This window comes from Syngnathus acus, chromosome 20 (assembly GCF_901709675.1).
Source record: "Syngnathus acus chromosome 20, fSynAcu1.2, whole genome shotgun sequence".
Classification (NCBI taxonomy): domain Eukaryota; kingdom Metazoa; phylum Chordata; class Actinopteri; order Syngnathiformes; family Syngnathidae; genus Syngnathus; species Syngnathus acus.
The window spans coordinates 7,597,524-7,846,155 of NC_051104.1; the positions used below are offsets into that span (position 1 = coordinate 7,597,524).

Here is a 248,632-nt window from a genome sequence, read left to right on the forward strand (position 1 = left end):
TCGGTTTGCTTTATTTTTTTAACAGGATTTTTCATTTGTTTGTTTTGAGAAAAAAGAAAACGTGTTAAAACGTATCTATCTATATATGGCATAGTCTTAAATGGCATAGTCACTTTGCAAAATCAATACTGCATGACGCCTATGTTTACATGTTGAAACACAGTGGCACTCACCACCGTTCGAAATGAAATGAAAATAAAACGGGTCGGCAAAAAAAACCTACATTTTTATTTCATCTTCACAGAGAGAGAGAGAGAGCCAGGACTGCTTCAAAAATAAACGAATGCCTAACAATATGTTTGATGTCCTATATTTGAATTTGTACGGTTACTTACATTACTCCTACTTCCCCGGTCTTGGAACTAATCCGATTGATATGGAAATGTGCGCTCTGTTTCATGACAGAGTTGCGGAGAGAGTGAACGAGAAAGAATTCCCAGGTTCGCTCCTACTCAAAATTTGCTAAAAAAAAAAAAGACCTTCCTAATCCTTAAGCTTCATATTATTGAGGAGAAAGGATTACACAAAACACTTAAAAGCTCCACAATGCAGCTGCTTTCTTTTTGTGATGGACACGTTCCCTTTTGCATGCACAAGAGGTTAACCAGGAATGCATAAAGTAAATATTGCAGGCCACCATCAACTTACCTTTTTAATAAAACTTAATCTCAGCGTATTATACATGGATTGCAATTTCTATTAAATGGTACGCAAAAGAAACAAGCATGTGGTGATGTGAAGCGTTCATTGTTCAAAGTCTGCGTGAAGTTCAAATTATTTTTGATAAAATAGGAACACCTATTATATAAAAAGTATGTTGAACGTTTTCTGGTGTAAACATGAGAAAAAGTGAAAAGATATGTCATTGCAATCAAGCTCAGTAATTCAAAGCACACATGTGGTTTTGCAGCCACTGTAATGTCAGTGCACATTTCCAGCCAGTATCTCCAAACTTCCTGCACTGGACCCCAGCAGGGTTTCTTATCTGCTCCAAACTCTCTGTTTTATCTTAAAGAGCATTTAAAATCATCACTTACCAATTCCCTTCTTAGGCTAAACAGCCATTCCAGCGTGTGTTGTCTGTCATTGGGGTTGAAAATTGGCCAATGGACTGGAAATTGGAACCATTGAGCTTGCCGTCCTGAAGGGGGGAAACAAAAAAGAAAAAAAAGAGGAAATCAAAGTTAAATGAGATCATGCATGCCAAGAAAATGTTTAACCAAAGGGCAAAAAGGAAGCTGGAGATAACGGAGAAGAGAAAACAGATTCATGTTGTGTTGTTGCCGTCTGTTTTGGAAGCATAAGCTACATACTGTCTTAGTGTTGATTTGCCAAAAAAAAAAAAGAGCAGTGCGCTTTCAAAATGTACATGAGCGCAATTTGGTTTTTCCGCATTTAAGATTGAGTGTGTGTGTGTGTGTGTGTGTGTGTGTGTGTGTGTGTGTGTGTGTGTGTGTGTGTGTGTGTGTTTGTGCATGCAAGTACTTTTATAGCCAAAGAGGAATGTGAACATTTACAGTGCATTTGTTGTGCAGGTGATTCACAAGCCCTCCACGGTCAAGCCATGTGAAGTGAAGACCATGGACCATTGCATTAAAGAGAAAAAGAGCCCCATCTGCTGGTTTTAGCGGGACACTGCCACACCCTGCCCTTAATACAGCGCCATGACCGCTTTTATCAGAAATAAAAACAGTTACGCCATGTCAAGAAGTATTGAAAGCATGCCATTATTAGAATTACTTGAAAGCAGGAGAGATGCCACTTAACAAATATAATTAAACTGTTTCATCTTTTTTTCTCTATCCTGATGTAATTCATGTTTAAATCCTTGATGACAGGCTGGAAGGGAACACGTCTGGTTTATGATTGTTTAATATAGCGTCTGTAATTATTCTCCCAGGTCGAGTTGCCAATATGCGCACGTGTGTGTGCATGTGTGTGTATCTGTCCACAGACTGACAGGAGCAAAGTTTCCAGAAAAAAACAAAACACAATCAGCCCACACTTGTTAGTGTCCGAAAACATGTTCTTCCAATTAATGAAGGGACAACATGATGAAAACAGACCCATCTGTTTGAAGGTCATTTTAAAAAAAGTACACAAATCAAAGATAGCCACAGGTGCTTCTCTTTTTATCTCCATTTGCAAACACAATTTGAACTAAGCAATGACCAATGTTAGCAAAGCTTCAATCAACATGCCGCTGTCAATTTTACACAGGGTGATGTCACAGGAACAGAATACCTGTGAATGTGTGCCATCTTTTCACTGAATCATTTGGCGCTGTGCTTTTTCTTAAATTCCCACTTCAGACGAAACATCAAGCCAGGAGCCATATTCCCAGCAAGCATCAACTAGTTCAAAGACACATTGGGCTCACTCTCCCCAATCCTGTCCTGGCATCTTGTCAAACTCCAATTTGCAGTGACTTTTAGAAAAACATTTTTTTTACTTTGTTGCTTCAACGAAGCCCCCCCAGCCATTAAAACGTGCAGCGATTAGGTGTAAAAAAAATAAAATTACAGACATGGTTTATTAGGGAAAATTAGCTCTAAGAGAGGTGCACGGTTGAAATGTGGGCAAGAAATCACAGGCTGAGATACTTGTGTAATAAAAGAGTTTTGAGACCTGATAGTTACGCTATATTCCCAACATATACAGTACAGTGATGGAAAATGTCTTAAGACATTTTGAGACGGATCTTTAATGACAAGATTTAAAGAGGGTCAGGTGTGGAGGAAATTGACAGTCGTAAAACACACAACATGGAGGAGTGAAATACGGGGAGGGGGGTGTCAACACCTTACTTTTTCTAAGTAAGGAGCATGGGCTGCATCACCATTTTTTTTCCAGGTGCATTCTCTTTTCCTTGAGGCTGGCTAATTTCAAACGAATGTTTCCCATAGGAAATCATGTAAAGTGACTAAGGTGCTAAAAGTGCCCCCATAAAACCTTGATTCATTGGACAGCAAAAGTTTCAAGTGATATCTTAGCTATCTTTCCTCCCATAAAAAAATGTAAAGAGAAGTTAACCAGTGTGAAATATAACAAAATAAAGTAAAACTACTCATTCCTTGAAGATTTTAGAAACGCTGGCACTTTTTGTAATCTACAGTAATGCGTGTGAACTGATGGTAGTGTTAGACAAGGTTGACTGTAGGCAAAGTCCATCTCTTTGCACTCCAAAGACACACAAAGCTCCATTACATCACCTCCAATTTAAGCCAGACAGAGTTCAATATTTCAAAGCAACACATAAGTGATGGTTTGTAAATCAGCGCCACTCCAAAAGCCAAGACAGAAAACAGAAACTAATGTCCTTGGAATAACCAAAACAACAGTGAACCCAATTTCCTCTTTTGTCACTTGGTGGCGTTTTGCCTCTCAAACAGAGAAGGAGCTGAGAAAAGAAAGCATCGGCAGCCTGACCCAATGGATGCCCGTGCACAAAGCTGACATGCAGTTTCCTGCGTGAAGTCATTTCCTCACTAGACAGTTTGGAAAAACACAAGGGGGGGGGGGGGGCCTCCTTTGAATCGGATTGTATCCTTTCATCGTCAAGCACAGATGGGAAAATGAAAATATAATCATAAAAAAAATAAATTGACTTCATTTCATCCTTTAGTATTAAAATGGTGCATATTCTCGGACTGCAGCTGGATGTAGAAAACGTATTCAAGAGCACAAAACTGTGTGATGGATGCGTTGGCGAGATTCAAACTTAATCTAAAATGCATGTCGTGTGTTTTGAATTTACCGCCCTGCTAGAGCCTTCTTTAATGTACTATCTGGAAATGCAAGTGAATTCCACGTGACAGGGAGTGCGGGAAAGGGAGGCCTTAAAATACTGTCTGTAAGAGATGTAAAATGTATGAATACCCGCCTCACATCTCAGTGTGATTTATGTGAAATAATAATACACTATTTAATGCTTAAACATAGCTAGGAGCGATCCCTGGCTATCAAGATGTACAATGGAGTAATGCGGCTGCAAGACAAATCACCTTGTGGACTGGTGATGCTTATTTAAAGGTGCGCAGGCAGATATATTAAACTATGTGTAATTGTACACTAACTCTGCTGTAGGCAAACACAGGAGGAGGCCAGTCGTGATGCAGATGGAGTGGTGTAATCAATTTGGACCAAGCGTTGCTGTCCACAAGACAGAAGGGAAGGGAAGGGAAGGGAAGGGAAGGGAAGGGAAGGGAAGGGAAGGGAAGGGAAGGGAAGGGAAGGGAAGGGAAGGGAAGGGAAGGGAAGGGAAGGGAAGGGAAGGGAAGTGGAGGAAAAAGCAAATCTGTTGTCATCTTATTCGGTGACATAGCACCAAACTTGTGCAATCGCTAATCGGATACTAATCTATAGAATTTCCGGATGTTATGTGGTATATCAATTTCAAACAAGGACTCAAGAGTTCGAACAAAAGTGAAGACAATTTTGAATTTTAGTATTGACGCATGAAGTGCATTCACAATTTGTCTTCATGGGCCACATCAATGATGTGGCGGGCCATATCTGGCCCCCGGGCCTTGAGTTTGACACCTGCGCTGTACTTTGACCTGTCCTACCTGATGCAAAAGCAACCGTGACATTAATATTGCCTCTCTTGCCTCATGTATTTGTTGTAAGCCTTGTTGTGAGTGACTTGTGTGGGCCTACAGAAGTGAATAAGAGGCGTTCCCGAAACTTTATCACCTTTCCTGTCTCTCAAGTCTTGCTGAGTTGGCCTACCTGGATACACGCATGACTCATGGATTTCAGCGCCACGCATAAAAGGTGCCTGCCGCCCCCATCCTGCTGCGTTGCGTTCATGTGCAATTATAGCGACGGTGATCCACAGGTGTTGAATTCTTCTGGCAAGCCATAAAACCTGATATGCATGATTTGTGCACTCAGCCAGGTCTGTAATTTCATTCCCCTTTTCTTTCATTCCCCCCCTTTCCTGGACCCCACGATCCATTTTCCACCTTTATGAGACACCCAGAGAGACTTTCAGGATTATGACATGGTCTGTGCCATGGGGGGGTCTGGGAAGCCATAGAACCTGAGTGAAATGCTCCATTTGAATACGATTTTCAATGCCTGCGGTGCGTTTCATTTCTCCTCTTTGACTTTCGGACATGCTCGACAACAGAAGCATTGACTTCCAGGCAAACGACATCATCTAGCATTTATTTGCGCCGGTACGCGGCATGATTGAAATGATTTAAGTTCGGAAACCGAGGCTATGCGTAGACTTAGTACGTAAATCAAGCTTGCTCCTCGATTGGCTCGTATATTTAAGGGAGATTCATAGACGCGGTCGTGCCACGTGGCGGGGAAGTGCAATGTTCTCCAGGGGGAAACTACACAAACTCTGTGTGACATTTTAACAACGTTGCCTGAACGTGATGAGAGAGAGGTGGTCGCTGCTGCCGAGTACACACCCTTCCTATTCCCACAAATGCATTGCAACTTGTGAACTTTAAACTCACTGTATTATTACAGCTGCTAATCCAATTCAAGACTTCCATCAGCTCATTTCAGATATTAAAGCTATACAATTGCTGTATGTCATGAAGGTAATGTTAATATCTATGCAAATAAGCAAGAGTGGATTTTGCATAATGTACAATTTGGTCGGGGTTGGCAAACTTGTCACCTGAAACAATTCCTCCAGCATCATTGTGCGCCGAGTAAATAATATTCATGTGCAAAATTAGTCTCGGTGCCTGATTGACATTTTATATCTGTGACTACTTTAAATAATTAAAAAGTGAAATCTTGAAAAGTAATAGCCTCTCAAACAAATCCATTAAGTAGTTAAAGGTTAGGAGGAAAAACAAGATTATTGCTTACAGCAAACTAATTAATTGACACTACGCAGTTCATTTCTCAATTGCGTCATTCTTTACAAGCAAAGCAGAGGTTAAATGAATGAGTACTGAAACATATGTGTCATTAACCGTCTCTCTGATGAAGAAACGACCGACGTTTTCCTGTCCTCGACATTTTCACGAGTTTGAGAAAAGACTGCACACACCAAATGATATTTCCTGGTAAATTATTTCATGACTTTTTGTTTCCATTTTGGCTTTTGAAGAGAGATGCTTCCCCCTCCTGGCTGCTCCCAAGAAAGCGAAAAATTCTTGCTTATCATCTCACCTTTGCACTACATTTGCATTGCATGTGACCTGTGTGTGCAGAAAATGATTCTTGGACAGTGTGTGTGTACAGGGGATTGAATCAAATGTATTTATGAATACTTTCAGGCGGGAGGCTGCTAGTTTTTGTTGTCATTCAGGTTGGCTATGACAGATCCCTGTTAACATTCAAAGATTTTCCCCAATTTGATTTTGATGATTATTTGTAATGATATAGAAAGGGAAACGGTAGTTAGAATCCGTCTCGCCCAGATTGTATTAACAGCACAACTTGGGAGCATTCTCATATTTGAGGTTATTTTATCTAAAGTGTTCAAAGGTGCACTCCCTATGAGCCCCCTGTTTTAATAATGTCCGTCTTGATCCGGGCAGGAAGCAGCCATATTGGATCCAGACTTCACTAGTGCAAAAGTCATTTTCTTTTTCTTTCTTTCTCCATCTGCCTCTACTTTATTCCCACCCGTTGCCCTCTGCTTGACTTATTTATTGTGGTACAAAACCATTACCCATAGTTTTTGAATAATCAATAAATAATAATTGTATTATTTAATGGCATCGCACAAGGATAGAGGAAATGGGTTTTATTATTTAAATCTGTCACACATGACAAATGGCTACATTTGTAAAGTTGGACGGCAAAGATGGGGAGGCAATCGAACTGAGCTGAAGACTTCCTCTACATGAAGTTGTAAATATGATTTTTTTTTTTTTTCATTTTGTCAAGACCTTGAGTGGGAAAGCAGCAGGTGCTCAGGCTGTAAATTCTGAGAGATTAATTAACCTTTTCCATCACCAATTCAACCCTGCATCTTTTTTTTTTTTGTACAGTGCGGCCCCCTTCAAGCTCAGGGGTGAGACCTGGCTGGAGTAGAGACGGCTCATTCCAAATGAGTTATTAACAGAATTTTTTGAATAGAAGGAAAAAATTGTAGCCTAGCCATTTAGTGTCATAAAGGCCTGGTTGGTGAGGCGACGGGGGCCTCCCAGGGACAGGAGGCAATACCATTACAATCAAATCTGAGATGGAAGAGGGATTGAGCTGTCCATTCTGAATTTTTATATTGTCGGAGGGCAGGGAAGGAAATAATGCCTTCCTAGAGTGTATTAACCTCTGGCTGGCGAGGTAACAAAAAAAAAGGGCATACCGGCTAAGAGAGGTAGTATGGGAAAGAAAAAGAGCAAAACAAAAAAATGTGCATGGAAATATATTAATGGAATAAGTCTGAGATCAGAAGATAAACAGGAATAATACAATATACTAACTAAAAAGGGAGGACAAATAAGACATTTCGAAAGAGTATATAGAGCTCTTTTATTGGACCTTGAGTACAGGAATTGCTTTTATATTTGAAATGAGATTTTACCTTTTTCTCTTTCTTTCTTTTTTGTTTCTCTGGGATGTTGGAAATGAACTAGTATTATCATTTGTGAGCAATTTGTTCAAAACATATTTTATGATGTTATTTCTGACACTGTTTTTTTGCCCCATTATTTGTTTTGATTGCATTTAAGTGTTTAAGACCTTTTATCGTTATTACTTCCAATCTTCATTATGCTGATGTATAATTCATATATTTTTATGTTGACTTTTCTAGCTCTTGGTTTAATATTTGCAGAACATTTTATTTTTATTTGCATTTCAGTCTTTGTTTTAGTTTGTCATTTGTCTTTTTATTGAGTTCCCTGTTTTCCTATTTCTTCTTTGAAATTGAAGAGGACCTGACCGGATGGACGCACTGGTGGACCAATGGAATGAGTGTTTACCGGTGAGTGCCTGCGCCGACCGGAAGTTGTTGGCTGCGGCTGCCGCAGCTGCTGCAACGCCACTCTAGCAACGACGTTGCTAGCCACAGGGCTTCTTCCAGCTCCTTTGCCAAATTGCCAGCTTGTCACCGGCGAAGACAATTACGGACGAGTTTCATCGTCAGTCAATATGACTTGGAGATGTTTACAGTCATGCATTTCGCCGGAAAATGACTGTAATTCAACGTAGAGATACCCGGAAGTGTTGTCGAAGGTAACGGGCCGGTCACATTTTTGCATTCTGGCTCACATCCATGCAAAATGCCTCATTTCCAACGTTCTGGCCTTCAAGTTGACTCAAATGCATCCGATGGTGAAATGAAAGCATGTGATTTGGTGTTCGGTAGCAAGTGTGCTGTTGCAGAGATTTTGTCTATTGACAAAAAAGCTTTTTTTCCTTATTTGTTTTTGAAATCTCTCCCCTAACATTTGATAACATGACAGTCGAGCCTTTTTTTTGTGTGTGTGTTTGAGCAGTCGTAATAAATATTCTTAATTAGTTTCAAGATTAGCACATTAAACACCTTACTAGATAGAAACTTGAAACTGATCAAATAGTGTTTTTGTTCCCACAGCCACGAGTAGAACCTTGCCACAATGAGTGCAAAATATGGCCTGGCGGGGTACAACAGTTCGCGGAAGCACATTTCAATATCAGTTCCGGCATCTGCAGAGGTGATGTCCCCTCATATAAAGTCTATGGAGGAACTGAAGGTTCTTGGAATCAGACTTGGCAACTTTAGTGCCCCCACACAGTTTTGCATCTGTGTGGCTGGGGTCTTCTTCTTTTACCTAATCTATGGATATGTACAGGTAATAAAGCAAATACTACCTTGAAAGTAACACCTGACTTTGTGACACCCAAATGAGAAATCAATACTTCCATCTTTGTTTTGTCGTGCTGCTCAGGAATTAATCTTTTCAGTGGAGGGGTTCAAGCCCTTTGGTTGGTACCTCACTCTGGTCCAATTTGGGTTCTACTCTCTGTTTGGACTCATGGAGCTTCAATTCACAAAAGACAAACGCCGAAGGTACAGCGATTTTGCTGCATGGAGATGATGAACTGAACGCCTGAACTTGTTTTTCTTTTTCCCCTCCAGGATACCTGGGAAGACGTATATGATCCTTGCATTTCTAACCGTGGCAACCATCGGCCTTTCAAACACCTCTCTGGGTTACTTGAACTACCCGACACAGGTCATCTTTAAGTGCTGTAAACTCATTCCTGTCATGATTGGAGGAGTATTTTTACAAGGTCTGTTATGCCTATTTTGAAATCATTTAAAAACGGATCGTTCTGCTGACGTTTGGAATCACGACTCGGTTTTGTGTTTCAGATAAACGCTATAATGTGATTGATGTGACGGCTGCTGTCTGCATGAGTTTTGGACTCATCTGGTTCACGCTTGCTGACAGTAAAGTGACACCCAACTTTAATGTCACAGGTCAGTACTGTGCCACACAAAGGCAAAAATGGTCCTTTATCTTGGACATGACTAAGATGTTTGTTTGTCTTCAGGTGTTGTCATCATTTCCCTAGCACTGTGCGCAGATGCCGTTATTGGAAATGTGCAGGAGAAAGCCATGAAACTTCATAATGCCTCCAATTCTGAAATGGTATTTGACCTCTATCCATACAGTTTTGTTTTTTTACATAGACAGCCTGATGGAAAATGTCGGCAAAGTTGAAATCATTTCTCCATTTGTTTGGTGTCTAACATGTTAAGCGGTCTGTGCTATGTTTACAGGTGTTGTACTCGTACTCCATCGGCTTTGTGTACATCCTGACAGGGCTGCTCAGTGTGGGTGGGCTTGGACCAGCAGTCTCTTTCTGCTCAGAGGTGAGCTGGTGCAAAATTGCACCTTAACAGGGTCTAACATGAAAACTTTTTGAATTTGTTCTGGCATCCTAAGGTAAGGTTGTGGCCTTACTGACCCAAATGAATTTGCTGTATTTGTAATTATAATCGGGTTAATTTTTAGGACCCTCTGACGACGTACGGATACGCATTCCTTTTCTCCCTTTCGGGTTATTTGGGCGTCTCCTTTGTGTTGGCCTTGATCAAGCTGTTTGATGCTCTTGTTGCAGTTACTGGTGAGTTTTCCAACTTTTTGTCAAATATGTGAACTTCCAAAGTCTAACTAAGAGCAAAAGAAATAACTGGTGTCCAAATCGTGACCGTTTGACTTCTTTGCAGTGACCACGGGTCGGAAAGCAATATCAATTGTTTTTTCCTTCATGTTCTTCACCAAGCCCTTCACTTTTCAGTAAGTACTGCCATCTTTGGACTTTTTTCTGTTGAATCATGTGATCACTGCTAAGAAAACTTGGATTTGCCTTTCCTGACCCTGCAGTCCATTGGCGTAAACCTCTGACCTTCTCCCAACCCAGGTACATCTGGGGTGGCCTTCTGGTGCTCTTTGGCATCTTCTTGAATGTTTACAGTAAAAACCGTGACAAAATGAAGCTTCCCTCAGTCAAGGACCTGAAGAGCTGGCTTTTGACGGGAAAGAAAGTCAGACTCCTCTCCCAAAATGTCTAAGAGGCATCCACGGGTGATCAACATTGAGCCAAGTGTTCTTTTTCCAACGATCGGCCAGCCTCACATGCGGCGACATGACTCAACTATGATACCCAATGGAATTTTGGGCTTCTCTTCACCATAAGACAACTGGTACAGACTGAAACTACCCCAAAGTGAAGAAATGAGTGGCCGTTTTTGAATGCACACCAACAGCGATCCAATGTGAACAACACTGAGAAGGGAATCAAGAGACCAAATCACACACTTTGCACTGGAAAACATTTGTGGAAATGAATTGCTATCAATTGACAGGTTTCTTCCCATGTAACAAATCAACATTGTAAGAATGAATTTACTGCAATCGTAAAATAGCCGCGACATGTGCCACAAAGACTGGGCTTTTTTTTGTTGTTAAAAAAAAAAAAGAATTGTAATATAAACAGTCTGCTCTCTGAACAGTTGTATTTGGGTGTGTTGCTGCTAACCACGTGTGTTTGGGTGAAGGCATCATGATCTTTTTACAATAAAACAAAATCAAAAGTTTGTGTTAATAGTCATATGTTTTAAGGGTCTATCAAATGAGGGTTTTTTTTTTTTTTTTTTAAACATCTTGTGGTCGATTTTCATTTATCTACCAACTCCCGCTTGGCACTGCTTGACACAATCACCAAAAAGGGAAAGCCATGTTGACAGATGAACAGTGAAAGATTACATTAGAGGTCAAGGGTTCGTGTTCCCGTATTAAACATTTGTGCGGCAATAAACACACCCCTGCAGAGTACAGCTTCATCACTGTGCGAACGGCTACTCTCCTCCCTGAAAGGTCATTATTGGATGGGGGAAAGCCCAGTTGACCCAAGGCAAAGCACATCATTTGTCTTTTAACACCAGGAGAACACACCTAGACCAATGCAGGCTGACCCCTGCTTTCAACATGGAGAACTTTTCCATTTTTCAAGGCCACATAGAAATTGACTCTCCATTCATGTCCAAAATGTGCACGCATGCACACACAATTCAATTCCTTCCAGAGTTAAATGTTGCATCGTTGTTGTCACACGCTTATCTTAAAACACAGTGTACAGCTGTTGATCTTACCTTGTTGGAGATGAAGGAAGCATGTCCAACATGGAGGCAAGCATGGCTGAGGTAGAGAGGCCATAGCAGGCAGGTAGGAAGGAGAGAGGGGTGCTGGCAGGTAGCACACAGGTGTTTGCATCCAATCCAAATTGTAAGATCCAAGCGGTAAAAAAAGATATATCCCTCCAATCTTCTTGGCTGACTGAGGTTGCCTGCCATGTGGGAGCAGCCATCTTTACCTGATCAGGTGCCTAATCAGGTGGTTGAGCAGGTGACCAGAGGCTGTTTCAAAATAAATGTCCATGGCCCAAGGCCAGCAAATTTGAACTAGAGTTCAAAAAATGAAGGTCAATGGCCCAAGGCCAGCCAATCCTAACCAAAATTAAAGTTTAAGCAAAGGAAACCAAATTGGCTCCAACATGAACAGTTTCATATGATTTCTGGAGGTCAAGGAAGACAGCCCCTCCCCTTCTGGTCCAAGGAAGACTTTCTTTTTTTTTTTTTTTCCAACACAGTAGCATGTTGCAGTTACTCATCAATGATTGCATTGGGTGAAGTGTAAAAGGGCTAGTTCATTTTTGCAAATTGGAATTTGGAATACCAATCATGTGATAGCAAATACATATCAAAAATATGAATTTGGTAAGGCCAACAAAATGAAGAACCATTGCTTCTACATACATGGTTGGCAAATAATGGAAACCAATGAGCCATGTTTTAGCTTGTACAAACATTCATTATGTTGGAAGTAATAAATGTTAAAGCAGAGTCATAGTAGCCCAGCCACTGTTTGAAACTTTTCCCTGTGTCATATGATGGCCATCTGCTCGGCTGAGCCACGCTTACCCAAAAGCCCCTGGGCTAGATGTTTCTCTGCCCAACGCCAAATCTCTCTTAAAACTGCGTTAAGGATGCGATGGTGGACCGCTACAATTAGCGCAGGTGCCAAGCTGTAGGACAAATGGGAGGAAACGGAATTGAAGCAGATTACAGTCTGGGTGGGAGGGAGGGAGGATGGTTCGTGGAGGGAAGGGCAACTCTGGTGCTTGGAGATGATAAATGAAATGAAAATTGTACAGGCTTGGACAGCGGCCCTTACTGCTGTTTGAAATTCACTGCGCTGTGATTAAAATTGGAACAGAACGGTGGTTAGAAGTCCTGGCAAGTTCTCTTCCTTTATTAGCAGCTGTTTAGCTGTTGTTGAGAATGCTGCGCTCCTATCAACTTGACAAATGGACTCGATCGACTGTGTGATGCTGCGCCATATGACCAAGAGCGCCATGTATTTTTCACTCACACCCGGAGCATTGTACTTGGGAGTCCAACAAACACACGTGTGGAATGTTCACACGCCCGCCCAACTTGGATGTCCTATATAGCTGGAGCAGGGGGTAAAATATTCCACTGCAGTCATTCATGAAGAGAAATTCTTAATAATAAATATCCCACCAATAATGAATGTGCTGCTGGCTGCAGTTGTCTTGGGGGCATAATATCTAATTTCCTCCCAATGTTTCATATCTCTTCTCCGGTGTGTCGACACAGTCCATCACTGCACTCCAGTGTAGGTTCCTATCGCTTGTTATTTTTCAAATCAATCTATTAATCAAAAGCATGGACAGATGAGCTCCAATAAATTACAGATTGCTGGACAAATGGCCAATGTTAACCGCGTGGCAGAAGAAGCGACTCCCGTGGGTGCTTCTAGGTGGCCACCGTGTGAGGGAGATCTGCCAAAATGTCATTTGAAATGACACTGGATATTACCAAACCATTTTTTTAATACGAGTGGAGACACCGAAGCCATTGCTCTTTTTAATGAAATTCCCCGCACCTGCATGAGCGTTACCATCGGTTGGTTCGAGATCATACATCTTTCTTGACACCCAACCTCTGCATGTCTCTTTTTTAGATTCATTATATAATGTCAGTTAAATAAACATCAATAAATAACTTACTGAGATCAAATGGAGCATGGTTGGACTTGACCAAGCCAGATTTTGTGAGTCAACCCTCCCCTATAACAAGTCCAGCCACATGGAAAAAGACAGTTAGTTTAGGGAATCAGGCCAAGCTACAGGGGCAAAAAGGTGTAGAGCCAGATGAAACAGAGCAGACAAAACACCCTCATAAATCTCTAACTGCCATGTTGAATCCTTACCACAGACCAGCTTAGGTGCAAGGGGCCAAGCAGTCAGCTCGGGCACAGGCCGTAAAGTGAAGGGCGGGCTCGGAGGGCACGCACACGCACATGCACACACAGTTACAGTATATTGTACCTGAACATGGCAATAGTAGCTATCAGCAGGGAATATGCTACCATCAAGCCCAATAACATCAGCGGGCAGGAACCTTAGCCCTGACACCACATGACATGCATATGTGCAGAGGCAGCGTGAGGCGATGGCGTCCCAGGTAGCGGCAGGGCTTTGAAGGAGATGCCCACTGACAGTGGTCCAATGTGGGGGAGAAGAGACCTCCGCCAAACCTGCTTTGCAAAGAGAAAAAACAGGCCCTCTTGAAGAAACACAAAGAACATAGAGGAGGGGGCGTGTGTCTTGAAACGGACAGCCAAAATGAAAGTACATTCAATGATTGATTTTTTTTCAATAAAAAACAATGACTTACCAGAATTTTCTTTCATTGTATTTTGAACGGGTATATCCAATTTGCCGTATTTTTTTATTTTTAAAATGATTTATTTTATTTTTTTTTGTTATGTTTGCAGTGTGTACAGCTACCGATCGATGTACACAACTCTATAACCGTTCTGATGACTACGGAAATAAACATGCACACTTTGGTTCACAATATTGTCTACAAATGTCTGTTTTTTGCATAGGACCTCGAATATGCTCCAAACATTAACACGGCTGCTTTTTATGCTGCACTGGGAAACAACATGTCATTTCCAAACAATAGCATAACAGAAGGCCGCCGCTGTAATATGGAGCATATAAAAGAATAAATAATCCGGATGTCTGCGGTGTCCAATGCAAAGTAATTTAACGCATCAATGCTGCCACCTATTAATTTCTGGGAGGGAGAAGCGGAGCAGGGCAGAGCAGAGCAGATTGCACTGATTGGACAGACAACGCAGCTGCATCTTGTCTCACTTCCCCACCAAACACAAGGCATAAATAGAGCTCCAAATGTACGCACAGTCACATGGGAGAGAGTGACACTGTATTCCTAATGAATGAATGAATTACCCAAGTACGTACGTATGTCTACAGATAGAGGGGCCCAGCCCATTTGGGGCTCTTGTCCTCAGGGCGCTGGCTGCATCACGCGGAGCCCTGCAGGCTTCAATGGAAATCCCAGGCTGCTTTAATTAGATCCACAGCTTCTGACCCCCGTCTTTTTCCCCAAATAGCTTTGGTGGGGGTACCGCTATCGCCACAAAAACAACACATTGTGGAGGCCACAAAGCCTAAATTCAAAGTAGTTGGACACAAATTTGGGGCTTGACTTCCTCTTTAAGTTACGATTGTAAGATCAGTATCTGCTTGACATGCTTGACCATTCTTTTCCTAACACAGGTGGACGATTATACAGTACAACTTTTTTTTTTTTAATGGCCTTACTGTATTATACTCCACTACTCTGTTAGCAATTAATATGAGCTGAATGACAGTATTTTATCTGATGTATGTTTTGTCATTATCACTGTGGTCCATCATTACTTTCCTATTATTGTCTGGGGGGACATTTGAGAGCGTTCGGAAGAGCTGTGGATGAGGGACGAGAGACTTTTTTTTTCTTTTCGGAGGTTAATGTGGGGGAGGGGGATATTTGCCCCAAAGATATAATGTCCGTGTTTTCCTGCAATTAATTAATGGGTCCCCAGTTAGTTAGTAGAAGGCAGCTCTTGCTTCACCGTGGCGACTGCGAGAGGGCAAAAGAGGTCGGAGCCGAGCTCGCTCGCCTCTGTAGCTCCAGGCTCTTAGTTGTGAGCCGCTGGATTTGGACTATTTTTAACGAAATCCCTTTATGGATAGATAAATCTGATTTTATGCAAGAAGAGTCTCCTGGGTTTCAATTAACTGGGGATCACACTGCAGAGCAACGTATCACCAAACCAAAGAGGAAAGAATGCAGATAGAAAGGGAGAAGGAACCTTTAATTAATGCCGTCTAATGAAACAAACGTGAAATGCATTATGGATTCTATTTTGGAGGCCGTAGGTGAGGGTCACTGTTTGCTTGGGCTTCCCTTCCCAGTGATATTCATCTATCAAAGTTCATTTTGTGTTTATGTACGTATATTAACAGCGGATGGATGGTAAAAGGCTTGGGAAACCTGAGCTGGGTGGATGGAATTGATCCAATAAAAAATAAAGTAGTCAAAGAGTCATGTCGAATGGCTGCGACCAGTTCAGGGTATACCCCGTGGCACCAAAGAGTGACTGATTCATGGCAAAGCAGTCATACCACCCAGAAGAAGCAGAGAAAAGGGTGAGAACGTCCATAAAGAGTGTTTGGTCAAAATGCACAGTCTGTCACCTTAGCACTCATTGTCTCACCGTGACGCGTCTCTTTTTGGGCCGTCAGCTCATTGTCTCTCGTTAAAGTACCCACGGGGGTGCTCCTTGGTGTGAAGTTGATCTCAGGTTATAGTCACTTACTCGCCATGCCCCCATTACTGCCATGACATTCCTCTCTCCATTCGATTCCCAGCATGAGCGCCAATCGCAAAGTGTATTCCGCTTCTGTGCTGCGTGGTTGGTGGGGAATGATATGCTTCATCGGAGCGCGAAAATGTGCTCTGATACCTTTGGCTGAAATGCAAACGCAGGCTGGATGAGTACAGGTTTGTATACACACACACACACAAAATGTTGCTTAGGCGTGCAGCTGCTGAGCAATGAGCATGCAGACGTCATGTGGAGACAGTGAACATCACATGCTAATAAACATCCAAGCTGTCAATTGTGAAAAGAAAAAACATCGAGACATATTTCAAGCCCCAAATGTGACATGATCCATTTTACACATGTGAATAATAATACATTTCGCTACTATGTGGTTTCTTCAGTTTTCTGCTGTATTAATTTTTTCAATATTATCATTTGATTTATTTATTACGGTTTGATCATTATTTTTGATAACATTTCAAGTTTTTATTCAACCCTAACAAATGGTTGTTTGATACGATATATTAACATACAAGAACAGCAGGAGGAGAGTACTCATCTGTGAGAAATGATTCCATTGAATTTCTCATTTCAAATCCACCGCCTTTTATTCCAAAGAAACTTGGACAGAGAGGACCAAAAGTAAAAAGGACTTGAGTCCAATGTCGGTGTTATTTTGCCGAGACGGGTAATTGTAACTCCATGACAACGGAAAGGATAGAATTGAATATGGCCGGCTGACATTTAGTTGAATGCATCAAAGTCAAGTCGTCGTCTTTGCTCCAATTAGTCGTCGCACTCAGCCAGATTGGGAGGAGAAATCCATTGGCCGTAGGGATTGGTCAATCTTTGAGGGATTCTTTTCAAGATGTGCACGCACAATAGCCCGCAGGTACTCATGGGAAATGTAGGCCCTCAAAGCCTTTCTGGACAGTCCTGGAGGTGTCCTTTTGCTTCCAATGACCAATTAAACCATTTTATGTAGGTCAGATATAATGTTGTCATTAGACAGCCTCTTCTCCTTATAATGAATGCCTATTATTGAGGATGAGCTTCAAAAAATGACTACAATTTATCCTTCAGATCACATGGCATGGATTATATATAATGTGTTGATTTCAAGCTGCTGGCTATTGGCCACATTATTAGGAACACGGTAAATGATCTAATATACACTTCTTTGCAAACATGGTGAATATGTGCATTGTCTTGACTTGGCTTATTTTTTCTCCTCTCCAACTCTTGCTGCCGTTGGCTTGAGGAAAGTCACACTGCTTAATTAAGGACAGAGAAGAGTATGGGCGGGCCCGTTCTATGCAGTGTCCTCATTAGTGGATTTTCCACCCGGAGGTGCTTTTGAGAAACACTATGTCTAATGAGGGACTAACAGTCACACAAGTAATAGCACGGCTTTCTCAAATTGGGCTTGAAGAAAACTTTGTTCATACTCACGGGCCACTTTTTAGGTACACCTCCACAATCACTAAACAGGGTACCAATTTAAGGTTTTTGATGTTCCGAGAGATTGTTAAGTCAAAATGCTTGTTTTTTTGAAGATGTATTTTGTCCTTGATTGCTCAGAGACGCCCATAAATAATCGATAGTGATGATGATTAGTATGATAATGATGACAATGATAACGATGAGACGTTTTTTTTTAAACCTATGAAGTCCTGCAAAATGATATTCAACATTACTTTCCATAAGCAGGCTGCGGAAGGGGTGAACCTGCCCTCTGGCTAACAATAACTGTCGCTTCTCGTACACACACAACACACACACACTCATCCAGCCAAACGCTCACAGCACGCCTCTGTACAGGTAATCTCACTTAATCATCTCAGAGGTCACAGCAAAGTGAGGTGGCTGATAATTGCTGTAGTGAGCAGCACCAAGTGAAGGATTGCAGGAGAAGGAGTTAGTTGAACGCTGGGGGTTGGGGGCAATGACACAATGGAGATAAGTGTACCTTCCACTGGCTCGTTTATTGTATGAATCACATAAAATGGCATGTTCTAAAAACCATCAAAAACACTAATAAAAAGAGAGATAATCACAAATAGAGTGGAAATAAAATGAATGTCCTGCACAATTCCTTACAATTGCTTTTATATAGCTGACAGTACAAACATTTTGTCTTTTGTGAAGGGGGGGTGAGGAACGTCACTTAAAATACTACATATATATATATATATTAATGTTAAACTAACATATATAGCTGGAATTGCATTAAATGTAACAATAGCATCAAATATACAACAAAGAGAAATAAAAGAAATAGGAAATAAAAATTCACTTAACATTGATGGTTACCGTAATGTTCATAAAACCCAGTGTGGCTTCAAAGTCAAATTAAGTTCAGTGGGCAAAATGATGCCGGTCTCCGTGTATCCATTTATATGACTCTTTTTATGGCTGAATCAAAGCTGCCTAGCTAATCAACGCTCTATTACAAAGCTTCTTCATGGCGCCACTTTGATTGGCTTCAATTTACATAATGGTGGAACGCTGAGAAAGTCAGCTCTCAACTGCGTTCCATTTCTACCAGCAAACAGATTAGGTGGCTTTATGGATTTGCAACACGTGCAAAAGCATTTGTGCTTGGCTTTTTTTCTTCTTTTATTTCATTACTGGCCTTTTCCACCTGGACTAGGGAGGTGTTGACAATCCCCGGGGAGACATTTCGACTATTCTGTGATTGTCTGTACATACAACATGAAGAGAATTATGGGCTTGACTTCCTCTTTAATGATAAATACAATGGTTTCCTTCCTCTCTGGTGTCTTTTTGGTTAGCAAGACCGTAAAAGCAAAACAGAGATGGCTGAACTTACTATTGTGCACATGCACAGTTGTGTCACTGCATATTTTTTTCCTCTGCTGAAACACACCAGTTGCCCGTCGATATAACAGACCAACACCGATGAACCAATCACGGCAAAGAAATTAACAGAGCAGCAAAGCTTCAGGGCGTCAAGCTGCCCTTCTCATGGGGCGCCGCATAAAGGCGAGCTCAGGTAGCTGCTACTTTTTAATGACGCCATTTGCCTAATGCCTTCTCCATCTTGTCAATCTATTATCCCTCATCTCTGCCTTGTGTGGCTGCATCACCCTCGCCCCTTGACTCCGACTCGCCAAAAGAGCCGAGCCTTGCGATATCGCTGCGGTGGCCCGTGAGGAGCCTCCTCCAGACTAATTGGTGTGAGATGCTACATTAAAGACAATGACAACAACAAAAAGGGAAGAACAGGACAGTAATGGGCATGTTTTTTCTGCAGCTTTTCTTAGCAGCTATCATTGAACAGTCTAGCAATTAAAGTGACACTGATGGTAACCAAACAGCACTTTTGAACAAGGTGCTTTGAAATCCCCAGAAAAAAATATACATATATAGTAATAAAGTCAACTTTACTTTGAGGATTTTACTTATTGCATTTTTTTTTTTTATTTAACCCCTACAATATTTGAGTGAAAACCGCATTTCAGCACTGCTGGGTGGACAGTTCCGACGTCCCAAATTGGTCAGTCTCCTTGTGGGTATGTTCTTTTTTCAATTGATTCACCACCGTTGTACTGTTAAAGGCACATTGGGTATTATTTACTAATGCCATGACCTAAATTCATATTGGAGCATGTACACAATTTGTGCCACCAAGAGAGAGAACACACGTCGCAAGCCTACCATAATGTCATCAGCAGAGGTGCAACCAAAATGTCATCACAAATGACTTCTACGTAAATAAGACCTCCAGCACACACACACACACATACATGCACACGTGCACACACACTTATCCCAATTCAGCCTTTTTATGAAAGGATTGAGTGACATGAAGTTCACTAGATGAATAGTTTGGTAGCCCTAGGCGGGTAAGGGGACGAATTGGCCGTAAATAGGATTGAAGTTGAAATGGAAAGAGCTGCTTCGCTGATTAGGGGGATGGGCAGAAAGGGTTGGGTAGTAGGGCTGGCCGAGGCCAGAGGTAATGTAGAGGTGAGTAGTTCACCTGCAGAGTAGACTTGTTCTTTCTGATGATTCCTAGAATATGAGCAACTGGCTGTTTAGTAGAAAGGTCCAAGCCGCAATCCGTTTCACATCCGAGGTGTTTGAATTCCAAAACATTTTTCTACTTAATATAAAGAATTCAATTGATCTGAGGGTTAGGTTGGGGTTCTTTAGTATGGAATGTACCTTGGGGGATTGAAATGCACTCTTATTTCTGATCAAATAGAGAAAGAAGATTATAAAGTAATGATGTTTTGAAAGGAGGGAGGAAAGGTTGTCCTTTGGAACTGATGAGTGGACAACCTGGTGTGAAAGGATGCTTCCCAGTAGGCCGACATTAAGAAATGAACGGTGCCTTGGTTCCGAGTCATTAGACAGCCTTAAAGCTGATGACACGGGCGGAGAGAAGATTGATATCTTCTCAATTGGTATCCAACAGGAAGGCCGTTGACGCCACATGTGACCATCACCTATGAATTCATTGAGTCAAGTCATTTTTGGTGCAATGTTGTTTTTCCTTTGCGACTTCATAAAGTCATGGAATTATCACAGCAAGTGCTTGTGGCGGTAAGTGGAGGTAAGCCAATTTAAGTCGAATAGCATTGAAGAAGCAGATGTCGACATTTGCATTGCAAGCTATCACACAAAGTAAGTTGTACATTATATATATATTTTTTTAAATGCATTGCTCAAATGGCACTTCCACTGCAAACACCCAAGCGCTCACGCACACCCAGACATGCGGCGGCGACACACAGTCGACAGACAGCAGGGCCCCGTCTGGGATCAGCAAAGAGCATGGATCTGCGGCGTGGTGAGAGCAAATGATTTGAGGCATATGTCAAGTCCTTGCCAATTCAAAACAAAGCACTGTCAAGAACACTCTGCCTTGGCCGGGCGGCCCGCTTCCTGCTCGGCTGCGCTCGGCACGCGCCGGGCAATTTTATCCTCCCAGTCCAAGACCCAGCCCGTCATCGTCCTTTCACTTGCCCCCACAGACTGCCGCCGACTCGGCGCGTGCTGCTCCCATCCGAGCGGCCGCCACACATTTGCCTGCGAGGCTTGAGAGGGGGGCCTCCACACCCGGGAGACTAAGTCCCTTCACATTACCCATTGTGGGAGAAGCACTGCCAGACATGGGAGAGAAAGGGAGAGAGAGAGGGGGGAAAAAGAAAAGAAAAAAAGCGTATTTGTGAAACAATAACAGAGGTAAGAAACTGAAGTGAAATTCAGAGATTTGTAAAGGTTGTACACCATGAAAGTTGCAAAGTAGAACGCAATCTGATACCATAAGCTTGATTTTCCTCACTGCAAAATCAGATTTCGGAACTGGAGTAGCATGGTGCGTACATCTGTCTCCCAGTTGAAAGTTCCATTGTTTTCATCTCATTTCAGGCCTTCCTGTTCAGAGTTTGCATCTTTTTCCCCATTTTTTTTTTTTTTAATTGTGGCCTTGCGACATGTTTTATGCTACTATGTCAAAAGTCTATTTTTATATCTATTGAATAGGAGAAGCTATTATGTATAATTATACTGGCATTGACCCTGACAAAGAATGGTAAAATGATATGACTTTTTTATCATATTTATATAGTTTTCAAAGCTTATGATTTGGAAAGGAAATTAAATTATAGTATAATTAATGATCATGATGAGTCATCGGGTGGGCCAAATATTATAGGTTAAGAAATGCGGTCCACATTCCTTCTCATGGATCTTAATGGCAGCTGGCCCTTTGATGAAGGGAATGAAATCATGTCATTGCAGTGATATAAAAGTGGGATGTGTCTGATTTAATTATGAACAGATGTAGTGTGAAAAGTAGCATAGGGGGTGGGGCTTCCTACTGAACGTGCACTGCCATGTCAGATGAGTCTCCCCATTACATGGAGCCACAAAGTATTTCCACTCTGCTCCAGTGAGAAGCCAAAATTGTTGACTTTCATCGTGTTTGCTTCCGGCCAAATGTTAGACCGCAGACTTGGTATGGATTGAGCTTGTTAACCTCCATCATCCTAAATCAAAATAACCAAATGTGTTGTTTTGCTCCCCCCCCACTTATGAAAACAAATCAAGTTTTGTGAAATTGTTGATAACGCCGTCTGTCGTGCTCTAAATACATTTGGAGCATCAATGTTGCGTAATAGCTTACATTTCATTATTTTATGCCCCTAAATCCCATGGGCCAAATTATTGTTCGTTTATCCAGGATAAAAAAACAATTTAAACAATTTTAAAAGAACTCTATAAATCTATCAATCAGACCTGGCTAAATTGCAGCCCACCATTCCCAATGTTTGCCTGGCCATCGCAGTGAAGAAAAAATGGTTGGATGGATGTCATTTTTCATCTTTTTACACCACAAAAGATGATGGATGATTATCCATGGCCTCCCTCTCTCCCCCTATAATGTTCACTGTTGATGTCTACTGAAAAGCTTGGAAAATGACTGTCATCACACTTCACAGCAGGCTGGATAGATCCACTCAGTGTGGACTTTCTGAAGCAACATGACAAAGCCGGCTTTCTTTCTTTATGTAAACATCTCTGATAGGCATATACAAGTGTTTATCTGATTCCAATTGCCATGGAGTCACGTTATCACATGCACGCGCAAACTTATCCGCTTGTCCACGCAGAAGCCGAGCACAAACGTACTGGTTTTCTACCACGTAAAAGCCGTGTGATGGATAACGAATGCACAAAGTCTGTTTGGCAAGCAAGTCGACCAACAAGCAGAGGGGAGGTGGGGGCTTCTCCTAATGACTCTTTGCCAAATAAATGATGACAAACTTGAGCTCTCTCTCTCTTTGCCACTGAGCATTACGTTCGCTATCTAATGACGTTGAATGGTGATGCGACAACAAATATATTATGCCAATGCATCTTAAATGGCCATCCCTAAGGAAACGCATCTGAATTGTAAATTTATCTATCAAGATATCATTTTTTTTCCCCCAATTTCAAATAGCTGCATACCTAATGTGCATTTTTTTCTATGTACATTTTTATAACCACTTGTATGTGTGAAAGTAATGTGAAATTGTCAAGGAACGGACAACAACAACAACCTTGGATTTATGCATTTGCATCAGGGGGTGGGAGGTAGAAAATATAAAAGTTGATTCCAAATGATGCTACTAAATTCTTTCCAGACAACACTTAATCCCTGGAATGCAATAAGAGTCGTTTATAAGTGTTTTCCATTAGCGTGCTTTATGTTATGGAAAAAAAAACTGATTTGACCTGATTTTAAGGTCAACCGCTATACTTCAACCGAACCGTGAAAATCCTCTTAAAAATCAGACCCATTTTGCTTGTCATTAGAACCAAATTTGAATGTCAGTTTTAATGACATGTGCTTACCTTGCGTACCACAGTTCACTCTAACCAAGAGGTTTGCTTCGCTTTAGTGGGCATACCTGCACCTTAAATGAATAGTGTCTCAGCCATGGTGTTACCTAATCAGCACTGGTTTCCCATATGGGGACCTGAGTTTTGCTTCGAAAATTGTAAAAGGTCCCCATGATGTGACTATGAAAACAGATCTATCTCCAAAAAAAAGCATGCACGCACACACACGCAGGCTAATGTTCAGGCTAATGTCCTTTCTGCTTTTATCTGGAGGCGATGTGACAGACAAAGGGCTCCAGACAGAGTGAAGAACAGTTTTAAATCTTTCTGTCATGGCCATCTTCCTATGGCTTGCAGGGATTCTGCTAAAGTAAGTCCACCACTTTGCAGCAATGTGACACATGTTGAAGTATAAATCCGGACTGAGACTTTCTTTTATGCACATAGACACAAACAGATAAGTCACCTTTATGAGGTGCAAAAAAAAAAAAACATTTCACCACTGGGGAAATACCTTGCCAGAACTTAACCTCTAAAACTCTTGTCGTGTGAAAAGTGCTCAATAAATAAACTTTAGATACAGTACATGGATGGATGGATGGATGGATGGATGGATGGATGGATGGATGGATGGATGGATGGATGGATGGATGGATGGATGGATGGATGGATGGATGGATGGATGGATGGATGGATGGATGGATGGATGGATGGATGGATGGATGGACGGACGGACAGTTTGTTGGCATATACAGGCAATTACAGTAGCGTTTAGTAGTTATTTCTTCGATTTGAAGAAGAAAGTTCAAAATGCCTTGGGTAAGAGTTCTAATTGCTGGAGGTACAAGAGGTCAATGAGAAAATGCCTTCCTCGTCTTTGAAATTCCCTTTTAATGTGAACATGTGACGTCCCAAGTGGATGTCATGTGACTGTAGCCATATGTCCATCATTTTTACGATGCATTTTCCTTGTTCTTGCGGCCCCAGCAGCCCCGTGTGGCCCTTTCCCACTCGTCTCTATCCCCTTCTCATTTTTCTACTCAGTAGGCATGGGTCAATCTTGTATCACTGATGAGCTTCTTATCAGACCCATGCGGAGGTCCTAATTAGCCAGCAAGCACCGGGTGGCTTCTGGATGAGCCTGGCACGTGCTTGCACCGAGGTTACGAAATGGTCTGCTTGGAGACTCCTCGAGCAAATCAGAGTAAGTCTTGAGAAGACTGACATGGCAACACATGGTTCCAAATGTTTTTCTAATGATATCAGTATTGTCAAAAGAGTTGCTATTGTCATTCCACTTTTTTATTTGCTCCACTGCTGTTACTTTTGGGTTTTGCACACTGAGCGGTGTAATTGCAATGGGCCACAAAAGGTTCATGTTTCTCACTGCCCGAGAGCAAAAGCAAAATTTCATGTTGTTGACAAATCCCGTGACAGCACAAATAAACATAAATTATACATATATGTTATTGAAGGACTGATCTCATGGAAATTGGCCACACTCAAGAATTAGGCCACTTTTGTCAAGTGTTGTGTGAAAAGGGGTTTTGGGGTCACACTGTGTGTGTGTGTGTGTGTGTGTGTGTCTGTGTGTGAATGGACATTAAAAGAAGTGGGGTAGGGTTATTGAGAGGATTTCAATTCTATCCGTCAAGCCATATTAGATGGCCGCCTATACATGTAAATAACCAAGCCACGATGCCTACAAGAAGTTAGGGTTCGTTTTTTCATTCCTATTTGAATGAAGCTTTTGTACAATATTCCATTTCTTGTGATGTTTCTGTATATCATCACTGTACAATATCTCAGCTAAAGTGTGCCTTTGTTTCCTTCGGCAAAGTCTGCCTCCCTGGATAGGAATGTCTAAGTGGCGCTGTGTGTGTGTGTGTACAGTAGAAGGCCTCTTAGTCTTAACAAGGTGTTGGCTCAGGTAAACACACTTGCAAGTGTGTCAGAGCCCAGGGTGAAATACAACACGGATGAGCTCAAATGAAAGCGATGAAGGCTTTTGCCATTTCCGTACGTGGCTTAAGGTGTGTTTGTTCACGCAACAAGGTCATCCAATTAGCCAGCCATCCTCCGCCGTGCTCTTCTTCACACCCTCCTCGTTATCCTGTGGGAGGTGTTTGATATGGAAGATGACTGTCGCCAACAGGTTACCACTTATTCCTTCATTGTTCTTTTTCAGATGGTGCGTTTGTTTTTGACAGAACGATGTCACGCTACAGGGTAAAGGTGTCCATTATTATTTGTATCAGTTGTCTTTTTTTGCTCCAACAATTATTGCAATTCTTATTTATTGTGTTCATCCTCCAAAATGCGCTCTGGGCAGTTTCTCTCTTTTTTGCAGCTGTGCTGAAGTTTGATTCTTCAGATCCCCAAAAGATAAAAGGATTGGACGGCGAGCTTTAAAGTGATTTTACCTGAGGATTGAAGAGAAGTCTCAGAAGCTAGAAGGACATGCAGGCACCATGCTGCTGAGGTGAGGATTGATTTGAAGTGGAGGCCTTTCGAGCCTTCTCTCCAAACAACATAAATGCAAACTCACATGCACGCAGAAAAAATGTGTGCGTGTGCAGGTGGCTTCAAGAAAGTCAAAGCCGTGAGTGACATAAATGAGTGAGAAGGACCGCTGGCGCCGCTGCCGCTATACAGTATGGTGCTTTGGAGCCACTCTGACTAATTGGGCTAATTTAGCGGCTGGAGAAGCAAAGGAGTCCCAGAGGAGCGAGTGGCTCCTTATTCTTTTCATCATCACTCCCTCTCAGTCTTTCTCGCCTGATCTGAACCCATCTCTCTCGCCAAGCAAGGCTGCTGCACCTTGCTTGCACTTTGATAGCCAGCCCTCTCATGTTGCAATCAAGAGAGAGGTGAGAACGTCTGAAGTCACTTAGCACTCGCCGCGCTTCTTATCACACTAGACAATCTATTTCGAGGTAGGTAGGCAGGCAGGTAGGTAGGTTAAAGATGACAATTAAGAATGAAATAGATCAAATGAATATAATAAATAATCATTTCGCTAAATAAGCACAACGGTCGTAATATTACAAAGAACATTAATGCGATGCAGTGGAATTTGGCTTCTTGAGTTTTAATCGATCTCATCACATCGTGGCGGGAATAATGGTTAGTAAGCGAGCCCTAAATGACATATCAAAGGGGAGGGTAACGTAGAAGAATCCAAATACAAACTAAATAAGCAAACTGTCAAACTCTGGATGAAGTCAAATACAATGACAGCAAAGCATGAGTAGCCAGATAATTAAATGCCCAATAGCGACACTGACCACAGAAACTTTATAAAAAGATCAGATTTGTCTGCAAGGCTATTGCATACAAAATGAAAATTAAATTTTGTGAACACATAGTCAGAGCTACAATCAAAATCAACCTGAAAAACAACTAATAACTCGTATCCTTTTGATGTATTTAAACCGTATAGCTTCATATACAAATGAAGATGTCATGATGGTCGTTCACATTGTATTTTCCTTTGTTCTTCTCTCACATTAACTTACCAGCATGGCCTACTGGCTTGGTAGTAAATGAAGCCTTAGCACGCACGGCCAGCTCGTGAAACATGATAAAGTGACGAGAAAAAAAGGCTCGCAATCTCCTGTAAAGCCTCAGAGTCGGAACACGTGCCAAGGAAACGATCATCTCCTTTCCGAAGGTACCTCAAGGCACCGTAAAGACCATTCGCCACCAATATCAATAAAACACACGGGCAATACATTCCAGCGCTACTCCCAATCTAATGCATTATGGCTCTTCTTTTGTCTTTTGATGGGGAGGGAGGATTCATATTATGTCATGGCTTACGCTGGAGATGACTGATAATCGACATTATATGACATGTTTCCTTGCGTCTTCATCCGTCCGCAGCCTTTGGCACTGGCAAACTCTCTGGTCATCTGCACCAGTGGGATAAGAAAATGGCTGAGTTTGAGACACAACATATGTTATTCGCTTTTCCAATAGTGCCATGCCTCGCAGGGAAATTTGTGCCGTCGCATTATGACACAGAAAATGAAAGGAGCTCAGTTGCGCCCCAAGATGGAGTACGGACAGCCAGAAACAATATCAAGAATGGAGACATTGGGAGCTGGTGACAGTCGGACCGCATGGAGACATCACAAATAATATATCCGAGTTCAACATCACAAACAATCAGGCTAAAGATAGACAAAGAAAAAAAATGCTTGGAGAATATGGAAGGGGGGGGGGGGGGGGGGGGGGGAAATGAAAACGGAGCACTTTAGTTCTCCGTTGCTCCTTCTGCATCTGTCTGTCCTTTTGAATTTGGGCACGGATAAAGAGAAATAATACATATCAATATAAGCTGGAGAATAATAGATGATGTAAGGTTTGGAGATGGGGCTGCAAAGTGCCTGGAGCGCATTTGCAGAGCCACACTTTCTGGCAGACTGTCACTGTTTGCTATTCTTAGTGGTCGTTTCTTTCAAAGGCAAAGGCACATCAGCCCACTTAACAAAAAAGACACACATCTGCAAATGTGAATGACAAATTAGCACATGTACAGCATTGCATTTACAAATGGGAAAAAAAGCATGATGTGACATATTCCATTATCGTCCCCTGTCTTGCTTAATAGAGATAAGGTTCCGTTAAACCTTCAAATAGCGATAATACGAAATGGCAGCTGGCCTCTAAATACGCCAATCACTGCATTTCAGCTTTGGAAGTCATATACAATGACTGTTTTCTTTATTTGGATACATAACTAAAAATGACAAATGTGACGGTGAGAATAAGTAGAAAGGGACCAAATAAAAAGTAGGTGAAACTCATTCAACTGAACAGACGTAACACAAATGTATGGGTTGTTCATAATTCATACATTTTGGAATGTCCATGAGACTCAGAATCTCTTTGGGCCCTGCCACCAATCAAATCCAGCAAAATGGCCTGGCTTCTCATGGCACGGAATGTTCTGCCAGTAAGACACAGCTCTTTATATTTTCATGAGCGTTTTCGTAACAAAGACAATTGTAGTACAAGATCACAGCGGTTACGTGAAAACAATCGTATGGGTTTCCAATTGCCCAAGGTCCATTTGGCTCTTCGCGAACAATATCACTCTCTGGCAAAGATAAAGATGAGATCACCAGATAGATTTTGGCTTCAGTTGTAACAAAGTAGAGGAAAGAAAAAGATCATACCGCTTCCTCAATACTTGTACATTCATGTGTATTGTCGTCTAAAAGCTTTAGGTCCAGACCAAAACATACACTTGATTCCCCGCCTCCGAGTAGCGACCCATCCAATCAGTCATCACACCGTTTGTGGCGCTCACTGCCTGGGTTGGTTCCATGCAGGCAGGTCTGGGTCACCCCATGGCCTGTCTCAGGAACAGATGTGATTGGCTGTGACAGCTCCTTGATGAGTAATTGCTCTAATCACTTGACGCTTCACGACTGACCAAACACCCTTGCACCACACAATGGGCCGGCCGTTCCACCCTCTCCTCTCAGTGGGGTACAGCAGAGCCCAAGCAAACCAAACTCACATTTGACCATAATGGATGTGTCGTCCATCCATTCACCGAAGGACCATTTGCAGTGATCAGTTTACCTACCAAGCATGTTTTGGAACCAGATCAGATCAACCTGAGAAAATGGACAGATCGATTCAAGGCTTTTCAGCCGTTTGGGGGGGAGCTGGGTGGCTTGATGTTATGACAACTGCACCCATTTGTCAGGAGGAGCCTCTCCACGCTCAACCCTTGCTTTGAATATCAGACAACCAATTAGAGTTAGTCATCTCTCCAAGTGACCCTGGGATTTTCCTAGCGCAGAGCTCCTCGACCGAGCGAGCGAGCGAGCGACCGGTGCAGAGGAGACAGAAGGAAGGAGAGGAGCTATAGGTACGGCCCCTCGCTGTCATCTCCACTCATAGGTACTGTTGCATTCATGGCTCTTAATTATATGTGGGTTGTCAGCGCTGGTAGAAAAGCCTGGCCGAGAAAGACCGGAAAGCCCGGCCGGGCCCGCAGTGGGAGAGAATAGTTAGTGAGATTGGCAAGCGCTGACAAGACAGGCATGACAGGCAGGCAGGCAGGCAGGCAGGCAGGCAGGCAGGCTGGCAACCCGTTCTTCTTCTTCTTCGACTGTGACCGGCCCCCTTAACCCCCTCTGCCCATTGGTCCTGCTTTGACTGGACCAATTGACTGGGAAGGTGAGGCGCTCTGTCTCGCTTGGTAATGATGGAGCTGTCTGTCTGTCTGTCTCAGTCAGTTACCTAAAAAGGAAATTCGTATAATCCACCGCCCTATTTGATTTCTTTTATTCTCCGATGATTTGTGTGCACTTAGTCACGGCGGTTGAACACATAGTCTGCTTGTCTGCCGACAGGTCGCATCAATGACTTTGTGCTTGTGATTGTCTCTAAAATACATAGCTACCACCAGGAAGATGATGTTCTCTTCTCTTCACTCTTTTTGCTTACATAATATGTGAAAGGTTTGCCCTAGGATGAATCCATGACGTTTGAGTCCAGAATTAGAGTTAAAAAGTGGTCTTGGTCTTGAGACCAGGGCACCGCAGACCAGGGCATGGGTCTGTGCTAAGGTGGCTGGAATTCAAACATCACAAAGGCCCGAGGCGGGTGTTGACACAATGTAATATCGAGACAAGGACCAGAAAAATCCGCAATCGCAAGATTCGAAATAACACAACACTTGGAAAAGACTAGCCACAAACAACAAAACTAACATCTAGCAGGAACAAGGACAGTCAAGCGACATGGACTGAAAGGAAACTGGGAGGTAAATGAACCAATGAAGATCATGAAAGAATTCTGGAATTACAACAGGAACATTTTTACATAAACAGAGAATATACCATTTGATTGTCCGTACAGTTCACCTGTCTGGTCAATAGCGCAGGATAAAGCCGCTGACATTGACCCTGATTGAGTCAAATGAAAGGCGTTAGTGCCGGGTCATTACACAGCTAAACTGGGGTGTCACACAGACCATGGGACGGAACATGACATGGGTGGACATCTCCACTTGCGTGCATACATCTTAGTCCAATTGCAGGCAGGTGCTGAGAAGGAGATAACTACCAGCATGGCGCTCATGGCCGACAAGAGCACCTATTTGGCAGTTGCCTGAATTTTCTACAATATAATTAGAATGTGACTTGGCGGATAAGCTCACTAAAACAGGGGTGGGGGGGAGCTCATAGGGACTATTGCTTTTAATGGTGACCAGTCTCAGCCGCGCTTCGACTCCCCATAATAAGGTTTGGGCTCAAGCTCCCAGCGGAGACTTTGCTTGACAATCTGACAACGTTATCTCAAGATAAATGGGTTATGGGTCGGGAGGTGGCGGCAGCGCAGACAGAAAGCGACTTGACTTCTCAGTCTGCTGATGTTTTGATGGAGGATGCGTTTAGCCGGTCGCACCGGCAGGTTGCCCCCCAGGTAGATAGCCCAGATGATCTGACAACGGATCATTTTCCAAACGTACCTTTACCTCACTCTCTCTCTCGCTCTCTCTCTCTGTACATTGTTAAAATCCGATTCTTTTATTAAGAGGGAGATTCATAAAGACAGAACAAGACGCCATCAGCAAGCCTGGAGACACCTGAGGGAAAGGTCACCAATTCAGGATCAGGAAAATGGACATTGGGGATTGGGCCAAACAATTCAGTCTGTATAATTGACCATTTAAGTAATAACCACTCCTGTCTCTCACTTACTCTTAGTCCTTAACTTAACCTGTGTACATACACACACACATATCCAAAGCCAGACCTCTTTTAGCCTTTCTTTTCATCTTGACACTTCTCGTTATTGGAAACACCAGTCAGCCACCAAATTGGGCCTCGGAATGTCAAAATTGTAACACTTTATTGAGTAAATTAGAGATTGAGGCCATTTTGAAAGCGGGTGACAAACACCTCTGGCTTCTCCTGTACCTAATATTTTGGCCTGTGAGCAAATAAATGCAGATAAGATGCTTTCCTTTCACCTGTCTCACTGAATTATAATACTCTTCAGTTGAACTGTCTGAAATCTACGGAATGAGTTCCAAACGTTGCGCAGTGCCCCTGCGTGGAGGAGATCAATGCATCTGCAGACTGTTATGAATTGATTTGGGACGTATCTAATGAGTGGTCCTGAATGAAGGAGCCTTTTTATAGGACAGCAATTGCAGGCTTGTATCTTTTATTCAGCTGCACGTTGCATGGAGCAATGGCCTGGGGATACTATATTGCCTGCTCACAGCTTCAGAGTTGACATGCTAGTTGCCAATGATTTGCCCCGTGCCGTTCAATGGAATGGAAAATGTCTTCCGCGCTCTTGGGAGACACAGCTGAACGTGCATTACAAAACGTGGGAAAGAATTGGAGTTGTGTCTCGATCAAGTGGAATGTTAAAGTCATGTTTTGCACTTTTGTTGCATGCGAGTTTAAGAATGTGGAAGAAGTTTTCCATGGCTCCCATGTTGCGCAATAGCGTAGATCAGTGCTTCAGAGCAGGGCTACCCATTTGACATAATTAAATCTCAAGGCACAGCACAAAATAAAAAAAAAGGCCTTGAAAAGGCTCGTCTACTTGCAGGAAGCCCTGATTTATTCTGTCGTATGAATGGTAACAGGTGGATGGGCATACATCTAAAGAGCTTTTGGTTGTCATGCATTTCAATTTTACGCCTGCTCGAACAGATAGATGAACAAAGATAGAGATGTAATCAATAAGTAAGTGTCAGACAAATGGGGTGAAACTGAATCATAATCATGCCTGCAGCACACTGCTTGGGAATCACTACTGTAGATACTTTGTCAAGCAAGCTCCTCCAAGGAAGCCAAATCTTTGTCCAATTCTGTGTTGAATTATTTAGATCATATTTCCAAAATATGTAGAGTATCTGAACGGCAATCAGCTCGGTGATTCCCTCCATACAGCGGCCATACATTTATGGCACATAGCGGCACCTTTACTGCATTATTTCGCTAGCCTTCAATGTGAGCGTCACAGGTGAGTCCTGGGAGCTTTTATCACACCGCGACCATTCGGCCGTCTGGCCGGCTGGCCGGCTGGCTGGCTGGCCGGCTGCAGTCTCATCTGTCCCAGGGTTGAAATTGCCAATAAAGAGGGTCTCATATAGATCAGCCCCGACGGGCGCCGGAGACCTGTCATGCGGACCATGATTCCTTGCTCTCAGAGAGGGGAAGAGGGATAAATAACCCCGTGAATCTCACCGTATCTATCTCGCCCGCCCCCACTCCACCACTACCATCTCGACCATCCACACACACATCCCGTTTTACTCTCTCCAGGTCATAAAGCGCCAAGTTAAAGAGATAAACTGTATAGTAGTCATAGGAGAGACAAGTGCAAGTCTGAGCTTTCACTCTTCATCTTTAGAGGTAGTAAATCAAACTAATGGCTTAAAGACATGAACACAGGATTGGGAGAGATTTAAGAGGCCCCAAATTGCTCAGATAAAAAAATGATTGATAAATCCACAGGATCCTCAACAGTCCTCAACTTTGCGCGCATGCATGTTTTTCCTTGTACAGTCATTTTGGGACTTTTGCGCATAAAATCACATTCATAATTCTTTGATATGTTATCATTTATAAAGTCAAAAAATCTGTCTATTTTAGTCTGTATTTTATCTGTAACGCTGTATTCTTATTTTAAATATAGTACAGCAGTGGTTAGTACATCTTCAGGCTAGAGATCTTGACTCAGGCCTTCCTGTGTGGGGTCACATGTTCTCTCCATGCTCATTTATAAATAATCATTTTTGTAGTTTTGTCAAAAAGGAATAGTCCTGCTACACAATATAGTATTCTGCAAATTTTCCAAAGGCATAATATTGGTTGAAAAAATTGAAATGAAAGAGGTAAAACCATGTAAGAGCTTATTGCAAGATAAGGCAAGTTTGTGATTTTTTTGGAAAGACCCACAGTGCTCCCTGCTGGCAAAAAAGCAAGCAGCAATGAGAGTCACAAGTTGCGATGTCCCTGCCTGCCTTTGCCCCTGCAGCTGCACAGAGAAGAGCTTAAAACTTGATGTTTCCGTCTCACGTGGGTCCAAATCTCATGAGCGGGTTCGAGAGCATCCGACTTTGGCCGGCATCACTGTTTCATCTGAATCAAGGACAAGAGACGCCGAGTGAGCGTGAGAGCTGGAGAGAAACCTGCATGGCCAGTGGGCAAGTCCAATAAAAGACAATCTGACTTTTCAGAAGCTATCATAATCAAGATCCTCCCACTGAGGTTGTTTGTCTGTGGGGGACACGGATGACGAAGGGTAAAGGCAGAGGATATTCCGAGCGGTAATTAATAGTCTTAAGTGACTGCTGCCGCTTGGCTCGGAGGCAGTCACCGGATTTGTCGTTATGGTTAGCTAGCTGGTACTGCGGCCTTGAGCGTCTCCTACGGCCTTCTGGCTTGGCATGGAAGCGCAAGAGGAGGAAATAGAGAAAGTGCCTTTTATGGCTGGTTTGTTTGTCTCTGGGGCCTCTTCCTGATCAGTCACACACACACACAGACAGCATCTCTTCCAATGTGTCACAAACGTTAAGGGAAAGACATGAAATGCCACCAAAATGTCAGCATTCCACCCCCTTGTAAACACTCATTTGCATGTGAGGATATCGGATGATGGGAGGAGGCTGAGCTTGGACCAGCTTGTTGTTTTTAGCCTTTGGGGGCCTAGTTGTACATCAAGGAAAGACGGGAACTGGTTATTTCTCGCCACTGTTTCCATTAGGAAGGCCTGAGTGGTTGCATTACATTCTCTGGCTTTTCAAAGATGCAATAAAATATCCTGAACAAATGCACTTTATCGTATATTTTTAAGGACATTATACGATCCATGATTTGCTTGTTCATCAGATGTCGACCGTGAAGCAAATGTAATGAATTCAAACTGGATAAAATGTCTATCCCTTGGTACTGTGGTTCTGAACTAGCGGCAGCAGTGTCCAAACTTTGACAACAATGTTCTTGTCAAACTGCCCCTATTGCATCTATCCTACAGTATTCAGTCAAAGATGTTTCCCCAGGTCATAAAAGGTAACAGAGGCAGAAAGGCAGGCAGGCAGGCGGGCAGGGCAGTGGCCGTGTGTCAACAGCAATGACAAATGAGCATTAACCGCATATTATAGGCTCCAGAACAGGAAAAAGGAGGACATACATACGTATGTATCTAGCAGGACTGAGGGCTGTGTTTATGGCTATGCCTGCCCTGGAAAGCCCCACGGCGCTCCGGGTGACCCTTGCTGTAGATTTTCCTACTAATGTGACCCTCGTATTGTGTATTGCCGCCGTCCAAACTCCCACAGGCTATAGTTAGTCGTAGGAACTGGGGATCGTTGTCCTCAGTCCGCCTGAGTACAGACAGGATGTGGCAGCTCCGAGGCATTTAGTTCAAGGAGATGTACTTGAATGCTGCCGGCGTGCACTTATGGAACAGAGTAAAAGTGTGTGACGTGGCCGATAAATAAAACAAAAAAGGGAATGTTGGGAACGGGAAAAAAAAACTGCCAATTAGCCTTGCCTCAATTGTTGTATGGCATCCAATCATTTATGATAGTCTCTGCACTCATTTCTATAATTAATCTGTTGACTGGGATAGTACTTTGCAACAAACTGGGTTTATATTCTTTTTTCTGATCTTAATATAGAGAGGAGGGATTTGTGTGTCCCAATGACCCTAGCTGAATTCTGCCCCTGGTAGGGTTGCCCATGGCAACAGGTCCTAGGAGGAAACATACAAAGCATAGCTCCAAAGCGAACTTTGGATAGTGAGTTACTCATCACCACCTCAAGTGTAGAATTGCTAAAGTGATTGTCCCGTCATCATTTGTCCTAATGCGGAACAAGAAATGACAATACACTGTTATTGTGTCTCTGCAGTCTGATCTCAAGCATTAGTATTCTGTTCAGGTGAGACAACTTGACTCAAGTCAAGATGAAAACAATGCTTGTCACCTCTGTTTTGCATTCACTCATGCACGCACACACTGACACACACACACACACACACACACATACCTGGACAAAAGATGGTTAATAAGGCCACTCTTGAATGACAGGTGACATTTCATTATGGGGACATCATAGCACCACAGTGCAAATGTATCCAGACATGACACGCGCCAGGTCACACAGCAGACACAGACAAGACAGAGCAAGTCAACTTTGCTGGAGGACTCAAAAATGAAACTGCGGACCCTCGTCCCTGTCATCTTTGATTCCTCTAGACCACAAATCTTTGCAGAGAACTTCAATGAAAACAGACACACTAGTCTAGTCTGAACTCAGTTTTTGATCAGTATGCCATCCTTGGAGAAAGAAAGACTGTCATATTCGCTATTGAATTATACCACCAAACTAAAGCTTGAGTTTGTGGTCACTGGTCGGAAAAAGCAAAAATATAAAATAGAGGGCAATAATAATAATAATAATCATTATTATCATCATCATCAATCATTATTATTATTATTATTATTATTATTATTATTATTATTATTATTATTATTATTATTATGAGAGAGAGAGAGCGACCACTGTCTCCACTGTCTCTCTCTTTCTCTGATGCAATATACAAGAGATTCCATCCTATTGGTCGAAAGAGCTGCCATTCAAAGACAGAAAGGCGGGCTTAGAGAGCAAACAGCCAATCGAGTGATATGTTGATGACCTCCATCGTCAAGAACCATGGCGTTACGGGAGCTAGCATCGCTCGAGAAATATTTAGGACTGAAAAAAGCGAACAAATATAGTACCCGAGGGGACAAAAAGGTGACAAAAGCGTGCATGGGTATGGCGGTTAAAAGCGTCATTTTGGTTGAAAGTTGACAAATGAAACATTGTGGATAGGAAGGTAATGCTAATAAGCTAGCCATGTGTTTCGCTATGCTGTGCTTTGTGTGAAAGGTGCAGCTTTCACGTCATTTGACAGTTGGCGTATGACATTTTTAGCTAACTTGACATGTGCATATACCAGCAGATCTACTTTTGCAGGTGTTTATTTACACTGCACAATGGAACGCGTGCATGCTTGTCCATAAAGTGGGCTGTCACCGTGAACCAGTACATGATTGGTTATTTTGATGAGATTGTTGTATAGTGGATGTGATCACCGGAATTTCTACTCTTATGGTGGAGGATATAGAAATTGTTTGTATAAAATTGTAGACCTCCCTACCTTCTTCCAGGTGCCTGTGCTGCAAAATAACAATGGTCCTCCCCTGGTGGGCCTGATAACCATCGCCTGCCACCTGGTGAAAGAAGCCAAACGTCCTGAGCTGCTGGGGGATGCCGCAGAAGACAGAGCCGTGGTGCATCAGTGGCTGGAGTACAGAGTGAGCAAGTTGGACGGCTGTAACAAGGATGAAAGTAGAATGATACTCAAGGTAGGTGCTTGGAAAGTGCAAAAATGCAATTGTCTATTTGCAGGGGCTCCTGAAGTCTGTGTATTAGCCAGAGTGGACAAGCAGAGAACACAACCACATAATACATTTCTATTTAAATGTTCATATTTCAACTGCTCTATCCTTCCAATGGATTTCAATGATATTATCAATGATAGTCTCAGGAAAGCTCCATCGTTAGCCTCAACCTTTTTGGTACTTTATGTTTGCGCAGTAATTCTCCAGTTTGGTGTTGACTCAATTCTCACATAAGAAGTTTTACTCGGTGCAAAAGGCTTTTGTAGTATTTCTGGAGCTCAAAAAAGAAATTCCTCTGAGAGGCGCCTCAGCATTCCTCTCTCATTCGGAAGTACAGACAGTGTGCGCGTGCGTGTGCGCGTCTCGCACACACGACAGCAATACAGACTGATGTATGGCCTTTCAGTGACATGGCCCCTCATGACAGGGAAAAATGCCTTAATGTGCCCGGCGCCAGTCAGCGTGAAATGGATCGCCAGCCACGAGTCTGCTGGACACTGGGCGCCTCTTGGCACTGTCCTGTCAGCATGAAGCGCGTATGTATGTGCGCACTTCTCACAGTGACACACACGGTCGTCGTGTGTCGAAGGAGTCACGCTGGGCGGCAGCATGTTATCTGGACAGGCCTCTTAAATATTTTAATGGTGCCACTTACAAAAGGAAGTCGCCTTGAGCATCTCAAGCTCTGGTGCCCAGCGCTCCCTCACTACCGTGACTGTCCTGCTGCGGCCAGCGCACCACTGGGGTTTTTTTTTTTTTGGAAACCTTTTCACCCCAGGGTGCAAACTGAAAACTCACACACTTTTCACACAGACGGCGGCTATTCCTGCAATGTGACAAGAGGAAAGTCAAACCGTTTGACCTTGGAATCCAAAGACCTTTCCACCTTCATTTGCGATCGCATTTTTTTTCCCTTTGTGATTCGAAAATTGCTGTCTACCTCATTGCAACATGAATTTGCTTTCCATCAATTGATCAGCCCAAAGTCTTGACTTCATTTGTGTTATCTGCAAAGAATGAACAGCTGTATTTTTTCCAAGCAACACGCTTGTCGGAGGCAGCCGGAGAGCACCGCCTCCCTTCCAATGCTCGACTGGTCTTCAGCTCCATGGCTGTAGGCTACAAAGAGCAAGGATCTGATGGTGGAAGTCTGCAGTCTTCATGCCTTGTTTGGCATCAGCCACTTTTGCCGCACAATAACTCCATTTGCCCCCAAGATGCTCAGTGTGCATGGCGAGAGTTGCGCGCGGTGTACAAGTGCTAAAGATGGTCCCCCTCCCCTGGGACCAGCACTTCCGTGTCCCCAACTTTCGACAGCTTCATTAGATATGCAAAAAAGAGAGTTGGAGTCAACAAACAGCCTGTTTCGTGGCATCTGTGCTAAGTCGCCAGTCATGGACAAGGCACAAAGCCCCTCAGGATATACATGATTGCCTTCCTTATAGCGCACACACACGCAAGCGAGGATTCATTTAATGCACACAGCCAGATACATATATAGGTTCATGAACCTGCTGTCATGCTTTCCTTTTTACAGTCAAAGTAGAGGATGACCGCAATAGAAATTCGATAAAGTCTTCTTTTTCTTGCCTAGAGAGTTGTCAACACGGGCTCAGTCAAAGGTTTTGCACAAAAAGTGATTTGCATTCAAACCAGGCTACAATCCACTTTTTTTTCTTTTTTTTTTTTTTATAAAGCTATTAAAAGAAGTTTTGAAATCTTTCATTTTCCCCTCCACACACACCTGATGTGTTTTGGTTTTATTTTTGCTCTTCCAGGACCTCAACCTCTACTTGCAAGACAAAGTTTGCATGGCCGGCAACAACTTCACTTTAGCAGATGTGCTCATGTACAATGGACTTCACCCGCTAATAGTGAGTTACCAATTTCTTGTATATCAATATATATAAGCACAGCACACCCAATTAGTCATTCATTTCGTTGTTTACTCAGTGCAGTTTGCAATCATTTATTCACATTGTCACGCACGGCACTGCAAAATGAACCCGAGGACATCAAAGTTTGGCAGTTTTTAGAATTTGAAAAAGTAAAGTGAGATCCCGTAAGGAGGTGTCAGTGGCTTTAAGCGTAGACCGAAGGTCAGCCTCCCCACCAGGCACAGCGTCACTTTGCTTTGGACTCAATGTTCCTTTTCACCTCAGGGACATTGAGTCCTGCCTGCCACTAGATCTTTAAATGGTCATTTCACGCGCAACAACATTTCACAGTCATTAAAAGCGACTGATGTTTCCAGGCGATGATCTTGTCAGCTTCCAAATTCCATTTAATTGGATACCAAAAAGTATTTTCCAAGGACACGCTGACTTCTTGGTCTATGATTCATCTGCTGTTTAGTACAGTGTGACCTTCTTTTTTGTGACCGCTGTTACCTTCAGCCCTGCATTGTGCTGATAATGACTCAATGTTCCTCTCGCTGCCAGATGGACTTGACTTTTCAGGAAAAGGAGCGGTACGTGAACGTGACCCGATGGTTCGACCACATCCAACATGGCAGCGGCGTCCGACATCACCTCCCCCCGGTAGTTGTGCTCAGGAACGGAATTTACACCACAAAACACCATTGAAGCCTGGCCAGTCGACGGATCAAAAGTCTTATTTCCACCTTGAAAATTGTTCTCATTGAGCACGTGTCACATCAGTATCAGGATTCCAGAATCTTCATCTTTTGTTTTAACTGGACCGAGACGACGGTTTTTAAAAAGGCGCTCGAGCTGTCGTCGGATGGCTTCTCCCCCCCCCCACCACTTGTCTTGTTGCATCATTGACTTTTGACATCCTTTCACAGCCTGCAAGATGGCTTAACCTTGGCTACATAAACAGTCAAGCAGTTGTTTCATGTTATTTGTTGCAGGTTTGGTGTTGTGTGGTGTTTTTTTTTTTAAAGGGAAACTATTATAATTGCTTCTTACTTAATACAAAGGTGTTCTCAGTGACAATGTTGTGTGGTGTGTGTTTTTTGACGGGAAACTATTAGAATTGCTTCTCATTTAATACAAAGGTGTTCTCAGTGACAAGTGAACAAAGGACAGCCAGCGTTTGTCATGTATCAGTATTCACTCAAAATGTCTCGCCACCCTAAAAAATGTTTTCCGATGGTCATGTAAAGCTCCGATGTTTCACAGGCCTGCATTTTGTGTACCATCACATGGCTGCGCTTTGCCCCACTTCCTCAGTGGACAGCGGCGGCGGCAAGCAGTCGAGCATCAGACCTAGAGTCAAGAGATCAGACCAAGGCTCTGCTCAAGTCCCAATAAGCACCACTGTTGATGCTGCAGGCCAGGCAGAGGGCAGCGGGCTCACCAGCTGCCACACACACACAGCCAGCCAAGGCCCGAGCCCCGACTCCCCTTGGGCGACAGTCAGCCACTGTGTGTCACTTCAACCCTCACACTACCAAGGGGGCATCGAGAGAGAAGGACGAAGCCAGGCAGGCAGCCATGGAGAGAAGAGAGAGAGAGGAGAAAAGAGCACCCGGAAGCCGAGGGATCTATTTATGATGTGAGCAATGATCCCCACGTCTTCTGGGTGTTCGCATTTGGAGCAATTAATAGTCATCAAGGTGAGCGCTAACGTCGACGGAAGGGATGCAAGTACCAATTTGTCTTCTAAAATGGTTTTCGTCTTGTTTTGCAAAAACACTGAAATATGACTTGAGCAATTATACTCTGGTCAATCAAACGATTTGCAACTACAATATGATCAAAATGATGGACTATTTTGTCATCAGGCGAGCCAACAGCAATAGCAACGCATCAAAGGAGACCCCTGTCATAAAATCCGGTGCCTGCTTGTGTTTTCTCACCATTTGTTTTACGTCAATCCCAGTGTTGGGAAAAAAAAGTGTTACAAAGATGTAAGTAGAGGGAAAATGGCTGGCGGTCATCCATTCGGCCCTTGTGACTAGATGGGGCACTTTGCGGTGTTGGGAGCCATTAAAGCCGCCTTTGTCTTCTTGCTTGTGTTAACATTTAGTCGGAATGTTGTGCTGTCAAGACTTCCCACCGCAAAACTTGCCTCTGGATGTATTTCTAAATTCATTTGTGTTTCTGATGATGCCATGATTCCTTGTTTTCTCTGTATGATTAATAACGTGCTTCATGGAAAATGAAAAAGTGAATCGAAAAGCTTTTTCTTAACTCATTATGAAGTTCGCAGAAAGCCGGCCCTTTATATGTAAATACAAATAAATATTTCAAATTATTTAAGAATATGACCTGGTTTTTTTTTTTCTTTTTTAGTCAACAAGCGAACACACATTGACCTTGAGCGCGCAAAGGAATTCAAGTAAGAGTTGGCTAAAACACGACAACACCTGCAGACATCTGCGAATAACAAGCCCTGCCTAGAAATATTGGCAATGTCCTCATTTTAGGAGAAAATTCTCATATCGGGCCAATAATGTGCGAATAACAAGCCTTGCCCAGAAATACTGGCAATGTCATCATTTTGAGGAGAAAATTCTCATATTGTGCCAAAAGTTTCTATCCATACAGATCATGATTTATGGAAGGATGCTTCTTTGAGTTGAGTCAGGAATTCTGTGTCCTCTTTTTAAAAAAAAACATCAATTGTACTTTGAAGCGGTTCCCGAATGGGCTTTGAGCAGCTTGTGTCAACCCTGGTGGGAAGGTGACGGGTGAAAAGAGTCAAGTGTTCCCCACATGCTCCGTCAACACCTTTTGCCAATCCCATGAGCTGCATTTGAAAGTTGCACAGACGCCACGCCACCAGCCCTTTCATTGCCTCGTCATCGTGAGGCCACGCATCGGCCGCGACGTGTGCTAAGATGAGGGCGGCGTCTCTGGCTGACTGAATCCCCTCAACGCCAAATGGTGCGGAGGGAGGCCAGTGTTAGCGTGTCATAAGCTCTTTTGACAGCTCTTATTGTTGTGCGCTTACACAGTGTGACAGTTGTACCATGCGCCTGTAAAGATGCCATCTGATTGTCTATTGCAATTACACCCCATTGAAGAAGGGTGCGGGGACGTTGGTTTGGCTTGGGATATTCTTCCACTCTACTTCAAGACTATCAATAGAACATGGCCAATTGTTTTTTCATCTACCCTTTCCATCCCAACGACCTACTTGACCTCTGAACAGAACTTCTAATACTGGCTGTGCCTCATTCACGGCTTATGTAAGTTTCCCAGGTGTGGGACCAAGCCAGTGTATGATGCACATCAATCAGGGAGACGGCTGGCTGATTCGGCACGTAAGGTGCTGAGGTACATATGTGTGACCCGCGGCAAGGAGATTGCGCAACCTGGAGTGTGTGGATGTTGCTGAATTAGCCGCCTGGATCGCTCGTCACCACGCTGTGATGTTCCTTTGCGTATGCACGTGGAAGTGGCTGCGTGTTGGGGAAACGTGACTTAGAGCGAAGGAAGTAAGACATCAATTAGTTTTTTGTTTCAAGCCAAAGCAAAAGTGTCACATCAGTCCATCATTACGCTACATCGCGCTTCTAAGTTTCCCGTCATTCACCAACAACAAGCGGTCAGTGATCGATTGCCGGACCTTCCATAAAGTACTGGCGGACTGGCCACTTTTGAATCTATATTTGCACTTCTATCCATATCTCACTTTGCTCATTTTCAAATGGTCCATCCAATTAGAAGCCCCCTGTGTCGTCATCATGGGCAGCCAAGCCAAGCCAAGCCAAGCCAAGCCAAGCCAAGCCAAGCCAAGCCAAGCCAAGCCTCCCGCCCCTGTGCGTCTGCTCCATCCTAGCAAGCAACCCCAGAGGTCATGTCACTTAACTTCAGCCTGCCCCCCTGCACTAATAGGTTGTGAGAGGACGCCTGCAGGGAAGTTGACTTCTCCCTGAGAAGTGATACTAAAGGTAATTGCGACTGAAACCTGGTTAGGGTTTGGGCTGGGGTGCATTTCAAATAGGCATAGTGCTACTATTATGGGGGGCATGGGTGGGCAGAGAGCACTGCCCTTAGCTATTTCCTGTAATGTGACTACCATGGGAGGGGGGGAAAAAAAGTAACAGTCGTCTTATTTACATAATTCGCATCTGCATACGTCACGGGGCTGGTGAATGTTTAGCCGCTGTCTTTTCTTATTAGAATGGATGGGTTTTTAATTTCAGCCGACTCATCTCATTTATCTCAACCTGCAGTTAAATGGGCTCTTTCGCAATGTGCCTTATTTGCCTAATGAATGAATCAAATCAAGGGAGTAGGAGCTGGTGACGGGTTCATAGAACAACTTTTCATTTGATTCATTTTGAATAAGAGTAGTTATGTGGAATGACCCATCTAAGTTATTTGGAATGACTTCATCTGGAAAGAATTTAATACTGTTGTTAACATTTCACAAATAAACACATTCCCTTTGGCAAGAATGAATCCAGATAGAAAAGAAAGGTCTGCATTCTAAAGATAACTCTTTTTCCGTTTCTTATTAGAAGCGCTGCAGCCAGTACACAGAAAAGCTTTTCTTGTAAAGGCTGTGGATTTCAATGAAATGTGATGTAGTGTTCAGCTATTATGTAAACTGGTATTTTTATTTCGTTTTCCATTTTTGCTGTTGAGCCTTTTCTGGCTTCAGATTGCGGTGGGATCATAACTTCAATCTAAACCCCCACCCACATCAAAATCAAGACTAACAATTACTCAGCAGTAACATTTTAAAAAATCTCATTATTTATTTGGGTGGAAGAAATAATAGACCACATGCTTTGCTTATTGGTTTTTTGAAATGAATGGCTGCAACTATTGCAAGTCAGATGCCGTTGCCTTCGAATTGCTACTGTATCAAATAAATATTTGGAGTTATTAATATTGGGATTGATTATTCTGGTGAATGAATTGATTTGAGCTCAAACAAGAGCTATTTTGTATTTCAGTAACCATGCCTGAGGGAAGATCTCAAGTTTAAGCCGCACGCCATTTGCACTCAAGCTTCTGACAAGATGGTTTAAGCGCACGCGTTTCATCTGTAAACCTCATAGGGTGAGTTTTAAGTCGAGTTGGTGCTATGGCGTTGACCACAATTAACAGAACGCCATTAAAATTATTCATAAGAGCATCAATTGAACCATTGTGTAAGGGGAAAGAAGGGAAGCAGTTGCCAGAGGCAGCAGCAGCAGCAACAGCAGGCATGGAGAAGCAAAAACGTAAGTTACTAGATGCATGCAAATTCTCCATTTTGCTAGGTGTGAAATGAATTAGGATAGCAAAATAGTTGGCCACGCTGTCAGTGTGGATGCACGGGCCTTGACTTACACTTTGGAAATAAGTTGGCCAATTTGGGAAGCAATCAAGGATTCTTATGAGTGAGCTCCCATGCTAAAACAGTAAAGACAACATACAGTTGACTCAAAAGTCAATGCCTTTTTGGTGACCCCGGGGGGGCTTACACTTACTGCAGTGTGTCTTAGTAACAGCATTTGATCCTCCAGAAGAAAAAAAAGAAAAGAAAAGGGAAAAACACTTCATTCAGGCCAGATTTCACAGCACATGACACACAGCTGATCAGTGGCACCCGAAGAAAAGGGGGCGTGAAATTGACATTTGGAAAGGAAAACACAAAGTCATCTCTGTGTCTCCTGATCTCCTCCTATCGCACACACATGCACGCATTCAACGATGAAGAAAAATTTGGAGCCATGGGAAAAAAAACGCCTGTCTTTGAAGTGCACTACTTGGGGGTGTAGGTGGGAGCGTTCATAGAAAGATGGATGATGAGATGGATGGAGAGAGGACAGCAGACAGATTGAGGGGGTGCTGATAGCTTCCACAATAGGCTCCAGTGTGTGGCACTTGGCTTCACAACAAACACCTCTTCAACTTTTTTTTAACCACTCATAACACATGTTAGATTTCAGTGACAGACATCCAAACGTACACACACAGGTCAGACCCTGAGGGGGCGGGCGTCTTTTATGACTCTGGCGGACTACCTTGTGACTTTCACAGTTGTCATGTTCTTTTTTTCACATCTAATTGATCATATGACCTCAGGGATTGTGCAAGTATAAATATTCACTGTATTAATTAGTTGTTAGTTAAACTACAGTGTGGAATGGATTCCCATTTTTGGGTTTTCGCACTGAATAATGCATACATAATGAAATGTGTGGTTCTGATTGAATTCTTTCATTTTTGGATTAAAAAAATGGATTTAATCCACATATTAAAAAAAACTTCATTAAGATCCAAAACAGCTTTTCCCCAGTTCTTTGTCTTCCTTTTTTCTTTTCCTACTCCTCGCCGACAAAAGTCCTTCAGGTGAGTGTGACATGAGAAAAAGAAGTGGCCTCACCTTGCGGCTGCATCTGAAGTGTAAGTCATCTGCACCCTGCCGCCACGTTTGGCTTTGGGTGACACACACACACACACACACTGTGCCCTGGCTGCCTCCATTACACTCATGTTGGTGTCCTCTCAACTGTGCTCCTATGGGCCAGCGTCACTGTCAGGACTGACTCAAGTTTAGTCAAGGACATTAAGAGAGCACCTCTGGGGAGGGAGAAAACATCACAAGTGAAGAAAGGGAATCTCTCACGACTACTTTATTGCTTTATGTTTTGCCCAAATAGGTATGTAACTTTTCATCTATCTGTCCGGCGGTCCGTCCAGCCGTCTGTCTGCCTATCCAGCCGTCCGTCCGACACGTCAAGTCAACTTATAAATGGCTTTAAAAAAATCAAATTTGTGCGCAAGTGCTTGACTTGCCCACCATGACTGCACCTGGCATACAATATGCTCGAGTTAAAAATCATCTCATTCTAATTTTTCCAAATGTTTTGCCAAATGAACATAACCAATCGTTTCTTTTCAAGTCATATTAAAAAAAGCAAATTGATTTTCGTTTCGAACATCCATCCATACTAAATCTAATTTGTGGTCACATGATGCACAACGACAAGTTTTCTATCAAAGTTCATCTGCTCTGGTGTACACAGTCAGTCTGTGTTTGTTTGAGCTTCTTTAGTGTGTGTCCAAGAGTGAGAAGTTTCAACAAACCCAAAAAGTCTTGGTGGGACTCCTGGGCGACTTGCCCTTGGCACTTTGTTTGCGTTCATATGTGCATCTTGATCAACACGCGCCAAACAAATACTAAGCTCACCTCTCCCAAGTGGAGTTGTTTTTTTTGACTCCAAAAGCAAGCTCATTTAATAAGAAGCCACCCCACCCCCATTCTCGCTCTTCCCCGACCGACGAGAGGCCAAATCTCTTCAGCATTTCCAGCCCTGTGAGCTAATTTGACAGCTCACGGGGGTGACGCTGATTCCAGTTCGCCGAGACAGGTACCCTAGGGCTAGCCAGCTGGATCGCAGTGGATGCTTACAGATTTGGCTTTAGATTCATGCTGGGTGTCATCTGTCTCTTTGGGCTGGCGAAGAATTTTTGTGTGAGCGCGTGCGTGCATGCATGTGTGTGTCCGCCCTGACATCATGTGCCTGAGCAGTTTGTGCCTGGCAGGCTTTGTCTGTCCAGGTTGGCCATCAAACACAGCCAGCGTGGCCCTAATCTGACGAGGCACCGCTCCAAACATGCCACAGCAGCAAGAAGTGTGCGCATGTGTATGTTTGTGCATCATGTGTGACCTCAGGGTGCATCGCCTTTGATACACACACACACCAAAAAATCTATTTGATTATTATTCCTGCTCCTTGCCTTCTTGCTCCGGCCCACGTCCACTTTCACCTGCCGCGCAAACTTCACAAGGCGTCAAGAAATCGAGTTTTTGCACGTTCTACTGCACAGGCAGCAATTAGCTCCACTCCAAACAAAAGTACACGCCGCCGCCACTTGGATTGTGGGCACTTCAACAGGTCCAGAGTGTCCTCTCAAGCCTGTTGCCCTCAGTCAGAGCAAAGGCCATCCATCCGTCCCAACGCTGGGACGGGCGGGAGAGGACAGACAGGGGGGTGGGGGACGAGCCCCCATGGGGAAAAATGACATTCCAGTTCCTGTTAATCTCCAGGATGAGCCCCCAAATGGCGCTTGACGCTGATGCTTACCGACACGCTGAGCTCGTCCAACTCTCTGACACTCGGTCGTACATAAAGAAAGGGTTCTCCCTGAGCTCAAGCTGAGATTCCTTTGACAAGGTTTCATTCCCGTCTTGCAGCTAAAGAGATAAAAATGTTCCCTGAAAAGTGCATATGTTGATTTTCAAGCCACCGCTTTGACTTCCCATCATGCCTTGGGATAGAGCAGTGACAGCAAGGAGTCACGCGACATGCACTTCCTTTTGCAAAGTACCACCGTCTGTAGGACTGATCCTGATAAAGAGGATCTGGAGGTAAAGGGGGGTGTTGAGGATCCTGGAACCAACAGTGAGTGAGCACCCAAGCCCTGCTTCAACCCCCCACCTGTTGTGAAGCATGATGCATTGAGTGGCAGTGAGCGTATTGTGAGCTGTAAGAGGCGGGCCACTGCCCCCACCCCATCCCACCACACCCCCCTGGACCTTTAGTGTCAGGACCTGAAAGAGACACACACACACACACACACACAAAGACAAACACATGCATGCGTGTGAGAGCGAGCCAGAGAGCATCCAGGGCAGATGCACAAGAGCAGTGTGCATAAGTGTTAAACCACACTTAAAGCAACCACCCACCAAGTAGAATTCTTCATTTAAGTCAAAGTAAAAAGGCATCACTTCTAATAAATATTGAAAAATAAATGAACTCATAAATTCAAGTTAAGTGAGTGGGAAATAAATGGTCATCACTTTTATGATTGCTGGCTGAGATATACACACATTGCGTTTTGTTGTTCTGTCTTGTGACGTTTTTGGATAGAATGTGTGCAGAGGTGTCAAATAAAAAAAACACATTTTCTTAATAAAGCTGAAGGATGAGAAATAAAAACAAAAAAACAGCTCTTGCACTCGCTCGCTCGCAGGATGTAGCAGCGCATTTGTAGAACATTCCTTGCAAATTATGATGCAGAGGGACATATAGTATTTGCTTGTTATGTTGATGCTAACTGTTGCAATTTGACTGAATGGGGGGGGGGGGGGGGGGGGCAGAATTGTTCCAGCTCGCTTTGAAAATACACAATTCAAAGTGATAGTGTTAAAAATAAAACTTGCAAATTCCTTTTAAATGTTTATTTATTCACTTTTATTTATGCTGAATAATGTGAACCACCTTTTTGTACGTATTTAAAAATGCAACAACACAGACATTTGTGTCAAATTATTTGAATCCAAACTGCAAATGAGCTTTGGAAATGAATACCGCATTTAAAAAGCCTATCTTTTCAATTCCCCCTTTTAATATTTTTAATTGCCCCCTCCAGATTTATGAATAAACAAGGCAACAAGATGCACATTGGTTTCACATTGAATGTGAGCTGGTCCTGACATAGTCTATTTATTTTTGGTGCTTCTTCAACTCCCAACAGTGGGCTGCACTGAAAGCCTTGTTTGCTTTTATCCTTTGGCAATGGTCAATCATTTAATCTCTTTAATAGACCCAAATCAAAACTAATGGTCCATGTAAACAACTCTCCGAGTAAACAATGTGGACAGTAGGGCACTTGTGGTGCCTTAGTGATTTTTTCCTTGACTGAATGTGACAGTTTAATACATTTTGAGATGAGCAAGGTATAAACTCTTTGGCCCAAACAATGCCTCTTGTCACTCTGTATGTTGCTGATTTTGTTTTGCCACTACTACTCTCTTTATAAATTCATTTATGCACATATATTTACAATTTTACATACATTTCTAATGCAATAGCCAAGGGAGAATTTAGGACCAAATTATGGTCAAGAAGTTAAGAGAAAAAACATTGCTTTTTCTATCGTTCACCACTGTCATTCTTCTTGTAAAAAGATTGGATGGGTTTTAATGAGACGAGTTATATTACTAGGCCTATCATAAAGTAAATGTCTAAAGACAACATGAAAAGTATACATATATTGACAAATTCACCGTCAAGTATGTGAATGCATGTGAATATTTAAAAAAGAAATATACAATGTAAATATAAATGGAAAAATGCGTTTGTGTTTTCTCCACAGAGCAAGACTGACATCTGCTGGACAGATAGCCCACCTTCATTTTTTTTTCCCACCTCATTACTACATTGACATGCACAACTGAATAAATAAGCAAATACATCTTTCCAAAAGTATTATAGCTTGACTCTAATGATCTGTAAGCGACACTAAAACGTATGTATCATGAGTTCGTAAAACAGGAATGCACCAAGTCTAACGGAATAGCGCACCCCTGTCTCCGTGACTTGGTTCGATCCACATTGTTGAACTCGGAAGTAGTAGTATGTTTTGTTTACCACAGTCAGCTGACTTCTATTCCCATGACTGCAATCAACCAGAAACCTTCAGAGATTTGTTAGACGATGCAAAATTGAATATACATGACACATTCAGGCATACGCATACATTACGTTTGTTACAATTACGCTCCAGTTTGCTCGTAGCTTCCAGCTAATCATCTTGCTTGTGTTGGAAGCACTTTGAAGGTAGCACGTCGAGCTAGCTAGAGGAAATCAAAATGAGACTTCACCCCAGGAGAGCATCTGTTTATCTGTAAAAATGGACAAAATTATTAAAGGTGAGTGCTTAAGTCGTGCTTAATGCGTATGTATTATTTTTAAAAAATGGTATTATAATTTTTATAGTATATGAATTTGGAATGGGGTAGAATTAATTTAGTTGTTGGACCCCAGCTCCATTTTGTAAGATCTGTTTTGGCTCTTTTTATGTACATTTTAATGTGTATGATGGCTTCATTAAAAAAACTTTATGCAATGTATTCTTCGTGCTGTTTTTAATTGTGGCTTGATTGTACATATTATATGTAAATGTTTTCTTTGTTGCATCTGCAGATGTTGGTGATATCCAGTCTCGGCTGCTTGACCACAGGCCTGTTATTAATGCAGAGATCCGTTACTTTGTCAGAGAATTTGAGGTAGATGACACAAACACATTATGCTTGATTTGGTTTGATTCATGATAATTGCCATAACACTTACACACAGTATGTGGCCGACGCCAAATGGAATGAACCTTTTATGAAGCACCCTATACATTGTTGCTCAATCGTCCTTTTGTGCCAAAGCTTTTCATATTATTCCCACTTTCCCAGGAAAAAAGGGCTCACAGGGAGAGCCGACTACTGGAGCGCATGAGTAAAGTGGTGCAAGAAGCAAATGAGGAAGTGCTACCCTCAGATTTGGAAGGTGTGAAGCAGCGGCTCTCCAATATCATTGCTCGACGTAAGTATTGGCCCCCACAGTTCTGCTGGCGCAAAGATCAAAACTAGCTTGAAGAAGGAATTTCCACATGGATTCAGTTTGAATTGCAAATATAATGTCACATTTTGATGACCACTTTTGCTTGCTTGTCACAGTGAATGCTGCTAATCACATGGCCGAAAGAGTCCAGCAGAGGGAGCTAGAAACGCACCAGGTATAGAAATATGGCAACACGAGCACACTGCTTACTTTGCAAGGAACATCCTAAAACATCATTTTGATATCCTTTGATCATTTTGTTGATGCACATTTCCTTCCAGAGCGGTCAGCTGCAGGAAAACATAGGGCGTCTGAAAGATGAGTGGGCAGACTTTGTAAAAGAGCAGCAGCGACTGAAGGAAGAGGTGAGCCAAGAGCATGCCGAGGCTGTCAGACAGGTCAGCACTCGGTACAGTGAGAAGAAGGAGCTGGATCAGTTGCTGGCAGATGTTTAGTCATTGTGTGCCAGTATGGATACAAGTGTGTGGTTAGAAAAGCTACAAGAATTAGCTCATGTGCTGCTTTTCCCCCAAAATTCATCTTCAAAGTGTGATTCATATTGTACGTAAACATAGCAACAGAAAAAGCACAATGAGGAAAATGTCGGCAATATGTCACTTTGAAACATTTTGCCAGGTTCTAAGATTCCCTGCCTGGAAAACAGTGATGTATCGTTTTTATAAAGGAAAGCATCATCAATATCATCAATATGCCTAGCAGGTGTGTGTAAAGCACAGGTCAAGTGTTCAAGAAGTAAGTGCAAACAGAACTTTGGTTTCCAGAATAAATCACCAGCGCGCCCGTGTTTGGAACGTTTGACCTTTGTCTTCAAGTAAAGCCACTGTCTGCTTGAATGATCAGTAACAGCTGCTTGGCCACATCAAAAACAATGGCACATATCCACACTATTTGTACTGCTGCTTTCACCCAAGAACATCATCATGTGACACATGTTGTTCATCTGCTTCCAATTTCCTTCTAGGTCTAATGTTTCCATGTGCACATGAGAAGGATTACATGTGTACTTTTCAGTCATTGTCAATGTCAAATGAAACAACATTCAAGAAATAAAACAAAATGCCTAAAAGCTGACATTTTACATTCTTATTGAATCATTTTGTTCATTTACAATTTTATAAATCGAAGTGCATGAGTTTGTCAATAATTAGCACTCTCGCCACTAGAGGGCGGAATTACACTATTAATGTGTTTATTGAAAGGGCGGTGCGTTTGACCAGGGGTGCTTACACTTTTCATACCTGTTGTACTACTTGATTCTGGAAGTGGTCTTTAGAAGGTTTTTGTCACAGGAGATTTTGAGAGGAAAAAAATGTCTCAGGTACCTTTTTTTCTTTCCATTTGGTTCCCAGCGACTTCATCTCCTTAAGCTCTCATGCAAGGGCACACTTCATTTCCTCTGCTCGCATTCACCGGTGTCAAAGTAAGAGTCGAGATGGCGAGTGCCAAAGCAGAACGTGGTGGTCGCCATGTCATCAATCAGAGCCAGCAGATGTTTGCAGGAAAGGAAAAGGGCCGGCCGGGCCAGCACCAATTTGCCTTGACCATATTTAACGTGCATGAGTTCACGTGTGCACCTTCTCGTGTTAGTGACACGGCGCAGCTGTCCAACATGGAGACAGCTCATCATCGGCTAATAAGGAGCGACAAGACGGAAACATGGTCAGCCTCTGCCAGCGAGGCGCCTTTTCATCTGCCCTTGTTTATTTTTTGGTTTGGCTGCAAAGAAAGAAAAACAGAGCCTGTGAAAAGTCGGAGACCAGGGCAGGGCAGGGCCTCTTTTCAAGCCTGACGTGAGAATGCTCAACACTCATCAGGACTCAGCAGGATGTTGTCAGATTGAGAAATGTATTCCAGTACTTTATTCATGACAACCAAATATTAACACGCATCGAGTAGCTGTTGAACTTTCAGAAACATCAGCAAACCTCATCATTCTGTCCAATTAGAACCCACCAAATAAAAATGTTCCCAAGATCCCGACCATGCCATCTACGTTGAGGTGAAAGTAACCATTCCTTCGTCTTTACGGCTGCAATTATAGAACGCTAATAAAATGCCAGCACGGTGAAATTTGAATTCGAAGAAAGAAATAAAATCGGCACAAGCCCCCTACTCCCGTCGTCTGATTTCTCTGCGGCCGGAACACCTTTCACTCGGGTCCAGGGATGAGAAAAAGCAGGTCTTCGTCAAACAATTTAAGCGTGTTTTGCTGGAACAATGGGACTTGGGCTATTCATTCACTCTGGCTTTCCTGGTGACTTTTGAGAATTCCCAGCCTTTTTTTTCTTCTTCTTTCTATTGTGCTACAAGATGGGCCCCTGTGTTCCTCAATTACAGCGTGTCCAAACTGAAAATGCCAGCGAACAAAAGCACCGTGCTTCCAAGTTAATAACTCTGCACAACACCACCCCAGGGGGCCTTGATGCTTCCTAGGTGGATGCTAATGCAGGTGCTGAAATGAATTCTTGGGCTAAAGCGAATGTTCACCCCTAAATGGGAAAAGTGGTGCTCTCCAAGCTGCAGTAAAACTAATTAAGGGATTGATATTTTTCCAGGGGAACTCGCCAGGCGTACTGGACAGTCTCATCTTAGCCTGGGTGGCATATAAAAGCAATAATTGCCAAGAAATGGACCTCAAATGAAATGTGCCTCCCACTTTTTATTTTTGCCCAAGCTCACTTTCAAGAAACGGTGTCAAACTCAAGGCCCGGGGGCCAGATACAGCCCACCACATCATTTGATGTGGCCCGCCAAGACAAATTCTGCACCGACTTTATGCCATGACTAAAGTCACAAATTGTCGTCACTTTTTAAAAATAGAGGTATTGCTAACCATTTATCTTTTGAAACTATTTGAACAGTTGTCATTATGGCCCTCCGAGGGAAACTGCGACAAAAATGAATTTGACACCCCTGCTGAGTCGAAATTGACATTGCTGTTGCTGTATACTTGATATGTAAAAAAAAGGTAGCAGCTTCCCAGCACCTGCCGCCAAGTCAAAGTCATTACACGGCTTAATGGCTTGTGTGGACACACCTTGGCTCGCTCTCTGACTGCTTCTGCACATGCTCCGTCCGAGGTGCACACTGCACTCAGTCACCCGCACACTCGCTGTAAGACTTCCTACCAATCAGATCTGACATCGGCTTTTTTGCATGTGATCCTTCCGGTGGTTTTATTGGTCACTTGCTTTAGAATGGAGACACCTGTTGGAGATATAAACTCACGTTCATGAAACATGCACACACACAAAATTAGACATTAAACAGAAGCATTGCGTTGTTCACTTGTGTGTCTTCAAGCCAATGTCATTTGGGGGGGTTAAGAAATGCGTCTCAGAAAAAGAGCAAACATCTGTTTTGTAATTCCGCCACCTCTCGACTGCAACGCGGGCCAGACCTGAAGCAAATCTGGGCACCTTTAAGCATTTTCCATGAGAGTGAGCAGAAGCACCAATCAGCTGGTGACGGTCACGATCGGAATGGAGCAGGCTTGAGGGAAAAGGTAGTTGGATGGGAGGATGAGACCAGGAACAAGACCAACACAACCGGCAAACTAACATCACTTAGCAGACCGACCGACCGACAGACAGACAGACAGACAGACTGACCGACAGACAGACAGACAGACAGACTGACCGACAGGGATGGCAAACAGAAAATGACCGAAATAACCGGCAAAGGGCGTGACCCGCAGACAGGACTTAAATACACGCCAGGTAACGAGAGGCAGGTGACTGTGATTGAGAGTAGACACAGGAAGGGAGGGGCGAGCACACCGACAGAAACTATGACAATATGGACACGATCGGGGACGAGTCGTGACAGTGACAGCATCGTATGAACAAACATTGACGCAAGCAGGAATACTTTCTTTGCAAGTCTTACAAGCATATCAAAACGTGGAGTTATGCATCAGTACTTTTTGGATGAGCTACCTTACCCAATTTGGGTTACTTTTGCCTCATAGTTTGAAGCGTGTAGGCCTTGTACTATATCAAGACAAAAAAATAAAACGGTATGACATTTTTTCTTGAGATCATGACAACCAAATGCGAGCTGACTATAAATCCAATTCAATGATTCAGTGTGACTTTGTTTGATAAGCCAGCAAGTGAACATGTGTCTGTCTCTGTTTGCCCGACTTCATTCCTGTCCTAGTTTGGCAGGTATATCCTGATGACTTCCCCAGCAGGAAGTCAGTGGGCCTTTTCAAATGAACCTTATAATGAATGGCTCACATTCAGGTGACATGTTTTTATGTCTTCTTACATTCTGGGCTTTTTTTGTTCTTTTGGGGTACGTAGACCACCCAAGTCAGCAGATTTAGAATTGCAGACAACTTGATTCCAATCACGAATAACAGCAATGACTGTATTTCTTGTTTCAGTGCATTTTCAGTTGAAAGAACCTTGATAAGTGGCAGAATTCAGCTTTTGGTGTCAAAGGCAATCTCCAATGCTGTCCCTGTCACTCTGTCAAACCACGTCGCTTTATTTGTCTTTGCGGATGTGGAGCATTGGCACCAATTGCCGTCAACCCATTTGAGCCCACATCCACTCTGACCAACTTTGAACACATCCTTCCCTTCTGCTTTTCTTTCCTCCCTCTCCAAAATCCCATTGACACCCACGCTGGCACTTTGTGTCATTCTATCTCACACCTTACACCACCTCCACATTTTTTCTTTTCTTTCTTCATTCCAGTTTCCATCCTTTCATGTTTTGAGTGCAATGATGTGGGAGAAGCCTTTCCCATTGCTAGCGCAGGTGTCTACTGCTCTAGTGACTCATCTGAAAAGGACATTGGTTCCCCTCTGTTGGTCATATCATCATATCCTGTGTCCCGGATATGATATTGTCATGTGGACCGAATGGAAAATCATCTGGCTTTGGAGCGCAGTCATGGGAGGAGGATGCTGAGAGCTTTATTGGAAAGAATTGAAAGTACAGAGTGATTCCCCGCTGTTTTGACACACAAACCCAATGGACACTGTGCCTTTCTCACGCTTTGGGTTCATTCATCGATCATGGTGATCTCTTTATTCCTTCCTCTTATCAAGAAGACAATATACTGCACAAGAAAGTGTTGCTGCCGCAGCCATTCGAGAGGTTGATACGATAATGCAATAAAATATCGCAAGTCATGTACTTCCCTTGTTAGTTTTCACAGTTTGCCACCTGCCAGTTCATACAAAATGTCCACTGACTGCACACAATCTGGAAAATCATCAGACTGTCATCCAGCCCCCATGCTCCATTCATCTTCCCTCCTCTTATTAAAGTATGGCGGCGGCGGCAGCAGCAGGCCTGGCAAGGTGGCGTCCCATCAACAATGTGTAACCAAGAGACAGCCACAAGTATGTGGCCTCCACTTCACACAAATGTGAAAAGTGTCAGTAGCAATTTAGACACTTAATGACACGTTGAGATGTGTGCTCATGGGATCGCCATGGAAACAATAGAGTCCAGCTGCAAGAAGCAGACCACTTTTGGAGATAGCTCTCATTTTTCACCATCAATTAACAGGAATGTGTTTGACTTGAGAAACTATTGCAAAAGGAGAAAGTGGCAGGACGTGGGAGACATCAATCAGCCCGTGTCAAATCCAGTCCAAGATGCAGGAACTCAAACAAACGTCAGCTTATGCTTCACATCTGCACAGTTGACTCCATCGGGGCAGAAATATGATCAAATGGGAATCAGTCATAACACTCCAGATAAATGGAGTCCTTCTGTGTACTTTAATCAGAAGCCCTCCAAATGAATGTTTACCAAAACGTTCCTATTTTTGCGAAGGCTTTGGATGGTTGGTCACATTCATCTTGGCGTAACGTGATCCATCCACCCAGTTACTTGTAACCAGACGAGCAGGAAAAGCAGAGCAAACGCCTCCAGGCTTGCACAAATTGCGTGGATGGAGAACCTTCATAGGCGCGCGTGCACATCTGCATACTTTGAATCCGATTTGGAAAGCGCAGCGTGAACGCGCTTGCTCCATTGCAACCGGCGAAGCCGCAGCGACCGAGCGAGCGACCGAGCGGGCGGGCGCACACTCATCATGGCATCCGCAATGAATTGCACTCCATTTCTCCTAGTTTGTATTTATTCCTTCTTGTTTTCTTCTGTATTTTGCGATGAAAACGATACAAGCGATCCAGCAGTGGAGCACGCCAAGCACACGTACACGGTGGAAATGTTCAACGAGGCAGTTCCAACCGCACCGCACTTTGTCATGTTTTACGCCCCATGGTAAGTTGACCGTCTGTCTCGCTTCTTCTCATACGCGATGCCTTGCGAAAGCTACGCACTGACATTTAACAGTTAGCATGCTCGTTAGCATAGGCGCTTGGCTTTTGTTGCTCAGTTTGAGCTTCAAGCTAGTAGCACATTTAGCACAATTTGACGCTTTGAAGCTCGTTTAGTTTGCCAGAAACCATTGCATTCCTCGTTTGAGTCAATAGCTGAAGAGTTGGGGGGGGTTTTAGGGTACGTAAATGACGTAGCTTAATGTTGTGAGTCTTGCTCACTGAGCTGACGTGGCACAAGCAGACTACGTCTTGGTTGCCATCACCCATTCATCTGCAATTATTAGGCTCAGAGTATTGGGGGGAAAGTCATATTCCAATAATTAAGCAATATAAAACCAAATATAAGGAAAAAATGAGAACTTTGAATGAAATAAAGTTTTTGTCAGCAAAATGAAAACGGAATTCAAATATATCCCCAGAGCACACCAGTAATAACTGTGTACATTTTGTTATGTGCAGGTGTGGCCATTGTAAGAACCTGCAGCCAACGTGGAATGAATTGGCAGATAAGTACAACAACATGGATGACACTCCGGCCTACGTGGTAAAAGTCAACTGTGTCCAGGACACCAAGTTTTGCTCCAAAGACCACAACATAAGAGGCTATCCCTCGTACGTATTGCTCTCCATATCTCCTGTTGAATTCACATGGAGTTCTTGAAGTAAAATTCCTGGGATCAACTTCATCCTTGGATGTTGTATTCTTTATTTGGATTTGATATTCAGCATTGAATAGAACCTCCAAATTGAATAACCTTCAATTTGACGTACCTTTAGTCTTATTGAATGATTGATTTCACTGCATTTTAAAATGTTGACATCTAGCATGTTTGGGTTCTTCCTAGACTGGTCTTGTACAAGCCCGAACAGAAACCTATCAAGTACCAAGGACCGAGAACTCTAGAGCTTCTCGAGGAGTGGATGTTGAGTACGCTCGAGATGGACCCTGCTGTAAGTGATGCCACATCATGTCAAGTGGTTGTGTTCAAATGGGGCTCTTCATGGATGCCTCTCTCTTCTCCTGCTTCCTCCAGGAAGTAGAAACTGCACAGGGGCAACCTGGAGTTCCCCCAGAGCCCAAAGATGGCATGTACGAACTTGCCACCTCCAACTTTAAGGATCATGTTTCGAAAGGTGAGGACAACTTTTCTGTCAGCAGGTGAAATGAATTGTAAAACTTGCTGTTCAAGTTCCAACCAGCCAAAGCGGTCAATCTGGATCCTTGCCTTAATTGCCTTAACTGACGTTTTAGTGCACAAGTCAATACGCCTCCATGAAGTCTCTACTGTTTGGGTTCTCGAGCGAAAATAAATGAGCCCAGAGAGCAGGATATGACATAGGCATTTTTAAGCCTGTGTTTATTGCTCCTCCCTTCACATGTTGGCAGCGCAGTAAATATTGTGTCATGATTACATGAAGGCGTGTGTCAATCAAGCAGCTCGAACCTCAATATAGAAAAGAATTGATGATATTCACGCGACAGTTATTTCGGGTTGCCTGATGATCGGTTCTTTTTTCTTTTCTTTTAGGTTTTCATTTTGTCGAGTTCTACGCTCCATGGTGTGGCCACTGCAAAGCCTTGGCTCCTACCTGGGAACAGATGGCCTCCACCTTTGAGCATTCTGAGGAGGTCAAAATCGGAAAGGTGGGCCATTATAGAAAAGCGTCGTGATTTTCTTCACAATTGTTTTGAGTTATTTTGTTAGCGGGAATTGTAATGCAAATGTTCTCGGCTTGTTCTTCAGCTGGACTGCACACAACACCATGATATGTGTATAGCGTTCAAAGTGCGGGGATATCCCACACTGCTCTTCTTCAAGGGAGGTAAGAAGGTAGGTTTCCAACTCACCACAGAAGGTTTTTTCAATTTGAAGCTTATGGCTGACGTGTGCTTCCCACTGCAGATTGAGATCACACCTTTCAAGGGGAAGAGAGACTATGACACCCTCAAAAGCTTTGTGGACGAGATGGTGATCGCTGCAAAGGCCAAACTCGAAGAAGCTGATGAAGACAAGGAGGAGCCTGAGAATGATGAAGAAAAAAGAGACGTAGAGGAGACAAAAGAGGTCAAAGAAGAAGTCAAGGAGGAGGTAGAAGTCAAGGAAGAAGTGGCCGAGGAGGAGGTGAGTCTGAGGAGCATCTTGATGGGAAGAAAATGTTTCGACTGGAAATTGAGTGCAAAATTAGCTTTTGCTCTAATATCCCATACATGAGGCACAGGCCAATATCTCATTTCTATTTGCTTTGTTTGCAGTCCAACGTCCTCAAGCTGACAGAAGACAACTTTGACGAGACCATCGCCAAAGGATTGACTTTTGTCAAATTCTTTGCTCCATGGTAGGATATTTGATGCTCAAAGGGGCAGGCAGGCAGATAAAGAACGCCACGTGTTCAGTTTGCGCACGCCCCGCCCGTGGTTTCATCCGACGTTGGTCTTGTGCAGGTGCGGCCACTGTAAACATCTGGCTCCAGTGTGGGAGGATCTTTCCACTCAGGACTTTCCTGCTCAGACCAACGTCAAGATTGCCAAGGTGGATTGCACGGTGGAGCGCACGCTCTGCAATAAGTACTCTGTAAGTACGGATGAAGCAATTCAAGTGTCACATTTTTAAGACGTGATAAGGTGTATCTTGAATGCGGCTCTAAACTGCTGCAATGGCTATCAGGGTTTGTTTGCCTTTCTTAACGGAGCGGTTCATCTTTACCGAGGAAGCGCACAAATTCCCACCGCAAGGTTTTGATTTCCCGTTTGTTGCCACGGCCCCTCCTCAGGTGCAAGGTTACCCCACCTTGATAATGTTCAGCGCCGGGATGCAGGGCGCCGAGTACAACGGCCCGCGGGACCTGGAAAAGCTGCACGACTTTGTGAAGAAGCAGGTGAGGGATGAGCTGTAAGTGTCGGCGCCCGTCCCTCGGAGCAGCATTTGCGGCGGCGGCGGCAGCAGCAGCAAGCTGTGTCCTGCACCGGCCAAACCTTCCTCTCCTTTTCCTGTGTTGACACAACAATTCTGGGTGGTTAGGTACGTGAATGTAGTTCTCATTCTTGGGTCTTTGAAGCCACTTTTGGAAGTTTCTTATTTCCTGACATTGCCACGTTTCCTTCGTTTTTTTTTTTTTTTTTTTTAGTACTTGGGATCAGTTATTCAAGTGCAAGCCATTATTTGATGTTGAGTGTTACCTCTGAGCCACACCAGTGCTTTTGTGACTTAACTCTCAGGGACAAAGCTCAGTGAGCTCGGGAGCTCCTCACAGGAGTCTGACATAAAGACGTAACTACAAGTCAGCTCCTCCATGGTGCCCCATAAGATCCATTTTTTTAAACCAGAATCTAGTTTCTGCTCCTCCTGTTGAACCCGAATGGTACTAGAAGGCTTTATGGACCTGCATAGAATGACGAGCCACTAACGGTGTGGTTTTAAAATAGCCTTATTGTTTTTGTACTTGTCAAAGGAAGTGTTTTCTGTGGCCCAGTGGGGTCAAAGCACTGAATTAGTTCCTAAAAACATTGAATACTCCATCGATAAATAAAAGCACTCTTTTAGCTCCACATGCTGAAACCGTTTGAGAAACTGTGTGTGTGTGTGTGAGAATGAGATGTGGCGCACATGTTGCTCCTTGACACCACTTCATGTGACAATGTAAAAGCAGGTAACACACATAAAGCAGATTTTGCCAGTAAATCTTTATGGAAAGCACATGGTCTGAAGGAACTCCTTTTTTGTGTGTTATGCAGTCATGGCTTGTGCACTGCCCATGGATTTGTACAAAACTAGCCATGGCAAGTTGTAACATAAAATTTCATAATAAAAGAAATGTCAAAGTAAATTCTTGTTTCTCCGTGTGTCTCTCGTAAGGTGTCCTTTATTTTATTTTTTTTACTTTAAAAAAAAAAAAAAAAAGTGCAATAAATAAACGGAATGTACAACTATTTACACAACAGTCTAAACATGATCACAAATGTAAACAGCAGCTTACCAGAGGTATATTTTGTGTTTGATGATTGGCTAGGCACATAAGGTATTGAGATTCTTAGTATTGCTATGAGAAGATTTCCATTCAAATATATTGTCCAAAAGACTCCACAGTAACATGCTCAATTAAGACCAATAGAAAAACAAACTTTTTGCACACTTTCTTGCTGGCGTGTTGAGCGGATAAGGCCTTATTCTTCACTTGTTTGGACCAGAACATCCCTTTAGCCGCAACATGCATCATGTTGAACACAAATATTGACACTGAGGGGCTTTATTTGGAGGACGGTGCTGCTGAAATAGCCTGTGGTTCAGTCCATTTTATATTTTGGGAGTGTAAATATCATTTGAAAGCAAATAAAAAAGGAACCCAAAAAAATGGATTTCACTGCAAATCATGGTTGATTTTTCCTTGGAAACATTTGACACTGTGACCTCGCATTAAAGACCCTGCAAAGTGGATTTATAAGTTTTCGGAGAAAAGTACAGCATTAAATGATATTTAATTGTATTCTAGATTTTTTGTTAATAGGCTGAAATGGCGTCAAAGTCCAAACTTGCACATCCTGCATAAGGCTAGGGTTTCAAGCTAGGGTTAGGGTTTAAAGCTAGGGTTAGGGGTTCAAAGTAGTAGCTTGAAACCCTACTTTGAAAGCCTAACCCTAGCTTTAAACCCATGTTTGAAACCCTAAGCCTAGCTTTAAACCTTCATTTGAAACCCTAACCCTAGATTTAAACCAGGGGTGTCAAACACATTTTTTTCACGGGCCGCATTGTAGCTTCTTTCGGAGGGCCATTATGACTGTCAACCCAAATAAATGTATGAGCACCTCATATTATATATACAGTCAAAGCTACAAAACAAACTCGTAAAAACTGGTCAAATATTTCAAAAAAAAATATTATTACAAGTGAAGACAATTTGCAGATCTAATAATGACACGAATTTGATGCACAATTTGTCTTTGCGGGCCACATCAAATGATGTGCCGGGCCGTATCTGGCCCTCGGGCCTTGAGTTTGACACCTGTGCTATATATAAATTACTCTTTATGGCTTGTCAAATTTATAAGACATTTATTTTCACTTTACAGGGACTTTAATGGCTTACTGATGTGTTGATGGGATACATGAGTCGGTTGACCAATACTTACCCGGAACCTTTCCCTTTGCCGAGAATGGGATTATCTCCTGCAGGGACTTTGGCTGCCACTTGAACTCGTACGCAAGTGTTGATAAGAATTTTACAGCCACTGGGAGAATGCTGGCCATTAATCCAGAATGAGGATAATAAATTCCACTCTAATGCGTAAGAAGACAAAATGAGCATGTCCTAATGTCTTATGAAGGGTGACTGAAAATGAAAGGGAGGGGCAGGCATGAAAGCAGCACTGGTCCAATCACAGTTTAGTTTTGCCCACTCGCACCACAATCAGGATCACTTGGAGCATCTTTCCTGGAGGTTGCCATGAAATGACACGGAGTCCCTTTAAATCCTTTTCCAAGCAACGTTTGTGTAAGCACTCAACCATCTTTCAGTGTTGAACACCTTGTGCGGGCCTGAGGAATACATGGATGGTCAGCCCAAAGGAAAGGCCAGCGGGTGGGTCAGTGGCAACCGCACGCTCGCACCACCATGTTCTTGTATTTCTTCAAAATGACGTTTGAGTTGTCGTCAAAGTAGAGCACAGAGATAGCGTGGAGCTTGGTGGGGGCACAGCAGGGCTTCGGGACATTCTCGGGATTCATCAGGTGCACCTAAAACAAACCAACCAAAAAAAAGACAGCGGTTTACCATAGTTTAGATCTGATCAGAACTTTTGACATGAACGGGTCGGGTCATACCAGAGTCTGTACAATGGCATGGTTGGTGGCGTTCATGTGGGCATTGAGAGGGAAGGAGCACTCGCCGTCGCAATAGTTGGCGGCGTAGCCTTCGGGAGCGATGATCCAGTCCTGACACATATCAAAGCATTCTCGTTAAAAAAAATAATAATAATAATCAGCTGATGAACTATTGTTAAATAAAATAAAAATAAATCAATAAATAGGTTGGTTTTGCTGTTTGCTGCCGGGCATCTACTGCAATCCCATCCCGTTTGCAAATGCCATCCATTTGTCTCAAAACAATCCCGTTTTGGCTGGCGGGGTGGGAAGGTAGTGAAAATGGGACCTCAAATCAATGTTTTTACCAAGCTTCCATGGAGCAATTTCGGCATGAATCTCTCAAGTTTGTCCCTCAGGAAAAGTCCTGTTCAAGCATTTTGGTCTGTAGACTCACTCAGGGAAGTAATACTTCTTGTCTCCTTCCTACTCTTTTCTGGCACATTCTCTGCACCTGAGAGTGAGTGCATGCATGCGTGTGTGTGTGTGTGTGTGTGTGTGTGTGTGTGTGTGTGTGTGTGTGTGTGTGTGTGTCACTTGATGTCAGTTCTGTGTTTCCAGGCAGCTTGTTTGAAAGATATGTTATTTTTATTCTTCTCTGTCTGTCTCCATGTAAAACAAACACACGCCAGCTGTGTTCAATCTTTCACATCCGAGCTCTTCAAGCTACTTAAGAGCACTTTTATCGTACGGACCAATGTATGTCGTTCTGCTGGCCTTCGCTGAATGTGATTTTTTTTTGGTCTTGTTCAGGGTCACGAGTGAGCTGAAGCTTGTCACATTTGAAGTCTGGCTCCTTGGACAAAGTGAGTGGGAAATGAACGTGTGCTGCCTGCACAGATGCTTCTTGATTTTAGTTTGAAATGGATCATACCATGCATGACTGTGTTTGATTCCAGCAAATTTGGACATTTCACAAGGTTTTCAACTTTATAAGGTCTTGTTGCATAATGGACTAGAAGTGCAGTGTAAAGGTCTACGTGTGGGATACCTGCCAGCCCAGCTCTCGAAAGCTGACGTAGAGCTCGTGTTTTCTGCAGGCCGCCTTCTGATCGCTGCCGTTGTAGTCTGAAAGAGAGATTATGATGATGATGATGATTTAAAATGCTCTGTATTGTCACCATTTTAAACCTTTCCAATATCGTGCAATACACTTGGGTGTGGAAGCATGTGAGGGTGGAGGCCAACGCTCAGGCCCAAAAAGCTCATTTGTGTGCCGCACATTCACATGCACCCGATTGAATTCATCAACATTCAAATACTGTGCTGGCCCAAGTACAAGAGGTGACACACGCTGTGCAACTAAAATGGCCGAGTCGAGTCGCGTCGCCGTGCGGTTTGCATTTGCTCTTAATGATCCCGCGGCCCAACAGCAGGGGAGGGGAGGGGGCGGAGACGGCACAGGTATTGCTTTCAGAGTCGAGGAGGTCATTGCTGGCGTGCGTCACCACGCTTAAGTCAGGACGGCGACGCTGACTTTCCACTGACGCCTTCTCTCACTGAGACGCTTTATGTCCCGCAGCGCTGCGATGGAGACAATGGCAGGAAGAAAATGGCACCGCGCTGGGTCCTGCCAAAACATCCACATCCATGTCCAACCAAAAAGACGTGGGCGTGAAACCACAACCGCAATAAGCTCTCCTTTGCACTCTTAATGTGAGCCCATTTCAACGGTTGACATTTTGGAGCAAAGCAAAAAGTTGGAACCGCTTCCAGACAATTATGAGTGCTTCTGTCATAGAAATTCAGACACTGGCGGGCGTTTGTCACTGGTCAACAGCAGCTGCAATCTCAACACATGCAAACATGTTTTCATTGCATGTGATGCAACTGCTACACTGTTTGCGCAACAAACAATCCTAAAACCTTCCCTGGACTCAATCACACTGCACCTTCTACAAAAGTCAATCCGTTGACACCTCAACTATGACATCATCATTGAACAAAATGAGACATTCAAGGGCATCGATAACAGTCACACGTGTTAAGTACACCGGGAAACACGTTTGCCCAAACTACAAATAACGTAGCTCACTAAAATGGTGGCATACATATGTCCAGTTGTCTTTTGTGACAGAGGAAGGCTAAAACATACAAAGTGGAAAAATGGTGAGGTGCTAGCTTAAGCACGTCAAACGTGGCCTGACAGATGACTTGGTCTGTTCAGGCGTTTCCCGTCTGTTCCTAAGTTCCTTCCTCTTTGATAGGAAGCCTTGCTTGCTGGATGTTTATTTGAATGTGCGAGTGCGCACTGAATTAACACGTGCTGTAAAGTGCATTTGCCATTTAGGAACATGATTGAACATAAGATTGGTTGAGACCTGTGAATGTGTGCTATCTCGGGTATGGACAGGAAGCATTCGATGAAAGAGGAAGCTTGACCTGATGTGAACTTTAGTTTGTGGGAGTGGTTGTTAAATCACATTATGTTGTAATAAGAAGATGCTTTTTTTTAAATGGACTTAATGTATACAGGTAGGAGTTTGAAGCCCAGCAGTTAGCAACAAGCCATGAAATCATTGCACGAGTTCTGATCCAAGCTATTGCAGCAGATGGGAGGAAGACTAGAAGAACATATCACTGGGGACATCAAATCTACTGATGTCATTCTGCTCATAAAAATGAGACATGAACAAAATGTAAAAATAACCTTCTTGGGCCTGTTTGCATTTCAGTCAAAGGTCATTGGCTTAGCAAATAGTAGAAGCTAAAGGCAAACAGCATGCAGTGTCTCCGGGCGGAATAAAGGTGATATTTACAGTGGGCTCTCATTGAGTGTAAAGGCCCAGATTTGTGGTACCTATAAACCGCATCGCCCCTTCCTGCCAGTAAAAATTTAACGCCATGCAGCTACCGCTGAGCTCCGGCTCCCATGAGCCCTCCATTCATTTCTTTTTCCTTTACCTAACTGGTAGCAGAGGTGGGAAGAAAGAAAAAAAAAAAAAAAGGGAATATAATATTCGTAATTGTAGCATCTAGAAGGCTACTTGTGACACTTCCACCGTCCGCCTTTGGGAGTGGTTCAGTTTCAGTGTGTTTTACTTGCGGTCTCACACGAATGTCAGTCAAAAACATAAAAAGAACTATGAATGAATCAAAATGACGTGATGGGCCAACTTAGATTCACATTCAAGACCGGAAACCTTTTTTGTTTTTTGGGCGAATGGAATCTTGACTACCTGCATACATGTCAATGACTATGAGAATTTTTGCTATTTGCAAGCCATACTGGTGCCTTTTCCCCCATCAAACTAAGTAAAACCATTATTCATTTGTTCTCAAATGACAAAACTTCACCCCGGAGATAACAGGAGGGTGAACTCTGAGTAGCAACAGAATACATAAACATGAAGGGAGTGTGACCCCCCCCCCCCAAAATAAACATTTAAATATGTGCCACTAATACACACTGACTTGACTGAGGTCATGAATGCTCTCACAACAAGGTCCACTCAATAGTTGAGGAAATGCAGCGCAACACTTTTAATATGCACCACCAGTCGTGAGCACATATCACTAGCCGCTATTCACCCAGTCTGAAAAATAAAAACTCTAGCACCTTCTGTCAGGAGGGGAAAAGTCCATAAAGAACTTTTTATCGTGTGTCGTTCCAAAAACACACAGCTCAAATGGTGTCGATTTGAACATTTGGTGCTAGGCTGTTATGTCGTCAATTTGGAAGTGAGAATAAAGATGACAATTCCACGTAGACCCGCTGAAGCGGAAGCGCGTCGCTTGGGCGTGGAGGAGGACTTGAAAGGAAGGAGAAGGCAGGCAAGCAGGCAGGCAGGCAGTCGTTGGTTGGCCCTGACGTCCTGATGTTGTCTCACTCCTCCCTGCAAGTTTATCTTTCTTCCTGTCTTTCATCACTGAGGTTATTAAACCCTGCAAGGGAGCTCTGCCTCGTCTAATTACTCCAACGGTAAACAAAAGGAGATGGGGCGGGAACCGAGTGAGGAGGAGGAGGAGAACGACCAGGAGGAGGCCGAGGCGACATGAAAAAACACAGCTGGCTCAGCGCTGTGTTATTATAATTCTCCAAGTGATACTGTTAGCGTCTTTTAGCTACGCAGCTAATGACTGGCTAGGCCTAATTACAGGCCACCCATGCTCTGCTGGGATGGGATATTCCTTCCCCAGATGGCGACAGCCAGAAGCCGGCCGGCCGGCCTGACTCTTGTTCCCTGCCCCACAGAAGTCGAAATTGTGCTTCAAGGTGTTTCATTGTTCCAAGGCCCACGGGCAAGTATCAAATGAAATGATTTTCCAACTGAAAATCTAAAAAAAAAAATGAAATTCAAATAATTCACGATTCTTTTCTATAATTTGAAAGTAATGGAACATGCGCTAAGAAAAATCATAGGACTTTGACACAGTACTAAAATGTCAATGTGAAGGCAAGCAAACAAGCGAGTGGACTGCAGATGGTCTGCTTTGGCAAGTCCAGCCTGATATAATTTATCACACACATAATGATGTCTCCAACTAATGCTGCAGAAACTTGCTTGGCAGACATTTTAAGTGCTTGTATCATCTGGAAGACATTTTCCCATCATGATATCAATGTCATTTTCAAATTATAAAAATGAGAAAACTCTCAATGGGAACACAGATGGGGGGGGGGGGTCGATACATTGAGAATGAGAACATTTTGGATTTGAAGAAGCATCAAAGTGATAAGTGTCGATTAAAACAGTACAATGGGTCCAGTCGTTTTAGAATCCCTTTTTAAAAAGCGGAAGGTGTCGAGCAATTAATACATGCGTACAATGCTGCCCTTCATTTGTAATAGCAAAAATAGTGAATGTGTGATTCCACATTTGATACCCTCTGGAGTTCCTCTCCCATTCTCAAATCCCGACCAATGGCGCAGAGGCTCGGCCGCTTGGGCTCCTCGCTTCCTGTGTCGGATCTAAATATTTACCCTCGCCGCTATCCCGAGTGGCCAGCCTGAGGCTTTTTGATGTCCCGGGTTACGTAAAGTCCAATTGGCCGGGGCACACGGACGGACTGTCCCGGCCGGTTAGGGTGGAAAATGGCATTGCATGGCTTCTTTTTCATTCAATGTAGTCATGTACTTGTGCAAGATGTGCTCCATTCTACAAGTGTTTGTTCTCTGTTTTGAAAGCTTTCAACTGACGATGCGATTACTGACAAAAAAAAAGACCGGCGGAATTTCACTCATGGCCTCTTGTGTCAACAGCCGTGCACACGGAACCACACTGAATGGGAACGCTGCAGGTAAACACAAGCGAAAGCTGGAACATCTCAGACAGCTGTGGTGTGCGTGCGGGGAAATAAAATAAGCCAGAGGAGGAGGTGGAAAAGATGCTGCTCAGGTAGTAAGCTGAAACCCACTCGTGATACTTTTGGAGTTGTCTTGGATCACTACGTTGATTCTGGTGGATCATTTAGTTCTTCCTGAGTCCCACAGGTGTGTGTCGGGCCAACGCTGCATTTCTTCAATTGACTGTGCTTTTAGGCTCCATCCATCCATTTCCTATGGAGCTAACCCTCTTCAGCTGCCTATTCAAAATGATGTGCGCTATACACACACACGTCTACGAGGCTAATCCAAGTTTGGCATTGATCCTCCATGATTGCCCCCCCCCCATGTATTTCTTATTAAATACATTCATAGCGATGAGGTCACTGGACTGACCTGCTTGGCTGGGCCCTCTGGACGCCTCCTGCGTTTGCGTGGATCGATTGCGGTTCTGCTGGCGACGTTTGCCGCCGGTGGAGCGGGCGCTGCGGAAGTGCAATTCGCTGACCTTGAAGAAGGCCACCATGAAAGGCTGCTTTTCCAGAGCGCCGTCGCGCCCCACCAGCCCAGCATCTTTGGGACTAATGCTCTTTCCTGTTTTGGAAAACATCATTCAATTATTCGTTTGGGAAAGAAATGATTAAGGGCAAATATTTTGTGACACCGCTTTTGCAATCAATGCTTGGAGTTCATTAGTGTGGAAGAATTGACACATTTTTGATAAATATCGCAACTAAATAAATGTTGGTGTTTTGTCTACCTGGTTGTATTGCTTACCGCTGCTGGTCTCCACGCTAATCTGGAGGCCCAGGTTATGCAGTGGACTCATCACCCACAGGTTGCTCGTGGCCGTGATGTCAAACTCCAACCAGCCCTCTTCCAGCGCCCACAGCCTGCGAGACTCCAGCAGGAAAAGATCGGCCTCTCTAGGAGAGGAGAGGAGAGAAAAATGACAGACGTTTTGTTGAAAAAAAGAGTCAAGTGACTGAAAAGTACTTAATGAAAAGAGAGCAGAGGCAAACTGAGTTTGAATGATAAGAGGGCCTGTCCTGCCATTACACCGGTAATGACACGGCGGGTTCCGACGGGCGGGCCTGGCCTCTCGGAGCCACATGAAAAGCCCCGCAATCATCCAGGTGTTTGGAGAATGCCCCTGCAGTCATGCGCACGCACATCAGCGCCACATCTTCATTGCTCATTACCAGTGGATGGGCTTTGGGACCCCACCCCACCCCACCCGTGAGGCTCGGTTCACGCGTTTGGCACCGAGGCGGCCGGAGTCCACCTGGCACAGAGCCGCCTGCAGGCTGGAGAGCCCCGCGTGAAAGCGCTTTGTGACTGACTGACTGACTGACTGCTTAAATGGACTGGAATAATAAGGTCAATGGTCAACTGGCTGCTGCTTTTGGCGACAGTAAATCCCATTCACAAGTCTTAGCGGCAGCACACAATGTGACCAAATATCAGTGGATTTTCATTCTTGTTTGGATGCATTAGACTCCATATTATGAGTCAGTCATAATATTAAAAGGAAAAAAAAATTAATATAGAGAAAATAAGAAAAATAGGGAAAAGATCCCAAATCTGTTAAATAAAATCTTGATATTAATACGCTATACTGTACTTTTAAAAAAAAATGTAAAGTGGAATCGCCTCTTTTGTTGGCTTTGTTTAATCCTCTAACTAGCAGTGTTAATCACAATTCAATAATTAGTCCAAAGTCTCAAGAAAGTGAGAGGGATTTAGATGTGTGTGTAATTGTAGTTTCTACTGTATTTCTTTTCAGTGTAGTCATAATAGTCTTCTTTTTTTTTTACCATACCGAAGCAGGCTTAAATGAAGTGAAAGGAAAAGATTCCCAAAATAATAGTGCTATTTGGGCCCTTTAATCTGCAAATATCTGTGAAAATCAAAGGCTTTACCTCTTGGCTGGCGAGTACAAACCGCCCATTGTAGGGGTAAAGGAATGCAGAAAAGAAGTAGCTCCTGATACCCATAGAAAGCAGCACAGCACAGCACAGACAAACACACCATTGGCGACCTCTTTCGATGAACTTCTTCCATCCAGATGGATCACTTTGAGCTTGAGAACCATCTTGGACCACACCCAAACATTTTGCTTTCTTCTCAAAGGGATGTAAGCTCAATATACATGGACAAAAACGTGGGCGGGCCTTGTCAAAGAATAGAGACAATTTTGCAAAGGCAGAAAGTGTCCTTGCGTTGCCCCGCTGTGCTTAATACGGCCGCCGAGTGTATACCATAACCACTCCCAGCATGTCGGCATTAGCTTTCACTAGGCAGGGCTGATCAAACACAAATATGACTTGAAAATCTCCCTGGATGTTTAGGTAGTGCTGCAGATGCAATGTAAATGTTTGCCATGGATTAGGGGTCTGCGTGTTTTGGGCTAGGAGGATTTTCAAGCGGGGCTATTTCAGTGAGACATGGCTTTGCTTGAGTTCACATGGTAAACATGGCCTGAGAAAAAATGAGAACGAGAAAACATTTCACATTTCTTTCTTCCTAAATACGCCTGTTTTGAGTCAAAACCTCGCGCATGTTGACTCGAGAAATCTCCCCTTACGTACCTGTCTGGGTGCTCCTTGACCACTTGGTAGACTTTGAGCAGGAAGGTGTCGTTGCAGAAGGCTCGGCTCACGCACTCCTTGTAGAGGCGGAACTCGGCGGCGGTGACGGCCTCGCCCTCGGGGATCTGCGACAGGTTGAACTTATACTCTTTGTGCTGACGCCGCTGCAGGGAAAGCTCACGGTCGTGCTCCACTGTGGGATGGAAAACACGCAAAGCGGATCCTCCTTAAGATGGAATTTACACAAAGACAAATAACATTTGGACACAGGGTGCACACTCGGTTTGATTGACACCATGCGTGTCAAACTCAAGGCCAGTCATGTCATTTTATATGGCCCGGGAAAGCAAGTGACGTCAACTCGCGTGATCTTTGCATGTTTACATGTTATTTTCAACCAAAACATGAAAAGGTATTTTCCCAACGTTATATAAATAGTATATGTGGGAGTCATTGTGGGACCACTTCTATCAACATGAAATAATGAAACCCAGGAAGATAACGTGCTTTGTGGCTGATCAATTCCTGTCTGAAATGAAGCTTTCCCTCCCTCCCTCTCACAGCAAAGGGCCCTGCAGCCACTGTGATGGACGGACAGACGCAATAAGGGATACTTAAATAGCAAACCTCAAGAATGTGCTCAATCCTGCAAAACACACATGCAAAAAATGTGCAAGTTAATTGATTGTACAGATCATTCACGACAAGACAAACAACCAACACACACGCACACACACACACAAGTTGGTTGTTTTCACTGAGTGCACTGAGGTTGAGAAGACTACACTTTCCTCACCGCAGACTGGAAGTGCAGACGGACTGGGAACCAAAGATGGATTTATGCAACCCAATGAGTTTTTTTACATGCAGCATGAGTCGGGCATTCGTTCATAATTGTTACGTACGCGGCAAACGGTGCGTGGAAGACGCCACTAGCCACACAATTGTTTGGATTTGTAAATGCAATTTTACTCCAGAAAGGAAGATCTGGCACGCACGGGTGTATCATTAAGTACGTTTTTAGGTCATGTGTGAGCAAATAAAGAACACGCAAAATTTGCTCGCGTTGCAACCGTCGCCACACACACTTTGGCATTTAAATGCCACTTACAGCTTTGGTGGACCACATTCCCCTCTGCTTGCTATCACAAAACACAAACACCTCCAAAATGATTCAATACCACAGCTGACTGTGACACATACTCGTAGGATCCGTTCAAACTTTGTCATTTTAGAATTGGCACACAAAGTCGACGGACACGTTGTCTTGGCGAGCCACATAAGATGTGGCGGGCCGTATCTGGCCCCTGGGCCTCAGGTTTGATACATTTAGGATTACATTGTCAGTATTTCACATGTCGCCAAGGACATTTTATTTCATATTTTCTTTCACATGCCAAATATGAGGTAACAAGTCCTAATCTAGTCCTGCGATTGAGCCAGGCTCGTTAAGTCCTTTAACGACGTGGGGAACCGCCCAAAATGAACCAGTGTCACATTTTGTTCCACCAGTCTCGGCTTGAACTTCCATTGAAAATGTTGGAATGCCAGGCCAGGAATGCCCACCGCAATCACCTCATGCCAACATTTTGCCAAGTGACATAAACTTGGGTGACAAACCAATAATCATCAAGAAATACTGCTGTGGCTTCATTCATTTTCATTAGTACAAGTTTAGAAAAACAGAAAAAACATCACCAAATGTGGCACATCAACAACACAAAGTTCCAGCAACATCATATGGTCACAGATCGGAATGGAGCTGGGCGACTAAACGCAGCTTGGACCAGCTCGGTTTATCCAAGGGAAAAGGTACTTGGAAGGGAGGAGAAGGGGAACAATCCAACAGAACCGGCAAACTAACATAACTCGACCGACACAGGACCGACCGACACAGAACCGACCGACACAGAACCGACCGACACAGAACCGACCGACACAGAACTGACCGACACAGAAGACATCAACACTCCCTGTCGGATCAGAGTGACAGGCAGACAGGACTTAAATACATGACAGGTAACGAGAGGTAGGTGACTGTGATTACATTGATTGTGAGGTAACACAGGTGGGGAGGGGAGGGGAGGGGCGACGCCAACACAAACCATGGGAACATAGACATAATAAAGCAACCGGGGACGAGTTGTGACACATATGTGGACGTGTGTGAGGTCACAGTACTATTTCAAATGATTTTATAGCACTGCTAGCAACACCTTGGGCCCGGCCGGCTTGGAATGACTGACAGAGAGAGAGAGAGTGCAATATTCCTTTGTAATCAAAGTAATGACTTGATTGCAGGGAACGTTGTTGATAAACTCAGTGTAGGTGTGAAAACGGTGTCAGCATTATCACGGAAGAATTGGAAACATTCCTAGAACTTGATAACTGCGAGTAGGCGGTACTATGTGGAGTCAGAAGTGGAGACATCTCTATCTTATATCTTATTAAAAATGGTAAAAAAATGTTTTTCAAAGATGAGCTATCATGTATTGCCAATTACATTGACATATTCTGTACAGAAATAATCCAAATAAGAATCAAAACCCCAAGAAAGCTGTTGCTAAATAAAATGGGTTTATTCGAGCAATCGACCCATTATGAATATTGCCCAGTGTTTGGTCAGCAACTTCATTTCAGTCTGTAGTAGAAAAATAAGCGGCTGCATGCCAAACTCCATGAGAGAGCGCTTGCTCTTGCTCCGCTTGGCCGCAATTGGGAGTGTTTCTGCTCTTTGTAGTCAGGAAATTGGTGCTATAAGCTCAGAGGCCAGGGTGCAAAAATGAACGTCCGCTGGGACGCGTCATTATCTTCATGTGTGTCTTTAAGGACTCCCATTTTCCCCCGACCTGGCATCAAAGGATGAAGCGCCAACTGTTTCTATGCACACAGCGTTGATACAACACAAACATACGCAGTGAGGTCACATGAGGGAAAACACACACACACAGGTCAGTGATGCGAGAAGCGGGGTCCAGGCAGGCGCATTGGTCCGGAGCGAGGATATGAGGCGGTGAGGTCAGCCCATTTGGAGACTGGCGAGCCCCAAAAGCAAACAGCTTAAACCTGCATGTCCAACATTAAGGTGACAGACAGCTGGCCACTTGAAATCGCTAATCATTGCATGAATATCAATGTCAATGTTGCAACGGGTCCGTAACAGCCGGCCGGCGCGTGAAAAACGTTGACGTTAAGCCAGCAGGTGCGGGCCGTCTCTTCTGTCCGAGCATTCCGCCGCTTGACAGGAGCTGATGTGTTTTATGTCTTAAAGCGCTTTGTTTGGAAGAAGAACTTCATGTTGAACACGTGTGGGGGCTGACATGAGATGAAAGTAAACCTGGTCATGTCTGCAAAAGATGGCCTCTTTTCTCACTCAAATTCAACCTATACAGGTACATTATCATCAAATACCCAAAAAGATTTGTGCATTTATTATTGCAGTTGTACTTTATAGCAGTTTGCGTGAGTGTAGCATTCCGCTCCAGAGATCTGCTTCTAATCTTTTGCCACTCCATCAACAAAACCCCCTAAAAAAGGGCAGAATTCATGATTCAGCTCTTCTAATGGATGTCATTAGATTTGGCAGGAGTCCCTAATGAAGTGTCTGTCGACACTCTCCTGCATTCCAGCACGCGTGTTGATAAACAGACGTCGATAGAGATCGGGGCACACTTCTACTGTCACATGTGTGGTGGCTTCATGTCTGCAGCTCTTGACACTAGCTAGATAATGTCTTGGAATTGCTCGTCTGCTAGGCCTTTGCGAGCAGATGCAGATCTAAGCTTTGGCTTCTTGCGCTCTTTTGCTATCAACAGCTCCCTTTTGCCCGTCTCCACATCGTCTCCTGTTTGGTGGTACATGTGTGTGTGGGGGGGACACTTGCAGCAGTGATGGTGGTTGTTTGGTCACAAGCTGCATATTATGTTGACGGGAATTGGGAAAAATCAAATCAATGTAAGGCAACTGTTTCAAAAAGTGTTTTCTTCAAATGTGAGGTCCACCAGCATCCCATTGCAACTTTGGTCTTACTATTTTATCAGCGTGTACTGCAGCGGTAGAGGCAGTAAAGAGGCCTGCTCAGGTAATGTATTACTCAAGTCTGCGCTTGGGCAGCAGGTGTGTAGGCGTGGGAGTATGTGTGTGTGTGTGTGTGTGTGTGTGTGTGTGTGTGTGTGTGTGTGTGTGTGTGCGTGTGTGTGTGAGTATATACATATGTTTGGACTCCGCCGGAGTGCTCCCAGATTTGAAGGAGGAAGCCGGCGTCAGGGGCGGGAGATGGATCTCTCCCGTGGGATCTGATAAATAAGGAAAAGTATCTTTGAAAAAGGGGAAAGCAGCTGTTTCCAAAGGAGAAGTCCAAATATTGGTGGCTGTGCATTCCACAGCCACGAGGTAGAGGGATTATTTTCTGTCTCTCTGAACACCTCATTTTCTCTGCCATTCCCAGCACTTTTGCTCTCCCCTCACTCACTCATGTAAAATCACCCCTTTTTCTTTTTTATTGATGCACTGATGAATCCGTTGATTGTAAATACATTGTTTCCCTACAATAGAAACTGTGACTGTAGGCTTTTTTTTTTTTTTACAAATTCAAATCAAGTTATGTAATGCCCATAAGAATCTTGACAGTAATCCATATATTGCTGGTATATAAATACTGTACATGATGTATTTTGGTCAGTTCGTGCCTAAGGACGCAAGCACATAAAGCTGACTCTGACTCTGACATTTCTAAATTTGGGTTTTTGAGCTGAACAAGTTGAGGAAACCCTGCATTAAGGCAACCATCTGTCAAACTGTCAAAAAAAAAAGCAGACTGACTAAGTGGCATTTATCTACTTTAGAATCGAAAGGAATTACGATCATGTGAAAGTGTTTTTTCAACGGTGACAGGAGTTGAAATTGGGTCTTGAGCTGAAAAGTAAGGAACACTCTACAATCACATTCATAGGCTTGACACTGTAAATATTGTTATTGTTAATGGAATTTTTGCCTACCTTTTTTCATCTCATCCCTTCCTCCCTTATCTTCCTTCCGTCCGTCCGATGAGCCCATGACTGTTTTCCTGCCCGTATGGTGTTTGGAAAGCCAAGCGCTCTAGAGGGTCATCCGAGGGCTCGTAAATTTGTCGGCAGCGGCCGGCGAGGTAAAAAGAAGGGAGGGTCAAGAACTCCAGAGTTCCCACTGAAGCCTTTTTCTCTCTCTCCCTGCGTAGCGACGCTTGTTGTTTCAGGCATGTCCTTTTTAGACAGACCACCAGCTTGTGGCAGTCAGTCTGAGGGATGGGACTTTGATGATGTTCCAAAAGGTATTGGAGTATCACAAAACAACACAGCTTTTGTGGAATAATGTGAAATATAGTGTGTCTCCCAAGCACATATTGATGTGTGGCGTGCCCCAGGGCTCTGTACTGGGACTACTCCCGTTACTATTGCATATTTTCCCTCTCTGCCGGATAATACGGCAGTGGAGTTACGTTTCCCATCATCTACCATCTCCAATTGTATTCTTCTTTGAAGTCGTCACTTGCAATTGTCCCAGATAGCGCTATTTACACGATTAAACAGCTCTTGGTGAACCGAGCCTATCGGCCAAAAGCAAGCTAAGGAATTCTGGAGTAATGAGGTCATGTCACTAGAACATCACTCACTGGCACTTGGTTAGGAATTGATGTTTTTTTTTTTCAACTGCTTCATATTGCTAAGCTCCAGTCAGTCCATGGAAAAGCTCATCCAAAAGATGAAAAAAAGGAATGCATATATACTGGAAAAGGCAGTCTTAAAAATGATGGCCTTTAAAGGACCACTAATAATATCAACACCTCGTTCAAAGTGATTCATAAAAAGCAGGATTTACTGCAAAGTCGTGAAAGGAATTCTCTCGTCAGTGTGCGTCCGAGATTTACGCTCACATAAATATGCATAAATCCACCAGAACAAACACACATCAGTAAGCATCCTCTTGGAAAATGTCTTTTCTACCTTTTCTTCTCTGTTGGCTTTTTACACCAATAAATAGAAATGTTATAGCCATCCATCCCACTGGGCTTCTCCGAGTCTTCACGTAAGAATGTGACAGACGGAATGTTTGCCGTGATTGCTTAATTCCTGAATAGCGTGCTCAGCTCCGTTACCACAATGGGGCCTCCCTCCCTCCCTCCGGGTTGTTGCTGGCAGTGGGGGTCATGACAAGAATGGATGAAGTTGACTCGGTCGGCACACAAGGCCACTCCGTCCAGGACTAGTAGGTTCAATGGTTCACAGGCCAGAAATTCCAGATCCACCTAGACAGGCCTTTCCTAATTGCTCCGTCCGAATGGACAGATCGACAGACTTGCTCATCAAACGTGAACAATCTTGAGTTCATTTAGCAAAGCAAATCTGGAATAAAATGCGGGGACCAGAAAATGTGAAAGTTCCCAGAACCACTTCCATGAGAGACCCAAATTTGTCAAACGGGAACAAAAAGCCATATGGCCTGCATGAATAAGACTCACAGCTGCACTGGACATGTTATCAAATGGGTCATTGAGAAGTATTACAAAAACAAAGGTAAACATGCCTCATTGCCAAAAGTAAATACTTTGCACTTGTGTAAAAAAATGAAAAATGCATGTTCCTGCCAGAGCAAAGAAGAGGGGAGAAAACGCCTTTCAGACACTATTTGTAACATCCACCATGAACGCTGAAGCCAAAAGGGAAGAGATCATCATGCACCCAGAGGAGGCGGGCTGTCATTTCGATACGCTGTCGATTTAACGTTGCGAGAGGCGGGTGTCGCTCATCAAAGCGGAACACAGGTAAATGGAGAGAAAAGGTAGAAGGGGGAAGGTGAAGCCTCGCAAATTCCTCCATGCCGGCACATACGCGGCCGAGTGATATCATCATCAGCAGCAGCAGCAGCAGCAGCAGCAGCGGCAGCAGCGGCAGCAGCGGGCCTTAATCAGATGTTCCGCTGGGGTTATCAGCTCTGTTCAATCCATCGTTAGCGGCCGGGAGGGTGTCACGTCTCACTCCGAGCTGGAATGTCCCGAAAAGAAGATGTGACGCTCACAAGACAAGAGGGATGGATAATCGCAAGTGGCATCTTGTTAAGTAGGAGAGTTATGGCGTGAGAGGGAGGGCGAGAGAGATAGGATCAGGGTGGCTGAAATATGCCCGCCGTTGGCTGTGATGACTTTCTTTTGGCATCATTCATCCTTTCATTTATTTCAAGCACGTTCATTTATTTTGACAAGCCTGCTCAAATGTGTCCAAAAGAGTCCAACTTTCTAGTTCTTCATGAAAGCTTAAGTTGCCTCTTCTTAGGGCTGTTTGTTTCTCAGAGTTTTGGAAGCAATCCAAAGAACTAAAACAACTGAACGCAGGATGAATTCAATGATTTGTATATGCCGAGCCACTATTCAAACAGTGAGTCCATTTGTAACGACCAAATCATACGTGATGATCCAGAGAGTCAAAACAAACAGCGGCTTGTTGTTCATTAAGGCTTTTTTTTTTTCTTCCCCCTGGCTGATCTAAAAGGGGCTTTGCTGGCCAAAAGCTTTTATTTCCTCTAAGTATTGCATTCCTCTTTTAACCTCTGGCTAAAGCGTAGTTGACCGGTGTGGTCTTCTGTTCCGGTCTTAAGGCTTTTCTGCAGGAAGCGTTTCAAGACAATTTAAAGCTGCTTTTCTGCATCAAACAATCCACTCTTTGACTTTATTTGATTGGGGAAGGTTTCTCCGCGGAGGAGGTGCTTTACGTGACTCGAGATTAGCAGCTTATACGTAGCCAGGCTTCGTAAGACGTGCATAACTTCACCGCGCTCAGCGAGGCTTGATCTCCTTCAAAGCTTTCTGGCTTGTTTACCATGAAATGTTCAGAAGATAAGGCAGTGGAGGTCTTGCTTATTGACTTAGGTAAGAGAGCTTGTTACAAGTCAAGTGCTGCTATGCAATCCTGTGCAGGGGCCAGTGAAAAGAAAAAGACTCATGAGTGTCAAGGTTTCCTGACACAAAGAGAGTCAAGTCAAATGGATGCATGGGAGTTGGAACGTTGATTTGAAATGATGTTTAAGAACTGGGACTCGTTCGCAGAATATTCTGGTGTCTCTTTGGCACTCTCCTGTGGACAATGGTGCATTTTTTTCCTCCCCGGCCTCCACCATTCAATGCCATTTACCGGGACGCGCAAGCCATCAATTGTGGGCTGTGGTCATCACGAAGCTACTAAAAGAAGAGTACGACTCAGTGAACTTGCATTGAATAGAAATAGTATTGTTTCATACGATTCAGATTGTATCTTCCTTGATCTGGCTGTAATGCAGTTGGAAATGGAGCATTTAACACATATTGGGTCTCAAGAACCACATCAAATCCAGCTTTATCTGTCGTTTAGAAGTTCATTTTCCAGACAACGCACTTGTCGGAAATTAGAGGCCCTAACTCATATTCATTGACGATCCCCATTTCAAAGTTTTCTTTCCTTCCTTGGCTAATTTCTGTTTGCGCTCTCCAGGTTGTTCCACTGCCAAGCAACCTTTATCAGGGTTAAATGTGAATGACAACATTTGGAGTTCTTTTTGGCTGAGCCATGAAACCAAAGCAGGTTCTATGCATCCCTAGCTTGCGGTGACCACAAAAACCACACCCGATAGGAATAGCACATTTCCTATCTGCGGCTTCACATATTTCTTCGGCGGTATGTCACTCCGTATTAATTGAGTGAGCAATGATGGATTGGCTTTGCTTTTCGTGGTCTTTGCGGTCCGGCACAAGTGGGCCTGAGCGCAGATTCAAATCCGGGACTGCGAGGTAAAGCGTGCCGCCGGCTTGATTTATTTCGAGTCGCATTTTGGGAGTTCAAATAACTACAATTAACAAAACAATATTTACGTACTTGCCGGGTTTGCCGATGTTTGACTACGTTTGAGAGGCGGACATCAAAACAGAAGGATACGATTGACGTAGGTTTCCGTATCATGAATTTGAACATATTTGTCCCCTTCACTTTCATCTGGACACAAATACACCCCCCCACCCGCAGCTTGGAAAACAGTGGTCAGAATTTATGACAGCGCCTCCTTGAAATTCTTCTCTTTTGCTGTCAAACTCGGAAACACATTCACACACAAGCCACGGGTCACAAATTCTGATGGGCCACTGATATTTCCATAAAAACACAACTCGGGAAGAAAGAAAGAAAGAAAGAAAGAAAGAAAGAAAGAAAGAAAGAAAGAAAGAAAGAAAGAAAGAAAGAAAGAAAACAACAGTTCTATCCTTTTTAATTCTTCCAACACAGCACAAAACACAACCTTGACCACCTAAAAGCTCTCTGGGAAGTTTTTCTCACATCCAAACTAAATTTAACAGAAGGATCAACAACACAGACAGTTGCAGCCATGAAAAGATGCTCATATTTTCCACTAGAGAGGAAGCAATAAAACGGTGACTTCATGTTCCAAGTCTGTGTTTGTCTGCGTAAGCCACACGAAAACAGAATGGACATCACAGCAAACAAGTCCGGGCAAGTCTTATTTTGTGCGCTCACCACATTGAGACACGTCAGAAGCCGCACAAGGTGAGTCACGCAGCTTGGCCGGAAAGCGGGACGGCCCGGGACGTCCACTAGCTAAACAACCATGAATGTGCTATTCTAGGAATGAAGATGAAAGTGGAAAATGTGCTTCTGGTCCCCAATTAGGTGTTTTTCCACTCCTTGGACACGGTGACTGCGTGATGAAAGCTGAGGTGAACAAGTGACCAGGGCCTTACATGACTCATGCGCACAGTAAGTCTATTGGACGTCATGCAGCAGCTACTACATTGGTCCATGCCTCGTGAGAATAGATCCGAAAATAAGCTCTCGCTCTCTTTTGCACTACTGTTGCAGTGAGCTGCTAAAGTCATCATTACAAGGCAAAGAAGCAGGTTGAAATGAAAAGTCTTGACTTCACACACACGGATTGTTCAGTACCAAACTTATCCAAGCACAGTTATGCCAGAAGAGGAAAGCCATCAAGAAAGTGGACAGTAGGAGCACAGAAGAATATAAAATGATAAGAAAACAGAAATCTGCAGCTTGTTTTGAGACGTCACTAAGGGGTCAGCAAATAATCTTTATGAGTCCACCTTTTAATCAGATCAATGTTGTCTTTTGAATTGACTTTGATTTGGTTTGACGAGCACAAACTAGGTTCTTGATGGGTCCTGTTTGATGAGCACCATTTGGGAAACAAGCTGTGTTTATTCATCCAGTTGTATAAATCCTCCAATTATTTCAGACATTTGTCTTCCTTGACTTTCTTCCTTTCATTTGTCTTGAGTGCTACAAATGACATCCAGACGTTTGGGGCCTACCAAAAGTCGACATACTCTACATGATACAGTGTCTTAATTGAGAAAGACACACAATCGTCATTTTCCTACGCGGTTATAATTACAGTCCATTTTGGTAGCTGTGCCTTCGAAAGCGCCGAGGATGGCTCAAAATCAGAGGCCGTTGTCAAAAGAGGCTCGGATTGAGATGAATCAAAACTGGAAGGCCAGATGTGAAACAGCACGGAAGCCCACACTGACACACTACTGGAATAATAAACCACAGACAACCACGCCATCGCCACTGCTGAACCTATTGGAAATGAAAGCAGCAGAAGGAAGATCTGGTTTGGATCATGACTCGACATCGTGCTGCAACATCCTTACACTCATAATAAAGCCGAAAAATGGCTGCTCTTGAAGAAGATTGGAAAGAGAAGGACAATCAGTCCTCCCTCCTTGAGTCTGTTTATCCTCTGACGCTCTGTTTGGAGTCCCCAAGTAAACACTGCCGCTGCTAATGGAAGAGCTTGAAACATGTGTTGTGATGAAGCAAATGAAAGGCTGATCTCACTCGTTGGCTTGGCATCACAAAAACACAATGTAAAAAAATGGAAATGGCTTCAATGTGATGTTTGCCCTCACATCTAAAAGCACCTGTTCCCATTTGGACTCGCGCTGAAGCACCATGACGCACGCACGCACGCACGCACGCACAAGTGGAAATGACTCACCCAAATTAACGAAGCTCATCACCATGTCAGCGTCGTTGAGGAAAGCCGCTTCTTGAAAGGTGGCCAGCGGCGGCGGCGGCGGCGGCGGGCTCCGCGTGGTCCTCATGGGCTCGTAGAGCTCCGACGCGCCGTCCGCTCGGCTCGTGTCCCCCCCGCTGGAGATGGTGTTGTACAGGTCCAACATGAAGAGCGGTGCCGAGTTGTACTTGGCGTGGGAAAGATGCGGCCTGGGTCTGTGCGGTAGACCCAGGATGGAGAGGATCTCCTTCTGCATCTCCCTCCTCTCGTGCGTCCTGAGGCGCCGCTGGATGAAGCCTTGGTGCACTTGGCCGCTCCCGTCCAGTGAGTAGTGGTTCCCCGCTGCCGCCGCCGCCGCCGCCGGGGAGGTGCAGTAATAGGCTCCCAAGCACAATCCGACCAAGGCAAGCCAACCGAGGGTCATGGTGTTGTCCCACTGCGCTCTCGGGGCTGAGTGAGCGAGCAGGCGAGCGAGCGCGTCAGTCGCCTTGTCCAAAGGCTGCAAGTCAACAAAAGAAAGAAAGAAAGAAAAAAAGGATAAAAGACGACTGAAAGTTGATATGAAGGCGCCGGTTCAACGCTCAGTAACAGCGGAGCACTCTTGCGTCAAGCCATTTGAAATGTCCCCATGAACAAAAAAAAACGCCTTTGTCATTGCGTCCTGTACAGCCTCGGGACAAAGTGCAGCATGTGAATCCAATTGTGGCCAGGCGTCGTCTCTGCTCACAACAAACACAACCACGCTCGCATTTGAAAGAACTCCTCTGGATCAAGCCATGTCGGCTGGACTCCTTCAAAGTGGGCAAAAGTTGCGCATGGACAAAAGAGCCAAATGGGTCACCTCCACCTCCACCTCCTCCTCACCGCTCACACAGTCTGACAGGTTGCACTCAAGAATATCCTCCTTCTCATTTGTGTGTCCTGAATCCGCCCACTCGCTCGGATCCATGCGCACTTGTGTAGAGGTGGAGCTCTTTCAGCCCAAAGTAGAACATTGTCAGATTTGTGCCTCGAACGCCCTGTAAACACTCTTGACAGCATCTTCATAAGCTTGATATGATGATGATGATGAGAAATGTGACGCAACTCCAGCTGCTCAAGCTACAGGTGTTTTCCAAAATAAAACAATTGCGTCAAAACGTGGCCGTTTGAAGAGACTATTTAAGAGAACGTTTCCAAATAGCCAGTATTGCACAGCTGCAAATGAAGGCTTTCGCGCACGGAGCGAAAAGCAGAAGAAATGTTCCCTAGTTGAGGCGCGACCCCTAACGACCAAGATCAAAACAGCTTGTCACACCACTTGAACATACATTCCTGCACGTCGAATGTAAATGGGATTCAATGCAAGAGAAGAATTTTTTTGCCCACATCACAAATGTCAAAAAGGAAGTAGACTGAAATATGTATGAAAAGAAGTCCCAGCCAAACCTGCATGGTGAGAAAAAGATGTTCTTTCAAAGCTTTGCCTAATTCTTTCCACCCTATAACCCTCATTCCAAAGCTGTGTTATGTCTTCATGCTGCCACATCAGATTTTGATGGTCCTACTGATAAGCTCCAAAAGGTGTCCGGATCTCTGCGCCTCCGCTACTGCTGCTCGGAGTCTATCTTATCTCTACGTGAGGAGTGACAACTAACATGAAAGCTACCGCAGATCCCCTCTCTCTCTCTCACACACACACACTCGCATATATTGGGGTCTTTTGGACTCAACATTCTCAAAGCACAATTAATGTCAGACATGCGATCATGTCACTAAATGTGGTTGGAGAATTTGAATTGAGTTTGAGAAATGACATTTGAATGAGCATTATTCATTTGGATTCAATCAAATATGGGCAGATTGCGCAAGAAGTGGTTTTAAAAGATATATTTGAATAAGATGCACATTATGATCTTCAACATTCAGGACACATTTATTTGTATAAAAAATACTTTTATCGGTCCTTAACCTTTTTACTTGACATCTTTGTTTTTTCTATGAAGCAGAATCTCTCATCTAGCTTATTTGGACGTCACTCTCAAGTCATGAAACTCTGTGAGAAAAGAAATATCGTAGGCACCTCAAGAAAAGTTTCCTCCTCTCCCAGTTCCAGTCGTAAATTGAATTGCCCCAGCAACAGCTTCTGACAAGATGACTGGTGCTCCGTGATCAATCTCATACTGCATCGCCTGGAAGGGGCAATAAAAAGTCACTCTTAAAGTCGAATTCTGTGAGATGAAATGGTGTGAAGTGTCATTTTCTTCACTGATTGATTGTATGAAATGACATGGCAATTGAAATATATACGTAAATGAATGGCGGACGGACCTGTGTGACGGAGGCCGCGTCGTAGCAGCTGTAGATGGCCGAGGAGCGATCGGCCCTCATGCACTCTTGCGGGAAGGAGCTGATCTGCTTGGCTAACTGCAGGGCCGCCTGCAATCCTGTGCTTGCCACACACACACACACACACACACCGTGCATGTGAAGGACATGCGGGCGGGCGGGCAGGCAGGCGATAGACGCTGACCACCTCGACTCATTTCCTTTCTCCGAAAAAAATGTCTTCAATGTGCATCTCGGTTGCTGTGCTGAGCTTGGAGCCAAATCCACACCGCAAGAGAGAACATCCATCCAGCCACATGTGAGGAAACCACGCCTCGCAATTGATGTTTCATGTCCGACATGTGCGTGTATACAGGAAGGCTTGGGAAAGGTCGCATGGTGTTGCAGTATTTTGCTACAAGCGCTCAGCCGTCCGTGCCTTGTCTGTGTTCTTCTCTGTATTTCGAATAAGTGAGCCGAGCCGGACCGTAGCGAATGCCTGCCTGCCTGCCTGCCTACCTTGCCCGTCTGGGACAACCCTGTTGGCCAGTCCATAGGCGAGAGCTTCCTGTGCTCCGACGGGCCGCCCGGTCAAAATCAGGTCCAGAGCTCTGGACAGACCGATGAGCCGCGGGAGTCTCACGGTGCCGCCATCAATCAGTGGAACTCCTGCAAGAACAAAAGACCGGGCTAAGCTGTACAATACAATACAATGTGTGCGTGCCTTCAAAGCTCCATTTTGAATTGTATGCGATTGACAAATAAACATCTGTACAAAAAAAAAAAAAAAGCTGAATTAAATCTCTTGCGTCAACTTGAATGGTGGAGAGAAGGGGCCAGAAATGGTTTCCAAAGGTGCATCCATAATGGCAGTAATTGCGCTTACTGCTGTCAAGGTAATAGAATTGGAAACTTACTGCGCACTTTAACAGCGTCTCTGCTTTCTTGCTTTTTTTTGTTGCTGTTTTGAGTCCCCCTGGACACATTTGTAATGTTCCTGTCTCCAGTAGAGACCAAGAGGAAGAGAGTGGAGGTGGGGAATATGACAGCGCAAGGTGTGCTACACTTTAGGCATGTTTCCCAAGATTTAAAGAGTACCAGCTGGAAGTGGAACGAACACACACACATCAGAAAAGTTGCCCGCTTCCATAGCCCAATACCTCAGTGAGTCAAAGGCGTTCCTTATTGAGAGCACATGTGCCAAGCGTGTTTTCATAACCCCGAATCATCACAACCAGTGTGATCCTATCCATATATACGCCACAAGCGTTGGTAAATGGCGGGAAGCACAATACACACTTGCAGCGGCTGTGGAGAAAAAACAGTCAGTCAGGCAGGTCTGGGGCAGCTGTTGGCAGGCTCCATGGCTATCAGCAAGCGGAAGGATCCCTCTTAACCTTATCCACGGCACCAGCAGCCCTCAACAAGCCTTCAACCTCCCAACTTACTGATAAGCTCATCTTTGCAGGAATGTTATCAGATGGACGCTTTTGTCCACAAACGTCAGGGTGGCCTTGATGTTGTTTGAAATTCATCAGCCTTGCCAATGGTGCTAATCTGGCACCGCTCAGACCTTTGGATTCTCTTCACCACATTTCAAAATACTTCTCTGGATTTTTTTTTGCTTGAATGGCACTCATTGGAGATCCCATTTATGTATTGACAGCTTTCAAATACTTATTATTTTAGTGTTGTTGTTGTTGGAGGTTTTATTTCAAAGTTTTTTTGTTCAAAGTTTCTCTTTTTGCCATATTTCAGATTTGTATTCCACTTCTGTATGTATTGTCTTCATCTTTAATTGTTTAGTGTAAGAAACAGTCCAGTCAATTCCCACCAACTGGACCTGGGCAATAAAAAAAACAGCAACATCTTTTTTCATTTTGGGGGGCCCACCAGTGGAGAGCACACTCAGCGGAAGCAGCAGCAGCAGACTGTCAAAAACACAATAAGAAACGGGATGCACGCTTTGCTGCTGGTCCTGCTGGCGTCCTCAACCACATCAAAGTTTGAAAAAAAACATCTCACAATGTTAAGGGACCACAATGAATGATCGCTTCCAGCCAATCTTCATTTGAAAACACCACCTCAACAACAACGACTGGTTTTGAAGTGACATGATGCAATGACCGTGTTTTGGATGGGTCAAAATGACATCAGCTTTGCACGCCGTGCGTGTTCTTCCATCCTAGTAACATATCTCCAGTAAGCGGTAGTTCTGAGGTAAGACAGAAGGAGGGAGCAGAGGCAGAGGCAGAGGCAGAGGCAGCAGGAGGCTGCGGGTCAGCTGGGCTCAGGTGCGCTGTAAAGAGCTCCAACAACACCCTCATTTAGCGCTTGCCATTTTAGCAAGTCCTTGAACATCAAGTATTTCAGAAATAACTTCAGGAATCGCGCACAGCGGTTTCAATTTCAGCTCTCGAGAAATTCAGCAAGTAGCAGACACCACAAGTGTGACTGACACAAGCATCTCCTACTCATTTCCCCCCCAGTAGAAAGGAAGCCAGCTAGCCAGCCAGCCAGCCGCAAGACGGATCAGGCAATCGAGTGCCAGAAAGCTTGCTATTGGCTCACATCAGAGTCAAGGTTTTGTTTTGTTTTTGATCAGGGATTCCCTGCAGCTAGTGCCATCTGTATCCGGTCCAAAAACAGTAACCACCATTAAAAGAAAATTATCACGAGGAAACTTTGTCTTGAAATAACATTGGCTTTGCTGAAAATGGGCAGGGAAATTTGCTTTCGTTTTATGGTTGATATATTTTGTCGCAAATTAAAATGTGTCTTAATAATAGGTCTTTGACATTCTTTGGTGAAAACTTACAAATGATAAAAAACAGAACACTTGATAGCCACTTGCCAGACTCTGGTTGAAATCACGCTGCTGTGTCTCATTTAAATGCTGATTTTGGCATTTGTTACCAAGATCGGTGATAGAGCTAAGGCATGCTTAACATTCAGATTTCAGGTTTTGAACATCCGCTTAAGTTAGCCAATATGGCCGCGCGTCCGCTAATTAAAGACTTTGCTGTGGATTCGACGACTGTGTAGTGGGCAAAAACGACATGATAGTTTTGATTGATAAGTAGGCTGAGAGGATGCACAGAAGGGCAGACAAGGGCACGACGGCCACAACACTCTCCGCTAAAATTACAGGCCTCAAAATCAAAAGCTGCCAGTAAATTATTGAACAGCAGTTTTATTTAGCCACACCCTACTTTTATTTTAGGCACATCAATGAGAGATGCAAACAGGAGCCACTCGGAATGAGAGGCCTTGTTTATGAGGAAGTGGCGCAACATCAATAAAAGCCCTTGTTTGGCCTCGCATTCAGCGGCTTCCTCCTCTACTTATCGACGAGGTCAGGCGGTCGCTCACCGTGTTTCCAGCGCATATGACACACGACCGGAGCTGGGGAGATAACGCAGCGACCCAGACGAAAAATAGAAACAATGAGCCGTTCCTGGAATGAGACCGCCGATGACGTCGAGGCCTGCCTCCTTCGTGCCTTTTGAGACTCCTCACAAGACAAAGTGACGACTCAAACGACTGCCACCTACCAAACCTGCGGCAAAAGACGCCCATGACGGCACTTTCCTCCACCACTCGTAGGTCAGCTAGCAGAGCCAGTTCCAGTCCTCCAGCCACGGCAAATCCACTGACCGCTGCTATGAGGGGCTTGGACAACTGTAAACGGGAGGGACCCTGCAAGGAAAACCACATGTTATGTTAGTTCATCAAACATCTTGAAAGGATGATTAGTTTTATTCGCTTGGATATACAATAGTACGCACAGAGCCTTAGTTACTCACCATTGGCCCGGGACCTTTGGTGACATCTTGCTCCAATTTGAGTGAGGCTGTGCGATTGGCCAGTTCTTTCAGATCATACCCAGCGCAGAAATGTCCTCCTGCAAAGAGAGACCGCAAAATTAGAACGTGTGGCAGCTGCTAAGTCAAAGGGGAATCTGTGATCTGCAATTTGGATCGAATTTTGCTTTGGGTTGAGCTGTTACATTGTCTTCTGGTTGATTTTGTTTGGTGCTGCCCGACTGCATACAAGAAATGTAAAACATTCCGAGTAGATCGTCGTCAGTTGGGCTTAACTGCAGTGGCTGCTTGACATTTGGATTGGACCTGACCGCAAACGCACAGAAATCGGAGCTCCTAACACTTTGAATAGAATACTGAGAACCTGCAGGGAGCAATCATTCAGATTTTTTCTTTTCTTTTTTTAATACAGGCAATGAAAACTATTGGTGCTAATTTGAACAAAATGGATTCCTTATGTTTTGAAAGCACAACATCCAGAGTGGAGTCTCCTTGCTTGTCATCCCAGAACACAGACAGGCTGCTAATCACCCCCCGAAGGTCAGTCCTTCTGATACAACCCGCTGAAATACTAACCGTCCGTCATGGCTATTAAAATCCCATTACAGACCAGCTATATTCTGTGGACTGAGTGTTGAACCATCTAAAAGTAGCTTATATTTCTCTTAGTTGCCAAAATGCTGTCTCTCTTGAGGTGCAGACAGTTGCTCCAGGTTGAAAGCAGAGTGGATGTGATGAATTTTTTGAGGCTTTCCAGGCGTGCTGATGCCTTTAGTGCAGCGACATCTAAAGGCGCAGCAACACATGTGCACAAAAAGGTTTCCGTGTGCCCCGGCTTAGCAGTAAGTTATCTTGATTATAATTTGATATACCTACCTACCTACGACCGGAAATGGATGCCTTGAAAATATGAAGTCAATGAGTATTGCATATACAAACGTCCTTATGAATCTTACCTATGCCATGCAAAACAGCCACACTTACGGCCGGCTCCCGCTCAAAGGCCTCCAGCTCCCTCAGCAGATGCCTCGCTGTCTCCTGGTTCACCGCATTCCGCACCTCAGGACGGTTGATGGCCACACTAAGCACAGGCCCCCTGCGCTCCGACACCACACTTTGTCCTGCGGCTGATGATCGAGAAGGATATCTTACATTTTCTTCACATGGATCACAAATTTACCTCCTGAAAAACTGAAAGCATAACTTATTTGTTGTATGGTTGCGTAGGGATCAATTGGGGCATTCGTAGTTATTGGTGACTTTTCTAAAACCAGAAAAGAAATGTGAATCCATCCATCCATCCATTATCGGAACCGCTTTTCCTCACAAAGGTCGAGTAGGCGGGGAACACGGACAGACGGATGGAAATGAATGGATGGATGGAAATTTGACATGCATAATTGTACATTTCAAAACTCTCTTTTATGACTAGAACTGCTTAATTGATCACAAACTGGGTGAGCTTTATCTTCATTCAGAGGATTAGTTGTCACAGAAATGAAAAAAACAATCCACATTTTTTTCCTCTCCTTTGTATTTGGAAATGGCATGACAGCCTGATCATTTCAACATGCCTGTTTCAGGGACGTGCGGAGGGAGGGAGGGCTGGAGCACAGATTGGACCCCCCAAACCTGATACAGATGGAATCGCAACGGTTATCATAACATCCATGTTTTTTGTACCTTGCGTTGTGCTGCAGAAGAACTTTACTGCCGCCAGGTGTTTGATTGGCAGACTATTTCGATACACACTCGTTCGAACAAATGTTAGATACATTGTTAAATGCCTTACAGAAGAATGAGTACAACTTTGAATGAAAACAATCCCGATCAAATTAAAAGGCACTACTTTAAATTATTATGACGTGAGTGTGTAACACATTCACAGGTCCCTATGGAAATGATGGTAATGAGACGAACGTTCCTTTTCTCTCGCGTCGACCATTTTCCATTGGACAATTTAGAACTTTGAAAAGGATTAAAACCCCTTTTAACATTTTGTCTCTTGGTTGGACATTTATGCTCATTTTGTTTTTTTAACCCTGTTTTTATCACGTCACGTTTCATTTTGTTTTGTTGAATTATGCTGGACTACCGTGGTGCATTGCAGTGGTAAGAATTACAAATAACCAGCAGTGGGCGCCATTGCGCCGAGTTGCATTGGTTATGTGTGGTTGCGCAGCATCTCCAAGAAAATACGCACGAAACATTTGTCCATTTGTTTTAATAAAAGAATTCACTTATTTGCATTTTTTTTTTATTCTTTAAGGCATCATGCACACAAAAATAAGCAATACCAATGGCGTTAAGATCACCCTCTTCCAATAATAACATTTTGATGTTAAAAAAATACGTTTGTAAAAATATGGCATGTAAGCTGGCATGTCAATTTTCAAGCAGAACTGCTTTCACAGTATTTGTAAACAAGGCTTTAAACGGAAGGAAAGAGATGAGAAAAAAAGAGTAAGAGCATGCGACAACTTGAGGGTTAACCCTGAATAGCATGCGATGGACTATATTAACAATGCTTTTTCATTAAATTTGAGATTAAAATGACAATAACAGACAGGCTGACAAAAAAGACACTGTCAATAGTGATACTGTGGTCCCTTGAGATACAAGTTTAATAAGGCTAACTCAAAACACTCGTGAAAAATAACACAAATGGTTTTTGTTTGGTTTTTAATACAGTAATGATTGATTTTTTTTGGTCCCAACACAACAAAAAAAGCTGCTCCATCTGTTGCGTGTGCTTTTACCACTTGGGTCAGTATAAGAATGAGGATCATTGAGGTGTGTTTTTATGAATCCCGCAGTAGGCAATTCTATGACACAGACATGTTTTTGCCTAGCACGTCGGTGGGATTCATAACATCTCAACTCCTCTCTGATCTCATCAATATGGCACTGATAACTGTTCAAAGCATACGAGAGAGTATATGACTGAGTAGCTATACATTTTCTGTCAACAGAAGCTAACTAGCAAAAGCAATGAACTGGCGGAGGCTTTATTTCGGCAATTATTTGGCTGTTTTCCATACACGTCACTTTAGTTCAAAAGAAAATGTCAACTGCTTAACTCGTATCTCAAGGCACCATTGTAATCCCTAATTTGGAGTGCTCGATACATACATAAATGAAGATTGGTCCGCAAGTAACACTACAAGATTTTTTGAAAGTTTGCACTTGCCATGTGACAACTTCAAAAATAAGACACAAAAGCACCCTAATGCAAAATGTGTCAGTAAAGTTCCAGGACTGGTGTCACAAAAGATATATTTCAAACTTCCACTGTACTCTACGGGGGGGGGGCTCATGTTGTCCAGACTGATTTTCAAACAATACATCTACCACGAGATCCTGTTGCATTGGCGAGGGGAGGTGAAAGTTGTGGCAGGACAACGTGCGACTGCTTCACCATGAAAACATGCCTGCCTGCTCACAATACCCTGAGCATCTGAAAGTTCCAGGCTGAAAAGAATATCGGAATCGCTGTGCTTGAGTAGGCTCCCTACTCACCCCAACCTATTTTCTTGTCAACATTTTGAAAATTTGGCCGGAAGAATCCTTCCAGAAGTGCTGGAGACTGGGAATGTGTATTCTAGACATCAGGGAGAACCTGTGTGTTTGAAATATATGCCAGTCTTTTCTGACACACCTTGGATAGTCACTCGTTTAGATCAATGCTATACATTTGTGTGAGCCAGCCCAACGTAGCGCCAGGAAAAAAATCTTGTAGTGTCCACCGTGGCGGACATCCAGGAAGTGCCAGTAGCTTTTTTTCTTTTTGGCACAGTTCTGTCCAGTTCGTTGTGCTGCCCTTTGCTGCCATTATACTATATTAAAGACCATGGATAGATATTGTTCATATGACACCTGGATCCAGCCATCTTGGTCCGTGTCGTACCTCCTGAAAACATCGGTCAACCTCTGCAGAAGAGAGTAGGAGGTTATTTATTGAATGGATTCAATGCTTTGTCATGATGCTACCTGAAGTACGATACAGCATTGGATGAAGTCATCGAAGGCCACCTGTCCCTTCCTTTGTCGATCAAACTTCTCAATCAGCGTACCGTAAAACTGATCTGATAGACGATACCCTGCAAACAGCAAAAAGTTGCGAGTGCTCTTTTGGGGTTTTTACAAAGCTTTCGGTGTTGGGTATACCTTTTAGGGGGGAAAATAATCTGTGCAAATTGTTACCATGTGAGGAAATACAAGCGCCCAACCAGATGTAACCTTTTCTGGGAAAGGTTGTTGACAGAAGCAGCACCACCCTCCACCACACAAAGCAAAAGAAAATACGCATACTTTGCTGCTCACCAAATCCGGTCAGTGCCTGTCTGAGCTCGTTCTTGTCGATGAAGCCCGAGTTATCCCTGTCGTAGGTTCGAAAGATGTTCTGCCAATCTGTGATGTATTTCCACACGCCCGCGAACTCGTTGAAGTTCACGCCGCCCTTATTTTCCCTGTCAAACATGGCTGTGGAAGAGCGAGAGGCGGCGTTTAGGACAACACAATTGTCTCATGAATGCATTTATTCATTAGCATGAGAGGGTTACCAGCCCAATACTTATTACAAACACACATTTAAGGTCTGCTGAAATTGGTTTAGTTTGTTACCATGGCGAACGAACAAACACCCAAACACAGACAAGAGTACAACAGCCTGTTTTGTAGAGGTAAGACGCCACATCAGCAGTGACTTACAGATTATGGAGCGCACAGTCACGGGGTTGAACGGTGTCCATGTGCCTGAAGAGTCAAAGGTAGATCAAGAAATTAAATGACTTGTTCCAAAATGTCAACATTTGGCCAGTCATTCAGAAAATGATGAAACAAGGATGCTTGTGGAAATGATGCAGAATTCAACATTTTACTTGTATTTGATTTAGAGGCAAAAAAAAAAAGCCACGCTGTGAGCAATTCAATCACATCGATGCTTCACACTTTTCCAGCTTGGGGAAAGGTGAGTAGGACAATACACTCTCTATGCTGGACACAAGACTCGCTCACACGGTGAGGTGTATGTGCGGGGGGGCTACAGGAAAGAAAAAAAAAAAGGTGATGTGACCGCAGTGCGTGTGCATGTACACCCACGCTCACACACATTTGGTACATACGGCTGCTATAACGCTCAGATTGTTTGTATCAATTATTTGGATTCATGGAAGTCATAATAATGTGCACATTTGTTGAACTTTTGATTTGCAAACATGGCTATTAATTATTATCATTAATAATAATAATAAATTAAAGGTGATGAAAGTCAAAGTGGCAGGTTTGGAGAAAAAAAAATAGAAAGAAAGATGGGAGGAAAGACATGAATGTGTACCATTTGATAAGGCCTGCTGGAGCTCCGAGTCTGATATCACCCCACTGCGGTCCTTGTCCACCCTGCGGAGAGAGGACACGAAAGCACGGATTAGATATCACCTGCATGAACAACTTCACACGCCGGCACAAATTGCTGAAGGCAACCCACTTGAAACATTATGATCCTGCGCGCACACGCGTCTTTGCAACAAATCCAAATTCAGTCAACAATTCTCACGAGGCATCGTGTACATTCCACACACGTACGTGTGATAGAAACCAAGTATTGGCTACATGACATTGAGTTGAAGCACTGAGTTGGACATTTGACGTTACACGAAAGAAGAAGAAGAAGAAGGCTACATGACAAATAGGCGCACGTTGAAAGAACTACACAAGCTCCAAATTCAAATGCCCACACCATAGTCAGATGCACTTCAAGATTTCACACCAAGGAATGAATATGCACATGACATCATCCAAAGTGTTGAAACTGTGCCAGTCTCATGACCAATCATCAGCTGACTGATTACATGATTAACACAGCTTATGGGCCTCATAGTTCAGTGAGGCTGCCTGACCAAAATGTGACTCACATGTTCCTTAGCAACAGTGTTTTCCTAACAAACATTCTGGATTCCAGTCGAGGCGGTTGGGGAGGAGCTGGGGAAATAAAAAAATAAAAAAAACTCAAGCCAGCCCAGCTCATACTCAGCGGGCAGACTTTCCACTCGTAGGTGTGACACTTCATGTCTGGTTGTACGGCCATCCGTGGCACAAATAAAGCAAGCATTGGTGTCTTTGGGAAGGAAAAGCAGCCCTCAAAACATTTCCATGAAGGAGTGCTTTGTGGAGCTGAGGCCAAGTCTTGATTGGTGCTCATGACCCAACCTTGGCCAAACAGTGACAAGCAAAGTCAAAGCTGTGACTGTGCTGCAACTTTTTAACCCAGCGCAAGCAACCTTCTTCCCACAAAATGGACGACATCAGCTGCTTCATGCCTAAAGCATTGACGGACAACCATCTGGTAGTTTGACAGGAAAATAATTGGATGATTCTAGATGGAACACACTGCGCTTTACCACTCATCGACACTAATGCGGTCCTAAAATCCCAATGACAGGAAACATTTGAATGACAATACTTCAAGGCCTTGAAGATCAATGTAAAGAGGGAATTTAGCATGTTTCACCGCAGGTCTTTGATAGTGTTTGGGGATGCAAATAAGGCTTTGAATCCCCCGACAGAAGCCTATTCTTGTCATCCGAGGACCACTTGGAAGTTGCCTCTTTTCACATTCTGACAAGTAAAATGTTATTTTGGTCTTCTATTTCCATAGCCACATTCCCCACTAGGCCAGATGTTTTCAAAAGGGTGATCTGCTTCTTCCATTGGTCACCAAATTCATGGAAAAGCATGTGTGACTGACTGGTGGCTGCAATCCCCCCCGCCAAATAACAAAAAAGCAATGTGTAGGAGATCATGAATGGCTTTTCCATCAAGTCCAACACCCCCTATTTGTGTGTATGAAAGAGGCCAGCCAGCCAGCCAGCCAGCCACCCCAACTAAGCTCTATTGACTCTGATCACGTGACTGAGGAAATCCCAGAAATGCTCAGCCGTGAGAGGGGCAGCAGATGAAGCGGCACACTCATGCGAGGAATGACTGTGTGCACCAATACTGTGACTTTCAATGACTCCATATGCATGCGCAAAAACTGATTCTGAAGGAAGGAGAGTTGCACCACACATCAATAATTTGTGTGTCTTGCAAAGCCTGCAGCATTCCAACGAAACAAAGCAGTGCATCTGCAGTATTACATAAGACGATGGAGTAAAGGAATGTCTACCTGCAACATGAATGAATGATGATGCATCTATCTTATTAGACATCAACATGTTGCCGTCTTTTAAGTGACAATACTGTCTGCATGAATCGTGTCAACTCAATAGTCCTTACACTGCGAATTACTGACAGCTCGGTTCGGTGAATTCATGTCACGGCACTAATGCAATGCAGCTGCATGACGTCACTAAGCTTCTTTTTTTTTTTGGTCACATACATTCACACCGTCATATGCGGGAATCGAACTCACGGTGTCACCAGCAGTGACTCCCATGACGTCACTAAGCTGCTGGGGAAGTGACCTTTGGAGTGACGTGGATGTATTCCACGCACCGTGCCGTAGTAGCGTACTTGAACGAAGCCTCACTAAGAGGCGACGAAATGACTTTGAGCTCCAAATAAAAAGGGACAACGCGAGCTTTCAAGTGAAAACAGCCTAGTCAGTAACACTCGGTCAGGCCTCTCTTGTACTCACCTCTGGAAGATATTCCACAAAAAGCTCTGATCCGGAGGGTTGTTTATATGCGGAGGAGCTCTGTAGGGACTGTGATAAGCCATTTTGAAGACGGGAAGCAACGTGGCCGACAAGCAGCTCTTGCAGGAGTCTAGCTTGCTACTGAGTCCGCCGTCTTGACTCCTCTGGTCTCTTTGGACTTGAATAGGCGCTTAGTTCCTTCCCTTCCCTTCCCTAACCCTTCCCTTCCCTAACCCTTCCTGCCTCACGCATGCACGCACGCAAGAGGGGCGCGGCCAATCATTCATCGCTTAGAAAAGGGGGCCGTGACGTCACACACGCTCCTCTCTCTCTCCCTCACTTTGAACGCGTTAAAAATAGTAACAGTGGCAGTCAACACAGAAAGCAGTCACTTGTAGGCCCATTTGTCTTTGCGTATTTTTCGAAATAAATATTTAAATACATAACGGACATTAGGGCCATGCCTCGCACCCAAGAGTTGGGGGCGTGTTTATACGTATGTTCTTTGGTGCGCAATATTAGATTGTATTATGTTCTTTTATTCACTTCTGTCTTTATTCACAGGTTGGCAGGCTGTGATAAGACTTTTTTCTGTCCACTAGGCCCTTCCTAAACTTTAACATTTTAATAGTGTTTTATTATAAAAAATAAACATTAAAAAAATGACCCGTCAATCAAAACATTGAGAAAAAGTGGCTTTATTTGTTACTGTAAAGTTACAAAATACAAGGTATTTTGGTATGATGTAAATCTTCCTCAAACAAGTTGCTCATCTCTGCTCGCAAGTAAGTCACCGTCCGTGTGGCAAAAGCAACTTGAGATGTGAAATGGTGCAACGTGATGGACATCATTATGGCAGCCAACTACCTTTAATATGATGAATAGTTTAGAAAAGGTAAATAAATCATCTTGATCTATTATGCTGGACTATTTCTGCAAGAATCTTGCCAGCCATTTCAAATTCATGTATTTTCCTAATCAAATATATTGTGACCGTTGTTACCGAGAAGTGCTCCATAAATAGCACCGAGAGAGCTGGAGCATTAGTGTAGCTTAATCATCTCAGTTATTGGAGCTCTGAAAGCTCACTTCATATTCCAAAGAAAGTTGCTGACCAAATAAATGTTATGATCAGAAATTACAAATAAATGATGAGTCAATTCTGACAAGAAGACCAAATGTTAGCAGTGGGACAATGAGTTGGGGTTTTTTTGTAACTATAAAAAGTAACCGCTCTGCCTGCCTGACTGTCCACCATGCAACTTGCCATCACGCCGTGCTGATGACAACGCTGATCTTAGCCTGCTCCTCTCCGGGAAGCGAGTTCACGGCCGCTTGGAAGTCTGCCAAGTGCTGCTTAGTGAATTGTTTTAACAACGTGGCCAGAATCTTCTGTGTTTCTGCGCAATGGCAAAGGATAGAAGTGTCAAAAAGTCTGTTTTGATGTTGACATCCAGTAGCGGCTTCAATACTTACCTTTATCCACTTCCTTGTTGCTGAGTACGTGACAAGATGAATCAACTATGGGCTTCATTAGCTTCACAATCTGGAAGGCAAAAAAAATAAATAGCTTCATTTGATAGATACATAGTATGATATCTTTGGGCATATTATTGATGAAGGTTTTTTTTTCAATGTACGCTACCAGAGCAGGACTGTGCGAGTAGAGCATGGCCAGACAGCTGAACACAGTCTTGTTCTCCTCCAAGTCCTCTTTGAGAGGAAGACGGGCAACCAGAACTGGGACAACCTGCCAGAGAAGACGGTGAATACGTATTGTGAGCATGCGCCTTGCGCCAATGGATGCACGAGAGGTGGCTCACCTGCTCCAATGGGACGACATCCACGTTACTTAAAATCATCCTGCAGAGTGCCGCGCACAAGTTGTCAATCACTCTGGGGTCGGCCTCTTTAGACAGCAAGTTGGAAAAGACGCCCAGCATGGTGGGATAATTTCTGAGACGGACTTTGCTAAAGAAACATTTTTACATTTAACTCACTGTCCAACATACGAGTGAAAAAAGATACGAGGCTACGAGGGGCCCAGCAGCCTGGGCGAGACATCCCAGTCCAAAGACACTGTTGCTGCGGACCTCCGCGTCACTCTCTTTCACTCCGGCCACCAAGACTGGAAAGAGCCGACTGGACAGTTGGCCCGCCAGTTCCCGACCTCCAGACGAGTGGATCAGAGCCTGCAGAATTTCTCCAAGGGTACCCAGAGAAAAGGACTTCTCTGCCTCGGTGCATGATGATTTCTTTTGAGGAGAAGAAGAAGATAGATATATTGGACCGAAAATGTGCAACTTCATTCAAAAGGTTTGCTTGTTTGCAATGGGCGAGTCGCTGTCAACTCACAGTTTTGCTCAAGATGAGAGGCAGCAGGTCAAGGATGACAGGAGCACAGCTGTCGGCAGGCACCGAAGCGGCCAGGAGGGGGATCCCTTCACCTGCAAACTCTTGGAGCATGGCGTCGTACTCTGCCTGAAACAAGCGCAAGGGTCACACACGCTGCAGGAAGTACAGTCGAAGAAAAAGATGCTGAGAGCCAACCTCTTGGTCGTCGTCATCAGCTTCATCGCTGTCCTGACATGCGGTCTGGAAACAGGAAAGAAAAATGCTCTGTCAACTCAAACCATCATTTCCATGGTCAGGTTATGGTCTCCTTCTCACCTTCTTCTTCAAAACGTCACGGATGACGGTGCTGATCTCCTTGAGGCGAGTGGGGTTCTTGAAAACCTCCTCCTTGCAGGACTTTATGACACTGTTCATAGTTTCTAGGATACCCATCACAACTTGGCGCTCGGGCTCGGTGCGCACGGCCTCCAGAAAGCTGGGAATCACCACATCCAATATCTTCAACAAGGCTGCCGAGGGGAGGAACACGATGAGACTTTTTATTCTTGGTAATTCTCTGTACCCACTCAAAGTTTTTTTTTTATATATGCAGAATAGTATAGTACCTTGGTGATTGACGTCGGTGGGATTCTCGATCCAAACCTTGTGCTGTGCCCGACAGAATTGGCCCATTGCTCCAAATGCTGCCCTGCGGACATCCTCGTGTGGGTACTGGACAAGGAGGAGAAAAAAGAAATTCAAATAACCATCAAAAAGTGGAAGGCAGGGGCGGCGTATCGAGGACCTTACATCTCTCATTTCCAAAACCTGCTGGAAGCTGGACTCTAAGAAGGGCTGGAAAACAGCACTGTTTAAAAAAACGGACAGGATAAATAGATAGATATGGAGACAGACAGCGACAGTTTTTTCACACACATTCCAAGTTTTAGACATTGTGTATGTGCACGTTTAGCCGTAATATCTTTACTGTACTGTAATCATTGAGGCGGCAGGTAGAATTGAAAATGTTAATGTGTTTGAAATTCTATTGAAGTGCTTGGAGATTGTCGTTTCTGGTATACCCAAAGGATAAATAGTCATTGGGTAATGATTGCTTTTAAGGATTGACAATGATGTAATAATACCCAGTGTTGTAGGCAATCTCCCCCAGTGCGTCGCAGGCATCCTCCTTTTCGTCAATGTAGGCGTTCTCCACGCTGAATCTAACACCAGAGATAAAGAATAAGGGCAAGATTCTTTGATTACGTACCATGTTTAAAAAAAAAAAAAAGATGTTTCTACGCTGCGGCATCGTGGACATCCATATCGGGCTCGTCGTCCGCAATCTCTTCCGAATCCTTTGCTCCCTTGTCGTCCTCATCGTCATCCAGCAGGGCAACCTCGTCCAGGTGCGCCTGAGAAGGGTCGACAATTTACAAGTACACTTTCCGTACCATCTCAAATGGATCACACATACCGTGATGCCTTCATTGGACTTGAGGGCAAGTAGCATGATTGTTGTGATCGGAGTGAGATGAGGAGTCAGGCAGTCTGGGCTGACTGTGGACACTGATGAATAAAGACTGTACCTGATGGAGGGATGGAGAAAAAAAAGGATGTGTGGCCGTCAACGTTACTTTATTCAGGGCCAATAAAAAGCAACAAGGATGAACATACGTGCAGCGTCTTAGGTCAGGGTCATCGATGGAGTCGGTGAGTTTGAGACCCAGTTGAACACATTCCGCAGCGAGAGGACTGAAGACCTCTTTGCCGATGGTTCGAGCCAGCACAGACAGCGTGTCTAAAAAAAAAAAAAAGTTAGCCAGTTCTAAAAACATTTACAGACAGGGGCCCTTGTTTTGTGAGTCCACTTACCTAAAGACTGAGTTTGCAGCGACCTCATTTCCTCTGTGGTGGCTGTGAGAAAAGCCTTCAGGCTTTCAATGACCGGGGGGAAGTAAGGAACCAGCAGCTCCTTGGCAGCATTGGCTGATGTGAGATATCAAATGAGCACTTGCACACTACACATAGGCTACAAAATAAGATTAGCATGATGACAGAATAGCAATGCCTAAAAGCTGTTTCGACAGATGTGTGCCATGATAAAAATTTTTTAAAAAAAGCGCAGCTCACCAATGGCGCCGATGGCAGATACAGTGAGCTCTTTGATTTTCAGGCTGTCGGTGCTGTTGAGGGCCGACAACATGGTGTCCATCAGGGTGGGAAGGTAGGGCTCAATATCTGCTCCTGTATGACAAGAAACAACCACTGAGGCTATTCCGATTGCTTTAGAAACCCAAATTCGGACTTGATCACACCGCTGTTCATAGCTTACCTAAGTTCTCCATGAAATTCTCCAGCGCATAAAAGGCCTTAGTGACGTGGCCAACCTTGGTCTGGTTTAAAGACGAAAGATAGCCGAGGAGCAAAGGCATCAATTCCTCACAATGTTTACTAACTTCAGGCTGTGAAATAGAGGTTCAAATGTTTCAACACACACAGTGCACAGCGGTTATGGTCATGTAACAAAACAAAACAAAAACAGCATGATATAACGTAACGGGTCACCTGTAAATGTTCCGAGAACTGTCCCAGCGCGAAGAGACCGGCGCTGCGCACCACCTGATTGGAATCCGAAAGACTCTGGCAGACCGTCTGCAGCACCGATGACAGCATCCTGCATTCAAGTCACGCTTCAGCCATGGGTCCTCACAAAAATCCATTTTAAATTGTACATACTTGTTGCGGATATGATCTGCACATCCTTCAGCGAGCACAGCCAGACACATGAGGCCCCCTTTCCTCTGGTAGGGCTTATCACTGGTCAGGCAGGTCTGAGTCAGTGGCATCTGTGGGATCAAATCAAACATTCAAAAAAAAATAAAAGGAAGGAGGGCCAAATGAAGTGGCTCGGAAGGAAGGAAGGAAGGAAGGAAGGAAGGAAGGAAGGAAGGAAGGAAGGAAGGAAGGAAGGAAGGAAGGAAGGAAGGAAGGAAGGAAGGAAGGAAGGAAGGAAGGAAGGAAGGAAGGAAGGAAGGAAGGAAGGAAGGGAGGGAGGGAGGGAGGGAGGAAGGACTTGTGTTTTTGTTGATGTTTACGAAAGAACCTACCTTTTTTTCTACCAAGACATTTTGAAGACAATGCGTGTCAATTAAAAAAAAGGTTCATAACGCTCAGTAACGACTTACCAGTTCATGGAAGAGTTTCTCCGGGGGCATATGGAGTGCCATGGTGTCAATGACCTGTATATTAGTTAGCAAGTGAGGCTTTTACTTGACGACTCAACATTGTAGATTGGAGCGCAGACAAACCTGAGCAGCACAATGTTTGGGATTGTCATTGTCTGTGCCATCTCCATCGTCATTTTCGTCATCCTCCGGGTCGTGCTCACCGGGGAGAGGCTCTGCTGTCAAAATGGGGAAGATGGCTTGCAGTACGGGAAGCAGCAGCTTCTGCTTCAGCACCGTCTACAGCGTTCAAGAGGGCAAAATAAAGTCAGCAAGCTACTTGTCTTCTCTTGTATCTTTCATTGTACGCTGCCTACTTTGCTCTTTAACTTGATGAGAAAGGCAACGCAAGAGAGGGCTTTGACACGAAGCGAGTCAGTCAGCGCGGTGTCGCCACCCACCTAGTGGCAACGACAAGAACGCATCAACAAATGGCCACAATTTGATGACGGCACGGAGCTCCCCACCTCCAACAAGAAGCCAACCATGTCTGCAACGTGAGGTACAATGATGGACACCTCGCTCTCCATCAGCTCATTGAATACCTCCATTGCCTCACCAGCTTGGCTCTGCGTCAACAAAAAGTCATATGAAATATCGTTGAGTCACTTCAAACTAAATACAAAAAGATCAGGTCACATGAATATGTTTACCTCGTCTGCTTTAATAAGGTGTTTCAGAGCAACAATCAGACTTGGGATGATGGAGCGCATCTGGTTCTAAAAATGTGTGAGAACATCAAAAGAGATTTTCCACCTTTTTTACTTATTCATTAACATATAGAACTGTATTAAAAATGCTACAATTCACCCCTGGAAAAAAAAACCTCGGAAAAGATTGAACTGGATTTTGGACGCCCACTTTTTAAAAATGTGAAACCGGCAGTTAAAGAAAGCAAAAAAAAAAAAAGAACGGTAACATTGGTCGTACCATATGTTGGGTGCCAGTGTAAACTGTCATGGCTGTAAGGCTGAGGATACAGTAATACAAGGCTGTCGGGTTGGTGTGGTCCTGTAACACGGTGCTAAAGAGCTGCAGAAGCTGGCTATAGTGAGGATGGAAAGGCTCCGGGTTGGACTCCATCACCTTGTTCAGAAGCAGCAGTCCAACCTGCATGCATGTGCGGAAGCAGCGTGTCTTGAGAGAAGGCTTCCATTTTCGACATTGATTGTGACTTTTGTTGCTCAACCTGTCTGTCATGTGGGTTGGCACTCTTGGTTGCTTGATTGAGGAGCTGCAGCAGGGCAGGCCAGCTGTCGGGAGTCTCATGTTTGACCATCATGGCGCACAACTGGGAGAGCGAGTGCTGCACTTGGTGTCTGGAACAACAAGTCAAGTAAGCTTAGTTTAGAGACTTTAGAGACTTGTTGTGTGTAACAGGTAGCTTACTCGGTTTCCTGCATGAATGCCTGCAGCACCACCGCCTTGAGGCTGTGTGAAAAGAGGTCAGAGGTGACATCACTTCTTTTTCTCCCCTAATTCTCTGCTATTGTAAAAGTCAGTGAGTGTAACCTTTCTCTGTCAGGTGGGCTTATCTTTCTCCATTGTTTCTTCACCCTTAGCCGGAGCATCACTGCAGCGGACTGACGGACCTGGTGGACACAAGAAGAAGAAGAAGAAACGCATACATGTGGAAAAATGGAACTTTGAGAACAGTATTATTGTTGTGGGGTGACCATAAAGCTGCCTCATAGGAGACACTTTGGAGATGTCACAGAAATACTTAGCAAGTGTGCAGTCAGTCACATACATACATACCTGAGGGTTTTGGGAGCCCCTCATGACAGCACAAAGGGCAGGAATGATGGCTGGGTCTTTGAAAACCTGCTTCAGCTGGATTGTGGCCTTAAGGGGAGCACACAGCACAACATTTGCCATTGTCTGCAAGTCCTAACAAAAACGTATCCATAGCAACCAAGCTGCCATTGTGTAGGACATTCCAGTTGACATCAAACTGTTAAGTCACTTGGCTGTGTGAAAATGCCACTGATCATTTGGATGATTTACCTGCTGGATGACGGCATTGTCCGGCTGTGTCATTCGCAGGAGGATTTGCTCAAGTTCTTCTGTCATTGTCACCATTTGGTAGAGGTGTCAGCAAAATTGACAAGGGAATAATTACCAGTGTATCCTCTCTCTCTCTCTCTCTCTCTCTCTCTCTCTCTCTCTCTCTCTCTCTCTCTCTCTCTCTCTCTCTCCCTCCCTCGCGTTGTCCTCTCGTCGTGGCTGCCTCAGCCTTCGAACAAGTGACGCTTCTCAAAGGAAACTTGGCGTTTATGTCGCTCGCTAAGACGTTGGCTATGACTAATGCTTGTTATCATGCTAACATAAATGAAACCGGGATGATGTTGAAGACGGCAAAGAAAGGAGCGATTTGTTAGCCTCTGCTTCCAGCACGCGAGACAGTCCGAGCCAACAGTCCCACGTGAGAGGCTTAAAGGGACCGGCGTTTTCTTGTTGTTTTTACAGTGAGGAAAAGCAAACAGCGCCACTATCTGACAAGGAGGACTACACGCAACAACAATATTTGGCGCTTTTCTCATGGATGGACAGAAATCACGGCGCTATATATTTTGTGAATTGGAATACACACAATATGTACATGTATTGAGAAACACAACACTCTCAAAGTCGTGTTTGGTGTTAGGGTGAACATCTCACTGCATGACCTTTGTGTGGCCTTTTCGAAAATGGAGAGGAAAGTTGACAAGTGGAAATTCGCGCATATTTTCACTGAAATACCATATATATTAAGATACAGCACCCGACAAAACATGCAAACTACAACAAGGTCACAGTCGCGGTTTTTCACTCACAGTAACGCCGCTCATTGGTCACTCACGGTTGGTTCATGGAACGTTTAAGCCTTTATGATGTAAGCAATACGAAATTATTTTGCAAAAGTTGTTGCCATGGTTACTTGTATCTAGCCACAGTTGTTGGCAGACATTCAGGGAATAAAGACTTCCACTTTCTATTTGATTGTGTCATGTTTTGATCCAATCATTCAAGCTTTTTCAATTCAAGTCAGCTGTTTCACTTCAACGACAAGTGGTCACCTCACGATCTAAATGAGGAACTGAAGCAAAGCTGCATCAAAGATTCCAACTTACTTCTATTGAGGGAGCCATTTAATTATGTTTCTCATCATGGCTACTTTATTCAGCAGGCAGGCAGCGCAGTGAGTTAGCACACCTGCCTCACAGGTGAGGGGTTCAAGGCCTTCTTGCATATGGGGGTTTTCTCCAGATGCTTCCAGTCTGAAAGCATGCATATTGGGTTCATTGAAGACTCTAAATTGGCCATGAATGTCAATGATTGTTTTCTTTGTGTGTCCTCCGATGCACTAGTGAATGACCCTTCATTTGCATAGCACTTTTCCTCCGATGAGGCACTCGAACGTGCCCAAAATCATCTGGGATGAGCGCCAGCGGGAAAATGTAAGATTAATGTATTGTTGAATCCCATTAACTTTCAGTAAATAAATTGTCATGGGAATGTTATCATATTTATATGAAGCATGTCTGATGAATGTCCTATACTCCAATGATGGCTCGTCACTTGGTGTGGGCCGGAGTTGATTTTTAAAAACAGGCAGAAGGCCCAGGTCAATTGCAGATGAGGTATGAAAGAAATGTTTTTAAGATTATTTTATTGCAGTACATGCAAATATGAATGACTATGTCATCATGAAGATCATTACTGTGTGGGCTCAATTCATTTCTCACGCAATGACGTGATTGAATGGCGAGCAATTTAGGTTCTAGTCCACCTTTCAAACGTGGAAACGTTTGAATGAATGCACCAAATACGACAGGACTTATGATAACGCAAATGCTTGTTAGGCCAAATTAAAGACGGGAAAAGGACTTGTGTGACCCTGGGTTTCAAGGAAAATGCAAATGGATTCAAAATCGCAATATCCTTCAGGAATATTGCAATACAATTTCTTCATCAAAACATTCAGCCCTGGTGTAGAGTATTACCAATCATTTACGTCATGTAGGAATGCATTTAGTCATATTTATGAATAAAGGTTAGGATCAGCAACAGGTGGATTTTTTATTCTGAAATGTCATCATGCTCAATTACAACATGATCACATTTGTATTGTGCAAGCTTTTATGGGTCAAATTTATAAACCAAAAAATGTAAATATCTCAAAAACCTTTGACATCAGTAGCTACGTGCTTTACAAAAAAAAAAAAAAAAAGAGTCTTAGGGCATACGTTTTCATTTTAAAATGTGCCATTTAAAACAATTCCTAACCCCCCAAATTACGGTTTTAAAGTTCAACTGCGGTCATCAGAGCACATTCCAATGCTAATGTAAAGACATCAGCTCACTCACATATCACAGAAAGTCGAGTTCAAGATCACAAATGCTAATGTAGGCCCATCAGCGTCACTCTTATCACATCCCATCACATCAGCGCTAAGTGAATCATTACCACGTCAATAGAACCAAGGAGGGAGGAACAGGCAACTTTGATGGAAACGACCCGCCTCATCGGAATCGTCTTTTTTTTCGCAAATGTGGGCTGCAGGTGAGCTCAGCCGATTGGTCCAAATCCAAACAGCCACCATCCACCTGAAGACGCCTCCTTAAAAACAGCCCCCATGGAGGTGGCGCCGTTTTCAAATAGAATTTAACCAGTGGGCCTGACGGAGGTCGTCCCGATTCTTTTTGGAAACAACTTCAGACATGGCGGACTGGAAGACGCAGATCAACTACAACTACAACGCGTCCTACCATGCCTACGCTTACGGCCTCATGTATCAATCCGGACACGACCAGAACCACCTCCACGTCACCGGCTGGAGCGAAGGGGGGCCATCCGATTTTAATAACTACACACCCGGGATGACGCAGGTCTACTACGCCGCCGCAGCCGCCGCCGCAGCCGCCAGGACCCGTGAAGAGTCTCCGCCTCATAGTCCGGAGCAGCGCGTTGCCAACGGTCATTGCCATTACCAGACCTCCGCTCTTGTCTACCTCGACGAGTGTCAAGCTGGTCGCCTGCAGGCGGCGGCTGGAACGCCCCGAGCCGACTACGAGACGCCCCGAGCCGACTACGGGACGCCCGCCGAAGAAAGCAGAAAGGGCGTCAGCGAGTCCACAAGCGACTCGGAGGCTCACGCCTCTCCTGGTACGTCCATTTTCAAAGAATGTGAATTTTCTCACGACTCAAGCAGCCCTGCGGGCTACTTATGTGGGCACCATGTTTGTGACCCCCTGACCTTTAGGATCCTATGAAATTGTCTTACAGGCTTGTTAGTCATTTTAAGATTGTCGCTGCATTGCATACGAAAAAGCCACGAAAAGACCCAACATTTGTACAGAACCTCTTCCATACTATATTCAAGGATGGCCATTTGTCAACATTAGCCGTACGGATGGCCCAATCATCAGAATATTCTTCTTCTTATCTTCTTTCTCAGATTCATGGAGTTTTAGCAGTGGCCGAGAAAGTGGTCTTCCGCAGGCGGACCCCGGCGCGTGGGTGGAGAAAGATCCCGGCATTGATCCAAACAGCAGGAGCCCTGACGCAGGAGACCATGTTTCAAGCTCCCTTATGGAGGAGCTGCCCTCCTGCAATGACATGGGCAACCACAACGCTCTGACTTTCCCTTCCCTCCAAGCGCCCTTACTGGCCCCAAACAAACTAAGCACTAACGCTGGGACCCCTAAAGGAAAGGTGCGCGTTTCCTTCTCCGAAAGCCAGATGAACGCTCTCGTCCAGCGTTTCAGTGTGCAGAGATACCTCACCCCGGCCGAGATGAAGAACTTAGCTGAACTCACGGGGCTTACCTACAAACAGGTGAACACTTGATTGGACGATTTGAAATCATCCTCTTGAATGTTTCTTCTTTTTGCTTGTAGGTGAAGACCTGGTTTCAAAATCGAAGGATGAAGCTTAGGAGACACCAGAAAGACAACAATTGGGTGTCAGAACGCTACGCCACAACCACCACTAAGAGTCGCAGCCAAGCCGTTCGCGGAGCTGTCATTAACCACGCTCCCCTTGTAAGCACATATGTACTGTTGACTGCTTGGTGTCCCAAATATCTTGTCTGGAGTTTTCTTGTTTCCCCATAAGAAAAAGACAGCATCTTGGACATCGAGTGACGCGTCCATTATGAAGTTCTCACCATAGTTTGGTCAAGGCCTTAACACAACGAGAAAATGGAACTTGCATCTGATGACCGAGCACCTGTCTTGTCTTTTCAGTATCAAGCAGAAAGCCAAAGACCACCACTTAAGGAGCACTACAACCACGCCATGATGGAGCCAGCCTTCAAGAGAACATCTCCACCCAACCTGGCCTTCTATCTTGCTAGGATGGGGAATAGCGCCGCAGCTGCTCCTTATTCCACATGGTCGGCCGGCACACCTCAAGCTGCCATGGCCACTAGGTCACAGGCGCTTGGCTGGTCTGTGCCTCCAGGCGTCAACCAGTATGAATACTACCCGGGTGCATTCCACTCGACCGAGCCAGACACCAGCTCGGATGGCAAAGATGCAGAGTCCGTCTCCGACCATAACGCACAAAATATAGTCGTTGGACATGACATGGGCCAGTAGGGTGCTTCTGTTGTGTGTGTGTGTGCGCATTCTTCTTTGCAGAGGTCCTGAAGTCTTTTTTTTTTTTTTTTCTTCATCATGTGGGTGTATATCGTTGATATATTTGAGCAAAACTATTTTTGCCTTTTTTAACACCAAGTTTTATTTTTATATACAACTATTTAAAGTTTGATGGTGTGCTCGATGTACACAACACCTGCACACGCTCAGGTTGTTTTGGAAATGTTTGAAGATAAAAGACTGATTTAAATCTGCCCAGAATTTCCCCTATAAATAAATACATTTGTATGGAGACCAACCAATGTCTTTGTGTCGAAATTTAGTTATATAACACCTTGATTTGCAAAATACAATTCCCAGTAAGCTATTGGTCTATTAGTGTTTTATTAAAAAGAGAGGAAAAAACGGAACAAATCACAGTTGATATAACACCTTGATTTGCAAAATACAATTCCCAGTAAGCTATTGGTCTATTAGTGTTTGATTGAAAAGAGAGAGGAAAAAATGGAACAAATCACTTGATGGTGGCCACAATGTCAATGCTCTTCTCACTGATATTATGCAAGGCATTTTCCCTAAATGGCATCAAAATGTCATTGGCTGCAGGGTTAATGAAAAACACCACCTTCAAATAGTTCAGGCAAAGAAGACCGTTTCAAAATACCGTAAAATGACTTCCGAGTTTTTTTTGTCGGGGGGGAATTGTAGTACTGACATCATTTTTGAATACAGTTGGGCTCGATTTACCGTCCTTTTAAGCTAGTTTGCCAACATTTGTGGATGGTGACAAGTGTTAAAAGAAAACAGCAGAAACATCTGAGTCCTGATCATACTCAATTTTGTTTATCCACTCATCCCACATGCACCCTTCATCTGACAATCCATGATAATGATCACGATATATTGTCCCCCCCATGTCGGGTGTGTGCATGAGCATGAATAGGAGACCAAAGCCAGCTGTTGTGTGTGATCACCTTTCCAAAGCCTAGTCCATCTTAAGACTGCGGTAGATGTAGCGAATAAAAGTCAGCGAGGCCCAGAAGGACACGCTGCCCAGCATCAGTGAGAAGACCAGCGCTGTGAGCAGAGAGTAGCCAAAAAACTCCATGCTCTGCACAAGGCCACTCATGGAGGACCTGTTCTTGTAGTAGAACACGGAGTAAACAAAAATGAAGAGGCCGGTGGAGCCCGTGCTTAGCACGCTCCGCCACCACCAGCGGTAGTCTTCGCCCGACAGCAGGAAGTAGGTGAGGGCCACCGAGATGCAGGCGCCGACAGAGAGGAGGATGGCAAAGACGCACAGCAGAACGCCGTAGAGCGTGTAGGGTTCCCTGCCCCACACTGTGGCGAAGATGTAGTAAAGCTCCACTGAGATGGCACTAGGAGGGATGGAAAGCACAAACTCAACTGCTATTTGGGACAGAAAAAGAAATCACAAGGAAGGGAGGGAGGGAGGGAGTATTTGGGCTATGCCGAGTCCAACCCAGCGGCGCCTGGAAAGCGGACTTTAAACCGATGATGATGCTGCACGACTCGTTTGAGGAGAACCAGCAACACCGTCTCACCTGAATGGCAAAAAGCCGCCAATGGCCATGTGCACGGCAGCGTGCTTGTACCAGGGCTGCTGCGGGATCTGCCGGGCGATGTTGCGAGTGCGGCAGGGGGCTTGGAAGCTCCCCGCTCGGTTCTTGCCCACGATGCCGCCGATCACGGTGAGCGGGAAGCCCACCAACACCCAGGCGCCCAGCAGGAGCAGCACGGTGCTGGCCGGCAAGGCTTGCGTCGAGCCGCTCCACCAGTGGACCGAGTTGACCACGCTCCACGTTAGGAACAGAGGAGCTGTGGGAATCAATTGCTTCATTATTGTCAATTCTCATTCTCAACTCAGCGGTGAGATGCAACCCACTCGAAAACCAAAACGAGACTCACCGGAGAAGAGGCTGGAGGTCAAGATGATGTTCCACACCCAACGCTTGCCGTTGATTTGCGTGTAAAAGCTGCAGGAGATGTAGCCCGACACACAGCTGGTCAGAGCATACAAAACGATGGCCGCAGAGTTAATGGCTCCGTGGTGATGCACGTTGAACATTCCCAAGAGCGCCATGACGATGATTCCTACAAAACAGTGGAACCGGATCAGAAGGGATATTGCGATGTTCAGACTTCGAGAAGGAAGGAAGGAAGGAAAAAGCACCTGTGGCCAGGGTAAGGAACTGGGCCCCCACGCCTAGCACGGCACACAGCAGGCTTTTGTAAGGTGGGAAGCGAAAGACGTCAGTGTGGATGATCTTCCAACCGTTGTCTCCTTGGTCCAGGTCATCGCAAGCCGCGTCCTCCTCCACATTGTACCTGCAGATGAGGTCAAGCGCGTAAGAAGGCAGGACGCTACTTCTCCCTCCGACATGACGAGAACAACAAATCGGCGGGTTCTTTTAACCGACCTGGCAAAGTCATTCTTAAGGACCCGCATGAGAATAATGATGACAAAGCCCAGCAGTAGCACCACCAGCACCAGCGAGTTGATGATGGACAGCCAGTGGATCTCCAATGTTTTGGGGAAGAAAGAATAGTCCCGAAGGCGCTCCGCTCGACGAGCGTGAGGCAGGGGCGACTCGAACCAGCGCACGCTGTATGTGTGCGAGATGGTCAGACTTCCTCCGCCGACCCCGACGCCACCCACGGCTGCTCCGGCACCGTCCTCCAAGGGGACGGGTTTGACATCCTTCACAGAGACATTGGCAAAGATCACCGAGTTGCCGTTGTACTCAATGTTGAAGTCCAGGTGAGTCCACAGGCCCACCTGTTGGTGGCAAGAGGAGCAGAAAGTCAAAGAAAGAAGACGGCAACAGGAACTAAAGTATGAATATAAACGACATGGTTTGACTCTGTTTCTCCACATTGAGACGTGAAAGAAATTACTTTGTGGCTGTGAGGCAGGAAGCCACTCTCCTCTATGTAGCCCACAAAACCCCAAAGTGGAACGTCATCCAGGACAAATTCAAAGTAGTATAGCTCCTCGATGGCCTCGCGGAGCTGGTCCACCTGAAACATCGTTCAAAAACACATCTTGTGAGTCCTAAATGTCAAAATATCATTTGTGATTGATCTTAATTCAATGAAGAAGAAAAAAAAAAGGTATCTCTGACTTAAAATCGAGACTTTGATCAGAGACACAGAATTAAGATTTTAAAGCTAAATCAAGAAATCTTCCGTTTGTGTATTACATTCAAAACTCTAGAGCCATTTTTTTTTTTACCTGTTTCTCTGAAAGTGTGAGCTGGCAAAGAGTTTTCTTCTCAACATTTTCTCGAAAGCGAATTTGATACATTGATTCTGCCATTCTGTCACCATCCAGCACTTCTCCCAAACTAAGAGACTTGTGATGCACCTGCAGAACAAGGATGAATGGAGACGGAACAAAACTTTATTGTAAAAATGTCCCCCCGATTCCATCCATCTATTTTCACGCACAATATAAACCTGGTGAGTGACATCCGACTGACCTTCTCCGGCCGGCAAACAGGCAAGGTGTAGAAGTGATACGTCTCCTGAGGGTTATGGTAAGGACCCACTTTGTTGACATACAAGGTGACAATGTCCCCCTGCTTGTAGCCGAGTGCCCCGGCTGACAGGAAGCACAGGAGCAAGACGTAAGGCTGGATCATTGTATTCCGCTGGCCGCCTGACAGGTGTCCTCTTCCACAGCGCATAACTCCTGGTGCAGAAAAAGAAGAAAAGGTCTCCATCAATTTTCGACACCTCGTTTAACATCATTTCCGTGGTTCCGTTGGGATTTGTGTGTTCTGGCATCTGCTCCAAGTGTAAAGTGCCCTGAGAGAACATTTGGCGCTCGAGAAACACAACTGAATTGAATGGAAATTGCTTCCATTGAATGCTTCGCATACAGTAGCTTCCATTTGGAACGAAATAAGGCTCTCTCACACCAAAAAGGTCACAAATCAGATGAGCACTTCCGGATTGCTTTGTCAACATTCGACCAAGCCAATGTGAGCAATTAGCAATGGTGCTCCAACCAACCTGTTTTCCCGTCGGAATCTTCGAACCCCCACGTCTACGCCGGAGCTCGTGTATACACTTCCAAAAGAAACATTCGGAAGAATTGTCGGCGAACGAGGCTCAAGCTTTAAACAGGCGGACGAGCCATTGACGCCAAAATGCTTCAACGACGCAAGAAAACGCAAGCACGAAAGCTGAGGCGTCCGTCTGGTCTGACTCCACGTCACCTCAGCAAAAAACAAAAATAATGAAAGCTCACTTCAGTTTTCCGGAGTGGGCGGGGAGGAAAAAAAACGTCTACCATGTACTTGTCTCGCTTGTGACCAAATTCAAATCTTCCCCGTGGACATTTGGAAAGGACTTTCATCAACTATCTCTTAGGGTTCTACGCTACCAAATGTGGACATTTCAAATGAATGTGAAACGTCAACCGCATATTGTTTGCCGGATTTCCTTGGCGCCTAACTGGCCAATCAAATACATTCTTGCTATAGCAAGTCATAGTAGATGCGTATGAACGCATCGATGGAAAACTCTTTGCTGTGTTTACGAGTGTTCCGCTCGATAGATAGATTAGTTGTGCCTGCTAGTTTATTTCCCGCGAAATTGACGTACTTCCTAACGTCTACTATATCGCGACACTTGCAGGAGAACTTGTAAGTATTTGATGAAGCAATTTGGAGCTAATTTAATGTCCATTCAGTCGGTTGGAGTTTTGTTTACTTGTCAGTTTTGCTGAATAAAACGCGTTTCGAGCTAATGGGGGGGCGGCTTCCCTAACCGTCCCGTTGAAGGCATCAGTTAATGGCGGTGCTCTGTGTTTGACTATTCTCCTCCATCAGCATGCATTTAACACGGTAGCCTGCATTCCGTGCGTTTTGCTCACATTCCACTACATGAGCAATCAGCATCATAGTTTCTTTTCAGAGCTTCTGCATCTTGATTGGAGCTCCGCACGACCACAATGGGTATCCATGGACTTGCCAAGCTCATTGCTGACCTGGCTCCGAGTGCCATAAGAGAGCAAGACATCAAGAACTACTTTGGTAAGGGATGATTATGACAAGACCTCCTTGAGAACCATTGTGCTTATGATGGATAAACAAGACTGTGACCCCCTCCGTCCAGGCCGAAAAATTGCTATAGATGCCTCCATGTGCATCTACCAGTTCCTGATTGCTGTGCGACAGGATGGCAACGTACTGCAGAATGAGGATGGGGAGACAACTAGGTACAGCTCCTCCTAACATAACACCAAAAAGAAGCATATTGATTAGTCAATGTCATCGTAAGACTTAGTTGTTTTGTCTCCGCTGCTTTTAATGACTCCTCTCATTTCCACTCCAGCCACCTGATGGGAATGTTCTACAGGACCATCCGCATGTTGGAACATGGCATTAAGCCCGTTTATGTGTTTGATGGCAAGCCCCCGCAGCTCAAGTCCGGAGAGGTTGGTTTGAACCGATGCTGTCGTTGTTCAATATATGACTGCTTTGAGTAGCCCTTTGTTTATAACATGTGGATCTCGGTCTAACCATGCTCCTCTGTTTCACCGTAGCTGGAAAAGAGAGTGGAGAGAAGAGCAGAAGCTGAGAAAATGCTTGCACAAGCCCAGGAACTTGGTACAGTATTCCATAGACTTTTTCAAAAATGTTTCTTATCATTTATCTTACAATTGTACAAATTGTTGTTAACCGAAATTTCTTTCCTCCCCAACTTAGGGGAACAAGAAAACATCGACAAACTCACAAAGCGCCTGGTCAAAGTCACCAAGCAACACAATGATGAGTGTAAGAAGCTGCTGTCTCTGATGGGAGTTCCTTACATTGAGGTTAATATGACATTGGCTCTGTTTTACAATTGTTCCTTTTCCACAGTTGTGACATGAAGGTCTGAAGATGAAAAAGGGAGGGAGCTTGTTTGCCGCCGTCTGCTCACACACAGCTTGAATGGTGTTTGCAGGCGCCATGTGAGGCTGAGGCCAGCTGTGCCGCTCTGGTCAAAGCAGGGCAGGTCTTTGCCACAGCAACGGAAGATATGGACGGCTTGACATTCGGAACCAACGTCCTGCTAAGGCACCTCACAGCCAGCGAAGCAAAGTAAAATCCAATTGAGGATTTGGACAATTGTGACTCCCCTTGGACATACTGAATATATATCCCATCTATTTTCATCTTTTCTTTTCTAGGAAGCTTCCAGTCCAAGAGTTCTACTTCAGTCGCATTCTTCAGGACATCAACTTGACCAGTGAACAGGTCAAAATAAGGCCTGAGCAAAATGCGACGTTTTTACAAATATTGGCTGAAAATGATCCTGAATAGAAATCAATTAAAAGATTTGATCAATTGCGTTTCCCACCAGTTCATAGACTTGTGCATTCTGCTGGGATGCGACTACTGCGGCACCATCAAGGGGATCGGTCCCAAGCGAGCCATCGACCTGATCAAGCAGCACGGCAGCATCGAGGAGATCCTCAAGAACATTGACTCAAATGTAAGGTTGATGACCTTACAAGAGGGTCTGGCTTGTTGAATTCATTGGTTTTGCTTACGTGTAGAAGCACCCGGCTCCAGAGGACTGGTTATACAAGGAGGCCAGAGAGCTGTTTCTGAAACCCCAAGTGGTGGATTGTTCCCAAGTGGAGCTGAAGTGGAGCGAGCCGGACGAGGACGGGCTCCTGCATTTCATGTGTGAAGAAAAACAGTTCAGGTAAAATACAAGCATGTGTGGCGTGGCGTGGCGGCCAAAGTGCCTTTTGTCCATTGCTCACCTTTCCAATTGAATTGTGTGTCAATGTAGCGAGGACAGGATCCGCAACGGCTGTAAGAAGATTGTAAAGAGTCGCCAGGGGAGCACACAGGGACGACTGGACTCCTTCTTCTCCGTCACTGGCTCGCTGTCGTCCAAACGGAAGGTACTGTACTCGAGTCAAGGAGGAGAAAGGAACCTTCGAACAATGTTAGCGTTTTGTGAAATATAATAAACGGAAGAAATGCGTCGCTCTGTTTTGCTATGTGTAGTCTTTCTGACTGACTGACTGAACTTTTATTTCCCTCATAGGAGCCCGAAGTCAAAGGCTCTGCTAAGAAGAAGATGAAGACTGGAGCCACACCGGGAAAATTCAAAAAAGGAAAATGAAAGCCTCCCAAAAACTCCATTTGGAAAAGTACAATGAAATATTTGACCTCACCTCTTTCAAATGTGTTTAAAGGCTGTTGTGCATGATTTGATGGAATAAAGTGGAACATTTGTTGGAGAGCATAACAATAGAAAGTCATTTAAACACTTTATTGTTTGAAATCTTTTGTGGCAACAATGACACAGGCACTTTGAGATATATATCATTGCACAGTACAAGAAAAAAAACATTGCATATTGCTATTTAAAATTCCTAGAAAAGAAGATCACAGTTGCAGTTATTGGTCCGTATTACAATTCACGTCACCTGGAATTATCCAAATAAAACCATTTACACAATTGAATGTGTAGCGATTCCGATTTTATGACTTAGAAGAGTTTGTTTTTTTTCCTTTTTTTTTCTTTCTAAGAGCTGGTGTAAAAATGCTTCAAAACATCTTTACGGGTTAGGCCCAAAGTCACTCTGCTCAAAATAAGCAGGATAGGAAATGTGTTAAGGTCTTTGGGGTTTCAGCTCGTAAACATTAGCATGTCCTACTGAAGCAATATAGCCTTCATCTCAGCACCAACAGTAGAATCAATATCAAGTACACAAGAGAGGTATTTGCAACTATTTGCATTGTTTAATTATTAGCTTTTCCTGTCCTATGCCCCTTAAGTTAGTTCCCTCCCTCGGAAGAGGAGGTGGTCTGGTGTGAGCAATCGCTTGGCTCTTCACACACACACACACAAAGAAATGCGGCCTCTATTCAGCTAGCATCCTCTTCCAGACACATCTATTTTGTTTTAACAAGGCCAACATGTCTGATAGTCACACTCACAAACATCATTAGGTACACCTGCACAAATCAAATGGTGTCTAGCAGAGAGCAGAACAAAAAACATCCCAGCTTCATGTCTACTTGCTGTCTAGTTGTATACGCACAAAGAATCATCTAGCAACGATATATTGGGATGATATAATAAGTAAGCATGATCATTTACGATGGCAGGTGTACCTAAAATGCTGTGTCAGTGTTAGAAGGAAAGGAAAAAAAAAAAAAGAGAAAGTGTGCCAATTTAGCCAGTGGCTGTGATTGCACCCTTACTGCAGGCATTATTGGGCATGAACCCTGTCCTCCAGAGCCTTCAACTCAGCCTCCACCTGAGCAGGCAGGTCAGCACCCACCTGCTGGCTGAAGTACGCTCTCAGCTCCTTGGTCTCGTTCTGCCAGAAGTGCTTGGGCACGTCGAAAAGGGCTCCCATATCGACGTCGGCGCCCAAGCCCTCGGTGTCGACGGCGCCGTCCTCCGGCAACCAACCTATGGCGCTCTTCTTGGCGCCCTCGTCGTGGCGCTCGCGACCGCAGCGCTTGAAGATCCACTCCAGCACGCGGGAATTTTCACCGAAGCCCGGCCAGAGGAACGCGCCGCTGGCGGGGTCCTTGCGGAACCAGTTGACGTGGAAGATCTTGGGCAGGTGAGTCGGGGCCTTTCGTGTCTCCATGCTCAGCCAGTGAGCCAGGTAGTCCCCGAAGTTGTAGCCGAAGAATGGCCGCATGGCAAAGGGGTCGTGCATGATCACCTTTCCTGGAGGGAACAGTGGACAGCTGTACAATAAACCATTTACTTTTTAGGATTCATTTGATCAAATATTATGATGATTAACATGAACGACACAGTATTGTGTGGTGACAATTTGGTGCGTTTAACATTTGCAAAAGATATACTCTGATTACATTGTGTACCTTGATGCTCAGCAGCTGCTGTGGCCTCAGACCTCATTGCAGCCCCAACAAACACGCCGTGTTGCCAGTTGAAAGTCTCATAAACCAGAGGAACTCCTGATGAGATTTTAAGGAGGAAAATCACTTGATTTGGAACAAACACAAAACAACAGCGGCATCCAAAAAGGACCTGACTTCCACTCAAAGTAATATTGTCCCGACAATGCCGATACGTTGAAGCGGATACCGGCAAAGAGCAGCACCCACCTTGCGGCCTCCGACCGCCGAAGATGATGGCATCGATAGGAACGCCCTCTTCGCTCTCCCATTGAGGGTCAATGATGGGGCACTGAGCTGCCGGCGCACAGAAGCGGGAGTTGGGATGGGCGCAAGGTGTGCCACTTCCTGTTTACCACAAAAACATGATCATCATCGTGACCGAAAGTCAACATTTTCTTTTGATTTAGAAAACAGGTAAGGTCACAAATCAAGTGCTCATGTGGAACTAGGTCAAAGGCAACTTTGCTTTTGAGTAGGTAAGAAAAACACTCAAAGCCTGGTAGAACAGCATTCCATCACCTAAGTGGAATCTGAAGCCATGTTTCATGCATGCTCTTGTGCACTTTCAACATGCACATTGACCTCAGTTAAGAGCAAATATCCCATCAGCGTCATTCTGTCCAGTACGCAACGCTGAGTTGCTAGTTTGTGTGTGCTTCATTATCTTCTTTACAAACATTTGACTTGTGCGAGCAGCACACAGAGGTCAGATATTCTTCAGTAGTTAAACATAAAAAGTTGTCATGCAAACAATAATCACAATTCCAAAATGGGATCAACCTTTCGAGCAAACTTTGGAGTACATCTCTCAGTGACCAGTGAGTGTCATTTGAAGATACCTTGCTTCCAGGTTTTCCCGTGCCAATCGGTCAGCGCGACACCAGCCGCGGGGGGGTCCAGACCTTCCCACCATACGCCTCCGTCGCTGGTCTCGCCCACGTTGGTAAACATGGTGTTTTTGGCGACGGTGCTCATTGCGTAAGGGTTGGTCTTATCGGAGGTTCCCGGAGCCACGCCGAAAAAGCCGTTCTCGGGGTTGATGGCTCTCAGCTTTCCTGCGCAATGGAAAGCAGGTGAGACGATCAAGTGACATGGAGCGGAGTCTCCGCTCACCTCGGGCATCGAACTTCATCCAGGCGATGTCGTCGCCCACGCATTCCACCTTCCAGCCTGCCAATGACGGTTTCATCATGGCCAAGTTGGTTTTACCGCAGGCGCTTGGGAACGCCGCTGCCACATAACGCTTCACTCCTTGAGGATTGGTGATGCCCAGGATCTCAAAATGTACAAAACATACGACGAGTCATCCGTGTATTCACAAAATGGAGTATTTGTGTTATCAACATTTCATATTTTTATGAAAATGACGTCACAATGATTATTTATTGCCAATCTGCCCTTGTTGTTTTTTTCTCTCTCCCTCCCAATCAGGCTTTCCATAATATTAAGATAAAAAGAATGTAATATGTAAAACACTTTGTAATATTGATGAAAACACGGCTGGGTTTCGAACTGGTGGAATTTGGCTAGATCAAGAGACAGTGAACATCCAGCCTGTTTCCCATGGATGCATTCTCACCAGCATGTGCTCTGCCAACCATCCTTCATCCTTGGCGATTCGTGAGGCGATACGGAGGGCAAAGCACTTCTTCCCCAGGAGGGAGTTTCCTCCGTAGCCGCTGCCATAAGACAAAATCTGTCTGCTGTCTGGCAGATGAGAGATCAGCACCTTGTCCGGGTTGCAGGGCCACGCGTTGACCAGTGGAGCTGAAGATGGAAAGAAAATCCAGTTGAGCGAAATTCAATGGAAAATATCATGGCTCTCACAATTGTTTGTACTTCATCAGCAGGACGCAATTGCATGGCAGAGTCTAACAAGACAACAAACATTCAAATCGCTGACGAAGCTCCGACGTCAATGAAAGAATGCCTTACGCCACATTGAAAAAAAAATCCATACAAAAAGCCAGGTAAGAAAACAACCATTGTGTCATGGAACGCCTGCCTGCCTGCCTACCTGTTAGCGGAAGAGGCCGCCCTAAAGAGTGCTGACAACGGACAAAGTCCACTCCCTCGGCCAGCTTATTCAGAACAGGCGTGCCCATGCGGGTCATGATGCCCATACTGGCCACCACGTACGGCGAGTCTGTCACCTTAATCAAGAAAAAAAAACTCTCTTTTTACTTGACAGTACATCCAAGTATATACAATATGTATTGTTGATCATGTAATACCTGGACACCATATTTTGCAAGACTGGAACCCACTGGACCCATACTGAAAGGAATAACATACATGGTGCGACCTGGAGAGCACAAAAACAAAACAGGCCAGCTTTGTTTATTTTAATTACCAAAAAAAAAATAATCTCATGCATTTTCACCACAAACCGTGCTGCCTCCTTGCATAAATGAATCAATAAAATGATGAGTCTGTGAGTCACATTATTTAGACATGATATACTGCCATGCTTACATAATGGACGAGCTGTACTATTAGCTACAAATTGACCAGAAACCATTCAAAAAAATTCAAAAATAATCCGTGGCATGCGGGAACACACGCACAGTGTACATTGATAAATGAGCAATGGTGAGTGCAACAACCAAAAATTCGACTCAAGTATTGTTACGTTCAAATAGTATGACTCAAGCAAATTACCTGAGTAAGAGTCAATAAATGACTGTTGAGCAAAAAAAAGAAAAAAAACCAGGTAGTCAGTAAGTTTATTTGGAATTTGCATAAAGCTGTCTACGGCGAGGAACAAAGAACTTCAAACAGGTTTGAGTGGGTGGGACTGAACTAACATTCACATCTTGCTGTTAGATAGTATTGGAGGCTTATCTGTCATTTTTGGAATCATTTGTCGGTCTTACAAAAAACAACAACAATCCTGTGTACAGTATTTTAATACACCGATTTTCATTATTCACAGGGTTCCGCTATCTCATTTTTAGTTCAATATATTTTGTAATGTTCACTCGTAGATGGCAGAACACCTTAGTCTTCACTGGCCTACATTCCCAGACAAATCTTTTTTTTGCAGCTTTCGAAGTTCATGAAGGGCAAACTTGTGTCTAAGATTTGGAGTTTTCCAACATACCTGCCATGCATCCTGGGAAACGCTCCTGTCTCGCTCTCTGCCAGTCCGATCGGCTCATCCAGCTGCCCAGTTGGCTCTTGGCTCCTCCAGCAGGGATGGGGATGGTGTCTCTTTGGCTCTTGGTCACAATCACCGTCTTGCTCTCCACCCGAGCCACGTCTTTTGGGTCCGTGCGTGCCAGCCAGCTGTCACAAACAGCGCACGTGTCAGTCAACCTTTAAAGCCTCCCTCCCTCCCTCAAACACGCGGAATGGAATCAATTTACCAGTTGTCATATTTGGGGAGTCTCTTGACCATGCCTTCTTTTTCCAGGCCTGCCAGGATGTGAGCCGTCTCCTCCGGCGTGCCCGTCACCACATGCACCCCGCTGGGCTTGCACTCGTCCGCCGCGCTCTTCACAAACTCCGCCACCTCAGGAGGCAGCGAAGGGATGGAGGCCAGGGAGCGAAGTCCCAGACTGCCACCGACAGCAGCCCCTTTTCTGCAGCAGACAATTTTAGGAGAGGGGAAAGTGACAGTGGAAATGACCTGATATCTCCTTTAAGTATACACTCAAGTAAACATCAACAATCAGGAAATGGATGAGCTGTTGTTAAAATGAATGCTAATTTTATTTCCGAAGAGGACAAAGCCATTTTCCTAAGTCACGGGTCACCACAGAAAATCACTCACATGATTCAATTGACTTCAAGATGAAGATGACGAAACGCTTTTTGCACTAGCCATTTAAATATATTCTGCACATTAGTGGGTTAAATATGCTTAATTGGTTTTTAGAATGACACAGCTGGGCTGGATCAAATACTCTCAAGGGCTCTTCACGAGCCATATGTTTGACTTTAAAAAAAAAAAAAAAAAAAATCTTGATTCGACTTTTTAAAGCAAATGAAGCCTTCAGGTCTCTTTTACGAGAGTGAAATCGCAAGAAGTGTCAAGCAAGCAAAATCAGGTCAAATACAAGCCGTGTTTAATTGAGTAAAAATGAAATCAAATCCCAATGAAGTGCGCTTACCTTCGTATAACTCCCAGGAATAGGCAAGACATCTTCGGTGCAGAAAAAAAGGTTCAACTTCGTAAGTTAGCGTCAAAAAAGGCACATGAAAAGCGAGCTCGACGGGCAGCGAGCTCGACGGGCAGCGGCTGGTCAGACTCAGAGCTCGGCGCGGCTCATATCTAGCTGGACTCGGACTCTGACTCGGAGGGGACCTTGCACTTTGCTCAGCGTGCACATTCACACGGACACATTGATGTCAGCAGCAGCAGCAGCAGCAGCAGCAGCAGCAGCAGCACCCAAACCTCGTGGTCCTTCCTCCCCTCTTGTCAAAGTTGGCTGGAGCGTTCGAAAAAGCCGAGAAGCACCGCTGGTCGCCGGCTCTTTTCGAAAATGAATGAATGACAGACAGGGTGTCCCACAAGAAGTCGACTCCCAGGCAGGTCGTGTCCTCTCATTGGCCTGTTCTCTTTTCTTTTCTTTTCTTTTCTCTCCCCCAACCCCCTTCACTGTCTGTCCATCCGCTCAAGTCAAATGCACGGCTGGCTGACGCAAGTTTCCAGAGTTCCTACGCCAGAACGACCACGGACGTGAGGCGGACATCGTGCAAAAAAAAAAAAAAAAAAGAGAGACTGCTGCGAGGCAGGATCTTCAACCCGGAAGTAGATCTTCAACAGAAACAAAACATCTCTGGAAGCAGCCACACAATGATTGCCAAACTGGTTTTCAAACCTGTTGCACTTCTGCTTATGTGCAACAAGTTGATTGCTGTCATGCATTGCATGGCATGTTGTTTTTGCACATGCTCCATCCAAGAAGCTTAACAACGCTTGGTGTCTGAAAAGTAACAATCATTGCTCCTTCAACCTCTGAGGCTGAAACAATCGCCACAAGCATTTTGTAAGTCACAGTCCAATCAAAGAATCAACAACCAATGTCAGTGTAAACAAGTACAGCCTTTGCCCTTTGGCTCCGACCAAAAAGCACACTTTTAATGAGTGACTTATTATGTGGCACTTCTGCCCCCCAGACATATCAATTTAAATTTAGTTGATGTTGTCCTTCACAAAAAAAAAAAAAAAGCAATGTTGTGGTTTACCTTGCCTACATTGTAGAGTAGGTTGGCAGCACTATCTAGTGGTTACATAGTATTGGGGGGGTCATCAAGAGAAACATACATAAGAAAAACGCCTTATGAACTCTTTGGCCCGTACGGTATAATTATATACAAGACCCGGGCGGGCAGATGGACAGATGAATGAATCTGAAAATATATAACATGCAACTGGAAAAGATAAGACAAAATAAATGGAAATGAAACCTGAAAATAAATAGTTTATTCAAAAAACTTACCAAAGCGAAGCAAAACTATTTTACACGGGAAAAAACTTTTCATACAAGTATTTCTGTTTTGAACACATTGTTTTGTTTTTCAAGCTTCAAGCTTAACACAAGGTTTTTCAAGTAGGAGTTTTGTTTTTTCAAGTGCAAGACCTTTGACCCCAATCTTTCTCTCCATAGCAACCCGGCGGACATTAGGACCCGCGGCGACGATCGCCGAGTAGGCATGCACTCGGGGGCGTGTTTAGATGTCGTTTTTTGATTCTTATATTGTCTTTTAGTTTCGTTATTCACTTGTTAGCAGTCTTTGATTAAAGGCTGCTTTGTGCCAGCGGCGTCTGCTTCCTACTGCCACAACACTCCATTTTGAGTGAATTTCAGTTTTCGAAAGGACATGGCCGCTATGGATATTTCGATTGAGTCGAAGCAGCAGGTAAGTAAATACGGGTGTTTCAATGTCTTGTATCATGTCGAAGCAGTTCATTGGCGAGCTAAGGTAGTGCTCAAAAGAAAAGTGGCAATGGCTCATGTCATGTGAGCACTTTGCAGTCAACTGTTGCGTAACGAGAGCATGGAGCTGACACAATGAAGATCGTTTTACATGTCTCTCTTCTTTTCAGGTGGATGACTTCTCCAAGAAACTCACCAAGGAGGTAATGGACCATACTGTCAACTCATCCACCAAATATACTATGCGTGTCAGGTCAAAGCTTAGTTCGGTTTCGTTTTCAAATTGAAGGAAGCCGAATGACGACAAATTGGTTGTGCGTGTCATTTCAAAGCAAAATACCTTGCTCAAAGTACTCGCCAATTTGTTTTGGTACGCTCGTTTGCACAACTAAACCTGTGCATGAGTTTGGTCTTTTTCTTTTTTAAGATGCTGGGAAGGAAAGCTGAGTTGGTCTTGGTCGTTTTCTTCAACAGTTGTATTTGACATCTTTCTTTCTTTACATTGAAAAAAGGCAGAAGAGGTCGTCTCAACATTTTTCCCTCAGATGATCGAAGCGCTGCAGATGCTCCTGAAGGTTAGGGTTCAAATTAGATCGTACAAGAAATAGAATAAAGACAACATTAAAAAATACAATAATATCAAGTACATTAATATAAACTTGTGCTGTCAGGCCATCGAAAATATTTTTAAAAACATATTATGGTTGTTGCTGCCAGACCTTTTTCAGTTGTGATGCCCGGGCATCCCTAAAGGCACCGCTGGATATCCCCATCCCGGATCCTGTGAAGGAGGAGGCCAAACGCAAGAAGAAGGAGGAGGAGGAAGAAAAAGATGTAGGAAGCTCCTGTGTCATATGGGCACATCCCAAATACACTCAGCAATCAATCACTGCACTAGCGGAATACAATTGATGAGAGATAAAAAAATCAAATCAAATTGCAACCTCTACTCTCGTTGCAGAAAACAGCGAAGAAAGACAAGAAGAAGGAGGAGGAGGAGGAGGATTCAGGTCAGTACCTTCAAGTCAGGAACCACACCTGGGAATGATATGCTTCAATAGTTTCCATTTAGTAGCTGTAACTTCACACTTATTTTAATCGCATTTCTCCTCACCAACAAGTCATTTTGCATATTGCTGAGTAAAACGGGGAAGGAATGTTGTGCGTAACAGGGCCTAATTGTGGTCCGATCTGCTGCAATGAACGAGTGGAGACGCTCCTGAAAGACGTCAAGCCTCAGATCCAGACGCTAAAGGAGAAGATCAACACGGTCAGTCTCTTATGTGGATACTACAAAATGTAACATTTATAACTAGCTACACATTGGTTGTTTGTATGGATAGTAATTATTTCAGATTTTTTTTTTTATCGTTCAGGTGACCATGTGGATACAACTTCAGATCCCCAAAATTGAAGACGGTGACAACTTTGGAGTTGCAGTGCAGGTCAGCAACAGAATAAATGGACTTCATCACTTTTGTGGGTGTGTTTGTTCAAGTATTTTGCTCTCTTGTTTTCTATCAGGAAAAGGTGTTTGAGATGTTGATAAGCTCACGCACCAAGGTGGAGGGATTTCAGACTCAGATTTCAAAGTCAGTGTACTAGTGTGTGTGCGTGCGTGTGTGTGTGTGCATGCGTGCGTGTGATGTAATCCTATCTGCTTTCAGGTATTACAGCGAGAGAGGGGATGCAGTCGCCAAAGCGTCTAAAACGCCCCATGTGGTCAGTAGTTCATATTGTACTGAACTACTATTTATTGCACTACAGTGTCATATTTCTTCGTACTATTGTTTTTGAACGCCGTGTTGTTGGGTGTGGTCTGCAGGGTGACTACCGGGAGTTGGTTCACGAGTTGGACGATACTCAGTACTTGGAGCTCCGTCTAATGGTCTTGGACATGTGTGCCACATATGTAAGAAGCTGCCATTTATCAACTAGCGCTTTGATGCCAGTTATCGCTGGCAAGTGAACTGAAAACTAAAAAGCTTTATCATGCTGTCAAGTGAGTTCACATATCTTATTTAACTACACGAGAGGGAACAAATATTCAGTGCTACCGCATTTTGCTGGTCCATCCTCGTCCGTTTGTCGTTCTCCAGAATATAGACGTCCCTCTGTCCATGTCACCAGATCCCAACTGCCATTTCAGTGTGTAATCTTCTCCCCCTTTTCTCCGGCCAGGCCGCACTGTACGACATTATCAACAAGAACTACGCCAAGATTAAGAGGCCCCGAGGAGACTGCAAAGCTCTTATCTACTGAAGTGTTGGACCCCCAACAAGAGATGCAATTGACAAAAACTGGAGATGCCATACAGTGCCATTTTTGAACACATTTTGGAATGTATTACCAAATAAAACAGCAAGAGTCTTGCAGTCGTCCTCTAATTTGTGAAAAATAGCTCATCAGTGATGGGACATTATTTAGAAGACATCAGTAGAAGTTAATGGAAAAGGTTTCTAGAATTGTTTCTTATAAAGCAAACAGAAACACAAGTCAAAGTTTTAATGATACTGTCAAACGGTGTTGAGTGAAATATACAAGTGCCAGAAAAAGGCAAGAGCAAATCTGTAGTGCTTGCCACGCACGCACCCACGCACTCACACACACATACACTCTTATTAATTGGACACATTTTGTTCATGTTTAACAAAATGTATTTTAAAAAATAATTCATTTTTCAAGAGGTGCCTTTCAGCCGGGAATCCAGAAGGGCATTCCCACACGAAGCTTTTGATTTCTAAGTATTAAGACAAAATGAAAGAGTGCAACTAATGCAGCCACTATGCGCTGGCAGGCGCATGAAAGCTATGAAACTTAAATGTTGGGGTTTACTTTTCTCTTTGTGTCATATGCCGGCGCATGAAAGCTATGAAACTTAAATGTCGGGGTCATCATTTGGCCCCTGGGAAGAGATAAGAGGTGACGTCTTTTCAACACACTTGAGATTATAAACGTCGTCAATAGAATACTATACAATTTATACACAATTGCCTTCCACGTAGTATCCCTGCTGTGTTGAAATCTATTTCACTTTCAAGTTTAAAAAAACTCCATAGTTCAGTCAATTCAGCTTTTGGCTCTTCACCAAAGAGTCACAGGCCATAAGAAAAAAAAAGGTTGCGCTTGTGACTAAAGCAAGCGTGGAGGTGTCTGTCTCTTGATTGTAATCATATGAGCCAAGCTCAGTGTGTGGAGAGCGGACCGGACTCCCCTCCCCTACCTCCCTCCCTCCCTCCCTCCCTCCGTCCGTCTTGGTCTCCTGCCGGCTCCAAGCTGTCATTCTCTCTCCCGCTCCTCGTCAAGAGGGTGAGTTTGTCTGTGCTCCCACATTTGTACAACGCAGTCCCACTGCGGACACATGAGCACAATGGAACTTCTTACGAACTAGTTTGAAATGTACATATTTTCATTTGGATGTCTGCTTGCATTGTATTCTTATTGTACTTGTTTTTACCATCTTCTATCATTTTTGCTTTTAGAAATCAAGCTGTCCTGGACACATCAATGTATTTTCATCCATCAAATTGCACACTGTAAACATGAATCATGGCACTCACAGAGCTACTGATGATGTTGTCTTCATACGGGTGCCAAGTGACATCCCTGACGCAGGCACCGTGACCCAACAATTTGGAAACGACAGCACCCGTCAGCACGTCGTAGACTGGCGCGAGCGAGGACACGCAACGACAGGTTACACTCCAGACGAGTGACTGACGGCTGGCTGGTGAAAATGCAAGTTCCACTCACTGACAATCTTGCCGGTGGAGCAGCCAGAATAGATGAACCTCTGCCCCGTGCTGAATTCGGGTGAGAAACGGCAGCGAATGAGCGTGTGCAGGACGCCGTGGCCACGGTACGTCATCACCGAAGTGTCGCCGGCTATCTTATGTCGCCTCAAGGCTGCGGCCAGAACAAAGGGAAAAGTCACATTCGTTTCTCCCAACTTGGAACGCTATGCATTGTTTACGTCACTTCGGTTTTGCTCTCTGTGCCGACCGACCCAATGGGACTCCGTACCTCTTTGGGGGACCCGCTGCCAGCGGTAATCCCAATTCTGCTGGGTGACGGCCAGGCGAGAGGCTGCCAATCCCTCTTTGGGTGAGAACTTCCTCACGTCCCAGAGCTTGATGGTCTGGTCCTTTGAGTTGCTGATCAGATAGCGAGCATCGCCCTGGCACAGTATGAAGAATGACAATGAAAAGCTGATGATACGTTTCAACCATTATAAACGTTGGATATTATCAAATACAATTTCAAGGTCTTCCTGCAGTGAACGTGAGGTCATGTTAGCTTGGACAAATTGATAAGACACCTTGCTGTGGATGAAGGTGATGCCATCCCGGTGGCCCGCCAGCTGTCCCACAGGCTCCGGCCGATTTTCCCGTAGCGTCCTCCTGTCCCATACTTTGCACAGCGCATCGTCGCTGCCGGAGAAGAGCAGCTGGGACGAGCTGTCGGCAAACGCCACCGCGTTCACGTCATCCTCGTGGGCATCGATCTGACAAAGATGAGAGAGAGAGAGAAAAGACACCGTTTCAGGGGAAAAAAAGAGATTGGAGATGGGAGGATGTTATCTAGTGGTTTATTCAAATTCCAACCCACATTAAGTGATACCAATGTTTTCTATCCATCTCTCCATTTTCTATTGCTATTGATATCCGCTCAACTCAATTGGGCTCACCTCAACTGCACATACAAAGTGAGCCACAAACACTCACCTTCAGTGTCCTTTTATTCTGCTCAAGGTCAAATACGTAAAGACAGCCGTCATTTGCTCTAAATGGTGAGGAAGAGACGAGAACAAACGAGTGTCATTCGGAGGCTTATTGTACGCCACCATCGAAAATTCGAGTTAACAGTGTGTCATGTCTCAATTGAACAAACAGACGTTGGGAGATTGAGATGTTTCTGGGCTATACGAACAAACAAGACCATTTCATTTAAACTTGGGGGAGGGGGGGAATGTTTATTATCCGGAAAAGCAAAGTGCACTCACTCACCCTCCCAGAATCTCTTTTCCATCTGTGGATGCAGCAAGTGAGAACACACAGAACCTCCTCTCATCCGGACTACAAAAGAAAAGAAAAGAAAAGAAAAACACATGCCAAGATTAAACACTAGACTGTAGAAATCTTGACGCATCGCATCTTTTAACAATGTACATGACCTTTGTGGTGGCGAGTTGGGGCGGGGACGGACAGCAGTAACAACACAAATGGCAAACAATGAATGTGAGGAAAAATGATGACAGACATCATTCTTATCTATCCAGATGGGAATGGAAGGAAGAGTATATCCCTTTGCTGAGTAGTGGCAAATTACCTGCTGTGAAAATGCTTAAGTTACTATGAGGGCAAACACTAACTTGAGGTCCAATGCAGTGTGGTTTTCACTGTCCCCATTGATACTGCACAGATGAACTGCAGGGGAGAGGAAGGAAGAGAAAGAAATGAAAAAATACAGCAGCTGCTCTCTCTCACAGTCAAAGAGTAGCAATTCCTTCAAATGATCGCCAGACGAGTAAGTGCAAAGCGGAGAGTGATACAAGTTCCAGGCTCAATCGCATCATCTCGGTACTCACTGTAGTCCGACCAGCTGGAGTAGAGCACGTGCTGCGCGTCTGGCGTGAAGCAGACGTCCAGAACGCTCCAGCCGACATCTCGAGCCTTCACCGTTTGCCGTAGCAGAAAGCGCCCTCTGCTTGTGTCATACAGGCGGATGTTCTGATCTGAAGCAGAAAATATTCTTCAAACCATATTGAGCTTCGTTTTACAATGTGCGCAATTCCAATGCCTCCGTTTTAAGGCTTTGAATCCTATCATGACCACCTCATGCACACGCATACATCTATGTATTGATTTGAGTCAACAACTTTTGGTGTGGGTCATTTACCCTGGCAGGCAGAGAGAAACATGTTGCCGTCCTCGCTGTAGACGCCGCAGAAAGCTTTGTGGTTGTATTTAGCCTTCTGACAGACATAGTTTGGCAGGAAACTAGGATGGGGGAAAAACACAAGGGATGCAATGATTGCTAGGGCTGCTCCATTCGAAATGAAAACAAAAATAAGCACATTACATGTGTGACAATGACAATAAAGATCTATTCGATTCTATTCTATTATTTGGTTCAATATTGAAATTGGAGCAGCATTTATTGAACAATACTTTTTTTTTTTAGACAAAAAGACTCCGTTAAACATTTGTAGAACAATACTTTTTTTTTTAGTTGGGGAAGTTCAAAGTTCAGTTCACAAACAGTGAAACCAAGTGAAGGTGAAGTTCCAAACGTGTTCTGCCTTTTCTGAGTCACTTACTGCGAGCGGATGCGACTGCACTCTCCGTGGGAAAAACTCGAGCCTTGACATCGTCCTTGTGCCCTCTAATCAAGACAAAAGTAAAAAAATAATAATAATGCACACACATTAATACATACAACTAATGTTGGGGCTAGCGTATTACTAATCATATCAAAAGTGTTTATGAGTTGTCAATGAATGGATTGTGCCACCTCTGCTTTTCAGATTTGGCAGTTGAGCTTCACCACTCACCTCTGTTAGCATGTGTGTGAAACTTGTTTTGCCTTTCAGGTCGGACGAAGCAGTGGCCACCAGGATCTGAGTTCGGATCTCACTGCGGTCCACCTCATGCGTGTCAGGCTGGGTGTCCACTATGAGGGTAACACACAACACCACTCAGAATTGTCCACAGTTAGGCAGAACATTTGACAGCGGCTTCCTTCTGGGTTTATTTACCAGGAGGATTGTAGTGGTTTGCCAGCCGACCCTCCCACGCCCCGTCGCTGTCCTCGTCGGAGTCGGAGTACGACTGGACCAGCTGCAACCCTGTGGCTCCACTGCCATGGACCAGTCTGACCTGGCCCCTGCACAAACACACAACACAAGTGCTATCAGAATTACATTCAAACCGAACCTAAGCATGGAAAGGAAGTAGTCATTGGAATGGAATGTGGTCAGCTTGTTAAAGCAAATCAAATTCACCTCCTCAGTAGATAAGCCAGCACTTCAGCTAAGTCAACGTCCTCCTCTGATGCTGACACTGCGTCTCCTTGCTGCCTGCTGCTGCTGCTGCTACTATGACTACTGCTGCTGCTGTTGCTGCTGCTGCTGCTGCTCCTCCTGCTGCTGCTGCCCTGGCTTTGCTCTTCTAAATCGGACTGATCAACTGGGTTGTCACTGGAAGATCCCCTTCCACCAGACATCCCAGAACTGGACTGAGAGCCCATAGACTGAAGAGCACCTGGCCAGAAGAAAAAGTGGAGATTAATATGACCCCTGAGTATTCAATGACATTTCCGACATACATAGACCAGAATGTTAAGCATGTTAGCATAGCTGAATTTCCATAACTGGTGCCCTGAATTTCTTTTTCCTAACCTGTCAAGAACTTGAGACACTGCACTTAGCAATGCGCAACGCGCTATTGTCAAAGTCGTTCATTGAGGTTACAATCAAATGGGACCGTTTTGAATTTTACTTGACGCTAATATTTTGGATGCATGAAAACAATATTGACAAAGAGTAAACGAGCTAACGGTAAATATATTGGAATAACCCGACAGAGGTAAACAATGTGATGACAGAACGAGCTGAAACCACCAAAACAATATCAAAGCGTAGATCCTTTGAATCGAGTGGACATCAAGAAATGATGTAGCTTCGAGACTGCTAGTTGGAGTCATCTCTCTATTTGACGTGTTTAGCACACGTATTGTACTGTTTGCTTCTCGTGCGCTTGCTCTTGCTACATTCGGGTGAGCTAGCCCCAATGCTAAACGACGTCAACAATACCGTTTGGATGTCAAACGGTCTCCTTGACACCGCTCTGAGGTTGATTGGCCCGCTGTGATACTTCTCAAGAGAAAAACATGAAACGTCTTCTGGTTGATATCAAATCCCAAAGTTGTCTGCACGGTGTTTCATCTGTTGGCCAGTCGGCCAACATACGCCATGTTGTTTACAAAAGTGTACCGCTGCCCTTTCGCCGTGACGTCACTGGCAACGCCGAGGCTTCCTGGTTTAAATACAATGCAGTAATATAAGAATGAATGATGTAATAACCAATTATTCGAACAGACCAGTGGCTCTTGATTTAAGGTATGGATTCATTCCTATAATATGACACAATATATAATACCGTACTCTTATTGTATCATAACATATATCATGAAATATAACTTTGTAATCAGCCAAAGTTCGACTTTTGCAGAAAACGACCGTAAAGTTGGTGGAAATTTCAAAATAGAGGAAGATCAAATCACCCATAAGACTTTAAAAGCTCTTAAATCCAGGAGATCTACTTTGATTAATATAACAATAAAAGCGGAAAACGTATTTATTGTCTTACTTGCATTCTATTTAAATACATTCAACGATTAAATAACAGCACTGCCGATGACTCTTCATTGCGGCAAGTTGGTTGTCTACAAAATGTGTTGACTCAGTAGTCTTGCATAGTGTGCAGGGAAGTTTCTTTGAAGGTAAACAGACATTTTCCCATCAACTGCCTGATCTCCAGCCACACCTGGGAAGAAAACATAAATCAATTCAACTGAAGGAGAGGTGGAATGTTGGTTTATGAAGAGGAAACCAGAGGAATCGAGACCAGAAAGTGGCCATTTTGAATGTGGTAAGGAAGCTTCATTTGGTATCATTTGTCTATAAAATGGTACGCCTCTGCATAACATTTGTATTCTTATTAACATGAAAGAAAGATCAACTTGCAACACAAAATCATTTTATTAACATTGTTTTCACTCTCGCTCTGCCTTTCTTTTATCCTGTGCTGTGTGTGCGCGCGCAAGCTCGGTGCAAAAATAAACCCAATTATTAGCTCTGAGCTCACCAAGCTTCTTTGCAGTTCTGTGAATCTTGTCCAGGGCAGCCTGCATATCTCCTCCCTCTGGTATGAGGACTTCTATTTCTCCTACACTGTAGCCGAAGTCGGCGTCGTCTAGATCTACGTTCACGCCATCCTCTTCTAAAGTGAATGTCCGTCTCGTTGTGGTAAACTCTGCAAAGCATACCAGATTCATAGCACTCGCCCAACCTTCTTCTGGCACACAGTTCATTTCTGCATTGCCAAGACCATGGTGGTCAGTTAAAGTCTGACAGCATTCAGCAGTTATTGGGACTTGTTTTCACCAATGTCTTTTAGAACCTCTTTCAGCTTCAGATGAATATCGGCCACATTGGTTATCTCTTTGTAGCGAGTACATAACGTGGCTGCTTTTGATGGTTCGTCTTGTAACTCTTCCCCTCCTTTGACTATTGCGGTTGGACACTTGAGTTCCCAGCATCCTTTACGTTGACGCAGCCACACGTCTCTTAAAGTGAGGTCAAATTGTGGGGTGTCAAAGTATCGGTCTTGGAACTGGTGCTGACGGACACAGACTAAATATAAATGGAAGAAAGAGGTACACGATAAAAGATGATGGTTAAAACTGAAAACAAGAATCTTATTCATGTATATTCTATTTATGTATGCAAGCAGTTGGAAAGTGACTTTTCCATAGTAGCTCAAGTCCTGTTTTAGGTCAATTAAAACAACAGTAAAACATACCTCCAATTTCTTCCAGAGTTTTCAGACTGTTGGCATTGCATCCAAACTTTCTCTCCACTTCGATACTCATCTGAAATCAAATGTATTTATATTCACAACATAGCATGATAACAAGTATATGAAATTCATGTCAAACCTGAAGGTCGGTATCGGAAATATTGTTATATATATTTTTATATTATATATATTTCCCTACATATACATATATTTCCCTTTCGTGTTGTATTTGCACCTGCCCCTGCAAATCAAACGCGACTGCAATAGAAATTCCACTATCTGCAGCTAGTTAAGCCACCAACATTACAATTTGTATTAACACCGGATCTTGAAACTCACACACCGTTCAAAGTCAAGTCCTTCTTTCTCGTCAGAACATCGAAACACGCAGCGACGTACGATTTCCGGAAGCCCCACCCCTACCCCCCGCCTCCCCCTACACGTCAGCAAATCAATTTCTGGACAGGCGCAATTAAGGACACCTATTAGGGCTTTCACGGCCGTCACTTCCTGTTCCAGTAACGCAGCGGCATGCAGATGGTGCCTATTTTTTTAATTTCCTGTATTTTTTGGACAAATATTTACTCTGTACGGACGCACATGTGTTCATTTACATCAAAATAAAGACATAATTGGCGCGAGTACCCCCCAAGCCGAGTGGTTGTATCTGTTTAATGTATCATTAATTACCTCGCTGTAGATCTATTTGAACTGGCAGAATGGGGGCATCTTTTTCTTTTTCTTTTGTTTTTAAAAGTAACAAATGCGTATGTGCAGGTCTTTACTTACAAAATGTAAAACGCAGGTGTAACGTGATTAGTCACAATTTGGTTTTTGTTTTCTTTATTCCCACATCGTTCATTTAAATACCTGTATTTGGATTTTTCAATTATATGTTTTATCTGGGCGTTACATAAGGGATTCAAAGGCAGAATGTGTTTGTGCGTGCGTGCGCGCGCGCGTGTCCCTTCTGAATGTCAGCAATCAGCCTTGGGGGGAGCTGTGGTGTGTTTACTAGGGTAAGGAGAGAGGGCGAATGGAGGGAGGGGGGAGAGAGAGACACTGAGGGAGAGAAGCAGAGAGAGGGAAGGCAGGCAACAAAACTTTTCACTTGTGAGGAATCCACGGAGAAAAACGCGTGTGTGTGCGTGCGCGTGCGTGCGTGTGTGTGCTGGAGCGGCCACCATGCAGGTAAAGACGAGAGATATTTGCTAATTGCTCCGAACTTAATTAAAACGCCAATCGCGATCGGTTCGGTAGGGTAGGGTGGGGTGGAGGGGGTGGTTGGCCCGCAACCGATAGAAGATCGAGCGACGGACGGATTGCGCCGTGAACTAATCCCGATCCTTTTTGGAAATCCAACGTTCGATTCGAAACTTTTTTGGGCCGTGTTTCCCTTGTTCTGCTCTCATTAGACCACCCCCATCGCCGAGGGAGGCGATCGCGACTGTCGACTGACCAGGTTAAGTCGTTGCTTTCTTTTTCTTTTACGCCCTCCCCAAGCGTTTACTTCCTCGCACCAATTACGCTTTTATAAATGTCACCGTTGGACGAGCATGTGTTGCACTGCGGGGGCTAAAAGATACCGATGAGGGGGGTGAGGGGGGGGCATCAAAAGGAGGTCTGAGTGGACGAGGAGGGAAGGGGGAGGCGAGTGTTTTCGAAACACATCTGTAAGCTGAGAACGTTCGTTAATTAAACGGCTTTAGTCAGTGTAGGCCTCAATTTGAGCTGTTAAGCAAGCAAGCAAAGCAAGCAGGAGGCGGGCGAATCACCAGTAAATGCCCGACGGGTAAGACGACTGGAGGGCCGTGTTTTTTTCTTTTTCTTTGATAAGGAGTTAAAGGGAGTGCATATTAATGTCTCGGGGTGAAGTGGCTGCGGTTGAGGGCCACCTGGATCATGCGGAGTACGAAACGGAGGCGGAGTGGAGAGAGACTCGCCCCGTTCGGAGCTTAATTATCTCGCGTGCTAACAGAACTAGCCTAGCAAAGTGACACGACTCGAACTCCCCGTTTTTTGTTTACGACCGAGCTCGAACTCGCCTGGAGTCTTGGTGCGGTGTGTTTCTCTTCTAGTCTCACTCAATGTATCTCATCTACTCCCGACTTGTTTTTTAGTAAAGTAACCGGAAAGACCCCTGTTTTGCGGTGTTACAAGACCGGGGCGAGCGGGGGGCAGCTTAACCTAGCTTGCTAGCTAATTGATTCGCTTATCCAGCTAATTAGACTTTTATCTAATTAGTCCACTGTTATCGCGGAAAGGCCAGTCAAGTTGCGTCTTCGCTTTTAATCTCAAGTTACGCCTCATGGGGCTTTTAAACATGAGGCTGTTTGGCGTCTCCGAGTGTTATTTGGTCATGTACCCCTGCTAGCTTGCTAATTGGCGTGACGAAGAAGTGAGGAATTGAAGCATTGACGATAGTTTGTTCGCTGCATTGGGCAACTTGGGTTGCATTTTGTTACTGTATTTATATTCTGACATAGAAGAGACTACATGAAAGGTGCTTGATCATGGCATTTGGGTGTTAAAATGGCTAGAAACAAAAGATTGGCTTTTAAGTTTTAGGCTTGATTGTTGATGTCCTACACATTAGTGTTGCTCAACATTTATTGAGCCAAGGAACACATTTTTACCAAAGAAAAATTTCTCAGCCTGCAATCCAATTAAAATGTGACAAAGTACAAGTTAACCCATTTATCGTGATCAGTGGAAGATCATTTAATTGTTCTGCGTGCCACTAAACATAGATGGCATGGATGGATCAAAAAATAATTGGTTGTAATAAATAATTACGTGGAATCTGATTTTGTTTCCCGGTGGCACACCTGATGATCCCGCATAGTGGCTGGAAGAAATCACTATCTTAGTTAACAGACTTTTGTATAATCCAAATTTACTGGCTCGTTTTGCATTAGGGCTGCTACTTGATATTGGTCCTATAATTGTAACATCACTGGCATTACCTTAGTGACTAATCTAAAATGGATTATTCTCCTTGATGATCCAATGTTAGTGGCTCAAGCTCCAAAGCTTTTTCTCTTTTTCTGAAATGTGATTTTTGGGAAATGCAAAATTCCCCTCTGCACCAGGAACTCAGCTACTACTGCGCTCAGTGATGCTAAATATAGTCACGCTTACTGTTTGCAAACGTAATACTAACCAATAAAAGCTCTTTGTTGTAGCGAAAGCTGTTGTGGGAGACCGATATAAAGATGCATATAGAGTAATTATTTATTTATTTGTTTAGTCTATCGTGTACTATGTCTCGTCACCGTGGGATAGAGGAAACGGAATTTCGGTTTCTTTGTGCGTCTTGACATATAAAGGGATTGACAATAAAGCAGACTTTGACTTTGATAGAGTAAACACATTTTAGCACGGTTTGTTATCCCCATGTCTGTTGTTTACAGCAACACCATGTTTGAAATTATGTAGTAGCATATGCCAAATTGATGTTCCCATTGAATGAGCTATTGTGTGTCAACTTTGAGAAGCATTTGAAAGCCTGCAAAAGACGTGAGTTAACTCAGGAGGAATGTTGCCTGGATTGTGATGTTGAATCACATATACAGAGAGAATTGTCATATGAAATGATATGAAGCCACTTCGGAGCGAACAAGGATGTTTTTTTTTTTTTTTTATCTGCGTTTTTAAATGAACTCAATCAGTGTTCAGTCCTCCCACAAGTGCGCTAAAGTGAAATAAATGCTTGAATTTCAAGGTTTCTCTAACTAAACATTTATCATTTTAGTGTTAGTGACCCTATCTTCTAGTTAAGCATGTTAATTAGATTAGGTAACGTCTGATTTTTAACTAACTATATTCATGGAAACTCGGTTGGCTTGAAAAACCAGAAATTTGACAACTTCCCTACCAACTTGTTGTACTTTATTTTTTTCTTAGGAGGAGTCTGGGGAGAAAGAAACCAATTACAGCAATGGCAAAGCAGCACGGCTGTGCCCTTTGTGCCAAAAAGGCCAAGAAGACCAAGCCTCCCTGTCTCGACACCTCACTGAGCAACACAATGTACTTCCAACATGTGTTGACAAACTGTTAGACATTGTAAGTGTGGCCCAAAATGAGCCTGGATGACATTGTTGCTTCTGTCTGCGTTGAGCACAAAGCAGCAGCGCACAGCTCTTTTTAAGATCTTGTCGTTTAATCAGACAAAAGTGTCGACGTGATCATCGAGCAACATTTTTGTTGTTTTTCTTCGAATCCTTAATCTCATAATGCCGTCCATGGTTATGGTTTTGACAGCTCTTTGACTTGTTAAATGCAGGCTAAGGCTTCAGATTCCTCGACTACAAGATAAGTACACTTTTGCTCAAATGCAGACAGGTTACAGTCGACGGTTGCTTGACGGAGCAACCTTGGTAATTGCTCCAGGCCAGATTATCCCTGTGTTTCGTTTATCTGAAACGGGTGCAGTGTAACGGTTTTGTGTTCTGGCGGATAAAAGGAGTCGCTATATGGATGCCTTGGGGCTAATTAGACAATTAAAGGCATTCCATAGTTGCTATGTGTAATCAAGCCACGCCCAAGTACTGTGGAATTGAAAACACATCTGAACCAGCCGTTGCTTTAGAATTATTTGCTGACTCTTTGATTTTCTTTCTTAACAGTCTGTTTTGAAACAGCGTGCAAGGGAAGAAGAGTACGAAAGTGCTCTCCTATCTTCAGGTAAGAGTGTTTTTTTTTTTTATTGATTTCAATGATTAGATTCGACATATGATATTGTTATCCTTGACTTGGTTACCAGGAACTAAAAACTAATTTGTTTTGATGGTCCCGTCAAGGCATTTTGACCTTGGAAAGGACACGCAGTGAACTAGCAGTGGTGTAAGGATATCTCATGTGATGTGAAACAAGACTGTGCTTGCTTACTGCCAAACGTACTGAATTTCCTTTTCCCTTTTTTTTTATTGATTTATTTTGGATTTATCACCTACAAGTGCTTTTATTGTTTAGCTTTTTTTTTTTAATTGTGACTTTACTAGCAAGTTAGCTTCGCTTCGTGATAGACTAACCGAATTTGTACTGACGTCAGAACAGGAGCGTAACTAAAGAGGCGATATTGTGTGTTTTTTCAGTGTGACTTTAGTCTGAGCTTTTATTACATTTATTTTCACAATTGACTCACTTACTGGTATAGTTACTTGGCATTGTAAATTGAAACTCCATGTCTTGTATTGTCTGACCAACAGTATCCTAAAATGTGCCATTTGTTTCGTGTTTATCAGCTGCAGTTTGTACACAAGTGAGGCCATCCGACGACATCAGCTCCAAAATCTGCCGGCCTTGTTCAGACGTACCTCGGCAACATCGTGATAAAGAGATGGAAGAAGACAGAATGTTGGATCGGGAGGGGAGTGAAGCTGAAACAGAGCCAGAAGATGATGCAAATGAAATGACGGGAGCAGCCAAGCAAACTGCCGCTGAAAATGACGATACGGCAGACAACAGTGCAAATTCCGCCGGTAAAAATGGCGTGCCTGCCGAAAATGGCACTCAGTTCAAATGCAACGCCTGTCAGGAAAGATTTCCCAGCAAAACTGCCCTGAGTGTTCATTATTACTCTGCGTCTCATATTCAGAGAATGACAACAATACAAGGTGGGGAAAGTGATCCTCCAGCTCCTTCCAGCCCTGCTCTTTCTCGGCCATACGTATCAAACAAACCCTACCAGTGCGCTACATGCCGGGTCTCCTATAACCATGCCATCACCCTGGAGAGTCATATGAAATCCGTCTTGCACCAGACACGCAGCAGAAATGCTGTGAACAATGCAGGTGCCCCTGGCAGTGGTGGAAGCAGCAGTGGCGGTACTCCAAAGACCACAGCGAGTACGGCGGCGACCAACGCTAACTGCGCGACCGCCGCAGCCGTGATGGTGACGAGAGCGAGAGACGCGGAGAACAACCAAACATCTCCCTCCCTCATTGCCACCCCTGTGGCCTCAGCTCAGGCTGTCTCAGCCTTTCTCACCCTCCTCACATCCAGCCCGAGTACGCTCCCACACCCCCTCCTCCCGTCCCTGTTTGCGCCCAGCCAGCCCACCGGTGCCGATACGTCTCAAATTGTGCCTCAGCCCCACATGGTCTTGCCGTTGATCTTGAACGGGCTCCAAGCCCAGCAAACCCAGCAGTCTCCAGAGAACCAGCAAGGACAGCTCCTTACCCAGTGTGTGCCATTTGTAGGTCTCAATGCAGCACAGCAAGCCCTCCTGACCCAAAGACTTAGTTTATTACAGAACCAGTGGGCCCCTGTTGCACCACCAAGTAATTCACCAGCAGTTGGGGAGAGGGTCAAACAGGAAATGATTGAAAAGCCCTTGGATCAGGTCAAGGCCAAGGACAGCATAAAAACAGAAGAACCTGAGGAAGAGGGTTCCCAAGTCGAAAGCAAAGCGCTAGATGAGGTTAACGAAGACGTTCGGAAGACACCTCGAGATAGCGGAACCTTGGGTGTGGAAAACGAGGACTCGGCAAGTCTAGGTTTCTCTCCGGTTGCCGTAGAGAAGAGCCTCCATAATAACCTCCTCTCACCTTCCCCGTCGATGGTGAGTAACCCGAGCTACAGCCCTCCTCATTTGAAGCTCACGCTTAGCCCCGATTCTACTCCGCAAAAATCACAGAGAGCAACGAGTCCTTGTGGATCTGTTGGTGCCGCCAAATCCAGTCCACTTTCAAATGCCTTAAGCAGCCAATATCGAGTCCATTGCAATACCGTGGGCTCCCTTTATCCAGAACTTCCAGCCTTGTCAGAATTTCAGTCAGAGGTGCTTTGGGCTTTTTTCGAGTCGCGAAGCGAGACCGATGCCGCTAGCCCTCTCCGTGAGGACTGCGAGGCGCTGGGAAGAGAGGTCGGGCTGTCGGAGGAGGACGTACGCAAGTGGCTTTGCCAAGCCAGATATGCCAAACAGAGAAAGAGAGCCTCAGAGCTGGCACATCAACAAGGCTCGTCATCATTTGTACCCAGCACGCAAAGCAGCGACGACGACTTTGATGATGATGATGACGACGAAAGCTCCCTCATTATAGCGGAAGACGAGGAGGACGCTGACGTGTCGGCGAGTCAGGCCATTGATTTGTCTTGTACGAGAAAGCAGCACAGGCCCAAAGGTGTCGGGAGAGAGGGCCAGGGAGATTCCTGTCTGACCTCTGACTCCGAAAATGAGGTGTACACTTCTGTGATCGTGACGGACGAGGAAAGTCAGAATGCGGCTTTTCGGGTGGCCCCGGACAGCCCCGCCAAAGACGAAGTGCGACACGAGGTGCACGGTGAAAAGGGCTCATTCGGGGGGAAAGTCTTGCGCTCCACCACGGTGTTTCTCTCCGACGCAGAGGATGACGATGAAGATGAGGATGGTGGGGGGACTAATAAGTCGGGGAAGAAGAAAAGGAAAGGAGAGTTTGAACATGAGGTGGAGGTGAAAAAGGAGAGACTGGATCCTGATGTGGACCTGGAGTTGGAAGCCCAAGGGGATCCGCCAGGTTCTCTGCCCTACTCTCTGGACCAGCAGAATCCAAGCGGTGCTTTACACTCGCTCCCGCTATCTCTCGCTCCCTTCTCGACTCAATTCCTGAGCCCTTATGTCCTCTCGCTGACACCGTCGTTAGTTGGAAGCAAAGTACCGGTCTTTTCCAACTCGCCCGCCATCGCCCAATTCTCCAGCTCTCTCCTTTCTCAATCGCCCAGTCCCATGAGCCAATCCTCTCAATATTTAGCCAACGGCGGTGACTGTGAGACTGCGCTAGACCTTAGCATGGGGAAAACCAATTCGTCCTCATCTCAGGTTGGTAACATTTCAGCACAGAAAGGTCAGTTGCTGGATGGTCTTGGCTTGAGGCCGACATCTCAAGGTTTGGTTGTCGTTCAGGTTAAACCTGAATCTTTCGCCGCTACGCCTTCCTCGTATAGTCGTGTGAATCTGGTCAATAGCAATAACTTGACAAAGGCCAGCGTTTACACCAGGCCGGACGAGAAAAGAAATGCCGCCGCCGCCGCCGCCACCGCCGTGTGTGAAAATGACGAGAAGGAGCAAGAACAACAGCAAAGGAAGGCCAAAGGGAAAAGATATCGCGATATGCGCCGTTCTCGGACCATCATTCAAGCTGAGCAACTGGACGTACTGTATGGATGCTATTTCAAAGATCCCAACCCTGGGAAACAAGAGTTTGAACAAATCTCCGAATGGGTTCACCTTCCCAAAAAAGTGGTTCAGATCTGGTTCCAGAACATGCGGGCGAGGGAGCGGAAGGGTGAGGTCCGATTCATCAGCGACGGCACCCTGGCGGCGGTGGGAAAACCGCTCATCAAATTTACCTGGCCGCTCTCAAAGCCCATTTTTTCAAACAAGCCTGTCGAAGACAACAGGCGCTTCATCGCCACCGCTCCCATCGTGCGCACCCTCATCAAGAGCGAGCGCAAACCTGTCATGGTGAAAAAACAGGCCCCTGTTCCAATCAAGCCCAAGGAAGTGGTTTCGGCCACCACGCCCGCGGTGGGGGGCGGCGGCGCTGCCTCTGTGATGTCAAAGGCCAAGCTTGAAGGCACCAGCGGCGTCAAAGTTGCATCTAGCGTCGTGCCCACCCTTTTAGCGCCTCCCGAGGATCCCGTTCCCATTGCCTCTCGACTGAAGAACTTGGAGGAGGAGAGCGAGGAGGAAAAAACCGACGAGGAGGCGGACGACGACAACGAGACGGCACCTCGGTTGACCAACCGCATGGTGCCCATGGATAACAGGCCCCCTTCCGCGTCTCCCCACAAACCAAACGGCCTTAGCTACTGGAACCCAAAAGCCTCCATCAGGATCAACACTCTGTCACGAGAGCAACTGGCTCTTCCCGCTCATCCGCCTCCCCGTACCATCCCCCCTCCTCCCACCCCCAGCATCGCCCCGGTCAGTCCCAACTCGGCCAAAGTGGCCCGCTCAGCCACCCCTGTCCTGGGAAAATCCAGCCCCACGGACAACAACTTTCTGGCCCATTCTTCCAGTCGTCGGCCGCGCACGCATCTCTCCTGCCTGCAACTCTCCATTCTGCAGTCCTGCTACGAGACCTGCGCCCACCCCAATGCCATGGAGTGTGAGGCCATTGGTGCAGAGCTTAACCTGCCCCTGAAGGTGGTGCAGATCTGGTTCCAAAACACGAGAGCTAAGGAGAAGCGCTGGAGGCTACAGCAAGAAAAACTGGTAAGCTGCTCGACGCGTTTTAGAAAAGAAATAGGTCGGTAGTTGGATGGATGGATGGAGAAGGATGTGCCGTAATATTGGATGAAGAATTTGTTGTCTGATCTTCCCTTTTCTTAACACCTTTTGCCACAGGGTCCTCAAGCCGGGGGGAAGGTGTCGATGAGCTCGGGAAGTTACCTGCAGTACAACGCTCTGAAAGCCAACCGGCCCATCCTGCCCAAACCCGTTCAGCTGACCATCACAGAGACTCCGTCTTCCCTGGCAAGCGGCCAGTCTGCACCCAACGAAACGCTGACGGGCTGCTGCGAGGTCTGCAAGGTTTCCTTTGAATCGCGGGCGGCGGCGAGGGCCCACGTCTTCTCGTCGCTTCACCTCGCCAAGCTACGCACCACTAACTTTGGCCAGCCCACCGCGCTGGTCAACAAGAACGGAACTGCCGCCGGAGGTTCGGGCGGCGTCAACCTGAACTTGCAGGTTGGCCATTCTTCTTCGGTCGCCGGTTCTGCTTCCGGAGGGGTGGTTGTCATCAAGGTGCCCCCAGCCACGGCTACCAGCAGCAGTTAAAAGAAAATTCAGATCAGGATTGGTCTGCACACTAACTTTGGACCCATTTGGGCTCCTCCAGTTTTCACAAACACCTTTGAGCACTATTCCTCACCACCCACCTAACTTAATTTTTTGGGCTTTGAAGTTGGCTTTTTCTCCCCCTTCCCCCCCAGCACCCAGTTTCCCATTTGTAACCTTTGTAATGACTCCAATGGACACGTTGGTCAACGTCACCCCGAATCAACACCAAACAGTTCCCCTGCTGCTACTGATTTAATCAGTTTGCCATGTGAGTGATGGATGATACTTTTTGAATTCATCTCACCCTTTCGCGAAACACCTTTGATTTCAACGACCTTCCTACAAAGCTCTGGAGGGACGGACGTGACTTGCGCGGCGTGAATTGAAAAGACTGATGACGACGCTTTTTAACCGCCGTGTCACTCTTTGGGCTAACATGGAATAACTCCCACTTTGCTCCCATGGAATATTTTGGGGATGGAATGCTGTCACTTCCCGGGCAAAGATTGGTTCTGTACGAGAGGAATGGACTAAGTTAATGTGATGCGTTTTTGACGGTGGCTTTTATTGATTTGCTACTGGATATATGATCTATGGACTATTGCGTATATGTACGTTTGGGATACAATAGAGGTACTAAGAGAGTAGGGCTTTTAAACCCCTTCCCTCCCACTGCAAACACCCCCCACCCCACCCCCCATTGCCATGTTTATAGTTTATGGTCATGACAATCCAGACAAAAAAAACAACTTTTAAAAATTGCAAGGAATCTTGGCATACCGCACTTTGACGCATATTACATTGAAATGTTTTGAAGCATTCTAATGCCAGTGTCTTTTTATGGAAAGATGCATTCATGCATGTTGGATGCCTTAATATATATATTTTTTCTTGCTCGTCTCTTGAGTCACGCTTTAGGTGTAAACGTAATATTGTCCAAGAAGCAAAAGCTTACGGCATATGGAAGTGAAATTAAGCGCTGTCCCTAATTTACACATCTATATGAATGTCATTCTTTTGATAGAACATGAGCAAATCCTGCCTCGGAAATCTTTGCCAGCTTTTTCTCAGCCCGGGACAAAAAAACAAAACAAAAAACGTCCAACTCGTGTGGTGTTGCCTGAGAAAATAATACTTCAAGCAATCCTGTGGGTTTCATTTGCCCGCCCTAAAAAGTTTGGAATAATGGGCAGAGCCAAAAACGCATTGTATATTTTAGAGATGAAATTGTTTTGTCCTTTTTTTTTTTTTTTTTATTTTTTTAAACTTTTCATTGTGCAGCAGCACTCTTCAGTGTTTTATCGTTTTTTGGCCACAGCTTGGTGTTTTATTATCAGGATGAATGGCAGAATTCACAAAAGGTTGGCTCAGAATTGATTGACGTTTCGTTCCAAAGAGATATTTAAGACCGCATGACGAGTATCTTGCCATTGCAACAAATTCATCTCAAAAGGATCATAAGACTGAATGTCATCAGCAAATTGCATTTCATTTCATTTCATGGGTTAATCACCTCTGGTGACTTTTGCCATTCAGCTTCTCATGTAGTATTAATACTGAAACACTGAACAGTTGCACACGTGAACCTTGAAAAGTTTCGAGTTCCAATTTGGTCCACATATAAATATGAAATCTATTTTGAGTAATGTATGCCGCTATAATAAAAAAAGCAACAGATCTTTATAATATATTATTTTCAAAATAAGAATTTCACCGTGAGTGTGGAAGGGCCAATAAAATTTGAAAGGCATGAGTGCTTCTTCAAATCCCTCACCCCCCCCACCACCACCATCACCACCACCACCTCTTGTTCATACCTAGCCTGGTAATGCACATGCTGTGAAATGCGATGTGATATGTGCAAACCAAACAAGGGAGGAAATTGGCTTTCACCAATATCTTGCAGGCCAATTGTGGATATTCCATTCTTGCAATGTATCGTTTTGACTGAGAGCTACAAAGATGGTGCTGTGTTGAAGGACACAACTCACTTAAGAGCTTTTTCCTTCCATTTGAATTTGTATATTAATGTTATAGTTTTAACTCAAATGCAGAACTAAAAGGAACTTTTTGTAAATGATATATATTAAAAAGTGATATTCCAAAGTAACCTTTTTTGTGTCATTTAAAAAAAAAAAAAAAATACAACCAAAAAGCAATCAAGAGGTGTTCACAAATGCAAACTGTAAAGGACATCCCACGGCTTGACTCTTGCACTAGTTCACAATATTTGCACAAGTTACAGACATTTCAAAAACGACAGCCATGGATGCAACATGACGAGTGAATCGGTGTGTGGCAGTGTTCTTTCATGACTTAAACACGTTTAGTCTGTCGGGATTCATCTTGTATGCGTGTGTTCGGATGTCAAGACTGGGATAATACACAGAAACGCGGTGTTGCACTGTCCAAATCAAATGGGTTTTTATGGAGATCTGCTTTTATTATCTTACATTTCATTGTCAAGTTGATTATCACTATCATTATAACTGTACTACGACTTATTGAATTTACCATTACTACTCATGCTGTTTTGATTTATTCATTCTTGTTTTCATGCCACCTCTCTGCTCAGACTGAGCATGTTTTTCCTCTGAATATTGAACAATAATAGTGGCAGTGTTGTTATGTGTTGTTAAGACCTCTGATTAGGTTTTTTTCGCCCCTTCCTCACTGTACCTTCCTTGCCTTTTGTGTTTGGTCTTCATTATGCTTTCTTTGATATACAGAAAAATAAAATCAGATGAACCTGGGAAACAGTGGAACTGACTTATTTATTATTCAACCATTTTCGTCGTGGGCCGCATTGCGATCATAGTTTCCCTCAGAGGGCCTTTAGAACGTCTTCTAGATACTGTACATACAATACAGTACAGGCTACACAACAAACTGTTGAATAACTGGTAATACACACTCTTGCACAGTAGATGGCGGTAAGCACCTGGAAATTGCTTAAACCCCGCCAGCACCTGGTTGAAGAAGAAGAAAAGGAGAAGGAGGAAGTAGAAGAACTGTCATGACCGTACTATTAGGATGCTCTATTATTCTTGTAGCGTGCTTGCTACTTATTATACGTTTATATATAGTTGTCAGGAATGGGCGCAACTATAAACCTGGTAACAAAGGTCGGATTGGGCTCCTTGTCGTTGCAGGATCAGGTAAAAGTGATACATGGCAATTTCATCGTACGCTTGAGGTACTCTGACACCTTGTGATCTCTTGTGGGTTCTTGGACGTTTTAGGCTACCGCAATAATTGAGGAAACTGTAACAACCGCAAGATTCGTTTAAAAAAATAAAAATAAATACCCGCATCTATCATGTTTGTATGTTTTCTTCTGACTCATAGCAACTTACAAGGCAGTGGTTGCAGCAGCAGGTATTGTGCCCAATGTATTTACCCCAGAAAAGAATCTGCGTCAGTCAGGCCAACCTTAAGGAGCTTTATATACGTATTACTATTTGTTGTCATTGTGGATGACAACAAGGTAGGTCTATGTGTTTTCAGGTGGTCACACTACAGAAATCCTGCGATTGATGAAGAGCCTTTCCAGTGCCTACTCACCTCGATTCTACATTATTGCGGATACAGATACGATGAGTGAAGAAAGAATCCGTGCATTTGAAAAATCCAAACAGATCTTGGATTGTGATCCACAAGTAAGTAGCTTATTTTACTTGACCGACCGGTGTTAAAGTTGTGGACTACAACAAAGTAAACTAGTAGAACATTGATGCTGTCCTATGCAAAATCGGATGAAGGCTTGGTATGTTTTTAGTTTACCATTCATCGGATCCCTCGGAGCCGAGAGGTACATCAGTCGTGGAGTTCTTCAGTTTTAAGCACACTGAATGCCCAATTTTACGCTATACCCCTGATCTTCAGGCTCAGACCAGATATGGTGAGTCAACGTTCTCATCAAAATATGCTGTGTGTTTGCACACGCATGTGCGGACACACTCCCCTGAAGGGACGCTCAGCTATTGTTTCACTCACACCTACTGACAATTTAGTCTTCAGTAGTATTATACTATTTATTTCATTGTTATTATAAATTCCTCCCAAAATAAATACAATTCTAATCTTGTGTTTTTTACATGTACTTTGTTGTTGTAGGTGCTGTGTAATGGCCCAGGAACCTGTGTTCCCCTTTGCCTCGGAGGACTCCTGCTTGGAATTGTGGGAATTAAGAAAGTCATGATTGTTTTTATTGAAAGCCTTTGTCGGGTGGAGTCGTTGTCGCTCACAGGGAAAATCCTTTACCACGTTTCAGACTTTTTTTTTGTGCAGTGGGCCAGTCTGAGGAACAGCTATCCAAAGTCCATTTTCCTCGGCAGAATTGTGTAATCGTTACTTTTGTATCAAGAAGGTGGCGCACAGAATGTTTTTGGATCAATGTTACTTTTTCATTTTTGTTGACGTCACACCACACTTACAAGTGATTCAAAGTTGGTGGCGCGCTCGTAAAACAAACTAGGGGTGCCACTGCAAAATATTGAACCGTTCAGTCGGCTCTGTACGGGACAATATGCCTTAATGGACTGTGGGATTTTGTTACTTCATTTACACACATGCATTTGTATTCAAACCATTCCAACTTTTTACTATGCCTACTGTCTCCAAGAATTCTCCCCTATTAAAAATTCTACATTCTCTCCATTACAAGACCCTCTTGTATTTGGACTCATTCCGTTTCCTCCCTTTAATTTTGACATTTCTTGGCTGATTCAAACTTTAAACTATTCCGTTTATGTTTCATGTAAAAGCTGACTGTAGTTTCTTTCTTTTAGGGCACTTATACGCTGTCAAAAAACTTTAGTCTTAAAGGTAATTAAAGGGAAATGTGCTTTCGGCAGTTTGCAAACTTATTTTATTAAGGCGGCGCTAGACTTATAATCATATCAATAAATGCTTTTGCCAGTTTGCAAACTTATTAAAGCTGCGTTAGACATATCTAATCATTTCAATATAATCTTCAGTAGCGGAGTGCTCGTGCAGGGTGGGCGCTGAGGAATGTGCCGGCAACTCCGTGAACTTATTTTCGACAAAGTGTTGTGGAACAGGATGTACCGTCGGTCCAGACAGGGAGGATGGAAGGAGAATACCTCTCATCGGTCCAGACAGGAAGAACACCTTATTTGAACATCTCGGCCGGTGAGGAACGAGAATAACAACTCGTCCCGGTGGTCCAGACCCAACCGCCAGACAGCTGAGGCCGGACACCTGCACTTAGCAGCGAAAAACACCCATACGAGGAGAAGATGGCCATTGACCAATCACCACACAATATTTTGCACGCTTGAATATTCAGATTGTGTTTCCTTAAAACTGGGCAACCCGGAAGAATGTGTTGTCTCTTGATGGTCTCTCTCTCGAGCTCCAACTTGGTGTCGTGGAGCCACGCCAGCATCTCTGGTCCCAGGTCGAAGAGGCCGGCCTCTGAGGGTGGTCTATATAGGGGGCAGGTGTTGATGATGTGGTCGGCTGTCTGCTCGGGGGCTCCGCACTCGCATGCCGCACTGTCCGCCAGTCCCCACTGCCGCATAGACGTGTTGAAGCGCCCAACACCAGTTCTTAAGCGGTTCAGTGTGGTCCACTGCTGGCGAGGTAGTTCGTCTCCTCCTATGGCGCCGTCTCCTGGTTCCCAGACATAACGGTGCATGAGGGAGGGGCCAGCTGCCTCCCACTCCTGCTTCCAAGCTGCTGCCAGCCAGCCAGGCGTCTCTGGAGATTGAGCATCTCTTGTGCTGCCATGTTGTAGGGGTGGCGTGCCTTGAGTCTGCTTGGTGGAGCTGGAGTTGTAGTGTTGTGCAGGATGTGCCAGTTGTTATTTTTTGCCTTCCTGGCGAGAACGAGTCTCTTGATGGTCACAAGAGCACACGAGTTTTGGTGTGAAGGACCCGAGACCCAGGCGCCTGTATTAGTTTGCTTTGTCAGGAATAAATACTTGGTCAATTCGGCCTAATTGATCTACTGGTCTTCTCTTTGACAGAACGAACTCGCAAAATTGTGAGGTGTACCAGTGTGTGGATTAGGACATAACAACTCTTGTGTTAAGTGTTGATCGCAATTTGGAGTCAGATCATTTCCACGCATACATACATACCTCTATCATGGTCTTGCCTGTAGAGGGCAGAATTACGCATTCCCTGCGTAAAGACTGCCGAAACAGTATTAGAAGAAGAATATTTCTCGAATGCCATATCCTTTTTTGGTATTGTGATTTTCGTACTTAGGCGAAGCTGGAGTGTTGGACGCGAGTAAAAAAAGCATCAACAGTAAGTTTGGTCTTTTCTATACCTTCGTTGTATTTAGTTGTGGTTGTTGTGTGAGCAATGAATTTTGACGAGCGATTGCCTTTCCCTTTTTCATCGTCAGAAATGTCAAAGTCATTGAAGAAAATAGTGGATGAGAATCGGGAGAAGAACCTTCCCGATGTTGAAATGTGTGACAGAGGCATTTCGAACATGTTGGATATCCCTGGACTATGTAAGGATGCATTTCTTTGCGAGCTCATCGTGAAGTGAACGAACTGTGTACCCACCCACCCATTCTGCCCCTGAATTTAAGGGACTCTAGTCATGCTACATACAGCAGGTTAAAAAGCTCAAGTTTATTTTGATTCCAAAGACCTACTTGTCAGATTGTAAGCGTTGTAGTTATATACAGTTTGAACATTAAGGTACAATCCAAACACTTCATCTCAGAGTTCATTCATCTTCCTTATGTCTGTCTATTAACAAACAATATACGTATGTGTATATATATATATATATATATATATATATATGTGTGTGCGTGTGTGTGTGTGTGTTATATAAATATATATATATATGTTAAATATTGATTGATTTGATGTGCTTTGACTTTTTAGTCAGTTTGTCCCACATCACTCAATTGGTCCTGAGTCACAACAAGCTGACAGGTAAGCCACAATATGCTCTTGTTTGATGATCCAATGGCACTCGTGCCATAAATCCTGTATACCATTTCTAAGGTAGAACTCCAACTAGGTAAGGCAATGTGCAGAACGTTTTCGTTTTTCTTTTCAGTGGTGCCAGCCAACATATCTGAGCTGAAAAACCTGGAGGTTCTCAATATGTTCAACAACCAAATTGAAGAGCTCCCAACTCAAATTAGCAGTCTTCAGAAGTTGAAACACCTTAATCTCGGGTATGCTTGCTTTCCACAAGGAACAACAGATGCCTCGTTTAGAAGGGACCATATAGATTGGTGTCTAGTACTGTTTGACGAAGCTTTCTTGCATCTGTGGTAAAACAATGGCTGAATTTTGTGCGCAGAATGAACCGCCTTTACAACTTGCCCAGAGGCTTTGGTTCTTTGCCAGCGCTTGAAGTTTTGGACCTCACCTACAATAACCTAAGTCAAGATTCATTGCCCGGAAACTTCTTCTATCTAAGTAATTGCTCTGTAAATAACATTTTTAAAGAGTGGCATCAGACCTATCCATACATGTGTGTTTTTAATGTTGAGGCCTTCTCAGAACACCAATATCAGTTATATGTCGCAGCAAAAGTAACTCCCTTGTAAATGTAGAGATGTAAAAAAGAGAAACTCAATTTGAAATATTTCAGATGGCACAAGTAGAGTCCTGAATGAGTCAATAAATGATGACAACAATATCTTTTTACATTGACAAACAATGGTTCTTGTATTACAGCAACTCTTCGTGCTCTATATCTGAGTGATAATGACTTCGAGGTCCTGCCAGCTGACATCGGAAAGATGACCAAGCTGCAAATAGTAAGTGCATGGCAAAATGTAATCTGAGCTAAATAATGTGCATTTGTGATGATTTGAAATGTGAAATCAACTGAATGTTTGTTTTTACCACCCCCTACCCAGTTGAGCCTACGGGACAACGATCTGATCTCACTCCCAAAGGATATCGGGGATTTGGTACAACTCAAGGAGCTTCACATACAGGGCAATAGACTGACTGTACTACCTCCGGAACTCGGTAATGACCAGACAATGATCTGACCAACCTTTTACTGCCGTCGCTGCCGCTTAGCAAGAATATATAAATTTGTCATATTCGCCGAAATTCAAAAAATGCGAAATACGCAGCGTAGATTCTGAAATGATCGCTGGTGGCGCCTCTACTGATCCAAATGAAGTCTATAAAATGTCTTTTCATTATTCTTTAGGTAATCTGGATTTGACTGGTCCAAAACAGGTCTTCAAAGCCGAGAACAATCCCTGGGTCACTCCCATAGGTGACCAGTTCCAACTGGGAGTCTCGCATGTTTTTGAATACGTTCGATCTGAGACCTACAAATAGTACGTATGAGCACACTGCCACACGTGCATATAATCAGTGTATTTTATGTCACTTATTTATTGTTTATAATCGTTGATGTCGAGCTGCAGTACATGCCATGCTGAAAATGACTACTTTGACGTGTATGAATTCAAAGCAATCCTTCCACTTCTGTGAAGTCTTAGCTTACCTGCTGTATATTACATTGGCTCTTTGGCCAAACTCTGTATTGCAGTAGCCCATTAATTAGTAATTAAAACATTCATTTCTTCCTATTTCATGTCCCCATAACAAAGTTTTCTTTTTCTTTCGTCAGCCTCTATGGCAGACATATGCAGGCCAACCCCGAACCTCCAAAGAAGAACAATGACAAGACTAAGAAGATTAGCCGTAAACCACTGGCAGCCAAAAACAAATGAAAACTCGACGTGAATGTTAGGGTTCTTTTAACTAGCCAGACTCACTGCATGTGCCTTTCAGTAGCTAGCAATTTTGAACTAGAATGATGAACAAGATCATTTCCCAGATTTTCCTTTCTAAATCATTGGTTTTTCAGGTACATAGATCATGTAGCAGACAAAATAATATTTAAAAAGTGAAATGAAGTTCATTGACTTTACTGAAAGTATGCAGTAATGGTTTGTAAACGTCATTTCACTTCTCAAATAACACTGTGTTCATCTGCTATATATGTTGTATTTGACTGACATTTCTGATCAGAACAACCAATGATTGATAAAAGAAAATCCTGAAAATGGTCTAAACTTTTTTATACAACTGTATATGTATTTGTATATATATATTGCATATTTTGACTTTAAAAGATGGCTATATAAAAATAGATTTAGATCTGTTTTGTATTCATCAGCAGTATTAAGGCTTGTCAGACTAGAAGTTGTATCTCCTTTCGGAGGCTTTTCCATTGCATTTTATGGAGACGATACTATATATATATATATATATATATAAAACGTCACGCTGTTGCCACATGTAACATGAATGTACATGGCTGTTACTAACACCACAAATGTGGATGATTCGTGCTTCAAGCCTGGATTAAATCAAAGTCAAACTCACTCTCACTGAGCAGGCCTGCAGTTAGACGCGGGGTTTTATATATATATTTGTGTGTATCTATATGTGCGTGTGTGTGCATGTGTATGTGTATATATATATATATATATATATATATATGTGCGTGTGTGTATCTACATGTGTGTGACGTCATCAAAACGGATCCGAACACCCGAGGCCATGTGGTACCTACACCGCCAGATGGCGATAATATAATCGGGGAACCTCCCAAAGATCTTCTGAGGGCAGAGATTATAACTTTGTGGGCGGGCCTTAAGTACCACGTGACATATTTTCCCAACTTCTTTCGCTCTCCTGAATTTGGCTGACTAGTACTAAAGGAGGTTGAGGAAATGTCAAGTGAAAGTCTATGAAATTCGAAGTACCACCAGAATTTGAGACGTGAAGCCCTTTGCGTCGAATTTGATTATCTTCTTTACCGACGCACGCAGCATCTCTGTGGCAAAGAGACAGACCAACCGACACAGATCCGACCCTTGTGCTGAAACAATGGCGGCTTTTAGTAAATATGTCACACCGAAGAATTCCTCCATAGCAGGTGGCATTTTACTGATGTTATATTTGCTGAAAAATAGAAGACGAAAGCCAAAGCAGGAGTGGTAAGTGGATAGTGATGTCAAATGAAAGTATTTTACGAAACGCTAAAAGCATTCCTCGATAGTGACTTTGACAGGTGACGGACAACCTAAGTGTGCTAAATCTAAAATTGCTGGTCGCTTTCTACAGTTTTGCTTATCGAATCTTCTCAACAGCACAGTTCACCTAACCTTACAAGGTTAATTACATACTAACGAATGCCGTGTTTGGAATAGACGCACTAAAATGCATTCTGTTTGCTATTGCATGTATTTTAAAATAAAATAAAAATATTGAAATGTATACAGCTCGAATAATCACATTTGGATGAAAGCCTTTGTACCAGCATGTTTTCTAAACAAATCTTAAGCATTACCATGTTCCCCATGGTTTAAGCGATGCCAAAGGTCATGGCTGCATTATCAAATCTTGGTTGCTTAACCTTTGCATCTCTTGTTGCCAAATTCGAGCAACATAGTATGTTGCCAGCTCCCCGAAATCATATGAATAATTTTGCAGCGCAGATGTTATTACTTCATTAAGCTGTATTGTATTTTCTATTTAAACAAATACAAAGGTGCATGAACAGTATTCCCATCAAAATCTAATTGAACTTTTCAAACTAAAAGGCCGCTGAAATATGCATATGTCAGTCATTGCACCTGATTAAAAAATAATAATAATTATATATATATATATATTTAGCCATTGTAAATACAGACCAGTCCTGAAGGACACTATAGACCTCCTCAGGTCTTCACCAGAAAAGGTCCCATTGAAGTCTGATTTGTATTTCAAAATGAAAAAGGCATACGACACTGTCGTAAAAAAAGATATATACGTATATATATATATTTTTTTTTTAAATGTCTTTCTTTCAGTCCAAAGCAACGATCAGATTTGGTGCCAAACTTGGAGGTAAGTTGAATGTTTAATATTGCTCAATCTTTTTCAGAATTGCACTGCAGAAAGCAATTATTTCATTTGTCATGGTTTTCTTACAGAAGGATGGCAAAAAAGACCGTGCGGCAGTTGACAGAATTTTCTTTCTTCGAATTATGCGGATATTGCGGATCATGGTGCCTCAGGTTTTTTGCATGGAGGTAGGAATTCCTTCTTATCTTTGGCTTGTATATCTACAAGTCTCTTCATTGCAAAATGAGTAATGTATAAATAGTGTCGAGAACAACCCTACTACGGGGCAATACTTCAAGTATAATATTGCAATAGACATAAGTCATGTTTGCTGTTCGTTACGGTAGGGCTGGGTGATTTTAGAGAAAAAAATAAAATAAATGAATGGAAAACTAAACTTGACCTGTCCAAATCCCGCCACCTCCCTCCCATGCCAATTGACCTGACCTATTGGGCTGAACTATCACATACCGTGGAAATGTGTATTAGTACGGCAAAAAAAATCATTGAAAACTTGGAGGAACAACCAGAAAATAAATGAGTCACTAACAAGGGTTAAATAGTATACTAAAAAAAAGAACAAATGCCGGCTGTTCCTGCTATGCGGTACATATATTACATTAAGGAGGAGTAAAAGAAGTTTTGATTCAGCTATATTATATTATTACTCGTTCTTCACAGATTATGAAAACTATACGCCTATTATTATTATTATAACTTGTCTGTACATTGGGATTTTACAATCATTATGTTCTCGTCACTGTTTCCATCTCAGACTGGATACCTGATCCTAATTGCTCTGATGTTGGTGGCAAGGACCTACTGTGATGTATGGATGATTCAGAATGGGACCATGATTGAAAGGTCAGACTGTTTGAAGCACCGTTCTAATTGCTATATGCCAAAGACTTTGGCTTTAAATGTCAAATGTAGCAGACTGACTTCCAGCCCAAAGAATTTTTGGGGAAAAACAAAAATCATTCATATGGTTGTTTGTGTATGTTGTTGTGCAGTGCAATCATTGGCCGCTCAAGAAGCGATTTCAAGACCTTCTTGTTCAGCTTTATCCGATTCATGCCACTCGTAAGTCTCTGTTGTATGTGTATTTTTACGCTTCATATAAAGAATGCATATCGTTACATTTTACAAGCTCTACTCATTTTTATTCACATTTAATCAAATGGAACTGCGTGAATCATTTTCCTTTTCTTTGTAGTAACAAAACGATCTTTATTCTGGCGCAATTGATGGAATGAAATCAATTTTGTATTTCCTCAATTCCTCTTTATACTACACTCGGGTTTGAAAGCAATTGGCAAGGGATTCATTCATTCATGTGATGTGTTGCCTTCCAGATAGCCTTGGTGAACAACTTCCTCAAGTTGGGGCTGAATGAGCTCAAACTGAGGTTTCGAGAACGCCTTACAAAGCACCTGTATGACCAGTATCTACAGTAAGTCATTCACTAACTGTGTAGGAGCATTTCAATCACCTTTTCTTCTTGTCAAATAGCCTGCTCAAAAATGACAAATCAATTGTGCATGTATTTCCTGGAATCTTTGTTTGTGTCTCTCAGGGGCTTCACCTACTACAAAATGGGCAACTTGGACAACCGGATTGCCAATGCAGACCAGTTGCTGACTCAAGATGTGGAAAAATTCTGCAACAGTGTGGTGGAGCTGTATTCCAACCTCAGCAAGGTAGTACATGTTCTTTCGGCATAATACTTTGGTTGGACCTTATAAATAAAGCAATGACTAATTCGTCAATTACGTAAGCCATTTTCACATTGTTTTGGTGGAAGTTGTTGCTGAATCAAATGATACCAACATTTTTGTTCATGACACTGACAGTCGGTTTTGTCTCTTTTTTTTTTTTTTTTTTGCAGCCTTTGCTGGATATCGGTTTATACATCTTCAAGTTGACCACTGCCATCGGGGCTCAGGTATGCTACACTGTGCTTCTTTTTTTGCTCCCTCTTTGCCTGTCTATGTCAGGCAGACAAGCATTTCTACTCATGGACCTTCCTTGGAATGATTGATTTCTAGCCATACATCCATTCTTTTCTACCTAGGGCCCTGCCGTGATGATGTCATACCTGCTCATCTCAGGTTTGCTGCTGACCAGATTGAGGAGACCCATCGGCAAAATGACTGTCACGGAGCAGCGCTATGAAGGAGAGTACCGCTATGTAAACTCTCGCCTCATCACCAACAGGTAAACACCAGCCAGCCGGCCAGCCGGAACAATTTCAAGGTGATGCTTGAATACACTTTTTCCGAAGCGGCCTGTGTTTGCTTGCTTGCTTGCTTGCATGCATTGTTATCGCATCTTACATCTGGGCTCTTAAAGTCAAGATCAATCAAATGTAAATATTTGACAAAACATAACCTGAGAAGTGGCATGTACGGCATTCCGTAAAGCTTTTTTTTTTCTTTTCCTCCAGTGAGGAGATTGCATTCTACAATGGAAACCTGAGAGAAAAACAGACCATTCACTCTACGTTTAAGAAACTTGTAAGTATTATTGTCACAGCGTGAGGGCCCATATTTGAATTTGCCTCCTGATTGTTGTCATTATTTGAAGGTTTTATTCAACAGTCAACTGGTCAATTTGACCAAATATTTGTTCAGAAATCCAATGTTTATACATTTTCGGAATTTGAAACTTTTATTCATAAGAGTCAAAGGGCAACTAAAAAAAAAATGTCTTCCAGGTTGACCATCTACATAACTTCATCTTCTTCCGTTTCACAATGGGATTTGTGGACAGCATAATTGCCAAATGTAAGTGCAAGTATTTCTTATCTTGAAGTATGAACCTCTTCTTTGAGATAGCGGTCACCCGACCGACTTTGGGCTGATACTTTTGCTTGTTTATGTGCTGATCCGCCGCAGACATCGCCACTGTTGTGGGCTACCTGGTGGTTAGCAGGCCATTCTTAAACCTCTCCCACCCGCGACATCAGCACAGCAGACAGTCTGAGCTACTGGAGGTCAGCAATAGCAGCAAAAATGCAAATCCACCGCCAAATCGTATTTTCCACATCTAACGTCACGGAATGACCCAAATAAAGAATCAATTGATTTGAAAAATGACAATGATGAGATTCACGCATTGTTCTCCATATTTTCTGCAGGATTATTACCAGAGTGGGAGGATGCTCCTTCGCATGTCCCAGGCGCTCGGCAGAATTGTTCTCGCCGGTCGAGAAATGACTCGGCTCTCGGGGTTAGTATTCGGAAAGGTTTGCGTGGAAAGATGTGTGTGATCTTCTCTGCTTGAATCGCTCATTTGATTCATCTCGTATGGTTGTCTTTTTCCTCCCCCGCAGCTTCACAACTCGTATCACTGAACTGATCAAAGTCTTGAAGGATTTAAATTCTGGCAAATATGAACGCACCATGGTCTCCCAACAGAGGGGTATATTTTTTTTTGGTCATCTATTTTCTCTTGCCTTGCAGTCGTTTTTGACGCTTGCAGTTGAGTACATTTGTGAGCTAAATGAGCCGGCTGCCCTTTGTCAAGCTATTTTGGGTTGCTAATGGTCAGTTTAAAAAGATCAGTAAATAAGCTTTTGTCCTAGGTCTTGCCTGATCAATCCAAAAAATAAGTGGAGCGGGCGAATGTTTCATTTCGCTTTCAGAGTCGGACACAACAGAAAGCCTGACACTCGTGCCTGGAAGAGGTCAAATTATCAACAGAGATAACATCATCAAGTAAGTTTGTTTGAGAAGCAAAATGAAAGATTTGCAGGAAGCTGGAGGTCGCTCACCTGATGGCAAGGTTCTTTTAAGAGAGCCCATTTCCAGAAGAATCGGAGCCTTTGGTAAAGCCTTTTTCTCTTTCAGATTTGACCATACGCCTTTAGCGACGCCAAATGGAGACATTCTGATCAGAGACCTTACATTTGAGGTCAAGTCATCCCTTTTTTACTTTGTTGAATGTGTTCTGTCACAATAGTGTTCCGTATTATAACACGCTACTTGATTTTCCCACCCACTAAAGGTGAGTTCTGGAACCAATGTTCTGGTGTGTGGACCAAATGGTTGTGGCAAGAGCTCGCTGTTCAGAGTCCTTGGCGAGGTCATTTTTCTTCTTCTTCTTCTTTATTCTTTTCTACACTAAGGAATTGATTTCATACATCAGAGAAATAATTATCACAGGTAGAGGTGTGGAAAACAGGTCAGAGTGGTGGAACAGGTCAACCAACAGACCGAGGTGTGGAAAACAGGTTGGAATGGTGGAAGAGTATAAAGAAAAGGTATTATCGTGCCCAGGCCTCAGTCGGAGGGCACATGAATATCACAGTTGGGATTCATAGCCTGACTTCTGTGTAAAGTCTAGTTGTGTGTGCCCTTGAGCAATGCCAGATTCTGAGTAGCTCAGATTTGCATTAAAAAGAGATCCCATCATTGTTGCCCAATGGACCGCATGTATTACCAATTTTGGTGAGATTTGAGTTTTTCTGCAAAAATCCATTCAAAAAAACATTTCATGTTTCAGATTAAAAAAAAAAAAACTGGAATAAAATAATTTCCATTGCTTTCCACTCAAAAGCAGCTCCTTATGGATTGAATTGAATTTTCATGCAATTTGACATTGGTCTGTGTTTCATAGCTTTGGCCACTCTTTGGTGGACAGCTGACCAAACCAGAGAGAGGGAAGCTCTTCTATGTTCCACAGGTAAGATATGTACAAAACCAAGTCCATGACAGTGACTTCATCAACCCCATTCCACTCCAACCCCCCAGAGACCCTATATGACCCTTGGTTCTCTGCGAGACCAAGTCATTTACCCGGACACCATTGAAGAACAAAGGAAGAAAGGAATATCTGATCAGGTGGGAGGGATCCCTTTCATACCAAAAGCCAAATCGTTCCATGTTGGATATTACTATCGGCTTTCAAAAGTATGACCAAAATGGCTCTCTCCAGGTATTGAAGGAGTACTTGGATAATGTTCAGCTGGGCCACATCCTTAACAGGGAGGGCAGTTGGGACACAGTGCAGGACTGGATGGATGTTTTGAGTGGAGGAGAAAAGCAGAGGATGGCTGTAAGTATTCCGCACTACAATTGTCTCTGGAATCACTTCACTTAGGCAAAGCAATTCAATAGACTTTTGTCAACTCGTGAATGTGTGGCTCTTAGATTGGCTGCTAATGCTTGGTTGTTGTTTTTTTTCTTCTTTCTCTACTGTCTTTGTAGATGGCCCGACTGTTCTATCACAAACCCCAATTTGCTATTCTGGATGAGTGCACCAGTGCAGTGAGTGTTGATGTGGAACACTATATCTACAGCCACTGCAGGATGGTACGATGTCTTTATTGCACACTTCTCATCAAACGCTAGTATGATGGAAACAAGTCCATGTGTGCTTCAAACTCATAAGCTAAAAAGTTGGCTTGTTCTTTCAAATAGTTTGTTAAAAGTGCAACCAAGGTGTGTGTGGGGGGGACAATTTTTAACTTGCAGACTTCAACTTTTTATTGGGTAATGCAAAAGCAACATTTTTTTTTTTTTTCTTCCAGTCATTGAATTTAATTGGTAAATCGTCCAATTGTTTTTGTTTTGTAGGTGGGCATTACTTTGTTCACAGTGTCTCACAGAAAGTCTCTTTGGAAGCATCATGAAGTAAGTCTTGATATCAATTCATTTGAACACAATTCAACTTTTTTCATAGCGCATGAGAATACACAGTTCTAACAAAGTCATCCTATACATTTGTTCAAACATGAACCAAAATAAATAGCTTCATACTAAAGTACCCAGTCTGGCTATGAATATTATCAACAGAGAACTTAATAGAGACATAAGCTAATGCAATTTGTTGACTTAGCAGCGTTGTTTATTAGGCATGATTCTGTTGTGAAAAGGATTTTTGCGTCAACCTTTCTCTTTTTGTTGTTGTTTTTCTTTCTTCTTCAAAGTATTACCTGCACATGGATGGCAGAGGAAGCTACGAATTCAAACCCATCACAGAGGAAACTGTGGAGTTTGGCTCCTAATTGGTTACTCCAGTCCTCACTGAAATGCACTTGTCTGCTAATCCAGTCCAAGCTTTGCACAGAAAACGGTGCCTATACTAGAATATGAGGTCATGGTATTGTAAGGCGTGGCTTTGGTTTGGTTCGGTTCTTGGGACCTCTAATTGTTCATTTGTTCTATGTAATAATCTCATGAAGCAGACTAACAACGGTTGGCATCATGTTTTATAGTGAAGAATGTCCAGGGCAGGGCAGGGCACAGAAACCCATTGAGTTTCAGAGGAAAGTAATTGTTCCAGCAGTTTCAGTTACCGTCCATGCCCAAAAAATGTCTCTTGATATGTTTTATACTGTGATGGCCTTATTATGATTGAGAAGTCGTGTGTCCATGTTGGCCACTCAACCCTGAGTCAGCTGAGATGTTAAAGCAAGAGGAACAGAATTAAAGAGACGGACGGTAAAGTGAGGATGGCTCATTCTTCTAGCCCACTTTATGTATTATTTGTCCAGTTAGCATTTTGTATCTTATGAGGAATAGGGCCATGCACCCTTCCCCTTCATGTAACATGAATTAAATACTAAAAAGTTCTGTAAAAAAAAAAACTTCAAGGTTAGCCTACACTTACATCATATCGTTAAATGTAAGTTAAAAAAAAGTAAAAGAGCGGTTTAATTTTATTGTCTTTATTCTAAAACAAAAATAGAATATATTGCGAGGAAAAAAATCAAAGTACAACGACGCGTATATTCGTTTTGGATTCCCTGAATTTGACCATAAGATAGCAAAAGTGTACCGTGTGTCGCCCTCTGCTGGTCAGTAGGAGAAATGACGCATATGTATTCGTTTTGGATTCCCTGAATTTGACCATAGGATAGCAAAAGTGTACCGTGTGTCGCCCTCTGCTGGTCAGTAGGAAAAATGACGCATATGTATTCGTTTTGGATTCCCTGAATTTGACCATAAGATAGCAAAAGTGTACCGTGTGTCGCCCTCTGCTGGTCAGTAGGAGAAATGACGCATATGTATTCGTTTTGGATTCCTTGAATTTGACCATAAGATAGCAAAAGTGTACCGTGTGTCGCCCTCTGCTGGTCAGTAGGAGAAATGACGCATATGTATTCGTTTTGGATTCCCTGAATTTGACCATAAGATAGCAAAAGTGTACCGTGTGTCGCCCTCTGCTGGTCAGGATGAGAAATGACGCGTATATTCGTTTTGGATTCCCTAATTGTTTTTTTAAATCATAGTGCAATGAGTTAAAGCACACCAATGGGGTTTGTACAAACCATCATCATGCAGAATTTCCTTATAAACTTTATTAATTCATCTTTTTTTATTTACAAATACATAATCTAACCTTCTGATATGAAACGTGTGTATTTACAAAACAGTCTTGATACTGTATGGAACAACCTGATATAAGTTAGTCAAATACATTAACGCTGCAGGTTTCTTCTTTGACAACAAATGGAAAAGCAAAGAGTTCTCATGACAAATATACACCAGACCAATAACGTTCCCTATAAAGCTTGAAGCACCCCTTCAAGAAAAAAAGCTTTGAAATGATCAGAACAAATGCAATTGAAAGAGTCGCGTAAACAAATGCAATCAAAACAGTCACGTCAACAAATGCGATCGAAACGAAACAAAAGCGATGGAAAGAGTGGCCGCTCGCTCGCACGTCGCCCGCCGGCGTTTTTGCGGTCGGTCGGTCGGTCACACGGCCGAGCTGCCGTCGTGCCCGAGGATGTGGCTGATGTTGTGCGCCGGCCTGTTGTGTTGCTTGCTGGAATCGGCGGCAGACGCGTTGGTGAGCGACAGCAGCGGCGACATGGGCATGGCCGAGCCGTCGGCGGGCATGCCGGCGGTGATCTCTGGGAAGAGCGAGGTGAGGCTGAAGTTGGAGATGTGCGGCGTGATGCCCGACGAGTTGGTGATGGGCATGGGCGGCATGTCGGGCAGCAGCGGGAAGCTGGCCTGGGCGAAGCCGACGGCGCGCGGCGGCGATAGGATGGAGCCGAAGCGGTTGTTGAGGCCGGGTGGGGCGTTGGGCTTGTCGGCTCCGGGCCCGGTGAACATCTGGTTGGAGAAGTACTGCAGGGTGACGTCGCCCGGCAGGCTGGGGTGGGCGGCCGGCGAGTAGGACGGGTAGAAGGAGGGTAAGGTGTTGGCTGGCTCCACGGGCAGCAGGGAGGGCGTGCGCGAGCTGTTGGGCTGACTGACGGGCGGGATGAAGGTGGAGTTGGTGTTGATGGGCGGGTTCATGCCACCCTCGGGGATGAACGGGAAGCCAAAGTTCTGCGCCAGGTGCTGCTCGGTGACCAGGTTGTTGTCGCCAGACGTTTGGGCGCCATCCGCCATGAAGCGGACGATGGTGCTGCGCCGCGCCTCGCCGCCCGACTGCGGCCGGCCCAGAAGCACGCCGCCTCCGGAAGGCAGGGGCAGGTGGCCCTCGGGCTCAAAGGGGTTGGAGGACCGCAGCGTTCCCGAACGGGGGCGCTCGCCCGCCCGCAGCTTGGCGGGCGGCGCGTGGCGCGAGTGCTGGCTGACGGGCGGTCTCGATGCCACCGGCGAGCGGCCCGGCTCAGGGGGGTGGGCCACCCGCACGCTGCCGCCGCCGTGCATATTAGTGTTGACCTGAGAAATGTGGCTCTTGTTCATGGCGGAGGGTTTCTGGCTGGGACTGGAGACTTTGGCCTGGATGTCTGTGGAAGGGTACTCCATGCTGACCGCTGGTGGGCAGCACTGCACCGCCCTCTGGTGGTTCCCCTCAGGTGAAAGGAGGCTCTGCATGAAACTCTGATGACAAGCTTCCTGCTCGCGCAGCAGGGCCGGTCCCACGTGAGACCCCTGCGGCCCGATATGGACACCCGCATAGCCGCTCGCGCCGCGGTTCCTGCTGTCTGCCAAGGGGGCCGTGCCCATTCGGAAGCTTCCCTGCTGCTGCTGCTGCTGCTGCTGCTGCTGCTGCTGCTGTTGCTGCTGCTGCTGCTGCTGCTGAGCCCTCTGCGACTTGGGGGCCATGTCGCTGCCGCCGCGGGACACCTGAGCCTCAAAACCGCCGAGCTGATGCGCACCCGGTCCAGGCGCCATGCTTTTGAACGGCGGGCACTCCGACACGCGCTGAACGTCAGCCGGGCCCGGGTGGTCCGAGGGGAGTCGGCCCTGCGGGTTGTGCGGCACGTTGCCTTTACCTCGTCCCGACGCGTCCATGTAGCCGCGCAGGTCGGCCTGATCGGGTGCGGTGCTGCCGCGGGCCGGCTGGAGGTGGTGCGCCAGGCGCTGCTGCTGCTCGGCGCTCGTATAGCTTTTGCCGATGAGCGCCTCGGCGGAGTAGTTCGAGACACGATGGCGCTCCTGGCGGGACGGCGCGCACGACAGCTCGGACGAACGTGACGCTGGGTTGCCGGGCGACGAAATGAGCTGCTGCTGCTGCTGCTGTTGCTGCTGCTGCTGCTGCTGCTGCTGCTGTTGTTGCTGCTGCTGTTGCTGCTGCTGTTGCTGTTGCTGCTGCTGCTGCTCCAGATTCCTTGAAGTCATCATCCTCTGCATGGCAGCATGGTCTTGACCAGGCTGAGGGGAAAGGCACGGCACAGGTTAGATGGCCAAATGTGGCCTGGAGCGAATGCTTGACAATGTGAATGAATGCTTGACTCACCTTGGCCAGGTGGTTGCTGTGGTGGGCTCGGGCTCCTGCTGCCTGTGCCTCGCAGCTCTTCTCCTGGTGTCTAAAGTGCTGTTGTTGCTGCATGTGTTGTTGCAGGTGCTGCTGGTGCCTGCTGTGGGAGTTCTGTTGCTGCTGCTGCTGCTGCTGCTGCTGCAGCTGTTGATGGTGTTGTTGGTGCTGCTGCTGAGTTTGATGCGAGGGTGCTTGGTGCTGTTGCGGATGCGACTGTTGGTGCTGCGTGGACTGATGCTGCTGCTGCTGTTGGTGGGCCTGCTGTGGTTGCGGCGCGTGCTGCTGATGCGGATGCTGCTGTTGGACTGTGGACTTTTCCAGGTGGTGGTGCTGCTGCTGCTGCTGCTTCTGTTGCATGGCGGCAGCGGGCGAGCCGGTCTGGCTGCCTCGGACCAGCCCCCTCTTCTTCTGCGCATGTTGCTCTTGCTGGAGCGCCCTCTGGTGTAGCGAGTGGCGCTGCACAGGGTCCGCCTGGGTCAGGTGGTGTTGCAGATGGTACAGGTGGTGCTGCTGCTGCTGCTGCTGCTGCTGCTGCTGCTGCTGCTTCATGTAATGATTGCCTCCCAGGTGCTGGCCCGGCTGGGCTGCAGAATGTTGCGGATGGGCCTGGGGCGGGTGGAGCACCCCCGGCTGGTTCTGCTCACCGGGGCGGTGGGCGTCCGCGGCTCGGACTACGGGGCTCATGAATGAGTTTGTGGAGAAGAGCGAGCCTTCCGTGTTAATCCTCGCCATGGCCGAGGATGAGGGAGGCAGTTGTCCTCCCATCATCTGGCCGTGGTCCGCTCCTTTCACGTCCATGTGGCCCACAGTGGGCGCCGGCGGCGGGCACGGCTTTGCTCGTTTGCCTGTGTTGAGCATCGCCTCTTCCTGAGCTTGGCGCTTGGAGAGAATCTTGACTTGTCGCTCCGCCTGAGCCCTCATCAAAGCTGTTTTCATGGGGGCGTACTCGTTCAGCTGAGCGGCGCCCGAGCAAGGCGAGAGCGCGTTGTTGGACTGTTGGGAAATGTGGACCGAGGCGGCGGCGCCGGCCGGCGAGGGCACCGGGCACTGCTGGTTCGGCAGACTGGGAGAGCCCGAGTAGGATTGCTGAGAGGAGCTGGGCCTGATCAGGTTGTTGATGCTCAGGCTGGCGCCGGTGCCACTTTGGGCTGAGCTCTGAGTCTGGACCTGAGACTGGGTGTATGTGATGAGATGAGCCGGGTTCTGCGGATGCCTGATCCCACCGACGGACCCGTTGCCAACCTGTCCTCTGACAGACACCTGAACTGGAGGTTTGGCTGCATCTGCAGGTTTGCTGACTTCCACCTGCTGCACAGCGGCGGGGGCTTTTTCTTTACTAGCGGGAGCTTTGGGCGGTTGCCACGGGGGCGCCTCGTTCCTGCCGCAGCTCCCGGCCCTCCTCCCTGGGCTGTCTTGTTCTAACATGGCCAAAGCGAGCATCTCGGCCTGTTCGGACGTGAACGTAAATGTTCCAAAGGAGCCGGAAGAGGCACTCATGCCCTGACCCTGACCTTGAGGGAGCATGGAGGCCACGGAGAAGCCCCGGCCTGCCCCTGCGACCGTGGACATGGAAGCGTCCGTCACGGGAGGCTCTACAGTTTGGTCATCAAGGTTAGTGTAAAGCCCTTGAGATGCCACAAGGTCTTTCTTATCAGGTGTGGATGGTGCTAAACCTGGAGCGGGTCTTTCTTCCTGGGCCTGTCGGTTCTTGGCCGCCGGCTGAGGAACTTTGACTTGGGTCGGCACCGTCGAGTCAGGCGTTGCGCTAACCGCCGACAGCGGAGTTGTGGATGAAGCGGTGGACTCTTTACTACAAGGCACTGATTTGATGTCGGTAGGTCGTTGGGGACAAGACACCGATTGTGTAGTCTGACTCGTGGCAATTATTGAAGTAGGACATGCGGCGCGAGCAGCGGTGGCGCCGTTCACGGCGGCGCTACCATTTACGGCGTCAGCGCTCGTAGTCGTGACAACGCTCGTGCTTGCTTTAGACGGCGCAGAGAGGAGAGCGACGTTACTTTGCACCGTGCGAGTCGCCGCAGCGCTCGCTTCGGATCCGACAGTCTCGCTCGGCGCCGAGCCTCCGTTTGAAGCCGCGGTGGCGTTGTCATTAGTGGCCACGGCTCCGCTCGGCGAAGGCGTGACCGATGTGGCGCCGACGCTCGCAACTGCGCTCAGCGCAACACTTGTGGTAGCTTTACTGACAATAACATCGTCGGGATTTGCGCTCATACTTTGCGGCCGGGACTGACTCGATACGTTCGAGCCGCCGGATGTAACAATTTTTGGCGGGCTTTTTGGGGAAGTGACACTCGGTGTGGTTTGGGCAGTTGCCGTCGTGGCGGCTCCGGGAGGAATGTCTGAGGCCCGAGATGCTCTCGCCTGGCTGAGCTGACTTTTCTTTGACGCTTTGGTCCTTTTGGCTGTTGAGCGTTTAGCACGAGGCGTCGTCCGCTGGCTCTTTCCGGGAGGCTTGGGCCCGCCGCTCGCCGCTCGTCCGGATGTAACCCGACTCGGCTCGGGAGCCTGGAATGAGCGGACGGGCGGGACCACCGTGGCTCCGGGGACTGTCCCGGCGGGAGCAGGAGGCTGTCGTTTGGGCTGGACCACGGCGGATGGCGCAGCCGGAGGCGGGCCCTCGTTGGCGCTCTGGCTAGAAATGCTAAGCGGAAGGCCCTGAGAGATGCTCTGGTTCAGACTACTGAGGGCCCCGAGACTCTTGAGAGCCACGTTGGTGGTGGGTTCCTCCGTGGTGGTAGGCTGGACGAGTTGGATTGTACGTTGGGAAGCGTTTTTGTCCAAAGTCTTCACGGGCTTTAAGGCAAAAACCTGCCCGTTCACAGTGATGGTTTGCGGGCTGGTCTGGGCGCCGGCAGACGCCTGGCTCATCTGCGATGAATTGCTCGCTGGAGGCTGAGTCGGACGTGGGAGAATGGGCACCAGCTGCTTCCCGCCCACACTCTGCAACGTGGCCGTTGAAGCGTTGGCTGTTTGAGTCGCCGTTATGGAGGCGGCGGCTGTGGAGGGCACCAAGCCGACCTTGGGATTGTGAGGGGCGGGCGCGGCGGCTTGATTGGGAGCTTGGATGATGACGATATGTTGACAGGGTGTCGGGTTGCTCGCTTCTTCTCTCATGACCGGCTGACTCGGGCAGGAGTTGGCCTGCTGCAGAATGACCACGCTGGGGTTGCTGCCGCTCTGCGGCGCCGTGGCCGCCGCGCCGCTCGGCTTGACCTGCAGTACCTGCATGGTCTGAAGGAGGGGCAGCACGGTGGCCTGCTGCGGAGTTTGAGGGAGAAGAGTCGCCGGGGGCTGAGGAACGAGAGATGCCGGCTGGAGGACGGCCGACTGGGGTTGAGGCACGGCGGCCGGCTGCGGGAGCACGGCGCATTGGGGCTGCGGGGCGAGGACCGGGATGGCGGGTCGCAGCTGGGGCGGCCTGGCCTGAATATGTGCGCTGATGGGGGCCTGTTGTACAGGCACAGGAGGCGGCTGCTGCATTTGTATTTGAATGGGCTGAACGGGAGGACACACTGTCACCTGGTGGACGGCGCTGCCGAGACTCTGGCAAACGGGCTGCACCGTGTTGCCTGCCATTTGCAGCGTCGTCCACGTGGTTTGCGTGCTCCCCGCCGCCCCCGTTCTGAGAAGGCCTTGACTGTTGGGGAGGGCAGTGTAACCTACAGTCCTGAGGGCGGCGTCCTTTGCACTCTGATTTATTGTGGCGAGGCAGGAGACGGCCGGCGGAAGCTGAGAGGCTGAACTGGGAGCTACGTTGGTCAGGGCGGCGGCGGCGGCAGGTGGCAAGCCGGTGTTCCCGGCCGGTAGCTGGAGGGTGATGTAGGACACGGAAGGCGGCGGCTTCTCAATGGCGCGCTGCTCCGCCGTGGCGAGGCTCGTACCAGAGTTAAGCAAGGTAGCGGAAGAAGTAACTTGGAGCAAGGCTCCGTTTCCCCTCACACCTGCGCTCACCTCCGATGGGGGCTGAAGCATTAAGGTGTCTGAGGGCTGCTTCCCGGGGCTCGTCTCTTTTCCCGCGGGGCGCTTCACGTTGCCGTCGGAATAGACGATGATGCCCTTGGGCAGCTGATGAGTGGGCGTGACTTTGGCCACTTTGGCACAGCGCTGTTTGCCCTTCCAGTGGACCGTGGGGTCTTCCAGGAGATTGATGTCGTGGGCTTTGAGAAGCTCGATGTAGTGGGCGCTCTCCTTGCGAAGATCCTCGCAATGACGCCGTAGTCGTCGGATCTCCTCCGCTGTAGAAAACACACGAGCGTTTGCACATTGGCTGATATAAAGGCTTTTAAAATGAACTTAAATTGTTCATTTCTGGGCCCCCAGTTTTTTTTCTTTCAACTTTACCTTGGACTTTATCACCGCCTTCCAGGAGCATTGCATCATTTTGTTTTTTCAGCTCGGTGATGTAGCGAAAGGCCTGGTCCAGGATCATGTTCTTACTCTGTGTAAACAAATAGGGAGAGTGAATTGAATTGAATTGACAATACCTGCATAAAATGCATCTTAACCTGTTTGAGTGCTTGTGAACAGGGCAGCAGATTGCCAATGCGGTTGATCCCTGCATTTATCTTCTCTTTGCGGTGCCTCTCGACTGAAGACGAGGGGAAAGGTGAGTGACTACAATGTAATTAGGGCAGGTGACATTTAAGCATTTGAATCATTTACCAGCATTGTGGGATTCTTTGTTTTTCTTCTTTCTGCAAAATAACGGGGAAACTCGGCTGATTAAATACAGGACGTCGTTTCTAACTGCAGTATGAATTCAACTGTAACTTACTTGGGTTTTCGACCAGTTGTCTCGGTTTCCGTCATCTCTGGCATCCTTTCCCAAACAGGTGCCTGTCAGTCACCACACTCACCGCTTTGACCTGAGGTCCTTCCTGTGGCCGTCCTGCCATGCAAACACAACTATGTTCAGGAGGCCACTATGTGTATTGAACATGTTCAAAAGATTATACATTGAAGAAATGCTCTCATGGTGGCTTAGAAACAAGCGCTGCCATGTTAAACTAGACATAGTGCTTCTGCTACAAGCACAAGCTTTAGAAGGCATTGCAGCTAACCTTAACTCGTTGGCATGCATTTGCAACCACGATGTGACGAAATATAGCTGAATATTGAGCTGCAGCTTTCCTGTACAAATAGTAGTTATCAGGCGAGTTAATTATTAAAGACAAAGTTAAGTAGCAATGAATGCTTAAGACGTATAGCCTGCTAGTGGTTAGCCTAGCTCACTTTTGGAGCCGAAAAAGAGCGCCGTTTCGTTGCTAATCCGCTAATAAAACGATATTATAAGACCGCATGTTCTCATTCACCTGTAGGTTGGACATTTTATGCAAGTGTCAGCGGCTGTGATAACTTAAGAGAGAGGTTTGAGAAGCTAACTGTTTTACTAGCTACCTAGCATGCTATGTCAATCCAGCTCCCAAAACAATCCTAGCAGGGGAAAGAGGCGGGCGCTTGGGAAGCCGAGAACCAATCAAATCTTAGAGGATGGGCGATGCAGCCAATCAAAACGGCTAAGTGTACAAGTGCGTCCGACTCGATCGCTGGTTTTGTCTTATTTTCTCCCAAAATTGAACTATTTTTAAATGTTCGCAAATGGTTCTCATACGAAATTCAGTGTTTTTTCAATATAATAAATAATTTTGTAGTCCTTCTCAAGCGAATCTCGTGACGGCGTAAACGTGTCATGATAACCATAGAGCCGGAAATGAGTCACTTGACTTCTAGTTTGATAACAGACTGCATCTTTACTGCAAATAGTAATTCGTTTATTTAGACGTTAAAAAGTCATACAATATAGAGCTCCAGAAAAAGATAAAATTCTTCAAAGAAAGAAACCATGCTTATACTACAGTAGAGAGAGGACACAAGTCTCCTTGCATGCATTCGGAGTCAGACCTTCTTCTGGGTACAACACGCTCGCACACTTCAAGAAAACTACAAGCGGACCATTTCGGCGACCAATACTTGGCAGGAAGTTGTTGGGGAGGGAGGGAGGGAGGGGGAGGACCAGCTCTGCCGTGTCTCCTCCATCCCAAAAGACCTCGCGTTTCCCCTTTGGGGAAGAACGCATTGACATTCAATACTATTTCCCACACCCAGGAGAACCTCTGAAACACTTAACCTCTGCAATGTCAAATGGAAATAAAACCAAACAAAACAACATCCGAATTGGTTGTAAATAAATTCTGAACGCACCACCACCACCTTGTTTACTGCTCCTCATGGCCCGTGGAGAAGACATTCCACCTGCCATAAGTTGCGGTTTGTTCAAACTGTTTCAAAACCACACACTATAGAAAACAGCCCCCCCGAATTTACATTTTACAACCGCATAAAAACCAAGTCAAACACAAAGTATGCATTGCAAATACCACACTCGGGTTGTCAAATCGGAGGGATTCATTTGCCGGCTAATTGTGGTTTTGTTTTTTCCCCCAATTTTGTCTTTGAAAGCGTCCTTGTGGGGTTGGGGCGTGTGTCACAGTTTATTTATGCGCAGGTCAGGTGTGCTGGTTTTTCCGAATTGCGGGTGACGCCCCGCTCGTCCTTCCGTTGCCACCCTACTCCGTCTTCTGAAGCTCTCTGCTGGGCGGCGCGCTCGGGCTGCGAAGGCTTTTCTGCAGGACGTGCGCGTCCGCCGGCTCTATCCTCTTGTAGTAGTTCTTCTTGGTCTCGATGATCTCAAAGCCAAACTTCTGGTAGAAGTCGATGGCTGACTCGTTGCTGATCTGCACGTGACTGTCGGAACGGAAACAATAATTCCATTTTTTAATCCATCTTTTATAACGCATGAATCCAATGGCCATTAAAAGGGAAAACATAGAGCCCTCACAGGTAAATGTTGTCAAAAGTGCCATCCTTCTCGCAGATGTTGAGCACGTGGTTCAGCATCTTTGTACCTACAAGTGGCCAAAAATGATTTGAAGTCATGACTTTTACATTGTTTGAAAAGAAAAGAAAAAAAAGATCCATCCATTTTGTGTGGCTCACCAATGCCAAGTCTCCGGTAGGGTGCGAGACAACCTAGGGTCATGATGTACAATCGCTTTTGGTTCTGAGAGTGGTCCACTCGGCAGCACACAGCCCCCACTGCGATGTCATTGAAGTATGCTGCCGGACAGGGGGACCCCGCTTTTATTGATCATCCTCTCGATGGGCTTTAAAGTACACTTTCTGTATTCTGCATGCAGTAAATTTGCGCGGTCGCTTACCGAGCTTGGCGAGCTCGCCCACCTCGAGCACGTCCTTGTAGAACTTGTCGTTGTAGCTGACGGGGAAGATGACCTGATTGAGGCGCTTCAGCTGCTTGATGTTGTGGGGCGTCACATCGCCCAGCTCGATCCGGCTACTGGAACAAGAGCAAAACGGTCAAAGGCTTGAAACACGGCCAAAGTCGCTCAGTGTGCGTTGTGCTTTTTCCTTGGTGGGGATGACACCAGCACATGGCAAATACAAGCAACCACAGAAGATGACATTACGGTCATCTTAAGAGCAGTGAGTAGTTTTGCTTTGTTGTCGATTGAATATGAACTCTTCCTGTGGTTAGAAAAATACTGTGCAACAAAATCATTTGGAAATGTGTGGGGGGTTTTAACAAACAATAGCTCTAGTGTGACTGCACACAACAGCCCGAGTGAACGTGCACCATTCTCTTTCACATAGTTCCACTGACAATGCAGGAGAAAGGTGAGGAAGAACGGGCATCCATCCATTTTCTATAGGGCTTGGCCTCATTATGGTGAGCTGGAGATAATGCCAGTTGACTGGTCTCCAGTCAGTCACAGGGACATATAGCTTGACGAGTCATCACGTTCACCTTTATGGCCAATTTGGAGTTTTCAGGTCAACTGAAATGCATGTTTTGAGGACGTGGGAAGGCCAAGTGTGGACAGACATTGGTGCTTGTGGACATTTGGATAGTTTTCAATGAATTTAACATGGATGTCAAAACAGTATGCCAAATCCTCACAGCCATGATTCGAACCCGCAACCTCAAAGCTGTAAGGCAATTGTTCGAACCACCAATCTGCAAGGTGAATCTCTTGACCCAAAACGCACACTTGTCATTGCTGACATTTCGTGACTACATTACAAACTCCAAATTTAGCGGTTGACTGATGAATACGTTTGATTACACACCAAACCAGTTCGGATTCCACATTTTTGCTGACTGAATTCAACAGACTAACATCCATCCACTTTACCCGCTGTCTGAGTAGAGTAGGGAAGAAACCGCTCACGTTAGTTAAGTCTCGCGGGTAGCATCAACGGCACGCGTCCTACTCGCAACGCTTTGAAATCGGCGGGCAAACAGCGATGGCGTTCGGCCATCAACGGCGCTGTCGCGGGCTTCTTTTCATTTTTTTAACCTCTGGCTCGGGTACCGACTTTAAAAATAGCTTAGCCGGGCTAAGCTAAGCTACCTAGCTTGGCTAGCCTCGCCGTCTCCTCCCCCGGTGAACAACTTCGTTCGCGGCTTTAAAGCGGACACTCACCCTTTCATCGTAAAGTGATATAATTGTCACCGAGTCTCGACTTTTAGCGTCGTAGCGGGCGGGCACGGGGAGATTTGACAGAGTTGGGGTCGGGGATGCCTTCCCGTTTTACTCTCCACATGTAGCTCGTTGCGATGGTTAGCTTAGCCGCCGCACCGCTTTCCACGATAGTGAGCAGACTGTCAACCCTGCAGAACGCATGCGCACTGTGGGGCAAATACTGTGTAAGGCCTGATTTTGGTCTGTCAGGATGTACACTCGACTTTCGGTTTCTGTTGAGGATCTAGCTTTTTGTGTTATTTTGTGTTAACTGTTATTTCAAATGTAAAAAAAAAAAAATAAGGAAAAAAACAGATATAGAAACAAAACATTGTTAGAAGTAACAAAACAGAAAGTAAAGGGGTCAACAACCCAATTCTATTCCCCATTCTATCTTGTAAATGTTAAATGGCTGTTTTAATGAGGTTATAAATAAATAGATAAAACACCATCAACCATTTATGAAGTAAAAGTGCGTGTTTTAATTCAACTGAGGGTTAAAATGAGCGCTGTCGTCACTAATTTCCGCGGCGACTCCATTTTGGCTCAATCGTCATTGCATAGATCGCAGTCACAGTTGTAAGAGCCACCTCCTCGCATAAATATGTGCTCGATATGGGCTAAACTACTTTCAAAGAGTTATTTGGTCTTTTGTTCAAATTACATCTTCGTAAAACATCGTATTCTTAGCGTAGAATTTGTTAGCATTTATTATTATTATTATTATTATCCCAAAGAAATAACTGAGGAAATTGTTCATAGTGGTGGTTCTAACGTTGCGACTATCTTCGTGCAGTTCCGGGGGAGGATCCAAAATGGCGGCGCCCGCAGTGGCAGCTTCCGTCCAGTGAATGAAGTCAGCTGACCTCAGTCTGCTGCTGCCGTCACGCACCACAACGCGCATCGTTTTCTATCGAAGCAAGACAGCTAAACCGCCGTTTCGCAACTACACGGTGAGCCTGCTTTATTCTTACGACCACTGATGTAGTTTAGACACTGACGCGTACGCTATTTCATTTAGAATTGCTTGTTGTTTTAAGACTAGTCACCCATTGCACCAAAATGCCGGGGACCCCCTTTTTTCTCTCAGGCCGAGACCGTCAGTGTTACCAGATAACCCTACGAATGTCATATGAACAAAGTATAGGCAATACAATCTTATTTGGAAGGTTATTCCAATGGGGGACACGGTTGCGCAAAACGAAGCAGAGGCGCCAAATATGTCGTTGTGTCATCAAAACATTGGTTCAAAATCATACGAATTAGCTGAGTTTAACGGGTTAACTTGTTTTAATTCACACCAGGGTGTCAGGACTGTGCCGCTTACCTGCAACATTCTGAACACACAATAAGTATACACACGCACACACGCACACACACTGTAGATTAAATGACATCAGGAAGATGCACTACCAGCTGTACACTTTATAAGCAAAATACAGTGATGGGGAGCTATTATTAAATATGAACCAAATTAAAAATGGGGATTCCTAAGTTCCCCATTCACAGTCAAAGTGTCCATGCTCATTTTCCACTTCCTTATCTGGCCAGTAAGTCATGTGCCACAGTCACATGATCATCAAGCATTATGTTTTTGCTCGCTGTCCTGATGTGGAATGCATGAAGGATTCAAATGGTGGGATCTCACATACGCACCCACAGAAAATGGCTTGTCAATATTTGCACGCCAATGTGTGCATCAAATGACTGCAGCGGGAGATGAATCAGTCAATCAAGCCACCTTATCTCTGCACTGTTTCAGTTTCAAGTCTTCAAGCTGCTTTTTGGAGAGGGGGGGGTGATCGTTGCAGTTCCTTCAATGACTTACTAGTGGCGCTGTTTGATCATGTGTATCATCATTTCTTCCTCCTAGTCAGAAACCAGTGAAGATGGACACATCCAAGCTGCCCAAGATTCGAGATGAGGACAGAGAGAGTCAGTTTGGATACGTGCACGGAGTCTCCGGACCAGGTTAATGCCACTTTGTGTATTGTTTGCATGATCGACTTTCTTCCCAAAGTCTGGATTGTTATTTATGTGTGTGTGTTTTTTCTTCACTCTAGTGGTGACTGCGACCGCCATGGCGGGGGCAGCCATGTACGAGCTGGTGCGCGTTGGCCACAGCGAGCTGGTGGGAGAGATCATCCGGCTGGAAGGAGACATGGCCACCATCCAGGTCTATGAAGAGACATGTATCCTTGTTGGAGGCCAAATGTCAAGCATACACTTTTTGGCCACCTGCTTCGATACTATTAATGCACATCTATTTGACAACAGGGACGAATTTCCTCGCTATTTTCCTGAACTAGCATCACAGCCGGCGTGTCCGTCGGCGACCCGGTGCTGCGTACCGGCAAGCCGCTCTCCGTGGAGCTAGGCCCGGGAATCATGGGCTCCATTTTCGACGGCATCCAGCGACCCCTGAAGGATATCTACGACCTCACGCAGAGCATCTACATCCCTAGAGGCGTCAACATCGGAGCCCTCAACAGAGACGCCAAGTGGGAATTCTCGCCCGTCAAGAGTCTGCGGGTATGCGGGCGTAAAAACCCAATCGGTCGATTCTCTCGAGCTGATACAAGTGCGTGTGCAAGAGTTGATTTTATTCCTCCTTCTCTCTGTCAGGTTGGCAGTCACATCACAGGCGGAGACATCTACGGGATGGTCTACGAGAATTCCCTGATTAAGCACAAAATCATGCTGCCGCCCAAAAACAGAGGCACCGTAACCTACGTGGCGCCGCCGGGAAACTACGACCTCTCCGTGAGTGCCACCACTGACCCGATAAAAGGGAACCTCAGTGACACGCTTTCTTCCAAACAGGACGTGGTGATGGAGCTGGAGTTTGAAGGTGTGAAGGAGAAGTTCACCATGGTGCAGGTGTGGCCCGTCAGACAAGTCCGGCCCGTCACAGAGAAGCTGCCCGCCAATCACCCGCTGCTCACCGGACAGAGAGTCCTGGACGCCCTTTTCCCGTCAGCCCTTTTCGAACTTTTTCACCCGAGCGACTCGGGCGTGCGCCGCCGCCAATGTCTGAATCTCTGGCTTGAACGGCAGGTGCGTGCAGGGAGGAACCACAGCCATTCCCGGCGCTTTCGGCTGCGGGAAGACGGTCATCTCCCAGTCGCTGTCCAAGTATTCCAACAGCGACGTCATCGTCTACGTCGGCTGCGGCGAGCGTGGCAACGAGATGTCCGAAGTGCTGCGAGACTTCCCCGAAGTGAGGAACATGCAATTCATCTCTCTTTGATGTTTATTTCCATCCATTTTCTATGGCAAACTCGACACCTTGTGTTCCCTCCACAGCTGACCATGGAAGTGGACGGCAAGACTGAAAGCATCATGAAGAGAACGGCGCTGGTGGCCAACACCTCCAACATGCCCGTCGCTGCCCGAGAAGCCTCCATCTACACGGGTGCGTGCCGTGCCGTGCCGTGCCGCCAGTTGTCATAAAGTGGCTTTTCTCGTGGGCTGAAGCCGTTTGGTTCTTGGCAGGAATCACGCTTTCCGAGTACTTCCGAGACATGGGCTACAACGTCAGCATGATGGCCGACTCCACCTCTCGCTGGGCCGAAGCTCTCAGGGAAATTTCAGGACGTCTGGCTGAGATGCCTGCTGGTAAGAGAGAGAATTCAAAACTGGTGTTAAGATTGGGCAAAATCGAAATGTTTGTCTGCCACTAATAAAATGTGCAGATTTTATGAAATGGTCTCTAGGGGAAGCCCATTGTGAGTAAATGTTGTGTTGCTTCCTGCAGACAGTGGCTACCCGGCCTACCTGGGTGCCCGCCTGGCCTCCTTCTATGAGCGCGCTGGAAGAGTGAAGTGTCTGGGCAACCCCGAGAGGGAAGGCAGCGTCAGCATCGTCGGAGCGTGAGTAAAGAAAGAAAGAAAGAAAAGGAATTGTCTAGAATCCATCCCTGATTAAAATGTGGTTTGTTTCTAGTGTCTCGCCCCCTGGTGGTGACTTTTCCGATCCCGTTACCTCAGCCACACTCGGTATTGTTCAGGTAACGAGTCATCCGCATTCGATGCCGTCTACTCCGCGAGGCCCCGTTTTCTGACGTGGTATCTTCTGGTGTCAGGTGTTCTGGGGTCTGGACAAGAAGCTGGCCCAGAGGAAACACTTCCCCTCAGTCAACTGGCTTATCAGCTACAGCAAGTACACCCGCGCCCTGGACGAGTACTACGACAAGCACTTTGCCGAGTTTGTGCCGCTCCGCACAAAGGCCAAGGAGATCTTGCAGGAGGAGGAGGACCTGGCCGAGATCGTCCAGCTTGTCGGGAAGGTGAATTGCCGACGTTGCCGTTTTGAAATGGGAGTTCAAAGACGAGCGCTCACCCGATGACTTGTCCGGCAGGCGTCGCTGGCGGAAACAGACAAGATCACCCTGGAAGTGGCCAAGTTGATTAAAGATGACTTCCTGCAGCAGAACGGCTACACGCCTTACGACAGGTCCGATTCTCTTTTTGTTTTGATTTTTCAACCCGTGGATAACTGACGCGTGGCGCGTGGCGCCTGCCTTTCTACAGATTCTGTCCCTTCTACAAGACGGTGGGCATCCTGTCCAACACCATCGCCTTCTACGACATGGCGCGCCACGCGGTGGAAACCACGGCGCAGAGTGACAACAAAATCACCTGGGCCATGATCCGCGAGCATCTGGGAGAAATCCTCTACAGGATCAGCTCCATGAAATTTAAGGTTGCTAGTTTTATGCTTTTTTTCACGTTTATGCAAGAGTGTTTTACTTTTGCCTGGTCTGTATTTTTGTCACTTGATAAATCACAAGCTTTCTCTTTCGTCAATACAGGATCCAATGAAGGACGGTGAGGCCAAGATAAAGGGCGAGTACGCACAGCTGCTGGAAGACATGCAGAACGCCTTCCGCACTCTAGAAGAATAGACTTTTTCTTTTTTTCTGGTCTCCATCACATTCCACCTTTTGTGCTTCCCTGTTGTGTGTGTGTGCGTGCAACTTCATATGGAGGTCAAAGAGAAAAGATGTACTGTATTTGTGATTGTTTGATGCCTCAAGTCGGCGCACTCTGGATCCTCTGCATGATTTTGAATTATTGTGTGGCCATTTTGTTTACATCATCATCATCATATCTGTGTGTGTGTGTGTGTGTGGGTGAGTGAGTGGGGGGGGTTGCTCTTCCATTGTACGCAAGTCACACACTTCTCATCTCTGTACAGAAGAATTATGAACAGAATACGTAAGCGAGAGCAGTCTATTTATTGCAACATTTTTGACGTAACTGTGTCGTTTTGTTTTGCGCTTGTGCGCGTGTTTGTGTCGTGTACCTTTGCCGCGCGGATGTCAGTACGAGTCGGACGGCTCCCGAGCGATTAAACGTGCGGGCTTGAAAACAAAAGGAATATCTGGTGTTTGCCTTTGTTGCTGTTTGACCGGTCTCTCTGCATGTCTCGCATAGTTTTCAAAAGTGACCTTTAAGTGTCTTGCAAGGGATCAGGAAGTCTTTATATTGTATTGCGTTATGAACATTAGGAGGTTTTACCAGGGTTTACAATGGCAATGCAGACCTGGTCACATGCATTCAGGGGTTTGGTATAGGCCACGCCCCACAGGTTTGAACACCCCTATTTGTTCAAAATGGATTCCTCCATAAGTGAGCTGCCTCGCTTAAAGGTGTGAACTACACCTGCAGACCAAACAAAACCTTTTTGAATGAATCGCCAGAACCTGCAAGCACAAGGAAATAAGACTATTTCAAACAGTGCGTGTTAGTCTTGTCACGCCATCCTGGGTCCATACCGAGTCAGGTAGGTGTGAAGTTTTGACGAGTCGTCACGGTGCTTTTAATCGCAGCGATTTGTGGGGAGTTGAGATCCACGTGAAGTGATAACTCACTCGTCTTTCAACACCAAGACTGATAAAGACGTTTCATTCTACACTGGAAAAACAAAACGGTTTCGGCCAAACCTAATTACCAATGAACAAAATGTACTAAAAACTCATTTAGAAGAATATCGCTCATCTTTTTAAGCTAATTGTTTGTTCACCCTCCAATGTGATTAAATTGTAATATCTTACAGTGAAGTAAATATTTGTATGAAAAACCTTCTTGGGCCATTCATATATGAAACAAGCGGCCATAATATCAAATATCCTCATCACTTGTTGCTAGGTAGAATTGATGGGACCATATTTTGCAAAAATATATCAAATTCCAGGACTACTTAGTATCACCCTACCAGAGCGCAATCTACTGGATATGGCACTCCTATACTTGCTCCAAATCCAAAATGGTTAATAGTGTCATGGTTTATTGTGAGTGTGTTTTTCCATGCAGCCAAACCAGTTGGGCTGCAGTTCTAATGAGCTCCCTCAGGGCCCTGTACAGTGTTTGATGACATTCACTTTAGAACTCATTCGAGAGAGGTGTCCAAGTCCTCCACTACAAGTTCTGCTTGGTGTCAAAACAAAAAGCTCCTACAACTCATAGGAAAACGCTCCTACAAAGTTTTTGTTGTTTATTCTCTTGTACAGCACGCCAGAGCACATGGACCAGCTACCCAACTGGTCTGGTGCGGGAGATGATATCACGGACGAGACTGCGTCACTGATAGAGGAGGAGGAGGAGGAGGTAATAATACATATTTTTCAGTAGGTTCAAACTTTGTAAATGTTAGGAATTAAAGGGGAAATTATGTGGTATGAAAATTACAGTATTTATTTTGGCTCACTGTAGTGTGATTAAGAGTGGCAAAAAAAAAAACCTCTTAAAAATGTTTGACCTTTTTACTTAGTCTGTTGTTGGTCCCATAATGTTAACATTTAGCATGTCAATGATGTTTTGTATTGTTTCTTAGCATTAAGCTAAACGTAGTTTTGTAAACTTGGTATTTTGTTGCCATGGCAACAAAAGCCATACTGTCCTGGCAATTATGGGGTGAGGAGTCAATGGGTGCCCTCGAGAAGACAGTGACAAAAGTCTCATGTAGGGCATGATCCTTGGGGCGTTATGATAAAACACCTTCTTAAAATGTGTAAAGATTGCAAACGATGAGTCTGTTTTGTCTTTCAGAGCTCAGACAACCAGCCAAACTGCACTCCGTCTGTACCTCAAGTGCCTACCTACAAACAGAGACGAGATGAGTTCCGGAGGTTATTCAAAGACGTTGCGAGCTCAGAAATACTCCTGCTCGGTGAGTGGCACGGAGGCATTTCCCAGACATCCCAGAAACTGCTTCAAATTTGGAATCTGATGGTGGTGCGATGTAGCAGTTTAATTTCTTTTTCATTGTTTGCGCGTGTACTTTTTCTCAGACTACCCATGTGCTCTCCATCGAGACGTGGGCCTCCTCCTGCAGGGGCGCCTCTACCTCACCCAAAATTGTCTATGTTTCTGCAGCAGTGTCTTCGGACGCACTAAGGTAACAAGACGCCAGGGTAGGGCAGAATGTCATGTTTGAACAAGAGTCTCCCCGGATTGTGTGCAGATTAGCCTGGCCCTCAAAGACATCAGCCACATGAGCAGGGAAAAAACAGCACGCCTAATCCCTAACGCCATCGAGATCCGCAGCAGTAAAGAAAAGGTGTGACAGTACAGAGAGAGATGACACAATTATCAGGTGCACCATCTGTGATTTGCCTTTTAGTGTTCACCTTTCCCTTCCTTCTCACACGCAGCTCTTCTTCACTTCCTTCGCCTCGAGAGAGAAGAGTTTCACCGGGGTTTTCCGCCTGTGGCAGAATGCGCTGCTGTACAAGGTAAAGGCATCATTTTTATTAACGTCAAATTTGTACTGGCGGGAAACAACAGCAATGCTAGCGAACGGGCAGCACTGAGGGCAGCAACTAAATTGAGTCTGTGGAGTATTCGTCCATCTCCAACTTAATGCGGGAAAAAATGCAAGCAGGGATTCTATCAAGCCATACTGACACTTGGTGCTTATTTATATTCCTAGTTGTCACCTTACGTAGGTGACATTCATGTTATCAAAGCTTTTCATTTTTCCAAGTGAAATCCAGAGAGCGAGCGCCATGTGACTTTACCCTGACCGATATAACCAGCAGCACTTATCTTCTCGGCCCAAAGTCCGAATGAGATGGATCCAGCTGGAGTCGGGCTGGCTTTGAGGTTGTTGTGCGCAGCCAGCAGTAAGTTATGTGAAACATTAAACCAAGAATGGGTCAAAAGGGGGTCCTCACTTGGTGATGTAGCCAAAGAAGGCATCCTCATTTAAAGCCATATCATTCTTTATTGTTGTAACCCTAACCCTATGTTAAGTTAAAGTCCCAACGATCGTCATCACACGCACATCCGGGGGTTGGTGTAATTTGTCCTCTGCATTGAACCCATCCCCGTGTGATTTGGATCCATCCCCTGGGGAAGAGGGGAGCAGTGAGCAGCAGCGGTGCCGCCGCCGCGCTCGGGAGTCATTTGGTGATCGAACACCCCAATTCCAACCCTTAATGCTGAGTGCCAAGCAGGGAGGCAATGGCTCCCATTTTTATAGTCTTTGGTATGCCGGCCGGGGTTTCAACCCACAACCTTCCAGTCTCAGGGCGGACACTCTACCACTAGCCCACTGAGCTGGTTAATTTACTACATGCACAGTCTGACTAGGTCAGCTGCATTTGATCCTGCAGGTGTACCTAATGAAGTGACCGTCCATACATTTACATTTGTTTATGTCGTCCTATGCTGGATTAGCATGTTTGCCCACATAGGTGTGCGTCAATGGGGATTTGGAGGCACAAAAACCCCGTCATGAAAAGTTCATTGACCTTAGGTGTTTCCATAAGAAGTGGGGATGTAATTAGCATTCGAAGCGCAAATAAAACGCGTCGGGGTGGAGTCAGGGATCTTGAGACACGATTCAAAAATATATAGTATTTTTTGTCGCGGAAGCAAAGTCATTTTTTTTAGTGATGTTTGTTTTTGTTTTTTTTGGGTGGGAAGCAAGTGAAGTAGGCGGTGCGTCTTCACTTCCGGGAGGAAGAGCAAGTGTTTTTGCGTTTTTTTTAACGTCACCTCACACTTTGACCGCCCGTTGAGCAAGCCGGCCGTGGTGAAAATGACCTCCAGCAAGTAAGCCTTTTTAAAAAGCGCTTTATTCTCAGAACGAACAACTTTTATGGCTTGAATGCGGGCAGACCAGTGTTCACGCGAATGTGTCATGGTGCGTTGAAAGTACAGCTTCGTGTTTTGGTCCCAAAGGTGCGGAGATGTTCAACGACCAGCAGTAACACTCACATGCCTAAGAAATTCTTTGAAACGAAGAGCAAAATTGCATAATTGTTATACATATTCCAAAAAGTATGGGTAAGATGCCAAGAAGCAAGTGTGAGCGATGCCTTCAAATGCCTTTTATAATATCGGAATTTTTCAATTCTGAAAGACAAATGCGGTTATGGATCCAAAAAAGGCAAATACAGAAACATGGGAATATTATCTACTTTAGCATTCACTATTCAATGACTGTCATCCAAAATGAATATTAAGAATTTTACACGCTGTGATCTATTAACCAGTTATCGTCTACTTCCTGCCGCTTTCCAAAATAATCAATGATAATAAGAATAAAAATCAATTGTGTCCGCTATTAGTCGCTGACCAAAGAAGAGGGCTGGCAGATGGTCAGGCAGCACTATGGAAATGAGCTGGGCCTGAGCCATGAAGAGATGGAGAGCACACACTTTTCTGCAGACTTAAGCATGCACAGTAGGTGAGTGCACGCAAATATTTTCTTTCAGTTGTCTCACATCTTGATTCGAATCTTACCTCTAGTTTATTGGGATTGCTAATGACTTTGCGTCCGTCTGCAAGGCACGAGGGCGACGACGGCTACCTTGCAAAGTTTGAGAGGACGTCCTCCGGGCGTATGCGAGCAGACCTGCCGTCTTTTGAATATGATGACGTCTCCTCTGCTGCAAGTTCACAGAAGTCTCCTTTCGAGGTAGTTGAGCGACATGCCGCACCATTTTATTCCCCGCGCTAACGTTTCGCGGCCTTGTCGAGCAGGAGGAGCGCCGTGTCTCCCTGCCTCCGCGCCGCAATGCCGTTGCGCTCATGGAGCGCTTGGAACCTGAATCTGTCGCTAGGTCTTTGCCGCCTTCTTCGGAAGAACCAGGCGGCGTTTCTCAGGAGAGCGGATCGGAGAGTGTGGAAGAAGGTAAGGAAGATGCACGTGAGGAGCTTGCTTTGACTGTGGCTCGTGTTTTCTTTTTTTTTTTTTTTTTTTTTTTTTAAATTAGACAGACAGACAGCTGTGCCAGGCTATTTTTATATTTTTATTCTATTTATGGTGAAATAAACTCCTGTCCTTCCCCAGCCGAGGAGCGAATTGGGCTGCTGAAGGAGCAGGGTCGCCTGAACCTCAACAAGGTCTTCCACATGAGCGCCAGCCGAATGTTCGACATGCTCTTCACAGAGTCCAAATTTATCCACCGCTTCATGAACGTGCGCAAGATAACCGGTGAGTGGTCCCCCTCGCCGCGCTCCCCGACCGACCCCATGCTGTGTTCCCACAGCCTGGCAAAATCGCTGCTGTGCCCAGATCCGAGTTTTGAGGCGTGGCAAAAAGATCCCGGCGGGGACATGAAGAGGACCCTGAACTACACCATCACCATCAGTAACCCTCTGATTGGCAAATTCTCCACGGCAACCGAGAACCAGGTGTGTTAGTCACTTTTCAGTCGGGATTCTGTGGCTACTTAGTTGCACAAATAGCTTTTTTTTTGGATGACTAACTATTCCGTTTGCTCGTCAGACGCTCTACAAAGAATCTCGAGACGGTCAGTATTACCAGGTGGACTCGGAAGTGTACACGCACGACGTGCCCTACCACGACTACTTCTACACGCAGAATCGCTACTTCATTAAACACCACACCAAGCACAAGTGTCGACTCAAGTAAGACTTTTTAGGAAGGAGCGTCGCAGCGACTCACCGTAAGTCATTTGAAATTTGTGCCGCTAGGGTATACACGTACGTCAAATACAAGAAGCAGCCGTGGGGCCTGGTCAAGTCCTTCATCACCAAGAACTCCTGGAGCGGCATTGAAGATTATTTCAAACAGCTGGGTGAGGAAAACTTAGTTCATTCGTTCATTTTAGTGTATATAAAAAAAAAAAGCCATTCGGTCAATAGTAGACCTTTTTGCGCCTCTTAACAAGTGTTTATCAACTTCTGCATGGCTCTTCAGAGGCGGAGCTTCTGGAGGAGGAGGCCGAGATCAACCAGGGAGCGGCGGAGACCGGTGGGGGGCGGCGGAGACGGCGGACGTTCAGCCGGACCATGCTGGAGCACATGAAGCCCAAAAATCTTTTCGGCCAATCACACGACGAGCACGGAGACGGTAACATTGGTCGGACATCTTTGTGATGTCAGTGGAGCGCTTCTTTAGCTAATCTGTTTTGTCGTTTAAACAATGCAGCTTTGCTTACCTTACTGGATTCGAGAAATGCCCTTAATTTAAGGAAATACAGTATATTTATCAGTCTGGAAAGACACAAGAAAATCACCCCCCTAATCAGTAGACTGCACTCTCACATGAGAACTGTTCAAGCCACATTATTGATGAGTGGAAAATATGCGGCGTGGATGTGTTCAATCAACAACATAAGCGATTTTGTGCAAAGGACCGCCGCCAGCGTTATGTCCGACACGCTCGGTAATTATCTTTCACTTTTTGTTCTTGTCGTTCAGGCCCGGGTGAGATGAGCGCCCCGCGCAGATGGAACATCACGGCCATCGTGGCTGCCTTGAGTGTGATGTAAGACGACAGTGATTGCAATTCTTCCTGTGTTGTTTCCTCTTCTTTTAATTGCTGCTGCAAGTCAGGACATGTTACACGCACGCGCACACAACACACCACACCAAGCACAACAATGCCGTCAAATGAGATCCAGCACAACTGAAAATGGAGTTTGTTCTTACAGCTCTTCTAGTGAGTCTTAATAGAAAAATGAAGCATTTTCATTTGGGAGTATGACTTTGGTAAACATGTCTACATTGAAAAAAGGTTGTCAAGTGTCGGAGCCCGGCATGAATAACAGGCTCTTGTTCCATTTCAGTCTTCTGCTCCTGACGGTACTAAACGTGGGCTTATTCATCAAGTTGTGGGCCATGGAGGACGTGGCCCACCGCATGTACCTGACCACAAAGCATCGGCTGAGGGAGAAGACTGAGGCCAGGTTCGTTTCGCCGTTCCTCCGCAACTGACTCCACCTCGTGCATGTTACGACGCCGCTCTGTGTCGTGAACAGCGTGGCGCCCGAGTACGCTTCCAGGCAGGGTCCACCGTTCAGGAGCAGAGAGGAGGCGCAGTTGCTCAGAACCGTGCTGCAGGACTCGATTAACCTTCTAGAGCAGGTGGCTATACTTCATAACATGTATTTATAGTTCCATGATTAAATGTAACTACTCCAGACCTTTCTTCACAGCTCCGACGGACTCTGTTGCTGCTGCAGCAGAACTTTGCATCTGCCAATCAAACAGCGTGACGCGATGGTCAACCTCACCCTGTTTTTATTGCTCTTGACTGACCTCTTGAACTGTGCCTTTAGTGTGAGTCACACACAAAAAAACAAATGTTAATACTTTATCTTTTTGTTTTATCCAGAAAGTGAATCCTTTTTTTTTTTTAATGATGTTGTTGTATACAAGTTTGCACATTTTTAATCTTATTCGCCTAAGGGCTTTGAGCCCAGGATGTGTTTTTAGAAATTTCTTGAAATAAATAGGATCAGTCAAGTCTTATTTTTAGATTTCCCCTTTTATGAACCCACACACACACACACACACTCGCATTCACCCTGATGTTTCGTTGAATGTGTTTATATACACTTCTTGTTGTAAATGCATGTTTCCTGACCACTGTTGTGCATAAATGTTAAGTTTCATGTTTACATTGTTGCCGTCACTGTTCTATTTTGGCCACTTGGGTGAACTTATCCCCCCCCCCCTCAATAAACTGTGAGTCTTCAAATCCAAATAAAGCTGCAGTGATTTTTTTTTTTTTTTTTTTTTTTCAAGACAAGGGAAAGGTACGGAAAAGGATTCTTTTTAAATAAATTATTTAAATGTATATTACTTCAGGAAAAACATGCTAATTATACACCTTTTTTTTTCTCGTGGGAAGTCACATTATTTTTGTGATTTTACAAATTTAATTTGGTCATTTTCACAGGGGGAACTTCCACGAGGAAAAAAAAGTCAAACGAAAAGTTTTAATTTTAAGAAAATAATTTTTATTTTTCCTTTTCACAGGTGGGAAACCCTGCCTATGTGTGACGTCATTAGTAGGGGACAGCCAAGTTAATAATTAAAAAAAAAAAAAAAAAACGTAGCAAAACTCCGAGTCCTGGACTCTGAAGGAAAACTTTATTACGCCATATCAAATTGTACATTCATTAAACTTTTAGCGATGCCCGATGACTTCCGCCGACACGTTCACCACACCGGAAATGACTGCACGAGACGACAAAGTAAGAAAGGTACCAGCGAACATGTTGCAGCTCACCTTTGTGGTATGTTTGTCTTCCACTTTTTCTGGAAAATATCAAACCTTCAATTGAATGGTGACTATTGAAAGTGCTTAATTGTGTTTTGAGTCCGTGGCTGTCGTGGAAGTGCAGCAAGTTACGACAAGCTGCTGTTATTTGAGGAAAATATGATGTTTCATACATTTGGTGTGATTGAAGTTGTTTTCCTCAAGCGTAAGGTCTTGTAATTGTACCTGCCAGGAAAATAGTGACTTCAAATGGTGGTTGCTACGGAACTCCACCGTAGGAGCAACCGAAACCGCGAGGAAGTGACACAATACCACGTGACCATTAAAGGCCTCCTTTTGCGTGTTTCCCCCCCAATTGAAAACGTTTCCTCGGTTACCTCATTTTCTTTCATGATGAAATCAGCTTGTTTAATGGTGTGGCTAGATCTCATGCTGTGAATTAGCCCTCACTCAGTCCCAGTGGCAGTTCTAGACCAGTTTCACTGAGGGACCTGTCCGGGTCATAGTCCAATTCCACCCACTTGTATTGTAGTTGACCACAACACATTTATATTGCTGACATGTTTTGTAGGACTCTCCATTGCTTTTGGTCTCCACAGTCGTTCAAAATGGCAGCAAAGAACATCCCGTTGTATTCCTGCACCACAAACAACAATGAGGCGCACCAATTCAGATGATGAGAGCTGATGCAAATAAAATTGAGAGCACCAGTGAAGGAGCGCCAAAGGACCTGGGAGACAGTTGTCAGAGAGAAGACATCATTGAAGATCCTGCGCGTGACAAGTGTGCGACACCGATAGAGAATAGACAGGTGGCATGTGCTTTAATCACAAAAGGCTCTCGAATCACTGAACACAACTCTCCTTCACTGTCAGCGCAGCCATCAGCCATGAAGAGAAGGCGGGACGAGGACGAAAAGGAGCAGTTGTGCTGCTGCGAATACATCAACAGACACGGCCAGCGAAGCCACGTGGGAGCCTGCTGCTGCGACTGCGAGGATCTGGACGAAGCCTGCGACCGGTATGCCGGGCAATCTCTCTTATTCTCTCTTGCGAGATAACAATTTGGTTTCAGTTTAGTTCATCGAGAAATAGTCCAACACTTGAAGGTCATAGTCACCCTGACCGTGTACTGTAAACACATTATTCTGTCTGATAATCGTGACATGTTAGCTGAAATGATGATCTCAAGACCTTCAATATCTGGAGGGGCAATCATGATTCGTGATCCTCGGAAAAGTCATTATGTAACACTTAGAACTCAGGGACGAACGGGGGCGTTTTTACGACACGTTATTAGCTCCCCCATAACCAGCAAAATTGTCGGCTTGCCAACCATTTTCGTTTGTAAAACCTGACCTCAGACAATTAGGGGATTATTTCATGGAGTCTGGAATAAATGTTGTGATAGCTGCGGCAATCTCCGTCTCAAGGAACTGCTGTTTTTCAGGTTTTTTAAGCGAGAGACTCAAAGTCCAGAGGCAATGTCCCGGGTGGTCACTGAGATCAGCGATCGAGTCCGTGTCCCCTGGTTCCGGGGCGGCGCCCGCAGAGTGGACCTGTCCGTCATCCCTCCTCTGGTTCTGCTTCCAACCCTGCTGCATCTCTCCGCGTTCCACTTCCTGGTCGGCCTGGCGGTTCTGATCGCGCTGCCGGGCTTGCTGCTGTGGTACTACTACTTCACTCACCGCAAGAAGGCCCGGACTCTGTTTTTCCTTAGCCTGGTGATTTTTTCCTTGGCCTACATGTACTATTTATTCATCACCAAAGTGGTACCGCGAGGGGGCCTCGGTGCCATTCATGTCGCCACGGTAACCGTCGGGGTCCTGCTCACTTTGCTGGGCCTCGCCATCACCAAGAGAGGCCCGGGCGTCGTAAAGCCAAAAGAGTCGAATCCTGTTCTCCGAGACCAGGTGGGAGAGTCGCGAGAGGCGGAGCCTAGCCGGAAGAACTGGTGCTCGGTGTGTCGGCTGGTGCGACCACCCAGGGCGGGACATTGTCGGATATGCGGGCTCTGCGTGCTGCGTCATGACCACCACTGTGTCTGGTATGTTATCATACCTCTTTCCTGACCTTTTCTACTGATGAATTCCATGTAGTCAGTTGTCCTATTCATGCCAGCGTGCCACGTTTACTGCTCAATGTTCTGTTCAGGATCGACAGCTGCGTAGGCCGGGAGAACCACCGCAGCTTCCTGTTAACGCTCGTCCTCTTCCTGTCTACGTCCTCGTACGGGATCGGCCTTACGCTGCAGAGCGTGTGTCTGGAGCAAATCATCCTCAGCGCTTTGTTCTACTGCCCGGGAGTCTACGAGGAATACAGGTAAAAGGAAAAATCCCTTGCAAAGTGGAAAGTCACTTTGTCAATTCATTGGCACAATATTTCAAGCAAATGATTTTGGTCATTTGGGTGTAATTCCACTGTCAATCACAAGATTGACTTTAAGATCAGGGGATGTTTGAGAATATTTGCCACATCACGTCCTGAGCGTTGTTGTTAGTCACCTGAACGTTGAACCGAGGCTGTGATTGACCCAAGTCAAATTCCTTGTTTGGCACGCTCAAACATGGCCAATAAAAACTCTTGAATCTTGAAGATGGAGTATTATGAACTGATAAATAATATCCCCATTGATATTTCTCACTAGTGCCTCCCTTTGCTTCACGTGTGCCTGGTACTGCACTTTGGTGACTTGCGGCGTCTTTCACTTATTGCTGACTCAGCTGCTCAACATCAGCTACAACGTGACGGAGCGTGAGGCGCGTGCTGCCGTCAGGGAGCGCTCTGCCCGCCGGGCCCTGTGCGGGCTGGCCGTAGACACCGGCGTCCACTCGCGGGGCCTGTGCGCCAACTGGGCTGAGTTTTGGACCATGTCGGAGGAACGGAGCAGTGTAAGAGCAGTGTTGCTATTCTATTTTCTGTCCACTGGAGGGCAGCATTGTGCCTTTTTTCACTTGGCTGGACTCCTCGAGTACCACTCCATATCCTTGACGTGCAAATCAAGGTCATTAAGATGGAAAAAAACCCAACAACTTTTGAATTCTTTACATCTCATTTTCTCCCCTCCCTTGACTGTCTCTAATGTGACATTTTCGATGCATCCACTCACCGTCCGTCACCTTCCCCATTCCGTTCATCCGTCAGCTGTCTCGACTTATTCCTTTCAATGCTGAGCGTTGTCATTTTGTGTCCCGTCTAGTGCCGTCCAGGGAGCGAAGGCGACGAGTCACGCGTGAAAGTCAGTCATTTCGACACCCATCCCGCTTTCGGGGTATCATCACACCCAGATGACGTCTGAGCTACCGCTGGCGCAAGAAGCTCCAAGTAGCCCGACCCAGTATTTGTCGGCGGCGGACAGATACAAAAGGTTCTGAGTTCTCTTTGTGCTTCCTCATTATTATGGCCTACTTAAGCAAATGGAATGTTACAAGGGAATTTGTCACCCTTGATGAGTTGGCCTCTTTCGAAGAAATCTTGGGTGGCAGGCAGTTCCTCAGTCAAGAGAAAAAAGAAAAGTAAACCTCAGGCTTGCATCATGAAGAACTTGAAAATCAATCACCAGGTTTTAGTGATTCAGTACAGTTGTGGAAGAAGTAACACGTGAAGCTATTGCTGCAAAGCTCTTGCCTTATTTTGTAATGTTATATTCTTGAAAAAATAACCACAATATTGTCACCTTTGACCAAATCGAAAAAAAATCATGTTTCTCACTGGCTGACGTGACTCTTCTACATCACTTGGACCAACTTCTTTATTTCTCAATAAATGATTGACGACGTGCTGCTGAGACGTCAGTGAGTTTGTTGACTTTTTTGTCTTTTCACAGAGGATGTGACCAAAAACTAGGCAGCACCTCAGTCACTTTCCGACAAAGCCTCTCGCGCCGCTCTTCTCGCTCTCTTTCTTTCCGCTGCACACAGGGAAGGAGCCTCCAGGCCTGGAAGCATCGCCAGAGCGCCACTCTGAAGTCACACGCACACACAAAAGAAAGAAAGGAAGGAGTTTAAGAAACAGACTGGTTCTGGTCCTTTGACGATACCTAAATGAGATTTCAGAGGACAGCTGGTAGGAATTGAGCGTCTGGCTTTTCGTGGGCCTCGCCTGGGAATCAGGGAAACGTTTGCCCGTATTCCATTTGACCCCATTAAAGTTACAGCGTGACAAAGTCTTGACCTGACATATTGGGTCACATATATTGGCTATAAATAACCCAACATCATTTCACCCAATTTGCACCCAGCACTTTTGAGAGTCCAACCATAAAAGTTTGAGATTTGTCATTGTTAGTGAGCAAACTTAAACGTTTAGCAAGTTAGCAAATAAATAATCCCCTGATTTATGACTGATAGTTTGCTTTATGCAAATGAATTGAATCACAATACATTGTTCTGATGGCAGACTGATGGCCAGCAGCAAAACATGACGCACGCAACCTAATTGACTGTGCAGAAGCTGGAATCAGCAGTGAATAGATGGATGCCTTTTTATTGCGAACTCTCATTTATCATCATCATCATCCAGCGGCGGTGACACTTATTGCTTTTCTGACTAACTACAAAAATGTCGCAGGTGAAAGCGCGCCCGCCCGCCCGCCCGCCCACCCGCCGTTCCAGACCTGTTGTCGTGCCCCTCGGCCATCTGCTGATATTCCAGCGCCAGACTCTTCTCCTGGATCACGTGGTCCAGCAGAGCTCGCAAGAACCTCCTCAGCGTGTGGGTGCGACAGAAGACATCCGCCTGCGCCTCCTGAAGTAGCCGGAGGTCTTCAAGCTGCCGTGGTAGGAAAATTGGATGAGATCAGTTCGATTGTCTCCCACACATGTTGCCATGACAAAGCTCACATTCATATATTCTTTATCCTCTGTGAAGATGGACTAATTATACCGCCACGCACCTCTGTCTTAACAGTGTATACTGCCCCCAGAACAGAAGGAGCAACTCGGGCAGTGTCACAAAATCAGGCCCAAAAGTGTGTTTTAATTCTAAACACCGACTTCAACGAGCTACACTCAAAATGGCAGTGGGATGAATCTGGGCTCACCAGACTGTTCACAATGTGTAAGCGCCTTCATTTTATTACCATTTCTCATCGTCTACTGCTTTCTAGTGTGGGTGGGGGGGTTAAGTGATAAAAGCTGAACCTGTATTAAACCGGGAAGTCCAAGCAGAGCTTATTTTTCCACATTGGGAACATAATACGGTGTGCAGGCAGCGTGGGGATTAGTCACTGCCAGAGGATGGCCTGTAGCAATCCTGATTGAGTGTGTGTGTGTGTACGCACTCTTTTCCAGTAGCTTAAGCTCCTCCGGAGTAGAAGTCTTTGGTGCAGTCGCTCGGCGCGGGCTTCCTTCTCAGACAGAATCTCTCTTGCCGACCGGCGCCATCGGAGAAGGCATCGCCTCAGGATGAAGTCCGAGTAATGACTCTTGGCCCTCTGGCGGCACACAGACACAATAGAAGGGTATGAAATCGTGCCATGTGATGCTACGAACTTCTGAGTCACTCTAACGTGATCCAGTTTGACGATTATAATTCAGTGATGCTTTTGCGTACCACTAGAGAGCACCCTTGTGCCATTGATGGATGATGCTAATTTGCCAAGATTAATTCGGATCATTTCTTCCTAAAGAGGAAGAAGATGTTTTTTTTACAAGTAGCAAAATACTAAAAGCAAGGAGTGATTAAAAAAACAAGTAGATCATTTTTACAATTTTGAATTATTAAATGCATATCGTTGTTGATTATGAATAGATTGTAAAAAAGATATATTTTGCAAAGAAAATTATACACGGTATAAAATACAGCTTTCTGATTCTTTTGGAGGGAATACTCAGCATGAATATTAATGACGCACCGAGGCATTATTTGGTATCATAAAAATCCCCAGTAAGTCATTCCAAGTTCAAAATTTGATTAACATTATAATTATGCGGAAACATAACATTTGTTTTTGCACGATAAGATTATCTCCAAACATGCAGTCTACTTTTTGAAGAACAACAAATTTATGACTTCCAGCTAATAGACATGCTCATGCGCGCACACATAACACGCGCTGCATGTGAAATTGATGTCCGACGAGGCGAGGGATTTTTTTTATTTATTTATTCAAATGGAATTTTGTATAATTGGAACTTGGAGGTCAGAAATCCTCTGAAGGACCGTGTAAAATAAGCGCATCAAAGTTAAAGTAGCAAGGGGTTAGTGGACTGCCAATCAAAAAATAAGTAAAGTAGGGAGTCAGTTACCTCTCGGTTGGCCTGCTTGAGCTCAATCAGGCGTTTCCACGGCGCCAGGCCTCGGCCACGGAGCAAATGTCTATCGTGGTGATGACGAGCCCGATCCAGGAGTTGCTGCTGTAGTTTGATTTGTTTCACTTTCTCCTCTTCTTTCTACACAGCAAGGCAGAGGGGGATGTTTTGGGCCGGGATAACGAGCAGTGCGATCGATAGTAGGCCCCTTAAGGGTGCCTGAAGGTGCCAACATGAAATAAGTGAAGTTTCCTTCCGTGGTAGAAAACAAAGAACCGGGCGGGCCACCTGCGGTAAAAATAATTCTCATCCCTGCTAAATAATTGAAGTGTCATCCCCTGACCTCAACCCTATTGAGAATCCTACCGAAAGCCATCTTGCCTCGTAATTTGGCACACTGTTTTGAGTCACGGTGCCATTGCCATCGGTTCAATCAACTGTAAATACTATTTTCAAAGATTGTCGAATCCAAGAAGCCGCTTTTCTCACCCTCCTGGCCAGCTGTCTCTCCCGCTGCTTCTGGGCTTTCTCCATCTCTTCCTCTCTCTGCTTCTGCTCCTCGGCAGCCTTCATCTCCGCCTAAACGAAAGGAGTCGGCACGATAACGAGCAATTGCTGGTCGGGAGTCTCGGCTCATTCTCACCTGTTTTTCCTCTTCCTTCGCCCTCTTCAGTTCCTCCGTTTGCTTCTTCCACGTGGCACGGACGCGGGCTCGCTCCTCCATAGCTGAGAATTCATATTTATGAGAATCAAGATTAGAGACAAAATGGATGAAAGGAAATCAAATAAAAATGCCGTTTTCTGAGGACATACCTGAGATGACGGGGCACGTCTGCGGCTTGGCTTTTTGCCGCGGGGATGCGTCGGGGCCGTCGGGTTCCGCCGCTTCCGTTGGCGCTCTGCAACAACGGCGGTTTTATTGTGGACAAGATGTTCTGAAAGGTCCGCCCGGTCGGGAATTGAACTTAAGCTGTGGGAATTTGGCCTGGTGTGAGTGCGACTGAAATGGCAATTGGAATATTCGGGCTTGGCCAGTCCTCACACCTTTGAGCAAAGCCACATCAATTATGCAATTTGATTCTTCCCAAGGCAAAGTGGCAGCCTGAATTGTTTTGAAAGGGTCGCCCTGAGGTTTCCCACCTTGGCTGTGGCGTGTGTCTGGAGGCAGCAGTCTTCTGTGCCTCCAGCTCCCAAGTACACATGACCTTCTCCCGCTTGAGCTTGGCGATCTCCTCCTGTTGCTCTTTGAGCTGCCTCCTCTGCTCCATGATGATCTTCCTCTGGGCAGCGTGGCGGTTTCCAAAGTGGCCTTCTTGCAAGGTCTTTGGGCCCGTCAAGTCCTCCTCACGTTCGGCCTGGTCTGGGTTCTCATCTCCGCGCTGGGCCTCCGCGCCGGCTTCCTTGCGGCGGACTCGAGTTCCCGCGGGGGGGGATTTACGATGGCGTGTCCTGACAGCTTTCTGGGGATCACCCTGCAAAATTCGTTTTACACTCTTTTTCTGTTGACCTATCCAAGAGAGTTGAACTGTTTAATATTAGGTACTATATGTTTAAAATGGCATATATTGTATAATTTGCCATCTAACGGCGATACTACAACTTAAAACTACAGTCAACCCCTGCATATTCACAGTTCGGCATCTGCGGACTTGCTTTTTTTCCCCTCAATATTTTTTCATATTTTGGAATTTTCCCATTTTTTTCTGGGATTATTTGTGAACATTCAATACATATTTGACCTGAGGTCTTTTGGAAAACGTGTATTGAATGCTTATTCATTTATTTGCATTTGTAAAAAAAAAAATTAAATGCTGGAGAAAAATGATTATAATGAATGAATTCCTATGTTTTTTCATTCATCATCCCTGGTCTTAAATATTTGGCTTGCAAAAACCTTCCGTGTTCAATTAACAGGCCCCGCACCACGTCGAGTATCGCCTCCTCCATTACGCTCCTTGGCCCCTCCAGCCCACAATCCATACAGATAAACCTGATTACGAGTGCAACCTCCACACTGACCTCTGCGCCACGTACTAGCGTCAGCTCCCGCTCGCCGCTTCCTTATGTCCCCCGAGCTCTGTTCCACCTTGGCATAGCGAGCCCTATTTCCATCTGCCCTCAATATACACCGTTCACCTTATAAGCCGCTTTCAGACTTGAGGAAAATTGTGTCGTTGACGCATTCGGGTCATCTGGTGCAAGGTGACAAGGTACCAGCTGCTAATAGACAAGAGTCCAAATTCCCATCACTGCTGTTTTGAGCGCTCCGTACCTTTTCAGGCGGGTCACTCGTCAGCGTTTCCGGGGGTTTGAACTGGCCCGACCTGGCTGCGTTGATCAGGGCGGCCATCTTGCGCCGGGTCTCCTCTTGTTGGGCCAGCAGCTGGCGTCGGTCGCGCTCCTGCCGGCACCACAGCCGCCATTCGTGCAGATGTCGCCGTTGCAAACGCCTGCGGTCGCTTTCCTCGGCAACTCGCTGTTGTCTGGAGGAAGGCGATATGAAAAGGGACAATAGCAAACTAAATCTTGATATCTCATATGTACATCCACACTTCCTTGACACTGATTGCTATGTTTGTATTTAAACAGTGCTCATTTTTTGTATATGCCTGTTTTCAGTGCGGAGCTCCTCCTCGGTCTTGGACACCTCCCGCTGATTCCTTCCCGCCCACATGACGGCGCGCCACGCTTGCCAAGCCGCCAGCTGCCTCCTCCAGTCGCAGAGCGCCTTGGCTTTACCCATACGCAGCCGCTGCTCCATCACCGCCGAGTACCAACGTGAGAAATGCCTCTGTAGACACTGCCGTGCATGTTTAGCAACGGTAACGCTACAGCAAGCTCCGTCCGCAAAGGTAGCCAACCTTCAGGTTATGCAGGTGAAGAAAAATGTCAACTTTCTTTTCTTGCCGCAATCGCATGGCTACTTCTTCTTCTTCTTCTTCTGGCGGCTGATGCTGCATTGCGGGAGATGAAGGAGCTGGCTGGAGGCTTTTGGCTGCACGTTGACCTTTCAACTTTTCTCTGTGAAAGCAACCTCGTGTATGAGCTCGTGCTCATTTTGGGGAATTTTATTCCTCATTGATTTTACTGCCAAGACCTCAGTCTGAGGCGCTCTTCCAGGCCTTTCCTCTCCTCCCTCTGCCGGCGCATCCTGATTATCTCCTGTTGCACCTTCTCCTGCTGCCTCCTCCTGGCCTCCTGCCTCTTCCTCTCCTCCTGCTCCCGCTCTCGCCTCTTCTTGGCTTCCTCGTCGCTTATGGCCCTGTTCTCGCGCACCTTTTTCCACACATGAAATACAAGCGTTTGACTAAACAAACAGGTCAGCTATTCAACCACGATTCGTTTGGCAATTACCTGCTGGTGGCGCACCTCCATGGTGACGACAGGGTCCGTGAAGGTCCTGTTGGGTCCGCCGCCGTCCACCGCCAGCTTCTCCGTCATCCCTCCGTGCAACACTTCCTGCTCCTTCAGGCCTTGCAGGAAGTTGTCGACAGCACGGCGCTCCTCTTCCCCAGCCAGGTGCTCGTACAGATCTGAATCGGATTCAATCATCTCAAGTCCAGCGCCAAAAGTGCCCTTTGCTTTATTTTTAGTCAGGGTGAATAGTTCTACTCGTTTCCTTTCTCATAGACTAGTCTCGGTTCATGTTTTACCATCAAAGTTGTCATAGTTGAAGGCAGGGGGCGGCGGCGTGGCCGGGCTCCCCTTCTCACACGTCAGGCCAGCTAACTCCAGCTCGGGCTTCCGCGTGTTGTCCAGCCAGTCTCCCAACAAAGCTTGAGCTGTGACACCACAACGCATCATGAGCTCATCCTTTGTCACTTCACAAAAAATAAGCGCGAACCCTACCTTCAGCATAGGTCTCATCGTGATCCCGCAGCTGTTCCCAGCTCCGCAGGGCCACAGCCAGGCTTTTGCTTCCCGTCTGGGCTCTCCTCGGGAAGAAGACCTCAGACAAGGCAAACGCAGAGGCCTTCTCCACTTGCTGACAAATGTGAAAAGTCAGAGTTGGGAAAGTGGCCAGCTGCAAGACATGCTGATGCATTTAGTCAGAAAGGAAGTGAAATATACTAGAGCACAATAGCCATCGACCCAGGCGGGCTGGGCTGCTTGTTGAGACATAACAAGCACATAATCAAGTTGCACAGTAAAATGCTGCCCACCTTCCTCCAGTGATCGATGTCCTCTTTGTTTGCATGCGTCTGGAATAGAAGCTTTTGTAAGCAAATCATTGACGCTTCTCCTCAAAGGGATGACGCTCGTATCTGCAAACCTTTTCATCAACTCAATTGTATCTCGGTAAACTGGTAGCTTTTACAAATGTAGGTTTGGGACCCCAAATGGGTTAGAAGTCCATTTGCAGCAGGTTGCCAAGTTTCCGTTTGGAAAGCTGTCAACTCTCGGTCTGATTTACGTCACAAGCTGAAAAAGCTTACAAACACCTCGGTCCAATGTCAGCGGATTAATTCCACAGTAGGCTTAGCCTGTTGCCTTAAATCATCAGATTAGCTGGAAAAGTCATAAATGTCACAATAACGCCATTTAATAATCCTTTCGGGTTTCTTTTCTAGACTGGAGAATATGTTGAGGATCTATGATAACAAATCAGTATGGAGGACATACCTTGGATGCTGATGGTTTTGCACCATTTTTGCCAACACTCTTTCTGCGTCTGAAAAAGTGAGGCCCAGCGCCGGGTAAGGCGGCGGCCATCGAATACCTTCTATATTTCTATACTGTCTTTGATGTATCATCGGTATTGTCGCCAAAAGTCGAGTTATAGCATTGAAAAATGACAAAACAAAAGAAGTGTCAAATACGTTCGCACAGTATTCTGGGCAATGTAGTGCTTTGACATGTTTTGTTGCGATAGAAATTCAAGTTTCGACGCCGTTTCCCACAATACACTTGGGTGTTTAGGCGTCCCGCTAGTAACCATGGCAACTCCGTAAGACTCACAAAATGTAAAATGACGAGAGTATAATAAAAGGTAATGAACTAAAAAGTAGTTCCAAATGTCACAGCGTTATAGCGGATAGAATTTAGAAAATAATGTAAATAATAATGTTTGGTATGTAACGCGAGTTGAGGAAGTCGCTTGGTGATGACATCACAACTAGTCGCCTTGTAGTTTCCCGCCTGAGCGGTGCCGAAAGTCGGCGGTAGAATTTCAAATAAAAACAGCGGAATTTCATTTTCTGCCAGTAACTATCGGTTTTGCCTTGGCTACATATTTTGGGAGGTACTAATAACGAAGAAAAAAAAGAACGCAGACGGGCCCAGGCTACTCGCTCATTTACGTGCTTCCCGAAGCCTCGCTTATTAGCTGCTAGCAAGATGAAGCTCGAGTTGTCTCGTGTTCTCCAGGGAGGAGGCCGCCTGGGTGTCCTGAAGGGGCTCGGCAGGACCGGACAGCACTCCCTAGAGGTACCGGGCTGTCTGCTATACACACGCTGCGGTACCGTTCCGCACCTGACCCACGATACGCTGCACAGCCTCGACAAGCTCCCCTCGGTCACTCAGGTCACGCTAGACCATTTGTAAGCAATGCCCGTAAACACATACTGTGTGAGTGTTGTATTAAAACACTCGTACTACGAATGATATTGTCGTCTATCTTCTCCAGAGCAGAGCACCAAGAGGTTTTGGAGGAGTTCAAAGAAGGATTTAAGAAGTTTTCAGGTACATGTAGTTCGAGAAAACAATCTTTTATTGCTTCACAAATAAATAGGTGACTGTTAATTGTTACTCATTCACGGATGTATTTGGAATCATCTCACTGACATGTGGTTTTTTGAAAGTTCTATAAGATTACAGAATACGTTGGACAAGTCCAAGGATTTTGTGTCATCTGTGATTTCTTATTTGACTCTGTGTGCATCAGTCATGTCAGAAGAATCACATCTGAAAACTTGCCGTGATGCTGTAAAGCGATAGCAAACGTCACCGGTGAAAGATGGACATTCTTCTGCCGCGGCGTTTAAGACGAGGGGAAACTTAATTCTGATGTATAACTTGGGAATGCTCTAAAACAGAGTGAGAGTGGTCCAGTTCAGGAAAATATATTACGAGTAATAATTTACAGCATGCATTATTATAATCCAATCTGGGGTTTTTTTGAAGCCAAATTGAAATCTAAACAATTTGATTGGCTGACTACTGTCTTGTAGGCGGAGTAACAATTGTCGTGATTCGTCCTTGAATTTCGAGGCTGACTCGCCTAATGTGAAACTTGTGTATTATTTATAGGAATGCCCTGCAATCGTGACCTCATCCAACATTGCGTTGTGAAAATAAATGCGTTTGGGAGGCTTTTGCCTCCTCAGGCGACTGGACTGGAATTGTTACCTTGCCATGTGTTATAAGAACAACAAGGGGATTATTATTCTGTTTCTGTGACAAATTCTGCAAGTATTTGCCCCCACTGTTTGTATTCATGAGGATACTTCCCCCCCCCCCCCCCCCCCCCCCCCTCAATCTCTTTTCCTCTGCAGGTCTTCATGACACCGTTTTGTTTTGCTCGCTGCATGACCCCGCGACATCTAGCCCAACCGGTTACACAACCAGCAAGGTCAGAAGGTCTCCTTCTTTCTTTTATTTTCCTTTTTCATTCATCGCTGTGATTTCATTTTTGTGGTTCAGCTTGTGGTTGCTCTTTCTAGCACACAAAATACAGCACAACCATGCTCCCACTCACTCACGTATGTCATTTTATTCTGTCTGGCGGGTAGACGGTGTCCGTGTGGGCAAGCGGCGGGCGCGTAGAGCTAACGGCAGCCAAGTTCATGGCCCTGCAGAAGCTGGTGCGGCCCGACTGCTACGTGAGCATGGCTGACGGTGAGACCTGGCAGGACAACACTTCCCGCAAGAGGGTCCGCAAGTCAGTGGAGCGGACCCTGGCTCATTTGGACGAGTGTCTGCTGGTGCACCAGGCGTCGCAGGTGCGGTGCCATTTTAATTTCCAAAGCCTTTCTCCAATACAGAAAGTGCCATTGTAAAAACTTTCCGGAAAAATCGAATTCAATACGTACCATATAAGGATTGTTGTGTCGAACTGAGAAAACCCATGACACTGAACCGTAATGTATTTGTTGACACTTATACGCCATATTATCATGATTATGTTCATAAGACATCCATCACTTCATGTTGTGTACACATGTAATGATCCTCATTATCACAGCATGATGATGATGATGATCTTATTACCGTTCTTATCATTATTGCAGCTACTGCCTATATTGCTTTGACGACATGTATTGGAGACGGGCGGATTCACTTGTGCTTTCCCATTATCCTCATTATCCTGATGGGCTGTGATTATCTGTTGACTTCGAATAGGGTGAAATGGAAAACGGAGTGAAAGCACACTTGTCATAATCATCATCATGGGCTGCTGATGTTTGTTTGATTTTCGCTTCAGTTTTGCAGTAGATTTTTTTTAGTGGGGCTCCGGCTTGATTTTCAAGTCGCATCTACTCCATCATAAACAGTAACTAACGATGAAACCGTTATTTTGAGAATAAAGTTGAAATAATGTGAGAACATATTTGACCACAATAGTTACAATACTTCAAATGTTATTTTAATCAATTTTATTACAGGAATAATTGTAATATTGACTTGCAGGATAAATGTTAGTTTGCAAGAAAAAATACTACAGGATGTTAAAAAAACTCTTTAGTGATGACATTTTGCAGTCTGGTCATTTCTAATCAATATTTTAATGAGTCCAGAATCCGTCATAATAGTAGAACCCATTTATTGTTTACAAGATCTGATTCATACGACCTTTTGGATGGTCGCCAGGAGCTGGAGGGAGCGGCGCTGTTCGGGTCGGTGGAAGGAGGAGATGTCATGGAGGAAAGGGCGCGCTCGGCCAGGGAGACGGCCAAGCGGCCTGTAGCGGGTTTCTGCCTGGACGGCCTCCAGTCGGGCCGTCTGGACGGTGCCCTGAGGAGCCAGCTCATTGGCGCTGTGGTCAAGGAACTACCTGAGCACAAACCCAGGTGAGTGGATACACCCAAGGACTCATAACTAAAGAGGTCTCCACGTAGGGTCACCTTTTATTTTCTTTTTTTCTTTCTTCCTCGAATGCTAAATTGACCTTGACGCCCCCAGCTGGTTATCTGCCAGGCCAGACAGCCAAAGAGTGCACAGAATACGCTAATGCTGACAGAATAAAGAAAAGTGCTGCTTGTGTGTTTGTATGCAGCAAACCCAAATCTTGTTTTGTTTGTTTTTTTGGTTGGGATAACGCCTAGGAAAAAAATGTGATTCTCCACATCCTTACTTTGTATTCATGGCGGTTCTTGGCTGCGCTTGCAGGCTTGTGCAGGGTGTGGGTCGACCCGACGAGGTGATGGAGTGTGTGGAGGCTGGCGTGGACCTCTTCGAGGGCTTCTTCCCCTTCCTGGTCACCGAGCGAGGCTGCGCCCTCTCCTTCCGCTTTGACACGGCCAACGACCCGGAGAGCGCCGACGGGGCGCCTACCTCAGGTAGGATGACCTTTTCTTTTCTACCACGTACTGTACTGGGGATCGATATTGTACTAGCTTAATGCTAACACATCATAGAAAAACACTATAGCCAAGCTAACATGGCACTTTGTAGCGTCAAGAGTCGTGGTCTTAAAAGCCTTTCTGCAAGTGATAATTGAACCTAGACAGCCTTTGCAAAAAAATGACCAATATTCTGCAGTTTATTTCGTGTCTTATTTTGGACTTTTCACAAGCGGACAAAAAAATTCAGCTTTTATCTTGTCCACTCCGGCATCAACCGCTTAAAGCCAGACAGATTACCATGCAAGCACGTCTACTATGATGCAGAGTCTACATTTTAGTGGCAAAATTACCCTTTTGTTTACCTCGGGCGCTGTGACCTGTTTAACTAAAATATTCCCCCCACACACATACAAACACACACACACACACACACACACGCATACACTGGATCTCAAATGGAGGACAAAAGGTTCAAAACAAATTGGTGACATTTGTAAGACTGCAATTCTGTTATACATGCTTTGATTTATTTTTCCCCATCACAAAGCGTGGTAAAGCAAGTAAGCCGCAAAAGAGTTCATTACGTCTGCCTCATGACTCGCTCACATTTGACTGAGATAATGCTGTCAAAGATTCATGCAAAAGTTCCACAGCCAAAGCTCCACTGTCCTCTTGTTTGAAAATAATTGGAGGCAAAGGAAATCCCACGCTAGAATTAAATCATCGACGGCTGTCCTCCCAAGTGAGAAGCCGAACAAGAGTTATGACAAGGAGCCGGGCCTCGCCGTGAAAAAGTTTCCTTAAACACACCCGGCCGGCGTGAGACTCGTGTCAAGACGGCCGGCGCTAATCGATTCCACGCTGGCAAGCAAGCGTAATGGAGGTGAGAGCAGGTCGGCTGGTGTTAAACAGCAATTCCCAGTCCCCCTTGGACCAATTACAAGCACCCGCCAGAGGCCTCGGGGTGCGGCTCCTCTCTCACAGTATGCTAACGCTTCATAACTTGTCTTTTGTTCATCGGGGCTCGCTCTCGGTCGATGCCCTTTCGGCGACTTCAACGCTGTGCGATAATGTGATTCACAGTTTGAACAGTCAACACACACTGTTTTAAATGTCAGGCTTTTGTGGCATTCCAAAAGTTAATCCACCATTAAAGTCATCTGAATCCTTTAGACATCTTTTTAGAGATGTTATTTAAAAATAAACAACTGGCTATTCATTTTTAGCTTTTTTTTCCTTCTAATTATGAATGTAGGCAATTATAGAAATTGTTCACAAAATTATCACTCAAATGAAGGAACATTTTCTTGGAGCAATCCGTCCGTCCGCCCATCGCTTGTTGCTAAACGCCGTGCGTCACTCACGACTGACCGCTTTTTCTCATTTTGCCCTGCTTGACTCCTTGAACGTGGCTCGCGTCGCACGAAAGCAGTGGTTCTTAACCTTTTTCCTTGTTCGCACCCCATTCAATTCACCAACCAGTTCTCGCACCCCTAACCCTAAATAATAATTATTATAATAATAATTGGCTTACTTGACAGCTATAAGGCTTAATTTGCATTATCCCTAATCCCAATGAACACAACGACTCCTTGATTTCCAGAATTTTTCACTTTTTTCGGTTATCCCCGAAAAATTGTAAATTTCCCCCAGGGTATCCTCGCACCCCCTAGGAAGCATGCTCGCACCCCCGGTTAAGAACCACTGCACTAAAGGATCAATTAAAGATCAAGGTATAATAGCCGCGTCCAGTATTGACAAGGAAAAAAACCAATCAAAGAAGCATGAGTCAGCATGTCTGTCTTGGTCAAACTAAATAATGCTTCTACTTAAAATGGATTTGGATTACGTGGTTACATCAATAGGTGCTTTAAGTTGTTAACCTCCACTTTTAAATTGCACGGAGCAGACAAAGCAGAGAAGAAGGTACATAAAGCCTTCTTGGACTGGATTTATACTGATCCCACTTTTGCTATTCTACCATCTCGTGAAAGATTATAGATGAAAATTACGTGCGGTTCTGTTGGTAAAAGGGGCTTGCACAAAGCAGTACCGTCAGGGGTGCTAATTTTCGCGATACACGTGATTTGCTCGAAAGGAATTGTTTCTTAATGAGGGACTTATTTTCTCTCCACTGAATGAATGCAGCTGAATCAAAGGTTGGATTTTCCTCCATTTTAAGTTTGGTCCTACCAAGCTAAAGAGCACATCTTTACCTGGACTGCCAATAATTATGGAAGTAGTCATGACTTCAAATTTTCCATATTACTTCCCTCTCAAGCATTAAGTGCAAAGCAAAATCATCTCCTCCATTAAATGAAATGAACTCACCAAGTGAGTAACTGTGTTCTATTACTAGGGGGCCAGACCATGTCGTGTAATGGGGGTCAAATGATGTTATGTTTTGGCTGACGGAGAGGGGTGGTGGTTCACTAGATGTGCTTAGAAATGAGATGATGATGAGGATTAATGAGGTGTGCGCGCGCCTATGTGTGTGTAGAAAACACAGCAGAACAGAATGGAGATCATCATCCGGATGACCCGAGCTGCATGACGCCCTTCGAGATGGATCTCAAAGATAAAAGGTAAGCCCAAGCAGAAGTACTTATTACTTTTGCAAACCAAAAATCACACAGCGCACCCCACACCACAAGATAATCATTCAGGATGATCTCTTCGAGACCGAGCACCAACAATTTCCCCGCTGATGGGAAAACGGGGCCGAATGCTCACATTGACTTTGCCGAATTGGCGAGCGTGCCCTTTCACGTCCCAACCACGTCGTTGTCCAAGTGATTTGATCGTCTCCGTGGACTGTCCAGGTACCGAGATGACTTCCGGCCCCTGGTGGAAGGGTGTGGCTGCTACTGCTGCCGTAACCACAAGAGGGCGTATGTGCACCACCTGCTGGCCACCAACGAGCTCTTGGCGGGGGTGCTGCTCACGCTCCACAACACGGCGCATTATCTGACCTTCTTTGCGGCCCTCCGAGAAGCCCTGGCCGCTGACAAAGTGGACCTCTTGAAAAGGCGGCTCTTCTTGGAGACAAACGTCTAAGATGGGATGGAATCAGATAGAAGAGATGGATTGAGCCTGGAGGAGAAACTTGCTTCCACAATCAGCCCGGTTTTTTTGTCGCCGATCAGCAGATCGGCTCTGCTGTACGGAGGAGGCAATCAAAAGTTTGATCTTCTTTGCCTTTGCTGGGGTCTCTGGCAAAAACAACAACTTTGTCCACACAACCAAAGAAACCCCATTGACCCGTTCTTTTTTTTTTTTTTTTTTTTTTTTCTCTCCGCGTAACGATCCCATTGGTCGGGCTCGAGTCGAAATAACAGTTTGCACGGAAGCGTTCACGCTCAAGTAGTAATAGAAAGTACAAAATGTTTTTTTCCCTGACTCTTTAAATTGCAAGAATCTTTTTTTCCTTGAACAGTGGCCTGACGTTACATATATTAGTGCTAACATTAGCCAACCCGGTTTCTGTCTTTGATGCAGAGCCGAGTCAGAACCGTGCAGTGGAAAAGCAGCTCAGCATGCTTTTCTCCCCAGACAGATTTCTCATTGCATAATGCTTGAATCATCATGAAAAAAAAGTCATCCTAAAGAGGTGAGTCCACTTGAATGTTGAAAATGTGACTTTTGTTTCTGATAAATGTCCCAAATCATTTTTAGATGTTTTTCTGGCAAACAATGGAGACAAAAGCTTTTCTTTAATAATCCTGCAATGAATTCGAAAATAACTTTAATTTTAAAGTAATTTGTAATTCTACAAGCAAAAATCTGCTACTCTCAATTTGAAAAAATTAAGTCATTTAAATGTTTGTTTTTCCTCAAAAGAATCAGCTTGTCAAATTTGCACTGAAGCACTCCCATTATGCCTGAGGCCCCATCAATTTATTGAATAAACATGTTTTTGAGATATATATATATATTTTTCTTTTTTTATCACGCGCGTCAGCTTTGACTGGGAAATCTTTGACCTTTTTTATCATTTCAACAAAGCGTGAATGTCGATTTTGGGTTTCACCTCGGGCTTGGAGTCGGTCCGTGTTGTTCTAGTTATCACACCAAGAAAAGCGTTTATTAAATTTCCACTAAATGGATGCGGTTGACATTACAAAACAGGATTGTTTGGTCACGCTTGCGTTGTTCATCTGTGAGAAAATTCCCATGCGAGCAAGCTGGTAGTGACATTTTCCCTAATTCCTGCATCAGTAAACGTGACGTGGCATTCTCTTTGATGGCCTCCACTAGGCGCCAGTCCATTTCCATGGAACAGTAGTGAAAATGTGGGACGAGACTAAATGTTAGTCGGACATTTTCCTCTGTCTGTGGTTGAAAACATTTTTAGTCTTTGACTTTTCATTAATTCACGAATCTGCAGAAGTGCCTAACTCCGAATAAAAGCATATCTCAGATATATCTTCTAGGTAGTCTGATTCCAAGTCCATTTGAAGTGTTTTACGCACAAAAGCCGCAATTATTTTTGCTTCTTTCATGACGTACTCGTCGTCTAGACTTTCAATGCGTCTTTTTCTTTTTTAATATCTGCCTATATGCGTATCCAAGTTGTGCGTCACCTGCGGCAGTTGGCTACTTTGTTTGTGGTCATCCAGTATGCGTGCTGAATGCCATTGTACTTTTCTCCCGTTATAAAATCAACAAAATGTCACCTCGTGCTCTTGATTTATTGCTTCTCCCCTCCGCCTTCTTTCTTCCTTACGCTATAGTGTGTCCAGTAAACGGTTCAAGCTGAGTAAATGGCGTTTTGAGATAGTCGCAGCATGTGGGCTGTGAGCCAACTGTCGAGTTAGTTCATCTTTTTTTTTTTTTTTTTTAAATCCCTGACAAGGTCATGTGAAGGTTTGTGCTGACAGCTGAGACGCTGGCGCTGCAGAGAAAAGAATAAAGATCAGATCAAGATGTTGCTGGATTTAAATGTGGCGGCAGGCGTGCAGAAATGGCCACCTGCGGATGTTTATATTTTTCCATATTTTCATTCCAATGTCAGGAGAAGGCTGTCAAATCAATCCTCCAAGATTTGCTGCTTAAAAACACGAGCTGAGAGGTCCTCCTTTTCATCGAGTGGCCGCTATTGCTATTCACAAGAATGGAGGCCTAATTGTACACAGGCGGCAATTATCCAGTCTTGGATACAAAGATCCTAAGCTAGCGCGCTCCTTGACCTTTCTAACCAGTGGTCTATGCTAATAATATAGAGTTGTGAATGTCATTGAGATCTGGAAAGTAAGATCTTTGAAATGTCTTTATCTAGCAGGCAAAGTGTCGTTTGGACTCGGGTGATGGCCCTCGCCATCGGTCCAAGTCAGCTGACGCAGCTGTGACGTTAATGAAGTCAACCGCTATGGAAAATGGATGAATGGATGTTTTATCTGTTTTTGTGTAGCAGACGACAACAGCAAGCACTGATGAAAGATGTTGCAATTGAAGTCATGCGCTGCGCCCAAAAGCTTCCCTGGTTATGCGTGGCGTCTTATCCACAACGAGCTAACCCGTCTGGGGGGATTTTGTTAAAACTGTGAAGATCATTTCAGACACACAAGATTGCACAAAATAGCTTGTAACCCCCCCCCCCCCTCCGATTTATTTTTTATTTTTGCCTCGCAGGCCGGCGTTAGAGGTTGGAGTTGAGGGAAAGGTCAGCCGTGTTGTCTCTCGTAGGTTACTAGACAGATGAAAAGGCCGTGAGCATTTGCCCTTTTTGTCCGAGCGTCTTCGGTCTGAAATGAGAGCGGGCAAAATTGGGTGTCACCAGAAGTATCATCAACATCAAAAGAACGTGATTGCAGGTGTGAGTGAGTGAGTGAGTGAGTGAGTGAGTGAGTGAGTGAGTGAGCGAGTGAGTGAGTGAGCGAGTGAGCGAGCGAGGTAGGACTGTACTCTGGGAAAATCTTGCTGCTTTCTGCCGCTGATGTCTCAACTATACATCAGTGAAATAAAGCCGGGCGGGCAAAAATAGCTGCAGATTTTCACTGACAAAAACATCAAACAGATTGGCTCGAGTCGAACGCTTTTTCTTTACGGTTGTCAGTGCGACTGTCGAGCCTCATTATGTGAATCGCAGCAGCACCAAGTGGTCCGCCTGCCCGCCCGCCCGCGTATCTGAGAGCGGCAAAGCATTCAAAAGGTGCTAGACAGACAGAGCGTCTTGATTTCATACAGTGGTATCCTGTGATGGGTTGTTGTACTGGTGATATTGGGCAATATCGTAGATAGCATATTATAATGCATCTAATATTTCATATTCATATATTGTATAATATATATTTTATTATATATGTATATCTATATAATATTGATCAGAAATATAATATTGGTTGTGATGCTTTCATAGAGATTGTACAAAATGTCATGATTTTCATGAGACAACTAATAAGACATCTAGTACTGTAGATTGGATTGTAATCCTCGGCCGATTTGCTCCCATGTCTCCTGAAGCCACAAAGTAATCCAGTTCCACTATCCGTCCGTGTATGTCATCCATAAGGGAATGTTCTGATGTTTATTACCAATGATGGAGTCAGTACAGTTGAGCTTTTTGGGCCTTTTTTGATGAATAGGCTGCCGAGAAGCGGCACGTGAGGAACATAGGAAGACCGTAGGCCTTTGCAAAGTGCAAAGTGACGTCTGTTTTCAAACGCACGCACGCGGGCGGGCGGGCGGGCGGCTTTATGTTCATTTCAAATGCATGGCGTGGGCCACGAGTATACCCGCAGCCAATAAGCTGGTGACATATTGACACAAATCGTGTGCGTGCGCAATATTCTCTTTGTTCATTTTTTTTTTTCGGATGAACAAAAGGTATTCTGTTGTATCGACCCGCAAAAATAGTTGATTATATGAAAAACTAGATGGGATGACATTTGAAGCATAACCTCATTGTAGGTATAAAAATGTGTATTTAGGTTCTATCCTGACAGTTTTACCGACTTTATTTTTATTCGCAGAGGATTCATTGATTGATTCATTTCTTTGCTAATTATAGCGCTAATATACTCTAAGTGTACTTATTATACTGTCCTATAAATATTATTGCTCCAGGGAGCAAGTGTCATTTTTGACGGGCAATCAGTTGCTCCACCAATCCATCCGGAAGGAGGTCGAACTGTCACAAGCTCGTCTTCTGCCATGGCTAAGCTATGCTAAATGCTAACTTGGGAAGCGAGCTATTTTTGACTCTGTTTTGACTGCTGATAGGATGTTGAAAGTCATGTGTGTGACTTGCACTTGAGCCATGGCGCTGATGATGAAGAAGATGCAGCCAGCTGGGGCCGCCCGCGGGAGCCAAAATAACAGCTGGGCGACGCAGGACACCAAAATAATTTGAACAAACCTTCACCGACCAAATAGAAAAATCTCAAAGCAAAACAGCAAATGACTTGCTCGGCGCAAATCTCGTTTAGATGAACCCGACGCTCGTTTTCAGATTGGCAACAGGTAGGATTCACGGGTTAATTGTTCCTTCTGTTATCGTGAAGAGCATTTCATTATTTAACAGTTAGGTTCTGCTCTATTAAGATGGGAGCCACAGATCATTTGTGCACCAATGTAGCCGCTAACGGCGTTAGTAAAATGCAACGTGCTTGATTCACCCGATAGGATTTCTCAGCCAGATGTCAAATTTTCTGTCAAATGAAAAGAAAGTTTCATTTGGTCAAATCCAGCAGATAAACAAACGCTGCGACCGGGGTGGGGGGACAATGTCTCAGATTGGTCGTCACCGAGGGATCATGTGAGGAAAAAGAAAGTCGTGGACTGGTGACATCCTGCTGTGATTCAATTATCGGGTTCGCGCACGACTGACGAGAGAAGAGAAGTGAAGAGAGGGATTAACGGGACGAAGGTTTGAAAGTTTGATGACAGGAAAGAAGTAGGACAGTTGGAGGCTAGGAGTCTTTTAGCTCATAATAATGAACACAAAACGTACGCTGCGGGAAGCCGCTTATTTGAGAAGAAAAATGACAAAATACACATTTGGGTTGAGGGTGGAGGAAGGAAGGAAGGAAGGAAGGAAGTTTTGTCCTAGCGTAGCTATCATATCAATGTTTGAAAAAGCTCGTGCGGCTTCCAAAGTGTGAATGCAAATAAGGCTTCTCCTTTTGTCCCTTTTCCTTGTCTCTTGCGTGCTGCCGTCACGGGCCAGCTGCCAACGTGGTCTGGCTGTAATTGCCGTGGAGATTGACAGGAGGCTGGCTGGGGGTAGAGAGCAGGAGCGGAGGGAGCGCTTTGCATAGGTAGTATGAGGAAAGATGTCATTGAATGCAAAGGGGCCTCGAGTTAAGCCTTATTTGCCACTAAGTGCCTTTTCCAATATTGGCTCCGCTCATCTGCTTAATTCCATTGGCATCATTTGCAGCGTCTCTCACAGTGCAGTCATGGCGCCTTCTGCACTTCTTCTACCTCGACTGACAAAAGTACTGTATGCGGTAGATTTCAAAAGTCTGCACACCCCTGTGCAAAAATCGTTTCCAAACTTTTTCCACTATTCATGTGAACTATAGCCTGTACAAAGAGAGATTTTTTCAGAGGAAAATAAAGAGCGATGATAATGTGGGTGCAAAAGTGTGTGTATATAACTGAGGATGTGGCTGGGTTAAATATAATAACGTCCAATGTCTTTTCGATACAGGTAATAGATGGCATTTCGAGTGGAAAAAGTTTTAAAATGATTGATCACCAAAAAGCTGACATTTGAACAAGGCTGTGTTGACGTTTGTTTTTTAATATAAAAAAACGATACCGGCAAGAGTTCACTCCGATGTCCGGCCTTTGCTTCCCGTCTTTTCATTATCTCGGGACCCCCCCCGAAGAGAAGAGCCACATTGTAATGCAAATTCTCAGGGCAGCGGGAGCGTTTGCCCTTTAATCCGGCGCGCCAAACAACATCTGAAAGAACACGTCGAGCCGAGCGGGGAGCTCTCCAGAGTACGTTCATTTTTGCGCCCAGCTTTTGCATTCATTGTGTGCGTCCCCATCTTTCCTTCATTTTTTCCTTGGACTAATTTCCCATCAGCTCATATATAAATTGGAACCCTGGAATATAATTATTCCTGCTCATAGACAGCACATCCATCCCGAGTAGCCGTTAATGAATGGAAGTCACAGAGCTGCCTGCAGCTCAAAGATATTTGGATCCCCGCCGAGTGTTGTTGAGGGAAGCAGAAGTGATCAATCAACCCGATATGGCTCCGAGACAATTATTTGGCTTTAAAATCCTTCGTGGCAATAAAGTTCTTCTTCTCTATTGCAATGATTTGATTACAGTTTCATATATTGAATCCACGGAAGATTTTAAAAATGTCGAAACTTTTCTGCATTTAGTTAGGTAAGACGTCGATGGGCATTCTTGTCATCCGTCTGACTAGCTTATCTACTATTGAATGCGGCGAAAGCAAATACGCACAGATTTCGGGAGTGTATCCAATTAGCGGGCGGGACAGCGTTTGCGTTGAATGCGCCACGTGAACAAGCGCACTTTTGAGCGGCAGCGTCCTCGTTGAAAGGTTTTGAAGTCGCCCCCGAGGGCAAAGCATTCCATTGCAATGCTGTTAGCGTGTCATTTGATTTTATTGGTTTAGGTCGAAAGGCGTTTTATATTCCGTCTGCAGAACGACATGAAGATGAGTGTTAAACAATTGTCTTGCCTCCAGCGAGCTATTTTTACTTTCTTGACTAGCAACAGGGTGTCATCGCTGACTAGGAACTATTTTTTTGTTCAAACTTTATTTTCAGCAGCACTACGCTGTTTCCCAGAAGAATCCAAATTGCCGAAAAAGCCTTCCGAGTGCAGCGTGACAGCCGTCAAATGGGACACGAGGCTGCCTCGCTTGTCGGCTCTTATAAGCACACCTCATTTCACCTGCTCCTTACAATACGCGGCGGCGTCACATTTTTATTTCTATTAGAGCCGCCGTGAAGCCTTTGGCAGCAAATGTACGTGCCTAACTAAATTGATGAAGAATTTTCATGCAAACATTGAACAAACGTTCATTATTATTTATTACGAGCATTTGCCGATTGAATGTTTACAAGCCTGTGACAGAAAAAACGATTTTTTCTTTCTTCAGCCTCATCCTCAGGGCAATCTAACCATTCATATTCATGAATTCAGTAACATTTGCCAAAACATTGGCTTGATTGCGCCTGTTTTTGAAAATTCATCCCCCAAAGCTTGCTTGTGTAATGTAGAAACATGAAATTTGGTAGGCGTGTCAATCATGACTAAATCAACAACTAAAAATTGTCTTGGTAATGCCTCCTGAAATATTTTGTAAATGAAATCCCAAACACTTTGCAAGATGAAATTTGGTGGGCGTGTCAGTTTGGAGTCAAAAAAGAAAGTCCCAGTTTTGATTAGTGCATGGTTGGCTAAATTTGATGACTCGCCATGAGCACAAAATAATTCGAGTCCACAAGGTCTTGTGAATGAACAAAGTGGCTGTTGAGGTGCATGAACACAGCTTGCTTTTCATCCATTTTCAAATTCAATTAAAGGAGTTGTGGGGTCGTGCTCATCACCATGGCGCTCACTTCATACTGTACACTCTATTAAATATGCACTTTTCTTATCAAATATTGATTCCACTCGCTTGCCAAGAGGAGAGTACCGATCCCATTGTTTTTTTTTTCTGTTTTGATTCTATTTCCCTCCCGTTGCTTCTTCTCACGTCATTATTAGCGTGTGAGTAACTTCACAGCATGCGTGTGGAATGATGTCTTTATTTACAACACTTAAATGGAACCTGATGTTGATTCTTTATTTATTTTTTTTATAAGATGGTGGCCTAAGTCAAAAAAACGTCCTCCGCATTTGATATTCCAGTGTTTTTTCCTGGTTTGCATGCACTGTAGGATGGGACAATATGTGCGTGACACGAGTCAGTCCACACACTGCTGGCGTCCACAAAAACTCGGGCCGATCCATGCCGCAGCCCTTTTTCCGGAAAGAAAATGCAAAAACAATCCCACTTTGTCCGCACCCAGGAAGAAAAAGTGAGTTTTTCAGTCTTTTTCTCTCTCTTCTCAGCAGCTGAGGATCTTGATGAAGGCCCTGCGGAACTCCACGTTAAAGGTGGTGTATATGATGGGATTGAGAGCGCTGTTGACGTAGCCCAGCCAAGTGAAGGCGCTGTAGAGGCCCGGCGGGACCCAGCACGTTCTGCAGTGCGTGTTCAGGATGTGCGTGACAAAGAAAGGCAGCCAGCAAATGAGGAACACCCCTGAGAAGGTGAAATGATATTTTTAGTGCAAAACTCAAGATAGGGAGTTGAGAAATGAAGAGATATATGTATATATTTTTTAAATTAAAACACATAACAAATGACATCTCTCCTCACCGAGCACGATGGCCAACATCTGAGTGGCCTTCTTCTCACGGGCGTGCATGCTCCTGAATCGGGGGTTGTAGTTGTTGAGTGGCCGCAGCGTGTTGCGCGTGCGTCCGTTGGAAACTTTCTTCGCCAGCGACGCCTGCCGGCTGTTCTCCGCCGCCCTCGCCAAACTGCTCCCGGACACCGGCGCCGCCTCATTGCGCTCCACGTCCAACTCGGTGCGACCGCAGGAGGCGTGGCTTATGCTGCAGTAATTCTGCAAGTCCACCGGGGGCAGCGCCGAGTTCTCCACCGGTTGCGTTTTGGGGCGCTTTCGCCACAGACATCCCGACAGCAGGTCGGACTTGGACGGGCCCGGGGCCTCCACGCACTGCTGGCGGGATTGAAACAACATTGGCCAATTTGAAGGCAGATATTACAAGATAAATTCCTCATTCTAAGCAAATGATGTCATGTTTTTAACATACAAAATGTCCCCAAATTGCCAAGTTGGGCATTTCAAGAAAAAAGTCAATTCTTTTGTGTTAAAAATGTTGGAATATTACAATTAAAAGCAAAATTACTTGAAGAAAATAGTAAGGATTTTGCTAAGAATAAAGGTCGAAATATAAGCAAAATACGTCTTTTTCAAAAGTCCTATTTTTGTCCACTTCAAGTTTTTTTTACTAGTATAAAGAGACTTATTTGTTGTAATATTATGGACTAAATAAGAGAGAGAATATAGTCTGAATGTTACCAGACAAAAACTCATAAGAAAAATAAAGTCGATGAATTTTATGGGCACAAATTGGTACGATGAAGAAAATCGCAGTGTTGAATGACACTCACCACTTTGATCCTTATAGGTGAAAGGTCACGGTTGGTCTTGGGCGGGTCGTCCTGCAGACAAGTCTCCTGGCGGATGAGAGAGGCAAGTCAATGATTCAATCATTCCCTTTTCGTACACTATTGACTCGGGTTGCAGCTATCAAATACATTTTTGCAATTGATTATCCTCCATCAATTGGCCAGTATTTATTACAATCTTCACTGGAATGATCAATGTAACTGGGACACATTTAAATATTAGTTAACTGGACCATTCATCATCATAATAATAATGTTTTTATATAAGCTGTGTTGAACATTATGCAGTTGTTTTTTTTTTTTTTCCTCCAACTTTAAGTTGTGCAATTTCCTTCAAATTACATGTCCCCCTACTGAGGGCCAAATAACAGTTTTCCCATTATAATGGTATCAAATTGCAGGACTGCTTGTCCATCAGCGTGATTACGCATTTCGTTTTGTGTCGCTGAAGGTCACACTGGGTGTGTGTGCGTGCGTGCGAGTCTATTGGATGTGAAAGGAAGGTTCCGATATGAAGGTGAATTTGATGCATAATGCAATTGTTATTCATGCGGCACGACGCTCAATACAACAAATCTAACAATGACATCGCTGTGTCAAGCTTAATACAAATTGTTTTTCATTATTTAGTCAATTTAAAGTCTTTAGTTTCCATTCAGTTGAAATTTAGCAAATGAGTTGCAGGCTGCTAAAAGATGCTAATGTAAATGAGTGTGTCTGCCTCACAATCAAGTCCAGGGTGTGCCCCAACTCTTGCCACAAAATCACATGGCGTAGGCGTCAGCTCACCCGAGACTTGAATACGGACCGACCGGCACAATAATATAAAATGACTTAATGCACCAAGCCCTGGGGGGGAGGGAAGCTCTGACCACAGAGGGCGGCGTTGAGCCGGGCTGCACTTTCCCGCTGGCCTGGCTGAAGGTGATCCTCTTCCTCCTCATGCGAAGGAAGACGTAGATGCGAATGTAGACCAGCAGCGTGACCACGAAGGGCAGGTAGAAGGACACCACCGACGAGTACACCACAAAGTCGGGGTTGGAGATGGAGCACACCGTGGGGTCGTCTGGAACAACAAAAGGCACGCTTGAGCCCCAACCATCGACCTTGATGAATCAGTCTTGATGTGGGGTTTTTTTTTTCCCTCTCTCATTCATTCTAGCACTTAACTCAAAAGTCCACTAGAGTGGATGGTTGAGTTGGACGTGGCTGGGCTTTCACAGTCTTCCCTGCTTGATAGTCTCGCCGCATACTCAACTGTACCCTTCCTCTGGCTTGCAGCTCATTACCGTGGGCGTGATTGCCTTTGACACGGTGCTAGCAGCACGGCTCGCACGTTCACATCCGCCAGCTCTCCCTCCCTCCCGTTAAATATATGCCGTTTACTTTATGTGCCCAAATCATGTGAAATGATTGCCTTCCCCCGTGGATCAATAAGACACAAAATGATGTCGATGGCAGCCATGATAAAAGGATAATTACGTGAGCTGTCTTGCTCAAAGTCAGCCTTGGCTAATATTATGCCGTGCCGTTGACGCCTGTACGTGAGTGAATACATTTGGAAAACGTCTGACTTGCAAAATGAATTTTCACAGCCACGAGTTTCAATCGTTCTTTGGCAATTGGAACAGTTTGTTTATGATGATCAGGATGCACCCGGCGTGTAACCCCTGCGCGACCCTAACCCTGCCATGAACTCCCATCATAGTCCCTCCCTCCCGCCCATTGTTTGCCAGCCATTGAGCAAAACACAGCGACTGAGTTTCCGTGACCCTTCAACTTTTTCCGAGTACAATCTTAATCTAGTACTATTCCAAATAGTCATAACAATTGCACTAGGTTTCTCGCCTGACAACAAACGCTGGGGACAAAGTTTGATTCCCAGCTCAAAAGAGCTAGAAGACATTACAAGCGGCACAATGAAAGTGTGCTCATGATGTCAGAGCGGGACTTTGGTAGGCCGCGCTAAGAAACCGACCGGAATGGCACATTTATTGGTCGCTGTCGAAACCCACCTGTGGTGTTGAAGCCAAACAGCAAGGGGCAGGACACGGCGAAGGCCAGCACCCACACCGTGGCGATCATGGCAAACACTCTCTTGCGAGAGCGGTGCGTCGTGTTGTACAACATGGGCATCACCACCGCCGTGTACCTGTGCACACAAAAACTCTGGATGTGAACAAAAGTAGGCATTTTACTGAAGGAAAAAGTCTGCAGGGTCATTTTATTGTTTAAATCTTTTTTTCAAATACATTTAAAAATAATCTAAAAAAAAAAAACAAGTGATTGTTTTAATTTGACCAGAAAATAATTCCCTCTTCATTTATTTTCTGAATGATGCTCATGCACGCTCTGGAGGGGGCAGAATAAATCTCACAGACTGCCCGCCCGCCCGCATGCAAACAAAAGAATTCACCCACAAGAAAAACACCGCTGTGAGAAATATAAAGAGCGACCAGGGCGAGCTTTGATCAATCAACTTTTGGATTTGGTTTCTAAAAGAGGCGTACTGGACAGGAAGTGTGCGTAATGAGCTTGCGCAACATCGCTGCGGAAGGGGCGACGATTAACGACCGACCCGGGAGCCAACGCGGATGGCGCGTTTCGTCGTTTGGGGCCAGTTTGCTGCCATGATTGTTTATGCTCATTGGACTAATTCCTCCAGCTCCTCTTTGAGGCCAAATGCCGGGCAAGCGCACAAACACACACACACACACACACACACACACAACAATACACCCCCAGCTTTACTTTTTTAGCCGTGTGCTGTCTGCTAGAATAAGAAGTGCAGGTCCACTCGTGGTGAGCCAGCAGAGATTTGATCAAAAGCGTCTTCCGACGGCGGACAGAATATAAATCTGACTTGTATGAAACTGTGCACCTGTCAGACGTCAAGTTGACTTACGCAAGAATCGCACGGATCCAAGTCAGCAGTGGGCATACATTTGTCGTGATATTACAAATGTATGTGTTGTGCTGCAATGTTCTGTTACCCTTTTAAAAGTGAGTTAGCAAGCTATGGGAAAGAAAAAACAAAACGTTGCTCATCAAAGGAAAATTAACTGCAAAAGTCGGAGTACAAAGTTGCCAACAACGAAAAAGTGTTTTTCATCTTAGAACTTTTTTGTGAAAACATACTTTATGCGCATAACATTTCAAAAAAAGTCAAAACATGAACATATTTAAAGAAATGAATCTTATTTTTCAATATCTGCATCAAACTTGAAAAAGATGTTGCTGTTGTCCAAACAGTGTTTAATTCTCATCATTTGAAATCCCCATTAAAATACCTTTTTATTCTTTTAATCATGTAAATAGTCTCGAATGAAGCTCAAAGCGACTCCAAACGCACCACGTCTTCCCCATGTCCACTTGGCTGCATGACAGACATACACACATCTGAGCACACTTGGAAATGCGAAATTAAGTTTGACATTTCCACAAGTGGCACCATGGCAACTGTGAACAAGTACTGATGTCTGTCATAGGCACGCATACACGCACACACACACACACACACTCACCTGTCGATGCTGATGGCGCACAGATTGAGGATGCTGGCGGTGCACATCATCACATCCAGCGTGACGAAGACGTTACAGTAGAGACGGCCGAAAAGCCAGGCGCCGCCGACCACCTGCGCACAACACACGGCCATGATGAGACCGCACATTTGTCACCGTGGTGTGTCGCGCTAATATTCATTTCCGTGGCAAAATGTTGGGGGAAAGGAACAAAATCACAAATGCCAGTTCAGATCTTCTTGAGGTGTGGAGTGCCTCAATTGACTAAAGTCCTTAAACAAATGAAAGCAAAAAAGTGGCAAAACTCTGCAGCCTTGTCGATTGCGTAAGCTGAGCACATCAGTGAGGACGTGACTGCTACATTTTTTAAATTCTAATCAATCGATCAAATCGGTGAATGACCCAACCCTACCTAATATGTTCTATTCTTTTTGCTTCAATCAACATTGCACGGGTAGTGTGGGAAAACCATGAACACAACCCGCACTGCGTTCCTCATGCTGAGCTCTCGCTGTGCAAAGCGACTCAGCGGGAGCGCCGATTGTTGCGATGCAAGCGGGAGGGAGGGAGAGAGGGGGGGAGGGAGGGAGGGAGGGAGGGGGTCGGCCACCACCAATTAGGGAGCGGAAGCCGGCGCGAACCACCATTGCCTGGGCTGGGACGCTTCGCGCCTACGTGTTGTGGATGGAGGCGGCCATTATGGATGAATGAAATGACCAAATGAGCTGTCATTGGAACTTAGCACGTCTGCCTCACAATTCGGAGCTTTTGTGGAGTTGGAATCTTCTTCCACGTTCCAAAAATATGCTAGGTTCAATAGGTGTGACTGAGTGGGAATTCAAATGTACTTTTAAATTGAATTCTACACAATCTCACTTGCGGGAACCATTGGCCGTGCCCTTTAAATTGTTTCCGAGTGAAAATTTGACGTCTTAATGATTTATTACTCCCGTTTGAATTTGAAATGAGGGGACCCCCCCCCCCCCCCTGCATAAAGTGTGCCATCTATCTTTCAGCTTGGCCTGTTTACTGGCTCTCTCCTGCATCTGCCTAGTCGTCTGAACTCTAGGCGAAGACAAAGTATTCTGCTGACAAAGCGCAAACTTCGAAGGTAGCCAGGCAGCTGCTTATTCGACATTTTGGGACCGTCTGACTAGGGGGATAATATCGATTTGCGACTGTAGCCTTCTATAAACCCGGACTTCCTTGATGCATTACAATGAATTACGTCCAGGGGGAGGGGCATGATATACAACGCTAGCCTTTTTTCTTATCCTCTACTATGGCTCTTCCAGAAACTGTGCAAAATGGCTTTTCATTTGTTTGTGATGAACCTTCCTGTCCTTTTTCGGCAATGGTCTTGAAGTGAAAAATACACTCTTTTTGACACTTGATTCCCCACATATATGAAAACCTTGCACTTTGTGCACATGCTATTCGCTGCGACAATTTGATGCATGTCTTTCATCAGCCGTCTCCGGAAGAAGGATGACAGCAAAGTATCTGCTTTGGTTTCCACTTTAGACAGCGTAGCCTTTTTCGTTGTCACTTGTGAATTCGGCTTGACTAATTAACTCCTCACCAAGGAGCAGTCCTTTCCTTCTGTAACTCTGAAAGTAGTCTCTCCTTAGTAGATGACAAAGTCCAAGTCATTTGAAGTAGCGGGTGTCAGGAGAAACGCTAGCAGAAGGACTCAAATGAAAGAGAAAAAAAAGCACGACAGTGTCTTACCTCCAGGTAGACGGCCCAGGGCATGACCAGCGAGGCCACCAGCAGGTCGGCCACGGCCAGGCTGACCACCAGGTAGTTGGTGGTGGTCTGCAGCGAACGCTCCCTCAGCACGGCCAGGCACACCAGCACGTTGCCGAACACAATGGCCAGGATGAGGAGGGAGTAGAGCATGGCGTAGTAGTTGCGCTCGCCGTTGCGGCCGTCCGACGCGCTGCCGTTGCGTTCGTCCGATACGTTCCACCATGGCTGCTCTGCTTGGCTCAGCATCGCCATGTCCCGCCCACACCTTTGGCAGACCTGTATGGGCGGGCGGCTGGCTTTGTTGCTGTCGTACCGGACATGCTTAGAATGTATGCACGTTCCAAAAGTTGACAATTCCTCCTGTAGCAAAAATGCCACAAGATGGCGCCAAAGAAATACGAGGAAAGCATGTGGGGCGGGGGTGCCTTGCGATGATGTGTGACTGGCTGCGGGCTTCGCCGCTGTTTGCACTCCATCCATCCTCACCTTTACTACCAAAGAGACCGTCTGGCTGCGTGCAGCGCCATCACAATCTTAACACAAATCTTTTCCCTGTTCGACTGAGCCGAGAAGCTCGTTGCTGAGCCGTCGGTAAATGCGCGTCGGATCTTGTCTTCAAAGAATGGGATGGGTGGGTGTCAGATATTTAAAACAACCAAAGCCTTCTTAGCTTAATGCTAATGAACAATGCAAACGCCATAGATGGACTAACAAATAGCATCCGTAACACAAATGGTGCAGCAATACACGTAAACAGACAATAAAACCATCATCACGGCCGCTGGGCATATATTCTTTATCCTCCACGGAAAACCACTGATACTACTGCATCTTAGCAACTCAGTCATTGTTAAGGGAGACTTATACTGCCCACTGGTGGCCAAGTCGTGTACACCAGAAGGAGCCACAATTAATCGGTCACAATGCAAAAGCTGTTCAATTCCTAATTTCATCATGAATTCCTTCATTTCATGGTGTTTTTAAGTAAAAGATGGTAGATTGCAGACAAACACACATTTCTGCCCATTAGCGCATATTTCTGTCATATACACACAATATAGACATGTCCAACAGTTTGCATACTTGTCTGTCCCCATTGTCTGCCTCTCACTTCATCTTAACACAATCGACTTGAAATCCGCCAGTCACAAACACAATGGCAGGGACCTGAAGTCTAATATAATCCATCATTTGGCCATTCACATCCTACAGGTCACATCAAATTTAAACATCTGTCTCACGCGCACACACACACACACACAGTTGCACCTTGGAGCAAATTGAAATCTCAATCTTACACACACACACACACACACATTCAAATTAACACAAGGGAGTGAAATCTTTGCCATGTTGTCTTAATTAAGGCAACGGTGAAATCCAATTAAAGCCTGAAATGGCAGCGCCATATCTAGTTTAACCATCTCCCTTCCTGAAAAGAATTCATTCCAAGTAGGAATAATTAGCCCTTCCAAATAAAGCCATTCAAGCCCCATAGAGAATTATAATGTCCACCCAAAGACTTTAACCTACCTCTTAGGGTTTCCCGTTGGAGAAATCATGAGATCCAAGCAAGCAGCATCTGTGCGGAGTTTAAACTTGTCTGCTCCTCGCGCCCATCTTTGCGCGGCGGTAGCGCGGCGACTGCGGCGCGCTCGCTGCCATTGCGCACAGACCAATGAGCGGGCGGATGGAGGCTCTCGCAGACAATGTGGCAGACGTGCGTGTGTGCGTGCGTGTGCGTGCGTGCACACGCACGCACACACCCCTCCCTCCCTCCCTCCCTCCCTTAAGATGACGGCTGCTCATATTGATCATATTGATTTGAAATGAATGAGCAGGCATCAGGTGACCCTCACTTTGTCATGTCAAGTAGCGGTGTCAAAATTAGTCGATGAATCCACAACTAATCTGTTTTGAAATTCATCAACAACTATCTTGATCAAGTAATCCCTTAGAGACATTTTTTTTTTTTTTTTCTCCGATTTTTCTAGACCTGATCTCTTGTGTCTAATCAAAGTAAAACAAACTTCTGCTTTTACTTTAGAAGTCAGTTAGGGAATCCCTAACTTTCAAAAAGGTCAATCCCTCAAGTGCGATATTTAGTTCACTAAAAAATCTCAAACAAGCAACAAATTGTTCCTAAATAGGGGGGGTGCCTTGTCTCGTCTCGTCGTGGCGCCTCACCAATTCCCCAAAGTAATTTGATATGTCTTTTCCAAAACCCTTAAGCCACTCATGCCCACTGAGCGTGACAACAAAATGGGCGCATCTCCTTGGCGCGCACCCTAACAACAAGTCTTATTGATACTTTTAAGGCATTGTAAGGAAAAGTCTGCCCTGGCTTGTCCGAAGCCACAAACATGACAGTGACCACAATTGGTCATTTTTCCAGTATTTGAAGTTGCGTTCAAGTGCCCAAATGACCTTGGCGCATCGAGGAACTCTGAGTCATCCTTCTTGCAGCCGAAAGACAACCGAAGAGAATCCGTCACAGCAATAACAAACACTCGTATATGGAATGTGTTATAGACTGCTCTTTGTATGTCTGGCAGTCTTGGAGTCAGCCAATCAATCTCACCCGCGCGTGAAAGAGGACATAAACCAGAATTGTGTCATTTGCGCTCCAAAAATCGACTCGCTGATAAATGAGGTGGAGGTTGCTTTTAAAATGTAAAATTGCGACCCGCTCCATTAAATGTACAGAGGCAGGCGACCCACCCACTTGCGCACATTGTCAGCCTATTTTGTCATTTTGCTGCCATCTACTGGCCAAACGCTGTAACTGCGTTTCATATCAATGCATTGCAGAAAGTCTTCCTTGATTAAGAACAGGATTTGAAAATTGCCATAACGTAGTGACAAAATAACCTGTGGGCAGAAAGTAGGTATAATATATACATGACAAATAAATACGAATGTAATGTAAACAAAAGTCCTCTGATGAGCTGCTGATTGTCCATATCAAACACAATGCTGTGCTTTTGCCTCAGTTTTCTTCTTCCTCTACGCAGGTTGTGTCAATCCTCCTAGATAAACAAAAAACGTTGTAAAAAAATCTTTTTTTTTTTTTTCCACAGGGTTCATCAACTCACTTTAGTGCGACGTGTTCCTGAAGTTCAGCGTTGAGGGTCTCCGGCAGCAGCAGGCAGAGGGCCACCGCGCTAATAGGTACGACGCCGTACACCAACATGGGGAAGGCGTCATGGTAGACGCCCAGCAGCCTTATCAGGGGTGCCAGGATGCCTCCCACACGAGAGCACATGGAGTTCAGACCCACGCCGCTCTGCCTAGCAACACACACAATGGTCAAAGCCATTTTTTAAATATTCGATTATTCCATAGCTGTAGGCGTCAAGAAACGAAATCTTACCTACCTTACCTTAGTGCGGTGGGGTACAGCTCTGCTGTGTAAACATACACGATGCAGTAGCAGCCAGTAGATGCAAATTTCCCAAGTATGGCTATGACCGTCGCAACGACAGGAAGGTCTGGAATGACAAAATGAGGGAGGGGGTGCATCAAAAATGTCCATTGTCTTCTAACAGTGCTTCTGCACGTGTTCTTTTTTTTTTATCCAGAAGTTACCCTTGGGCACGGCGATGGTCGAGAGGCAAGCGGCCCCCGCCAGACACAACAAGACGGCCTCACAGCGTCGCCTCCCGAAGCGCTGGATGAGCGGGAGAGAACCCAGACGGGCGGGAATCTCCACCAGGCCAAAGACCAGCTGCGTCAAGTAGATGTCCAGTCCGAAGTTGCCCACGTTCAGGCTCAGGCCGTAGTACACCACGCTGATTCCGAACCTGGTGAGTGAGTCGTACTTTTTGCTTCTTGCTTTCCCTCGCGTCCGTCCATTTTGAGCGCTGTGAAATCCTCACCAGACGTAGCCCATGAAGAGCGCTCGTTTTCTCAAATATGGCACCCTGAAGATGTCCAACATACTGCCTCTGCTGGGCGACTCATCCACATCCATCTAGAATGAGGATATTGTTGGAATGGCTTTTTGTTACGCTTGAGCATTATGTCGGGCTTTACTTTGTCCAGCAGATTTTGCGCCACTTTCCTCCTGTTGACTTTTGCTGCTCTGCGCACCTCCTTCATGGCGTCCTCCTTCCTGCCCTGAGTCATGAGCCAGCGGGCCGATTCTGGCAGGATCCTGCCGGGTTCAAAGGTAGCTTTACTATTTTCTCCCTCCGATGTAAGTGTCATGTCCCGGGACCAACCAATAGAATACGGCCAGGACAAGAAGAATTGGGCTGTAGAGGGCCAGTTGGAGGCTCCTCCAGTCGCGGATGAAATAGGCCATAGCGGACAACAACATGAGACCGACGGGGTAAAAACTCTGGCTGATGATGGTGCAGAAGGCAAACTTGGACGACTCGCACCACTCGCCACCTTGGGTCAAACACAAGGGTGCCGTTGAGTTTTGGCAGCAACAACAAAAATTGGATGCATTGCTATTGGCCGCACGTCACTCACCTATCACGAATGAGTTGGTCAGGATTCCCGCCATGGACGCACCACACAGGAACTTGAGAACAATATAAACGTGGACATTGGGAGAGAAGGCAGCACTGACGCCAAATAGGCAAAGAAGAAGAATGCTGAGCAAGACCACAAAGCGCCGACCAAACCTAAAAAAAAATACAACCATCACATTGAATCAAGCGGATTATTGCCAAACGGACGAAGATTGTAAAGCACCTGTCAGCTACGGTGCCCGACACAAAGGCTCCGATAAGAAGTCCGGCCATGTAAATAGACTGAGACGCCTCAATCAGCGTTCTTCTGTCACACACCAGATTAAACTGAAAAAAGAAAAAAAGAGCGTGAGAAAGGAAAATGTTGCCCTTACGACCAAGCGCCTCTCACCTCTGTCACAATGCTGGACGCTCCAGTCGGCACCTCAAACTTGGACCCGTTGAGGCAGGCCGAGGTCGCGTTGAGGCCGTACAGCTCGATGGTTTCCAAATCGGCCTGGACCGGCGTGAACATGAAGCAGGTCTGGAAGCTTCCATCCGGACTCACGGGGATGGTGAGCTCCTTCTGCCTCTCCAGGCTCTGGCTGGCGTCCACCCGCTGCAGGATCCAATCGGTGTCGCAGTGGTTGGGGAAGTCGAGGCCCGTGAAAACCTGACCGATGACATCGAAGGCCACGAAGATGTTGGGCACGCACAAGGCGGCCACCAAGCGCTTCTGGAATGAGCCGAACTCTCCGATCTCCTTGAGGATGGACGCGAAGGTACTCATGGTGGATCGCTCGCCCGCTGGACTGCAGAACAACGTGCAATCTAAAGGCTTTTCAGTCCTCCTCGTTAATATTTAAACGCTCACGTGTGTTTTTATCACGAGAAATCTGCTGTTACAAGTGCCGAGCAAAAATGTGTGGCTTTTTTTCATCACGGTCGGAACTGCAGTCATTTATTAACATCTTTATCACGCGAGGACAAAATCCAGTCGGCTCTGAAACCGGACCTCTGAGCAACCAGAACTGAGGGTAGGAAGAAAGAGAAAACGGGATGGAGAAGTTGACAAGCCAACAGTAGACACAAGGAAGAAAAGCAAAGACCCCCAAAAATGTAAACAACATACCACTATATGGGATGATGGGGTGATAAGACAACAGCACACCTAACGATAGCAGTAGTTATCACATTTGTACTGGCTGAAACGGGTTGAGGAAAGGAGATAAGAAAGCCGGAGAGAAGATCGCTCCCTGTCCCTGGTGAGTAATGTCAGAGTAGCTTACTATTTCAGTGTAGTCTATTTTCTCCCGTTGGTGATAGTGTTTCACGCAGTGATCATGTCGTGGGCTGTGGAACTCGATGTGGAGGCAATTAGTATGTACATTTGCTCTGCTGCCGTTAGGTAACTGGGGAGGAAATGCAGAACGGACACATTGGAAAAAAATAGGCAAAAGACCTATACTTGGTTTATTCATTTCACCCTTGATGGGTAGGTCATATAAAAATAGATTTCGATGGTGAATATTATTATTATTAAAAACCTGACTCAGACAGCAAACATAAAAGCATAACATATTTCAAATCACACATTCAATGACCAATGTCAATTGATTTTATAGAAACATTATGAATGCATAAAATAATTGGAGTTGCGGGAAGCAAAAAAAAATTATGAAAGTGTGTTACACAAACGCGACGCGCGTATGACAACGTGCGTTTGTATAACCGAACGTGACCGAGCCTCAACCAGAGCTTGTCCGCAGGAGACAACCGGTTGGGTTTTGACCGTTGTTTGTGTTTTGGAGCCCGTTCTTGTTGTTGTTCCAATCGGTGGCTATCGACGAGCAGTCATGTCCACTTCCCGAACGATAATCTGTTTGTTAAGAAACGATTTACGAATCCACGACAACGAGGTAAGAACGAACGCGCATTTACGTTCACGTCGTGTTAAAAACGGACGAGCACGCTTATATTGGATTGTTTTTGTGTGAGTAATCTTTTATTATGTTTTTTAAAATATATATATATATTTTAAGGAGCATTTTGTCGTTTTGTTGTTCTTGTTCTACAAGCTACTTTTAGCTCGTTTGCTGGCATGTGGAAGTTCCGGTGTACACTTTCACAATAAAATAGTTATCAGATCTGCAAATTGACTGTCACCACCACTCTTGACAGCATGACTCAATCCAAGTGGGAGATGACTGTAATGAAGTGCTATGTATGTATTGTGTCCCCCATGTAGGTGTTCTATTTTGCTGAAAAACACGCTGACCACGTCGTGCCGTTGTACTGCTTCGATCCCAGACACTATGTGGGGACCTCCAAGTACAACCTGCCGAAGACGGGACCTTTTCGCCTGCGCTTCCTGCTGGAGAGCATCCAAGATCTCAGGAAGTCGCTGGTGAACAGGGGCAGGTCATTGTTTTCCTTGCTTTCATTCTACCCGGAATGCACTTTGCCTTTTATGGCACACACACACACAGTTTTGTGTGTGTTTGTAAAATAGCAACCTGGTAATAAGACGGGGCAAGCCGGAAGAAGTCGTCGCCGACCTCATCCAGCAACTGGGCTCTGTCAGCGCTGTCACTTTCCACCAAGAGGTTCGAGTCCTCACGTCATCATCGGTTTGATTTTTATGACTTGCTATGAATTTAATGACAGGCAACATCCGAAGAGCTGACTGTGGAGACAGGTGTAAAGGACGTGTGCGCACGCATGAAGGTCCAAGTGCACACCTGCTGGGGCTCCACACTGTACCACCGAGACGATTTGCCATTCCCACACATTTCCAGGTGAGACTTGCCGACGCACACACAATAGAAAATCATTTTTGGAAGAGGGATTTGCAACTCGGTGGCACCAATAGATGTATTAAAGATAAGTTCATACAAGAAAGTCACATTTGTATGCAATCTGCAACTTGGCCACTTGGTGGCACCAGACGCCTCTCGCAGCATCCCGGTGGCTGTCACATTTCGCCTGTACGTTAATTAGGATCTGTTGGTCAGGCTTCCGGATGTTTACACTCAGTTCAGGAAGGAAGTGGAATCCAAGAGTCAGGTCAGACCTGAGTTGCCAACCCCGGACCGGCTGAAGCCTCTTCCCGGGGGGCTTCGAGAGGGAGACGTTCCCACTGCGGCGGACCTGCAGCAGACAGGTACAGTACCTTTTTGAAATAATTCAACACGTCACAATGACATAAATTGATTGTATAATGAAAAAAAGATTGAAGAAATTAGAATGAAGGAATAAATAAAAAAAAAACTCACTTTTACTCACTCACAGAGCCTTTGAATGACCCTCGCTCGGCTTTTCCATGCGCTGGCGGTGAAAGTCAGGCGCTGCGCAGACTTCAGCATTATTTTTGGGACACGGTAAGTTCATTTGACACAAGTTACGACATATGACTTTTGAAGGAAACATTGATTTGTCTTCCCAAAGGATGCGGTCGCAAGCTATAAGGAGACACGAAACGGCTTGGTGGGCGTGGACTATTCCACCAAATTTGCGCCCTGGTGAGTGTTCCTTCTGTGTCAATCAAATCTCGAAACAGAAATAAAGCGACTGTTTTGGACACTCTGCAGGCTGGCCATGGGCTGCATTTCACCAAGATATATTTATCATCAGATACGCCAATACGAGAGGGAGCGAACGGCTAATCAGAGCACGTACTGGTCAGTCGATGAGGATTTTATATCGGTTGATATCTTTTGACATGATTCAGTACGATGAATGTTTCTTACCGTTTCATTTCAATGGAAGGGTTATTTTTGAGCTCTTGTGGCGTGATTACTTCAAGTTCGTCGCACTCAAATATGGAAATCGTCTGTTTCAAGTCAAAGGTGAATATTGTTCCAATTTCCTTTGAAAGCTTTTTTATTCCTGTAAGAAAGCGAAGAACTGTGGTATCATCTTGGCAAGATTCTTCACAAAAACATTTAATCAGTGAGTTGTTGAAATACAATTCTCTCCATAGGGCTTCAGGACAAAAGCATTCCTTGGAAGACGGACATGACGCTTTTCAACGCATGGAAAGGTTTGCACAGCACTAATACCGAGCTATGGCACACGCGGTGTTCGATATGTCTGGAATGTTTATTTTTGATATTTGTCCAGAGGGACGTACGGGTGTGCCCTTCGTGGATGCCAACATGAGGGAGTTGGCCGTGACAGGCTTCATGTCCAACAGAGGGCGCCAAAACGTGGCCAGCTTCCTCACCAAGGACCTGGGCCTTGACTGGAGGATGGGAGCTGAATACTTTGAATACCTTTTGGTAAATTCTTTCATGCTTCTCCTTTGTGTCAGTAGCACTTAGAACACATCTTCCCGCAGGTTGACCATGACGTCTGCAGTAACTATGGCAACTGGCTGTACAGCGCGGGCATTGGAAATGACCCCCGGGAGAACAGAAAGTTCAACATGGTCAAGCAAGGACTCGACTATGACAGTAATGTACGTTCACTGCGGTCTCGCTATATAGCGGATTTTCATGTGAATCTTTTCGACTTGACATCCTGGCTGGATTGCCAATATCTGCTATTTATATTTGTTATGTACGTGTTCCATACTTAGTTCAGTTTAAACGTCATTACAGTGCTAAACGAAACTTTTCAAGTATGGTCTTTCCGAAATATTTTGCTCTTGTCGGAATTCTAACCCGATACTCATCCTTAGGGCGACTATGTGCGGCGATGGCTTCCCGAGCTGCACAAAATCCGGGGGGCTGATGTGCACACGCCGTGGACCCTCAGCAAGGCGGCGCTATCGCACGCCGACGTCACCCTAGGTGAGACCTACCCCACCCCTGTCGTGGTGGCGCCTGAATGGAGCCGACACGTTGGAAAGAAACAGGTCAGTCGGATGGGACAAAAGAGTCTCAAAACAAGCTAATAGGGAGTAGAAACCTTTCAAAACAAAAGCAGTAACGCGCACAAATCATTTTTTGTGCGAAGGCCGAAGCAGTCAAAATTCTGTTCATGTTGACTCGCTTTTGTTATTTCACAGAACGGGCCGTACCCAAGAGGCAGAAAAGGCCCATCCCACACCCCCAAACAGCACGGCGACAGAGGCGTCGATTTCTATTTCTCCAGAAGCAAAAACTTGTGAGCTTGGATCCTTTCCAGCCGTTACAATGCCAAGTTTGTTCGCCTTCTTCTGGTCAAAGTTATGGTGCTATTCAAATTGGTTTCTTACATTTAAAATGGTGTTATGATGCAGGGGACTTGCCTTCATTTGTTGTCTTTTTGTGTTTAAACCACATATTTCCGCAACACATCTGTGAGGTCTGCGATAACGGGAAATGTGCTCAGGCGAGAGAAAAGGGGGCGGGAGATGACTTGAGGAAATACTCTTGTGAGAAGAAAACAAAACTCTTCTACAGCAACCAAAGCCACACACAGAAAGCGTGCGAAAATGTTAGTGCTCAAGGGGCCATGAGACAAAAGAAATAGCTACAATGCATATATGAATTGGTTTATTCTAAAACAAGATAATCATTCATTTATTTATTTAGAGAGAGAGAAATTGAGAGAGTTTAGGGGAAGGAAATTGGTGAATAGATAGATAGATAGATAGATAGATAGATAGATAGATAGATAGATAGATAGATAGATAGATAGATAGATAGATACAAACATGATTTAGAAAGTTACAAATCCAGAAGTTACAGTTGTCATTGTATTGTGTGTGAGAGAAAAGAAATATTAGAAACAGCTCTCCCTATGCTATGCATTGGTTATTTACACAAACTATTAATAAACAGTATATATATATTATTAATTGCACACATCTAAAAAGTTTGGATGCTCTTTGTATTATTTTATCAACATGAAAATATTCGAGCAATCATCACTGCACGATCGTCTGTGGGCAGTTTAGCGGCGGCGGCGGATCCGCCCACGCGTGACGCACTTCCCATCAGGTCAGGTACGTTGTGCAATGTGGAAGTACTCGCAAAAAGAAACACATTTCAGAAACAACATGGCAGCGTGCTGCACGACGGTGGTCGAGGACTTGTCCACCGTCCCTCTGGTCGCCCTTAACATGAGCGTCAGGAGAACCCTGAGCCTTTACTTGAACCCCCGAACCGTGGTGGCCGCCGACTGGACGATGGTGGCCGAGGCAATGGGCTTCTCTTACCTGGAGATCATCAACTACCAGCAGGTTCCCAATCCCACTGAGCGGCTCTTGGTTGACTGGCAGGCGTGCTCGAGCGAGGCCAGCGTCGGAAAACTCTTGTCCATCTTGGAGGAAGTGGAGAGGAACGACGTCGTGGAAGAGCTTCGTCCTCTGATTGGTACGCTTTGGAACAGGAGCTAGAGATCTCATCACTTTTACGGAACTTGTTCAAATTAAAAGGACGCATGACTAAACACGTAGCACTTCCGCCAACAGCGGTTGAGCTCCCGATTTACGGAGGTTTTTGTGCGTGTGTTAAGTCTTAAGTCAAAGAAAATCCGAAAAGTCAGCAGACGCTTTTGAAAAGTCTACTTCGAAGTCATGATCAGTACAGTAACGGAGGGGCCGGTCAGCTTACGCACGGCACGTTCACAATAACAACAACAACAACAAAATAGTTGGAAGCAAAAAAGTGAAAGAATGCCATTGTGAATCTGGAAGCCGCGATGGAACGACGTTGATCTCTCTTTTCTGTCTTTCTCTCCGGCAAGATGATGACGTGAGGAAGTATCATGAAAGCTTAAAGAAGAGGGCGGTACGTCCCCTGCAGGTCCCCGAGGTGGACAGCTGCATCCCTCGAACGCCTGAGCTCTCTGGCCTCACCCTGGGGGATGATCCAGAAGGTTAGTAAACGCTTCAAAACCTCTCTTCAAAAGCATCATATTCTTTTGACTTGCAGGTTCTCCCGAGTTGTTTGACGCTTTCATTTGCTACTGCAAGAGCGACATCAAGTTTGTGCACGAAATGATTCGAGAGCTGGAGCAGACCCACTACCGACTGAAGCTTTGCGTCTTCGACCGCAACGTCCTGCCCGGATCGTGCGTTTGGACCATCACTGGCGAGCTCATTGAGATGAGGTGAGACAGTAATGCACAGCACCATATATGTTTGGCTTTTTTTTTTTTTTTTCCCCCCCTCCTGGTTTTCACTCTGATGTTTCTGTATTCAGATGTAAGAGGATGGTGGTTGTGATCTCAGATGAATACATCGAAAGTGAAGCCTGTGACTTCCAGACTAAGTTTGCACTCAGCCTTTCTCCTGGTGAACAATTGATCTTGTTTTATATATGTTGTTCATGTTTGGCTTTATACAGTGGTACCTTGACTTAACGAGTAGATCTTCACTGGTAAGGATTTTTTGGGGAAGATGCCAATTAATACTTGCATTTGAGGGATAAACCCAATCAACAAATATGATTTAAGGATGTAATTGTCCATTCCTTCCTCATTGTTGAGGAAGTAAGATTTTATTGGCACAAGTCAAGGTATCAGCGTATTTGACAACTTTGTAGGTCCGAACTAAACTTTTGGCCTCCTTCTGCTGTGACAGGAGCTCGGAATAAACGACTCATCCCCGTGGTGTACAAGTCGATGACAAAAGAGTTCCCGAGGATCCTAAGGTTCTTGACCGTGTGCGACTACACCAATCCATACACGCAGACCTGGTTTTGGGAACGGCTGGCTAAAGCTCTTTCTCTGCCATAGTTGGGATTGTTAATAGTGTTTTAAAGGTGCTTTTCCATCAACTATATAGAAACTTTTGGGACCCAATACCAAAGATATTCTGCAATTCTTAAATGTCATTGTATTCATTTGTTTCATACATTTGATGTCATTTTTATGAATGTAGTAGCCTAGCCTGTGTTATGATTGACAAACAATGTGCAGAGATATTTTTGCTAGCTCTTTTGCTCAAATTTTTATTGTAAGGATTGGACTGCACTTCACTTCTACCCTTCCTTTTTGATCGTCAGCATGAGATTACAGCAGAAAGGGAAGTGTGAATGGATGTGTACAACACTTCTGCATTTGACAATACACTTCTACATTTGACTGACTGCTTTTCTCACTTCTTGCCTTTCATATTCTATAGTCTTTGTGTGTGGTTTTTTAAAGGATTTACAGCTTGATAACTACGTCATTTTAGGCAAAACGCCTAAATAAATGCAAGCAATTTTACAAAGCGTCCACAGCGTGTCGTTATTGCGCAATTCTCGCATGTTATTTCAGGCACCGCCAGTGGTGTCGCTATTGAATCATTTCCCCGACAGTGCAACCTAGTCACAGCCCGACCTACTGCCGTATTGTCCAATCCAAACTTTTGCTTTTATTCTTCTTTCACTTGGACGGCCGGTTGAGCTTAAATCGAGGTGACGAACTAAATACTATTCTTATTCATTATAGTTTCGTAATGAAGGAAATACTTGGCACAAAATGAGTGTGTTGCTTGTATATTAGCGACAAACTTCCCGTAAATCTAAAATGAGGGAATGTTATGGAGGTGTCCAGCCATTGTGACGGAATCCACTCTTGAATCTTGCGTGTTTCATTAAGTGTAGCGTTACGCGAACGCAACTCAGTGGAAAGCCGACGTTTTTAATCATTATTTTTAACATATTGATGTAGTTTTCACTTTTAATCTTGCGGTGTGACGCCACGGTGTCATTATTTTTGTCCCAATGCAGGTGCGGTAGTTTGCTCGTTCCCAGCCGCAGTGACCACATCCAACATGGCCGCCGAGGCGGTCCACACATTGGCTGAGGAATGCAGTAGGCGGGGCTTCGAGTCTTGTGTCAAACTTTGGGAATGACAGCACGAGTGCTGCAGGATTCACAAAGAACGCTAAAGAGTCGCCCTTGTTGCCGCTCCTTGGAATTACTTGGGACTTGACTTGTCTTTTGTTCTTTCCCCAACACCCTGCCTGCGGCGCCGACACTTTTTCTTCGACGGTGTCAAATGGCATATACCTCAGCCATGTCGGAGGACCTGAGTTCCCAACCGTGGTCCATCAACAAAGATGACTACGAGCTACATGAGGTGATTGGTATGTGATATTACTGTTTGCTAGCTTTCTTTCCCCCCTGACATTCTGTGAATAGACACGCTCGCTAACGCTAATACAACCCGTGATATGTTTTCATTTCATCTTCGAAGCATCTTTTTAGTTGAGCTAATGGGTGGGTGACTTTAATGTAGGACAGTCCTTGCCGGGCGGTGTTAGAACTTCGACTATGTGGAATGTTTCCACTGAGAAAGACAACCCCGCCCAGTGGGGCTACGCCGGTTTGTTGAAACGAGGGTTAGAACAATGTTGCATGTCGGGGGGGGGGGGGGGTCGCTGATGGTGTTGGGGTACGCTAGCCTGTCGTGTGTGTGTGTGTGTGTGTGTGTGTGTGTGTGTGTGTGTGTGTGTGTGTGTGTGTGTGTGTGTGTGTGTGTGTGTGTGTGTGTGTGTGTGTGTGTGTGTGTGTGTGTGTGTGTGTGGTGGTGGTGGGGGGGGGTCGCTGATGGTGTTGGGGTACGCTGATGGTGTTGGGGTACGCTCACCTGTCTTGTGTGCAGGCACTGAGTTCGAGTCCCGCAATGACTGTGTGTGCGTGTGTGTGTGTGTGTGTGTGACGAAAAAAAACGTAAAAAAATATGCAAACATGTGCAAAAATTACAAAACTATTCATCTAAAACATACTATATTAAATATATTGTAAAATAATCAATTTATTACAATTTCACTATGATACTTTCTTTACATTCAACAATCATTTGAATTGTAAAACGACCCCCCCAAAAAAAATCAGTTAATGAAATCAAACTTCTCAAATATTTGATCTGTCAAAACAAAATGTAATTGCCAATTGCTGCTTGTCAAAACAATAGTTTTATTGTAAGAAATACAGGATTCAAACATTGGGCTTATATTATTCCATATACGATATGAAACTAGCAGTAGTTTTGAAATCACAAGCCAGTAGATTGCTCTCGCATACCTGCTCCATTAAGAAGCTAACTCAAGGCCATGCTAATCTTATAATGTGTCAATTGGACTTCATGAACTCTAGCTGACCCGAGTGCAACTTCTCATTAGTGATTGGAATCACCTCCTTGTGTTTAAAAACCACTTCAATAAATTTAGCAAATTTATGGTCTTTTTCTTCACCCTTATCCAAAGATGTTGGAATATACTGACCTTCGAGGGGAGTACCTGAACCACCGGATGCATGGAAATCTTCCATCGGTTTTTATGCAGTCGTTCAATTAAATTGTCTTCAGTAACAATGTCACTTTCACACATTGAAAGCGTTATGGCAACAGCCGTAACATGGCTTGTCAAGAAATATGCTTACAGAAAACACACGGCAAAGTCTTGCAAAGAGCATGCTTGTTTTGTCAATGTTTTGGCTTTTTCTATTTGGCTTTGGACGCCATCTCAGGGAGGACGCTTGACTTCAAAATGGTGCGTCTGACAGTATACTGTATACATGAGTGATATTTACAATATCAAGGCTGTAATGGAAACAAAAGCAGGAAAAGCTAAGCTAACTTGGAACGTTGGTACTCTATTGATACATCCAATATCAATGATCTTAATGTCTTGGTATTCCTGACAGAAATGTTGTAAATCCTATTTTTCCCTTTTTGATGTATGTTTTTTAATCGTCTTTAATCTGATCAGCTCTCCAGCTAACATAAATGCAGTTTTGCTAACAAAATCTGAGGTCAAGTTTACGATCAATTGTGTTGTGCCTCATTAGTAGCAGACGTAAAGTTTGGAACAGTGCCCGCTCGCTGCTGTCGCCAACTACGGCGAGACAATTGATATTGTCTGATAGTTGGTCAATACCGCCGCTTTCTCTTCCATCCAAAGCGGGAAAAGTTGTCAACTGCTTCTCAGATATCCACAAAAAGGAGGAGGAGGAGGATCCTATCGGTTTGATAGATTACAAAGAAACATCCATGTCAGACTTGCTCGGCTGGTCTTTCCGCTTCTTTCCCTTGCGATGGTTTTACGAACAAAGATTTAGTGGTTGCTGGCAGCCAGCCAGCCAGTCAGGTGACTCGCCTTTTCACGATTCTTTTTTCCGATTTTTTTCCACTGAAACGGTTTCCCTTCAGCGCAGTGTCAGGAATCACGTTGGCCATCCTTGACGACTAGCTGTTTATTTGCGTTGAGGAATTGACATCCCAATGTGGTCTCGGCAACTGGATCGCTGTGTTTGTTTAAGTGTGTGTTTGTGTTTGCTTCGGTCGGGACCGAACCCCAAACACTGGCCCGCCCCCAGAGGTTTGTGAGGTCCCGCTTGTAGTTTGTGCAGAGATTACTCGAAAGCTTTAGAGCTGGGCTTGGTCAGCAATCAATGTTTCTGCTGTCCCCCCTCCACCTTGTAGTGTAAGCTCTCAATCGATTCCACATTCAACCTCTGTTGAGGTTGGGAAAAGTAGCACGTCTATTTTGATACTTTAAGAAGTGCAAATATTGGCTTTCAATAAAAGTACAAGCTCATAACCTTAACTTTGGCAACAAATGACATCATTTAGGCTAACCCATATACGTATAGAGATAAAAGAAAACAAGACCTGCCCACTTTCCGCGTCTGTCACATGCAGGACATGACTTGGGAAATTGCAATTCGATTGGATTATCATCACAGGCCGCACTCGTGTTGAATATTTCGTGAGCATTGCTTGAAGCCATATTACAAACGTAAACAGTGAAATTCACAAGGGCGCTGCCTGGATTTGAATTGAACTCTGGGAAGGGATTTGGTCTTGGGCGGCCCGCCTCCTGAGCTCCGGTTTCCAAATCTTCCTCAATGAAAAGTCCAAACAATGGGCACTTTGTTAATATTTGGGCATAGGCAAGATGAGGGCAAAGGGGGTTAGCAAAAGCTTAGTGGAGGCTGGGCGAGCACGCTGCTCATTCTTCCTTCCACCCCTGAAAGCTTCTTGCCCGAGGAAAAAGTGCTCTCTGACAAACTGGCCATTGAGTGCAAAGTGCTCGGCTAAAAACGGGCCAGTGAAAAATAGAAATGGATAAATGAACTCTTTTTCATATTGGGCCTTTATTTGATGCATTAAGTAGGGCTAAAGCCAGAATGGTCGTTCAGCGGCTCCATAACGGGGTTGCATTCTCTTTTGCAGGGAGCGGGGCCACAGCTGTGGTTCAAGCCGCCTACTGCATCCCGCGCAAGGAGAAGGTGGCCATCAAGCGCATCAACCTGGAGAAGTGCCAGACCAACATGGACGAACTCTTGGTAAGCACGTCTGATAGCATTATTGCTCAAGTCATTTGAGATTGTCCCAAAATGTTTCTTTGGCGTGTGAGATCAAAACAAGACAATTGCGAAGCCAGCCCTACTCATTCTTCTCAATGAAACAGTTCAACTTTTGGTGTCAGTTCCAATCTTTCCACCACAATCTGTTTCCGTTTGTTGCGCCCATAGTGGCTCCTCTGTGCGATTGTGGCACCACTTTGCGACGCAACCGGCCGGCCGGCTCATGACAATCGCTCATTGAGTTGCTCGCCTTTGGATGTCCTGCCGCACGCAAACGACCAGACTCCATAAAAGAGAAACACGAGCGTCACCGCGAGAGGCCTGACGAGAGTGCTGTCATTTCGATTCCAGTTTATTGAATGAAAGTGAAACATTAAGAAGTAGTTGTGAAAGTACAACAAGCTTGATTGGATTCTTTTTGGGGAGGCTCAATGTCGACACTGACGCTTTATTAGTTAGCATCCTGCGCTAACAGCTAACACCGCTTATTTACAAGAGGAACATGTTGTATGACATCGCTTCATTAGCTTCAAGATAGTCACACGTTTTGGACTCAATCTTACTTGTTTCTTAAAGGCTTGCTCTTTCGTCATTGAAATCCCCGAACAGTCCATTCTTCCTTTGGCTCAAAGATTCATGACAGATCAATGGTTTCATTTGATCCTTATTGGTGGAGTGTGAAAGTGCTCACATTTGCTTGACACAGATGCCATCAGAACATGTGGGCCCATCCGCGCCATACGCTTACAGTGACCTAATCCCCGCAACAAAGACCCCTCCCTGGTTCTCACATTGTCTGCTGGAAAAAGATGGGCAAACCTGCCAACTGCCCGAGCACCATATCCTCCCTGTTAGACCATTGTTTGTCTTCTGGCCCGCCGAGCCGCGCCGACCCGACCCGCAACATTATTGTTCTCTCTGGGCGCGGAGTGTCCAGAGATGGAACGACGGGCAAGACAACCCGCCGAGTTGTTTGTCGGAGCCGCCAGACTGGAAGATATTGGGAAAATTGGGTCATGGTTTGGGTTCAGACGCAGGTGGAACGTGACCTCACCTGTCGTCCAAAGAACCCGATGGGTTCGTCGATGGGAAATGCACTATATGACTCAAATCTAATAGACCCTGGTTAATTAAATTTCTCTGCTCAGAATATGAATAATTCATGTGGTCATGCTGAGATTTCCATTTTCCACCTCTGAAGCTTTGTATTTTGCTCGTCCTCTCGCTGGAGTGAAGACGAGGCTTGGTGCTTGGAATTGTGTGTGCGGCGGCGGCGGGCGCATTGGTTAAGAACGCTTCTACCCCGCAGGGCTTCCGGTGTTTGATCGCTGCACTTTTGACACATCAGTGCTGCAGATGACGTTCACTTTTACTGCTTTATCTTCTCAAACTGGGCCTTGAGCTTGACACTTGGACTAAAAAAGAATTAAATAGATCAAATGTATGGTAGTTATGTTGAATTGGCAACAGGATTGAAGCCCTCTTCTCATAGATCCTGGAAACAAGCACTCCAGTTTCTTAAAAATGTCTTGAAGTTGACGGCTGATTCATTTGCCAGCATGATCTCACTCTCTCTGCTTTCCAAGGACATGCTTTTTTTTTTTTTTAATAGCCACATAAAAGCCTTTTTTTTTTTTTTTTGCCGCACGTGACCGGCCTCTGACGTCATTTCCACGGCAAGTATTGCACTTAATTTCCTTAATTGCCTCATCATGAAACATGTCAGCATTACTGTAGCAAGGCCCAAGCACCAGGCAGTAATCTCCTTCCGAAGAATAAATCACCTCAATGTGAGCGGAAATTCAAAGAGATTTGCGAGCGGGGTTTAACCTGGTGACACAACTCGGTATTAAAGATAAGACTTGATACAGTGGTATAAATGTGTGTTAGCATGAAGCTAGCCGAAGCCAAGTTGTGTCGTTTTAAACACACCGGTTGACTTGCCACCATTTTCTTATTTGTGTTTCAGAAAGAAATCCAGGCCATGAGCCAGTGCCATCACCCCAACATCGTGACTTACTACACCTCATTTGTAGTGAAGGATGAGCTGTGGCTAGTCATGCAGCTGCTAAGTGGCGGTAAGTCAATGTTCGGAACAAATTCCACGGGGTCGTTGCATCGGTGCTAGAAAAAGCGGGATCCGTTCTCGCGGATGTCGTCGGCCGTGATTGTGGGGAACGTGACGGCGCTGATCTTCATTGTGTGCGCCACGTGAGGCGTAACGACGGCGGGGCCGCGCTAATAACTGCGTCGACGACGTCAGTGTGGCAGAAGCTGCAATTAAGCAGCGAGAGGATCCGCGCGGAGGAGGCCACCGCCCGCCAGCTGTAGCCCATTATTCTGTTCCGAAGCCCCAGGAATGTATCGAGGCAGCAGGAAATATGTGGCCACTTCCTAATCACTATAGACACCATGAAAGCAACGGTCATGCCGTCTTGGTGTCAGCGTCACCGCTAGTGTTAAACACCACCAACAAGTCACTTTGTGACGGCCGCTAGTCTGACTGGATTTTCATCACAGTGTGTTGAATTGTGAATGAAATGAAATGACTCCAGTTGCACTCCGTGTAAGTGATAGCGCCCAGATGGCTTGTCTGCCCCGCTGGGATGGACTCGAGTACATCAGCCGGCCTGCCTGCGTGGCTGCCTGCCTGCCGGCTTCTCTCTCTGGTTTCGCGCGGCCCTCTTGATGTTGACTTATATTGAGTGCGGCAATTAAATGATGGCCACGTCTGCCTCCAGTGGAAGTGGGTTTTATAGCCTTGCGCTACTGCAAAAAAGAAAAACGCCCTCCATGTCTTCAAAGGCCGCTAAGAAGCTAATAGAGTCGCTTTGTCACCAACGTCTGGCATTTGGACACGGCGTGTCATATGTCGTACGAGCCGAGCCGGGCTGTGCGAAGCCATGCTTCCTCGCCCGCTTTGCAAAGCCGCTCAGCAAGCCGACACGTCCCGTAACGGTTTCTCAATTACAACGTCGGCCGCATTCGGATTCCGGGCTCGTCGTAGGTACGCTCTCGGGCTTTACTGGAAATTCCTGTTTGGAAAGTGACATATGACTGCAACGACGGCCACGGATTGAATTGCCATCAGAGAGACTTCCAGTTACAAAGCCGGCGGGACAGAACATGAGTCACGCCGCAACGAGCTGGGCTGAGCTGAGCTGAGCTGAGCTGAGCTGAGGAATGTCTTCCCAGAAAACCAATATGAAGCCAAGCTCTCACCGGATGCCAAGTCAAGACTTTGTGAATTTTAGCGCAAGTCGCTGGATTGACTTTAATGATCCCCCGAAATGCTGAGCGAGCGGGTTTGATGGCTTATTCCAAGCCATAAACATAGTCGTCGATGTTTCTTCAGTCCATTCAGTCAGTCACAATTTGTTGCTTTTTGTTTTTATCGCGAAGCAACCGAGCGGCGCTTTTTTAACGATTCCTTTCTTGGTTTGTGTGGTCAGGCTCCGTACTGGATGTGATCAAGCACATCATCTCACGAGGCGAGCACAAATCGGGCGTCCTGGACCAGCCTAGCATAGCCACCGTCTTGAAAGATGTTCTCGAGGGCCTCGAGTACCTGCACAAGAACGGACAGATACACAGGTAAAATAGTTTTTAGGAGAATGATTGCAATGCTACAAGACGAAAGTAATCAAGTCATCCAAAAGCAAAATCAAAGCAAATACGGCGAGATTGAAATCATGCTAACTTCCATTGGTTGAAATGGCCACGTATGCCAACGTGATTCCTATTCCCGCTCGAAAGGCGTGGCATTTCCTCAGCGCCGCTTTTCCTCCCACGAAAGGTCAGCCACGTTGTAAAGATGAAGCTCCAAATGAGTCTGACCGAGCGAGCGCTTGATGCCTTATCAAATTGCGATGAACAAAGGGGGGGTGAGTCACTTTGGGGGGTCACGGCGATAACCAAATGAAAAGCAGCTGTGTCAATCTCGCTGGGAATGGTTGTGAACTTGACCGCGTGAATATGCATGAGCCCAATGTGTCAATGGCAGATTTGCGTGCCACGGGAAATGTCATCCCCAAAGCTCTCGTCTAAGCCAGTTCAAGAGCGGGCTAAGTCGCTGCTCCCAAGCTGTCGCCGACCGACCCAGCGCTTGCGTCTTCCTCTTCCTTTCCGGCTCAGGCTCGGGTCCGATCGGCCCACGCGTGTAAATAATGCAGAGCGAGCTTTGGGCCGGGTGGGTCGCGCGCTCGCTTGGCAGATTTCCCAGAAGCCGATCAAAGCCATTGATTGACGACAAGACGGTGAGGAATGATGAAGCGCCGTCCGTCCGTCCACGATGCTGAGATTGTAAGCGTTGCCACGCCTTTAACGGACAATTAGGACACGAGAGGCGATGGATCTAATTAGAAGACAAAAATGTCTTCAATTGTTTCTTGTAATATTGTATCATGCACGGATGACATTCCCATCCCGTTTAAGCTGGATCACATGAGCGGGCCTCAGGGCAGGGAGGGGGACTGAGACCCAGCCAGAAGCTCCCATCTTAGATTCTCACCACTCGCGGTCGATATTTGACACGTGCCGGTCGGTCAACTGCTTGACCTGGCGCTACCCAGGTGCCACTTTGACACCAGCAGCGCACAACCAGAACACCCCAGACAAGTTTTGCTCTACCCTTTTGCTCTTGTCTCAAACCTCCGCAGAGACCTCAAAGCTGGAAACATTCTTCTCGGAGAAGACGGTTCCGTGCAAATTGCAGGTAAGCCAATCTTTTTGGACTTGAATATTGTTTAGTTACCAAAATGCCTCCCCTGAAACCTTCGTCTGTGGCCAGACTTCGGCGTGAGCGCCTTCCTGGCCACCGGCGGCGACATGACTCGCAACAAAGTGCGCAAGACGTTTGTGGGAACGCCGTGCTGGATGGCCCCCGAAGTGATGGAGCAGGTGGGCGCGTCCTCCCGTTGCTAACCGTGACGACGAGCGCTTCACCAAACTGCTCCTCCAGGTGAAGGGCTACGATTTCAAAGCGGACATCTGGAGTTTCGGAATCACCGCCATCGAGCTGGCGACCGGGGCAGCGCCTTACCACAAATACCCGCCCATGAAGGTCGGCGCCTCTCTGCAACGTTGGCTCGCTCGCCGCCGCCACCGCCACGGGGAGGGTTAACAACCGTGGTGTGTTCAGGTGCTGATGCTAACGTTGCAAAACGATCCGCCGGGCTTGGAGACGGGCGTCGGCGACAAGGAGATGTTGAAGAAGTACGGGAAGTCCTTCAGAAAGATGATCTCCATGTGTCTCCAAAGGGACCCGGAGAAAAGGTGAGGGCAATCTTGCATGTAGCTTTGCCTCCATTTGAATTATTTGTTCGCGTTAGCTTATTGCCGATGCTGATGAATTCATCAACGTGTTCACAAGCCTCCTGCTGCTCCAAATCAAAGCAACATTGCTAACGGTCTGCCTTTGTGCTTCTCAGGCCAACATCTTCAGAGTTGCTGAAGAATAAATTCTTCCAGAAAGCCAAGGTAGGTCAGAGCCTCCCCTTCAGTAAAGCCGTGCAATGAGCTAGCAATGAATGTGTTTGTGTGCGCATTTACATTTTTTTTTCTTTCCACTGTTGCTAGACCCACGACTACCTCCTGGATAAACTTCTTCAGAGGGCTCCCACAATGTCAGAGAGGTCGAAAAGGGTGAGAAGAATCATTTTCTTGATTTGATTTTTGGAAGATGGAGAAAAATGTTGGGTGTTAAAAGATTTGATTTGAACACAGTGATGCTAACTTACCAGTGGTGAACTGGCTCCCTCTAGTGGTGGATGAAAAGAATACCAGTCAATGTTTCTTCTGGATATGACTGTTGCTTCCTATCTTTTTTCATAAAACTCGAGAGAAGAAACCTTCAGTAAACTTACGCTTTTGTTATGTTTTCAAAATCATGACAGAAAGTTATTGGGGCTTTCAATTTGTTGCCGGCTTGTTCCAGGTACGCCGTGTTCCAGGTTCCAGCGGGCGTCTGCACAAGACAGAGGACGGCGAGTGGGAGTGGAGCGACGACCAGCTGGACGAAGAGAGCGAGGAAGGCAAAGCGGCCGTGGCCGCCTTGCGGGTGAGCTGCGCCTGCCGGCGGCGGCGGCGTGCGCGTGCCTCCCTCCTCCTTGCCCTCGTTTGTTTGGTCTCCAGTGTCCGTTGTATCTCCATGTGCGTCTCACCTGTGCGTCTGTATGTATGTTCTGTTTGACGGCGAAGGAGCAGCAGGTGAAGCCTGCTGGCGCCCCCCGGCGACAAGTGCGCTTCTCCTACCCACTCGAGCTTCCGGCGTCCAGGGTTGTTCACTTGCCAGCGCAGTACACATGGCCTTCCCCTAACAAGGAAGGACTCTCGTTAGCTCACGCTCAGCCTTTGAAAAGAATTGAAAAGACCAAAAAAACGTCAACACACTACATTTGGAACAACATCCAGTGCAAAAACAGACCACCTGTTTCAGCGAGAGTTCCCCTTCCTGGAAGCCATCTGTATTCTGTTTCCAATTCCTCCCTCCCTCCCTCCCTCTTCAACATCTCTTTTCTGTTTTGGTTTTATTTACTCACCAAATCACCTCCAATCAGTTGCACCTTCAAGTAAAAACGGTTGAAATTTCAGTTGCTGCTTTTTTTCTGGGCCACATGTCGGACAGACAATGATGTCGTTTGGGTGCAAATACGTACATGCGCGCTTCCTGTTTGCGACTAACACGGGCCGGGCTGCTTTTTGGTTGCCGGGCGACAACAATTATTTCACGCGTTATAACTGTGTGATTCTTTGCTGAACTTTTAATCTTCTAAAAGGGGCCAAAAAAAGTGCAACTTTGCTGTGTGTATCTCTACTCCTGGTTATGAGGTACTAAGTAGTTGTGTGCAGTTTCCCCCCAGAAATTGATATTTATGCACGCTACACTGGTACTCAGGATCCAAAAGTTAAGAGCTGTATAGAAATGAAGAAAATGGGTGGGGAATGGTTTCAAGTCTTCAATCAGAGGAACTGTAAATAAGCCGTTTAACTCCGCTCACCTTCTTGTGTGCCAGCCATTTTCTTCCTTTGACCTCCTGTGTGCCCTTCACAGTACATCCTGTGTGCCCTTTGACCTCCCGTGTGCTCTGCTTACTAATGCCAGGACAATCTAATGCTCCGTATTTGTCTTTTGCCAGTCGCCAAGAGTGAAGGAGGCGCCCCACAACTCTGAGGTGCGTCCTCCGAGCATTTTCCTCGACACGTTCGATGGCTTCCGAACGAACGGCAGCTTGACTGGCGTTTGTATCGCAGATGTTCCAGACGCCGGAGCCTTTGAACGTACCTACGCCCGCTACTGCCGCCACTGCAGGCGAAGCACAACTACCTCAGGCTGCGGGCACGCTTGCGCCACCCGGCGCCGTAAGCGCACCTGTCGCCCCTCACCCTGCATCATCAGCACCGGATGGAGGAAGCGCCATTGCTGCTCCAACGCTGGTAACGCACACCTATACGAAAGAAACGCAACAACCGTTTCAAAGAAGTTCAAATGTGATGAAGACATTTTCAATGTCACAAATTCTTTTTCACAGGTTCCTTCAGCCTCAAGCAGCGTGACCTCTCCAATTTGTTTGGTGCTACGGTTAAGGTGTGTTTCAATTGTTGCCATACCTGCTTTCGCTTCTCTTGTGATGGAATTTGCCCCTCCTTATCCTTTGTAGAAATAAAAAGAAGGAGTTAAATGACATCCGCTTTGAGTTCATGCCAGGCAGAGGTAAGCCACATTTTTCAATGAAAAATTGCAAAAATGCCCATTCATTTGAAATTGCCAAAATATCGATGTTTTAAAACATGTAAAGTTGTCAATAGAAAAATATGAATCATTTCATAATTGTAATACAGTGAGTGACTCTGAGGTACTACGGTTGTATATGGGCTCCCTCAAGTGGTACTCGCTCTCGCTCTCTCGCTCTCTCTCGCTCTCTCAGACACAGCAGACGGCGTCTCGCAAGAGCTGGTGTCAGCAGGCCTGGTGGATGGGAGGGATTTAGTAGTAGGTAAGTGCTAACGTCCTTCCTTCCTTCCTTCCTCTGTCCAGATTCAAAATCCAAATGTAATACTCGTTTTTATTTTACTTTGCAGTTGCTGCAAATTTGCAGAAAATTGTGGATCAGCCTAAAACAAATAAAAATGTCATTTTTAAACTGGTGAGTTGCACAGCATGAGGTTTAAGCGACATCCTTTGCTTAAATGGCCATGTTTAAATTGTGGTCCTGAACAGAATCTTCCCCAAACTCACTCGATAGGTTAGAAAAAAAACCAAAAAACTTGACACCAGTATCGTGGTGCACGGGCTGGGCTCTTTGGAATGGTACACCAAAGAATCATTGCTTAAGTTCTTGCTAAAGACCTAATCTTGAACATTTTGAGATCATTAAAAAAAAAAGTATTTTGGAAATATTGACATTTTATGATGTGTACTCTTTGCAGGCCTCTGGAATCGAGGGATCGGAAATACCAGATGATGTCAAATTGATCGGCTTTGCGCAGCTCACCATTAGCTAAGTCGATGTTTACGACAATGGGACCGTGACTTGCCTAAAAGATGTGAAATTGTTGAGAAAAGAACATATTTAAATAGAGATTGTTACTTTTTCTTTCTTTTCTATGGCTGTAAAGAAAACCACTACTGCCAAAGAAAATGACTGTTCAACAGCCGCTTTTTATTGAGGCGGCGGGCTCGAGTCGAACGACGCACAGTTTGAAAAAATGTTTACAGAGTAGTTTAGTGGCTGCGAGAATGTTCAACCCCATTTGGAGTCTTTCCTTCGATATTTGCCGCATTTGCACATTGTCAACTTTCACAATGCCTAAAGCGAAACTACTGAATGCCAACGTTTCAACTCTGAAGAATCACAAAAAAGAAACGCATGAAGGCAAGGTAGGCCCATTTGAGATCTCCAGTAAATAGTTCGGAACTCATTTTGCCCAGCATATTTATTTTCAATTGCCGCGTATTTTTTGATATCGTGGCAAAAATTACGACGAATCCTTGAGCTAGCATCCAAAAATCAAACACTTGCCTCAGTTTGTTGCATCAACCTAAAAACAAATCAAGAAATGGCGTGAATATTGACATTTGCCTTCATCATTTTGATAGAATGACAACAGCTGAAAGCACACATTTTCCCCAAACACGTTGGTAGCCAGCTAAGGCTTGTCGGTCTACACACAGAAGGAAGTACTTGATTTACTCGTATGTAAATAATGAAATGGGGATGTTTTTTTACTGGGATGTTTCACGCTTGGCCTTGGATCTGTCTCAAACTATTTTGATGACTTTTCTTCCTTTCTAACCAGAGTGTCAAAATTCCATAAGTGCAAGCCGCAACATTTAGTGGACAGGATACATGCCGTATCTTTGCTTTATCTGATCAGATCAAATATAAAAATGTTATATAGTAATTAGAATCCTGACTGTCCACGCTGTTTTGGTTGAGGATTTCCAAGAATGTTTCTCATGAGGCTTTTTCACCAGGAATGATTTTAGCTGTTTGTGGCAGCGAATGGCTTGTTGTCACTTACAGAACATGTACAAACATGTATTGTTTAGCAAATATTAAATTCAGAATGTTGTATTGCGTCATTTCCTGAGTTTTCCCTCACTCTTAATATGAGTGACAGTCATTGTAGTAAAACCTTTTTTTGTGAAAAAAAAAAAAAAAGTCAAAGGCAGCCGAGAAATAAAGTCAAGTCCCATGGTGGTGAGTCAGTCGCACCGTGACATGGCTTGGAGAGAGCAAATATGCAGGTCGGACCGAACCAGATTGGACCTGACCCCGCCCGCCACTCTGAAGCCATCCACTTGTTTCTATGCCAAGAAGAACTAGTGAGGAAACCATGCATCAGGAAGCCAGACATTTGACAAATGTTATCTGAGGTGGTTGGAAAAACTTTAAGAATAGCCTACACTTACATCATATCGTTAAATATAAGTTTAAAAAAGTAAAAGAGCGATTTTGTTTATATTTTAAAACAAAAATAGAACATATTGCGAGAAACAAATGAAAATACAACGACGTATACGTTTTGGATTCCCTGAATTTGACCATAAGATAGCAAAAGTGTACCGTGCGTCGCCCTCTGCTGGTCAGTAGGAGAAATGACGCATATGTATTCGTTTTGGATTCCCTGAATTTGACCATAAGATAGCAAAAGTGTACCGTGCGTCGCCCTCTGCTGGTCAGTAGGAGAAATGACGCATATGTATTCGTTTTGGATTCCCTGAATTTGACCATAAGATAGCAAAAGTGTACCGTGCGTCGCCCTCTGGTGGTCAGTAGGAGAAATTACGCATATGTATTCGTTTTGGATTCCCTGAATTTGACCATAAGATAGCAAAAGTGTACCGTGTGTCGCCTTCTGCTGGTCAATAGGAGAAATGACGCATATGTATTCGTTTTGGATTCCCTGAATTTGACCACAAGATAGCAAAAGTGTACCGTGTGTCGCCCTCTGCGGGTCAGGATGAGAATTGCTCCCGTTGATAAATTCCGGGAATCCAAAACAAATGTACGAGCCGTTTCTTGATTTGCATGTAGTGCTGTATTATTATATTTCTGGTTAGAAATAAAAATAGAAAATCAATCTTTCTTTCTTATGTCTAATGTCACCAAAGACACATATATATATATATATATATATATCATTGACAATTATTCTCAAAGCATCCGCTGATCTTAAGCTCCCAAGAGAGCAAGGAAAAACTAAAAAAAAAACGACTAAAAGGAAGAAATAGTCGTATCATTTTAATTCATCGTATTTATATATTTATCATAAATGTATTATTTATTCATATAAAGGCCGGTCCGCGAAAATGTTTCTGACACGTCACCGGTCTGTGGCGCAAAAAAGGTTGGGGACCACTTTGGCTTGTGAGCTACTCCATAAAACCATATTTATTCCAGGTTATATGAGCGAGGCTTCCATAGTGTAGTGGTTAGTGCTCTGAGTTGTCACCCCAGCGACGCGGGTTTCGAATCTCAGTGGGGCCTAATAATTTTATCATAGAACACCGTTGCTCGTGTGCTGCCCCATTTCACCATACGCCTCCCTAAAGTTTAGGGTTAGGTTTAGAGCTAGGGTTAGGCTTAGAGCTGGGGCTAGGGTTAGGCTTAGAGCTAGAGCTAGGGTTAGGGTTTGAGCTAGGGTTAGAGCTAGAGTTAGAGCTAGGGTTAGAGCTGGGGCTAGGATTAGAGCTAGGGTTAGACTAGGGTTAGGGCTAGGGTTAGTGTTAGAGCTAGGGTTAGGGTTTGAGCTAGGGTTAGAGCTAGGGTTGGGTTAGAGCTGGAGCTAGGGTTAGAGCTAGGGTTAGGTTTAAAGCTAGGGTTAGGGTTAGAGCTGGGGCTAGGGTTAGAGCTAGAGTTAGGGTTAGACTAGGGTTAGAGCTAGGGTTAGGGTTAGGGTTAGGGTTAGGGTTAGGGTTAGAGCTAGAGCTAGAGCTAGGGTTAGGGTTTGAGCTAGGGTAAGAGCTAGAGTTAGCGCTAGGGTTAGGGTTAGAGCTGGGGCTAGGGTTAGAGCTAGGGTTAGGGTTAGACTAGGGTTAGGGCTAGGGTTAGGGTTAGGGTTAGGGTTAGGGTTAGGGTTAGAGCTAGAGCCAGGGTTAGGGTTAGAGCTAGGGTTAGGGTTAGAGTTGGGGCTAGGGTTAGAGCTAGGGTTAGGGTGAGACTAGGGTTAGGGTTAGAGCTAGGGTTAGGGCTGGAGCTAGGGTTAGAGCTGGAGCTAGGGTTAGGGTTAGAGCTAGGGTTAGAGGTAGGGTTAGGGTTAGGGTTAAGGTTAGGGTTAGAGCTAGGGTGATAGTGGTAAAACACTTAGGGTTAGGGTTAGGGTTAGAGTTGGGGCTAGGGTTAGAGCTAGGGTTAGGGTTAGGGTTACCGTGTGTCGCCCTCTGCTGGTCAGTAGGAGAAATGACGCATATGTATTCGTTTTGGATTCCCTGAATTTGACCATAAGATAGCAAAAGTGTACCGTGTGTCGCCCTCTGCTGGTCAGTAGGAGAAATGACGCATATGTATTCGTTTTGGATTCCCTGAATTTGACCATAACATAGCAAAAGTGTACCGTGTGTCGCCCTCTGCTGGTCAGTAGGAGAAATGACGCATATGTATTCGTTTTGGATTCCCTGAATTTGACCATAAGATAGCAAAAGTGTACCGTGCGTCGCCCTCTGCTGGTCAGTAGGAGAAATGACGCATATGTATTCGTTTTGGATTCCCTGAATTTGACCATATGATAGCAAAAGTGTACCGTGCGTCGCCCTCTGCTGGTCAGTAGGAGAAATGACGCATATGTATTCGTTTTGGATTCCCTGAATTACTGAATTATAACACTTAGGGTTAGGGTTAGAGTTGGGGCTAGGGTTAGAGTGAGACTAACCCTAACCCTAGCTCTAAACCTAACCCTAAGCTTTAGGGAGGCGTATGGTGAAATGGGGCAGCACACGAGCAACTGTGTTCTATGATAAAATTATTAGGCCCCACTGAGATTCGAACCCGCGTCGCTGGGGTGACAACTCAGAGCACTAACCACTACACTATGGAAGCCTCGCTCATATAACCTGGAATAAATATGGTTTTATGGAGTAGCTCACAAGCCAAAGTGGTCCCAACCAGAGGGCGACACACGGTACACTTTTGCTATCTTATGGTCAAATTCAGGGAATCCAAAACGAATACAAATGCGTCATTTCTCCTACTGACCAGCAGAGGGCGACACACGGTACACTTTTGCTATCTTATGGTCAAATTCAGGGAATCCAAAACGAATACATATGCGTCATTTCTCCTACTGACCAGCAGAGGGCGACGCACGGTACACTTTTGCTATCTTATGGTCAAATTCAGGGAATCCAAAACGAATACATATGCGTCATTTCTCCTACTGACCAGCAGAGGGCGACACACGGTACACTTTTGCTATCTTATGGTCAAATTCAGGGAATCCAAAACGAATACATATGCGTCATTTCTCCTACTGACCAGCAGAGGGCGACACACGGTAACCCTAACCCTAACCCTAGCCCCAACTCTAACCCTAACCCTAAGTGTTATACCACTATCACCCTAGCTCTAACCCTAACCTTAACCCTAACCCTAGCTCTAACACTAGCTCTAACCCTAACCCTAGCTCCAGCTCTAACCCTAGCTCCAGCCCTAACCCTAGCTCTAACCCTAGTCTCACCCTAACCCTAGCTCTAACCCTAGCCCCAACTCTAACCCTAACCCTAGCTCTCATCCTAACCCTAGCTCTAGCTCTAACCCTAGCTCCAGCTCTAACTGTAACCCTAGCCCTAACCCTAACCCTAACCCTAACCCTAACCCTAACCCTAACCCTAGCCCTAGCCCTAACCCTAGTCTAACCCTAACCCTAGCTCTAACCCTAGCCCCAGCTCTAACCCTAACCCTAGCTCTAACTCTAGCTCTAACCCTAGCTCAAACCCTAACCCTAACCCTAGCTCTAGCTCTAACCCTAACCCTAACCCTAGCTCTAACCCTAACCCTAGTCTAACCCTAACCCTAGCTCTAACCCTAGCCCCAGCTCTAACCCTAACCCTAGCTCTAAACCTAACCCTAGCTCTAACCCTAGCTCCAGCTCTAACCCAACCCTAGCTCTAACCCTAACCCTAGCTCAAACCCTAACCCTAGCTCTAACCCTAACCCTAGCCCTAACCCTAGTCTAACCCTAGCTCTAATCCTAGCCCCAGCTCTAACCCTAACCCTAGCTCTAACTCTAGCTCTAACCCTAACCCTAGCTCCAGCTCTAACCCTAGCTCCAGCCCTAACCCTAGCTCTAACCCTAGTCTCACCCTAACCCTAGCTCTAACCCTAGCCCCAACTCTAACCCTAACCCTAGCTCTCATCCTAACCCTAGCTCTAGCTCTAACCCTAGCTCCAGCTCTAACTGTAACCCTAGCCCTAACCCTAACCCTAACCCTAACCCTAGCCCTAGCCCTAACCCTAGTCTAACCCTAACCCTAGCTCTAACCCTAGCCCCAGCTCTAACCCTAACCCTAGCTCTAACTCTAGCTCTAACCCTAGCTCAAACCCTAACCCTAACCCTAGCTCTAGCTCTAACCCTAACCCTAACCCTAGCTCTAACCCTAACCCTAGTCTAACCCTAACCCTAGTCTAACCCTAGCTCTAATCCTAGCCCCAGCTCTAACCCTAACCCTAGCTCTAACTCTAGCTCAAACCCTAACCCTAGCTCTAGCTCTAAGCCTAACCCTAGCTCTAACCCTAGCCCCAGCTCTAAACCTAACCCTAAACTTTAGGGAGGCGTATGGTGAAATGGGGCAGCACACGAGCAACGGTGTTCTATGATAAAATTATTAGGCCCCACTGAGATTCGAACCCACGTCGCTGGGGTGACAACTCAGAGCACTAACCACTACACTATGGAAGCCTCGCTCATATAACCTGGAATAAATATGGTTTTATGGAGTAGCTCACAAGCCAAAGTGGTCCCCAACCTTTTTTGCGCCACAGACCGGTGACGTGTCAGAAACATTTTCGCGGACCGGCCTTTATATGAATAAATAATACATTTATGATAAATATATAAATACGATGAAATAAAATGATACGACTTTTTCTTTCTTTTAGTCGTTTTTTTTTTTAGTTTTTCCTTGCTCTCTTGGGAGCTTAAGATCAGCGGATGCTTTGAGAATAATTGTCAATGATATATGCATATATATGTGTCTTTGGTGACATTAGACATAAGAAAGAAAGATTGATTTTCTATTTTTATTTCTAACCAGAAATATAATAATACAGCACTACATGCAAATCAAGAAACGGCTCGTACATTTGTTTTGGATTCCCGGAATTTATCAACGGGAGCAATTCTCATCCTGACCCGCAGAGGGCGACACACGGTACACTTTTGCTATCTTGTGGTCAAATTCAGGGAATCCAAAACGAATACATATGCGTCATTTCTCCTATTGACCAGCAGAAGGCGACACACGGTACACTTTTGCTATCTTATGGTCAAATTCAGGGAATCCAAAACGAATACATATGCGTAATTTCTCCTACTGACCACCAGAGGGCGACGCACGGTACACTTTTGCTATCTTATGGTCAAATTCAGGGAATCCAAAACGAATACATATGCGTCATTTCTCCTACTGACCAGCAGAGGGCGACGCACGGTACACTTTTGCTATCTTATGGTCAAATTCAGGGAATCCAAAACGAATACATATGCGTCATTTCTCCTACTGACCAGCAGAGGGCGACGCACGGTACACTTTTGCTATCTTATGGTCAAATTCAGGGAATCCAAAACGAATACATATGCGTCATTTCTCCTACTGACCAGCAGAGGGCGACGCACGGTACACTTTTGCTATCTTATGGTCAAATTCAGGGAATCCAAAACGAATACATATGCGTCATTTCTCCTACTGACCAGCAGAGGGCGACACACGGTACACTTTTGCTATCTTATGGTCAAATTCAGGGAATCCAAAACGAATACATATGCGTCATTTCTCCTACTGACCAGCAGAGGGCGACGCACGGTACACTTTTGCTATCTTATGGTCAAATTCAGGGAATCCAAAACGAATACATATGCGTCATTTCTCCTACTGACCAGCAGAGGGCGACGCACGGTACACTTTTGCTATCTTATGGTCAAATTCAGGGAATCCAAAACGAATACATATGCGTCATTTCTCCTACTGACCAGCAGAGGGCGACGCACGGTACACTTTTGCTAT

General features: G+C 45.1%; 30 protein-coding genes and 1 long non-coding RNA gene across 62 annotated transcripts; 19 read left to right on the forward strand and 12 right to left on the reverse strand.

The window, feature by feature from the left end:
- The first annotated feature begins 7,923 nt into the window (after nucleotides 1-7,923).
- On the forward strand, nucleotides 7,924-10,955 carry slc35b3 (solute carrier family 35 member B3). Its single transcript, XM_037279928.1, has 10 exons — nucleotides 7,924-8,160; nucleotides 8,522-8,759; nucleotides 8,856-8,977; nucleotides 9,047-9,201; nucleotides 9,284-9,391; nucleotides 9,466-9,563; nucleotides 9,695-9,787; nucleotides 9,930-10,041; nucleotides 10,145-10,214; nucleotides 10,339-10,955. The coding sequence occupies exons 2-10, from the start codon at nucleotides 8,544-8,546 to the stop codon at nucleotides 10,487-10,489; spliced, it is 1,125 nt and encodes a 374-aa protein (XP_037135823.1). The 5' UTR covers nucleotides 7,924-8,160; nucleotides 8,522-8,543; the 3' UTR covers nucleotides 10,490-10,955.
- A 25,252-nt stretch (nucleotides 10,956-36,207) lies between these two features.
- On the forward strand, nucleotides 36,208-39,945 carry eef1e1 (eukaryotic translation elongation factor 1 epsilon 1). The gene is made up of 4 exons (XM_037279944.1): nucleotides 36,208-36,337; nucleotides 36,754-36,951; nucleotides 38,766-38,861; nucleotides 39,429-39,945. The coding sequence occupies exons 1-4, from the start codon at nucleotides 36,254-36,256 to the stop codon at nucleotides 39,570-39,572; spliced, it is 522 nt and encodes a 173-aa protein (XP_037135839.1). The 5' UTR covers nucleotides 36,208-36,253; the 3' UTR covers nucleotides 39,573-39,945.
- A 9,313-nt stretch (nucleotides 39,946-49,258) lies between these two features.
- bloc1s5 (biogenesis of lysosomal organelles complex-1, subunit 5, muted) lies at nucleotides 49,259-51,334 on the forward strand. Its single transcript, XM_037279933.1, has 5 exons — nucleotides 49,259-49,560; nucleotides 49,835-49,917; nucleotides 50,095-50,224; nucleotides 50,359-50,417; nucleotides 50,524-51,334. Exons 1-5 carry the CDS (start codon nucleotides 49,542-49,544, stop codon nucleotides 50,695-50,697), a joined length of 465 nt encoding a protein of 154 aa, XP_037135828.1. The 5' UTR covers nucleotides 49,259-49,541; the 3' UTR covers nucleotides 50,698-51,334.
- A 4,763-nt stretch (nucleotides 51,335-56,097) lies between these two features.
- On the forward strand, nucleotides 56,098-60,398 carry txndc5 (thioredoxin domain containing 5). 2 transcript variants are annotated; one of them, XM_037279411.1, is made up of 10 exons: nucleotides 56,098-56,514; nucleotides 57,033-57,185; nucleotides 57,419-57,524; nucleotides 57,608-57,707; nucleotides 58,103-58,218; nucleotides 58,319-58,405; nucleotides 58,478-58,700; nucleotides 58,826-58,910; nucleotides 59,017-59,146; nucleotides 59,346-60,398. In XM_037279411.1, the coding sequence occupies exons 1-10, from the start codon at nucleotides 56,324-56,326 to the stop codon at nucleotides 59,466-59,468; spliced, it is 1,314 nt and encodes a 437-aa protein (XP_037135306.1). In that variant the 5' UTR covers nucleotides 56,098-56,323; the 3' UTR covers nucleotides 59,469-60,398. The 2 variants fall into 2 exon arrangements, with proteins under 2 accessions (XP_037135306.1, XP_037135307.1); XM_037279412.1 differs by having other exon boundaries at nucleotides 58,478-58,696; nucleotides 58,825-58,910.
- Nucleotides 60,399-61,586: 1,188 nt separating this feature from the next.
- Nucleotides 61,587-84,262, reverse strand: bmp6 (bone morphogenetic protein 6). 3 transcript variants are annotated; one of them, XM_037279407.1, is made up of 11 exons: nucleotides 84,161-84,262; nucleotides 83,645-83,765; nucleotides 83,397-83,505; nucleotides 81,317-81,833; nucleotides 70,286-70,478; nucleotides 68,472-68,620; nucleotides 68,091-68,288; nucleotides 63,420-63,496; nucleotides 62,390-62,500; nucleotides 62,177-62,302; nucleotides 61,587-62,104 (listed from the first exon to the last, which is right to left on the reverse strand). In XM_037279407.1, the coding sequence occupies exons 3-11, from the start codon at nucleotides 83,493-83,495 to the stop codon at nucleotides 62,069-62,071; spliced, it is 1,506 nt and encodes a 501-aa protein (XP_037135302.1). In that variant the 5' UTR covers nucleotides 83,496-83,505; nucleotides 83,645-83,765; nucleotides 84,161-84,262; the 3' UTR covers nucleotides 61,587-62,068. The 3 variants fall into 3 exon arrangements, with proteins under 3 accessions (XP_037135302.1, XP_037135301.1, XP_037135304.1); XM_037279406.1 differs by having other exon boundaries at nucleotides 83,645-83,760; nucleotides 84,161-84,185; XM_037279409.1 differs by having other exon boundaries at nucleotides 61,587-62,302; nucleotides 83,645-83,760; nucleotides 84,161-84,185.
- Nucleotides 84,263-87,673: 3,411 nt separating this feature from the next.
- LOC119139062 lies at nucleotides 87,674-89,138 on the forward strand. Its single transcript, XR_005101291.1, has 3 exons — nucleotides 87,674-88,005; nucleotides 88,160-88,307; nucleotides 89,049-89,138. It is a non-coding gene; the product is annotated as an uncharacterized LOC119139062 (long non-coding RNA).
- Nucleotides 89,139-90,166: 1,028 nt separating this feature from the next.
- On the reverse strand, nucleotides 90,167-95,303 carry pdcd6 (programmed cell death 6). 2 transcript variants are annotated; one of them, XM_037279419.1, is made up of 6 exons: nucleotides 95,102-95,303; nucleotides 92,801-92,862; nucleotides 92,176-92,220; nucleotides 91,777-91,947; nucleotides 91,456-91,565; nucleotides 90,167-91,395 (listed from the first exon to the last, which is right to left on the reverse strand). In XM_037279419.1, the coding sequence occupies exons 1-6, from the start codon at nucleotides 95,182-95,184 to the stop codon at nucleotides 91,297-91,299; spliced, it is 570 nt and encodes a 189-aa protein (XP_037135314.1). In that variant the 5' UTR covers nucleotides 95,185-95,303; the 3' UTR covers nucleotides 90,167-91,296. The 2 variants fall into 2 exon arrangements, with proteins under 2 accessions (XP_037135314.1, XP_037135315.1); XM_037279420.1 differs by having other exon boundaries at nucleotides 91,789-91,947; nucleotides 95,102-95,296.
- A 480-nt stretch (nucleotides 95,304-95,783) lies between these two features.
- ipo4 (importin 4) lies at nucleotides 95,784-103,268 on the reverse strand. 3 transcript variants are annotated; one of them, XM_037279399.1, is made up of 31 exons: nucleotides 102,858-103,268; nucleotides 102,670-102,793; nucleotides 102,421-102,507; nucleotides 102,175-102,254; nucleotides 102,052-102,093; nucleotides 101,852-101,981; nucleotides 101,593-101,772; nucleotides 101,316-101,381; nucleotides 101,130-101,231; nucleotides 100,980-101,063; nucleotides 100,747-100,902; nucleotides 100,624-100,677; nucleotides 100,175-100,284; nucleotides 100,004-100,112; nucleotides 99,771-99,900; nucleotides 99,569-99,682; nucleotides 99,311-99,424; nucleotides 99,113-99,236; nucleotides 98,913-99,024; nucleotides 98,738-98,850; nucleotides 98,581-98,658; nucleotides 98,246-98,303; nucleotides 98,062-98,167; nucleotides 97,772-97,965; nucleotides 97,652-97,696; nucleotides 97,457-97,582; nucleotides 97,130-97,356; nucleotides 96,925-97,057; nucleotides 96,747-96,851; nucleotides 96,578-96,647; nucleotides 95,784-96,501 (listed from the first exon to the last, which is right to left on the reverse strand). In XM_037279399.1, the coding sequence occupies exons 2-31, from the start codon at nucleotides 102,742-102,744 to the stop codon at nucleotides 96,371-96,373; spliced, it is 3,255 nt and encodes a 1,084-aa protein (XP_037135294.1). In that variant the 5' UTR covers nucleotides 102,745-102,793; nucleotides 102,858-103,268; the 3' UTR covers nucleotides 95,784-96,370. The 3 variants fall into 3 exon arrangements, with proteins under 3 accessions (XP_037135294.1, XP_037135295.1, XP_037135293.1); XM_037279400.1 differs by having other exon boundaries at nucleotides 102,670-102,787; nucleotides 102,870-103,106; XM_037279398.1 differs by having other exon boundaries at nucleotides 102,670-102,796; nucleotides 102,861-103,106.
- Nucleotides 103,269-105,188: 1,920 nt separating this feature from the next.
- On the forward strand, nucleotides 105,189-107,519 carry nanog (nanog homeobox). The gene is made up of 4 exons (XM_037279410.1): nucleotides 105,189-105,811; nucleotides 106,104-106,483; nucleotides 106,546-106,689; nucleotides 106,894-107,519. Exons 1-4 carry the CDS (start codon nucleotides 105,367-105,369, stop codon nucleotides 107,245-107,247), a joined length of 1,323 nt encoding a protein of 440 aa, XP_037135305.1. The 5' UTR covers nucleotides 105,189-105,366; the 3' UTR covers nucleotides 107,248-107,519.
- Nucleotides 107,520-108,074: 555 nt separating this feature from the next.
- Nucleotides 108,075-111,701, reverse strand: tm9sf1 (transmembrane 9 superfamily member 1). 2 transcript variants are annotated; one of them, XM_037279404.1, is made up of 9 exons: nucleotides 111,524-111,701; nucleotides 110,751-110,962; nucleotides 110,504-110,635; nucleotides 110,167-110,289; nucleotides 109,689-110,047; nucleotides 109,442-109,596; nucleotides 109,177-109,362; nucleotides 108,813-109,086; nucleotides 108,075-108,626 (listed from the first exon to the last, which is right to left on the reverse strand). In XM_037279404.1, exons 2-9 carry the CDS (start codon nucleotides 110,955-110,957, stop codon nucleotides 108,233-108,235), a joined length of 1,830 nt encoding a protein of 609 aa, XP_037135299.1. In that variant the 5' UTR covers nucleotides 110,958-110,962; nucleotides 111,524-111,701; the 3' UTR covers nucleotides 108,075-108,232. The 2 variants fall into 2 exon arrangements, with proteins under 2 accessions (XP_037135299.1, XP_037135298.1); XM_037279403.1 differs by lacking the exon at nucleotides 111,524-111,701 and adding an exon at nucleotides 111,286-111,515.
- Nucleotides 111,390-114,528, forward strand: fen1 (flap structure-specific endonuclease 1). 2 transcript variants are annotated; one of them, XM_037279414.1, is made up of 12 exons: nucleotides 111,390-111,463; nucleotides 112,192-112,310; nucleotides 112,393-112,495; nucleotides 112,612-112,714; nucleotides 112,823-112,886; nucleotides 112,986-113,095; nucleotides 113,227-113,363; nucleotides 113,453-113,519; nucleotides 113,626-113,757; nucleotides 113,822-113,973; nucleotides 114,064-114,178; nucleotides 114,325-114,528. In XM_037279414.1, exons 2-12 carry the CDS (start codon nucleotides 112,229-112,231, stop codon nucleotides 114,400-114,402), a joined length of 1,143 nt encoding a protein of 380 aa, XP_037135309.1. In that variant the 5' UTR covers nucleotides 111,390-111,463; nucleotides 112,192-112,228; the 3' UTR covers nucleotides 114,403-114,528. The 2 variants fall into 2 exon arrangements, with proteins under 2 accessions (XP_037135309.1, XP_037135308.1); XM_037279413.1 differs by lacking the exon at nucleotides 111,390-111,463 and adding an exon at nucleotides 111,781-111,920.
- A 10-nt stretch (nucleotides 114,529-114,538) lies between these two features.
- On the reverse strand, nucleotides 114,539-120,538 carry pck2 (phosphoenolpyruvate carboxykinase 2 (mitochondrial)). Of its 2 annotated transcripts, XM_037279402.1 has the most exons (12): nucleotides 120,447-120,538; nucleotides 120,284-120,321; nucleotides 119,537-119,752; nucleotides 119,272-119,456; nucleotides 118,403-118,473; nucleotides 118,186-118,321; nucleotides 117,748-117,935; nucleotides 117,282-117,444; nucleotides 117,008-117,223; nucleotides 116,376-116,513; nucleotides 116,130-116,225; nucleotides 114,539-115,971 (listed from the first exon to the last, which is right to left on the reverse strand). In XM_037279402.1, the coding sequence occupies exons 2-12, from the start codon at nucleotides 120,313-120,315 to the stop codon at nucleotides 115,499-115,501; spliced, it is 1,914 nt and encodes a 637-aa protein (XP_037135297.1). In that variant the 5' UTR covers nucleotides 120,316-120,321; nucleotides 120,447-120,538; the 3' UTR covers nucleotides 114,539-115,498. The 2 variants fall into 2 exon arrangements, with proteins under 2 accessions (XP_037135297.1, XP_037135296.1); XM_037279401.1 differs by having other exon boundaries at nucleotides 120,284-120,538.
- A 933-nt stretch (nucleotides 120,539-121,471) lies between these two features.
- zfhx2 (zinc finger homeobox 2) lies at nucleotides 121,472-143,616 on the forward strand. Of its 2 annotated transcripts, XM_037279396.1 has the most exons (5): nucleotides 132,669-132,825; nucleotides 135,541-135,699; nucleotides 136,263-136,320; nucleotides 136,881-140,833; nucleotides 140,966-143,616. In XM_037279396.1, exons 1-5 carry the CDS (start codon nucleotides 132,820-132,822, stop codon nucleotides 141,395-141,397), a joined length of 4,608 nt encoding a protein of 1,535 aa, XP_037135291.1. In that variant the 5' UTR covers nucleotides 132,669-132,819; the 3' UTR covers nucleotides 141,398-143,616. The 2 variants fall into 2 exon arrangements, with proteins under 2 accessions (XP_037135292.1, XP_037135291.1); XM_037279397.1 differs by lacking the exons at nucleotides 132,669-132,825; nucleotides 135,541-135,699; nucleotides 136,263-136,320 and adding an exon at nucleotides 121,472-121,477 and having other exon boundaries at nucleotides 138,094-140,833.
- On the forward strand, nucleotides 121,784-124,428 carry psme1 (proteasome activator subunit 1). The gene is made up of 11 exons (XM_037279415.1): nucleotides 121,784-122,036; nucleotides 122,224-122,256; nucleotides 122,566-122,628; nucleotides 122,771-122,887; nucleotides 123,015-123,063; nucleotides 123,226-123,323; nucleotides 123,430-123,498; nucleotides 123,578-123,645; nucleotides 123,721-123,775; nucleotides 123,879-123,965; nucleotides 124,235-124,428. Exons 1-11 carry the CDS (start codon nucleotides 121,998-122,000, stop codon nucleotides 124,313-124,315), a joined length of 759 nt encoding a protein of 252 aa, XP_037135310.1. The 5' UTR covers nucleotides 121,784-121,997; the 3' UTR covers nucleotides 124,316-124,428.
- Nucleotides 124,944-130,062, reverse strand: dcaf11 (ddb1 and cul4 associated factor 11). Its single transcript, XM_037279405.1, has 15 exons — nucleotides 129,867-130,062; nucleotides 129,057-129,315; nucleotides 128,811-128,938; nucleotides 128,607-128,725; nucleotides 128,373-128,437; nucleotides 127,952-128,052; nucleotides 127,641-127,787; nucleotides 127,425-127,479; nucleotides 127,060-127,128; nucleotides 126,778-126,835; nucleotides 126,372-126,557; nucleotides 126,077-126,230; nucleotides 125,807-125,959; nucleotides 125,614-125,720; nucleotides 124,944-125,404 (listed from the first exon to the last, which is right to left on the reverse strand). The coding sequence occupies exons 2-15, from the start codon at nucleotides 129,299-129,301 to the stop codon at nucleotides 125,333-125,335; spliced, it is 1,659 nt and encodes a 552-aa protein (XP_037135300.1). The 5' UTR covers nucleotides 129,302-129,315; nucleotides 129,867-130,062; the 3' UTR covers nucleotides 124,944-125,332.
- On the reverse strand, nucleotides 130,354-132,095 carry thtpa (thiamine triphosphatase). Its single transcript, XM_037279418.1, is given in 5 exon segments — nucleotides 130,354-130,599; nucleotides 130,921-131,200; nucleotides 131,203-131,468; nucleotides 131,638-131,707; nucleotides 131,978-132,095. Coding segments are annotated over 4 exon segments (717 nt in total). The 5' UTR covers nucleotides 131,978-132,095; the 3' UTR covers nucleotides 130,354-130,498.
- Nucleotides 143,617-144,373: 757 nt separating the features above from the next.
- alg14 (ALG14 UDP-N-acetylglucosaminyltransferase subunit) lies at nucleotides 144,374-146,176 on the forward strand. Of its 2 annotated transcripts, XM_037280013.1 has the most exons (5): nucleotides 144,469-144,558; nucleotides 144,749-144,778; nucleotides 144,892-145,059; nucleotides 145,179-145,301; nucleotides 145,517-146,176. In XM_037280013.1, the coding sequence occupies exons 1-5, from the start codon at nucleotides 144,496-144,498 to the stop codon at nucleotides 145,745-145,747; spliced, it is 615 nt and encodes a 204-aa protein (XP_037135908.1). In that variant the 5' UTR covers nucleotides 144,469-144,495; the 3' UTR covers nucleotides 145,748-146,176. The 2 variants fall into 2 exon arrangements, with proteins under 2 accessions (XP_037135906.1, XP_037135908.1); XM_037280011.1 differs by lacking the exon at nucleotides 144,749-144,778 and having other exon boundaries at nucleotides 144,374-144,558; nucleotides 144,908-145,059.
- Nucleotides 146,177-147,502: 1,326 nt separating this feature from the next.
- Nucleotides 147,503-150,761, forward strand: rsu1 (Ras suppressor protein 1). The gene is made up of 9 exons (XM_037279930.1): nucleotides 147,503-147,678; nucleotides 147,779-147,889; nucleotides 148,275-148,325; nucleotides 148,453-148,573; nucleotides 148,702-148,820; nucleotides 149,082-149,164; nucleotides 149,267-149,381; nucleotides 149,572-149,704; nucleotides 150,001-150,761. The coding sequence occupies exons 2-9, from the start codon at nucleotides 147,781-147,783 to the stop codon at nucleotides 150,101-150,103; spliced, it is 834 nt and encodes a 277-aa protein (XP_037135825.1). The 5' UTR covers nucleotides 147,503-147,678; nucleotides 147,779-147,780; the 3' UTR covers nucleotides 150,104-150,761.
- Nucleotides 150,762-151,030: 269 nt separating this feature from the next.
- abcd3a (ATP-binding cassette, sub-family D (ALD), member 3a) lies at nucleotides 151,031-158,725 on the forward strand. 2 transcript variants are annotated; one of them, XM_037280031.1, is made up of 23 exons: nucleotides 151,031-151,378; nucleotides 152,237-152,273; nucleotides 152,360-152,458; nucleotides 153,046-153,134; nucleotides 153,284-153,353; nucleotides 153,626-153,723; nucleotides 153,847-153,970; nucleotides 154,159-154,215; nucleotides 154,345-154,487; nucleotides 154,717-154,786; nucleotides 154,987-155,056; nucleotides 155,168-155,265; nucleotides 155,410-155,501; nucleotides 155,605-155,693; nucleotides 155,917-155,989; nucleotides 156,122-156,185; nucleotides 156,279-156,356; nucleotides 156,891-156,956; nucleotides 157,025-157,114; nucleotides 157,209-157,328; nucleotides 157,481-157,585; nucleotides 157,850-157,906; nucleotides 158,203-158,725. In XM_037280031.1, exons 1-23 carry the CDS (start codon nucleotides 151,269-151,271, stop codon nucleotides 158,278-158,280), a joined length of 1,977 nt encoding a protein of 658 aa, XP_037135926.1. In that variant the 5' UTR covers nucleotides 151,031-151,268; the 3' UTR covers nucleotides 158,281-158,725. The 2 variants fall into 2 exon arrangements, with proteins under 2 accessions (XP_037135926.1, XP_037135927.1); XM_037280032.1 differs by having other exon boundaries at nucleotides 151,032-151,378; nucleotides 152,363-152,458.
- An 835-nt stretch (nucleotides 158,726-159,560) lies between these two features.
- LOC119139415 (basic helix-loop-helix domain-containing protein USF3) lies at nucleotides 159,561-167,390 on the reverse strand. The gene is made up of 8 exons (XM_037280030.1): nucleotides 167,273-167,390; nucleotides 166,735-166,848; nucleotides 166,623-166,654; nucleotides 166,466-166,548; nucleotides 166,302-166,398; nucleotides 161,919-166,195; nucleotides 161,782-161,833; nucleotides 159,561-161,700 (listed from the first exon to the last, which is right to left on the reverse strand). Exons 2-8 carry the CDS (start codon nucleotides 166,776-166,778, stop codon nucleotides 159,977-159,979), a joined length of 6,309 nt encoding a protein of 2,102 aa, XP_037135925.1. The 5' UTR covers nucleotides 166,779-166,848; nucleotides 167,273-167,390; the 3' UTR covers nucleotides 159,561-159,976.
- A 319-nt stretch (nucleotides 167,391-167,709) lies between these two features.
- naa50 (N-alpha-acetyltransferase 50, NatE catalytic subunit) lies at nucleotides 167,710-170,652 on the reverse strand. 3 transcript variants are annotated; one of them, XM_037280044.1, is made up of 5 exons: nucleotides 170,462-170,652; nucleotides 169,178-169,311; nucleotides 168,957-169,076; nucleotides 168,799-168,865; nucleotides 167,710-168,704 (listed from the first exon to the last, which is right to left on the reverse strand). In XM_037280044.1, exons 1-5 carry the CDS (start codon nucleotides 170,467-170,469, stop codon nucleotides 168,527-168,529), a joined length of 507 nt encoding a protein of 168 aa, XP_037135939.1. In that variant the 5' UTR covers nucleotides 170,470-170,652; the 3' UTR covers nucleotides 167,710-168,526. The 3 variants fall into 3 exon arrangements, with proteins under 3 accessions (XP_037135939.1, XP_037135938.1, XP_037135937.1); XM_037280043.1 differs by having other exon boundaries at nucleotides 169,178-169,314; XM_037280042.1 differs by lacking the exon at nucleotides 170,462-170,652 and adding an exon at nucleotides 169,373-169,425 and having other exon boundaries at nucleotides 169,178-169,314.
- Nucleotides 170,653-171,308: 656 nt separating this feature from the next.
- atp6v1ab (ATPase H+ transporting V1 subunit Ab) lies at nucleotides 171,309-175,882 on the forward strand. Of its 2 annotated transcripts, none has more exons than XM_037280033.1 (15): nucleotides 171,309-171,453; nucleotides 172,378-172,471; nucleotides 172,564-172,692; nucleotides 172,818-173,032; nucleotides 173,126-173,263; nucleotides 173,324-173,475; nucleotides 173,558-173,720; nucleotides 173,807-173,915; nucleotides 173,996-174,118; nucleotides 174,258-174,372; nucleotides 174,446-174,509; nucleotides 174,585-174,788; nucleotides 174,861-174,955; nucleotides 175,033-175,204; nucleotides 175,314-175,882. In XM_037280033.1, exons 1-15 carry the CDS (start codon nucleotides 171,352-171,354, stop codon nucleotides 175,404-175,406), a joined length of 1,968 nt encoding a protein of 655 aa, XP_037135928.1. In that variant the 5' UTR covers nucleotides 171,309-171,351; the 3' UTR covers nucleotides 175,407-175,882. The 2 variants fall into 2 exon arrangements, with proteins under 2 accessions (XP_037135928.1, XP_037135930.1); XM_037280035.1 differs by having other exon boundaries at nucleotides 171,317-171,453; nucleotides 172,374-172,471.
- Nucleotides 175,883-176,139: 257 nt separating this feature from the next.
- On the forward strand, nucleotides 176,140-183,469 carry gramd1c (GRAM domain containing 1c). Of its 6 annotated transcripts, none has more exons than XM_037280038.1 (18): nucleotides 176,140-176,287; nucleotides 177,015-177,111; nucleotides 177,553-177,673; nucleotides 177,795-177,901; nucleotides 177,968-178,063; nucleotides 178,158-178,238; nucleotides 180,081-180,199; nucleotides 180,301-180,430; nucleotides 180,496-180,661; nucleotides 180,806-180,949; nucleotides 181,031-181,149; nucleotides 181,244-181,386; nucleotides 181,453-181,556; nucleotides 181,679-181,831; nucleotides 182,182-182,248; nucleotides 182,550-182,669; nucleotides 182,742-182,847; nucleotides 182,919-183,469. In XM_037280038.1, the coding sequence occupies exons 2-18, from the start codon at nucleotides 177,028-177,030 to the stop codon at nucleotides 182,976-182,978; spliced, it is 1,920 nt and encodes a 639-aa protein (XP_037135933.1). In that variant the 5' UTR covers nucleotides 176,140-176,287; nucleotides 177,015-177,027; the 3' UTR covers nucleotides 182,979-183,469. The 6 variants fall into 6 exon arrangements, with proteins under 6 accessions (XP_037135933.1, XP_037135936.1, XP_037135931.1 ...); XM_037280041.1 differs by having other exon boundaries at nucleotides 180,496-180,646; XM_037280036.1 differs by having other exon boundaries at nucleotides 177,015-177,110; nucleotides 177,549-177,673.
- Nucleotides 183,470-183,831: 362 nt separating this feature from the next.
- Nucleotides 183,832-189,788, forward strand: zdhhc23b (zinc finger DHHC-type palmitoyltransferase 23b). 4 transcript variants are annotated; one of them, XM_037279476.1, is made up of 10 exons: nucleotides 183,854-184,004; nucleotides 184,588-184,799; nucleotides 184,869-185,008; nucleotides 185,438-186,034; nucleotides 186,142-186,309; nucleotides 186,635-186,878; nucleotides 187,187-187,354; nucleotides 187,814-188,052; nucleotides 188,557-188,765; nucleotides 189,279-189,788. In XM_037279476.1, exons 2-7 carry the CDS (start codon nucleotides 184,662-184,664, stop codon nucleotides 187,283-187,285), a joined length of 1,386 nt encoding a protein of 461 aa, XP_037135371.1. In that variant the 5' UTR covers nucleotides 183,854-184,004; nucleotides 184,588-184,661; the 3' UTR covers nucleotides 187,286-187,354; nucleotides 187,814-188,052; nucleotides 188,557-188,765; nucleotides 189,279-189,788. The 4 variants fall into 4 exon arrangements, with proteins under 4 accessions (XP_037135372.1, XP_037135371.1, XP_037135369.1 ...); XM_037279477.1 differs by having other exon boundaries at nucleotides 183,832-183,962; nucleotides 187,187-188,052; nucleotides 189,279-189,735; XM_037279474.1 differs by having other exon boundaries at nucleotides 183,855-184,004; nucleotides 187,187-188,052; nucleotides 189,279-189,735.
- On the reverse strand, nucleotides 187,677-195,069 carry ccdc191 (coiled-coil domain containing 191). Its single transcript, XM_037279501.1, has 17 exons — nucleotides 194,862-195,069; nucleotides 194,402-194,440; nucleotides 194,088-194,223; nucleotides 193,892-194,020; nucleotides 193,593-193,771; nucleotides 193,336-193,514; nucleotides 193,100-193,259; nucleotides 192,826-193,038; nucleotides 192,511-192,702; nucleotides 191,379-191,710; nucleotides 191,052-191,137; nucleotides 190,882-190,964; nucleotides 190,728-190,817; nucleotides 190,236-190,379; nucleotides 189,269-189,421; nucleotides 188,603-188,757; nucleotides 187,677-187,949 (listed from the first exon to the last, which is right to left on the reverse strand). Exons 1-17 carry the CDS (start codon nucleotides 194,949-194,951, stop codon nucleotides 187,808-187,810), a joined length of 2,502 nt encoding a protein of 833 aa, XP_037135396.1. The 5' UTR covers nucleotides 194,952-195,069; the 3' UTR covers nucleotides 187,677-187,807.
- Nucleotides 195,070-195,331: 262 nt separating this feature from the next.
- On the forward strand, nucleotides 195,332-211,526 carry qtrt2 (queuine tRNA-ribosyltransferase accessory subunit 2). Of its 4 annotated transcripts, XR_005101297.1 has the most exons (11): nucleotides 195,332-195,778; nucleotides 195,865-195,920; nucleotides 196,733-196,809; nucleotides 196,970-197,179; nucleotides 198,048-198,247; nucleotides 198,567-198,736; nucleotides 201,243-201,327; nucleotides 201,565-201,771; nucleotides 202,241-202,352; nucleotides 209,796-209,993; nucleotides 210,942-211,526. XR_005101297.1 is itself a non-coding variant. In XM_037279480.1 (9 exons), the coding sequence occupies exons 1-9, from the start codon at nucleotides 195,576-195,578 to the stop codon at nucleotides 202,329-202,331; spliced, it is 1,299 nt and encodes a 432-aa protein (XP_037135375.1). In that variant the 5' UTR covers nucleotides 195,332-195,575; the 3' UTR covers nucleotides 202,332-203,417. The 4 variants fall into 4 exon arrangements, 3 of the variants coding, with proteins under 3 accessions (XP_037135375.1, XP_037135376.1, XP_037135377.1); XM_037279480.1 differs by lacking the exons at nucleotides 209,796-209,993; nucleotides 210,942-211,526 and having other exon boundaries at nucleotides 202,241-203,417; XM_037279481.1 differs by lacking the exons at nucleotides 209,796-209,993; nucleotides 210,942-211,526 and having other exon boundaries at nucleotides 201,565-203,417.
- drd3 (dopamine receptor D3) lies at nucleotides 209,772-217,909 on the reverse strand. Of its 3 annotated transcripts, XM_037279465.1 has the most exons (8): nucleotides 217,752-217,909; nucleotides 216,198-216,494; nucleotides 214,467-214,579; nucleotides 212,958-213,094; nucleotides 211,815-212,008; nucleotides 210,925-210,990; nucleotides 210,103-210,469; nucleotides 209,772-209,985 (listed from the first exon to the last, which is right to left on the reverse strand). In XM_037279465.1, the coding sequence occupies exons 2-8, from the start codon at nucleotides 216,468-216,470 to the stop codon at nucleotides 209,789-209,791; spliced, it is 1,347 nt and encodes a 448-aa protein (XP_037135360.1). In that variant the 5' UTR covers nucleotides 216,471-216,494; nucleotides 217,752-217,909; the 3' UTR covers nucleotides 209,772-209,788. The 3 variants fall into 3 exon arrangements, with proteins under 3 accessions (XP_037135360.1, XP_037135359.1, XP_037135358.1); XM_037279464.1 differs by lacking the exon at nucleotides 217,752-217,909 and having other exon boundaries at nucleotides 210,103-210,466; nucleotides 216,198-216,804; XM_037279463.1 differs by lacking the exon at nucleotides 217,752-217,909 and having other exon boundaries at nucleotides 216,198-216,803.
- A 992-nt stretch (nucleotides 217,910-218,901) lies between these two features.
- On the reverse strand, nucleotides 218,902-221,539 carry slc22a13b (solute carrier family 22 member 13b). The gene is made up of 10 exons (XM_037279498.1): nucleotides 221,091-221,539; nucleotides 220,923-221,026; nucleotides 220,698-220,852; nucleotides 220,442-220,613; nucleotides 220,254-220,374; nucleotides 220,097-220,191; nucleotides 219,807-220,021; nucleotides 219,601-219,709; nucleotides 219,314-219,508; nucleotides 218,902-219,247 (listed from the first exon to the last, which is right to left on the reverse strand). The coding sequence occupies exons 1-10, from the start codon at nucleotides 221,466-221,468 to the stop codon at nucleotides 219,208-219,210; spliced, it is 1,584 nt and encodes a 527-aa protein (XP_037135393.1). The 5' UTR covers nucleotides 221,469-221,539; the 3' UTR covers nucleotides 218,902-219,207.
- Nucleotides 221,540-222,278: 739 nt separating this feature from the next.
- On the forward strand, nucleotides 222,279-226,123 carry cry-dash (cryptochrome DASH). Its single transcript, XM_037279460.1, has 14 exons — nucleotides 222,279-222,597; nucleotides 222,927-223,099; nucleotides 223,191-223,284; nucleotides 223,346-223,476; nucleotides 223,693-223,841; nucleotides 223,970-224,058; nucleotides 224,126-224,199; nucleotides 224,269-224,358; nucleotides 224,447-224,526; nucleotides 224,661-224,720; nucleotides 224,801-224,958; nucleotides 225,018-225,137; nucleotides 225,360-225,536; nucleotides 225,690-226,123. Exons 1-14 carry the CDS (start codon nucleotides 222,388-222,390, stop codon nucleotides 225,789-225,791), a joined length of 1,707 nt encoding a protein of 568 aa, XP_037135355.1. The 5' UTR covers nucleotides 222,279-222,387; the 3' UTR covers nucleotides 225,792-226,123.
- Nucleotides 226,124-226,596: 473 nt separating this feature from the next.
- Nucleotides 226,597-228,543, forward strand: myd88 (MYD88 innate immune signal transduction adaptor). The gene is made up of 5 exons (XM_037279493.1): nucleotides 226,597-226,980; nucleotides 227,354-227,485; nucleotides 227,542-227,719; nucleotides 227,812-227,903; nucleotides 228,192-228,543. The coding sequence occupies exons 1-5, from the start codon at nucleotides 226,623-226,625 to the stop codon at nucleotides 228,344-228,346; spliced, it is 915 nt and encodes a 304-aa protein (XP_037135388.1). The 5' UTR covers nucleotides 226,597-226,622; the 3' UTR covers nucleotides 228,347-228,543.
- A 378-nt stretch (nucleotides 228,544-228,921) lies between these two features.
- oxsr1b (oxidative stress responsive kinase 1b) lies at nucleotides 228,922-242,493 on the forward strand. 4 transcript variants are annotated; one of them, XR_005101296.1, is made up of 20 exons: nucleotides 228,922-229,011; nucleotides 229,327-229,685; nucleotides 232,778-232,890; nucleotides 234,881-234,989; nucleotides 236,364-236,505; nucleotides 237,570-237,625; nucleotides 237,701-237,810; nucleotides 237,872-237,973; nucleotides 238,052-238,185; nucleotides 238,341-238,389; nucleotides 238,489-238,554; nucleotides 238,847-238,969; nucleotides 239,110-239,187; nucleotides 240,048-240,083; nucleotides 240,163-240,345; nucleotides 240,441-240,496; nucleotides 240,570-240,622; nucleotides 240,837-240,905; nucleotides 240,991-241,154; nucleotides 241,216-241,356. XR_005101296.1 is itself a non-coding variant. In XM_037279457.1 (20 exons), the coding sequence occupies exons 2-20, from the start codon at nucleotides 229,598-229,600 to the stop codon at nucleotides 241,411-241,413; spliced, it is 1,707 nt and encodes a 568-aa protein (XP_037135352.1). In that variant the 5' UTR covers nucleotides 228,922-229,011; nucleotides 229,327-229,597; the 3' UTR covers nucleotides 241,414-242,493. The 4 variants fall into 4 exon arrangements, 3 of the variants coding, with proteins under 3 accessions (XP_037135352.1, XP_037135354.1, XP_037135353.1); XM_037279457.1 differs by having other exon boundaries at nucleotides 240,991-241,055; nucleotides 241,339-242,493; XM_037279459.1 differs by having other exon boundaries at nucleotides 229,327-229,678; nucleotides 240,991-241,055; nucleotides 241,339-242,493.
- The last annotated feature ends 6,139 nt before the right edge of the window (nucleotides 242,494-248,632 follow it).

Excerpts from the sequence above, each read along its gene's own strand:
- slc35b3 (XM_037279928.1), top strand. The coding sequence starts at position 8,544 with ATGAGTGCAAAATATGGCCTGGCGGGGTACAACAGTTCGCGGAAGCAC. Across the intron at positions 8,760-8,855 it reads TAATCTATGGATATGTACAG|GAATTAATCTTTTCAGTGGA; the intron begins GTAATAAAGCAA and ends CGTGCTGCTCAG. Across the intron at positions 8,978-9,046 it reads ACAAAAGACAAACGCCGAAG|GATACCTGGGAAGACGTATA; the intron begins GTACAGCGATTT and ends TTTCCCCTCCAG.
- eef1e1 (XM_037279944.1), top strand. The coding sequence starts at position 36,254 with ATGGCGTTACGGGAGCTAGCATCGCTCGAGAAATATTTAGGACTGAAA. Across the intron at positions 36,338-36,753 it reads GTACCCGAGGGGACAAAAAG|GTGCCTGTGCTGCAAAATAA; the intron begins GTGACAAAAGCG and ends ACCTTCTTCCAG. Across the intron at positions 36,952-38,765 it reads AAAGTAGAATGATACTCAAG|GACCTCAACCTCTACTTGCA; the intron begins GTAGGTGCTTGG and ends TTGCTCTTCCAG.
- bloc1s5 (XM_037279933.1), top strand. Across the intron at positions 49,918-50,094 it reads ACTTTGTCAGAGAATTTGAG|GAAAAAAGGGCTCACAGGGA; the intron begins GTAGATGACACA and ends CCACTTTCCCAG. Across the intron at positions 50,225-50,358 it reads CTCCAATATCATTGCTCGAC|TGAATGCTGCTAATCACATG; the intron begins GTAAGTATTGGC and ends TGCTTGTCACAG.
- txndc5 (XM_037279411.1), top strand. The coding sequence starts at position 56,324 with ATGGCATCCGCAATGAATTGCACTCCATTTCTCCTAGTTTGTATTTAT. Across the intron at positions 57,186-57,418 it reads AACATAAGAGGCTATCCCTC|ACTGGTCTTGTACAAGCCCG; the intron begins GTACGTATTGCT and ends GGTTCTTCCTAG. Across the intron at positions 58,911-59,016 it reads GTCAAATTCTTTGCTCCATG|GTGCGGCCACTGTAAACATC; the intron begins GTAGGATATTTG and ends GGTCTTGTGCAG.
- bmp6 (XM_037279407.1), bottom strand. The coding sequence starts at position 83,495 with ATGAGATTGATCACGGAGCACCAGTCATCTTGTCAGAAGCTGTTGCTG. Across the intron at positions 68,621-70,285 it reads GTCAAGGAGCACCCAGACAG|AGAGGCCGATCTTTTCCTGC; the intron begins GTACGTAAGGGG and ends CTCCTCTCCTAG. Across the intron at positions 68,289-68,471 it reads TAGCGTGGAGACCAGCAGCG|GAAAGAGCATTAGTCCCAAA; the intron begins GTAAGCAATACA and ends TTTCCAAAACAG.
- pdcd6 (XM_037279419.1), bottom strand. The coding sequence starts at position 95,184 with ATGGCTTATCACAGTCCCTACAGAGCTCCTCCGCATATAAACAACCCT. Across the intron at positions 91,948-92,175 it reads GACTGTGCGCTCCATAATCT|CCATGTTTGACAGGGAAAAT; the intron begins GTAAGTCACTGC and ends GCTCTTCCACAG. Across the intron at positions 91,396-91,455 it reads AATGCTGTATCGTACTTCAG|AGGTTGACCGATGTTTTCAG; the intron begins GTAGCATCATGA and ends TCTCTTCTGCAG.
- ipo4 (XM_037279399.1), bottom strand. The coding sequence starts at position 102,744 with ATGGTGACAATGACAGAAGAACTTGAGCAAATCCTCCTGCGAATGACA. Across the intron at positions 102,094-102,174 it reads AGCCCACCTGACAGAGAAAG|CCTCAAGGCGGTGGTGCTGC; the intron begins GTTACACTCACT and ends CTTTTCACACAG. Across the intron at positions 96,852-96,924 it reads ATGTCGTCCCATTGGAGCAG|GTTGTCCCAGTTCTGGTTGC; the intron begins GTGAGCCACCTC and ends CTTCTCTGGCAG.
- nanog (XM_037279410.1), top strand. The coding sequence starts at position 105,367 with ATGGCGGACTGGAAGACGCAGATCAACTACAACTACAACGCGTCCTAC. Across the intron at positions 106,484-106,545 it reads CGGGGCTTACCTACAAACAG|GTGAAGACCTGGTTTCAAAA; the intron begins GTGAACACTTGA and ends TTTTGCTTGTAG. Across the intron at positions 106,690-106,893 it reads TCATTAACCACGCTCCCCTT|TATCAAGCAGAAAGCCAAAG; the intron begins GTAAGCACATAT and ends TTGTCTTTTCAG.
- tm9sf1 (XM_037279404.1), bottom strand. The coding sequence starts at position 110,957 with ATGCGCTGTGGAAGAGGACACCTGTCAGGCGGCCAGCGGAATACAATG. Across the intron at positions 110,636-110,750 it reads CTGTTTGCCGGCCGGAGAAG|GTGCATCACAAGTCTCTTAG; the intron begins GTCAGTCGGATG and ends CTTGTTCTGCAG. Across the intron at positions 109,087-109,176 it reads GACCTCCAGCCTCTTCTCCG|CTCCTCTGTTCCTAACGTGG; the intron begins GTGAGTCTCGTT and ends TGATTCCCACAG.
- fen1 (XM_037279414.1), top strand. The coding sequence starts at position 112,229 with ATGGGTATCCATGGACTTGCCAAGCTCATTGCTGACCTGGCTCCGAGT. Across the intron at positions 112,887-112,985 it reads TGCACAAGCCCAGGAACTTG|GGGAACAAGAAAACATCGAC; the intron begins GTACAGTATTCC and ends TCCCCAACTTAG. Across the intron at positions 114,179-114,324 it reads CGCTGTCGTCCAAACGGAAG|GAGCCCGAAGTCAAAGGCTC; the intron begins GTACTGTACTCG and ends TTTCCCTCATAG.
- pck2 (XM_037279402.1), bottom strand. The coding sequence starts at position 120,315 with ATGTCTTGCCTATTCCTGGGAGTTATACGAAG. Across the intron at positions 119,457-119,536 it reads CTCCCCAAATATGACAACTG|CTGGCTGGCACGCACGGACC; the intron begins GTAAATTGATTC and ends TGTTTGTGACAG. Across the intron at positions 117,445-117,747 it reads GGTTGGCAGAGCACATGCTG|ATCCTGGGCATCACCAATCC; the intron begins GTGAGAATGCAT and ends GTACATTTTGAG.
- psme1 (XM_037279415.1), top strand. The coding sequence starts at position 121,998 with ATGGCCGCTATGGATATTTCGATTGAGTCGAAGCAGCAG. Across the intron at positions 123,064-123,225 it reads GGAGGAGGAGGAGGATTCAG|GGCCTAATTGTGGTCCGATC; the intron begins GTCAGTACCTTC and ends TGTGCGTAACAG. Across the intron at positions 123,499-123,577 it reads ACTTTGGAGTTGCAGTGCAG|GAAAAGGTGTTTGAGATGTT; the intron begins GTCAGCAACAGA and ends GTTTTCTATCAG.
- dcaf11 (XM_037279405.1), bottom strand. The coding sequence starts at position 129,301 with ATGGGCTCTCAGTCCAGTTCTGGGATGTCTGGTGGAAGGGGATCTTCC. Across the intron at positions 128,939-129,056 it reads CTGGCTTATCTACTGAGGAG|GGGCCAGGTCAGACTGGTCC; the intron begins GTGAATTTGATT and ends GTGTTTGTGCAG. Across the intron at positions 128,053-128,372 it reads TGCAGTCGCATCCGCTCGCA|TTTCCTGCCAAACTATGTCT; the intron begins GTAAGTGACTCA and ends CCCCCATCCTAG.
- zfhx2 (XM_037279396.1), top strand. Across the intron at positions 135,700-136,262 it reads TTGACAAACTGTTAGACATT|TCTGTTTTGAAACAGCGTGC; the intron begins GTAAGTGTGGCC and ends CTTTCTTAACAG. Across the intron at positions 136,321-136,880 it reads AAGTGCTCTCCTATCTTCAG|CTGCAGTTTGTACACAAGTG; the intron begins GTAAGAGTGTTT and ends CGTGTTTATCAG.
- alg14 (XM_037280011.1), top strand. The coding sequence starts at position 144,417 with ATGACCGTACTATTAGGATGCTCTATTATTCTTGTAGCGTGCTTGCTA. Across the intron at positions 145,060-145,178 it reads TCTTGGATTGTGATCCACAA|TTTACCATTCATCGGATCCC; the intron begins GTAAGTAGCTTA and ends GTATGTTTTTAG. Across the intron at positions 145,302-145,516 it reads TCAGGCTCAGACCAGATATG|GTGCTGTGTAATGGCCCAGG; the intron begins GTGAGTCAACGT and ends TTGTTGTTGTAG.
- rsu1 (XM_037279930.1), top strand. The coding sequence starts at position 147,781 with ATGTCAAAGTCATTGAAGAAAATAGTGGATGAGAATCGGGAGAAGAAC. Across the intron at positions 148,574-148,701 it reads TTGAAACACCTTAATCTCGG|AATGAACCGCCTTTACAACT; the intron begins GTATGCTTGCTT and ends TTTTGTGCGCAG. Across the intron at positions 149,165-149,266 it reads AGATGACCAAGCTGCAAATA|TTGAGCCTACGGGACAACGA; the intron begins GTAAGTGCATGG and ends CCCCCTACCCAG.
- abcd3a (XM_037280031.1), top strand. The coding sequence starts at position 151,269 with ATGGCGGCTTTTAGTAAATATGTCACACCGAAGAATTCCTCCATAGCA. Across the intron at positions 151,379-152,236 it reads CGAAAGCCAAAGCAGGAGTG|TCCAAAGCAACGATCAGATT; the intron begins GTAAGTGGATAG and ends TCTTTCTTTCAG. Across the intron at positions 154,488-154,716 it reads TCTCGCCTCATCACCAACAG|TGAGGAGATTGCATTCTACA; the intron begins GTAAACACCAGC and ends CTTTTCCTCCAG.
- LOC119139415 (XM_037280030.1), bottom strand. The coding sequence starts at position 166,778 with ATGCCAGAGATGACGGAAACCGAGACAACTGGTCGAAAACCCAA. Across the intron at positions 166,655-166,734 it reads ACAACTGGTCGAAAACCCAA|AAAGAAGAAAAACAAAGAAT; the intron begins GTAAGTTACAGT and ends GTTATTTTGCAG. Across the intron at positions 161,701-161,781 it reads GATGACTTCAAGGAATCTGG|AGCAGCAGCAGCAGCAGCTC; the intron begins AGCAGCAGCAGC and ends AGCAGCAGCAAC.
- naa50 (XM_037280042.1), bottom strand. The coding sequence starts at position 169,410 with ATGTGCTGGTGTCATCCCCACCAAGGAAAAAGCACAAC. Across the intron at positions 169,077-169,177 it reads GGGCGAGCTCGCCAAGCTCG|CATACTTCAATGACATCGCA; the intron begins GTAAGCGACCGC and ends CCTGTCCGGCAG. Across the intron at positions 168,866-168,956 it reads CTACCGGAGACTTGGCATTG|GTACAAAGATGCTGAACCAC; the intron begins GTGAGCCACACA and ends GGCCACTTGTAG.
- atp6v1ab (XM_037280033.1), top strand. The coding sequence starts at position 171,352 with ATGAAGTCAGCTGACCTCAGTCTGCTGCTGCCGTCACGCACCACAACG. Across the intron at positions 173,476-173,557 it reads GTCCTGGACGCCCTTTTCCC|GTGCGTGCAGGGAGGAACCA; the intron begins GTCAGCCCTTTT and ends CTTGAACGGCAG. Across the intron at positions 174,373-174,445 it reads AGCGTCAGCATCGTCGGAGC|TGTCTCGCCCCCTGGTGGTG; the intron begins GTGAGTAAAGAA and ends GTTTGTTTCTAG.
- gramd1c (XM_037280036.1), top strand. The coding sequence starts at position 177,028 with ATGGACCAGCTACCCAACTGGTCTGGTGCGGGAGATGATATCACGGAC. Across the intron at positions 177,674-177,794 it reads CTCAGAAATACTCCTGCTCG|ACTACCCATGTGCTCTCCAT; the intron begins GTGAGTGGCACG and ends ACTTTTTCTCAG. Across the intron at positions 180,950-181,030 it reads GAACGTGCGCAAGATAACCG|ATCCGAGTTTTGAGGCGTGG; the intron begins GTGAGTGGTCCC and ends TGCTGTGCCCAG.
- zdhhc23b (XM_037279477.1), top strand. The coding sequence starts at position 184,662 with ATGATGAGAGCTGATGCAAATAAAATTGAGAGCACCAGTGAAGGAGCG. Across the intron at positions 185,009-185,437 it reads CTGGACGAAGCCTGCGACCG|GTTTTTTAAGCGAGAGACTC; the intron begins GTATGCCGGGCA and ends GCTGTTTTTCAG. Across the intron at positions 186,879-187,186 it reads TGTCGGAGGAACGGAGCAGT|TGCCGTCCAGGGAGCGAAGG; the intron begins GTAAGAGCAGTG and ends TGTCCCGTCTAG.
- ccdc191 (XM_037279501.1), bottom strand. The coding sequence starts at position 194,951 with ATGGCCGCCGCCTTACCCGGCGCTGGGCCTCACTTTTTCAGACGCAGA. Across the intron at positions 192,703-192,825 it reads ATATACAAAAAATGAGCACT|GAAAGCGACCGCAGGCGTTT; the intron begins GTTTAAATACAA and ends CGAGTTGCCGAG. Across the intron at positions 190,380-190,727 it reads AGAGACAGCTGGCCAGGAGG|AAAGAAGAGGAGAAAGTGAA; the intron begins GTGAGAAAAGCG and ends CTTGCTGTGTAG.
- qtrt2 (XM_037279480.1), top strand. The coding sequence starts at position 195,576 with ATGAAGCTCGAGTTGTCTCGTGTTCTCCAGGGAGGAGGCCGCCTGGGT. Across the intron at positions 196,810-196,969 it reads CCGGTTACACAACCAGCAAG|ACGGTGTCCGTGTGGGCAAG; the intron begins GTCAGAAGGTCT and ends TCTGGCGGGTAG. Across the intron at positions 197,180-198,047 it reads TGGTGCACCAGGCGTCGCAG|GAGCTGGAGGGAGCGGCGCT; the intron begins GTGCGGTGCCAT and ends GATGGTCGCCAG.
- drd3 (XM_037279463.1), bottom strand. The coding sequence starts at position 216,698 with ATGGATGGAGTGCAAACAGCGGCGAAGCCCGCAGCCAGTCACACATCA. Across the intron at positions 214,580-216,197 it reads CCTGGGCCGTCTACCTGGAG|GTGGTCGGCGGCGCCTGGCT; the intron begins GTAAGACACTGT and ends TGTTGTGCGCAG. Across the intron at positions 210,470-210,924 it reads CACCTATAAGGATCAAAGTG|CAGTGCGTGGAGGCCCCGGG; the intron begins GTGAGTGTCATT and ends CAATCCCGCCAG.
- slc22a13b (XM_037279498.1), bottom strand. The coding sequence starts at position 221,468 with ATGAGTACCTTCGCGTCCATCCTCAAGGAGATCGGAGAGTTCGGCTCA. Across the intron at positions 220,375-220,441 it reads GTCCTGGCCGTATTCTATTG|GATCCTGCCAGAATCGGCCC; the intron begins GTTGGTCCCGGG and ends TGAACCCGGCAG. Across the intron at positions 219,248-219,313 it reads CAGGAACACGTCGCACTAAA|GAGGATTGACACAACCTGCG; the intron begins GTGAGTTGATGA and ends TTGTTTATCTAG.
- cry-dash (XM_037279460.1), top strand. The coding sequence starts at position 222,388 with ATGACAACGTGCGTTTGTATAACCGAACGTGACCGAGCCTCAACCAGA. Across the intron at positions 223,285-223,345 it reads CTGTCACTTTCCACCAAGAG|GCAACATCCGAAGAGCTGAC; the intron begins GTTCGAGTCCTC and ends ATTTAATGACAG. Across the intron at positions 224,721-224,800 it reads GCTTTTCAACGCATGGAAAG|AGGGACGTACGGGTGTGCCC; the intron begins GTTTGCACAGCA and ends ATATTTGTCCAG.
- myd88 (XM_037279493.1), top strand. The coding sequence starts at position 226,623 with ATGTGGAAGTACTCGCAAAAAGAAACACATTTCAGAAACAACATGGCA. Across the intron at positions 226,981-227,353 it reads AGAGCTTCGTCCTCTGATTG|ATGATGACGTGAGGAAGTAT; the intron begins GTACGCTTTGGA and ends CTCTCCGGCAAG. Across the intron at positions 227,720-227,811 it reads GGCGAGCTCATTGAGATGAG|ATGTAAGAGGATGGTGGTTG; the intron begins GTGAGACAGTAA and ends TTCTGTATTCAG.
- oxsr1b (XM_037279457.1), top strand. The coding sequence starts at position 229,598 with ATGGCATATACCTCAGCCATGTCGGAGGACCTGAGTTCCCAACCGTGG. Across the intron at positions 237,811-237,871 it reads CCCCCGAAGTGATGGAGCAG|GTGAAGGGCTACGATTTCAA; the intron begins GTGGGCGCGTCC and ends CTGCTCCTCCAG. Across the intron at positions 237,974-238,051 it reads ACAAATACCCGCCCATGAAG|GTGCTGATGCTAACGTTGCA; the intron begins GTCGGCGCCTCT and ends TGGTGTGTTCAG.